This window comes from Rhinoraja longicauda, chromosome 17 (assembly GCF_053455715.1).
Source record: "Rhinoraja longicauda isolate Sanriku21f chromosome 17, sRhiLon1.1, whole genome shotgun sequence".
Lineage (NCBI taxonomy): Eukaryota > Metazoa > Chordata > Chondrichthyes > Rajiformes > Arhynchobatidae > Rhinoraja > Rhinoraja longicauda.
Genome location: NC_135969.1, coordinates 39,036,179 through 39,324,536, shown reverse-complemented (window position 1 = coordinate 39,324,536; position 288,358 = coordinate 39,036,179). Strand labels below are relative to the sequence as shown.

At 44.0% G+C, this 288,358-nt stretch overlaps 2 protein-coding genes across 3 annotated transcripts; one reads left to right on the top strand and one right to left on the bottom strand.

The window, feature by feature from the left end:
- The first annotated feature begins 79,352 nt into the window (after positions 1–79,352).
- slc25a26 (solute carrier family 25 member 26) lies at positions 79,353–218,865 on the top strand. Its single transcript, XM_078414539.1, has 10 exons — positions 79,353–79,444; positions 81,895–82,051; positions 85,448–85,557; positions 106,353–106,457; positions 107,594–107,641; positions 191,961–192,005; positions 197,417–197,486; positions 208,210–208,274; positions 209,253–209,326; positions 218,576–218,865. Exons 1-10 carry the CDS (start codon positions 79,412–79,414, stop codon positions 218,670–218,672), a joined length of 804 nt encoding a protein of 267 aa, XP_078270665.1. The 5' UTR covers positions 79,353–79,411; the 3' UTR covers positions 218,673–218,865.
- lrig1 (leucine-rich repeats and immunoglobulin-like domains 1) lies at positions 218,750–281,393 on the bottom strand. 2 transcript variants are annotated; one of them, XM_078414538.1, is made up of 20 exons: positions 281,221–281,393; positions 280,463–280,755; positions 251,696–251,767; positions 250,354–250,428; positions 247,631–247,768; positions 246,455–246,598; positions 244,616–244,759; positions 243,716–243,859; positions 242,625–242,768; positions 235,406–235,486; positions 232,579–232,650; positions 231,611–231,682; positions 230,308–230,471; positions 229,284–229,604; positions 227,998–228,279; positions 225,316–225,753; positions 223,706–223,852; positions 222,466–222,609; positions 220,381–220,641; positions 218,750–220,162 (listed from the first exon to the last, which is right to left on the bottom strand). In XM_078414538.1, exons 2-20 carry the CDS (start codon positions 280,753–280,755, stop codon positions 219,981–219,983), a joined length of 3,318 nt encoding a protein of 1,105 aa, XP_078270664.1. In that variant the 5' UTR covers positions 281,221–281,393; the 3' UTR covers positions 218,750–219,980. The 2 variants fall into 2 exon arrangements, with proteins under 2 accessions (XP_078270664.1, XP_078270663.1); XM_078414537.1 differs by lacking the exon at positions 281,221–281,393 and having other exon boundaries at positions 280,463–280,949.
- Positions 281,394–288,358: the final 6,965 nt, after the last annotated feature.

Sequence of the window (288,358 nt, the reverse complement as noted above, 5' to 3'; positions counted from 1 at the left end):
GATGGAGCGGGAGTACGTGGCCGCTGGCTTGGGTGAGGTCACGTGGGGCGTGGGGCGGTGACGTCACCTTCTGTCCCTTATTTGGGAGTGAGAAAGTTGGCAATCCCAGCTGTGAGGTTTGTACAACATTTCGCCCACCAGCAACACAGCAACAGAACAGAAACCAGAAAGGCTTCAAGAGTAAATTATGGATAAGCGGTCAATTTAGGGGCATGAGCATCGAGGGTTGGAGATTGCTGAAGGAAGCATCTCCTAAATCAGTTGGACCAAACACACAGTCGAAACCTATTCCAGCAACATATTGTAGGCCCGCTGACATCTTTACTGTGCTACCATTTTTAGCAAATAGACCTTCCAATGCTAATGCTCAGCACACGAATCGACTAGAAAAGATTGGCAAAGATTCTCTGTGGAAAGACAGCATCCGAGGTCAGGATTGCACCCGGGTCTCTGGCGTTGTGAGGCAGCAGCTCGACCAGTTGCACCACTGTGCCACTGCTAGATCTGGATGTGTTTTTAATGGCAATCTCGTTGTTTCATTGTAGATAGACTCAAAGTCCTGGAGTAACTCAGCGGGTCAGGCAGCATCTCGGGTGACGTTTCGGGTCGAGACGCTTCGGACTGAAAGTAGATGAGGGAGGAGGGAACTTGAGGGAGTAAAAGGCCAGAACAAATCAGGGCCGGCAACAGACGACCACTGATGGGTGGAGCCCACAATGGCCCATTGTTGGCTGGGCAAGAGGCGATAATGAAAGGAAACAGGGATGCGAACAGTGGAACTAGTAGGATGACGATAGTGGGGAAGGTGAGGGAGAGAGGGAATGCAAGGGTTACTCGAAATGAAAGAAATCAACGTTCATGCCGTTGGGTTGCAAGCTGCCAAGCGAAATGTGAGGTGCTGTTCCTCCAATTTGTGTGTGGCCTCACTCTGACAGTGGAGGAGGCCCAGGACAAAAGGGTCAGGCCTTGTTCAGTCCCTTCAGCATGTATTGCAATTCCTGGCGCTTTAATGTTGAGAACTTTACTGTTTCTGGAGAATGCGATGAAGTTACTTGCAAGTAGAGAATTCAATGTTCATACCGCTGGGGTGTAAGCTGCCCAAGCGAAATATGAGGTGCTGTTCCTCCAATTTACGTTTTCCATCGTTACTGGTACCGAGATTGTTTTCTTTATTTCGGAGTGAAGGAATGATTGAAATTCCCCTCACGTGGCACTGTAATCCCAACTTACTTCTCCAGGTTAAAGGTCCAGGCATCTGGCTTCCAGATGAGTATTGCAACTTTCACGCTACTGTATCCAGTCAGTAGAGAAAAGTGAAAAATTCAAATGCCTAAATAGGGATATTTCTCTTTCACGCCGATCCAAAGACCTGTATTTTGCTCAGCGATGTCTGGCATCCATTCCCACTGCTGAAATATGTACATACATACCTTGCTTCCATCTTAATTTAATTTAGTTTAGTTTAGTTTTTAGATACAGTGCAGAAACACGCACTTCGGCCACCCAGTCCACACTGACCAGCGATCCCCGCACATCATCACATAACATCAGGGGATATGGGGAGAAGGCAGGAATGGGGTACTGATTGAGAATGATCAGCCATGATCACATTGAATGGCGGTGCTGGCTCGAAGGGCCGAATGGCCTGCTCCTGCACCTATTGTCTATTGTCTATTGTCTATTACACACACACTATGGACAATTTTACATTTACACCAAGCCCACGCAGCTCACGGGGAGAACGTACAGACTCCGTGCAGATAAGCACCCATAGTCAGGATCGAACCCGTGTCTCTGGTGCTGTAAGGCAGTAGCTCTACCGCTGCGCCACCGTGCCGCCCATCTTGTTGGCTGGGAATGTCCTGTAGCGAGCCAATAAGGTATAAAGCAGCAAAAATCCTCCTTCAAAATACCGAGCGGCACGGTGGCGCAGTGGTAGAGCTACTGCCTGACAGCACCAGAGACACGGGTTCGATTCTGACTAGGGCGCAGTGGTAGAGCTGCTGCCTTACAGCGCCAGGGACCTGGGTTCAATCCTGACTACGGGTGCTGTCCGTATGGAGTTTGCACGTTCTCCCCGTGATCTGCGTGCGTTTTCTTTGGGTGCTCCGGTTTGATCCCGCATTCCAAAGACGTGCAGGTTCAATTAACGCAGGTTAATTGACCACTGTAAATTGCCCCCAGTGTTTAGAGAGTGGATGAGAATCTGGGATAACATAGAACTAGTGTGGACAGACCTTCTTCTTCCTGCGTTTGAGGCAGCAGGAGTTATGTCACGCCCTCCAGGCGCTGTAGCCAGTGCAATGTGCTGTTGTTGAGGGCCGTGAGGTCTACCCCTCCACCAGGGGGGCAGAGGACATTGCAGTCGAACACGACGTGCTGCGCTGTTTGCTGGTCTGCTCCACACACGCAGGCTGCTGATGGATGCAACCCCCAACGATGCATGTTGGCGTTGAACCGGCCGACCCCTGTGCGGGGGCCTCATGTTGTCGACCTCCTCGTGGTGAGCCCTGTCAATTGACCCCAGTCAGGGGAACGACAACAAACAGAGAGAACAGAAGCACAAGTAGTGTGAACAGATGATCGATGGTCAGTGTGGACTCATAGGGTCGTAGAGTGATACAGTGTGGAAACAGGCCCTTCGGCCCAACCTGCCCACACTGACCAACATGTCCCAGGTGCACTAGTCCCACCTGCCTGCGTTCCGCCCATATTCCTCTCAACCTCATCTATCCATGTACCTGTCCAAATGTTTCGTAGATGTCGCAATAGTACCACTGGATGTGCCGAAGGGTCTGTTTCCACGCTGTGTCTCTAAACTAAACCAAACTGAATCATGCCGGCACCGATGACCAAGGAAAGGTGGAGCCCACAATGGTGTATTGTTGTATGTAGAATGAGGTGATAAAGGGATATGTGGATGGGAACAGTGGTACTGGCAGGACAACTAGCGTGGGGTGGAGGGGGGGGGGGGGGGGGGGGGGGTGGGGAGAGATCTATTCTGTTGGATGTGGGATTTGTCAACATGTCAGCACGGATGAAGCCCAGAGGTAGAACTACGCCATCACTAGTTCACACGTTCTCTCTCATGTTGTGCTTCTAAATACATGGGTCATGATTTTTTTCACTCTAATATGTGAAAGTGTGACTGCATTAAATTAACACCATCTGATTGATACGTCAGAGTTGTGAAAGTGGTCTTGGAAACACGTTTTGAAAGAGAATGGATGAATATTTCAAGGAACGTTCATGCAGGTTTCTGGAGAGAGAGAGAGAGAAGGGTGACTGGGAAAAGCTGGACAGCTCCGATGAATCAAGCAAAGTGGTTTTGCTTTTGTTGTCCCGAACCCGTGATTGCATCTGGTCATTTTAAATGCAAGAAGTTCTTTGAGAAACACTATCAGATACTCCAGCATTTTGTGTATCCCGGTGGCCGAGCAACAACTCCCCCTCCCATTCCCAGTCTGACCTTTCTGTCATGGGCCTCCTCCAGTGCCATAGTGAGGCCCACCAGAAATTGGAGGAACAGCACCTCATATTTCGCCTGGGCAGCTTGCATCCCAGTGGTATGAACATTGACTTCTCCAACTTTAGATAGTTCCTCTGTCCCTCTCTTCCCCTCCCCCTTCCCAGTTCTCCCTCTATCTTCCTGTCTCCACCTATATCCTTCCTTTGTCCTGCCCCCTTGAGATCAGTCTGAAGAAGGGTCTCGACCCAAAACGTCGCCCATTCCTTCTCTCCTGAGATGCTGCCTGACCTGCTGAGTTACTCCAGCATTTTGTGAATAAATGCCTTCGATTTGTACCAGCACCTGCAGTTATTTTCTTATACTATCAAAGATAATGAGTGACGAAAGAAAATACAGACGCTGAAATCACGAGCAAAACACGACGTGCTGGTGATACGGACTGGGCGGCATCTGTGGAGGGAATGGGCAGACGATGTTTTGGACCCCGACACAAAACCAGGTGCTCTCGAACTGCAGAGGCTGGTTTACACTGAAGATAGACACAATTGACAATAGACAATAGACAATAGGTGCAGGAGTAGGCCATTCGGCCCTTCGAGCCAGCACCGCCATTCAATGTGATCATGGCTGATCATTCTCAATCAGTACCCCGTTCCTGCCTTCTCCCCATACCCCCTGACTCCGCTATCCTTAAGAGCTCTATCTAGCTCTCTCTTGGATGCATTCAGAGAATTGGCCTCCACTGCCTTCTGAGGCAGAGAATTCCACAGATTTACAACTCTCTGACTGAAAACGTTTTTCCTCATCTCAGTTCTAAATGACCTACCCCTTATTCTTAAACTGTGGCCCCTGGTTCTGGACTCCCCCAACATTGGGAACATGTTTCCAGCCTCTAACGTGTCCAACCCCTTAATAATCTTATATGTTTCGATAAGATCCCCTCTCATCCTTCTAAATTCCAGTGTCTACAAGCCTAGTCGCTCCAGTCTTTCAACATATGACAGTCCCGCCATTCCGGGAATTAACCTAGTAAACCTACGCTGCACGCCCTCAATAGCAAGAATATCCTTCCTCAAATTTGGAGACCAAAACTGCACACAGTACTCCAGGAGTACTCACAATACTCACAAAATACTGGAGTAACACAGCGGGACGGGCAGCATCTCCGGAGTGAAGGAATAGGTGGCGTTTTGGGTTGAGACCCTTGTTCAGATTTTCAATGGTGGAAGGAGCTATGGCCATGTGGATTGGGCTGTGTCCACCTGCCTCTGCATTCTCTTGTGTTCCTATGCATCGCATTTGTTGGATCAGGCCATGATGTTATCAGTCAGATACTGCCACCTACAGTGGGAAATATGGAACTGCGGTTGCTGGTTTGCTAAGAAAAAGACACATAGTGCTGGAGCAACTCAGCAGGTCAGGCAGCATCTCTGGAGAAAAGGAATAGGTGACGTTTCGGGTCGAGACCCTTCTTCAGACTGAGAGTCAGGGGAGAGGGAAACGAGAGATATAGAGGGTACATAGAACAAATGGATGAAAGATACGAATAAGCTTCATCTTCAGCGTAAGAGCCCCCTCACCAGGCTTTAGTGCAACATTGTACCCTGAAGCCAAAATAAAACTGGTATTAGGAATCACCTCGAACGCAAACGATACCACAACAAAATAATTCTGAGTGACCTTTTAGACACAAGGAACTGCAGGTAGACCCAAAAAGCTGGAGTAACTCAGCGGGTCAGGCAACATCTCTGGAGAAAAGGAATAGGTGTCCTTTCGGGTCGAGACCGTCTGAAGATGGGTCTCGACCCGAAACGTCACCCATTCCTTTGCTCCAGGGATGTTGTCTGAACTGCTGAGTTACTCCAGATTTCAGTGTCTATCTTCGGTTTAAACCAGCATCTGCAGTTCCTTCCGACACAGGAACTGCTGCAGATGGTGGGATAGGTTGCTGGAAAGTGCTGGAGTAACTCATTGGGTCAGGCAGCATGCCTGGAGAACGTGGAGGGGTGGCGCTTCCGGTCGAGACTTAGAAGGGTCCTGTCCTGAAACGTCACCCATCCATGTTCTCCAGAGATGCTGCCTGACTCGCTGAGTTACTCCAGCACTCCGTGTCTTCCTCAGTGCAATACAATACAATACAATACAATACAATATACCTTTATTGTCATTGTACAGGGGTACAACGAGATTGGGAATGTGCCTCCCATACGATGCAATAAATAATTAGCTGGTCAGTATTAATTTAAACAACCCAATGAAACAAATTAGAACAGTATTAAAACAGAATAAAGTGCAAGTAGATCTGTGCCGGTTCACTGTGCGATGTGACCATCCGGCTCAACAGGACCGGTTCATAGCAGCTATGGCCCTGGGGATGAAGCTGTTCCTGAGTCTGGAGGTGCGGGCGTAGAAGGCCTTGTAACGTCTGCCCGATGGAAGGAGTTCGACCAGACTGTTGCAGGGGTGTGAGGAGTCTTTGTGGATGCTGGTGGTTTTTCTGAGGCATCGTGTGTTGTGCCCTCCAAGGCTGGTAGCTGTGTTCCGATGGTCCTCTGAGCTCTATGGACTACCCCCTGAAGAGCTTTCCTCTCTGCCTCCTTGCAGCTGAGATACCACACAGGGATGCCATGCGTTAGGATGCTCTCTATGGTGCAGCGGTAGAAGGTCGTCAGCAGCTGTTGGGGTAGACCAGACTTTTCAGTGTTCTTAGGTAGAACAGTCGTTGTTGTGCCTTCTTGACCAGCGCAGCAGTGTTATTGGACCAAGTTAGGTCCTCCGAAATGTGAGTGCCCAGAAACTTGAAGCTGGACACTCTCTCCACACTGTCCATGTTGATAAAGATCGGGGCGTATTCCCTGTTGTGTGACCTACGGAAGTTGATGATCAGCTCCTTGGTCTTGGTGGTATTTAGGGACAGGTTGTTATCAGAGCACCAGTCCTGGTTCAATTTGTGACGAATGCAACAATTATAGACGATTTTATAAATGAACGGATCTTTTAAATCCATGCATTAAATACATGGGTCAGAGCTTCATTACTCCAGAGCTACTAAACTATTTGCAAATCGAATCACAAATCAACTCCAAGGGCGGCATGGTGGTGCAGTGGTAGAGTTATTGCCTTACAGTGCTTGCAGTACTGGAGACCCAGGTTCCATCCCGACTATGGGTGCTTGTCTGTACGGAGTTTGTACGTTCTCCCCGTGAACTCCAAGATCTTTGGGTTTCCTCCCACACTCCAAAGACGTACAGGTTTGGTATAAATGTAAAATTGTCCTTCATGCGTGTAGTATAGTGTTGATGTGTGGGGATCGCTGGCTAGCACGGCTTCGGTGACCCGAAGGGCCTGTTTCCAGGCTGTATCTCTAAATTAAACTCCAGCTATCGGTGACAATAAGGCCTCATCTTCTTCCTAAAGGTTGGTCCTTTAATTCTGAGGCTATGGCCTCTGTTCCTAGACTCTCCCACTGGATGAAACATCCTCTCCACATCCACTCCATCGTTTAATTCTGAGGCTATGGCCTCTGGTCCTAGACTCTCCCACTGGATGAAACATCCTTTCCACATCCACTCCATCGTTTAATTCTGAGGCTATGGCCTCTGGTCCTAGACTCTCCCAATGGATGAAACATCCTCTCCACATCCACTCCATCCAGGCCTTTCACCATTCGGTCGTTCTTGGATTTATCATTAGCTCCATCCTATTTTCGCATGTGTTTGCTCGATAAAGGACAGTGGATAGATTAGGATATATATCCTCTCTCAATGGGCGCAGGTAATGAGGCAGCACAGAATCACGGCAATTGATAGAAGGATCAGAAATGAATTGAGGACAATTGTTTTTGCTCAGGTGTTGGAAGCAGCTGAGGCCCTAGTGCCAGGAACGGTAATAGAAATAGAAGTTTACAGCACATGACAGATGTAGGCACAAAATGCTGGAGTACCTCAGCGGGACAGGCAGCATCTATGGAGAGAAGGAGCTGGTGACGTTTTGGGTCAAGACCCTTCTTCAGACTGAGTTACTCCAACATTTCGTGTCTATCTTTCGTTTCAACCAGCATCTGCAGTTCCTTCCTCCACATGTTACAGAGGTATAGATAAAATGGATTGGTGACGTTTCGGGTCGTGACTCTTCTTCAGAAAAATCAAGCATGGTTCATAATAAAAGGTGGACAATATCAACAATAATATTTGGAGATGATCCCTGAAGCACTAATAATGCGTAGAATATTAACTCGATGCAGCAGCATACGCAAGCGATGTGTATATCAGAATCTTTCAATGTTTAGTTTAGAGATACAGAGTGGAAACAGATCGTTCGACCCACAAGTCCCCGGACACTAGCACTATCCTACATGCTAGGGCCAATTAGCACAACTTACCAAAGTCAATTAAACTACAAACCTGCACGTCTTTGGAGTGTGGGAGGAAACCGGAGCACCCGGAGAAAACCCAGGCGGTCACGGGGAGAACGTACAAACTCCGCACAGACAGCACCCGTGGTCAGGATCGAACCGGGGTCTCTGGGGCTGAGAGGCAGCAACTCTGTGCCGCCCTACTTGTTGCACGGGATGAACTGATAGTCCTTCCATCAGTACCTTGGGAAAATGGTCTTCAATGCTGTACCATTCTTTGATTCCATTAACTAAGAAATTATGCACCAAAAGGAAATAGCAACATAAACAGTCATACATTGTTTTGTACCTTAAGACATAGGTACCAGATGCCATTTTTAAATTAACAAATGAATTGGTTTTCCCTGGATTTGAAACCACTTCAATTGTTTATGTCGCCATTTTATTTTGGCGCATAATTGGGGAGGGTGGGGAATAACAAAGGAGTACCTGGTGTGGGGGGACAGCCATGAGGGGGGAGGGGGGAAAGAACAAAGAAGGTCCCGGCAAGGATACTTTGTAAATTTGTCGGCGCCCTTCGTGTGGCGACTATTTGCATACCTTGGGTACGCAAGCAAAGAATTTTGCTGCGACTTGTCACATGTGACAATAAAGTATTCAATTCAAAGTATTCATTCATTCATTCATTCATTCATTCATTCATTCATTCAATCATTCATTCAATTTCTTAGTTAATGGAATCAAAGATTAATACAGCATTGAAGACTATTTTGCGTGGATATAAAAAAGAGCTTTTGATTCTGTAATGTAATTTCCCAGCTGAATAACTACATCATCTGATGTTAGGTCAACTTTATCAAGTTGTAGCGTAAAGAGTTGTTTACGCAAAGAAAAGGTATATTTAAAAATTAGAATCATGTCATTTAGTCAGAGGGTGGTGAATCTGTGGAATCCTTTGCCACAGAAGGCTGTGGAGGCCAAGTCAGTGGATATTTTTAAAGCAGAAGTAGGTAGATTCTTAATGAGTACGGGCGTCAGATGTTATGGGGAGAAGGCAGGAGGATGAGGTTAGGAGGGAGAGATAGATCAGCCATGACTGAATGGCGGAGTAGACTTGACGGGCCGAATTATGAGTTATAATTATAGCTCCTATGAGTTACGATCTAATGAACCCGGGCATCTAGCTTCACTTTGAGAGTGTACACCTGAGCTGATAGCACAATGATGAGCATTTGAAACCACATCTTTCAGCGTGTTTGAGAAATATTTCCAAAATGATCAAACAGTTTACCATTTAGTCTAATTATGCACGTTAATAGGTAATTACCATCACTCATTTTTCATTTCCCTTGAAGCTACATTAATTGCTTTTAAATTATAGTTTAATGAGAGACCATTAGTGTATTAAAGAGTCACTGTCACCCAACAGTGGAGTGGGAAAGTTGAATGATGTAAGCAACTCTTTGTAAGAATGTTCCCGTTGCCATTAGCAACAGGGAATAAAATATTGATGAGACCCGACTTCATTTTTAACCAAAGTAATAATTTTAAGGCAATGAAAAAAACCTAATTGTGACATAAATGCAAATTAAAGCAAATAACTACCACAATGAACCATTTCGGGTCGAGACCCTTCTTCAGTCTGAAGAAGGGTCTCGACCCGAAATGTCACCCATTCCTTCTCTCCCGAGATGCTGCCTGACCTGCTGAGTTACTCCAGCATTTTGTGAAATAAATACCTTCGATTTGCACCAGCATCTGCAGTTATTTTCTTACACCACAATGAACCAAATGATGGAACGCCCCAAAGCACCTGACAACTTGAATTATTTTTTGTTCTTCAGTTTAGTCTAGTTTAGAGATGTAGTGCAGAAACAGAATCTTTGGCCCACCGAGACCCAGTCGACCAGCGGTCCCCACGCACTACTTTAATTTATAGGAAAAAAACTGCAGATGCTGGTTCAAATCGAAGGTAGACACAAAGTGCTGGAGTAACTCAGCGGGTCACGCAGCATCTCAGGAGAGAAGGAATCGAGACCCGAAACGTCACCCATTCTTTCTCTCTTGAGATGCTGCATGACCCGTTGAGTTACTCCAGCATTGTGTGTCTACCTACTAGTTTAATTTTGTTTGGTTTAGAGACACAGCGCTGAAACAGGCCCTTCAGCCCAACCAAGTCCGCTCCGACCAGCGATCCCCGCACATTAACACTACCCAACATTTTCTTTACATTTATACCAAGCCAATTAACCTAAAAAAACTGCACGTCTTTGGAGTGCGGGAGGAAACCGATCTCGGAGAAAACACGCGCGGTCACGGGGAAAACGTACAAACTCCGTACAGACAGCGCCCATGGTCAGGATCGAACCCGGGTCCCTGGCACTGTGAAGCAGTAGCTCTACCGCTGCGCCACCGTGCATGTAATTAGGATAATACATTTTAAATTTTATTTTAATGATTAGTGTGAGGTGAGAATAGTGCAGTCGGGGTAGAGAAGCAATCTGTGTCTCACACTCAGACTCTCTTACTGACCCGAAAGACACAAAATGCTGGAGTAACTCAGCGGGACAGGCAGCATCTCTGGAGCGAAGGAGTGGGTGACGGTCTGAAGACAGTCTGAAGAAGGGTCTCGATCCGAAAGGTTACCCATTCCTTCTCTCCAGAGATGCTGCCTGTCCCACTGAGTAACTCCGGCATTTTGTGTCGATCTTTGGTTTAAACCAGCATCTGCAGTTCCTTCATAAACATTTCTCCTACTGACAGAATCAGTCCAGATTCAGGAACAGTTTCTTCCCAGCTGTTATCAGGCAATTGAACCGTCCTACCACCAACTAGAGTGAGTTCTGACCTACCATCTACCTCATTGGAGAACCTTAAACTATTTTTAATCGGGTTTTGTTGGACTTTATCTTGCACTAAACATTATTCCCTTTTCCCCATATCTGTGTAATCATGCTTGATTGTAATCATGTACAGTCTTTTCATGGACTGGAGAGCATGCGACAAGTAGCTTTTCACTGTTGGAAGGATTTGCAAATGCTGGTTTAAACCCGAAAATAGACACAAAAAGCTGGAGTAACTCAGCGTGTCAGGCAGCATCTCCGGAGAGAAGGAATAGATGGCGTTTCAGGTCGAGACCCTTCTTCAGACTGACTCTCAGTCTGAAGAAGGGTCTCGACCCGAAGCCTCACCTATTCCTTTTCTCCAGAGATATTGAAGGGCGATAGAATGGTAGACTGTAAAGGTAGTTTGAAGCCGTAAAACAAAATGGAAAAGGGCCTACGTTGGGCCGACATTGAATACTTTTGTAGCTTTGTCAGCGTGCTAATTGTGGCGACTCTTTGCATACGTGTGTAAAATGCTTCAGTCAGAGAGTTGTGAATCTGTGGAATTCTCTGCCTCAGAAGGCAGTGGAGGCCAATTCTCTGAATGCATTCAAGAGAGAGCTAGATAGAGCTCTTAAGGATAGCGGAGTCAGGGGGTATGGGGAGAAGGCAGGAACGGGGTACTGATTGAGAATGATCAGCCATGATCACATTGAATGGCGGTGCTGGCTCAAAGGGCCGGATGGCCTCCTCCTGCACCTATTGTCTATTGTATGCAAAACAAAGAATTTCACCGAATGTACATGTGACAGTAAAGTAGCATTCGGGGGTCTGAGGAAGGGTCTCGGCACAAAACGTCAGCCATTCCTTCTCTCTAGAGATGCTGCCTGTCCCGCTGAGTTACTCCAGCTTTCTGTATCAATCAATCAAGCTCAATCACGGATAAATAGCAGTTTTGATCAAACTGAAACTGAACCGTTGCTGCCATCTACTGCCCAGTTCCTGCATTACTGACAGGATGGAGCAGTGCCTGTAGTTAGACACAAAATGCTGGAGTAACTCAGCGGGTCACTTCAGGTAGTCCCTGTTTCCTCCCTCTATCCCACCTGTCTTCCTGTCTCCGACTACAGCCTATCTTTGTCCCGCCCCCTCCCCTGACATCAGTCTGAACAAGGGTCTCGACCCGAAACGTCACCCATTCCTTCTCTCCTGAGATGCTGCCTGACCCGCTGAGTTACTCCAGCATTTTGCGTCTATCTTCGATTTAAACCAGCATCTGCAGTTTTTTTTCCTATGCAGTACCTGTGTGAGAATGATCAGCCATGATCACATTGAATGGCGGTGCCGGCTCGAAGGGCTGAATGGCCTACTCCTGCACCTATTGTCTATTGTCTATTGTGTCAAACATGTAAAATCACATGGTTTATCGGCTCATTTGTCTAATGTTCTTTATATATAAGTTAAAGACTTGTCTCTCTGTTTAATTGTCTCTCTGTTTAAGACTTGTCTCTCTGTCTGACTTGTCTCTCTGTTTAATTGATTTAATCTGGTGTCAGAACACGAATGAGTGATTTAATTGCAGGGTAACATCACTGAGAAAATATGCAAAGATTTCCTTCATTCCAACATTAATTATTTATTGTTGGAGGAAGGAAATGTAGATGCTGGTTTACACCGAAGATAGACGCAAAATGCTGAAGTAACTCAGTGGGACAGGCAGCATCTCTGGAGAGAAGGAATGAATGGGTGAGGTTTCGGATCGAGACCCTTCCTCAGACTGAGAGGCAGGAGAGAGGGAGATACAGCGACTAGGAAGTGTGCGGTGTGAAAACGAGACAAAGGGGACGGAGATCATGGGGGAAAAATGTAGAATGGATCATTGTTAACTAGGAGAAGTTAACAAGAAAGCAAACAGAGATAAAATATAAACGAGGACAGTCAGACTGGTCGGAGAACTGGAAAGGGGAGGGGGGAGGGATGGAGAGAGAGGGAAAGGAAGTTAGAGAGGTCAATGTTCATACCGCTGGGGTGTAAACTACCCAAGCGAAATATGAGATGCTGTTCCTCCAATTTGCGCTGAGCCTCACTATGACAATGGAGGAGGCCCAGGACAGAAAGGTCAGTGTGGGAATGGGAGGGGGAGTTGAAATGTTTAGCAACCGGGAGATCGGGTAGGTTTAGGCGGACTGAGATGTTATTATTTATTCATCAGCATGATGCAGATTCAGCTCAAGTTTAGATATGTTTTCTTTTTATTATTTAGCTATCCAATGTCCACACCTTATATAGATCTGTGTGGGTAGGGACTGCAGATGCTGGTTTACACCATAGACACAAAATGCTGTAGTTAAGGTCCTGTCCCACTTAGGCGATCTTTTTGGCGACTGCCGGCGACTGTCAAAGTCGGAGCAGATCGCCAAACTTTTCTTTTACCCGACGACAATGACCACGACAATGACCATGACAATGACCACGACAATGACCATGACAATGCCGAGTCAGGTCGAGATTACAGCGTCTTCTGAAACATCGCGGAAATTCCCACGCTGTCAATGCTTCTCCGGCATCCTGGTTTTCGCTGAAATCACTGACAAGTCGGTAAGTACTTGAGAGTTTTGATCTATAACATCTTGTACGGGTTACTTAAAAACCAAGCTTCACTGTAACAAGGAATAAACTGGATTTACTTCCAGTTTACTAATAGCTGTATTAAATTTTTTTTTTTTTTAATGTGGTTAAGTGAATTTTTGTGAAAAGTGTGTGGGCATTCTTTGAAAATGTAAGGGAGATGTACATCTGGTTTCTGGGTTGCATATCTGGGTTTGGAGCCCACTTTAAATGTAATGGCTGAGGCCAAAAACATCGCGAAAATTCCCACACTTACCTGACCGTCAAACTGTCGCCTCCAATCTACCTGTCAAATGTCCTGACGGTAAATAAATTGGTTAAACACAAGCATTTTATGGTATTTTGAAATGACTTTACTTATTTTAATATAATGTGCTTCTAAATGCATCTTAAGAGAACCTATCAAACCTGGGGACAGCATGCGACAGCGCCCGCAATAAGTAACGATACCTGGCGAAAAGCCAGCTGTTGCCGAGAGATTTCAAACCGTTTGATTTGTCGGCGATGCGCCGAGATCCACTTCGATCTTTGGAAGACTCCTCACGATCATGCCCGCGACACCCCGGCGAACGTTCGGCGACAGCCTAGTCGCCGGCAGTCGCCTTAAAATCGCCTAAGTGGGACAGGCCCTTAACTCAGCGGGACAGGCAGCATCTCTGGAGAGAAGGAATGGGTGACGTTTCGGGTCAAGACCCTTCTTCAGACTCAGAAAAAAAGGAAAGAAGAAGTTCGATGCACCTCCTCGGGCCCCATCACCCCAGTGACACTGTAATCTCAGTTCAGTCCAGTTCCATTTATTGTCACGTGTACCGAGGTACAGTGAAAAGCTTTTGCTGCGTGCTAACCAGTCAGCGGAAAGACAATACATGATTACAATCGAGCCGTCCACACTGTACAAATACATGATGTGGGAATACAGATCTGAGAGGACTTTAAGAAGACATCAGTCTGAAGAAGGGTCTCGACCCGAAACGTCGCCCATTCCTTCTCTCCCGAGATGCTGCCTGACCCGCTGAGTTACTCCAGCATTTTGTGAATAAATACCTTCGATTTGTACCAGCATCTGCAGTTATTTTCTTATAGCTAAAGTAAGAAATGTTGCCGTAGGTGTAGAGATTTAAGAGTAAGGAGCAAATGCAATATGTGATCGTAGATCAGTTTCTGTGGCTAGCACGCAAAGAGTCACCTGGGTTGGACGCCATCTTTGCCGATGTCAGAAGATCCCTCACCCTCTGAGAGCCCTTGGTAAATGTCTGGCCCTGATGGTGTACCCGGCTGCTTTCTTTACAACCCGCGTGCATTGTAGGTTTACTAGGTTAATTCCCAGAATGGCGGGACTGTCATATGTTGAAAGACTGGAGCGACTAGGCTTGTATACACTGGAATTTAGAAGGATGAGAGGAGATCTTATCGAAACGTATAAGATTATTAAGGGGTTGGACACGTTAGAGGCAGGAAACATGTTCCCAATGTTGGGGGAGTCCAGAACCAGGGGCCACAGTTTAAGAATAAGGGGTAGGCCATTTAGAACTGAGATGAGGAAAAACTTTTTCAGTCAGAGAGTTGTGAATCTGTGGGATTCTCTGCCTCAGAAGGCAGTGGAGGCCAATTCTCTGAATGCTTTCAAGAGAGAGCTGGATAGAGCATTAAGGATAGCGGAGTCAGGGGGTATGGGGAGAAGGCAGGAACGGGGTACTGATTGAGAATGATTAGCCATGATCACATTGAATGGTGGTGCTGGCTCGAAGGGCCGAATGGCCTCCTCCTGCACCTATTGTCTATTGTCTATTGCCCCACAGGCTGGAGGTCTTGAGGACGTCTACAAGACCCGTCAGTGTCTCCTGCAGTGCCACAGCGTTTAAAATGCAGGCTGACTTTAAACCCATGTCAGTTTTAAAGAGATCACTGTCCAGAGCTGTTAGCTGCTCTCAAAACAGCCACGTGGAGGAGCTGTACTGGTGAACAGTGGTCAGGGTGGGCATGAGCTAATTGTTCATCTGATCCATGAGGTTCTCCAATCTCCCTCCCTTTGGTAGCTCCATTGACAGGCTTCTGTTGTCAGATAAGGACACAAAGTGCTGGAGTAACTCAGCGGGTCAGGCAGCATCTCTGGAGAAAGTGGGGAGGTGATGTTTTGGGTCAGGACACCTCTTCAGACTGATTGTAGGGGTGGAAGAAGGCTGGAAGAGAGGAAGGGCAGGATAAAGTGGTTCAAAGAAGGGTCCCGACCTGAAACGTCACTCGTTCCTTCTCTCCACAGATGCTGCCTGACCTGCTGAGTCACCCCAGCATTTTGTGTCTATCTTCGATATAAACCAGATTTCTGAACAGTCCTTCCACAGACTAGGTTCCTGTCTTATATACCCCTGCCCATTGCAGACATTGGACTTTGTCTCCTGGGAATGTAGAACAATATTGTTAGCTAGGGCAAGGTGAAATTTAATCAGTATCATGAGCGAGAGTTTAGCGGGCGGAGAATCAGTGACTGCAGACGGCTAACGTGAATAACATTTAGTGCAAGGTAAAGCCAGTAACGTCCGATCAAAGATAGTCCGAGGGTTTCCAATGAGGTAGATAGTAGTTCAGGACCGCTCTCGGGCAGTGGTTGTTGCCTGATAACAGCTGGGGAAAAACTGTCATCTGCAGTTCTTTGCGTCTCCGTTTCTCGAGGCAAGTGCAATGGATAATCAAGGAGCATCAAAGGCATCATCCAACGGAACCCAACGAGGACAATAGACAATAGACAATAGACAATAGGTGCAGGAGGAGGCCATTCGGCCCTTCGAGCCAGCACCGCCATTCAATGTGATCATGGCTGATCATTCTCAATCAGTACCCCGTTCCTGCCTTCTCCCCATACCCCCTGACTCCGCCGTCCTTAAGAGCTCTATCCAGCTCTCTCTTGAAAGCATTCAGAGAATTGGCCTCCACTGCCTTCTGAGGCAGAGAATTCCACAGATTCACAACTCTCTGTGGAGAGGGCATTTGCGGAGCCATTTTACCGAATGTAATCCCCAGCAATTGAGGGTGATGATTCCCACTTGCCTACCTCAGCAAAACCTGATTATGCTGCCAGAGATGGTGGTGGTGGAGGCAGATACGACCGTGGCATTTAAGAGGCTTTTGGACATCACGGGTATGCAGAGAATGGTGGGATATGGATCATGAGTGTAGGAGCAAAGAGGTCCTTCTGCAGTTGTACAGGGCCCCAGTGAGACTGCACCTGGAGTACTGTGTGCAGTTGTACAGGGCCCTAGTGAGACTGCACCTGGAGTACTGTGTGCAGTTGTACAAGGCCCTAGTGAGACCGCACCTGGAGTACTGTGTGCAGTTGTACAGGGCCCTAGTGAGACCGCACCTGGAGTACTGTGTGCAGTTGTACAGGGCCCTAGTGAGACCGCACCTGGAGTACTGTGTGCAGTTTTGGTCTCCAAATTTGAGGAAGGATATTCTTGCTATTGAGGGCGTGCAGCGTAGGTTTGCCAGGTTAATTCCCGGAATGGCGGGATTGTCGTATGTTGAAAGACTGGAGCGACTAGGCTTGTATACACTGGAATTTAGAAGGATGAGAGGAGATCTTATCGAAAGGTATAAGATTATTAAGGGGTTGGACACGTTAGAGGCAGGAAACATGTTCCCAATGTTGGGGGAGTCCAGAACAAAGGGCCACAGTTTAAGAATAAGGGGTAGGCCATTTAGAACTGAGATGAGGAAAAACTTTATCAGTCAGAGACTTGTGAATATGTGGAATTCTCTGCCTCAGCAGGCAGTGGAGGCCAATTCTCTGAATGCATTCAAGAGAGAGCTAGATAGAGCTCTTAAGGATAGCGGAGTCAGTGGGGTATGGGGAGAAGGCAGGAACGGGGTACTGATTGAGAATGATCAGCCATGATCACATTGAATAGTGGTGCTGGCTCAAAGGGCCGAATGGCCTCCTCCTGCACCTATTGTCTATTGTCTATATGGACAGTCGAGATTAGTTTATCATGGCATTATGTTCAGCACGTGGATTGTGGACTGAAGGGCCTGGTGCTGTACTTTATTCATCGTTCTTTATCTCTCTACATCATCTTCTATATCTATCGTTTTTACCTTTCCCGTGACTTCAGTCTGAAGAAGGGTCTTGACCCGAAACATCACCCATTCTTTCTCTCCAGGGATGCTGTCTGTCCCGCTGAGTTACTCCAGCATTTTGAGTCTATCTTCGGTTTAAACCAGCATCTGCAGTTCCTTCCTACACATTTCGTCTCTGCTGTTCTATGTTCTACGGTTTTGGACTTAAAATTAATCACCTGACTCTCTATGAGTCTATTTCCCTTTGCATAATACAGTCTCACTCAGAAGTTCATAATAAGCAATAGGAGCAGAATGAGGCCATTCGGCCCATCAGGTACTCCACCATGCAATCATGGCTGATCTATCTCTCCCTCTTAACCCCATTCTCCTGCCTTCTTCCCATAACACACGTACTAATCAAGAATCTATCTATCTCTGCCTTAAAAATATCCATTGGCTCCCACAAAGATTGTGTCAGAAGGATGTTTTATTGCGCACGAGATGGACAGAAAAAAAGTAGCAATGAACTGGTCAGATGTCAGAAACATAGCCTGCATCAAACCCCAAGGTTGACTCATATTTGTGGCTCTGATCACATGTTAATATAAAGGTGGCCCATTGGTGCAGCTGGTGGAGCTGCTGCCTCACAGAGACAGAGGATTGGGTTCAATCCAGATTTTGGGCTCTGTCCATGTGGAGTTTGTACGTTCTTCCCCATGACCACGTGGGTTTCCTCCGGGTGCTCGGTATCCTTCCACATCCCAAAAGCGTGTGGGCTGTAAGTCAAATGGACTCGGTAAATTGTCCCCAGTATAAGGGGGAAAGTGGGAGAACATAGAACCAGTGTGAACAGGTGATCGATGTTTGGCTTTGTCTTGTTGGGCTGAAAGGGTCCGTTTCCATGTTGTATCTCTGAACTAAACTAATCTAAATCAAACCAAACTCAACTGACCCCTAAATTAAAATAAATGTGTGGGTTTGTAGGTTAATTGGCCTCTGGAAATTTCCCGTTATGTGTAGGGCGCGGATATAAAGGTGGGATAACAGAGACCGAGTGTGAACAGGTGATGGATGGTCAACTTGGACTTGGTGGGCCAAAGGACCTGTTTCCATGCAACGCAAGAGGTTATTGAAGCCGAATTTGATCGGCCATCCACCACAAAAGGAAGGGTCCAATCCTCCCTTACTGAACATCAAGTGGACAACTAGAACTGATGAGTGAATGAGCGTGGGTCCCAGCAGGATAAACCACGTCTGATTTACCTAGCAAATCTTTTGATGATAGACACAAAAGGCTGGAGTGACTCAGCGGGTCAGGCAGCATCTCTGGAGAGAAGGAATGGGTGACGTTTCGGGTCGAGACCCTTCTTCTGACTTTGCTAAAGTCCCTGCCCACTTTGTGCTCTGCAAATTGCAACCGTCCACCAGATGGCAGTCAAAGATTAGATTTCAGTTCAGAGCCCAGCCACAAACTTGTGCAGATGGTCGGTGTGAACTCGAGAAATGATCTTCCATCAAATGCTGGCCAAAGCTTGTGCTGGATGGGATGACCCTGGGATAGTGGGCTGCTATTGCAGAGGAGGGCAAAGCCTGGCACAAGCTAATACAACATAGAACATGGAACAGAACAGGAAGGAACTGCACAAAAAGGCACAAAAAGCTGGAGGAACTCAGTTTGCCAGACAGCTAGGGGTTGCCAACTATCTCATTTCCAAATAAGGGACAAAGTGATGTCACCGCCCTGCGCCCCACGTGCTCCCGCTGCATCAATGGCGGTCGCCTGGGCCGGGAGGCAGGTTGTTATGCAATCTCCGTTAGGCGGAGCCCAGGCCTCTGGGCCTACACTGTCTGGGCCTACACTGTCCTGGTCCACAGCGCCCCCTGGGTCTAACAAGGGACTAGGGTGGTCCCGTACAGGACAAACCAATTTAGCCCAATATATGGGATGTCCCGGCTAATAAGGGACAGTTGGCAACCCTACAGACAGCATCTACGGAGAAAAGGAATAGGTGACGTTTCGGGTCGAGACCCTTCTGCAGACTGAGAATTAGGGGAGAGGGAAACGAGAGATATCGATGGTGATGTAGAGAGATATGGAGTCTAAAGCTTTTCATGTCTATCTTCATGGACCGGTACAGTGTGGGAACAGGCCCGCAGTGTCGGTGTTGAAAATGATTCCAAGACTCCTCTCCTCTCCCCTCCCCTCCCACCTTCTCCCCTCTCCCCTATCCTAGTCATCCCACCAGGTCCCACGTCACATCCTTAAATCTCTCTCTTTAGCACATCTTCCCCAGCCAACAATGGACCATTATGGACTCCGTCCTTCCTGATATCATCTGTTGCCGGTTCTGATTTGTTCCGGACTTTTCTAGCCTTTAGTTCCCCCTTCCCCCCCCCACCTCTATCTTTCACTGAAGAAGGGTTCCAACCCAAAACGTCACCTATTCCTTTTCTGCAGAGATGCTGCCTGACCCGCTGAATTACTCCAGCACTTTGTGTCTATCTTCGGCATAACCCAAAGCAGTTCCTTCCTACACATGCCAAGACCATCCACTTATCTACCTGCATGTAACCCCTATACCTCCATCCACTGCATAAGGGCGGCACGGTGGCGCAGCGGTAGAGTTGCTGCCTTACAGCAAATGCAGCGCCGGAGACTCAAGTTCGATCCTGACTACGGGCGCTGTACTGTACGGAGTTTGTACGTTCTCCCCGTGACCTGCGTGGGTTTTCTCCGAGATCTTCGGTTTCCTCCCACACTCCAAAGACGTACAGGTATGTAGGTTAATTGGCTGGGCAAATGTAAAAATTGTCCCTAGTGGGTGTAGGATAATGTTAGTGTGCGGGGATCGCTGGGCGGCGCGGACCCGGTGGGCCGAAGGGCTTGTTTCTGTGCTGTATCTCTAAATCTAAATCTAAAAATCTAAAATATCCATGTGGCTGTCCAAAAGTCTTTTAAGTACCACTAACGTACCTGTCCCCACCACCACCCCAGGCAGCATGCTCCATGGACCCACTAACTTCTATAAACAGGCCCTGTACACCTCCTTTAAAATGTGCACCTCTCACCTTCAAGTCATGCCAAGTCAACTGGCACCCTGGGGAATAAGGATCTGACTGTCCAGTTTGGTTTAGTGTAGTTTATTATTGTCGCGCGTTCCGAGGTACAAAAAACAGCTTTTGATTGCGTGCTGCCCAGTCAAAGATAGGACTATACATGTAATTCAAAGTGACAATTTATTCAGAGTCCATGCATTTCCACCGCTCCAGCAACTGGCTGCTCTACTGTTTGATATCATTGAAAACAACTGGTTTGGAAAACATAGAACAAACCCCATTTCTCATTGCTCCCTCATTGTCGTGAGCTGACACTTTCTGAGTAGCTGTTTGTACCCAATATATTTTCGCTGGTTCGAAACAAAAGGCTTGCATTTGTTTCAAATCTTATGTTGGTTAAGTGCACACGTTGTTGTAAATGGAAGCAGAATATTCCGGCAGCAATATCTGAATGGTTTCGTAGAACTGTTCTTCGAATCCAGATTTCATTTGTGCTGACAAGGGGATGAAATGGAGAGAGGCCGATCATTATTTGTCAGATCTCATTTGAACTGGATCACGTTCGATAGAGGCACTGAAAAGTTAACCTTATTTCTCTCTCCACAGATGCTGCCCAACCTTGCTGAGCATTTCCAGCATTTTCTCCTCTTGTTTGCGATTTTCAGTATTCATGTATTTTTTCCGGACAGCCATTAAAAGCTGAGGGTGAGCATTATTTTAAATTTCATGTGACCTCAACTATGGGCGCAGCGGTAGAGTTGTTGCCTTACAGCGCCAGAGAACCAGGTTCGATTTTGACTACGGATGTTGTCTGTACATTCTCCACTTAAAGTCCTCCAGTTCTGGGTTCCCCTACCCTTGGTAAAAGACTGTGCATTTACCGTCATCTATTCCTCTCATGACTTTATTAAAAAACATGCCCTGTACATTTCCTTTAAAATTTGCCCTTTAAGTTATGCCAAGCCAATTGGCACCCTGGGGAATAAGGTTCTAACTGTCCAGTTTAGTTTTAGTGTAGTTTATTATTGTCGTGCGTTCCGAGGTACAATGAAAAACTTTTGGTTGCGTGCTATCCAGTCAATGATAAGACTATACATGATTACAATCCAGCCGTCCTCAGTGCACTGATAAAGTCAAGTCAAGTCAAGTCAATTTTATTTGTATACCACATTTAAAAACAACCCACGTTGACCAAAGTGCTGTACATCTGATTAGGTACTAAGGAAAAAAATGAAACATACAGTAGCACGCAAACAGTTCACAGCGCCTCCTCAATGAGCCTCAAACGCTAGGGAGTAGAAATAGGTTTTGAGCCTGGACTTAAAGGAGTCGATGGAGGGGGCAGTTCTGATGGGGAGAGGGATGCTGTTCCACAGTCTAGGAGCTGCAACCGCAAAAGCGCGGTCACCCCTGAGCTTAAGCCTAGACCGCGGGATAGTGAGTAGCCCCAGGTCGGCCGACCTGAGGGACCTGGAGTTAGAGAGGGGGGTTAGAAGATTTTTGATGTAGGGGGGAGAATGTCCATTTAGGGCTTTATACGTGAATAGGAGGAGCTTGAAGTTGATTCTGTACCGTACAGGGAGCCAGTGGAGAGAGGCCAGAATTGGGGTGATGTGGTCCCTTTTACGGGTACCCGTCAGGAGTCTCGCTGCGGCGTTTTGGACCAGTTGCAGGCGGGACAGGGAAGATTGGCTGATCCCAGTGTATAGGGAGTTGCAGTAGTCTAGGCGGGAGGAAATGAAAGCGTGAAAGGATAAGGTGTACAACAGTCCACAGTGCACAGATAAAGGATAAAGGGTACATCATTTAGGGTAAAGATATAACAGCTACCTTATGTCTTTCATAATTTTCTATACATCTATCAGGTTCTCCCTCAACTACTGGAGTCTAAACAAAGCTTCCAAGATGGCTCCCAACCCAGGCGACTCTTTACCTGCTAGCCTCAGAAGCAGATCTACAAAACACATATTACAATCGCTCCACATTCCTAAATCTCTACTCCTACAGCAACATTTCTTAACATTAACGATGATATTCCCTTATCAAGCAGCTATCTATACACTGTAAATGGTTCGAGTGCAATCACGTTTTGTCTTTCCGCTGACTGACTAGCAAGCAAACAAAAGCTTTTCACCGTACTTCGGTACACGTGACAATAAACTAAACTGAAACTGAACCGAACCAATCCAATACAAATTTGCCCAATTTTTCCTTGGTCTCTTTGAAGAACTGCACAAGAATTGAGAGGCTCCATCTACCGTCCTCACCAATTGTAAATCTCCGCAAACGACAATCAAAAAACTACCAGTTTTAAGTATTTCCAAGGCAGACAAATAACCTGGGTGAGTTTAACACATGTTTACACCAACCACCAGGTGTCAGAAAGTCCTTTTACATTTCACATCCGTTGCATATTTGCAGAAGAGTCTGGATTTCCTTTCAATAGGTTAACATCATATATCACCAGTTCATTCTCATCTTCGGCAATAAGGCAACAACTGTCATTCACGGTGTAAGCTTTTCCACCCCACAGTTTAGTTGAGATTAATTTAGAGATACAGCGCGGAAACAGGCCCTTCGGCCCACCGAGTCCGCGCCGACCGCCCATCACCCCGTACACTATCACTATCCTACACATTAGGGACAATTTACAATTTTACAGAAGCCAATTAACCTACAAACCTGTACGCCTTTGCAGTGTGGGAGGAAACCGAAGCACTTGGAGAAATCCCACGCGGTCACAGGGAGAAGGTACAAATTCCGTACAGACAGCACCCATAGTCAGGATCAAACCTGGGTCTCTGGCGCTGTGAGGCAGCAACTCTACCGCTGCACCACTGTGCAGTCCTGTGAGATGTTTGGGGCAGGCTTTTATACACAGAGGGTGGTGAGGGCCTGGAACACTTTGCTGGGGTTGGTGGTGGAGACAGATGTAATAGAGGCATTTCAAAGACTTTTTGGTGAGCACATGGATATGCACGGGATAGAGGGATGTGGATTATGTGCATGCAGATAAGGGTTGGTCTTGGCATCATGTTCAGCACAAACATTGTGATTCAAAGGGCCTGTCCCTGCATGGTACTGTTCCATGTTCAATGATAATTCAAAATGTGAACGTGTAAAAAGCATTACCAGCATGAAGGTCTTCTGACAGAAATAAAACCAGGTTGCTATTGTGAAATGGATGAACAGCCTCTGAAAAGCCATTAAATCATTTTCCCTGGCATATGTTCCCATTTTACCGCTAATAGGTAGTCATAACACTTCAATTGCATGCCTCTAAAGGGCCTGGAAGAAGGTATTTGTATTTGTAAACTATATTTGTTTATCTTACCAACCACACTTCACTTGAATGCAAGCTATTGCCGAACACAGGCACTGGTGTTAGAGTTACATTTTGCAATCAGCCCTGGTAATTATAATCAATTTTCATTCTGTCACACTAACTGAATACAATTTTAATTACTGTACATCAAATGAGCACATTATTCACTGTCACTGGTAAAAAGACATTTCTATGTTAATCATGTGCAGTCTCTCAACTATGCAGTATTTCCATCTCTGTTCACAGGCCATTTCTTATTCACGATCAGGTTGCTTGCTAAAGGAATTAAAGAGGTTTGGTTCAGTTTAAATTTAAATTTAAAATTTTAAACAATAGGTGCAGGAGTAGGCCATTCGGCCCTTCGAGCCAGCACCACCATTCAATGTGATCATGGCTGATCATTCTCAATCAGTACCCCGTTCCTGCCTTCTCCCCATACCCCCTGACTCCGCTATCCTTAAGAGCTCTATCTAGCTCTCTCTTGAATGCATTCAGAGACTTGGCCTCCACTGCCTTCTGAGGCAGAGAATTCCACGGATTCACAACTCTCTGACTGAAAAAGATTTTCCTCATCTCAGTTCTAAATGGCCTACCCCTTATTCTTAAACTGTGGCCCCCGGTTCTGGACTCCCCCAACATTGGGAACATGTTTCCTGCCTCTGACGTGTCCAACCCCTTAATAATCTTATATGTTTAGTTTAGTTTAGTTTATTATTGTTTAGTTTAGTTTAGTTTCGTTTAGTGTAGTTTAGTTTAGAGTAACGGCGCGGAAACAGGCCCTTCGGCCCAACGAGTCTGCGCCGACCAGCGATCCCCGCACACTAACACTAACACTATCCTACACACACTGGGGACAATTTACAATTTTTACAGATGCCGATTTAACGTGCAAACGTGCGCGTCTTTGGAGTGTGGGAGGAAACCAGAGATCCTGGAGAAAACCCACGCGGGTCACGGGGAGAATGTAGAAACTCCGTGCAGACAACAGCTGTGGTGAGGAAGAAACCCGGGACCCTGGTGGTGTGAGGCAGCAACTACACCGCTGCACCACCGTTGCCTACTCAGGTAGTACGAAATAAAGGTCCCTTTTGCACAGAGTTTCAGTACGGTGGGCAGATTGCCGTGGAATCACAACTGAGATGCACGTGTCAATGCTCAGGTTTACAGACCATAAAGATATCATGGAACTGTAACCAGTGGTTCTGATATTATCATCTCAAAATGGAAGGGCATATTATTAACATTGAATGGACCAAAGTGCCAAAGCAATTACCCAGCTGGCTGCAAACTTCACATTACTCATCCCTTTAAAGTAACAACCAGAGTTAGATCGAAGTGACCAAATGTAATTTCACGTGCATGGAACGAGCTGCCAGGGCAGGCACCATTTGTTTAGTTTAGTTTATTATTGTCACATGTACCAAGGTACAGTGAGAAGCTTTTTCTTGGGCGCTATCAATAGACAATAGACAATAGACAATAGGTGCAGGAGTAGGCCATTCGGCCCTTCGAGCCAGCGCTGCCATTCAATGTGATCATGGCTGATCATTCTCAATCAGTACCCCGTTCCTGCCTTCTCCCCATACCCCCTGACTCCACTATCCTTAAGAGCTCTATCTAGCTCTCTCTTGAATGTATTCAGAGAATTGGCCTCCACTGCCTTCTGAGGCAGAGAATTCCACAGATTCACAACTCTCTGACTAAAAAAGTTTCTCCTCATCTCTGTTCTAAATGGCCTACCCCTTATTCTTAAACTGTGGCCCTTTGTTCTGGACTCCTCCAACATTGGGAACATGTTTCCTGCCTCTAACGTGTCCAACCCCTTAATAATCTTATACGTTTCGATAAGATCTCCTCTCATCCTTCTAAATTCCAGTGTATACAAGCCTAGTCGCTCCAGTCTTTCAACATATGACAGTCCCGCCATTCCGGGAATTAACCTAGTAAACCTACGCTGCACGCCCTCCAGTCAGCGAAAAGGCTCTACATGATTACAATCATGCCATTCACAGTTGCATCTGTATCAAGTGCACAGATACCGGATAAAGGGAATAACGTTTAGTGCAAGATAAAGCCCAGTAAAGTACGATTAACGTTAGTCCGAGGTTGCCATCTCCTAATATTAGGTGTCGGTAGTTTCTCAACTGATGTCAGACTAACTAGCCTACATCTCTCATGCACACACATAGGGTAACCAACCTGTAGCTTCCAGTTTACTCTCTCTCTCTCTCTCTCTCTCTCTCCTTTTTTTGTTTTTTTTGTTTCAACGGTGCTTTTATTGTCACATGTGCGAAGTGCTAACACACAGTGAAGTTATTTTCTTACAACCAGTCCAGTAGAGCATTGCCATACAATTAACAATGAACAAATGTACAGAAATAGTCTCCTGAGCCCGAATGCAAGAGGCACCATGTTTTGGCATCATTTTCAAAGTCCAGTCCACACTCTCGTTTTTGTCCAGTGCCACTTTCTTTTTTTTCTTTTTTTTCTTTTCTCTCTCTCTCTCTCTCTCTCTCCCTCTCTCCCTCTCTCTCCCTCTCTCTCTCTCTCTCTCTCTCTCTCTCTCTCTCTCTCTCTCTCTCTCTCTCTCTCTCTCTCTCTCTCTCTCTCTCTCTCTCTCTCTCTCTCTCTCTCTCTCTCTCTCTCTCTCTCTCTCTCTCTCTCTCTCTCTCTCTCTCTCTCTCTCTCTCTCTCTCTCTCTCTCTCTCTCTCTCTCTCTCTCTCTCTCTCTCTCCCCCATAAGGTCATAAGTGATAGGAGCAGAATTAGGCCATTCAGCCCACCAAGTCTACTCCGCCATTCAATCATGACTGATCTATCTTTTCCTCCTAACCCCATTCTCCTGCCTTCTCTCCATAACAATAGACAATAGACAATAGGTGCAGGAGGAGGTCATTCGGCCCTTCGAGCCAGCACCGCCAATCAATGTGATCATGGCTGATCATTCTCAATCAGTACCCCGTTCCTGCCTTCTCCCCATACCCCCTGACTCCTCTATAACCTCTGACACCTGTACTAATCAAGAATCTATCTGTCTCTGGCTTAAAAATATCCATTGACTTGGCCTCCACAGCCTTCTGTGGCACAGAATTCCACAGATTCACCACCCTCTGACTAAAGACATTCCTTTTACTCCCTCCCCCCCCTCTCTCTCTCTTTTTACCAGCCTGTATCTCCCTCTATATTCTATTCCTCTGTTGCTACCTATGGTCCCTCCTGGTGCACCGTGTCCATTCCTGATCTGTGGATAGACCACGCCCTTCTGTAAGTAAGAAACCAACGTGTAACTTAAAGGATAATTAAAATATAAATTCAGGATCTCTCATTTGAACACACACACACACACACACACACACACACGTTTGAGGGATTTTGGTTATTTATATCTTTGTCATTGCTTAATTTATCATTTCGCAAGATGAAGAGAAATAAAGCCAGCAGGTATTGGAGTCAGCAAACAGATTCCACGCACAGAATATTGATGAGGGACACACCAGCTACAGAGAATTGCAAGTCTCTTCGAGAGCAGGTGAGCATCAATATCGTGCAGCACAGAAAGGCATCACTTTGGAAAGTGGTCTTTAGCTGATGAAAATAAATGGCATCACAATAGTGTCTCAGCTGTAATTTTTATCTAATATCATCTTGGTTCTGTTACCCCGACTGGATGTCATCCTAATGCATCATTACTGACTGATAGAACACGAGTGGAATAAACGAGACCACAATCTCGATGATGCTGCAGGCTGTTGTACTTTTGGAAGGAAATTGTTAGTTTGGGATAGAATTTTACAACACGATGGCGCAGCGGTAGAGTTGCCGCCTTACAGCGCTTACAACGCCGGAGACCCGGGGTCGATCCTGACTTAGAGTGCTTGTCTGTACGGAGTTTGTACGTTCTCCCTGTGACCAGCGTGGGTTTTCTCCGAGATCTCCGGTTTCCTCCCACACTCCAAAGACGTACAGGTTTGTAGGTTGATTGGCTTGGTGTAAATGTAAATTGGCCTTAGTGTGCATAGGACAGTGTTAATGTGCGGGGATCGCTGGTCGGTGCGGGCTCGGTGGGCCGTAATGGCCTGTTCCTGCGTTGTGTCTCTAACAAAAACAGACTAAAGAATCATAAGAACATAGAACAACACATCACAGGAACAGACCCATCAGCCACAATGTCTGTAATACAATGCAAAGATGCACTAATCACATCTGCCTGTACACGATCATATATCCCAAGTATTTAAAGTATCAAAAGTACTCAGACTTTGATTAATTGAAAGACAATATTAGCTACTAATTTGGAATTAATAACGGGCCAGTTGCCAGCACTGAATGATCTGAATATGTTCTAATTTCTGTCATTTTTCACGATGTAACTGCGTGTGATGAATGGAGGAAGGGGAGGTAGACAGGGCTGGTAATGGTGCCATTTGTTGGCTCACCTGCTTTGTTTCAGATATGTGCAGCTAGTGAATTGGAAATGTAATTCAAACCGACAATTTATTCAGAGTCCATGCATTTCCACCGCTCAAGCAACTGGCTGCTCTACTGTTTGATATCATTGAAAACAACTGGTTTGGAAAACATAGAACAGACCCCATTTCTCATTGCTCCCTCATTGTCGTGAGCTGACACTTTCTGAGCAGCTGTTTGTGCCCAATATATTTTCGCTGGTTCGAAACAAAAGGCTTGCATTTGTTTCAAATCTTATGTCGGATAAGTGCACACGTTGTTGTAAATGGAAGCAGAATATTCCGGCAGCAATATCTGAATGGTTTTGTAGAACTGTTCTTCGAACCCAGATTTCATTTGTGCTGACAAGGGGATGAAATGGAGAGAGGCCGATCATTATTTGTCAGATCTCATTTGAACTGGATCACATTCGATAGAGGCACTGAAAAGTTAACCTTATTTCTCTCTCCGCAGATGCTGCCCAACCTTGCTGAGCATTTCCAGCATTTTCTGCTCTTATTTGAGATTTCCAGTATTCATGTATTTTCTCCAGACAGCCATTAAAAGCTGAGGGTGAGCATTATTTTAAATTTCAAGTGAGCTCAACTATGGGCGGTAGTGGCGCAGCGGTAGAGTTGTTGCCTTACAGCGCCAGAGAACCAGGTTCGATTCTGACTACGGGTGTCGTCTGTACAGAGTTTGTACATTCTCCCCTTAAAGTCCTCCAGTTCTGGATTCCTCTACCCTTGGTAAAAGACTGTGCATTTACCATTATCTATTCCTCTCATGATTTTGTACACCTCTAGAAGATCACCCCCCAGACTCCTGCGCTCCAAGAAATAAAGTCCTAGCCTGCCCAAACTCTCCTCAGGCCCTCATGTCCGAGCAACAGCTTCATTAGGGATTTGCAATTGGCTTTCTTATCTCTGAGCAGAGAGATCCAAGGATGAATGGGAGGTGATATGGGGATGGATAGATTGGACTTTCTAAATCATTGAATAGATTGCTGATATTCAGTATCTTGGATCAGGTTTGAAGAATGGCCCTTTCTGTCAGAGAATTAACAGCGCCTTAGGATCCTTGCCCAGTTGAACTAAATATTCAATGCTACAGCACAGTGACAGTGGAGCTTTGACGAGGAGAGAACCGGTATTGAAGGATAGTAGCAGATGCATGGGTGCATCAGATTCCCTTCCACATTGCGCAACTTGGTCTGCCTCATAATTATATTGTCATTCCTTCGTTGTCATTGGGTCTAAATTCTGAAAGTCCTACACTGACACTGAGTGGATGTACCTTTACCTGAAGGTTGCAGATTCAAGAAGGCAGCTCTTCACCGTTTTCTCAAGGGCAATTGGTGATGGATGTGCAAGGCTTGAGTTGAGTTGTGTTGAGTTGAGTTGAGTCTAGTTTAGTTTAGAGATACAGCATGAAAATAGGCCCCTTGACCCATTATGCCCACACCAACCATCGCCTCCAGGGCAATTTTAAAGAGGCCACGACGCCAGACATCTTTAGGATGTGACAGGAAACCGGAGCAGTTACAGGGAGAACATGCAAACTCCACACGGACAGCACCCGGGATCAGGATCAAACCTGGGTTTCTGGTGCTGTGAGGCAGCAGCTCTACCAGCAACACAATGATCAGAACCTGAAATATGAATAGATTGGATTTTTGTCGGAACGTGTGAGTTATCTTTTCAACAGGATTTCTCTGGGGGTAAAACAAAATGATGGAAGGCTTGTGTTTGTTGTGGATTATTCATGCAACTTTGCTTCCGGCATTGCAAATCTCTTCCCAATTACATTTTCCTTCGATAGAATTTCGCAAAGATGGATGAACATATGAAGCAATTCTGAAGTTATGGGAAGAATTGTGCTTACATAACCTCCCAGTTTTCTTTCATGTTGCACAGGTTTCTACATTACAAAGAGCATGTGTACACTGTTCTCCATTGAGAATATTAAATGTACACTGTATCTGAACCGTCCAAAAAAAAAGCCATGATTTCACTTTACAAAAAGCCAATCCTGGCCACACTTTGATTTGAGGCTGTAATTTGAAAAATAACTGAGGCATGTAATTGAGTTTGTTAGCATAATTGTATTTCTGAATAAATAGGACTTTTAAAATCCAGAGAGCCCTGTATTTAAGGCTTTGATTAATTCTGTTGGTGGGCTAATTAAAATAACCGAAGTGGTAGTATAGTTCAGATACAATTCATTTTAAGTATTAACTCCCTTGTTAGATTACTTTGTATATGAATTGGACAAAGAAATTGCAACGGAGCATCGCAGAGTTTGGTTTAAAATAGATTGAAAAACAATGCTTGGGAGACATGATAAATGGAAATTATGAATATAATCTAAACTATGGGAAGCTCCTTTGAGATGCCGATCACACCCAATGCAGAACCTCAAGTAAATCTCTCGGCAAATAAAATATTTTGGACTCCACATGGCTTCAACTATTTCATAAACTATTCCAGGAGTTGTGAATTTTGTACTTCTTTTTGTGGCAAAATATGAAATGTCTGAAGAATTGTCCCAACCCAAAACATCATCTCAATGTTCAATGATTTAATGGTTCAATGATATTGTCTTGTCACGTATACAGGGCTCTCTGGATTTTAAAAGTCCTATCTATTCAGAAATACAATTATGCTAACAAACTCAATTACAAGCAGTGAAATGCTTTGTATTGCATACAACCCGGTAAAATCATGCAGCAGGACACACCCAGGCAGTTCACAAGTGACGCCACGTTTTAGTGCCGACAAAATTACAAAAGTTCATCGAACAGTCCTAGCTACTGCCTGCTGCTGCAAGTGGTAGCAGCACCTCAACCTCACTCCCCCCCCCCCCCCCCACCACCTTCCCTTCTCCCACTACCCACCGGATCCTTCCTGTCATCGGCAAATAGACACAACATGCTGGAGTAACTCAACGGGACAGGCAGCATCTCTGGAGAGAAGGAATGGGTGACGTTTCGGGGTCTCGACCCGAAACGTCACCCGTTCCTTCTCTCCAGAGATAGACAATAGACAATAGACAATAGGTGCAGGAGGAGGCCATTCGGCCCTTCGAGCCAGCACCGCCATTCAATGTGATCATTGCTGATCATTTTCAATCAGTACCCCGTTCCTGCCTTCTCCCCATACTCCCTGACTCCGCTATCCTTAAGAGCTCTATCTAGCTCTCTCTTGAATGCATTCAGAGAATTGGCTGCCAGATGCTGCCTGACGCGCCTGACTCCAGCATCTACCTTCGATTTAAACCAGCGTCTGCAGTTCTTTCCTACACAGAGATCGTGTTTAGATTACGCACAATCTCTGTGGTAAAATGCCCTCTACACCGGCTAAGTTTGAAGTTACGTTCCAGACCTAACATTTCTACGTAACTTAAATCATATATATTTCTGAATTATTTTGTTACCTTGTCAAGAACAGCTCCCTTATCTGGTCTAGTCTCATTGAAAAAACGACATTGATTTGATTTAATCTTTTAATCGAGATTGTAATGTGAACTAAATATAGCTGCTTCCATTTTGAAATAAATTTGTTATCTAGCTCCAGGTTTTTTTTCTGAATCCTTTCTGCTGTGATTGACAGGCTTTATTATAGAACATAGTCAAATGATTTTTTTGTGAAATCATAAATCAAGTCATAATTGTGCTCCCTTAGAGTCATGGAGTTATACAGCACAGAAACAGGCCCTTCAGCCCAACTGATCCAAGGTACCCCATCTGACCTAGTCCTAGTTGCCCGCATTCGGCCCATATCCCCGCAGACCACTCCTATCCATGTCCCTGTCCAAATGCCTTTTCTATATTGTTATTGTACCTGCTTCAACCATCTCATCTATCAGCCTGTTCCATATGTCCACCACCCTCTTTGGTGGTAAGAATAGGAAGGCAGAGTATTATCTGAATGGTGTCAAGTTAGGAAAAGGGGGCGTACAACGAGATCTGGGTGTCCTAGTGCATCAGTCACTGAAAGGAAGCATGCAGGTACAGCAGGCAGTGAAGAAAGCCAATGGAATGTTGGCCTTCATAACAAGGGGAGTTGAGTATAGGAGCAAAGAGGTCCTTCTGCAGTTGTACAGGGCCCTAGTGAGACCGCACCTGGAGTACAGTGTGCAATTTTGGTCTCCAAATTTGAGGAAGGATACTCTTGCTATTGAGGGCGTGCAGCGTAGGTTTACTAGGTTAATTCCCGGAATGGCGGGACTGTCATATGTTGAAAGACTGGAGCGACTAGGCTTGTATCCACTGGAATTTAGAAGGATGAGAGGGGATCTTATCGAAACGTATAAGATTATTAATGGGTTGGACATGTTAGAGGCAGGAAACATGTTCCCAATGTTGGGGGAGTCCAGAACAAGGGGCCACAGTTTAAGAATAAGGGATAGGCCATTTAGAACGGAGATGAGGAAAATCTTTTTCAGTCAGAGAGTTGTGAATCTGTGGAATTCTCTGCCTCAGAAGGCAGTGGAGGCCAATTCTCTGAATGCATTCAAGAGAGAGCTAGATAGAGCTCTTAAGGATAGCGGAGTCAGGGGGTATGGGGAGAAGGCAGGAACGGGGTACTGATTGAGAATGATCAGCCATGATCACATTGAATGGCGGTGCTGGCTCGAAGGGCCGAATGGCCTCCTCCCGCACCTATTGTCTATTGTCTATTGATAAGGTTGCAATTCACAATTAAAATTACCATCTACAATCTTTTGTCTATGAGATAGAGTTTTCTGTTTTTTGTTGAAGGCTGAGCGTGGATTGCATGGTACTTATCGAGCGTTGGCAAGTGCAGGTTTTCCTGCGAGAATGTGGAAGTCCTTAACCAACTGAGCAAGTACTGACAGTAATTTACAAAACAAAACAAAAAGTGCTGGAGGAATTCAGCGGGGCTGGCAGTGTCAGGGGAAGGAATGGATGGATGATGACCTGAGACTAGACACAAAATGCTGGAGTAACTCAGCGGGACAGGCAGCATCTCTAGAGAGAAGGAATGGATGACGTTTCGGGTTGAGACCCTGATGTCAGGGGAGAGGGAGACACAAAGATAAGGAAGTGTAAGGTGTGAAAATGGGACATAGGGAATGGAGATGAAGGAAAATGTAGAATAGATCGTTGTTAGCTGGGAGGAGGTCACAACAAAGCAAACAGTAGTCAGAGACATCATTTGATTTATTCACAAAATGCTGGAGTAACTCAGCAGGTCAGGCAGCATCTCGGGAGAGAAGGAATGGGTGACGTTTCGGGTCGAGACCCTTCTTCAGACTGATGTCAGGGGGGCGGGACAAAGGAAGGATATAGGTGGAGACAGGAAGATAGAGGGAGATCTGGGAAGGAGGAGGGGAAGGGAGGGACAGAGGAGCTATCTAAAGTTGGAGAAGTCGACGTTCATACCACCGGGCTGCAAACTGCCCAGGCGAAATATGAGGTGCTGTTCCTCCAATTTCCGGTGGGCCTCACTATGGCACTGGAGGAGGCCCATGACAGAAAGGTCAGACTGGGAATGGGAGGGGGAGTTGAAGTGCTCGGCCACCGGGAGATCAGTTTTGTTAATGCGGACCGAGCGCAGGTGTTCAGCGAAGCGATCGCCGAGCCTGCGCAGAGACAGTCAGACTGGTCGGAGAACTGGGAAGGGGAGGGATGGAGAGAGAGGGAAAGCAAGGGTTACTTGAAGTTAGAGAAGTCAATGTCAGTCTGAGAAGTAAACAGTTAGTCTGAAGAAGGGTCTCGACCCGAAACGTCACCCATTCCTTCTCTCCAGAGATGCTGCCTGTCCCGCTGAGTTACTCCAGCATATTGTGTCTATCTTCGGTTTAAACCAGCATGTGCAGTTGCTTCCTACACAGTGATTTTCTGGGACCCCGTTTGGGTTGGGCCCTTCTTCAGTCTCGGTCAAATCCTGAAATCATTCTTCCACAGTCATGCATGTGACAGTAATAATAATAATAATATTCATTTATTGTCATTGCAACGAGTACAACGAAATTAAAAAATAGCCAATCCTGACGGTGCGTACAAACATATATGCAATAAATGCAAAAACAAATAAATACATAAATACAATTAAATACAATTATATGACCGATTTTTTAACGGTGTTGCCTAGTGCAAGGTAGTGTTCAGTTCTCGTATGGCCCTGGGGTAAAAACTGTTCTTAAGTCTGTTTGTTCGGGATTTGATCGACCTGAAACGTCGACCAGAGGGCAGATGAACAAACAGACGGTGGCCGGGGTGGGATGGATCTTTTATTATTTTGCCTGCTCTACTGAGGCAGCGTAGGCTGAACAGGTGCTCCAGGGAGGGCAGTGAGCAGCCGATGATTTTCTGGGCCGTCGTGATGACCCTCTGAACCTCTGAACCTAAACCTCGACCTAAAATCAAGGTTATAATCAGATCAGCCATGATGATATTCAATGGCGGAGTTGAACCAAGGATCTGAATGGACAGTTTGCATACACCCAAACTAAAAAAAGCATATTTATGAATGAATGTAAGAAACAGATATATTCGAAGTCCTTCAAAGAGTTCAAACATAACCTGAATTTTAGTCATGTGAAAAATGTAAGGAGTTACACTCTTTACGGACTAATTTCACTGGATAGTCTTAAGCCAATGAAACCATATTTGAGTTGATAGTGTGGTGCATAGTCTGGTCAATGCTCCCCAAAGGTCAGTCACACAAATACATCAAAAGCTGAAGGAATATGTCATTAAACGAAATGCCAGTCAGTGTTACAATGGTGAGATGTACAAGGCTAATCCAAAGCATTATTCTTTCTGGAATGATATATCTACATTGAGGTAGAATGAGGCACAGAATCAATATGTGCACGGCATCTAATATTTCATTTGATGCCTTTTCAAGGAGTTGGGTGCGCTGGTCTCGTTTAATAACTTGTCACTCATTACTCTGTCTCATTTGCTCGAGACTGGATGAAACCTGGCGCAAATCCCCAGGGATAATGGCCTATTTCACACGTGGACTTTAGTTTAGTTTAGTTTAGTTTAGAGACACAGCGCGGAAACAGCCCACCGAGTCCGTACCGACCAGCGATCCCCGCACATTAACACCATCCTACACACACGAGGGACAGTTTACAATTATACCAAGTCAATAAACTTACAAATCTGCACGTCTCTGGAGTGGGGGAGGAAACCGAAGATCTCGGAGAAAACCCACGCGGGCCACAGGGAGAACGTACAAACGCCGTACAGACGGCACCTGTAGTCGGGATTGCATCCGGGTCTTTGGCACTGTAAGCGCTGTCAGGCAACAACTCTTCCGCTGCGCAACCGTGCCACCATGTTAAAATGAGACAAAGGCCAGGAGGGGCATGAGGGCAACGATTGACCCAGAAATTCAGATTAAATGATAGACAGAAAGGCAAAGAAAGGCAAATGATCAATGATGGAGAAAACAAATCCTATTTTCAAAAATTGGTGAGGAGAAAATAAATGTAAAGCGAAAGAAGAAAATGAGAGAGAGGGATAAAACTAAAGATTTAGATCATAAAAAATGATTTCTCGAGATAATGAGAGATATTTCCATTGGGCTTCACTGAGTGCATGATAAAAGGGTACAGAACAACTTAATAAACAAAACAAAAACAAAATTGCTTGATAATGTTGATTCTAATTTGCTGGTGTGTATTAATTTTGAAATATCAGTTTCAATGAATGGTAATTTTCAATCATAATATCCCTGCACAAGGGCGGCACGGTGGCGCAGCAGTAGAGTTGCTGCCTTACAGCGAATGCAGCGCCGGAGACCCAAGCCAATTAACCTACAAACCTGTACGTCTTTGGAGTGTGGGAGGAAACCGAAGATCTCGGAGGAGACCCATGCAGGTCATGGGGAGAACGTACAAACGCTCTACAGACAGCACCCGTAGTCAGGATGGAACCCGGATCTCTGGCGCTGTGAGGCAGCAACTCTACCGCTGCGCCGCCATGCCGTGCTGTGTTCACCCTCTTGCTTCCTAAGGTCAACAACCATCCCTTTTGTCTTGCTGAAGAAGGGTCTCGACCCGAAACGTCACCCATTCCTTCTCTCCAGAGATGCTGCCTGTCCCGCTGAGTTACTCCAGCTTTTTGTGTCTATCTTCTATTGAAGGCATAAGTTGTTGTTCTGACTCCGTGACACAAGGCTCTCCATTAACCTCCCATACTCTGTCTCGTTATTGTTGATGATTTGGCTGACAACGGTTATATGATCGGCAAACACAAAGGTTAAGTTGGCACTATACTTGGCCAAGGGGGACCCAGCGGGGGGCCACAGAAATTGGGGTGACCCCAGGCGTGGGACCGACCATCTGCTGCCACATGCGGGGACAGGCAGAAGAGAGGACTATTCGGTGAAACGTTTGTAACTTTGTCGGTGCCAGAAACATGGCGACACTTGTGTACTGCCTCGGCGAGGTCTGCTGTGCGATTTTATTGGGTTGTATGCAAAACAAAGCATTTCACTGCACCGAGCTACATGTTATAATAAAGTATCATTGAATCATCATTGAATCTTTGAATCCCTGTTCTCATTCTTCTGCCAGCCTAGTGAGTGGCATTGAAATTACTGTAAAGGACACAAAATGCTGGAGTAACTCAGCAGGTCAGGCAACATCTCTGGAGAACATGGATGGGTTGTGCATGATGGGACCGCAGATGCTGGTTTAAACCAAAGATAGACACAAAATGCTGGAGTAAACTCAGCGGGTCAGACAGCATCTCTGGAGAGAAGGAATGGGTGACGTTTCGGGTCGGGACTCTTCTTCTTCAGACTGACTGTTTACTGTTGTGGCTCTTGATGAGTCCTGTACCCTGTATCTTGATCAAATAGCCAGAAACTGGATGTCAAGTATCTCGACAGGCTTTGGGAGTATGCTACTAGCTGGAGAGAGACAGAGAGACATGCCAGAGCCAGGAGAACAAAGGAGCTCAGTGAAAACGGTCATGTCAATGACATCTGGTGGGAACAGAGCTAAAGGTAACTTCACGGTTAGGCAGTGAGGCCTCGAGAAGCTATGGTGCCTGGAACAGACACTTTACAAAATAACTGTATAATGAGCAGACAACGCAATTAATAACTCTCCAGCCTGGTAAGGAACGAGAATGTGTTTTGTTTATTCAGCCCTTGGAGGAGTGACAACTTGAAATGATTGTCACTTCATAGTCACGGGAGCCTTGGCTTAGAACAAAGGCTTCCTTTCAAAAATGGAAGGAACATTTGTATAAAAGAAGGGCGGTCCAAGACATCAGCAGGCAGTGGAGGCCAATTCTCTGGATGATTTCAAGAGAGAGCTAGATAGAGCTCTTAAAGATAGCGGAGTCACTCAAGGTGAGAGGGAAGGAACGGGGTACTGATTGTGAATGATCAGCCATGATCACATTGAATGGCGGTGCTGGCTCGAAGGGCCGAATGGCCAACTCCTGCACCTATTGTCTATTGTCTATTGTCAGCAGCGACAACCCAGGAACAGCATCTCAAGAAGGAGGGATCTGAGTTTGTAACTCAGAGAAGACTACCCCCTACCAGCAGAGTGAATCTGGGCAATTCATTCATACGGGTAATATCCGAATCCAAGTCGTGAGTTTTGTGATTTTGTTTAAGATCATAAGATCATAAGTGAGAGGAAGAGAACTATGCCATTCAGCCCATCAAGTCTACTCCGCCATTCAATCATGGCTGATCTATCTCTCCCTCCTAACCCCACTCTCCTGCCTTCTCCCCATAACCCCTGACAACCGTACGAGTCAAGAATTAAGAGTTAGATTAAGAAGTGATAAGTTGAAATAGTAAAGTAAATGAGAAGTTATTAGAAGCCAGTGGTTTGCATGCATGTTGAAGTGAGTCGAGAGTTAATAGAGATTAAGTTGTACGAAACCTTGGTTTGGCGTCTTTTGTTCGACATGTGAGTTGATACCCAATGGAAGTAATAGGGTCAACAATTAACTTTCGGATCAATAAACGGAACCCATTCTCGCAGAGAAATATACCAAGCATTCACTTTAGGTTAATCAAAAACCTTCCATTTTTTAATTGTGGTTCTTAATTATGCAAAATAAATGCAGCACTATTATGATTCATCAGTGCTTGCGTTATCGCCTGTGTCATGTATCTGAACAGTTTCCCTGCATTAGGAAAGCCTTCCCACTTTGGAGATTGGTTTATTGTTTGACTTAAATGAAAATCGCAGAGCGATTGCAGTAAATCTGTATACGTAACCAGATGGCTTGGAAATCATTAAGTGCTTTCTCTGCTTTACAATGTAGTGAGTGGAATCCTATGTCGCTGCTACCCTGTGCAGGCACGTCGGTGGGTGAATTGTAATGGTACAGGGAGAAGATTTTAAAATTCCATTACTGATATACAGCACTGCAGGCCTGGGAGAGCTTTCCACTCCCCGTGATACAAACAAAAGCCAAGCACGATCGATGTAATCTCAAACATGACCCAAGCTGTCCCAGCAACAGAATATTGGAAACAAACCTAATAAAAAACTATTAAAGATTTCATTTATTTCAATAAGAAATATGAGGGTCTGAGGGTAATCCTTTGATGATTAAAGGAAATGGGCATCACTTAGCACAAACCGAGGAAACGTTCATTCCTTTCCCCAATGGATGGTTTTGAAAAAACATTTACATTTATATATTTTCCGAAATAACTTTTTTATTATAAAAATTGAAAAGCAATAAAAATGGCCCTAATTAATTGTGTGATTCAATATAGCACCCTCCACTTACTTGGAGAAGATTCTGATGATTCAACAGTACCTTATTTTCACATGTACCTCGCTCGGTACAATGGTCAATGCAGTAGAAAGATGCTTTGCACAGAGGGAGGGAGATTTAATAGGGGCCTGAGGGGCAACTTTTATTTACACATAGGGTGGGTGGTAGGTGCACAGAACGAGCTGCCAGAGGAGGTAGTTGAGGCAGGTACTATCAAAACATTTAAAGTATTTATTTCACAAAATGCTGAAGTAACTCAGCAGGTCAGGCAGCCTCTCAGGAGAGAAGGAATGGGTGACGTTTCGGGTCGAAACGTCACCCATTCCTTCTCTCCTGAGATGCTGCCTGACCTGCTGAGTTACTCCAGCATTTTGTGGAATAGATACAATAGACAATAGGTGCAGGAGGAGGCCATTCGGCCCTTCGAGCCAGCACCGCCATTCAATGTGATCATGTCTGATCATTCTCAATCAGTACCCCGTTCCTGCCTTCTCCCCATACCCCCTGACTCCGCTATCCTTAAGAGATCTATCCAGCTCTCTCTTGAATGCATTCAGAGAATTGGCCTCCACTGCTTTCTGAGGCAGAGAATTCCACAGATTCACAACTCTCTGACTGAAAAAGTTTTTCCTCTTCTCAGTTCTAAATGGCCTACCCCTTATTCTTAAACCTTCGATTTGTACCAGCATCTGCAGTTATTTTCTTACTCTATCAAAACATTTAAAAGACATTTGGACGGGTACATGGGTAGGACAGGTTTAGAGGGATACGGGCTAAATGCAGGCAGGTGGGACTAGTGTAGATGGGGCATCTTGGTCGACACGAACAAGTTGGGCCGAAGGGCCTGTTTCCACGCTGTATCATTCTATGACTTGTGGCTGAAAGATCTGATCCTGTGCTGTACTTTTCTATGCTCTACGTTTCACACATCCTTACGCTGTAACAATATAGTGCAACGATTACACATCATAATAATAAATAAATAACTCTTGCATGTTGGAAAGCAAAACAAAAAAATGGCTGTGCTGTCATTGTAGGAGAATATTTGAATTTCAAATACAATTGCAAATCAGTCAACCAACAGGCACTGCAAGTGTACTTCTTATTCCAGGAAACGTTTAAATAGGTTAACACATTATATCAATGTGAAGTACATTTTAGATTTTTTTAGATTTAGAGATACAGCGCGGAAACAGGCCCTTCGGCCCACCGGGTCCGCGCCGCCCAGCGATCCCCGCACATTAACACTATCCTACACACACTAGGGACAATTTTTACATTTGCCCAGCCAATTAACCTACGTACGTCTTTGGAGTGTGGGAGGAGACCGAAGATCTCGGAGAAAACCCACGCAGGTCACAGGGAGAACGTACAAACTCCGTACAGACAGCACCCGTAGTCAGGATCGAACCTGAGTCTCCGGCGCTGCATTCGCTGTAAGGCAGCAACTCTACCGCTGTACCACCGTGCCACATGGTAGAAGATATAGAGTAGATGAAAAACCGAAGATAGACACAAAGTGCTGGAGTAACTCAGCGGGTCAGGCAGCATCTCTGGAGAAAATGGATAGGTGACATTTCGGGTCGTGGCCCTTCTTCAGAAAAACCAAGCATGGTTAATAATAAAAGGCGGACAATATCAACAATAATATTTGGAGATGACTCCTGAAGCACCGATACTGCTTAGAATATTAACTCAATGCTAGAGCATATACAAGCAATGAGTGTATCAGAATCGTTCAATATTTAGTTTAGAGATACAGCGCGGAAACAGGCCCCCAGGCCACCGAGTCTGCACCGAACAGCGATCCCCACACATTAACACTATCCTACACACACTAGGGACTATCTACATTTATACCAAGCCAATTATCCTACAAACCTATACGTCTTTGGAATGTGGGATGAAACCGAAGATCTCGGACAAAATCCAGGCAGGTCATGGAGAGAACTTACAGACAGCCCCCATAGTCAGGATCGAACCCGGGATTCTGATGCTGTAAGGCAGCAACTCTACCGCTGGCCCACCGTGCCGCCCTTGTTGTTTTGAGTAATATCCTGTCCTCCCCTCACCAATCTGTTAACATCAAGGAGTGAGTTAGGGTCATAGAGTCACACAACGTGGAAACAGGCCCTTTGGCCCAACTTACCAACATGTCCCACTTACATTAGTCCCACCTGCCTGCATTTGGCGTATCCCTCTATATCTGCCATTTCCATGTAACTGTGGTTGTTGTTTCAATAATCAGTTAAGATAGATACAAAATGTTGGAGTAACTCAGCCTAACCCTAATGAATAATCAGTACCATTAACTCAATAACATGTGACCCTCAGACTGAAATAGAAAATAATCATCAGTGCATAGTCCGATTACGGAAAGCAAGAGGGATCCTTTGTTTCAAGCAATAAAACAACATATAATGAATGTGCCATGAATAATAAAACATTATATCATGTTCCACTAATTAAGTCTTTCATTATTCATGCACGTCTAGTATGTAAAATATCTGCTGACACCATGGATTTCCATGTCCTTTCGCATTCTTGATTTACAATGGCACAGTACCGTCCTGCATGATTCCCTCTTCCCTTTATCATGTATCTGTACACTGTGGATGACTCGATTGTAATCATGGATAGTCTTTCTGCTGTCTGGTTAGCACACAACAAATATTTTTCACGTGACACCAGACAATAAACTAAACTGAATCTTGTGCAAAGCACGTCAACAAAAATACCATGTTCCATGTTTTGGCATTTAACTCATTCGACATCTAATTCATCATATTTTGGACGGCACGATGGCGCAGCGGTAGAATTACTGCCTTACAGTGCTTCTAGCATCAGAGACCCTGATTTGACCCCGACTGCGGGTTTTGTCTGTATGGAGTTTGTACGTTCTCCCCGTGACCTGCGTGGGTTTTCTCCAAGATCTTCGGTTTCCTCCCACACTCCAAAGACGTACAGGTATGTAGGTTAATTGGCTTAGTACAAATGTAAAATTGTCCCTAGTGTGTGTATGATAGTGTTTATGTGCGGGGATCGCTGGTCGGCGCGGATTCGGTGGGCCGAAGGCCCTGTTTCCACTCTGTATCTCCAAACTAAACTAAACTAAACAATACTAGAAAGAATATTTGAAGCTTCTGTTCAATTTACTGTTTACAATATTGGAATTAACATTATTTTACCATTGCTTAATTCAACCCAATATTATCAACCAATCTTCAAAAAATAAAAATGGGCGTGGAATTCAGAAAATTCACAATCTGGAAATCTCAGCAACTTTTGAAATCAAAAATAGTTTTATAATTCCGTATTAATAAAGCCAAATAATAGATCAGTATTGATGATGTAAGAGTTAATATGTGGATCTGTGGAATATTAGTGCGAAACATAATATGTTGTCAAATGAAAATTGATTGGACTGAATGAAAATGATTTCTGATTTAGCTACAAAAAGATTTGAAACTATGTCAAAAACAAGGAAATTAAATTACGTACCCTGACTTCATTTTCCAAAACCTACTCTCCCGCATCTATTAATTTGGTAAAAAAGTACTGCTCTTTATCCCTCTGTATGCAATAAACTGTGAATCATAATAGAAGGGTAATATAGAACAAATTAACATTATAATGGCAAATTGGGCCAGAAATCCTAATGATTCAGCTGAGCCTCAAAGCATTCAATTATTTGATTGTAAATAGGCCTGAAAATGTCTCATTTCTTTCATGTAACCCCGCTAAATTATCACGGTAGTTGTTTCTGTGGGAACCAGGCATTGTGGGAAGTTTCTCTGTGTTAATCTGTCCCTCTTCTTTGGGTTTGATTCTTGCCGATATATCAACTAAATACATGCCTCGAAAAAGCAGCCAATATAATCAAAGACTTGGCCCACCCCTTGGTTATCCCATCTTCTCCCCACTCCCGTCCAGCAGAAGGTACACAAGCTTGAAAACTCGCACCACCAGACTCAGCAACAGCTTCTTCCCCTCAGTTATCAGGCTTCTAAATGGTCCTTCCATAAGCTATGGTAAAGTCTGATTCTCTCTACCCCATTACGGACATTGGACCTTGTCTATGGAACTGTTGCACTACAAGGCTGAGAACTATTCTGTACTCTGTATCTGGCTTTTTCACTTTCTTTTATACTTGAGTTTGACTTGCTTGTATTTATGCACAATGTTATCTGATCTGTTCAGATAGCATGTAAAACAAATCTTTTCACTGTACCCTGGTACACATGACAATAATAAACCTCACCTAACCTCACCTAACATAACCTAACTTAACCTAACCGAACCTGCTGCTAATTTCAGCTAAGTCTATCTCTAGGTTGTTTACATTTGCATCTGAACAGAATACTATGTCCATCTCTCTTCTAAGAATTTACCAGATAATATTTAAGGTCATAAGATCATAAGTGACAGGAGCAGAATTGGCCATTCGGCCCATCAAGCCTACTCTGCCATTCAATCATGGCTGATCTAACTTTCCCTCTTAACCCCGTTCTCCTGCCTTCTCCCCACAACCCCTGACACCTGTACTAATCAAGAATCTATCTCTGCCTTAAAAATACCTATTGACGGCCTCCACAGCCTTCAGTGGCAATGAATTTCACAGATTCACCACCCTCTGACTACCTAATGTCCATTTACTTACAACTATCAAAGAAAACAAGCTCCAATCATTCTTGCACACTAATGATCATTTATTTTTTTGCTCTCACTCTACGTCATACTTTCCCTTTCCCCTCTCTGACACTAAACAAAAAATATACCTTTACAGAGGCTTTATTTCTATCCTTTTAAACTTGCGCATCAACTAATATATTCAGCACAACACTCTTACCTTCAAAATGTCCCCATTTTTGTTGAAGCAAAGTAAATACATAGAGACATGAAATATTAACTGTAAACAAACACGTCCTTCAGATGCACAGCAGGGTTTTGACTTGTGGTCTTATTGATTATTTAGTTAGTTTAGTTTAGTTTAGTTTAGTTTAGTTTATTGTCACGTGTACTGAGGTATGGTGAAAAGCAATGAAAAGTTAGCTGGTTCACTTACTAAATATTTTTTTGGAAAATAACAGTTTCCAATTCCATTACCATTTCTGAAGGATCCAGGTACAAAATTCAGATTTTGTTTCTCATTGCATGTCATTGCACGTACTCCAGACTTGTGTCGGCAGGAACTGCAGATGCTGGTTTAAAATGAAGATAGACTCAAAATGCTGGTGTAACTCAGCAGAGATGCTGCCTGTCCCGCTGAGTTAGTTCAGCATTTTATCTCGACTAGAGTCTTGTGAATTGTCAAAAACCACAGGCAACCAGCTCCCGCCTCTTTCTTTCTCTTCTCACAGCCTGTACTTTTACATAGGTCCTGCTCCACGCTGAGAAATTGAACTTTTTTTCTGAAGAATGGTCCCGGCCCTTCATGTCTTGGCTCACCTGCTGAATTACTCCAGCACTTTGTGGGGGTTTTGTTTTGGTAAACTAACACCTGCAGTTCCTTGTGTCCAAATTAAACCTTTTGTCAGTTTCTGAATAGGTCACTGCATTAAACCGGGTTAGCCCCATTAATACAAGTACAGTGAGTCACCCTTTGTGGTACATGGAGTACATTTGACCTGATATCAGAAGCAGTGTGACACAAGCCTGATTTGCTGTGAAATCCTCAGAACCGTGGTTCCAGGTAACTGTAAATGAAAGTGAGAAATGTAAATCGCATTATGACCTGGCGGATGTCATACCCCGAATGGATCTCAATGTTCAGCTAATCAGCACAGTGTGCAGCTTGTCCAGAGACGGGAGATGTCCCTGGGAGCTGAAGGAAACTTTAGACCAGGCAGTGAATACTTACTGCTGTCAGCTCCTGGTTCAATGGTGCTTTTTGTTGCCACATGAGCAAAGTGCACAGTGACATTTATTTTCTTACGTAGTTCAGTTTAGTTTAGATGTGCGGAAACAGGCCCTTCAGCCCACCAAGTCCGCACCGACCAGCGATCCCCCACACATTAACACTATCCTGCACACACTAGGGACAATTTACACTCATACCGAGCCAATTTTAAATTTTAGATTTAGAATTAGAGATACAGCGCAGAAACAGGCCCTTCGGCCCACCGGGTCCGCGCCGCCCAGCGATCCCCGCACATTAACACTATCCTGCACACACTAGGGACAATTTTTACATTTGCCCAGCCAATTAACCTACAAACCTGTACGTCTTTGGAGTGTGGGAGGAAACCGAAGATCTCGGAGAAAACCCACGCAGCTCACGGGGAGAACGTACAAACTCCGTACAGACAGCACCCGTAGTCGGGATCGAACCTGAGTCTCCAGCACTGCGTTCGCTGTAAGGCAGCAGCTCTACCGCTGCGCCACTGTTGTGCCAACCTACAAACCTGCACGTCTTTGGAGTCACATTTTGTGGGTAGAGGTAGCCTCAACCTCCAAGGCAACATTGTTAAGATGGGTGGCCCTTGTTCTAAGAAAATCTGTTATTCCTTTCCCATTTCCTTTAAATAGTTTCAGTATTTTCAATTACCTGCTGGGTAAATGTCGGCATGGACCTGGTGGGCCAAAGGGCCTGTTTCCAAACTAAGTGTCACGTTTCTAGGTTCTATCATTGCATGATTCAATTTACAATACTCCATCCTAACGTAATTTTGTTCTGTGTGTGTGTGTGTGTGTGTGTGCTTGCATTTCTAGATCAGCTATTTATGTACTTAGCCACAGAGTCATAGAGTGATACAGTGTGGAAACAGGCCCTTCGGCCCAACTTGCCCACACCGGCCAACATGTCCCAGCTACACTAGTCCCGCCTGCCCGCATTTGGTCCATTTCCCTCCAAACCTGTCTTATCCATGTACCTGTCTAACTGTTTCTTAAACGTTGGGAAAGTCCCTGCCTCAACTACCTTCTCTGGCAGTTTGTTCCATACACCCACCACCCTTTGTGTGAAAAATTTACCCCTCAGATTCCTATTAAATCTTTTCTCCTTCACCTTAAACTTATGTCCTCAGGTCCTCGATTCACCTACTCTGGGCAAGAGACTCCCGTAGTCATGATCGAACCCGAGTCTCTGGTGCTGCAAGTGCTGTAAGGCAGTAGCTCTACTGCTGCGCCACCATGCTGCCCTAGTTTTACTTAATTAGTTGAATACTAATTTAGAAAATGACTGCCCTACTCCCCACGAGGTAAAGATCATTTGACATTCTAATACAAGTTTAACAGCGAGGTTCCCACCACCTGGTGCAGCGGTAGAGTGGCTGCCTTACAGCGCCAGAGACCCAGGTTCTATCCTGACTATGAGAGCTGTCTATAGGGAGTTTGCACGTTCTCCGAGATCTTCGGTTTCCTCCCACACTCCAAAGACGTACAGGTTTGTCAGTTAATTAGCTTTGAATAAATGTAAATTGTCCCTAGTGTGTGTAGGTTAGTGGTAATGTGCGGGGATCGCTGGTCGGCACGGGCTCGTTGGGCCGAAGGGCCTGTTTCCACGCTGTATCTCGAAACTAAACTAAACTAAACTATAAGGAGATACTTCATTACAATTGAGATGAACAGCGGGACTGCAATTATGCATCTCTAAATGTTATTGTTAGAGGATTACTATTTGCATAAAACATAATGAAATAATAAACATAATTACACATGTTAAAAACAGGATACAAGAAGGAATATAGTTGGCCACAATACTGCTTAAACCAGTTATGCATTTGAAGCCTTTCAATAAAATCTTGGTTGATCACGACCTTATTGACTTTGCTACCAATTGTCCATTGTAATTATCTGCAAGTATAGAAATATTGATTAAACCCTGCCCAACCTCTCATTACGTCATAAGTGATAGGAGTAGAATCAGGCCATTCGGCCCATCAAGTCTACTCCGCCATTCAATCATGGTTGATCTATCCCTCCCTCCTAACCCCATTTTCCTGCCTTCTCCCCATAACCTCTGACACCCGTACCAATCAAGAATCTCCCTATAGCTCAGACCCTCGAGTCCCGGCAACATACTCGTAAGTTATCTCTGCATCCTTTCCAGTTTAATGACATCCCAACTGTAGCAGGGTGACCAAAACTGAACACGATACTCCAAATAAACGCACCCAGTTGGAATAATCTGAAGGATGGAACCACCAGCCACAGCGACTCGATTTGTCTTTAGACTTTGGAGATATAGCGTGGAAACGGGCCCTCCTGCTAACCGAGTCCGCGCCGATCAGCGATCAACTCTTACGCCAGCACCATCCTACACACCAGGGACAATTTACAATTTTACAGAAGCCAATTAACCTACAAAAACCTGCATGTCGTTGGAGCGTGGGAGGAAACCGGAACACCCAGAAAAAACCCACAGAGTCTCAGGGAGAACGTACAAACTCCATACAGACAGCACCCCTTTAAGTCAAGATAGCCACTATGTGCTATTCAAATGCAGAGGCTAAGGTTGAAACTTTCTCATTCATAATTTTCAAGAAGTTAGTCATGCAAGTAAAAAGCTTCTTTGTATCAGCATATTTCCAGAAGTCCAAAAAACTAATGTATGTCAAGTTAAAAAAATTAAAATTATAAAAGTAACAAGTTATAGGAGTAGAATTAGGTAATTCGGCCCATCGAGTCCACTCCGTCATTCAATCATGGCTGATCTCAGCCTCCTAATCCCATTTGCCTGCCTTCTCCTCATAACCCTTGACGCCCGTTTTAATCAAGAATTTGTCTATCTCTGCCTTAAAAATACCCCCTGACTTGGCCTGTAACATCAGAAGAATGAGAAGGAATAATGGGAAAAACATTCCCATTTCCATTCCCAGTTCTCCCACCAGTCTTACTGTCTCCAACTGCATTCTATCTCTGTCCCGCCCAACCCCCCCTGACATCAGTCTGAAGAAGGGTCTCGACCCGAAACGTCACCCATTCCTTCTCTCCAGAAATGCTGCCTGTCCCGCTGAGTTACTCCAGCATTTTGTGAATAAATACCTTCAGTGCAATGAGAAAGACAGATGGTAAGATGAACAGATCAATGCAGATGTATGAATGAGTTTTTTGCCATATTAAGAACATTATTAAACCAGCAGGGTGAAAATGCTCATTTGCAAATTTAACATTAAAATGGATGTAAAAGACAATATGACTCCTACCACTTATGGCCTGATATTTCAAAGCAAGAAGGTCATTCATGTTCTTAGAAGACTTAGTTATTTTCCATTTCCTCATTGTTGTGTCAGACTTTAAATAACAAGGTTAGACACAAAAAGCTGGAGTAACTCAGCGGGACAGGCAGCATCTCTGGAGAAAGGGAATGGGTGACGTTAGGCAATAGGTGTAGGAGTAGGCCATTCGGCCCTTCGAGCCAGCACCACCATTCAATGTGATCATGGCTGATCATTCTCAATCAGAAATCCCTTCCTGCCTTCTCCCCGTACCCCCTGACTCTGCTATCTTTAAGAGCTCTATCTAGCTCTCTCTTGAATGCATTCAGAGAATTGACCTCCACTGCCTTCTGAGGCAGAGAATTCCACAGATTCACAACTCTCTGACTGAAAAAGTTTTTCCTCACCTCCATTCTAAATGGCCTACCCCTTGTTCTTAAACTGTGGCCCCTGGTTCTGGACTCCCCCAACATTGGGACCATGTTTCCTGCCTCTAACGTGTCCAACCCCTTAATAATCTTATATGTTTCGATAAGATCCCCTCTCATCCTTCTAAATTCCAGTGTATACAAGCCTAGTCGCTCCAGTCTTTCGAGTGGAGACCTTTCTTCAGACAACAGGGATCCAACGTTGACCAGGTAATCTTGACATTGCCATTTATGTGTATGTGACAAATAAATTGACTATTGACTAAAACCTTTTGTCTTAATAAACAACAAACACTAAAAATAAGTCGAGGATGGTTTCAGAAAACAAAATCAAACACAGAAAAATGCCCTTTCCAACGGTTGGCCAGATCAATTTAAATTAAAGATAGGACAGTAATAATCCCTGGAAAATAGGATTTTATCTATTGACTGACCTTCATACAATATTAATTCTTTGTGTGAGATGAGGTATACCTTTGTAATCATTTCTAGTTCATAAACAAAGATTACGTATCTAAATTTGAAATCGCCCATAGATCAGCTTGTCGGGTGAAGCCCTTGTCCTTATTAGCTCTGAAGTGAAGGGCAGTGCGGATCATGGATATTTTACAGAGATTTCTGTTGAAAGGCATAAGCTTTCAGTGAAATGACAGTATGCAGTAACCTCCAGTTTGATTTCAGCAATCTTTGTTTTGATCTCCGCTCTACCGGTATAACCTTTACTGACATAATTCACATTTGTATGCAAGTCAATGAATAAAATTACAATGGATGCAAGATAAATTGGAAATTGTGCCAAGTGGCACAATGTTATTTTTAAATGGATGGAAGATGGTCTCAATATTGTGTCGTGTAGCACAATGTTTATGTGCTGTACACAGGAGAATTTTTATTAAAAGCCTGATCGCAATACATCAATGGAGCCTCTTCGGGAACTTGTTCCACAGACTACAGCACGGAAACAGGCCCTTCAGCCCACCGAGTCCATGCTGACCATCGATCATCTATTCGCACTAGTTCTATGAACACTGTTGTCTAAATTGCTCAATGGAGGTGTGAGGCTTGTCTTGGTGTCGATTAAAGGGCCCAAGATGACTTGGACCATTGCCAGACCATCGGTCGGTGCAGCTGGTAGACCTGCTGCCTTACAGCGCCAGAGACCTGGGTTCGATCTTGATCTCCGTCTGTGGAGATTGTACGTTCTCCCGGTGACCACGTTGGTCTCCCACGGGTGCTCCGGTTTCCTCCCGCATCCCAAAGATGTGCTGGTCGGTGGGTTAATTGCCCCTGTTGGGGAGGGAGTAGATGCGAAAGTGGGATAACAGAGAACTAGTGTCAAGATTTCAAGATCAATTTATTGTCACATGTACCAATTAAGGTAGAGTGAAATTTGAGTTATCATACAGGCATACTAAGTGAAAAGCAACAAGATACACAGCCACATAAAATAAAATTTAACATAAACGTCCACCATAGCGGATTCCACATCCCTCACTGAGATGGAAGTTAATAAAATTCAATCATCTTCTTCTTTCTTCACCTGTGGTTGGGGCAGCTGAACCATCTGCAGTCGCCGCTGCCGATTGTCCGAGGCCCTCACCTCGGGATGAATGAAACTCCCCGCGTTGGGACGGTTGAAAATACTCTCAGCGCCATGGAGCTCCCGAGTCAGCCTCTTCTTACCAGAGACCGCGGGCTTCACGATGTTAAAGTCCACAGGCCCCGCGGTTGGAGCCCTCCACAGTCGATCCTCGGTACAGGATCGCAGCTCCACGATGTTGAAGTCCGTGCCGCGCCCGTGGTTTGAAGCACCGGGCCGGTCTCCAGGAAAAGCCACCAACTCCTCGATGTTAGGCCGCAATGGGGACAGAGATACGATGGGGAGAAAAATCGCATCTCCGTCGAGGTAAGAGTTTGAAAAAAGTTTCCCCATAAAACAAACCAATGTGAAAGGATGATCGATGGCCAGCATGGACTTGCTGGGCCAAAGGGCCTGATTCCATACTATATCAATCCAAACTGCTGATCGTTTTCCAAGTAGGTCCTTTTTACTGTGTTTGCTTCATGGTTACTTCCACTTTCCATCTCGTGGCGCTGATTTTATTCTCACCTAATATGCGCTTTTCCACACAGATTAACAATTAACACCACAAGCTCCAAATTTAAATCTCCGAGGGCAAAGATGTGAAACATGTGAAAGCCTTCATCATAAGGCAGCCTGTGATTTCAGCGGGTGCCCCTTGAGTTTAGTGATTTTGCCTTTGAGTGCAGAAACCCGGACTCATTTCACCGCAATTTGTTACTCCAACACTTTGAAGTTTTTTTTGTAAACTAGTAGTTTGTTTTTTACTCCAGATTTCAACATCTGCAGTCTCTTGTATTCCTACAGAAATGGGAAAATGGTCCTCAGACATTCTCTGAAGCTTCGTGGCAACTGGGGCGGCACGATGGCGTAACGGTAGCACCACGGCCTTACAGCGCCAGAGACCCGGTTTCGATCCTGACTACGGGTGCTGTCCGTGCGGAGTTTGTACGTTCTCCCCGTGACCTGCGTGGGTCTTCTCCGAGATCTTCGGTTTCTTCCCACACTCCAAATGACGTACAGGTTTGGATAAGAAAATAACTGCAGATGCTGGTACAAATCGAAGGTATTTATTCACAAAATGCTGGAGTAACTCAGCAGGTCAGGCAGCATCTCAGGAGAGAAGGAATGGGTGATGTTTCGGGTCGAGACCCTTCTTCAGACTGATGTCAGGGGGGCGGGACAAAGGAAGGATATAGGTGGAGACAGGGAGATAGAGGGAGATCTGGAAAGGAGGAGGGGAAGAGAGGGACAGAGGAACTATCTAAAGTTGGAGAAGTCGATGTTCATACCACTGGGCTGCAAGCTGCCCAGGCGAAATATGAGGTGCTGTTCCTCCTATTTCCGGTGGGCCTCGCTATGGCACTGGAGGAGGCCCATGACAGAAAGGTCAGACTGGGAATGGGAGGGGGAGTGGAAGTGCTCGGCCACCGGGAGATCAGATTGATTTGTAGGTTAATTGGCTTGGTATAAATGTAAATCGTCCCTAGTGCGCTTAGGATTGCGTTAGTGTGCGGGGATCGCTGGTCGGCGCAGACTCGGTAGGCCGAAGGGCCTGTTTCCACGCTGTATCTCTAAACTAAACTAAACTACCTTAAACTTGCTGAAGGCTTCAAGAACGACGAAAGGCCACTGCGAGAGAGTTAAACATAGAATAATTAAAAATTATATAATTGAATCGGCCTTCAAATCTTTTAATCCCCACATTCTATACAGCTAGCTAAATTAGAAGATGCTGAGCATGTTAGTGTTTGTGTTACAGTTTGATACCCAGCACTGACTTTAAATTAGGAAACTGGATAAAAGAAAGATTAGCAAGATAGTGTTGATTGCAAAAAGTCCTTGGCCTTTCTCCTTGAAATATGATGCAATTATATTCTTAAGTGGCTGCTGTTAAAATGACACAGTTTAGAAATATTTTTACAGTGACTCTTGTTAAAGGTAATTTGACAAGAGGTTCATTTGGCAAATCTATATTTTTGATAGGCTAATTTGTGTGCCAAAATATTGATCTCATTAGATTACAACTTCTGTATATATAATTCACATTTTTAATGCATCAATCATGTCTACCAATACAGATTAAAATCATTAAATCCATTGTTCTATTTATTCTTCCATATTTATTTAGAGATACAGCGCAGAAACAGGCCCTTCGGCCCACCGAGTCCGTCCCGACCAGTAATCCCCGCACATTAACACCATCCTACACACACTTGGGACAATTAACATTACACCAAGCCAATTCACCTACAAACCTGGACGTCTTTGGAGTGTGGGAGGAAACCGAAGATCTCAGAGAAAATCCACGCAGGTCACGGGGAGAACGTACAAACTCCGCATAGACAGCACCCGTAGTCGGGATCGAACCTGGGTCTCTGGCATTGTAAGTGCTGTTAGGTCAACAACTCTACCGCTGCGCCACCGTGCCTGCCTGGATCAGTAGGCAGGTATGTGCAGTGAATTCAGACTGCAATAGATCAAAGTTTCCCTCTATGTTTAGTTTAGAGATACAGCATGGTAAAAAAAAGCCCTCTGGCCCACTGAATCTACACCGACCGTCGATCACCCATTCACACTAGTTCTATGTTATCCCACTTCCTCATCTGCACCTTACACACTTGGGCCAACTGCTCTACAAACTCACACATTTTTGGGATAGGAGAGGAAACCGGAGCACCTGCAGGAAACCCACGTGGTCACAGGGAAAACACGTAAACGCCACAGACAGCACCTGAGGTCAGGATCAAACCCTGGTCTCTGGCACTGTGAGGCAGCAGCTCTACCCGCTGTATGCTATTTTGAACTTGTGAACGATTAGATTTTTTTTGGTAAATTGATAGATTGAAGTAGTGCTAGATTTTACAGTGGAGGGTACAATTTGCATGAATATTGAAATATATAACACAGCATTACAAGCTGAAAGATGTCATTATAGAAAAACCTTGTTGTGTCTCCCTGAACTCACATTTCTGCATTAGATATTTAAGATAACTTTGCAGATAGTGATACAAGATTACAGATGAAGGCAGGGAAGTTCCCTCATGTTGTTTCTGTGGGGTCTGTTGATTTTTTTTGTGTTGGATTAGTTTGCATATATATTGAGAGATAGTGCTATGCATTGCATTGATTTTCCTGATTATATTCAATAACTTCTCATCAAAAAGACCCGCTCAAACGCAGTGACATTATTCATGTCCTGGATGCATTAGATGACATCAAATGGAGAATTACCATGGGAACTGTGTTACAGATCAACGATGTATGAATTCTCAAGAGCTCAACTTTGTAACGCCATATAGATGTGGGGTAGCTTCGCCGGAGAGTGTTGCAGCTGCTGCCTCACCTGGAAACAGACAACCAGGTTCGATTCTGATCCCTCGGTGCTGTCTGTGTGAAGTTTGCATGTTCTCCCATGATTCCACTGGGTGCTCTGGTTTCCTCCCACATCCCGAAGATGTGCAGATTTGTTGGGTCTATTGGCTTCAGTAAAAATTGCCCCGAAGTGTGGTTGAGGAAATGGGATAACACACAACTATGGGTGATCGATGATCAGTGTGGACCGAATGGCGCGTTTCCACACTGCATCCCGGAAACTAAAACTCTTACAAACATTTTCGCAATGGCACTTTTTTTTTCAAAAGAATGACCAGAAAATAGACAATAGACAATAGACAATAAACAATAGGTGCAGGAGGAGGCCATTCGGCCCTTCGAGCCAGCACCGCCATTCAATGTGATCATGGCTGATCATTCTCAATCAGTACCCCGTTCCTGCCTTCTCCCCACACCCCCTGACTCCGCTATCTTTAAGAGCTCTATCTAGCTCTCTCTTGAATGCATTCAGAGAATTGGTCTCCACTGCCTTCTGAGGCAGAGAATTCCACAGATTCATAACTCTTCTGACTGAAAAAGTTTTTCCTACCCCTTATTTTTAAACTGTGGCCCCTTCTTCTGGACTCCCCCAACATTGGGAACATGTTTCCTGCCTCTAACGTGTCCAACCCCTTAATAATCTTATACGTTTTGTAAAGACTCCACTGTGGTCTATTTCAGGTAATAGGTCCCTTTTAAACATGGGAATTTGAACTCAGTGGCATAAGTCAGACTCAACTATGACTTAAGGTCAAAATGATCAGAGGCAGTAGAATGTGATAGGGGAAACAAATGAACAAATGAACACATGGTGCGCTAAAATGGTGAGAACAATATTCTGCACCCTGAATCTTCCCCTTCACTCTACTTATTGTACTTGTGTTTCACTTGAATGTATTTACGCATCGTGTCATCTGATCGGATTGGATAGCATGCAAAACAAAGCTTTTCAATGAAACCCAGTACAAATGACAAGAATAAACTAAACCTAAACAATAAGGCCAAATTACTTTTGCAAGCAAATTATTTGTCCTGATTGCACACATTCAACGGCAGTGCCCCAAACCAACCTTAAGGCCTCAATCGACGGCCCATACCAGATGTTAATCAGCCCCTGGATGGTCACCTGTTAAATTCAAGGCAGCATGGTGGCACAGTTGGTAGAGCTGCTACCTCACAGCGCCAGAGACAAGGGTTCAATCCTGTCCTTGGATGCTGTCTGTGTGGAGTTTGAAGATTTTCCCAGTGACTGCGCGGGTTTCCTCCAGGTGTTCCGGTTTCCTTCCACATCCCAAAGACGTGCGGGTTTGTAGGTTAATTGGTCTCTGTAAATTGCCCCCAGTGTGCGGAGAGTAGATGAGAAAGTGGGATAACATAGAACCAGTGCGAAAGGCTGATTAACCTGGGGTTAGGAAGGAGAGATGGATTAACCAATATTGAATGGCGGGGTAGACTTGATGGGCCGAATGGCCTAGTTCTACTCCTATTCCTTATGACTTTATGACCTCAATGGTTGCCGTGGATTCGGGTAGGGCAAAGGTCTGTTTCCATGTTGCATCTCTAAACATTAAAACGATGTGAGATTGTCTGAAGTAGGCTCCTTTCAAAATAGAATCCATTGTTCTTGATTTTAGTTTAGTTTAGAGATACAGCGCAGAAACAGGCCCTTTGGCCCACCGAGTCATATCATATCATATCATATATATACAGCCGGAAACAGGCCTTTTCGGCCCACCAAGTCCGTGCCGCCCAACGATCCCCGTACATTAACACTATCCTACACCCACTAGGGACAATTTTTACATTTACCCAGCCAATTAACCTACATACCTGTACGTCTTTGGAGTGTGGGAGGAAACCGAAGATCTCGGAGAAAACCCACGCAGGTCACGGGGAGAACGTACAAACTCCTTACAGTGCAGCACCCGTAGTCAGGATCGAACCTGAGTCTCCGGTGCTGCATTCGCTGTAAAGCAGCAACTCTACCGCTGCGCTACCGTGCAGAACAGCGATCCTCGTACACTAGCGCTATTCTACACACTAGGGACAACTTACATTTTTTTACAGAAGCCAATTAACCTACAAACCTAGACAGTATGTCTTTTCTTTTTTTTCTTTTTTTTACTTTTTTAAATTGATTATTCTTATTGGTCTTATTGTTGAACTGCGGGTAATTTTTCATTTCACTACACATTTATGTGCATGTGACAAATAAATGACTATTGACTATTGAAATGTGGGAGGAAATCTGAGTTCCCGGTGAAAACCCACGCAGGTCACGGAGAGAATGTACGCACTCCGTACAGACAAGCACCCGCAGTCGGGATCGAACCCGGGTCTCGGGCGCTGTAAGGCAATAACTCTACTGCTGCGCCACCGTGCCGCCCCAAATGGGAGATGGGAGAGTAACGCTCCAACTACTTTCTGATTCTGTCAATGTCAACACAAGGTCATAAAAAATGAGCCCGATCCTTTCATATTTATAATTACCTTCTTTATGGGTTTTTGTGTTTCAAAAACTTGAAAAGGTTTTGTGCCAGATTATTTCATAGAGCTCAATCATGCAGATTTTTGAAGCTGGGTTCACAATTTGTTTGGTCACGGCATTTCATTGTCCTTTTAGTTACAAATGACTTCAGTATCGATGGCACAATGAAAAGACAGGCCCAAAAGCACTCTTGTCCACAGCAATTATAAAACAAGGCCCTTGTGGGCATTTTAAATTCACAAGGTATCAGGAAGGTACTTTCAAGGCCGCTAATTTATAGGAGGACTGACAGTCCAGGTTCCATCGTTCACATCCCCGCATCTCTCTTGTCATCACATGTTCCCCAACTAACAGTGGGCCATTATGAACTCTACCCTTCATAGAAGCATAGAAACATAGAAAATAGGTGCAGGAGGAGGCCATTAGGCCCTTCGAGCCTGCACCGCCATTCATTGTGATCATGGCTGATCATCTACAATCAGTAACCCGTGCCTGCCTTCTCCCCATATCCCTTGATTCCATTAGCCCCGAGAGCTCTATCTAACTCTCTTTTAAATTCCTGATGTCATCGGTTGCCGGCCCTATTCGTTCTGGCCTTTCCCTACGTCCAGTTCCTCCCCCCTCTACTTTCAGTCTGAAGAAGGGTTCCGACCCAAAACGTCACCCATCCTTTTTTCTCCAGAGAAGCTGCCTGACCCGTTGAGTCACCCCAGCACTTTGTGTCCGTCTTTGGTGTAAACCAACAAACTGCAGATACACACAAAACGCTGGAGTAACTCAGCGTGTCAGGCAGCATCTCTGGAGAAAAGGAATAGGTGATGTTTCGGGGGAAGACCCTTCATCAGACTCCACCCTTTCCTTCTCCACAGATGCTGCCTGACCCGCTGAGTTACTCCGGCATTTTGTGTGTCTTCGGTGTAAACCAGCAACTGCAGTTCCTTTCTACACAGCTTTAACGTTTTATTCATTTGCATAAACAGTGCATCAATGGCCTGTTTTGACCGTATGATATGTGTAATGTGATTTTAGCAATGATGCGTCAATTCTGCAACCCTATCACTGCGCCACTGTGCTGCCCACTGCCTTGCTGTGGCACAGTCTACAGATCGGACATTGGTCTCATCAACCACCTCAAAACCTATCAAGGTGGAATGATAATAAGGGACTGAATGATGCCAAACTTCATCATTCATCCATTAGTGGCAAATGTCCACAGCTTCACAGGGTGGCACGGTGGCGCAGCGGTACAGTTGCTGCCTTACAGCGACAGAGACCCTGGTTCGATCCTGACTACGGGTGCTGTCTGTGCGGAGTTTTTACGTTCTCCCTGTGACCGTGTGGGTTTTCTTCGGGTGCTTCGGTTTCCTCCCACACTTCAAAGACCTACAGGTTGTAGGTTAATTGTCTTCTGTAAATTGTAAATTATCCCTGATGTGTAGGATAGTGCTGGTGTACGGAATGATTGCTGGTCGGCACGGCCTCATTGGGCCGAAGGGCCTGTTTCGGCGCTGTATCTCTCTCTAAAGTCTAAAGCTTCAGATTAACTGCCCCCTCATTGCACCCAGTGTGACTTCCAAAAAGGAGTCACTGAATGCAGGACTGATTTTAGTTTGTATTCTGCACGGACTCGGTATAGCCTGTCCATAATCCATAAATTGTCAAATTTTGCAATGTCTCCTTAAGAGGCATAGCTGAGGTTAAGTCACGCATATCATCATGCTACCTGCACGGCCTAACTAATTGGGTAGCCGGGACATAATATGGTGGCTGGATTGAAAAAAAACCCATTAGCTGCTGAAATACCTGGGCTAAATGCATTACCAAATCACCCCTGTCTCAAAGAAATGGAATGTTAAAATTCATCAAAATGTTTCTTGAATGTGCCCTTATTTAGAATATTTTCTGGTTTGATATCAACGGCACATTACATGCTTAATGCATAGTGAATTTATGCTTTCGTTTCAGTTTACTTACTTCTCTTAAAATTCTGCATAAATCCTGCTCTTTTTTTGGGCCATCGATATACTAAAACTCTTGTTTGTTTGTTTGTTCCTGAACTAGATACGGTACACGAGAGCGCGACAATTGTAGGCCCACCTTACTCACCGTCGTCTCTTTGGTGCTAATGGAAGAAGTTTCAATGAAATCGGTGTTAGATTTTTAAAGTTATTCACCTTTTAAAGTTTAAATCTATCTCCTAGGGAGGGGGGGGGGTTGGATGGGGGAGAGGGGGGGGGTTGGAGGGGGGAGAGGGAGGGGGGAGGAGGGAGGGAGGGAGGGGAGAGAGGAGGGGGAGGGGGGTGGAGGGAGAGGGAAAGGGGAGGGGAGGGGGAGGGGGGTGGAGGGAGGGGGAGGAGGGGGGAAGAGGGGGGGAGGAGGGGGGAGGAGGGAGGGAGGAGGGGGGAGGAGGGGGGAGGGGGGAGCGGGGGGAGGGAGGAGGGAGAGTGGAGGGGGGGATGGGGAAGAGGGGAGGGGGAGGGAGGAGATGGCGCTGCACCAATGCAGGAGAGGTTTGGGCCCAACGGGTCCACTTGAGCTAGTAGCTCTTAAAGGTAACATAAATCACCCTGAGTTGTTTTTGGTTACTATCGGGATGCATCACAGCGTGGTTAAGAAACAGCTCCATCCAGGGGCGCAAGAAATTGCAGAGAATTGTGGACGCAGCCCAGGCCATCACATAAACCAACCTCCCTTCCATTGACTCCATCTACATGTCATGCTGTCATCTATAATCAAGAAGGTGTCTCACCCCGGACACTCTCTCTTCTCTCCTCTCCCATCAGGCAAGAGGTACAGAACTGTGAAAACGCACACCTCCAGATTGAGGGACAGTTTCTTCCCAGCTGTTATCAGGCAACTGAACCATCCAATCACCAACAAGAGAGCAGTCCTGGCCTCCCATCTACCTCATTGGAGATCCTCGGACTATCTTTAATTTGACTTTAGTGGACTTTATCTTGCACTAGATAGTTTAGAGATACAGCGCGGAAACAGGCCCTTCGGCCCATCGAGTGCACCGACCAGTGAACCCCCACATTAACACTATCCTACACTTTTTTACATATATACCAAGCCAATTAACCTAAAAACCTGTACGTCTTTGGAGTGTGGGCAGAAACCGAAATCCTCGGGGAAAACCTACGTGGTCACGGGGAGAACATACAAATACCGTACAGAGAAGCACCTGTAGTCGGGATCGAACCCGGGTCTCTGGCGTTGCAAGCGCTGTAAGGCAGCAACTCTACCGCTGTGCCACCATGCTGCCCATTATTCTTCTTGGTTCTTGGTTGTTGGTCCTCCAAAATATTCCAAATGGAATTTAAACTGGAGGTGGCGGAGTGTGGACTTAAGCAAGAAGGGCTTCTTGGAGAAGAACTGCCTTAAATTTAGTTGCGTCGGGTTGAGTAACTATAGTAGGGTGAAGGCTATTCCATGCTTTAATTGTGCGAGGGAAGAATGAATTGCTATACACATCAGTCATGATCACATTGAATGGCGGTGCTGGCTTGAAGGGTCGAATGGCCTACTCCTGCACCTATTGTCTATTGATAGCTGGTATCTCAAATTGAATCGAATGCCCTCGACTACACCTGATAGGTTTGGGTTTGGTGTAGATATGGTAATCTATGTCGAGCTGACCATTTAATATTTTGTAAAAACAGGTCAAAGGGAGGGCTTTACCTTTGTCATGTATCTGCACACTATATCCTGTACACAATAACATCTGTACAGATGTTATTGCCTTTATTCTGTATCAGTACACTGTGGACGGCCTGATTGTAATCACGTGTGGTCTTGCCCCTGACTGGGTAGCATGAAACAAAAAGCTTTTCACTGTGCCTCGCTGTATGTGACAATAAACTGACTAAACAAAAAAAAAAAGCACCTCATTAAGTTGTGCAGTCTTTCCCTGTTTCGAGCTTTTTTAATCTGTGTGTTCTTTTCCTCTTGGGATTGGAAGAAAAATCCTCCTGAGCAATGAATCACAAAGATGGATGATTTTCTGGGCAGCTTCAAGCAGAGTTTTCTCATTCGGAAGAAAGCAGCGACATAAACGAAAAGAAAGACTACGACTTTCCCAACGCAGAAATTCCCCCTTTCTGACAGACGGGTGATAAATAGGGGATCTGGCAGAGGGAGGGGCGTGTTTCGAAGGGGATTGAAGGGATGCACTGTGGAAAATGAGAAACCAATGGTTTGGATGGGGCACCAGCAACAGGGTATGTTGTTGGCTGATGAAAAATAATGTCCCATCGATGCACCTTCACCACTCAGGCGGTACAAGCTGAAGAAAAATATTGATTGAAGATCAGAGTGGATGAAGAATGCAGCCATTTTCCATTGCTTTTGGCATGGAAATGCTGGATAAGGTGCATTGATGGTCAAAGTCAGTCAGGCAGAATATTTATATTTTTAATTAAGTAGTTTGTTTTCAAAAATAAATAAATCAGGGAGCCAACAAATTCAGAATGTTTTCAGAGTTATTTTGAAAGAATACAAAGTCATAGAGTCGTGGAGGAGGAGCCAGCACTGCCCTCGCAGCTGCGGCTTGCCTGCAGTCCGCTTGTCTTTTGTGTTTTTTTGTTGTTTTTGTCTTAATTGTAGTTTAAATATGATGTAGTGTTTGTGGTTGTGTGTTATGGGGGGGGGGGGGTGGGAACTGTAAAAGTGTCTCTCCCAAACGGAGACCCGACCTTTGTTTTCTGTGTCGTGTCTCCGTTCCCGCTGCGGCCTACCACCGGCCATGCACCTGGAGCTGGCAGCCTCCGGCTGGGACCACCTGGGTTCTGGTTCGCAGAGCCCACGGCCCGGACTCACCACCTGCGGCGCTGGCTGCCTTCGGATGCTGCGGAAGCGGCTGCAACTCGTCTCCGGAGGCTTTGGCGCGGGCCGCCTGGACGTCAGAAGCCCGCAGGCCCCTGGGTGGGGGCTGACATCGGGAGCACCGGCAGCGACAGCGTCTTCGCCCGCCCCGAATCGCGGGGCTTGGGTCGGCCCGCCGCGGACCTTTCACTGTCTGGCGCGGCGCTTCAATGTCGGGAGCCCCGACCGCCCCGATGTGGCAACTCCAACAGCCTGACCGTGGGAGAAGACGGCAGGGGAAGAGAAAAAGACATTCTGGCCTTCCATCACAGTGAGGAGGTGACTGGAGGAGACTCACTGTGATGGATGTTTCTTTTGTTTGATGTTGGTTTATGATTGTATGTGTTATTGCATATTTTTATTGCTTATTTTTATTGGTCTTATTGTTGAACTGCGGGTAATTTTTCATTTCACTGCACATTTATGTGTATGTGACAAATAAATTGACAATTGACTATTGATACAGCGTGGAAACAGGCCCTTCGGCCTAATTTGCCCACATCGGCCAACATGTCCCATCTACACTGATCCCACCTGCCCGCATTTGGCCCATATCCCTCCAAACCTGTCCTATCCATATAAGGTCAAGCATGAAACTTGGCCACTCTTGTGGACTGCCTCAGTGTCATCTATTTTTCTCACACCCATGTTCTTATATATGGGAAGATCTTTACTGAAATGGCTGCAAAAAAAGAATTTTGCCATGTCATGGTACAGGTAACAATAAAGTACTAATGAACCAGTGATTTTCATTAAAATCATCAAAAATGTTAATTTACAACATGATTTATTCTCTTTATAAATAGTCCTGTGTATCATTCCTTATTAGTGTTTTAGTTTAGAGATACAATGTGGAACCAGGCACTTCGGCCCCATGAGTCCGCAACGACCAGTGATCCCCGCACACTAATACTATCCTACACACACTAGCGACAATTTATACATTTACACCAAGTCAAACCTGTACGTCGTTAGAGTGTGGGAGGAAACCAAACATCTTGGAGAAAACCCACGGAGAGAACATACAAACTCTGTACAGACAGCACCCGTAGTCAGGATCGAACCCGGGTCTTTGGCGTTGTAAGGCACCAACTCTACCGCTATGCCATCATGCTGCCCATAATGTTTGTGAACACCACAGGCCAAGTCAATGGATATTTTTAGGGCAGAGATAGAGACATAGAAAAATAGGTGCAGGAGTAGGCCATTCGGCCCTTCGACCCAGCACCGCTATTCAATATGATCATGGCTGATCATCTAAAATCAATACCCTGTCCTGCTTTTTCCCCATATCCCTTGATTCCTTTAGCCCCAAGAGCTAAATCTAACTCTCTCTTGATAGATAGATTCATGATTGGTACGGGTGTCAAGGGTTATGGGGAGAAGGCAGGAGAATGGGGTCAGGAGGGTGAGATAGATCAGCCATGATTGAACGGTGGAGTAAACTTGATGGGTCGAATGGCCTAATACTGCTCCTATTACTTATGACCTTATATCGAGACATTAAGACAAAAAACAAAAGGGATATGGGGATGGTGCAGGAAAATGGATAGTGCAATGAGGAACGTTTTAGTTTCAGTTTTAGAGATACATCAAGGAAACAGGAAACAGCAAGGAAACGAGTCCACACTAACCATTGATCACCTGTTCACACACTAGTTCTATGTTATTGCACTTTCTTATCCACTCCCAACACACGAGGAGCAATTTACAGAAGACAATTAATCTACAAACCCGCAACTCCTTTGGATGCGAGAGGAAACCGGAACACCCAGAGGAAACACACATGGTCACAGGGAAAACGTGCAAACGTCACACAGACAGTACCCATGTTCAGGATTGAACCTGTGTCTCTGTCACTGTGGGGCAGCAGCTCTACCTGCTGCACCACTGTGCTACCCGAAATAATAATGATAATCGAGTAAATCTGAGTCCCAATCTAAAATCATGCCTTGCATCTCATTTGCACTAAACTAGTGACATGTCATATCATATACATACAGCCGGAAACAGGCCCCTTCGGCCCTCCAAGTCCGCGCCGCCCAGCGATCCCCGCACACCAACCCTATCCTACACCCACTAGGGACAATTTTTACATTTACCCAGCCAATTAACCTACATACCTGTACGTCTTTGGAGTGTGGGAGGAAACCGAAGATCTCGGAGAAAACCCACGCAGGTCACGGGGAGAACGTACAAACTCCTTACAGTGCAGCACCCGTAGTCAGGATCGAACCTGAGTCTCCGGTGCTGCATTCGCTGTAAAGCAGCAACTCTACCGCTGCGCCACATGTCACCATCATTTTAGCAGCCTGCAAGAAAGCCTTCCAAGACAGACCAATATGTATATATGTGTGTGTCACCTTACAGGAGAATACAGTTGGTGAATAAAGTCACCTTACAGGAGAATACAGTTCAACTCCGCTGCTATTCATCTCTTTGGGCAATGATGTACAATTGTATTGCATGAGAATTACCCGGTCACACAAGATTATGGATCATTGAGTTGCTACTTGAAATCAATTGATCCAAAATGCAGGTAATATCGCAACATTTAAGAAGCATTTAGAGGGTACATGGATAGGATAGTTTTAGAGGGATATTGGCCAAATGCAGGCAGACAGGACTAGTGCAGATGGGGCACGTTGGTCGACGTGGGAAAGTTGGGCCGAAGGGCCTGTTTCCACACTGTATGACTCTATGACTTTATGATCCATCTTTTCCCCAGTATCAGTTTCAACAACATTGAAGGTATCATCAATACTGCAAGTGGAACTGTATACATCTTCCCAATGGCAGTATGTAGTCCCAAGAAGGGTCCTGACTCGAAACATAGCCAGGCGGGCAACATCGGTGGAGGAAATGTTCAGAAGTTCCTCCAGCACTGTGCGCTTTACTGCAAATAATGTACAATACAATACAATACAATATATCTTTATTGTCGTTGTACAGGGGTACAACGAGATTGAGAATGCGCCTCCCATACGATGCAATAATTTAATTAGCTAATCAGTATTAATTTAAACAACAACAACCCAACAAAACAAATTGTAAGTTTTAAGACAGAATAAAGTGCAAGTAGATCTGTGCCGGATCACTGTGCGATGTGACCATCCGACTCAGCAGGACCGGTTCATAGCAGCTATGGCCCTGGGGATGGAGCTGTTCCTGAGTCTGGAGGTGCGGGCGTAGAAGGCCTTGTATCGTCTGCCCGATGGAAGGAGTTCGAACAGACTGTTGCAGGGGTGTGAAGAGTCTTTGTGGATGCTGGTGGCTTTTCTGAGGCATCATGTGTTGTAGATGCCCTCCAAGTCTGGTAGCTGTGTTCCGATTGTCCTCTGAGCTCTTATAATGAAGTGCAGTTTATAATGAAAAGATCAATATGACACTAAATCAGAACCATCTGTTTTAGTCACCCCATTGAACGGACAATTGTTTTGCTCATTAAACTTTGTATAAAAATCAACTCTGGTGTGAATACTGAATTATAATTCTTAGATTGCTATTGGAAAACGATATATAAGGAATGGAATGGGTTGTGTCATTAAGGCTTTAGCAGTTACAGATTGATTAATACTGCCTGATTAATGCTATATTATCGTAATCTCGTTCATTCATGCCTAAAAGTCACCTTACAGGAGAATACAGTTCAACTCCGTTGCTATTCATCTCTTTGGGCAATGATGTACAATTGTATTGCATGAGAATTACCCGGTCACACAAGATGGATGCTTTCAAGAGAGAGCTGGATAGAGCTCTTAAGGATAGCGGAGTGAGGGGGTATGGGGAGAAGGCAGGAACGGGGTACTGATTGAGAGTGATCAGCCATGATCGCATTGAATGGCGGTGCTGGCTCAAAGGGCTGAATGGCCTACTCCTGCACCTATTGTCTATTGTCTATTGTCTATTATGGATCATTGAGTTGTTGTCTCAAGCGACATGATGCATGACTAAACAAAAGCCTCCAGAACCAACTTTAGGGGCGCAAAAAAACATGGATTCCTGAAGCACAGCGGGTTGTTGTATTCTTTACTTCTTCAATGCTTGGAGTTACCTTTCTCCAACCGCCAATACAGACAATCTCCAGTTGCTCAACTCACCTCACTTGGTCACTTGCCTGCATGCAGATGCACACACTCTTTGTTCAATGGTCAATGGTTTCAATGGGAAAAAGGTCATAAGGAATGGGAGTAGAATTGGGCCGTTCGGCCCATCAAGTCTACTCCGCCATTCAATCATGGCTGATCTATCTCTCCCTCCTAACCCTATTCTCCTGCCTTCTCCCCATAACCTCTGACAGCCATATTAATCAAGGATCTATCTATCTCTGCCCTAAAATGTCCACTGACATGGCCTCCACAGCCTTCTGTGGCACAGAATTCCACAGATTCACCACCCTCTGACTAAAGAATCTTCTCCTCATCTCCTTCCTAAAAGAACGTCCTTTAATTCTGAGGTTAGTTCTAGACTCACCCACTGTTCAATGGTTTTGTTATTGTCACGTGGACCAGGTACGGTGAAATACATTTTTTTTCATGCAGATTCGCCAGTCTATCCCCATTCATAAACACAATGGTCCCAATTAGTGCAGTATGCACAGAGCAGCCCACCGAGTCCATAGGCAAGAGGCGCCATTTTGGTGCCATTTTTCAGTCGCAGCTGCAGCTGGCCACGAAGGCCCATTGCAGCCGTCTCCTCCTCCATATCGGTCGTCCCGCGAACCGCCGACCCTCTCCACGCCCGGCCCTCTTCATTCAGCCTTCGTTCCTCGGGGGGTGGGGGGGGGGGGGGCGGGGAGGCCTCCCGTAACCCACCTTGAGGGTGTGGAAGGTAAAACCCCCTGGTTCCTCGCACTTTGTTCGCTGCTTACAGCAAAGTTGCCCAATGTTGCCCTCATCGAGGGAAGAGAGAAGTGGGGAGAGAGGGGAGAGGGGGCGGTGGGGAGAGAGGGGAGAGGGGGAGGGGTAAAGGGAGAGTGGGAGAGAAGGGGAGATGTGAGAGGCGAGATGGAGGAGAGAAGGGGAGGAGAAAGAGGGGGAGTGGGAGGTAGGGGAGGCGGAGGGGAGGTGCGGGAGTGGGAGTGGGGGAGAGGAGGAGAGGGGTGGTGGGGGAGAGGAGGGAGAAAGGGTGAGTTGAGGATGAGGAGGGGGATGGAGAGAGAGTTGGGGACTCTAAAGGTCACCCATTCCTTCACTCCAGAGATGCTGCCCGTCCCGCTGAGGTACTCCAGCATTTTGGGTCTGCCAGAGGCGGTAGTTGAGGCTGGGACAATCCCAACTTTTAAGAAACAAACCAAGCAACAAAGCACGGCAGGTAATTTGGAGTGAGAGTGCAGAAGGCCAAGAAATGTCTTCAAGGCCCTTCTTTTCTGCCCATGAGGAGCGCATTAATGGGCGTTGTAATTCAGCAAGAACATTGGTGTGCGTAGGAAGGAACTTCAGATGATGGTTTACACTGACGATAGACACAAAAAGCTGGAGTAACTCAGCGGGACAGGCAGCATCTCTGGAGAGAAGAAGGAATGCCTGACCTTTGGGGCCATGACCCTTCTTCAGACGGGTCTCCACCCGAAACATCACCCATTCCTTCTCTCCAGAGATGCTGCCTGTCCCGCTGGGCAGCCTCAACTACCTCCTCTAGCAGCTTGTTCCATACACCCACCACCCTTTGGGTGAAAAAGGTTGCCCCTCAGATTCCTATTTTTGTGACTGCCGGAGGAGGTAGTTGAGGCTGGGACAATCCCAACGTTTAAGAAACAGTTTGACAGGTACATGGATAGGACAGGTTTGGAGGGATATGGACCCAATGTGGGCAGGTGGGACTAGTGTAGCTGGGACATGTTGGCTGGTGTGGGCAAGTAGGGCCTGCTGCCACGCTGTATCACTCTATCTCAGAGAAAACCCACACGGTCACGGGGAGAACGTACAAACTCCATACTGACAGCACTCATGGTCGGGATCGAACACTGGTCTCCGGTGCTGTAAGCGCTGCAAGGCAATAACTCTACCGCTGCGCCACCGTGCCGCCCTTCTTCAGACTCGTGTGTACATGAAATATTTCATTGAAGCTCAGGTCAAAACTGGATTATTCAACATTTCATCTTTCCCGTTCAAGTATGTGAATACAAATACACTTTTTAATCCACGTCATTCACGGCCTCTTCCTTCGATATCCCTCAGGATCAATGAGGAAACTGAGTGAATACAGTCCTTTCAATATGGTTTTTCATGATTAAGTACACTGAGAGTGCACCAGAAATGTCACAACATATTAGGCATTAAAACAAATTAATTAGAAACATGTTTTGCAGATTATAGCTTTCAGGCAAGCTTTCAATCTGTAATTACTGATAGCAGAATGAAGCATGTTTCTTTGTAATTACACTAAGATACATTTTTTCAGAGCCTCCAGAGAGACTTGATCTGCTCATAGAATTCCATAAATAGAAACCAGTCATTAATAATACCAACAACCTTTGTAAAGTTTTCACCGCGTGTGGGTTCATTTAATCAGTCTTCATTTTTGTGATGAGTGTTGGTTGACAAGGAAATGCAAACTCTGTAGATGGGCACAAAATGCTGGAGTAACTCAGCGGGGCAGGGAGCATCTCTGGAGAGAAGGAATGGGTGACATTTCGGGTCGAGACCCAAGAGTCTTGACCCGAAACGTCACCCGTTCCTTCTGGGTGGGGGAGGGACGGAGAGAGAGGGGATGTAAGAGTTACTTGAATTTCTTCACTGTTTTTTGCCAAGGTGGTGACATACAGTCCTCCCAGTTCCAATTAGGTCCTGGTCTTTTCTCGCCTCCAGTTCTTCAAATCCCACCCCCCCCACACCCCCACCCCACTCCCCCCTATCAACCCCCATACTTTTAGTCTGAAGGAGGGTCCTGACCCGAAATGTCACCCATCCTTTTTCTCCAGAGATGCTGCTTGACCCGCTGAGTTACTCCAGCACATTATGTCGACCTTTATTACTTCCAAGGTGGAGCTGGTCACCTCCTGAAGAAATGGGATCATCGCAGATATGTTAAACAAACCGATTGGTATATTTTGATAATGTTTAAATAATTTAAAAGCAAAATGATAGGATTGTAGCGACCATAGAGAATGGTCCAGGTCGTCGAACCCTCGGATTGGCCAGCGGTGTCCCGGCTCAAACCGGCCCATTTGGACCCGGATCAACCAGTCCTGGTCGGTCAAACCCCTAGGAGAGGCCGACCTCCGTTAGTTCCGCCCAGTCCGGAAACCCCCGTTCCGGCAGTTCCTCCAGGACCCCCCGTTCCGGCAGTTCCTCCAGGACCCCCCGTTTCGGCAGTTCCTCCAGGACCCCCCGTGCCGGTAGTTCCTCCAGAACCTCTCGTTCCGGCCGTTCCACCAAGTCCGGAACCTCCGGCTCCTGTGGTTCCGGCTGTCCCTCTCCGTACTCGTTATGGTCGCGAAATCCGGCTCCCTGCTAGGTTCCGCACCTCGGGTTCTGGGGGGGGTCATGTAGCGACCATAGAGAATGGTCCAGGTCGTCGAACCCTCGGATTGGCCAGCGAGGTCACGTGGGAACGCGACCATGGGGATTGGTCCAGGGAGCGACATCGCTGATTGGCCAGCGATGTCATGTGCGCGTTTGGCGCCCGTTTTAGTCAGTTCGGCGAAGTCTTCAAGGAAGACAGTAAGTTTGTATTGGTTGTCCTGTACCTTGTTGTTTAACTCTGTATTCGTGTATTGCGGCTGCAATAAACTTCGTCTACAACCAACAAGTTTCGGACTCGCCATAGGATATTGTTTAAATCATCAATGAAAAACAACTTGTAGAATCCTGCAAACTTGCATAATCCAAACAGGATGTTTTCAGAATAACGTCAGAATCACCATGGTCCAGAAATGGATGAAGATTAGCAAGGATCCACTTGCGTGGTCAGCCTGGGCGGCGTGATAGCGCAGTGGTAGAGGTGCTGCCTTACAGCGTCAGAGACCCGGGTTCGATCCTGACTACAGGCGTTGTCTGTATGGAGTTTGTACGTTCTTCCCGTGACCTGCTTGGGTTTTCTCTGGGAAGTTCCCAGTTTCCTCCCACACTCCAAAGACGTACAGGTTTGTAGGTGAATTGGCTTGGTATAAATGTAGAAAGTCGGCGCAGACTCGGTGGGCCGAAGGGCCTGTTTCCGCGCTGTATCTCAAAAAACAGACCTGCGTATTGTGACCTGGTGTAAAAGCTGAGATAGACAGATACATCAAATAACGTAGACCAGAATGGCAGTTCTATTACTCACAAAAGCCACTTCTCATTGCTTCTTCTGTCAGACATGTGTCAGGCAAGAACCCTGTAATTATCTTTCCCTCCAGCACAAGTGAGAAGTAATCAGGGACTATGTCTGTGTCACAATTTGGGGACTGGTGTGACAGAGAGCCAAGGATTAAGGCAAAGATTGCAATCAGGATTCAGGCTGTCCACAGGTGAGTTATCTTTCCTTTTTGAGCACCACAATGAACATTTATTTCAGATGTCATCCTAATGAGAAATATAGTTTGGGAGTGGTCTATGAAACAACTGCTTCAATGCAAAACAGTAAATATGCTATTTCCGGGGTCTCATGAAGTATCCCATTTGGAATATTAACTCATCTTTCTGACTGAACACTCATCGTTTCCTGTTTCAATTTTGTGTTCTGAGTATTTTACCTTTATTTCCCTGCCAATATATTGTCTGTGTGTGTGTAATAACAAGGGAGCACCGTCGGCTTTTAAAAAACTTGAATAACACAAGATTATCGGCAACGGTAGAGTTGCTGCTTTACAGCGAATGCAGCGCCAGAGACCCGGGTTCGATCCTGACTGCGGGCGCTGTCTGTACGGAGTTTGTACGTTCTCCCCGCGACCTGCGTGGGTTTTCTCCGAGATCTTCGGTTTCCTCGCACACTCCAAAGAAGTACAGGTTTGTAGATTAATTGGCTTGGGAAATGTAAATTGTCCCTTGTGTGTGTAGGATAGTGTTAGTGTGCGGGGATCGCTGGTCGAGTGCTTACTCGGTGGGCCGAAGGGCCTGTTTCTGTGCTGTATCTCTAAACCTTTTGGGTCGAGATCTTTCTTCAGTTGTTACCTGACCTGTCATGCGTACTAAGGTACAGCGAAAAGCTTTTATTTGCATGCTATCCAATTAATAGACAATAGACAATAGGTGCAGGAGTAGGCCATTTGGCCCTTCGAGCCAGCACCGCCATTCAATGTGATCATGGCTGATCATTCTCAATCAGTACCCCGTTCCTGCCTTCTCCCCATACCCCCTGACTCCGCTATCCTTAAGAGCTCTATCTAGCTCTCTCTTGAATGCATTCAGAGAATTGGCCTCCACTGCCTTCTGAGGCAGAGAATTCCACAGATTCACAACTCTCTGACTGAAAAAGTTTTTCCTCAATCTGGTAATATGATACATGAATACAATCATGAAATATGAGATGCTGTTCCTCCAATTTGCGTTTAGCCTCACTCTGACAATGGAGGAGACCGAGGACAAAAAGGTTAATGTGGGAATGGGAAGGAGAATTAAAGTGTCCAGCAACCGGGAGATCAGGTAAGTCCAGGCGGACTGAGCGAAGATGTTCCGCGAAATGATCGCCCAGTCTGCGTTTGGTCTCGCCGATGTATAAGAGTCCACATCTAGAACAACAGGGACAGGTGTTGCATCTTCTGCGTTTGCTGGGGAAGGTACCTGGGGAGGGGATGGTTTGGGTGGGAAGGGATGAGTCAACCAGGGAGTTGCGGAGGGAGCAGTCTCTGTGGAATGCGGAAAGGGGTAGAAATTGATAAAAATGTGGCTGGTGGTAGGATCTTGTTGGAGGGGCGGAAATTTCGGAGGATTATGTGTTGTGTTATATGTCAAGATGTGGACTCTTATACATCGGCGACCAAAAATAAATATATTTTCTTTTCATTAGCCTCATTTGAAGTTATTTCTAATTTGGTAATTATTCTTCAATGTCACCCATTTCAACCATTCAGGATTTATTATTGATGAAAATATTTTCACCTTTTCAGTTTCAGAAATGAATCACTTCATGTTAGACATTTCCTGCTTTGGAAACCAGTTGTATCAAAAACAATAAATCTGACGTTCTGGGACAAGACACCTTTCCATGAATTTTTCAACCCAAGAGGCCCCTGAAGTGATTTTTTAAAACAATTATCATGCATAAATTCAACCAAAAGTGGTACACATTCTAATATGAAATTCTTGCGGTGGGTAAAGCTTATTTCATTGTGTCAGATAAAGCACTGCACTTTGTCACTTCACAAGAAGTGAACAAAGCAGGCTAGAATTTCATTATTATCCCCTATAAATAACTCAACGTAGCTGTCTGCTGTTGTGGTCACACACACCATTTTAATGTTGTGTGCAAGAGGAGTCAAACTATTCTGGCTCATATATAGATACATGTTAATTATGATCTTGTGAAGCACTTACCAACAAATCTACGTGCCAAGACGTAGAAAGGTCAAACGTTGTACAATCGACATCTTTGCATTGAAAAATCTTGTAGGTGGTTTTATGGCCCTTATATTGCACGTTCTCTGAAAGTTAACATTATTTGTCACAGTTCTAACGATATGCAATGTATTCAATAGACCCATGAATAATATGCCAAGTGTGCAAATGACCTCAATATATATTTAGATTTGTGTGATGTAAATCTTGAAGGGAATGGAGGAAGAAAATTCACAAGTTCACACATGATAGGAGTAGAATTAGGCCATTCGGCCCATCGAGTCTACTCCACCATTCAATCATGGCTGATCTCTGCCTCCTCATCCCATTTTCCTGCCTTCTCCCCGTATCCCTTGCCACCCGTTCGACTCGAGAATTTGTCTACCTCTGCCTTAAAAATATCTGACTTGGCCTCCACAGCCCTCTGTGGCATTGAGTTCCACAGATTAACTACCCCGTGACTAAAGAAGTTCCTCCTCACCTCCTTTCTGAAATAGCGCCCTTTAATTCTGAGGCTGTGACCTCTGGTCCTACTCTCCCACCAGTGGAAACATCCTCTCCACATCCACTCGATCCATGCCTTTCATTATTCCGTAAGTTTCAATGAGGTCCCCCACCTCAACCTTCTAAACTCCAGCGAGTACAGGCCCAGTGCTGTCAAGCGCTCATCATATGCTAACCCACTCATTCCCTGGATCGTGTTGTTCATCATGTTGTTCCTAGCCTCATCTGCAACATTAAAATATCCTCCGGCTATTTTACAATAGCTTTTCATCATGTAACTTTGATGCATGTCAAACAAGCTAAAAATGTAATACATTCATCAGTCATCTCTGGCGTCACCTCTCTGCATATTTCATATGAATTATTAATTCAGCTAACAATACGAATTACAATAACCGCTTCCAGGCAACACTGACACAGCAAAGTGCCAGTCTGACAGCAAAGTACAAACCCGATGCAATGTTGGCATTCTGAAAATGATTGCAGTTTTCAGAAAAATGACCCTATAAATCATTATTATTAGACTACCCAGAGTGTGTGACATTCAGAGCCACGCCTATAAAATTTCAGTCTCCCGATCGCTGGGTACAAAAAAAAACCCAGTTTATTTAATACCGTTTTGGTGGTAGAAACACCACACAATTTAACAATTGCGGATATTTATTCACAAAATGCTGGAGCAACTCAGCAGGTCAGGCAGCATCTCGGGAGAGAAGGAATGGGTGACGTTTCAGGTCGAGACCCTTCTTCTTTGTACCAGCATCTGCAGTTATTTTCTTATATTATTTAACATTTGCGGATATAATTGTACAGATTGTAAGATGCGTCTCTGTGATTCAAAGCTTGGATAAAACACCAAGGTTCAGAAAACGCTGTTATTCGTAGAATTCAAGAGATCGGATAAACGTATATCTATTTTCACGTGTCCTTTGGCATTAAAGTCAAGGAGATCTCAGAGAGGTTTTACTTATTGCACTGTGTGATTTACAGATGAGCGTTCATCGCGTTGAACTGCTGTTCTGCTTTCTTAACGCATGCAGATGCAATACATAACCTGTTCTGGACATTTCTTACCAGTAATACCAAGAATTGATGTATTTCCCCTGAGAGCTTCAACTGTGACATGAAATCAAACCTAAACTCTTTTTCCTGATGAAAGTCGGGAGAGAAAAAAAAAAAAAGTCTTTCCTATCCAGCTTTGACAGGGCTGTTGGCTGAAATGCAGTTGAATTCGAGCCAAAATTATCTGGGACCATGAGAAAGCGTTAATAAAAACAGAAAAAAACGCTGTGGAGAGGGAGCATCTGTGCAGAGAGAAACAGAGTGAATGTTTCAATCCTTGACCCTTCAGAAGTTTAGAAAATTTAGAAAACAAACGGCAGAGAGGAGAGCTCTTCAGCGGGTAGTCCATAGAGCTCAGAGGACCATCGGAACACAGCTACCAGCCTTGGAGGGCATCTACAACACACGATGCCTCAGAAAAGCCACCAGCATCCACAAAGACTTCACACCCCTGCAACAGTCTGTTCGAACTTCTACCATCGGGCAGACGATACAAGGCCTTCTACGCCCGCACCTCCAGACTCAGGAACAGCTTCATCCCCAGGGCCATAGCTGCGATGAACCAGTCCTGCTGAGCCGGATGGTCACATCGCACAGTGAACCGGCACAGATCTACTTGCACTTTATTCTGTTTTAAAACTGTTCTAATTTGTTTCATTGGGTTGTTTAAATTAATACTGACTAGCTAATTAATTTATTGCATCGTATGGGAGGCGCATTCCCAATCACGTTGTACCCCTGTACAATGACAATAAAGATATATTGTATTGTATTGTATTGTCCTTCAACTTGCAGAGATGTGGCAGGGAGGCTTCGAAGGAACACATGGAATATCTGTGATAGGCTGGAGAATGTGAAAAGAAGGACGAGTTACTCCAGCACATGATGTCCTTTTTTGTAAATCGGCATCTGCAGTGCCTGGTTTCTACACTGTAAGATGGTAGATTACGCTGAGACAGTACACAAGAGTAGTCACCACGTTTCTGGCACCATCTCGTACTATTAAACTGTTAACGTGCCTGTAAAGACCGTTGTCCTGGTGGCGGCACTGGGTTGGAATGGCAGGGTCCTCCTGGTCAAGTGATGTGTTGATGTCCTTCACTGCTGCTCCACTGCTGTGCAGCCATTACTCCAATCTGATGGTAAATCAACTTGCCTTTCTAGTTCTCCTGATCTGTTCCCAATAAATATATTTGTGGATGATGTGCAGCCAGCGAAGCAGAATGCATTCTGCTTCGCTGGCTGCACATCATTCACAAATATATTTATTCTATATCCTCCTTGTGGGTGGAACAGTGACACAGCAGTAGAGTTGGTGCCTGACAGCTCCAGAGACCCGGTCTCGATCCTGACTGCGGGTGCCGGCTGTACGGAGTTTGTACGTTCTCCCCGTGACCTGCGTGGGTTTTCTCCGGGATCTCCAGTTTCCTCCCACACTCCAAAGACACACAGGTTTGTAGGCGAAATGGCTTGGTATAATCGTAAATTGTCCCAAGTGTGTGTTGGATGGCATCAGTGTGCGGTGATCGCTGGACCGCACGGAAACGGTGGGCCGAAGAGCCTGCTTCCCCGCTGTATCTCTGAACTAAAGTAAGCTGCTCCAATCCGATGGTCAACCAACGTGCCTTTCTAGTTATGTTCCTGATCTGTTCCCAATAAATATATTTGTGGATGATGTGCAGCCAGCGAAGCAAAATGCACCGTAGTCTATATCTTCCTTGAGAAGGCGTACGTCTTCTTAAATAATCCCGGCAACGAAGGAAGGCCCTCCAGGAGCCTGGGGGTTACCTGGATCGGGTATCCCGCTTCATTAAACAGAGCACGCGTGGGGGGACTTTGGGACAATGGAAATGGCGCCAAAACATGGTGGCGCCTGCATGTGTAAATATGCAAAAAGAATTTCACTGTGCAGTTGCACATGTGACAAATAAAGCACCGTGGAACCATTAACAGCAAAAATGAACAAAAGTTGTTAAATGTAGCTCCCATTAATTATCTAAAGTCTGTGCTGTAAAAATTGAAATAGCCTGTTGTAATTATACGCCTTTGTAGTAATAGTGCATAATGTATCTTCTTAAAACTATGATAGTTTAAGGCATGCAGCATTCTACAGTTTTAGTACAAAATAAAATCAGTGTTAAAAGGCTAAAATGGTCAAAATATATGCATTAGGTTGATACGACCGACTTCATAGGCAATGAAGGTTCCTCCTGAACCAGGTTTCTTCCAGAACCAAGGGTCACAGTTTAAGAATAAACATGGTGGTAGGCCATTTAGAACTGAGATGAAGAAAAAAAAATTCGCCCAGAGTGCTGTGAATCTGTGGAATTCTTTGCCACAGAAGATAGTGGAGGCCAATTCACTGGATGTTTTCAAGAGAGAGTTAGATTTAGCTCTTTGGGCTAAAGGTATGGGGAGAAAAGCAGGAAAGGGGTACTGATTTTGGATGATCAGCCATGATCATATTGAATGGTGGTGCTGGCTCGAAGGGCCGAATGGCCTACTCCTGCACCTATTTTCTATATTTCTAATAACATTTCGGTTGATATTTTGAGGTACGTTGGTTATAAATCTCCACACGTACTTACCGGAGAAGTATATTAGAAAAATCACAACATGGTTTTTAAACACTATCCTCAAGCATTTGTACTACTGAGCTTTAATTATAATTGTCATCAATACCCTGAGGAGCCATTGCTGCTAAAGTATATTAATTGGGTAGTTACTAGTTGCTGTAAAACTGAAGAAGTATGGGTATGAACATCAAACTAATTTAAGAGCAAAGTCATTACAGGCCATTAGAAATCAACTATTTCTGTACAGCTATGTTTTGAAGTTAAGATACTATTTTCCCTCGAGGATGTTTCACTTGAATTTTATAGAATTTAAATATTACTCAATTTAATGAACAACAATATAAACATTCCAAGCTAAATTCAAATCTGTGTAACTAATTCTACAGCGGAAAAACTTTTTGTGTAAATTCAAGTATCTTTTAAAGTCAACGTCTCTAAACTATAAAAAGTCCAATGCCCGCAAAGAGGTAGGTTGGAGGATTAGGACGACATCACAAAAGCTTGGCTGCAGTCCCAAATGTCCAATCTTCCTCATTGTGGACATTGGACTCTTTCTCTGAAACTAAAATGCACCAATGCTGAAATTTATATTCAGCACTCTTGTATTTTTCTCTTTGCTCCACTTGAATGAATGAATAAATGAAGGAATGAATGAATGAATGAATGAATGAATGAATGAATGAATGAATGAATGAATGAATGAATGAGTGAATGAATGAATGATAGTTTATTATCACGTGACAAGTCACAGTGAGATTCTTTGTTTTGCGAACCCAAGGTATAGAAACATAGAAACATAGAAAATAGGTGCAGGAGTAGGCCATTCGGCCCTTCGAGCCTGCACCGCCATTCAATATGATCATGGCTGATCATCCAACTCAGTATCCTGTACCTTCCTTCTCTCCATACCCCCTGATCCCTTTAGCCACAAGGGCCACATCTAACTCCCTCTTAAATATAGCCAATGAACTGGCCTCAACTACCTTCTGTGGCAGAGAATTCCACAGATTCACCACTCTCTGTGTGAAAAAAAACTTTCTCATCTCGGTCCTAAAAGACTTCCCCCTTATCCTTAAACTGTGACCCCTTGTTCTGGACTTCCCCAACATCGGGAACAATCTTCCTGCATCTAGCCTGTCCAACCCCTTAAGAATTTTGTAAGTTTCTATAAGATCCAAATAGTCGCCACATAAAGGGCGCCGAGAAAGTTACAAAGTATCCCATTTGTGGTCCCCTTATGTCTTGGTGGCCACCCCACGTCAGGTTCTCCTTTGTTCCCTCGACGTCACCTCCACATCGGGTCCCTCTTTGTTCTCTCGGTGTCGTCGTCCCCCCCCCATGCCGGATCCCCCTTTGTTCTCAACGGCGCGTCCGTCCTCCGGCACTCACCGCTGGCCCCTTCCTCACCCAACCGGCTCCCATAACCTAGACTGCTTGTTGTTCTTGTGTATGGCTTGATTGTATTCATGCATAACATTGCAGGGTTAGATGTGACCCTGTGATAGTCTTAATGTAAACTAAATGTATCTTGGTACAGGTGACAATAATAACCAATACCAACATTTTAAAACAGCATGAAAATAGGCACAAAATGCCGGAGTAACTCAGCAGGTTACTCAGGATAAAACAACAACCAAAGTTTCAAAGTCTTTCAAAAAGTTGTCATTCAGTTTCAATTGTCACGTGTACCGAGGTACAGTGAAAAGCTTTTTGTTGCGTGCTAACCAGTCAGCTGAAAGACAATGCATGATTACAGTATATAGATACATGATAAGGGAATAACATTTAGTGCAAGGTAAAGCCATCAAAGTCCGGTCAAGGATAGTCCGAGGAACATCAAAGAGGTAGATAGTAGTTCAGCACTGCTCTCTGGTCACAGTTAAACTATCAAATGATTCAAACCTTCCATTAAATAACTATGAATATACCATATAACTAAGTTAACATCCTCTGTCCATTACACCATCAGTCGGATTCACTCAGCTCATTGACGACCAAAAAACCGACAAAATCCATTACATTGTTCGATAACAATATTGTGCACTCTGTATCTTTCCCTTTGCTCTACCTATTGTACTTGGGTTTGGCTTGATTGCATTTATGTACAGTATTATCTGATCACTCCCTCAATTACAATGAGGTGTAGCCCACTACACTAAATAACGTTCATATATATATATATCACTCTGCAATAAATAAGAATTTCAGATGCTCAGATCCTATACCAAAGATGGACACAAAACGCTGGAGTAACTCAATGGGTCAGGCAGCATCTCTGGAGAACATGGATAGGTAACATTTCAGATCAGAACCCTTCCTCAGATATATCACTCTATTCATTATAAGATCCATAAAATGAATTATTTTTATTACCCAGTCGCTATAAGTTACCTCTACTCTTCCATGTAACACCCTCATTTGCTAAGTCAGGTCAAGTTACATTTAGATGGAATCTGCATTACCACTGTTGCATTCCTTTTTATTTATATGGACACAAAGAGCTGGAATAATTGATACATGATACATTTGAGATCCAGATCATTTTCAGGATAGTACCATTTTTGTCTCCTTGGAGATAAGGAGGAATTTCTTTAGTAAGAAGGTGGTGGATCTGTGGAATCCATTGCCACAGAAGGCTGTGAAGGCCAAGTCAATTAATATTTTTAAGGCAAAGATTGGCAGATTCTAGATTAGTAAAGGTGTCAGGGGTTATGGGGAAAAGGCAGGAGAATGGGATTGAGAGGAAAATATAGATCACCCATGATTGAATGGTGGAGTAGACTTGATGGACCGAATGGCCGAATCCTAATTCTAATTCTACTCCATAATTTATGATGAGTTGGCTGCTACAATGTGGGACCCAAGGCCTGTTCCTGTGCTGTACTATTCTATGTGTAGGAAGGAACTGCAGATGCTGGTTTAAACCGAAGATAGATACAAAAAGCTGGAGTAACTCAGCGGGTCAGGCAGCATCGCTGGTGTGAAGGAATGGGTGATGTTTCGGGTTGAGACCCTTCTTCGATTTCTTTACCATGTGCATAAAACCCTTTAGCTATGTCAAGCTACTTTTAATCCTGAAGAAGGATCTCGACTCGAAATGTCACCCATTCCTTTTTCTCCAGACATGCTGCCTGGCCTGCTGAGTTACTCCAGTATTTTGTGCGAATACTCCAGCATTCAGCGTAAACCAGCATCTGCAGTTCCTTCCTACACTTTGACCTCGGGCTTCCACTTGGGTAGCTCATAACATGAACAGCATGAACTTAAAACTGAGGTGAGAAGGAACTTTTTCACCCGGAGAGTTGTGAATTTGTGGAATTCTCTGCCACAGAAGGCAGTGGAGGCCAAATCACTGGATGAATTTAAGAGAGAGTTAGATAGAGCTCTAGGGGCTAGTGGAATCAAGGGATAATGGGGTGAAGGCAGGCACGGGGTTACTGATTGTGGATGATCAGCCATGATCACAATGAATGGCGGTCTGAAGAAGGGTCTCGACCCGAAACGTCACCCATTCCTTCTCTCCTGAGATGCTGCCGGACCTGCTGAGTTACTCCAGCGTTTTGTGGATAAATACCTTCGATTTGTACCAGCATCTGCAGTTATTTTCTTACACAATGAATGGCGGTGCTGGCTCGAAGGGCCGAATGGCCTCCTCCGGCACCTAGTTTCTATGTTTCCGTAATTAATTCCTTTGTTCCACCCTAACCTTGGCTTGGGGGCTTACCTCTTCCGCCAGAGAGGACCAGAGAGGGCCAGAGAGGGCCAGAGAGGACCAGAGAGGACCAGAGAGGACCAGAGAGGACCAGAGAGGACCACTTGGGATGCACTCCTGTTAGTTGCCATGGCAATGATGCCCAGTCAGCGACCCTGGCAGCTGATTGGTTAAATCTTGCAGAAACCGGAAACCACCCACCGCACCCACCCGGAAGCGGTGTCCGGGGTCACGGCAAGATGGCGGCGCCCAGGTGACTCTGAGCCCAGTCCTTGCACAAAGTCCTGATGGAGGCGAGGGAGTTCGTGGCATCGCTTGTGGTGAGTGCCGACGCGCGTCATTCGCTGGCGCCTTAAACTCTCCCAGCAGGGAAGCGGGTTGACTCAACGCAGATCAGTGGGAAGCGAATAAACACGCAATTGCCTGGATAATTTGGCTGTTTGCTGCATTGCAATAAACTCGAGCTTCAATAAACTCGCCCTTTGGCCACACGGGCAGTTGAACTGAAGCATGAAATATTTCCATACATTTTCATGCACTTTAACGTATGATTCACCCATTTTTCTCTCTTTGAATATGACAGTGAAGGCATTGGGGCATGTTTTGGAATTGGCCTGAAAGATGCTGTATCAATCTAGTTATATTTTATTTGGGAAATTGTATAAACATTGAAAATTTGCAGCAAAGCCTCATGTTGGTTAGTTATTAATGTTCAATATTAGGTTATAGCTCTTCTGGTGATCCAGGCATTAGTATTTGGGTTGTATCATGCAGCCAGCTCTATTGTTGATTGATTGAAAGGTATAGCATGGAAACAGGCCCTTCAGCCCACCAGGTCCACACCAACTAACAGTCGCCCATTCACGGCAATTTACAGAAGCCAGTTAACTTACAAAGCTGCACATCTTTGGGATGTGGGGGAAAAACCAGAGCACCACGAGGTCACAGTAAGAACATGCATCCTCCATACAGACAGCACCCGAGTCATAATCAAACCCAGGTCTCTGGAGCTGTGAGGCAGCAGCTCATGAGGACATAAGTGATAGGAGCAGAAATAGGCCATTTGGCCCATCAAGTCTACTCCACCATTCAATCATGGATGATCTGTATCTCCCTCCTAACCTCTACCAGTTGCACCTCTGAGCTGCCCTATTTCCTTACTGAGATATGTACTGAGAATCATTTTGTTTGTTCAGGAAAGAAAGGTGGTAATAATTTGACATAATTTTGGTAGTCAGGCTAATTACCAATCGTTAGAGTGCAGCTTTGTAGTGCATTCATTTGGAGCATTGCCTGTCCAAGAACTTTATGTGAAAAATGTAGTAAAGTTGAATTTGGCATTTTCTTCTGTGGAAGACGGAAGGGTGGTGAATCTGTGGAATTCTTTGCCACAGAAGGCTGTGGAGGCAAAGTCAGTGGGTATATTTAAGGCAGAGATAGATAGATTCTTGATTAGTACGGGTGTCAGGTAAAAAATGGGGAGAAGGCAGGAGAATGGGGTTAGGAGGGAGAGATAGATTGGCCATAATTGAATAACGGAATAGACTTGATGGGCTGAATGGCCTATTTCTGCTCCTATTACTTAAGATCTTATGATCCCAAGCTTTAAGTCACGCTGACAGTTTTGCCACATTTGCAACCAACTGTAGTCAGAAGGGCTGAGCAAATGATTTGTTTCACCATACTCCTGAAATCCCACTGTTGTTGAAGCCATTTTGACTCTTGCTATGTCAAATCAAGAAGTGGCTGAAAACGCTCGACAAGGGCGTGATACTTAAACCATAATTAGCTGTGGGGCAGAGAGTATCTGCATCAGATCGAGCAGAGATTTGCTCGAGCAGCAACACAAGGCCATGTTCTTGATGATAGGAAATGTATCTGACCACAAAAGTTAGGCCAAGTACAACCTGTCCAATTCCCTTTAATCCTTCATCATTGAGGTTTAATTTTTAAAAAAACGAGTATCAGTGAGTAGGTTATCAGGAAGCAAATGCAACTTGATAGCACTTTAGACAGGTGGAAGTTGCTAAAGAATGCCCATTTATATTGAACCTCTTTGCAGGGGTACAGCTGGTGGATTTGCTGCCACATAGTGCCAGAGACCCGGGTTCAATGCTGTCTGCGTGGAATTTGCACATTCTCCCTCTGACCATTCGTGTTTCATCTGGCTGTTCCGGTTTCCTCCCACATCCCAAAGATGAGTGGGTTTGTATGTTAATAGGCCTCTGTAAATTGTCCCTAGTGTGAAGGGAGTGGATGAGAAGGTGGATGAGAAGGTGGGATCACATAGAATTAGTGTGAGCGGGTGGTCAGCGTGGACTCGGTGGTCTGAAGGGCCCATTTTAGAACTTCTAAAGTTAATATATTGAGTTTAAAGTGTTTAACATTAGAATTTCTTCGAAAGTTAAACACTTTAAACTCTACATATTAAACTTCAAACGTGTTATTAAAATGAACTTTGCTTTCAGAACTTATGTGTGTATCTGTTTGTTGGACTTGTGAGAAAAATGGTTAAAGTCCGAAAGTTCACGGGAATTGTAAAGCAGGAGAATGGAGTTAGGAGGGAGAGGTAGATCAGCCCTGATTTAATGGCAGAGTAGACTTGATGGGCCGAATGGCCTAATCTGTTCCTATCACATGACCCGAAACATCACCCATCCATATTCTCCAGAGATGCTGCCTGATCTGTTGAGTTAGCGATTTGTGTGTTGTTTTCTAATGTGGTGCTGCCAGGCCATGTGATTCACATTACCGTTCCTTGTTGCCTTAGGCCGGTGGAATGGCCGGGATGTGTGTTGACCTCACCCTGTTCCCACTGGACACCATGAAAACCAGACTTCAGAGTCAGCAGGGGTTCTCTAAGGCCGGAGGATTCCGTGGGATTTATGCCGGCGTTCCTTCTGCAGCCATCGGATCTTTTCCCAACGGTAAGTTGTTTAATAACTCCGAGTACGCTTCAGTTTCAAAAGGACGCGACCTGATTTTGTTTTAGTTTAGTTTAGACATATAGAGCGGAAACAGGCCCACCGAGTCCACGCCGCCCAGTGATCCCCGTACACACTAGTGTAAGAAAATAACTGTAGATGCTGGTACAAATCGAAGGTATTTATTTCACAAAATGCTGGAGTAACTCAGCAGGTCAGGCAGCATCTCAGGAGAGAAGGAATGGGTGATGTGAAGGAAGGGATGCGTCCCGCCCACCTGACAACCTCTCTTCCCCTTCCCAGTTCTCCCTCTATCTTCCTGTCTCCACCTATATCCTTCCTTTGTCCCGCCCACCTGACATCAGTCTGAAGAAGGGTCTCGACCCGAAACGTCGCCCATTCCTTCTCTCCTGAGATGCCGCATGACCTGCCCATACACACTAGTCCTATGTTATCCTACTTTCACGCCTACAAGGGGGCACTAACTGTTTGGAGAAGCATCCATTAGAATTTTATTCCTGTGGCAGTGAACTCTGGTGATAAGCATTTGTCTAATTAACGGCAAGGGTCACCGACCGGTTACAGAGGGCCAATTAACCGTCAAACCCACACGTCTTTGGGGCGTGGGAGGAAACAGTAGCACCCTGAGGAAACCTGCATGGTCATTGGAGGAGTGTGCAAACTGCACCTAAACAGCACCCGAGGTGAGGATGGAACCCGGGTCTCTGGCGCTGTGAGGCAGCAGCTCTACCGGCTGCATCGCTGTTGGTGACGTGCTCTTCATTATCCTAAATATGCATTGCAGGTCCGGCATATTTACGTCAAAAATTTGTACATAAAATCTCTGTGTACTGATGGTTTGGAACTAGTGAATGGCATGTTGTATTTCTGTTAAACAATCGCAACACGCAGCCATAAAGCTCAACAAGAGAAACCCAAAGGCACATAATTTGTCAGCCACCTTCAAGTGTCACTTGCCCATTAACTAGGTGTTTGGAGAATCATCCATTAGATTTTCATTCCAGTAACAGTGAATTTTTAATGGTTCCCTGTGGTGATGAGTATTGCCTAATTAACTGCAAAGGTCACCAGTTACCGGCATCTTATCAAATTAAAACCAGTTTTTCCTCTTGATTAGCATCGCATTTGAGCACTTGTAGATCGACATGTTAAGTGTTTTTTAAATGCGCTGATTGATGTATGTTGATCCTTTGAGAGATTGCATCGCTGCAACCTGCAACTAACAATCTGTGGGCAATGTTTCACTGGCGTCGAGTTTGGTTCATGGGGCATGGTTGACAAGTGCAGAATGTGTTGTCCTCCACAGACGCTGCCTGACCCGCTGAGTTCCGCTGGGTTTTTTTTTTGCTCAAGGTTCCAGTATCAGTAGTTTCTTGTGTCTCAGATGGATTTATGTTTCCGGTTTCAACTGATAATCCAGCATTTTTCAAGGCACGGTGGCGCAGCAATAGAGTTGCTGCCTTACAGTGCCAGGGACCCGGGTTTGATCCTGACTACAGGTGCTTGTTTGTGCATTCTCCCTGTGACCACGTGGGTTTTCTCCAGTTGCTCCAGTTTCCTCCGACACTCCAAAGACGTGCCGGTTGTAGGTTAATTGGTTTTGGTGAAGATTGTAAATTGTCCCTAGTGTATAGGATAGTGCTACTGCACAGGGATCACTGGTTGGCGTGGACTAGGTGGGCCAAAGGGCTTGTTTCCGTGCTGTATCTCTCTAAACTCTGCAGAGTCTGTACATTCTCCCTGTGACTTGTCAGGGTTTTCTCCGAGATTTTCAGTTTCCTCCCACACTCCAAATATGTACAGGTTTGCAGGTTAATTGGCTTGCTATAAATGTAAATTGTCCCTAGTGTGTGTAGGATAGTGTTGGTGTGCGGAGATCGCTGGTCGGTGTGGACTCAGTGGGCTGAAGGGCCTGTTTCCGCGCTGTATCTCTAAACTAAACTAAAAAAACGACTGCAGTAATAAATAGCTGACATTGTGCTCAAATTTCTGGACTTGGCCTCGACTCGATGATGTACTGGGTTGAGACTATAGAGAGCACATTTAACAAGAAAATGTCATCGACGCAATTACTTTGAAAGAACATTTTGATTTTGCATCAATTTTCTACTATATATTCCATTTAGCTAAGCTGTTGAAAAAAATCTTATTACAAATGACTTTTCCATTCCACAGAGTAGTTATTAACATCTCTAAATAAAATAGACTGCAGTTGATGAGGTGCAGCAGTGTTGTGTATATCATGGTGTGATCAAAGACACTCAAAGTACAAATGTGCTCTCCATTTTGATAGTGAATTTCTAAATTCTGCAGTTGTAATATTATCCATTTTAAGACTGCAAATATTGCTGTAATTGTAGATATTTTTAACTGCCCTTTAAATAGAGTTTTGTAATGGGCTTCATCCACACTAACCACCAGGCTGAGATCTGACAGGGACTAATACTCCTTGCCTGCAAACTTTTTCACAGAGCATTGTGAATTTGTGGAATTCTCTGCCTCAGAAGGGAGTGGAGGCCGATTCACTGGATGCCTTCAAAAGAGAGTTAGATAGAGCTCAGGGCTAGCGGAATCAAGGGATATGGGGAGAATGCAGGAATGGGATACTGATTGTGGATGAACAGCCATGATCATATTGAATGGCGGTGCTGGCTCAAAGGGCCGAATGGCCTACTCCTGCACCTGTTGTCTATGTATCTATGTATCTACAGGGTATGTATCCTAGAGTAAACCAACACGGTCAGGGGGAGAACATACAAACTCCGTACAGGCAGCACCCTTAGTCAGGATCGAACCCGGGTCTCTGGCGCTGTGAGGCAGCAAGTCTACCGCTGCGCCACCTTGCTGCCCGCGTTATAGTTTAATAATGTATTAGATGCTGACTTTTGTTAATAGTTACAAGCTTTCAAGTTTACAATGAGTTAACAATGGGCAGCACGGTGGCGCAGCGGTAGAGTTGCTGCCTTACAGCGATTGCAGCGCCTGAAACTCAGGTTCGACCCTGACTACGGGCGCGGTCTGTACGGAGTTTGTACGTTCTCCCCTTGACCTGCGTGGGTTTTCTCTGAGATCTTCGGTTTCCTCCCACACTCCAAAGATGTACAGGTATGTAGGTTAATTGACAGGGTAAAATGTAAAAATTGTCCCTAGTGTGTGTAGGATAGTGTTAATGTGCGGGGATCGCTGGGCGGCGTGGACTCGGTGGGCCGAAGGGCCTGTTTCCGCGCTGTATCTCTAAATCTAAAAATCTAAAAATCTTGATCGAATCAATATTGAAAGTAATTTGAGTGAGTGATCAATTGTTCTGAGTTGGAAATTCTTTATAGAGCAATTTTTCACTGAATGCAACCCTTTTCTTTTGTGTGCCGTTCATTTCAGCTGCTCTTTTCTTTGTTACTTACGAGTGCACAAAATCTGCGCTGGGTCCACTGGTGTCTGCAAAAACGGCTCCACTTCTGCAGATGTTTGCTGCTTCTCTGGGCGAGATGGTGAGTTCTGAATCATCACGCACTCTCTGAAAGTTTAAAATGAGCCAATACAACAGGATATTCACAAAATGCTGGAGTAACTCTGCGGGACAGGCAGCATCTCTGAAGAGAAAGAATGGGTGACGTTTCGGAGCCAAACCCTTCTTCAGACTATCAGAGGCGAGGGAGACACAGAGACACACACGGGTGCTGTCTGTATGGAGTTTGTACGTTTTCCCCGTGACCTGCGTGGGTTTTCTCCGAGATCTTCGGTTTCCTCCCACACTCCAAAGATGTGCAGGCATGTAGGTTAATTGGCTTGGTATATATTTTTAAAAATGTCCCTATTGGGTATAGGATAGTGTTAATGTGCGGGGATCGCTGGTCGGCGTGAACCAGGTGGGCCGAAAGGGCCTGTCTCTGTGCTGTGTCTCTAAACATATGGAAGGTAAGGTGTGAAAATCACAAATCAAAGGAGACGATGGTCAAGTAAATGCAGAATGGTTCATTGTTGGAACAATCAGACTGAAGAAGTCACCCAGTTCCTTCTCTCCAGAGATGCTGCCTGTCCAGATGAGGAGGAATGTCGTTAACCAGATGGTGGTGAATCTGTGGAGTTCATTGCCACAGACGGCAGTGGAGACCAAGTCATTGGGCATTTTTAAGCCACAAATTGACAGATGCTTGATTGGTCAGGGTGTCAAGGGTTGTGGGGAGATGGCAGGAGAATGGAATTGAGAGTGAAAGATAGACCAGCCGCGATTGAATGGCGGGAGTAGATTCAATGGACCAAATGGTCTACTTCTACTCCAATGACATGAATTCATGGTCTAAACTGGGATCTTAAGTGTTATGAGGTGTTATAAGGTTGATGTTATGATCTGTGGAAAGAATGGATAGTCGACATTTTGAGTGTGAGCCCTTCTTCGGACCGATTACGTTAGTGGGGAGAAAAGCTGGAAAAGAGGTGGGAGTGGCCAGGGTGATTAACTTGACCATTGGTGACCAAATATGTTACATCCTGATATTGTCATATTTTGGGATTCGTACTGATGTTGAATGGTGTGGCTTGGTTTATTTTCAGTTCCACAGATATCACAAATGAATAACTTTCTTTTAATAAAAACCCATGGGGCCACACAGTGACGCAGCGGTAGAGTTGCTGCCTCACAGCGCCAGAGGCCCGGGTTCATTTCTGATGACAGATGCTGTGTGTACGGAGTTTGTACGTTCTCCCCGGGCGCGTGGGCTTTCTCCAGGATTTCCGGTTTCCTCCAACACTGCAAAGAGGTACAGGTTTGCAGGCTAATTGGCTTGGTATAAATTGTAAATTGCCCCTAGTGTGTGAAGGATAGTGTTAGTGCTCTTAAGGATAGCTCAAGATAGAGCTCTTAAGGATAGCGGAGTCAGGGGGTATGGGGAGAAGGCAGGAACGGGGTACTGATTGAGAATGATCAGCCATGATCACATTGAATGGCGGTGCTGGCTCGAAGGGCCGAATGGCCTCCTCCTGCACCTATTGTCTATTGTCTATAGTGTGCGGGGATCGTTGGTCGGTCAGACTTGGTGGGCTGAAGGGCCTGTTTCCGCGCCGTATCACTAAACTAAACTAAAAGTAATTAATGTCCAAATGAATGTGTTGGGGTTCCTTTCAGTCTTTGACTTTTATTCATTTTCCGGTGAGCCTGGGGCATTTCATGTATTGTTCCCCAAGGGCGGCACGGTAGCGCAGCGGTAGAGTTGCTGCTTTACAGCGAATGCAGCGCCGGAGACTCGGGTTCGATCCTGACTACGGGTGCTGCACTGTAAGGAGTTTGTACGTTCTCCCCGTGACCTGCGTGGGTTTACTCCGAGATCTTCGGTTTCCTCCCACACTCCAAAGACGTACAGGTATGTAGGTTAATTGGCTGGGTAAATGTAAAAATTGTCCCTAGTGGGTGTCGGATAGTGTTAATGTACGGGGATCACTGGGCGGCACGGACTTGGAGGGCCGAAAAGGCCTGTTTCCGGCTGTATGTATATGATGATGATATATGATATGATATGATATTAACAAAGGATTTCAACCTGCTTAATCATTTGAGTGATTCAGATTCTGGCTCTAGGACTCAGGTGTTCCTGGCACAAGGATCTGCAATAAGATGTGTAGAATCGTATATAAATACACTTTTTGTCCATATTTGAGTATTGTAGATTATTTCAAACGTTACAATTCAAATTTGAATGTGCAAATTTAGTTTTTTTTAGTTTAAAGATACTGCGCGGAAACAGGCCCTTCGGCCCACCGAGTCCACATCCACCAGCGATCCCCGCACATTAACACTATCCCACACACACTACGAACAATTTACATTTTATGCCAAGCCAATTAACGTACAAACCTGTACGTCTTTGGAGTGTGGGGGGAAACAGAAGATCCTGGGGAAAAATATACCTATATAATTGACACATTCAAAAGGCCCAAATTTGAATTGCATTGTTTATAATCATCTACAATACCTAAACGTGGACCAAAAAGTGTAGCTCAGCGGTAGAGTTGCTGCCTTACAGCGCCAGAGACCCAGGTTCGATCCTGACCACGGGTGCTTGTCAGTACAGTTTGTACGTTCTCCCCCCCGTGACCTGCGTGGGAGAACGTACAAACTGTACTGACAAGCACCCGTGGTCAGGATCGAACCTGGGTCTCTGGCGCTGTAAGGCAGCAACTCTACCGCTGAGCTACACTTTTTGGTCCACGTTTAGGTATTGTAGATGATTATAAACAATGCAATTCAAATTTGGGCCTTTTGAATGTGTCAATTATATAGGTATATTTTGTAATGTATAGAATCTTCCATTGTATTTGCAGTAGACTATTTAAAATGATTTGTCACAGAAGTATGAGAGTCTTGAAAGGGTTATTATGCAGGGATGCTATATACACCTCCATCCCCACCAGGAAGGCCTTAAAGCCCTCTGTTTCTTCCTCGACCGCAGAACCATCCAATTTCCCTCAACTAACACTCTACTCCGCTGGTCCTCACCCTCAACAACTTCTCCTTTGACTCCTCCTACTTCCTCCAAGTCCAAGGCATAGCTCTGGGCACCCGCATGGGCCCCAGTTATGCCTGCCTCGTTGTAGGGTACATCGAATAATCCGTGTTCCAAGCGTACACTGGCCCTATCCCCGAACTCTATCTCCGTTACATTGACGACTGCATCGGTGCTACCTCCTGCACCCATGCAGAACTCATGGACTTCATCAACGTCACCACCAATTTTCATCTTGCACTCAAATTTACCTGGACTATCTCTGACACCTCCCTCCCCTTTTTTGATCTCACAGTCTCCATCACAAGAAATAGACTACTGTCTCACGTCTATTACAAACCCACTGACTCCCACAATAATCTCGACTACAGTTCTTCCCACCCCGCTTCCTGCAAAGACTATCCCCCTTCCTAATTCCTCTGTCTACGCCGCATCTGCGCCCAAGATGAGGTGTTCCATACTAGAACATCCGAGGTGTCTTCAGTCTTTAGGGAACAGTGGTTCCCCTCTCCCATCATAGATGAGGCCCTCACTCGTGTCTCCTCGATACCTCGCGGCTCCGCCCTTGCTCCCCCTCGTCGCAACAGAGACAGTCCCCCATGTCCTTATCTTCCACCCCATCAGCCATCGCGTACAACACATAATCTTCCGAACTTTCCGACACCTCCAACAGGATCCCACCACTAGCTATATTTTCCCATCTTCACCCCTTTCCGTCTTCCGCAGAGACCGTTCCCTCCACAACTCCCTGGTTAACTCATCCCTTCCCACCCAAACGAGCCCCTCCCCAGGTACCTTCCCCTGCAACCGCAGAAGATGCAACACCTGTCGCTATACCTCCGCCCTCGACTCTGTGGATAAGTGTGAGGTTATCCACTTTGGAGGTAACAATAGGAAGGCAGATTATTATCTAAATGGTGTCAAGTTAGGAAAAAGGGACGTTCAACGAGATCTGGGTGTCCTAATGCATCAGTCACTGAAAGGAAGCATGCAGGTACAGCAGGCAGTGAAGAAAGCCAATAGAATGTTGGCCTTCATAACAAGAGGAGTTGAGTATAGGAGCAAAGAGGTCCTTCTGCAGTTGTACAGGGCCCTAGTGAGATCGCACCTGGAGTAGTGTTTGCAGTTTTGGTCTCCAAATTTGAGGAAGGATATTCTTGCTATTGAGGGCTTGCAGCGTAGGTTTACTAGGTTAATTCCCGGAATGGCGGGACTGTCGTATGTTGAAAGACTGGAGCGACTAGGCTTGTATACACTGGAAGTTAGAAGGATGAGAGGGGATCTTATTAAAACGTGTAAGATTATTAAGGGGTTGGACACGTTAGGGGCAGGAAACATGTTCCCAATGTTGCGGGAGTCCAGAACCAGGGGCCACAGTTTAAGAATCAGGTGTAGGCCATTTAGAATGGAGATGAGGAAAAACTTTTTCAGTCAGAGAGTTGTAAATCTGTGGAATTCTCTGCCTCAGAAGACAGTGGAGGCCAATTCTCTGAATGCTTTCAAGAGAGAGCTAGATAGAGCTCTTAAGGATAGCGGAGTCAGGGGGTATGGGGAGAAGGCAGGAACAGGGTACTGATTGAGAATGATCAGCCATGATCATATTGAATGGAGGTGCTGGCTCGAAGGGCCGAATGGCCTATTCCTGCACCTATTGTCTATATTGTCTATTGTCCAGGGACCCCGACAGTCCTTTCAGGTTAGGCATAGGTTCACTTGCACCTCCTCTAACCTCATTTACTGCATCCGTTCAAGATGTAGACTCTTATACATCAGCGAGACCAAACACAGACCGACCGGGCGATCGTTTCGCGGAACACCCTCGCTCAGCCCGTGTGAACCAACCTGATCGCCTGGTTGCTGGACACTTTAATTCTCCTTCCCATTCCTGCACAGACCTTTCTGTCCTCGGCCTCCTCCATTGTCAGAGTGAGGCTAAACGCAAATTGGAGGACCAGCATCTCATATTTCGCTTGGGCAGCTTACAGCCCAGTGGTATAAATATTGATTTCTCTCACTTCAGGTAGCCCCGGCATTCCCTCTCTCTCTACCCTCCCCACCCAAGTCGCACCAGCTTCTCATTTTCACCCTATAAAGAGCTAACAATGGCCTGTTTCCTTTATCATCGTCACTTTTTTGCACATCTTTCATTCATTGTTCTTTATCTCTCCACATCACCGTCTATATCTCCTGTTTCCCTGATCCCTAACCAGTCTGAAGAAGGGTCTCGGCCCGATACGTCACCCATTCCTTCTCTCCAGAGATGCTGCCTGTCCTGCTGAGTTACTCCAGCTTTTCGTGTCTATCTTCTGCCTTTCTTTAAGCTCTGTATTTCTTATAGATCTCTATGCCAGTTTGGCTTCATTTGTATTCCACGTATGTATTTCTCGAGAACTCATTTGTCAAGTTGAAGTGAATCACTTACTTGCATTTATAAACCTTATTCTCCCTGAGGACATGCAAGAAAATACTGTGTGACATGACAAGGCGAAGCAATTGGCAAGCATTTAACTTGACACATCAACTCATCCACAAATTTTTGGATGCAAAAGACTGCTTGAAACAAGATACATTGCACTTATAAAGGAAAAAAACGATGCTTGGTTTCGTTGTTTTTGCTTTGTTCTAGCGTAACACTGGGATCATTTTGTTTTGGTGGAACGAAAGCATTGATGTTGTTAAGATCAATGCCTTTCTTAAGTTTACGGAATTACTCAAGCTGTACGTTTACAATGTTTAATTCTGTTTAATAAGCTTTCTGCAGTGGTTAGTCATTTAGATTCGAGATACAGCGCAGAAACAGGCCCTTCAGGATCGACACCAGCCAGCGCTCCCTGTACATTCGCACTACCCTACACACCAGGGACAATTTACATTTTTTTACCTAAGCCAATTAACCTGCAAAACCTTGAAGGTATTTATTTCACAAAATGTTGGAGTAACTCAGCAGGTCAGGCAGCATCTCAGGAGAGAAGGAATGGGTGACGTTTTGGGTCGAGATCCTTCTTCAGACCCTTCTTCAACCTCCAAAACCTGCACGTCTTCGGAGTGTGGGAGGAAACCAGAGCACCCAGGGAAACCCACGCTGTCACAGGGAGAACGTACAAGCACCGTACAGACAGCACCCGTTGTCAGGATCGCACCTGTGTCTCTGGCGCTGTAAGGCAGCAACTCTACCGCGATGTTACTGACTCGATGGGTTGAACGGCCTCCTTTGTCATAAGGAAACCATGAAGACGTCTGCCTTGCTCTTCACATCGCTCAATGGGTCAATGATCCTTTTATTATCACGTGTGCCAAGGTACAGCGAGATTCTTTTTGTTTTTGCATGCAGGTCAGTAAGGTTATTGCCAGACACGAGTACAATCCCCGGTTTAGTACATATTGTATAGAAACATCCACCGAGTCCATATGCATGAGTGGCCAGCGTTGACAGTCCCGGCTGCAGCTGGCAATAAAGGCCCTGTCTTCGCCCGGCCCATCTTCAGCCTTCCTGCCTCCTGCAGCCGACTCCCTGAGACCCCCCTGTTCTTCTTACACGGAACTGTACACCACACAAACAGACCCTTTGGCCCACAAACTGTGGGTGTACTGTTCCCCCTTGTCCAGCTGACTCCCTCCACCACTAAGTGTAGACGTTGGGGGGGGGGGGGGGGGTCATGTTGCAGTTGTATAAGACATTGGTGAGACCGCATTTAGAATATTGCGTTCAGTTCTCAGCACGATGTTATTGTCAAGCTTGAAGGGGTTCAGAGAAGATTTACGAGGATGTTGCCAGGACTAGGGTGTGTGAGCTATAGGGAGAGGTTGAGTAGGCCCGGGACTCTATTCCTTGGAGCGCAGGAGGATGAGGGGTGATCTTATAGAGGTGTATAAAATCATGAGAGGTATAGATCGGGTAGATGCACAGAGTCTGTTGCCAAGAGTAGGGGAATCGAGGAGCAGCGGACGTAGGTTCAAGGTGAAGGGGAAAAGATTTAATAGGAATCTGAGGGGTAACTTTTTCACACAAAGGGTGGTGGGTATATGGAACAAGCTGCCAGAGGAGGTAGTTGAGGCTGGGACTATCCCAACGTTTAAGAAACAGTTAGACAGGGACATGGATAGATCAGGTTTGGAGGGAGAGGGACCAAACGCAGGCAGGTGGGACTGGTGTAGCTGGGACATTGTTGGCCGGTGTGGGCAAGAAGGATCTGTTTCCAACCTGTATCACTCTATGACACCTCTTCTCCGGTTCCTGGTCTTTGGGGACGGGCTCGGCGGCTCCTCTCTCCCGGTTCCGCGGCGGGTGAACCAGGCCTGCTGTGACTGCGGCTCACCAGGACCTACTGCCGCGATGGCGGCTCCTCAACTTTGGAGGTTTATAATCCAATTCTTTGTGGAACTACACAATGACAAAGATAGACACAAAGTGCTGGCGTAACTCAGCGGTCCGGCAACGTCATTGGGGAATAAAAGGACAGGTGACGTTTCAGGGAAAGGCTTCCCTCCCGAAACATCACCCATCCTTTTTCTCCAGAGATGTTGCTTGACCCGCTGAGTACTTTATAGACAATAGGTGCAGGAGGAGGCCATTCGGCCCTTCGAGCCAGCACCGCCATTCAATGTCATTCATGGCTGATCATTCTCAATCAGTACCCCGTTCCTGCCTTCTCCCCATACCCCCTATCCTTAAGAGCTCTATCCAGCTCTCTCTTGAATGCATTCAGAGAATTGGCCTCCACTGCCATCTGAGGCAGAGAATTCCACAGATTCACAACTCTCTTTCTGAAAAAGTTTTTCCTCATCTCAGTTCTAAATGGCCTGCCCCTTATTCTTAAACTGTGGCCCCTTGTTCTGGACTCCCCCAACATTGGGAACATGTTTCCTGCCTCTAATGTGTCCAACCCCTTAATAATCTTATAGGTTTCGATAAGATCTCCTCTCATCCTTCTAAATTCCAGTGTATACAAGCCTAGTCGCTCCAGTCTTTCAACATATGACAGTCCCACCATTCCGGGAATTAACCTAGTAAACCTACGCTGCACGCCCTCAATAGCAAGAATATCCTTCCTCAAATTTGGACCTTTCTTCGGTATAAACCAGCATCTGCAGTTCCTTCCTACACAATACAATAACAAAGTCTGAAGAAGGGTCTCAACCTGAAACGTCACCCATTCCTTCTTTCCAGAGATGCTGCCTTTTCCCCGCTGAGTTACTCCAGCATTTTGTGTCTATCTTCGGTGTAAACCAGCATCTGCAGCTCCTTCCCACACTTCAACAAAGCTCTGTGCATGCAGGATACTGGCAAAATGTTTTCCTGTTGAAATTGCGGTTGAATGTCATTCTCTCCTTCCTGCACAAAGCGGCATTTTTTTACATCTCTCTTTATCCATGTTAAAATGCTGATTGCTTGCTTCAGTGTTGCTGTAAAATGTCAACCGTGTCCTTTTGAATTGTCTTGGTTGTTGTTCTCAGCCACCCTGAAACACCAGTCTGATTAAGATTAACCTAATCGGCACCTAGGAAATTAGATTGCTGCCACAAAGTCACGCTGTTGAATGCAGGTGATGTTTGTGGGCACATCAGACCAAATCCCCAATTAAACCAGGAGTAAAAATTGCCCATAAATAAAGATGAATGGAGTGTGAAACCCTCTGACATATCAAGCAAATCCATCATGCAATTAAGGGTTGAAGCCTGTAAACTGGAAGCTGTCGGCTCTTCGCACATAACCTGCATCAAAATGGCAGAAGCAACAAATAAAAGTCGTTTATCTACACCTTACAAAATGAAAATATTAGCACACGTTGGTAATCATTGTTTCAAAATGAACATATTAACATACGAGTCTGAAGAAGGGTCTCGACCCAAAACGTCACCCATTCCTTCTCTTCAGAGATGCTGCCAGTCCCGCTGTATTACTCCGGCTTTTTGTGTCTATTTTACCATACAAGTAGGTAATCGTTGTTTAGCTTGCACCACAAGTCCTATTACGATCCTGATTTTAATCATTTAACCACTCGAAAGGAGGTGGTAAGCTAAAATCTGTTTTAATATTTGTGTAGGAAGGAACTGCAGATGCTGGTTTAAACCGAAGATAGACCCAAAAAGCTGGACTAACTCAGCGGGACAGCCAGCATCTCTGGAGACAAGGAATAGGTGATGTTTCGGGTCAATAGACAATAGGTGCAGGAGTAGGCCATTCGGCCCTTAGAGCCAGAAAACCCCATTCACTGTGATCATGGCTGATCATTCACAATCAGTACCCCGTTCCAGCCTTCTCCCCATACCCCTTGACTCCGCTATCTTTAAGAGCTCTATCTAACTCTCATGAAAGCATCCAGAGAATCGGCCTCCACTGCCTTCTGAGGCGGAGAATTCCACAGATCCACAACTCTCTGGGTGAAAAAGTTTTTCCTCATCTCCGTTCTAAATGGCCTACCCCTTATTCTTAAAATGTGGCGCCTGGTTCTGGACTCCCCCAACATTGGGAACATGTTTTCTGCCTCTAGCGAGTCCAATCCCTTAATAATCTTATATGTTTCAATAAAATCCGCCCTCATCCTTCTAAATTCCAGTGTATACAAGCCCAGTCGCTCCATTCTTTCAACATACGACAGTCCCGCCATCCCGGGAATTAACCTGGTGAACCTACGCTGCAATCCCTCAATAGCAAGAATGTCCTTCCTCAAATTTGGAGACCAAAACTGCACACAATACTCCAGGTGTGGTCTCACCAGGGCCCTGTACAACTGCAGTCTGTTGCAGTTGTACAGGGAGTCTGAAGAAGGGTCTCGACCCGAAACGTCACCTATTCCTTTTCTCAAGAGGTGCTGTCTGACCCGCTGAGTAATTCCAGCTTTTTGTGTCTGCTGTTTTAATATTTACTTTCAACTCTAAAGATTGTCGCCATTTTCTTCGTGCTCTATTACATACTTGGTTGTTCATTTTCAAGTTTGAGATGATTTAACTACCTGAAGATTATGGTGAACCAATCTTAATACAGTACCTGTATATTTTTGTATCAAGGTATTGAAAGGCGTTCATTTCAAACCAGAGAAATTGGTTTTGCAAAACCGCAATATTACTTCTTGCCTGAAGGGGTCAGTCTTGTCATACCAAATCAGTTTTTTAAGTTATCATCTTTAGAATAGAATAGTAGAATAGTTCCTTTATTGTCATTGTAACATGAGCCATGTACAACGAAATTGTAAAATGTCAGCCAGTCAGTGCACCATTCAAACATTTCTAAAAGCTAACGATACATACAAGGTAAAATATTTAAAAAAGATAAACAACTAAATAATCTTTAATAATACGTTGAAAACATTCCTGATTGTAAACACGATTAACTCCGGAAATGATTATTTTTTGTTACCGCCAACTTTTGCTGATTTTCTGCTGAGCAGTGGAAGAATTTAATTATTTAACTTTTTTTTCTGCTTCAACTAGGTTTTGTTTGCACAATGAGGCAGCATTCCCACCCACAATTACAGCAATGATCTTAACATTTTGATTAACCATTCGATCGCTTCGCTCAACACCTGCGCTCGGTCCGCGTTGGCCAATCTGATCTCCCGGTGGCCGAGCACTTCAACTCCCCCTCCCACTCCCAGTCTGACCTTTCTGTCATGGGCCTCCTCCAGTGCCATAGTGAGGCCCACCGGAAATTGGAGGAACAGCGCCTCATATTTCGCCCATTCCTTCTCCCCTGAGATGCTGCCTGACCTGCTGAGTTACTCCAGCATTTTGTGAATAAATACCTTCAATTTGTACCAGCATCTGCAGTTATTTTCTTATCTTACATTTTACGTACTCGGTCTGCCTTCTGAATTTAGTTGTATTTTATTTCTGTATAGGAAGTTAACTGCAGATGCTGGTTTACACCAAAGATAGACACAAAATGCTGGAGTAACTCAGCGGGTCAGGCAGCATCTCTGGAGAAAAGGCATTGGTGATGTTTCGGGACAAGACCCTTCTTCAGTCTGAAACGTCACCCATTACTTCTCTCCAGAGATGCTGCCTGACCCCCTTTGAGTTCTCCAGCTTTTTGTGTCTACCCTTCTTCAGGATGAGAGCCTGAGACTTCTGTCAGGAATTAGCTTCAATTTTAAATGCTGCTTCCATGATGGCGCCCAACCCGGACGACTCTTTGTGTGTTAGCTACAGAAGCAGATCTGCAATCACATGTTAACTTTTTTAGTCAGAGAGTTGTGAATCTGTGGAATTCTCTGCCTCAGAGGGCAGTGGAGGCCAATTCTCGGAATACATTCAAGAGAGAGCTAGATAGAGCTCTTAAGGATAGCGGAGTCAAGGGGTATGGGGAGAAAGCAGGAACGGGGTACTGATTGAGAATGATCAGCCATGATCACATTGAATGGCGGTGCTGGCTCGAAGGGCCGAATGGCCTACTCCTGCACCTATTGTCTATTGTCTATTGTTAAATTTTATCTTCGATTTAAACCAGCATCCGCAGTTCCTTCATACACATGAAATTTAAATCATCAGCCTTTCTCTTCTAAAGTCAACAATCAATTGCTTGGTGTAGGAAGGTACTGCAGATGCTCGCCCATTAACACTATCCTACACACACTAGGGACAATTTTTACATTTAGATCAAGTCAGGGCGTCACGGTGGCGCAGCGGTAGAGTTGCTGCCTTACAGCGAATGCAGCGCCGGAGACTCGGGTTCGATCCTGACCTCGGGTGCCATCTGTACGGAGTTTGTACGTTCTCCCCGTGACCTGCGTGGGTTTTCTCCGAGATCTTCGGTTTCCTCCCACACTCCAAAGACGTGCAGGTTTGTAAGTTAATTGACTGGGTAAATGTAAAAATTGTCCCTAGTGTGTGTAGGATAGTGTTAATGTGCGGGGATCGCTGGGCGGCGCGGACTCGGTGGGCCGAAGGGCCTGTTTCCGCGCTGTATCTAAATCGACATCTAAAAAAAAACCCTAATTAACCTACAAACCTGTACGTCTTTGGGGTGTGGGAGGAAACCAGAGATCCCAGAGAAAACACACGCAGTCACGAGGAGAACGTACAAACTCCGTGCAGACATCGCCCGTAGCCGGGATCAAACTCGGTTCTCTGGCGCCACCGTGCCGCCCTCATTTTCATGTTTGACCATTGCTTAAGGGGGATGAGTGACAATAGACAATAGGTGCAGGAGGAGGCCATTCGGCCCCTCGAGCCAGCACCGCCATTCAATGTGATCATGGCTGATCATTCTCAATCAGTACCCCATTCCTGCCTTCTCCCCATACCCCCTGACTCCGCTATCCTTAAGAGCTCTATCTAGCTCTCTCTTGAATGCATTCAGAGAATTGGCCTTCGCTGCCTTCTGAGGCAGAGAATTCCACAGATTCACAACTCTCTGAGTTTTTCCTCATCTCCGTTCTAAATGGCCTACTCCTCATTCTTAAACTGTGGCCCCTGGTTCTGGACTCCTACAACATTGGGAACATGTTTCCTGCCTCTAATGTGTCCAACCCCTTAATAATCTTATAACGTGTCCAACCCCTTAATAATCTTATAACGTGATGTTATGTGGTGCTGTACTTCAGATGAAAGGCGGGAGATGTAGAAGGCCTCAGGCAGGAGAGTGAAGGATTGAGCTGCACAAACACAACATCTTTGCAGGCTGGCCATGTGAAGAATGTTACAAGGAGTTTTCTTTCAACTGAAGAATGTAGCCGAATTATGAAACATATGTTTCCCCTGCATGGAAGATGGAGCCTCGGGAATTATTCTATTGTTTTTGATACATGAGCCACAGGGTCAAAAAGAAGGATTTTGAACAAATCTAAGTCTGAAGCTCATGTTGTCCTTCTATCGCTGCTCCATCGAGAGTGTGCTGGCATACTGTATAACCACATGGTATGCCAGCTGCTCAGAAAAGGACAGGAAGGCCCTTCAGAGGGTCATCATGACGGCCCAGAAGATCATCGGCTGCTCACTGCCCTCCCTGGAGCACCTGTTCAGCCTACGCTGCCTCAGTAGAGCAGGCAAAATAATAAAAGACCCATCCCACCCCGGCCACCGTCTGTTTCTTCATCTGCCCTCTGGTCGACGTTTCAGGTCGATCAAATCCCGAACAAACAGGCTTAAGAACAGTTTTTACCCCAGGGCCATACGAGAACTGAACACCACCTTCTGCACTAGGCAACACTGTTAAAAAATCTTTTGTACTTAATATAATTGTATTTATTTGTTTTTGCATTTATTGCATATATGTTTGTACGCACCGTCAGGATTGGCTATTTTTTAAATTTCGTTGTACTCGTTGCAATGACAATAAATGAATATTATTATTATTATTATTATTGGAAGATGCAACGTTTGAGTCAGGTAACAAGGACTGTTTTAGTTTCAGTTTGCTTTATTGTCAGGTATAACCGAGGTGCAGCGAAAAGCTTTTTGTTGCGTGCTATCTAGTCAGCGGAAGGACAATACCTGTTTCCAATCAAGCCATTAACTCTCCCTCCCATTCTCAGTCTGACCTCTCTGTCATGGGCCTCCTCCAGTGCCATAGTGAGGCCCGCCGGAAATTGGAGGAGCAGCACCTCATATTTCGCCTGGGCAGTTTGCAGCCCGGCGGTATGAACGTCGATTTCTCCAACTTCAGATAGCTCCTCTGTCCCTCCCTTCCCCTCCTCCTTCCCAGATCTCCCTCTATCTTCCTGTCTCCACCTATATCCTTCTTTTGTCCTACCCCCGACATCAGTCTGAAGAAGGGTCTCGACCCGAAACGTCACCCATTCCTTCTCTCCCGAGATGCTGCCTGACCTGCTGAGTTACTCCAGCATTTTGTGAATAAAGCCATTTACAATGTTGGTTCTGGACTCCCCCAACATTGGGAACATGTTTCCTGCTACTAACGTGTCCAACCCCTTAATAATTTTATATGTTTCAATAAGATCCCCTCTCATCCTTCTAAATTCCAGTGCATACAAGCCTAGTCGCTCCAGCCTTTCAACATACGACAGTCCCGCCATTCTGGGAATTAACCTACGCTGCATGCCCTCAATAGCAAGAATATCCTTCCTCAAATTTGGAGACCAAAACTGCACACAGTACTCCAGGTGCGGTCTCACTAGGGCCCTGTACAACTGCAGAAGGACCTCTTTGCTCCTATACTCAACACCTCTTGTTATGAAGGCCAACATTCCATTGGCTTTCTTCACTGCCTGCTGTACCTGCATGCTTCCTTTCAGTGACTGATGCACTAGGACACCCAGATCTCATTGTACGTCCACTTTTCCTAACTTGACACCATTCAGATAATAATCTGCCTTCCTATTCTTACTGCCAAAGTGGATAACCTCACACTTATCCACATTAAACTGCATCTGCCATGCATCCGCCCACTCACACATCCTGTCCAAGTCACCCTGCAACCTCATAGCATCTTCCTCACAGTTCACACTGCCACCCAACTTTGTGTCATCTGCAAATTTGCTAATGTTACTTTTCATCCCGTCATCCAAGTCATTAATGTATATTGTAAATAGCTGCGGTCTCAGCACCGAGCCTTGCGGTACCCCACTAGTCACTGCCTGCCATTCTGAAAGGGACCCATTTATCCCACTCTTTGCTTTCTGTCTGCCAACAATTTTCTATCCATGTCAGTACCCTACCTCCAATACCATGTGCTCTAATTTTGCTCACTAATCTCCTGTGTGGGACCTTGTCGAAGGCTTTCTGAAAGTCAAGGTACACTACATCCACCGGCTCTTCCCTGTCAATTTTCCTAGATACATCCTCAAAAAATCCCAGAAGATTAGTCAAGCATGATTTCCCCTTCATAAATCCATGCTGACTCGGAACGATCCTGTTACTGCTATCCAAATGCTCCGCAATTTCGTCTTTGAAAATTGACTCCAGCATCTTCCCCACCACTGATGTCAGACTAACTGGTCTATAATTTCCTGTTTTCTCTCTCCCTCCTTTCTTAAAAAGTGGGATAACATTAGCTACCCTCCAATCCACAGGAACTGATCCTGAATCTATAGAACATTGGAAAATAATCACCAATGCGTTCATGATTTCTAGAGCCACCTCCTTAAGTACCCTGGGATGCAGACCATCAGTCCCTGGGGATTTATCAGCCTTCAGTCCCATCAGTCTACCCAACACCATTTCCTGCCTAATGTGAATTTCCTTCAGTTCCTCTGTTACCCTAGGATCTCTGGCCACTAGAACATCTGGGAGATTGTTTGTATCTTCCTTAGTGAAGACAGATCCAAAGTACCAGTACCTGCACGGTAGCGCAGCGGTAGAGTTGCTGCTTTACAGCGAATGCAGCGCCGGAGACTCAGGTTCGATCCTGACTACGGGTGCTGCACTGTAAGGAGTTTGTACGTTCTCCCCGTGACCTGCGTGGGTTTTCTCCGAGATCTTCGGTTTCCTCCCACACTCCAAAGACGTACAGGTATGTAGGTTAATTGGCTGGGTAAATGTAAAAATTGTCCCTAGTGGGTGTAGGATAATGTTAATGTACGGGGAACGCTGGGCGGCACGGACTTGGAGGGCCGAAAAGGCCTGTTTCCGGCTGTATATATATGATATGATATGATATGATAACGTCTGCCATTTCCTTGTTCCCCGTAATAAATTCCCCAGCATCTGTCTTCAAGGGACCCACATTTGCCTTAACTATTTTTTTCCTCTTCACATACCTAAAGAAGCTTTTACTATCCTCCTTTATATTATTGGCATCTTTTCTCCCCGTTTTGCCTTTTTAGCTTTCTTCTGTTGCTCTTTAAAAGAGTCCCAATCCTCTGGCTTCCCGCTCTTCTTTGCTATGTTATACTTATATGGAATAGATTCTTATTGAATTCTGCTTTATGTTGCATCATTACTGCCACTAGGAGGTTTAGATTAGCATTGGAGAACTGCAAGTAAAGAGGCAAAGAAATCGTTATCGAAAACCACAGTTGGTAAAATTAACGTTAGAATTATACTTCCACAGAATTTTTTCATTCTCTCTCGATGGCCAATGTTGCTAAAGTGTTTGAATTTCCATTATTCTGTTTGTGGAGTTTGGGTAACATACTGAATTTGTTTATCAATACAAACTTTGTGGGTCTGACTGGATTCTTAAGGAGATGAAAGTTTATTCAAAAAAGAATATAGAAATCAGAATGGACTGCTGGCTGCATCGTGTGTCATTGAAATAGCTGCTTGCTGGAAGCCAGGTCTCTCTGCTGACTCCTTTGTTCCCCTCAGCTGGAGAGATTGCTTTACATCAGTGAGTTTTTACACAGTTCACCTTGTCACCATATTAATAAAAGATAAAAAGCCGGCATAAGGACATGCTCTGACATGAAGCGCTATAAATATTTATGCCTACTTTAGAAGTTGGCCATTTCTTTTTTCTTTTCGCTTATTTAGTTTACAGCGCGGAAACAGGCCCTTTGGCCCACCGTGTCCGTGCTGACTGGTGATCCCCGCACATTAATACCGTCCTACACACACGCAATGTTACCAAGCCAATTAACCTGCAGACCTGTACGTCTTTGGAGCGTGGGAAGAAACCGGAGCACCTGGAAAAAACCCACGCAGGTCACAGGAAGAACGTACAAACTGTGTACAGATGGCACCCATGGTCAGGATCAAACCCAGGTCTTTGACATGCAGATTTGTAGGTTAATTGGTCTCTGTAAATTATCCCTCGCATGTAGGATGGAACTAGCGAACGGGTTGATCGCTGGTCTGCGTGGGCTCAGTAGGCCGAAGGGCCTGTTTCCACGCTGTATCTCTGAAGCCTAAAGACTTCAAGATTGATATATCTTCCATATATTAAAACCTTCGTTTGTTTGTTCCTGAACTACAGCCAAAATGGTACACGATGGCGCGACAATTTTAGGCCCATCTTACTCACCGTCGTCCTTTTGGTGCTAATGGAAGAAGTTTCATTGAAATCAGTGTTATATTTTTAAAGTTATTCACATTTTAAAGTTTAAATCTATCTCTTAGGGAGAGAGGGGTGGAAGGAGGGGGGAGGAGTGAGGTTGAATGGGATGTCGTGGGGGGGGGGGGGGGGGAGGGAGGAGAAGGGGGGAGAGGGGGAGAGGGGAGAGGGGAGGGGGGGAGGAGAGGGTGCTGCATCAATGCAGGAGAGGTTTGGGCCCAACGGATCCACTTGGGTCTAGTGGGCTACTAATAAATGAACAAATATCATTGAAGCAGCATAGATTTGACTTTTGTTTTTTTGAAATCTTAGAACATGTGTAGGTAACTACAGTGACCACCTACTGTGAGATCAAAATGGTGTGTGGATGGGTTAGAAATGTTGGATGTTCCTTTGAGAATCAAGAAGATTGACGATGTAACGTAATTAGTTGATATGAATGCTAAAATATTCCCATTTATTATTTTAAATGCGCTTTTCACGATAGCACAAAGAAAATTAAGCTTTGATTGCGAGCTATTTCAAACGGAAGATGAAGCCCGGAATTTAAATAGCTGCTCTTTTGACTATTATCAATGATGGAAAACAAGGGCTTTGGTGTTTGTGACCGTTCACCAATGATTAAACTACATAACGGAGGCATTTCTTTTGAAACTACTTAGTTAAAGTCTAAGGAAAGATATTACGATTGAAATTGTGTCTCCTGCATATTTCAAATAATTAGACGCAGTGGCAGAGTTCCTGCCATACAGTGCTAGAGACCCGGGTTCGATCCTGACTGGCTGTATGGAGTTTGTACATTCTTACTGTGACCGTGTGAGTTTTCTCTGGCTGCTCCAGTTTCTCCCACACGTACAGCCTTGTAGGCTTAATTGGCTTCCGTAAAATTGTAAAATTATCCCTAGTGTGTAGGATAGTGGTAGTGTACAGGGCGATTGCCGGTCGGCGTGGACTCGGTGGCTGAAGGGTCTGTTTCCGCACTGCAAGTCTAAACAAGAATACATGCTTTTCCCTGGCAGCTTGGAGCCCATTAGGGGGCAACCAGTGGGTCAATGGGCTCCTGCCTTGCACATCTGTGCATTGCAGCACGTTTTCTCAGGAACTCCTTGAAGGTCAGATACCTCCCCCATTGTATGTACAATTATGTTAGCCGAGGCTGGTATAAATGGGGAGATAACCCCAACCCTATTCATTTGAATGGAATCACCAACCACCCTAAATGGTTTCAATTGGTCTTTCATTTTAACTATTGCGGGGTTTTGTAGCAGTGGAGGACATCGCTTGGCCAGGCCGACCCCTGCAACTCTGACCCAGTGCCGTTGCCATGACAACGGGCCTTTAAGGCCATGTTCAGACTCTGCATTTTTAAGAGCATTGAAACTTCAAGGATGCAAAATGGCATCAGAAAAGTGGCTGTACGGCTGTATCATGGAAGTTCCAACTTTTGTTTCCGATGAAGGCAAGGATGTCAAACATTTTCTTTACCATCCTGTCCATCGGAACCATCACTGCTTCGGGAGTCACGTACCTCTGCTCCCAGATCTCTCCGTTCCACAACACACTCCACTCCACTTTTCAACCGTTCAGTGCACAAGACCTGTCCAAGCTTAACGGACACAAGTGCAACACCACCTACTTGTCAGAATTTAAATTGCATTTGCCATTTCTCAGCCCACCTACCCAATTGATCGAGCTCTCACTGTAAACCTGCACATGCTTGCAGAGCAGGATCAAGTGAGCAGGGGTGAGCTGTGTTTCAGTGAAACTATGAACACAGCAATCTCCCTTTGAGTCAAGAGTGTTTTATTGTTATATGTCCCAAACAGTACAATAAAATTATTAGTTGCAGCAGCACAACAGAATATGTAAACATAGTACTCTGTAAACAATACTATAAACGAAAAGAAAAGTTCAGTGTGTATATATATATATATACACACACACACACACACACACACACACACACACACACACACACACACACACACACATGTATACCTATATGTGTTTATATTTGCTCGGAACTTTTTCTTTTTTGAATATACACACTCTGAACTTTTTGTTTATTATAATGCTCGTGTACACACACACAATATATATATATCATATATATGCCCGAGTGTGTGTGTGTGTATATATATACATATACATATACATACTGCAACAAATACATATGTATATATATACACAAACTATATATAGTGTAAGAAAATAACTGCAGATGCTGGTACAAATCGAAGGTATTTATTTCACAAAATGCTGGAGTAACTCAGCAGGTCAGGCAGCATCTCAGGAGAGAAGGAACTATATATGATGTGTGTGTGTGTATCTATATATGTGTGTGTGCCTATGTATATATGCACACTCACACACACACACACACTCACCGTATATATATTTATGGCTGTAGGGAAGAAGCTGAACCTGGACGTTACAGTTTTTAAGCTCCTATATCTTCTTCCCGATGGCAGATGTGAAATGAGAGTGTGGCGTGGGTCTCTGACGATGCTGGCTGCCTCTATGTGGCAGCGACTCCAGTAAATCCCTTCGATGGTGGGGAGGGCAGTACCCGTGATGGACCGGGCAGTACCCGTGATGGACCGGTTCACCACTTTTTGCAGTCTTTGCTCCCGGGCATTCAAGTTTCCAAACCAGGCCGTGATGCAACCAGTGGTGAAACGGCACCCTTGCTCCAAGCTCTTCAAGCCTGTTGTGAAGGAATTGAATATTAACTAGAGGTATGCTGGAGAGTGGGGACGCCAGTGTCCTTGTCGTTGAAGCCATCCATGAAGCCCCCCCCGACTACTACACTTGATCTGTAAGTGTTCCTGTCTATACAGGTTGAGGTGGTGGAATAAAGAAAGATAATTCCAAGAGTTCTTTTGGAAATAGTGATGAATGACATGGGACATTCAGTGCTGCAACTAATGATTTTCTCAGCTTCGTAAGGGATAAATGGTAGGGAGAAATGATAACAAAAACCAGTTTTAAGTGTTTTTTATCAGGAGCCTCACACAATTGTCACCACTCTTATGCACCATGGCGTTTGATGCAGAACTGAGAAATTTGGTATTGGAATTATAGAAACATGGGAAAGTACAAGTTCGTAAGTCACTGTCTATCCTATTCGTGCCTCATAATTTTATACATTTCTATCGGGTCTCCCCTCAATTTCAGGCCCTCAGGATGAAATGGGTCCAAGTGGCTTGTTTCCATGTGTACAGTTCTGTGAGTGAAATTGTATTCATATTTACCTTCTGGCTCAGTCCCTCCTCTCTGTGCTTTTGGCAGTAACGCCTCTTTGTTTGTGCAACGGTGTCATAAGTGGCAGGAGTAGAATTAGGCCATTCGGCCCATCGAGTCTACTCCGCCATTCAATCATGGCTGATCTATCTCTCACTCTGAACCCCATTCTCCTGCCTTCTCCCCATAACCCTTGCCAATTGAGTATCTGTCAAATGAGGCCCAGTGGTATGAACATTGACTTCTCCAACTTTAGATAGTTCCTCTGTCCTTCTCTTCCCCTCCCCCTTCCCAATTCTCCCTCTAACTTCCTGTCTCCTTCCTTTGTCCCGCCCCCCTGACATCAGTCTGAAGAAGGGTCTCGACCCGAAACGTCACCCATTCCTTCTCTCCTGAGATGCTGCCTGACCTGCTGAGTTACTCCAGCATTTTGTGAATAAATACCTTCGATTTGTACCAGCATCTGCAGTTATTTTCTTACCCAATGACTTGGCCTCCATGGCCCTCTGTGGCTTTTTTTAAACATTTTTAATTTTTCAAAATTACATGTTTATTTTTTTAGGTCAAATTTTGAAAAGTCAAATCTTTTTTTATCCACTGTTCCACGACCTGGTTCTACTTGTGTTTGATGCGATGTTTTGTTTGTTTGCAGGTCGCATGCCTGATTAGGGTCCCTACTGAGGTTGTCAAGCAACGGTCCCAAGCTTGCCCCACCCAGGGTACTCGCAGAGTGTTTGTGGAGACAATAAGGCAAGAGGTAAGCTTAGTGATGTGAATATTGCCATTCATGCTGTGAGAATATTCTCTTCAATATTTATTTTATTTTTATTAATTGTTTTCACTTTGATCGAATTGATTGAAAGGAACAGCATGGAAGCAAGGCCCTTCGGCCCACCTAGTCCTCGCCGACCATCGATCACCCGTTCACGCTAGTTCCGTGCTATCCCACTTTCTCATCCACTCCCTGCACGATAGGGGCAATTTACAGAGGCCAATTAACCCACAAACAGGCACATCTTTGGGAAGTGGGTGGAAGCCGGAGCACCCGGAGAAAAACCCACGCGGTCACCGGAGGAACGTGCAAACTCCACACAGGCAGCACCAGAGGTTTGAATCCTTATCTCTGGTGCTGAGAGGCAGCTGCTCTTCCAGCCATTTTGAAGAAGGTAGCACATTGGTTTTGTTTTTCAGTTTTGACAGGAGCAACCAAACCTCCTAAATATGTACCCAAAAAGCCTGCAACCTACTCCTGTGTTGTATTTAAATAAGAATGAATAGACCTCGTTTGTCACTCAAGGACCTGTCTGTCTGATCAGTTGCGACCACCTACTTAAAACAAAGAATTTGTCAAAAGGAATTGTTGCTTACTAAAGGCACCATGAAGAGAACCAAAACTGTCCTTTGTGACATTGTTGCATTCCCAATCTCGTTGTACCCCTGGGTACAATGACAATAAAGATATATTGTATTGTATTGTCATTTTGACGAAACTTCATTATTTCTCTAGTTTGTAATACATTTTACATCCTGTTTAATAGCCTGATGGTTTCAGGAAAGAACCTGCCCCTGAACCTACAGTTTTCAGGCTCCTATTACCTCATTCCCAATGGCAGGAGTGAAGTGAGAGCGAGGCCAGGGTGGTGTGGGGTCTCTGATGATGCTGGCTGCCTTTGTGAGGCAGCGACTCCTGTAGATCCCTTCAATGGTGGGGAAGTTGGTGCCCGTGATTGACCGGGCAGCGTGTCTCCATTCTCTGTTCATTTCTTTGCTCCTTCGTGTTGGAGTTGCCGAACCAGGCCGATATGCTCTCTACTGTACACCGTTAGAAGTTTAAGAGAATATATTCGTTGACCTATTTATCCAGAGAATTACCATTCTGTTTTCTCCTTCCAGGGTATCCCAGGACTCTACAGGGGCTTTGGCAGCACAGTGAAACGAGAGGTCAGTTAAATCACCATTTCACACTGCAGATTTTTTTTAAAATGCAACTTTTTAATTTATTTCTTGGAACACTAGTCAACAACACAATCTATATACTAAAACTCTCGTTTGTTATCTTGTTTGTGACTGAACTTCAGCCAAAACGGTACACGATAGCGCGACAATTTTAGGCCCACCTTACTCACCATTGTCACTTTAGTGATAATGCAAGTAGTTCTATTGAAATCGGTGTTATATTTTTAAAGTTATTCACATTTTAAAGTTTAAAAGGAAGGGAGGGGGAGGGGAGGGAAGGGGGGAGTGGGGGAGAAGGGAGAGGGGAGTGGGGGTTGAGGAGACAGGGGAGGGGGGGGAGGACAGGGTGGTGCACCAATGCAGGAGAGGTTTGGGCCCAACGGGTCCACTTGGTCTAGTAGCATTTTAAAAATAATAACATTTATTAATCAATGATTATTTTATTATTTATTATTATATTATATTGAAATATAGTAGTAATTAATAATAGCAATTGATTATTGCTGCCTATTCTTCCACCCAACCTGAATAAGATATATTTTTTAAATTCTGCTTGTGAATTAAAATGGTGGAAGTTGGGTGATAATGATATCCTTTTATTAATGGAGTGTCTGTGCTGGAGGATTCCTTGCAGATGTTGGAGTGTGGGTCCCTGGATTATTATGGTGGTTGTGTGTTTGGTGATGTGTTTGCTGATGGTTGATGATTATTTAGGTTAGTTTAGAGATACAGCACGGAAACAGGCCCTTCGGCCCACTGAGAGTGCACCGACCAGCGATCCCCGCACATTTGCACTATCCTACACACACTAGGACAAATTTACATTTATACCAAGCCAATTTGCCTGCAAACCTGTACATCTTTGGATTGTGGGAGGAGAGCAGAACTCTCGCAGGTCACGGAGAGAACGAACAAACTCCGTACAGACAGTACCCGTGGTCCGGATCGAACCCGGGTCTCTGGTGCTGTAAGGCAGCAACTCTTCCGCTGCGCCACTGTGCCGAGGTAATGGGCAAAATAATGATCCTGATCACAAAAAAAGCATCATAGGACCTGGGACAGCAGTCCATCCCAATGACCCTTTGACAATCCATTGTCCTTTAGACTTTAGAGTTACAGCGAGAAACAGGCCATTCGGCCCACTGAGTCCACGCCAGCTAGCGATCACCCCGTACACTAGCACTATCCTACACACAAGGGTCAATTTACAATTTTACCAAAGCCAATTAACCTACAAACCTGTACCTCTTTGGAGTGTGGGAGGAAACCAGAGCACCCGGTGGAAACCCATGCGGTCACAAGGAGAACATACAAACTCTGTACAGACTGAGCTGTAAGGCAGCAACTCTACCGCTGCGCCACCGTGCCACCCCAAAAGAGATCTTTGAATAACACTTGACTATTTCTGATGATCAGGGGATGTGAAAACAATGTAAAGGACTAGAAGTCACTTGAATAAATAAACTAATTTCAAACGCATAGTAAATATTAATCTTAAAAACTGGAAAAAAATTGCATTTATCTATTCCTACAAGGTTGGTAGCCTCATTTTAATGGATGAAGTTTCACCAAATATGCTACCGAGTCCACGCTGCCCATCGATCACCTGTTCACACTAGTTCTATGTTATCCCACAAAGGCAGCCAGCATCATACTCGGTGTAGAATTGAGGGACTGAATATATTTGCATTCAAACCGTCAGTTCAGATGTTTCTGCAGCTCAGTACTGAATGTAGATCTGATGATACTGACTACCTTTTTGAGGCAGTGACCACTGTAGTTCCCTTCGACGGTGGGGAGGTCAGTATTTTGGGCTCAGTACTGAATGTAGATGTGGAGCAGGTGGTCGGATGCATCTGACCCAGCTCGCTCCTGACTCTGCATTGCATCGTATGCACACAGAAATCAGGGGCGCGCTTATCTACGCACTATATCCACGTTTCTACATCGACAGAAATAGTGACACAGCTGGTAGAGCTGCATTCAAGAGAGCGCTAGATAGAGCTCTTAAGGATAACGGAGTCAGGGGGTATGGGGAGAAGGCAGGAACGGGGTACTGATTGAGAATGATCAGCCATGATCACATTGAATGGCGGTGCTGGCTCGAAGGGCCGAATGGCCTCCTCCTGCACCTATTGTCTATTGTCTATTGTTTCCCGGCGCCAGAGACCCGGGTTTGATCCTGACCGTGGGTGCTGTCCTTGTGGAGTTTGCATGTTCACCATATGGGTTTCCATATAACCATATAACAATTACAGCACGGAAACAGGCCCGTTCGGCCCTACCAGTCCTCCTGGTTCTGTAGTTTCCTCCCACATCCCAAAGACAAGTGGGTTTTGTAGGTTAATTGACCTCTGTAAAATTGCCCCTAATGTGTAGGGAGTGGTTGAGAAAGTGGGATAATGTAGAACTAGTGTGAACAGGTGTTTGATGGTCAGCATGGACTCGGTAGGTCGAAGGGCCTGTTTCCCTGCTGAATCTCTGAACCAAAGCTAACCTAAACTTGGCCGGTCGATGCCCCTCTATGGAACTGTTGACTGCAGAGAGGCACAATCTAACCCAGTTGCATTATCGTAAGGCCATAAGTGATAGAAGCAGAATTAGTCCATTCGGCCCATCAAGTCTACTCCCATCTATTTCTCCCTCCTAACCCCATTCTCCTTCCTTCCCCCTATAACTCCAATCACTCTTGCTAATCAATTGTGCCAGAATGGATCAGCTCTCCGTAAATTGTATTTTCTACCGTTGTATCTCTTAAATGTTGATCAATTCATTTAAAATCCATGAGGATATTTCTTACGTACACAATTTCGTTCCATAAACGTAATTTATTGCTGATATTATAGGAAAGGATTTAGAAGAATTTGAAGTTTTGATGTTTGCAATGAATCTTTAGGTAATATATAACTAACACGGGATTGTTGTGATCGGGATCAAATTTATGATATTCATGTTGGGACAGAGCACAGATGAGTCTTGCAGTCAAAGTGTATCTCTGTAGATTGGTTTTATACACTAAAATCAGTTCAATTGATTCCTTCAAAGATAAGGAATAGTTATTTTGCTGCAGTTTGTATTGGAATTAGATGGACTGCAACAATTGAGGCAATTGAGCTCTTTGTTTGATTGTAGTCTTGGCTTACAATATAGGTGAAGGTTCTTTTCCCAAACTTTGTCGAAAATATGTAGAAAGGAGCTGCAGGTGCTGGTTTATACCGAAGATAGACACACAAAGTGCTGGAGTAACTCAGCATGTCACCCAGGATCTCTGCAGAACAAAGCTTTTTTCAGAGGGTCTGAGGGTTAGAGTAGGTAAGGGGAGGAGAAAAGTTAAGGCAGTTAACAAGGGCGGTGCGGTGGCGCTGCGGTAGAGTTGCTGCCTTGCAGCCCTTGCAGAGCCAGAGACCCGGGTTCGATCCCGACCTCGGGCGCTGTCTGTACGGAGTTTGTACGTTCTCCCCGTGACAGCGTGGGTTTTCTCTGAGATCTCCTGTCTCCTCCCACGCTCCAAAGACATACAGGTTTGTAGGTTAATTGGCTTGGTATATGTGTAAATTGTCCCTAGTGTGTGTAAGATATTGTTAGTGTGTGGGGATTGCTGGTCGGTGCGGACTCGGTGGGCCGAAGGGCCTGTTTCCGCGCTGTATCTCCTTCACACAGCAGAAGGCACAGTGATGGAGGCAACAGATGAAAACCTCTACTTCATGGCGGGCTGGAACCCGATGAGGGTTTTTCTCCAGTGATGCTGCCTGACCTGCTGAGTTACTCCAGCACTTTGTGTCCATTGTTGAAATACACCGATCAGCTAAAACATTATGACCACTGACAGGCGAAGTGAAAAACATTGATTATCTTGTTACAATGGCACCTGTCAAGGAGTGGGATATATTAGGCAGCAAGTGAACAGTCGGTTCTTGAAATTGATGTGTTGGATGCAGGAGAAATGGGCAGAAGTAAAGACCTGAGCAACTTTGACATGGGCCAAATTGTTACGGCCAGACGACTGGGTCAGAGCATCTCTGAAACGGCAAGGCTTGTGGGGTGCTCCCGGTCAGCAGTGGTGAGTACCTACCGACAGTGATCCGAGGAGGGACAAACCACAAACCGGCGACAGGGTGTTGGGCGCCCAAGGCTCATCGATGCGCGAGGGCAACGAAGGCTATCCCGTCTGGTCCGAACCGACAGAAGGTCTACTGTGGCACAAGTCACAGAAAATTTTAATGGTGGTCACGGGAGGAATGTGTCACAATACACAGTGCATCGCACCCTGCTGTACATGGGGTTGCACATTGGAGGACCAACAGACTATTAGGCAGGTGGTCATAATGTTTTGGCTCATCAGATTACAATGTTTTGGCTGATCAGTGTATATTCTATTATAAGAAAATAACTGCAGATGCTGGTACAAATCGAAGGTATTTATTCACAAAATGCTGGAGTAACTCAGCAGGTCAGGCAGCATCTCGGGAGAGAAGGAAGAAGAAGGGTCTCGACCCGAAACGTCACCCATTCCTTCTCTCCCGAGATGCTGCCTGACCTGCTGAGTTACTCCAGCATTTTGTGAATATATTCTATTATATGTGGAATAACAAGCTTCCATTTACCAATAAACACGGAGCAACCAAAGATCATCTATTTTCATATGTTTGTGATGTAAACAAATGCACATCCTGACAAAGGCAATTAGATTTTTTAGATTTAGAGATACAGCGCGGAAACAGGCCCTTCGGCCCACCGTGTCCGCGCCGCCCAGCGATCCCCGCACACTAACACTATCCTACACACACTAGGGACAATTTTTACATTTACCCAGTCAATTAACCTACAAACCTGTACGTCTTTGGAGTATGGGAGGAAACCGAAGATCTCGGAGAAAACCCACGCAGGTCACGGGGAGAACGTACAAACTCCGTACAGACGGCGCCCGTAGTCAGGATCGAACCTGAGTCTCCGGCGCTGCATTCGCTGTAAGGCAGCAACTCTACCGCTGCTCCACTATGCGCAATAACTTAGTTGCCAGGACGGCACAGTTGCACAGCTGGTGGAGCTGCTGCCTCACAGCGCCAGAGGTCCAGGTTCGATCCCGACCTTGGCTGCTGTCTGTATGGAGTTTGCACGTTCTCCCTGTGACACGTGGTTTTCCTCTGGGTATTCGGGTTTCCACCACATCCCAAGGATGTACAGGTTTGAGGGTTCATTGGCCTCTGTAACTTCCCCCTAGTGTGTAGGGAGTGGATACTTTAATGGTATAACAAGGGCTTGGCTAGAGTGGATGTGGAGAGGATGTTTCTACTAGCGGGAGAGTGTGGGACTAGAGATCGTAGCCTCTATATTAAAGGACATTCTTTTAGGAAGGAGGTGAAGATAAATTTCTTTAGTCAGAGGGTGGTGAATCTGTGGAATCCTTTACCACAGAAGGCTGTGGAGGCCAAGTCAGTGGATATATTTAAGGCAGAGATAGATAGATTCTTGATTAGTACGGGTGTCAGAGGTTATGGGGAGAAGGCAGGAGAATGGTGTTAGGAGGGAGCAATAGATCAGCCATGGAATAGACGATGGGCTGAATGGCCTCATGCTACTCCTATCTCTTATGATCTTAGAACTCGTGTAAATGGATGATCGATGGTCGGCATGGACTCGGTGGGCCAAAGGGCCTGATTCCGTACTAATCTCTAAACTAAACAATGATAACAAAATAATGACTTGGACTAACGAGTGATCAAATTCTTCACAATCCATAACCTCGTTTCCAAGGTTACATTCCTCTGAGAATAATATATTTTTTAAATATACAAACAGGTGCAGTTAAATGTAAAGCTAGTGTAAGGCACTTTGTAATTGAACTAATTTGCAGATGGCAGACTGTTTTTATTTTGAGCGTGGGAACTTTTAATGCTTCATGATATGCTGACTGAAACAATATTCACTGAATCAGAAATTTAACATAACATTTAATTTTCCTACTGTATTTTGCAATATTTACTCACCTATAATTGTAATTACTTCAAGAAATAGACAATAGACAATAGGAGGAGGCCATTCGGCCCTTCAAGCCAGCACCGCCATTCAATGTGATCATGGCTGATCATTCTCAATCAGTACCCCGTTCCTGCCTTCTCCCCATACCCCCTGACTCCGCTATCCTTAAGAGCTCTATCCAGCTCTCTCTTGAATGAATTCAGAGAATTGGCCTCCACTGCCTTCTGAGGCAGAGAATTCCACAGATTCACAACTCTCTGACTGAAAATGTTTTTCCTCATCTCAGTTCTAAATGGCCTACCCCTTATTCTTAAACTGTGAAACATAGAAACATAGAAAATAGGTGCAGGAGTAGGCCATTCGGCCCTTCGAGCCTGCACCGCCATTCAATATGATCATGGCTGATCATCCAGCTCAGTAGCCTGTACCTGCCTTCTCTCCATACCCCCTGATCCCTTTAGCAAAAAGGGCCACATCTAACTCCCTCTTAAATATAGCCAATGAACTGGCCTCAACTACCTTCTGTGGCGGAGAATTCCACAGACTCACCACTCTCTGTGTGAAAAAATGTTTTCTCATCTCGGTCCTAAAAGACTTCCCCCTTATCCTTAAGCTGTGACCCCTGGTTCTGGACTCCCCCAACATCGGGAACAATCTTCCCGCATCTAGCCTCTCCAACCCCTTAAGAATTTTATATGTTTCTATAAGATCCCCCCTCAGTCTTCTAAATTCCAGCGAGTACAAGCCCAGTCTATCCAGTCTTTCCTCATATGAAAGTCCTGCCATCCCAGGGATCAATCTGGTGAACCTTCTCTGTACTCCCTCTAAGGCAAGAACGTCTTTCCTCAGGTTAGGAGACCAAAACTGCACACAATACTCCAGGTGCGGTCTCACCAAGGCCCTGTACAACTGCAGCAGAACCTCCCTGCTCCTAAACTCAAATCCTCTTGCTATGAATGCCAACATACCATTCGCTTTCTTCACTGTGGCCCCTTGTTCTGGACTCCCCCAACATTGGGAACATGTTTCCTGCCTCTAACGTGTCCAACCCCTTAATAATCTTATACTAGGACACCCAGATCTCGTTGTACGTCCCCTGTTCCTAACTTGACACCATTCAGATAATACTCTGCCTTCCTATTCTTACCACCAAAGTGGATAACCTCACAATTATCCACATTAAACTGCATCTGCCATGCATCCGCCCACTCACACAACCTGTCCAAGTCACCCTGCAACCTCATAGCATCTTCCTCACAGTTCACACTGCCACCCAGCTTTGTATCATCTGCAAATTTGCTAGTGGTACTTTTAATCCCTTCATCCACGTCATTAATGTATATATATATGAGTGTACCACATAAATTAAAGAGCGTCTTTATAAAAGTAAGCACCATTTGGCCCATTATCATGATCTGAGATATAGTCTGGTTTAGAGATACTGCGCGGAAACAGGCCCACCGAGTCCGCACCAACCAGCGGTCCTAGCTCATTAACGCCATCCTACACACACTGGGGACAGTTTACGATTATGCCAAGCCAATTTACCTACAAACCTGTACGTCCTTGGACTGTGGGATGAAACTGAAGATCTCAGAGAAAGCCCACGCTGGTCATTGGGAGAACGTACAAACTCCGTGCAGACAAGTGCCCGTAGCCAGGATCGAACCCGGGTCTCTGGCTCTGTAAGCGCTGTAAGGCAGCAACTCTACCGCTGCGCCACCGTGCCGCTCCAATATACTTTAGTCTTTTGAGCAAAAGAAAATGTCTTTTACACCATTCTAAAAGTTAGACTAAATGTGAGGCAAATCATTTGCATGAAGCTACCAGATTTATTCATGAGGGTTTGAAACAGTGCAATTATTCGTTCCGTTCGCCAACATTTCACTCAGTGTTTACACAATTTAAACAAATTGAAATATTTTAAACATTTTTAGACGTTAACTGTAGATAAGTGTTTGTTGATTTGATAATATATTGCTGCTGATGTATGTTGTAAGCAGTCACTATATTTGACAGCACAAGTGTGAGTGGGTTTGAAACTATTTTCCACTTTGTTTCACGAATAGTGAAAGGCCTGGATGGAGTGGATGTGGAGAAGATGTTTCCATCAGTGGGAGAGTCTAGGACTAGAGGTCATAGCCTCATAATTAAAGGACGTTCCTTTAGGAAGGAGATGAGGAGGAATCTCTTTAGCCAGAGGGTGGTGAATCTGTGGAATTCTTTGCCACAGAAGGCTGTGGAGGCCAAGTCAGTGCATATATTTAAGGCAGAGATAAATAGATTCTTGATTAGTACGGGTGTCCGAGGTTAAGGGGAGAAGGCAGGAGAATGGGGTTAGGAGGGAGAGATAGATCAGCCATGATTGAATGGCGCAGTAGACTTGATGGGCCGAATGGCCTAATTCTGCTGCTGTCACTTATGAGCTTATGACCACGTGACCATATAAGCGGAATGTTATTTGCCATCAGATCTCTTAATGGTCAGTCCCGGCAACAGTCCTTGGCTGCTGTTCCTCAGTTTTACCAGCATTGTACAGCGGCACAATGGCGCAGCGGTAGAGTTGCTGCCTCACAGCACCAGAGACCCGGGTTCAATCCTGACTATGGGTGCTGACTGTACGGTGTTTGTATGTTCTCTCCGTGACCGCCTGTTATGTTGAAAGACTGGAGCGACTAGGCTTGTACACACTGGAATTTAGAAGGATGAGGGGGGATCTTATCGAAACGTATAAGATTATTAAGAGGTTGGACACGTTAGAGGCAGGAAACATGTTCCCAATGTTGGGGGAGTCCAGAACCAGGGGCCACAGTTTAAGAATAAGGTGTAGGCCATTTAGAACGGAGATGAGGAAAACCTTTTCAGTCAGAGAGTTGTGAATCTGTGGAATTCTCTGCCTCAGAAGGCAGTAGAGGCCAATTCTCTGAATGCATTCAAGAGAGAGCTAGATAGAGCTCCTAAGGATAGCGGAGTCAAGGGGTATGGGGAGAAGGCAGGAACAGGGTACTGATTGAGAATGATCAGCCATGATCACATTGAATGGCGGTGCTGGCTCGAAGGGCCGAATGGCCTCCTCCTGCACCTATTGTCTATTGAGTTACTCCAGCACTTTGAGTCTTCTTTTGTAAACCAGCCTCTGCAGTTCTTTGTATCTCCTAAAATTATACTGTTCTAAGTTGTACAGTTGGAGCTAATTCACACTGATGACTTGGGGCCAATGGGTTAACAATGCTGAACAAATTTCTGAACAGTGCTGAACAAATTTCTGATTTCTGATAAGGACCTGACCTGAAAAGACAGTCTGAAGAAGGGTCTCAGCCCGAAACCTCACCTATCCATATGCTCTGTCCTGGGCCTCCTCCACTGTCAGAGAGAGGCCAAATGCAAATTGGAGGAGCAGCACCTCATATTTCACTTGGGCAACTTATAACCCAGTGGTATAAATTTTGATTTCTCTAACTTCAAGTAACCCTTGCATTCCCCCTCTCTCTCGATCCATTCCAAACCCAAGTCAGTGTACTAGTCTCAAAGTCATCTTGGTGAGTCTCATAGTCTGTAACTTGTTTTCACCTAGCCCACAGCTAACAATGGCCTGTAAATCCTTTATCATTGTTACTTTTTTGCCTATCTTTCATTAATTTACCATCTATATCTCTCATTTCCCGTTCCCCTGACTCTCAATCTGAAGAAGGGCCTCGACCCGAAATGTCACCTATTCATAGGGTCATAAGGAATATAATTCGGCCATTCAGCCCATTCAATCATGGCCGATCTATCTCTCCCTCCTAACCCCATTCTCCTGCCTTCTCCTTTTCGTTTTCTTCTCTTCCCTACCCCTTTTCTCCAGGGATGGCGTCTGACCCGCTGAGTTACTCCAGCTTCTTGTGTCTTTCTCTGGGGATGCTGCCTGACCCGCTGAGTTACTCCAGCATTTTGTGTCTGTCTCTGGGAATGCTGCCTGACCTGCTGAGTTACTCCAGCTTTTTGTGTCTTTCTCTGGGAAAGCTGCCTGACCCGCTGAGTTACTCCAGCTTTTTGTGTCTGTCTCTGGGGATGCTGCCTGACCCGCTGAGTTACTCCAGCACTCTGTCTTTTTTGAGTACCAGCCAGAATCTGCAGTTCTTTGTTGATTTCTGGCTGCTCTGTTTTATTCTGGCGAGGGCGTCTCAGCCAAGGGTAGGATCAAGTTCTTGTTTCACGAAAGAAAAACCCAGCTGCTTGAAATTAGATGCAACTTGTAAATACATGTGTGAGCACTGTGGACGGATTTGCTTGATGGGGGATTGCTTCTGTGCACACATTGTGCTTAATCCAGGCGGCAGAAGTGCACAACCTCGCCTGGAATGACTCCCCTTTCAATATTTGTCTGGCATCTGTGGGAATGTTCTGTGGGAAAATTCCTCGGCCCAACTGTTCACGCCGCAGGCCACACCAGAACCGCTGATGTGCGATACAAGCAGATTATCAGTGTCAGCGCGTTTCGTTCCAACATCAACAGGAAGGCTGAGTATTGTGAAGATAGTCAGTGTGAGAGTCGGACAGTCAGTCCATCCCTGTGATGTCAACGAACCAACAACCTGCAGAGAGGATAGACGCATAAAGCTGGAGTAACTCCGCAGGGCGCAGGCAGCATCTCTGGTCCGAAGGAATGGGTGACGTTTCAGGTCGAGACCCTTCTTCAGACTCGGCCCGAAACGTCACCCATTCCTTCTCTCCGGAGATGCTGCCTGTCCCGTTGAGTTACTCTAGCTTTTTGTGTCTAACTTCGGTTTAAACCGGCATCTGCAGTTCCTTCCTACACATTTAACCTGCAGAGACAAGCAGGTTTTCACTCGTGATTCTCCGCTTGGTGAATTCCCAGTCGCAGTTGTATCCTTGGGCATCCATTGACTGTGCAGCCTTTGCCAGCTCTTTGCAATTAATGCCAGAAGGTTAGCAGCAGTTAAAAGACTGCGTCGATTGAAGTTAGCAATCATAGCTTCAGCAATCCACAATTGTGCTCATAAACATTTAACTGTGCACTTTCATTTGAAGAAGTACATTCTGTCAGTCTGTAACTTACTGCTGACTGTCTTTTTATGCTTGGACTTGAAGGGCGGCTCGGTGGCGCAGCGGTGGAGTTGCTGCCTTTCACCGCCAGAGACCCGGGTTTGTAAGTTAATTTTCTTGGTATAAACGTAAAATTTGTCCCTAGCATAGGGTAGTGTTAATGTGTGGGGATCGCTGGTCGGTGCAGTCTCGGTGGGCCGAAAGGCCTGATTCCGTGCTGTATCTCTAAACTAAACTCTAAACTCCCCGATCCGTGACCATATCACCCCCGTCCTTTACAAGCTCCACTGGCTCCCCATCCCCCAGAGAATCCAGTACAAAATCCTCCTCATGACCTACAAAGCCCTCCATAACCTGGCCCCATCCTACCTGACTGACCTCCTCCACAGACACACTCCCACCTGCACCCTCCGCTCTGCTGCTGCCAACCTCCTGTCCCCCCCCATCCGGACCAAACTCAGATCCTGGGGGGACAGGGCTTTCTCCATCGCTGCTCCCACCCTCTGGAACTCACCACCCCAAACCGTCAGAGACTCCTCCTCACTCACCACATTCAAAACATCACTGAAGTCTCACCTGTTCAGCACTGCCTTCAACCACTGACCGTCACCTCACTTTCTGTCTCCTTTTTCTGTTCGTTTACTTATTTATCTATTTATTTTCTTCTCTATGTTCTAGTAATCCCTGTAAAGCGTCTTTGAGTGTTTGAAAAGCGCTATATAAATGTAATGCATTATTATTATTATTATTATTAAACTAAGTTTTTCAGTCGCTCAACTTATACACTTTAAAAGTAAGCAGTTCAGTTTTTTATCTCGACTTCCTGAAAGTTGTCATAAAAATTCAAAGATACCTGAGCACCAACTATGTCGTGTTGCAACTTTAAGGCACTGCAACCTCTTGCTGGGAATAACTTACCACCTCGTGTGCTTTGCAGATTGGCTTGGGATTCCAGTTATAAGTCACCTCCCCAACAAATAGTGTGCGTAGCGAGCCAGTTACCAATGCATTCTTTTCTATTGGCCTTCCATTGTTTCATAAAGTCTAAAGCAATCTTATTTGCCCGATATCGCAATCAGGCCAGATACATAGTAGGAGTAGGAAGTACAGGAGTTTTACCTGTCACTGAATTTTCTGACATAACACTGAAAGGCTTCAGTTCATTCCCTCCCAGCCTGTGTTGATATAACATAACGATTCCACTTGCAAAATAGAAAGTGCTGGAGTAACTCGATGGGTCAGGCAACATCTGTGGAGGGTAGACACAAATTGCTGGAGTAACTCAGCGGGTCAGGCAGCATCTCTGGAGAAAAAGAATAGGTGACGTTTTGGGTGGAGACTCTTCATCAGATTCCTTTTCTCCAGAGATGCTGCCTGTCCCGCTGAGTTACTGCAGCATTTTGTGTCTATCATCAGTGTAATCTGCAGTTCCTTCTCACACATCTGTGGAGGGAGTGATTGGCGACATTTCGGGCAGGGAGCCTTCTTTCAGTTTGATTGTCGTAGGAGGGAGGATGGGTGGAGGAAGCGACGTTGGGGAAGTTCAGTTTCGTTTATTGTCACGTGTACCGAGGTACAGTGAAAACCTTTTTGTTGCGTGCTAACCAGTCAGCAGGAATACAATACATGATTACAATCGATCCATTTACAATGTGTAGATGCATGATAAGGGAATAACGTTTAGTGCAAGGTAAAGCCAGCAAAGTCCGGTCAAGGATAGTTCGAGGTACATCAAACAGGTGGACAGTAGCTCAGCACTGCTCTCTGGTTGTGGCGGGATGATTCAGTTGCCTGATAACAGCTGGGAAGAAACTGTCCCTAAATCTGGTAGTGTGTGTTTTCACACTTATCTGATTCCCAGATATTGGGGAGAAGGGAAAGCTTGTCAGTATTTAATATTACTTTGTGCCAAAACTATAATTGAAGTTCGGACTTTTTGCAGTGCTTCTAGTTGTCCTGTAACCTGAATAAATGTTTTTGGTCAATTCATTGAAAGATACTGCAGGGAAACAGGCCCTTCGGCCCACTGAGTCCATGCTGACCATTGATCACTTGAATGTATGGATCATATGGAATGAGCTGCCAGAGAAGGTAGTTGAGGCAGGTACTATCGAAACGTTTAAGAAACAGTTAGATGGGTGCATGGATGGGTAGGTTTGGAGGGATATGGGCCAAACGCAGGCAGGTGGGAGTATTGGAGATGGAATGTGTTGGTTGGTCTCTCTCTCTATGGCCTGTTCACACTAGTTCTATGTTATCCCACTTTCTCATCCACTCCCTACACCACAGGGATAATTTACAGAGGCCAATGAAACAACAAATCCGCACGTCTTTGGGATGCAGGAGGGCACCAGGAGGAAACCCACATGGTCACAGGGAGAACATGTAAACTCCACACAGACAGCACCCGAGGTCAGGATCGAACCTGGGTCTCTGGCGGTGTGAGGCAGCAGCTCTACCAGCTGCGCCTCTGTGTCACCCCAATGTTGCTTGCTTTTCCACTGTAGATTTGGGAGTATTTATTGGCTGGTTCAGAACAATAACGATCCTGGGGATGTTTGAGTGAACATATGAGGAGTGTTTGATGGCTCTGGGCCTGTGCTCACAGGAGTTCAGAAGGATGAGAGGGGATGTCATTGAAACCGCCAGATAATGAAAGGCCTAGATTAGAGTGGACGTGGAAAGGACATTTCCAGTAATGGGAGAGTCGAGAACCAGAAGCCAAAGACTCAAAATAAAAGGATGTACTTTTGGAATGGAGATGAGGAGGAATTTCTTTAGCCAGAGAATGGTGAATAGGTGGAATTCATTGCCATAGACGGCTGTGGAGGCCAGGTGATTGGCTATTTTTAAAGCGGAGATTGATTGATTGTTAATTAGTAAGGGTGTCAAAGGTTCTGAGGAGAAGGCAGGAGATTGGGTTGAGAGGGAAAAATAGATCAGCCATGATTGAATCGTGTCAATGGGCTGAATGACCTAAATCTGCTCTGTGATTATCCACCATGAATGTTATGTTTATTAAGAGCATATTTATTTGAGAGGGAGGGAAAAAACCTTTTACCTTTCTCAACCTAACTAGATGGTGACGTCAGCTATTTTCTACCAAAAAAGAAATGAAATTCTATCTAGTTTTTTTTTATTTCCTTCGTCACTAAACAAGTGTTATTTAGCCAACCTCCATCTGGAATCGGGAAAAGGGTAACAAGCTTCATTTTCTTTTGATTTCTCTGAGGGATTCTGCATAAATGAATAAATTTCGAGCTCCATGAATACTGATTTGGCATACTAACAATTAGATAAAACATACGGCTACAAATGGTTGCTATTCTCTTCAGAATTTGTTTCGACATATGTCACGCAGGTAATTAATTTCCAGTCTGCTATCTTCGCGTGAGATGTGACCCTGTCGAGATAACTTTGTTTTACGGAAGGTGTCAGAACTCCAGTGGCAATATAATTGGGGTCCTTTCCATCATGTATATTCATTAGCCAGCCTTCAAAACTGATTTCTGAAGAAATATTGCTTTTTTTTTTTTTTTTTTAATGCGCTTGCCACATTGTGAAGTGGGACAAATTACTGGCTAATGAAATGCTATTTCCTTTCAAAATTAAAGAAGTCACAAGTGGGTTAGCATTTAGCACAAAGCCCTGAACACATCTTTTGCGAGGAGATCTTTGTATCCTCTCCCTGTTAGTAACATTTATCACAGTGGAATTCGGGGAATTGAAAGTTTTATTTGATGCACTGCATTCACTGAATACCTAAATGCTTCAATACACACACACATACACACACACACACACACACACACACACACACACACACACACACACACACACACACACACACACACACACACACACACACACACACACACACACACACACACACACACACACACACACACACACACACACACACACACACACACACACACACACACACACACACACACACACACACACACACACACGTGTGTGTGTGTGCGTGTGTGTGTGTGTGTATATATATATATATATATTGTCTGAAGAAGGGTCTTGACCCGAAACGTCACCCATTCCTTCTCTCCCGAGATGCTGCCTGACCTGCTGAGTTACTCCAGCATTTTGTGAATAAATCGATTTGTACCAGCATCTGCAGTTATTTTCTTATACTCTCTTATTATATATTATATATTAGTGCGATGTTGGGACTTTCCAGTATCAAGTGTAATTTAATATGCCTCTGGAAGTGGTGACAGTGAAATGAAGTAAAAATGGGAACATAAGCTTTATAAAAGGTTAAATCCGTCACACTTGCCTCATCTTCAGTAAATGGTTGGAATATTTGTACAATGACTATCACACGGGCTAGGATATCCTTATATTTAATAAGACATCTGAGTCATAATATTGTACCATTTGCAAGCAGACTGATCTGGACTGGCTCGTCTGACTTCAATCACAGTGTTTCTGATTTTTTACGGTGACACTGAAGTTTAGTTTAGAGATACGGCGCGGACACAGGCCCTTAGGCCCACCGAGTCCATGCCGACAAACAATCTCTGCACGCTGACACTATCCAAAACGCACACTGGGGACAATTTTGCACTTTCACCAAAGCCAATTAACCTCCAAACCTGTACGTCTTTGGAAGTGTGGGAGGAAACCTGGGCACCTGGAGAAAACCCACGCAGGTCACAGGGAGAAGGTACAAACTCCGTACAGACGGCACCCTTCGTCAGGATTGAACTCGGGTCTCTGGCGCTGCAAGGCAGCAACTCTACCGCTGCGAAAATTGGGGTTTTTGGACGTTCATGGCCTTGACTCGGACACTGGCAGTGTTTACCAGCGGTGCATTTGAATAATGAGTAATGATATTCGCAAGTAATCCATTCACTTGACTGACTCTATGTAATGTCAAATAATCTCGTGTTGAAATCCACATTGATTGTTTTGTTACCTGTAAACCTGGGCTACTCAAAAACACTGGCTTGTCTGCTTGCTTCATTCTACCGTCTATAGTCTGGAAGTCATTGAAAATGCTGGTAGCTGAATCCTAAATTACACCTTATTCAGTCCATTGCATGTACTGACCTTTCCACCATCAAAGGGATCTACAGAGAGTGCTGCCTCAGAAAGGCAGCTAGTATTATCAAAGACCCTCACCACCCCATTCATGCTTTCATCTCCCTGCTACCATCAGGAAGACGGTAGACGAGTCTGAGAACCATTACCTCCAGGTTCAAGAACAGATTCTTCTCATCAACCATCAGGCTATTGAATCATACTGCACAACTCCACGTCAGCATTGATCTATTATGGATTTTATTCAGGCTGCACGATGTATTTCGGATTGCACTATTGCGGTCTGATAACCTAGTGTCACTGATAATTTATTATATCATTGATTATTGTATATTTAAATGTTGTGTTGCATCAATGTCCCTGTAAAGCTGCAGCAAGTAAGAAATTCATTTTCCCGTTTTCATGCATATGACAACTAGACACTTTACTTTAGTTTAGTTTAGAGATACAGCGCGGAAACAAGCCCTTCGGCCCACCGAGTCCTCGCCGACCGGCGATCCCCGCAAATTAACACTAACCTACACACACTAGCGACAATTTAAATGATAAGAAAATAACATTTAGTGCAAGGTAAAGTCGAATCAAAGATAGTTGGACGGTCACCAATGTGGTAGATAGTTGGAGGGTCTGTTCTCTAATTGTGGTACGATTTTTAGATTTAGATTTAGAGATACTGCGCGGAAACAGGCCCTTCGGCCCACTGAGTCCGCGCCACCCAGCGATCCCCTCACATTAACACTATCCTACACACACTAGGGACAATTTTTACATTTACCCAGTCAATTAACCTACATACCTGTACGTCTTTGGAGTGTGGGAGGAAACCGAAGATCTCAGAGAAAACTCACGCAGGTCACAGGGAGAACGTACAAACTCCGTACAGAAGGCGCCCGTAGTCAGGATCGAACCTGAGTCTCCGGCGCTGCATTCGCTGTAAGGCAGCAATTCTACCACTGCGCCACCGTGCCGCCCTCTGATTCAGTTGCCTGATAACAGCTGGGAAGAAATTGTCCCTGAATCTGAAGGCGTGCGTTTTCACACTTCTAGACCTTTTGCCTGACGGGAGAAGGAGTGGCTGGGGTGCGACTCGTCTTTGATTATGCTGCTGGTCTTGCCACGATGTAAATGGAGTCAATGGATGGGAGGTCGGTTTGTGTGATGGTCTGAGCTGTGTCCACTATACCTTAGATGGACACAAGATGCTGGAGTAACTCAGCGGCTCAGGCAGTATCTCTGGATAGAACGAGTGGGTGACGTTTCAGGTCAAGACCCCTCTTCCCTGACTCCCCTACACCTTAGTTGTATTCAGTGTGCACAGAAATTATTATTAAACTAAAGTAGTATTTTTTAATAAATATTTGCAGCATTTTAAGTGTTTGCGTGTGGTACTAAACAATTTTTTTTAATATGTTGGTGGAAAGATTCTGTTAATATTCCTCAAATAAATTGCGTTTTAAAAGTGGCATAAATAATAAGAAGGGAACAAGAGGAATAGTTTGCATGAATGGATTCAGATAACCATGATGGTGGAACCATGGGAATATTGAAGAAATGAACTGAAGTATGGCACAGAAAGTGTAATTATTGGGGGATGTTATGTCTAACTAGAGTGTGGTTTTCTCTCCGGAGTTCTCCACAGATGACAATTGAGATTGTTCGAATCTTGCTCCGTGACAATTTGTGAAATTAAATGCAAATTGGTCAATTTACGCATGGGACCAAGCTAGCAAAGGAATAGTTTTGGAGAATATGACTCCGAAATTAAAAGTTATGTGGACAATTGATCTAAATGAATGCAAATGAATTGAAAATTACACTTGGATAAACGGTGTTTTATCAGCAAAGTTAGTGCCATTGAATTAGAAACTCCACGCAGAACTCGTTGAATGTTAAATTGCCCAGGATTGTTCTATTTGAGTTATTGTCGCTCTGCAAGGAGATCAACTCTGGTGGTCTATTGGAGAACAGCTTCATGCACTGATGTGATGTCTTGAATGGTCCTCTGGAAAGTGAGCATTAATGAATTTTAGGACATAAAAACGAGTGTGCATTGGCCAAAATGAGCTGGGCAACCTGTTACCTGGATTGGCATGAAAGCTCATGATCTAATAAATGAAGACCCTAGTTAAAAGGGCTAGTGTTTATAGTTTAGTTTAGTTTGGTTTGGAGATACAGTATGGAAACAGGCCCTTTGAGCCACCGACTCCACGCCGACCATTGATCTCCTGTTCACACTAGTTCTATGTTATCCCACTTTCACACTAGGGGCTATTTTATAGAGGCCAATTAATCTTTGGAATGTGGGAGGAAACCAGAGCACCCTGACAAAACTCTCGCGGTCACGGTGAGAACGTGCAAACCCCACATAGACAGAACGCATGATCAGAGTCGAACCCGGACCTCTGAAGCTGTGGGGCAGCTCGACCAGCTGAGGGATGATTGGAAAGGTTAACGGTCATTGACTCTTCCTTGGGATGAATAGGTTTCTGAATAAATGGCAGCTATTCGCGGGACGGTCTCTGGGAGCCCAAGTGATTGGGCGGCACGGTGACGCAGCGGTAGAGTTGATGCCTTACAGCGAATGCAGCGCCTGAGACCCGGGTTCGATCCTGACTACGGGTGCTGCCTGTACGGAGTTTGTACGTTCTCCCCGTGACCTGCGTGGGTTTTCTCCGAGATCTTCGGTTTCTTCCCACACTCCGAAGACGTGCAGGTTTGTAGGTAAATTGCCTTGGTAAATGTAAAAATTGTCCCTAATGGGTATAGGGTAGTGTTAATGTGCGGGGATCGCTGGTCGGCGCGGACCCGGTGGGCCGAAGGGCCTGTTTCCGCGTTGTATCTCTAAAATTGGGAACCATAAAAATCGATCCTTCCATTTGGATGAAGTGGCAGATTTGTTGGTTGAACTGGTGATGGTACACGATGTGCAAATTAAAATTGCTAAAGTCAACCTGCCTTCACACGTGCCTTCTCACACTGCATCCAATCAATTCTACCTGTAAGCTTTAGTGATAAAAGCCTTTGCCCACGAATATCAGATTGATTTGTGGACCTGTGCTTCCAGTGTCGATTCAGCATTTTGAGGATGGATTGTGCAAACTTCCAATAACTGATTTCTGTCTAGTTTTAGTTCCAGGATTTGTTTTAGTGGGAAGATATATCTTCTAACTGATGGACTCACCGGTTGCCTGACACAATTCTCCAAATTCTGCCTTCCTTTATTTGTAAATAATAGTGCAGATTTGTGGTAGGGTCACGTAAAAAGAAACCAGATAATGAATGGATTGATCGATTGATCAATCTTATTATCACTTGTAACATGTCACAGTGACATTCTTTGTTTTGGATACCGTACACAAAGTATTGCAAAATGTCGCCCCATGTAGAGGCACAAGGAACTGCAGATGCGGGAATCTTGAGCAAAGCACAAGATGCTGGGGTTCCTCGGTGGATCAGGCAGCACTGTGGAGGGAATGAACAGGGGACGTTTAAGTTTGGGATCCTTCTTCTCTACTGAGCACCAGTTATGGGCCAGTGAATAAGTTCATAAGTCATAGGAGCAGAATTAGGCCATTCGGCCCATCAAGTCTATCTCACTATTCAATCATGACGGAGCTATCTTTCCGTCTCAACCCCATTCTCCTGCCTTCTTCCCGTAACCATTGACACCCTTTTCAAGAACCTGTCTGTTTCTGCTTTAAAAATACCCAATGACGGCCTCCGCTGCCATCTGTGGCTATGAATTCCACAAACTCACCACCTTCTGGCTGCAAAAAAATTCCTCCTCATCTCCTTTCTAAAGGTACGTCCTTTTATTCTTTAAGCTGTGCCCTCTGATCTTAGACTCTCCCACTAGTGGAAACATCCTCTCCGCATCCACTCTATCCAGGCCCGTCACTATATGGTACGTTTCAATGAGGTCCCCTCCAGCGATTACAGGCCCAGTGCCGACAAACACGCATCACACGTAAACCCATTCATCCTCGAGATCATTCTCATAAACCGAATGCAAGTTAACCCAAAACTATAATCCCTCCCCTGGGAAAAAGAACCGAGAACTTTAAAGGAACAGGAGCTTTGTTTTAGGTGCTCTCCAACTTAAAATGATGTAACCATTATGCAATGGCTTTAGACTTACAATATTGAAAACTTGTAATACCTTTCATGTAAAAACATTATTCCCGGGAAACGTGATGGTTATACGCGCGTCGAACGTAGTGTATTGTATTCCAGAATTCTTTGTTTCTCCCCTTGGGTTGCAAATTGTTAACGCTTTTGTTTGCATTTTAACAGATAAACTGAGTAGGTTGTTGAGAAAGGAACATGACACTCAATTTCCCAGGTTTAAGAAATGGGCTACCAGTGTTAAAATGGAAGCGCCAAGTAACGTCAAGTTTGGCGGATAATGGTCGAGGAACCAATTATTTGTTGCTTCACAATACCCATCCCATTATCAGACTTCTGAAATATCCTTCCATAAGCTCGGGTACTGTCCGATCCACATTGGAGTTTGTCTCTGGACCTGGTGTGCTGCAATGCTGAGAACTATATTGCGCACTAAGTATCTTCCCATTCGCTCCACCCATTGTATTTGAGTTTGGCTTGATTGTATTTATGTACGGTGTTATCTGATTTTAATTGATTTTTTAGATTTAGAGATGCAACGCGGAAACAGGCCCTAGGTACACATGAAAATAATAAACCTAAACCTGAACCATCGTAAAATTTATCTTCAAAACACCAGTGGATCTAAATAACCTAACCAACTTTCTCAAATAGTTAAAAATAGCTATATTGTCAACGATCATCTGAATTATTTGCCCAGAGCACTTGCTGACAGCATTTTACCACAGGTGTGTTTTTTTTTAAAGGTTTCAAAGGTCTTTTATTGTCACATTTAAGGTACAGTGATATGTGAATTACCATACAGCCATACGAAACAAAAGCAACAAGATACACAACTACGTAAAAGTTAACATAAACATCCATCACAGTAGATTCCTCACTGTGATGGAAGGCAAAAAAGTCCAATCTCCTTCCTATTTATTCTCCCGCAGTCGGGGCGGTCGAAGCTCCCACAGGGGGCGGTCGAAGCCCCCGTGTTGGGGTGATCGAAACTCCCGCATCGGGGCGATCGAAACTCCCGCGTCAGGACAGTCGATACTTCTCTGGCTTGGAGTTCCCGATGTCGGTCTCTGACCAGAGACCGCAAGCTCCTTGATGTTAAAATCCGCAAGCACCCACGGTTGGAGCTCTGAGATCGACCCCAGGCAAAGGGATCACGGACTCCGCGATGGTAAATCCCCAGGCTCCCGCAGTGGAGCTCTCGAAGTCGGTCTCCAGCAAAGGCCGCCAACTCCTCGATGTTAGGCCGCAGTGCGGACGGAGATATGATACGGGAAAAAATCGCATCTCCGTCGAGGTAAGAGATTAGAAAAAGTTTCCCCCCCGAGATCTTCGGTTTCCTCCCACACTCCAAAGACCTACATGTTTGTAAGTTAATTGGCTTGGTATAAATGTAACTTGTCCCTAGTATGCGTAGGATAGTGTAAGCGTGCGGGGATCACTGTTTGGCACGGACTCGGTGGGCCGAAAGGCCTGTTTCCGAGCTGTATCTCTAAACTAAACTAGACTACCTTTTGTGATGCACTCATACGAAGGAGTAGAGGGAAATTACCACAGGCTTATTCCAATGATTAATTCCTTGGATAAACCTGACCGATCTCTCCTTGTAATTCCACTGGCATGCCACCATCATTGAAACCTATTTCCAGATAGTTCATGAATTGCTGTCACTGCTGAGGTATGTTTTACAGACTTTCGTAAATGATTGTTTGAAGATCGGGCAAGGTTACTGCAACTCCCTGCAGCAGAGGCTTGGTGGATGATTACGGCAGCTTTTATATTGGATTGTTTGTTGCTGTCCATCGCTTTGGTTCAACACGAGTCAGAACCTGACTAGTCTGAACCAGGGAGTGTCCAGTTTTAGACACAAAATGCTGGAGTAACTCAGCAGGACAGGCAGCACCTTTGGAGAGTAGGAATGGGTGACGTTTCGGGTCGAGACACGAAGGGTCACACATTCCTTCTCTCCAGAGATGCTGCCTGTCCCGCTGAGTTACTCCGGCATTTTGTGTCTATCTTCGGTTTAAACCAGCATCTGCAGTTCCTTCGTACACACAGGGTCCAGTTTTACAAAGCTGGACCACATTGTGCAGACTGTATTAATGCTTATGCAGGTGTCAACTGCCTGCAGGTTCTTTGATCATCTTGATAAATGCCTCCTTGTCTGACTGGATAGCACATCTGGAAGGCAGATGTCCCCGCCAAATTTATGGTCCCCCTCAATTGTCAAATGGCACATCATCAGGCTGAAATTGAAGGTAATTTGTATAGTTTCAGAACATTTCCTGCCACAGATCGAGGAACGATCTATTCATCTGTGAACAAACTCACCGTGGTGTGGAGCATAAATAACGAAGCACGTACTGGGGCTTGCACATCCTGCAGACTATCTCTAAACAAGCTGCCACCTGGCAAATAACTAGACCATCACATGCAGATCCATTTAACAGAAAGCTTATTCAAGCCCAGTATGTGTCTGATCTTCAGCAAATAGTAGGTACCTAGAGGATAACAAAGATGGTGAATTGAAATCAATGGATGCTTTTTGCTAAGCCAGGCTGTTTAAAAAAAAAAAACCTTTCAATTTAACAGTGTGTGTTAATTTAGACACAAAATGCTGGAGTAACTCAGTGGGGTAGACAGCATCTCTGGAGAGAAGAAATGAGTGACCCTTCGTGTCTCGACCTGAAACGTCACCCATTCCTTCTCTCCAGAGATGCTGCCTGTCCTGCTGAGATACTCCAGAATTTTGTGTCTATCTTCGATTTAAACCAGCACCTGCACATTGTGTTAATTTAGATCCCTCTTGGTCTGCTGTGTAAAGAATTTCTCATCATTGATTTTATAGAGGTGTACAAAATCATCAGGGGTGTAGATCGGGTGGACGCACAGAGTCTCTTGTCCAGAGTGGGGAATCGAAAACCAGAGGACATAGGTTTAAGGTGAGGGGGGGAATAGGAACCTGAGGGGTAACTTTTTCACGCAATGTGTGGTAGGTGTATGGAACGAGTTGAGGCAGGTAGTATCGCAACGTTTAAGAAACAGTTAGACAGGTACGTGGATAGGACGGGTTTGGAGGGATATGGGCCAAACGCAGGCAGGTGGGACTAGTGTTGGCCGGTGTGGGCAAGTTGGGCCGAAGGCCCTGTTTCCACGCTGTAAGACTCTAATAATACAAAACACCCAGCACGAATACATTTTAAAATGAACCATTGAAATGTTTGGAACTTAAGGTAATTGAAAGAGAAAATTTCCAATGAGGTTAATTACAATGTATTAACTTGGATAAAATATTCAAGAAGCAAGATTCTCTTTCCCACAGTAGATTGAAAGAGCTCCTGGGAAGTCTTTCTCTAGAACTAATTCAGTGGTGCAGGTCAACTTTCTCTGAAATGAAATTTGTAAACAGTAGCCTCAAAATGAATTGGTATTCAGAATGACAAGAAGTGACATTGACTTGGTAGTTGCAGTAGGAATAAATTGTTTTTGTTTTTCAGCCCATGCCTTCAATCATGCATAGATTAAAGAGCTCAACGCTTTTTAACTTTCCGCATATGCAATAAAGTAGATTCCGCTGGTTAATTAACTTCCCTCCACATTGAAACAAATATGTGATTGTCGTGATCCTTTGAGAAAATACTATTGTTTACTGCTAACTTATTCAGTCCCTTGACTAATTTTGTGGGTTTTTTTTAACCTGCTCTGAGGATATTTGTCAAAGTAATATGATGTAAGCTCAATTTAAAAAGTCAACAATGTTTACGAATGATAATAAATCTCAATTCAAATAATTATTTTTTAAAAGTGCTGAGCTAAAAATTGAAACAAATGAGATTTTCGTGAGTGTGCACTGTTTCAAATGAAAAGTTGTTGAAAATGTTTAGGAGAAGTGTCTTATCTATGTTTCCAAAGCCAAATAGGTCAAAATTGACAATTCTGATCTGGATTGCAAACCTCGATTCAATCACTGGTCCCAATGCAGCTCAATTTTGTGTGCAAAGTACTTCAAACAATCATTGAGGCTAATGACTTGCAGAATTATTTTGGCATGCTTTGGACTTTGTTGAAGCTGGAGAAAGCAGATTTTTCTGGACCATTGGATGCCATCAACATCAATAAAAGCAAGGAACCGATTGTGGACTTGTCAGAATAAAAAGACATGCCTTCAGAATAAAAGGACGCACCTTTACAAAGGAGATCCTGGAAACATAGAAAATAGGTGCAGGAGTTGGCCATTCAATATGATCACGGCTGATCATTCAAAATCAGGAGGAGTTTTTTGAGCCTGAGGGTGAATCTGTGGAATTCATTGCCGCAGACGGATGTGGAGGCCAAGTCATTCGGTATTTTTAAGGCGGACGTCGACAGATACTTGATTAGGAAGGGTGTCAAGGGTTATGGGGAGAAGGCAGGAGAATGGGGTTGAGAGGGAAAGATAGATCTGCCATGATTGAATGGCGGAGTAGACTCAATGGGCCGAATGGCCTACTTCTCCTATGACTTATGAAGAAGGTTGAGGATCCTCAAACCTGTCTTCCTCGACGGGACGGTGGTGGAGAGAGTCGAAAACTTCAAATTCCTGGGCATGCATATGGCTAAAGATCTGCCCTGGACCCAGCACATTGATGCAATCATAAGGAAAACACATCAATACCTCTATCTCCTTGCTAGATATAACATAACAGTATAACAGAACTTTATTGTCATTCGGTATAAATACCGAATGAAATTTCAGCAGTCACAAGACACAGCAAAAAAGAAAAGAACACAGGACACACGACCTCAACACCAACATCCATCACAGTGACTCCAAACACCCCCTCACTGTGATGGAAGGCAACAAAACTTCCACTCTCTTCCCCCCCGTGCCCACGGACAGGCAGCTCGACCCCTACCGAGGCAACCGACACGCACAGCCTCCGCAAGGGGATGGAAGGCCCCGCGGCCGAGCCACACCGGGCACTGAAACGTCCCACGGCCGAGCCACGCCGGCGATGTTAAGTCCAGCGGCCGAGCCGCGCCGGGCGATGGAAGGCACCGCGGCCGCTGCTAAGTCCCGCGGCCGAGCCGCACCGGGCACTGAAACGTCCCGCAGCCGAGCCGCGCCGGCGATGTTAAGTCCAGCGGCCGAGCCGCACCGCGCACTGAAACGCCCCGCAGCCGAGCCGCGCCGGCGATGTTAAGTCCAGCGGCCGAGCCGCACCGGGCGATGGAAGGCCCCACGGCCGAGCCGCGCCGAGCACTGAACCGTCCCGCGGCCATACCGGGCGATGGAAGGCCCCGCGGCCGAGCCGCGCCGGGCACTGTTAGGTCCCGCGGCCGAGCCGCGCCAGCGATGTTAAGTCCAGCGGCTGAGCTGGAAGGCCCCGCGGGCGATGGAAGGCCCCGCGGCCGAGCTGCGCCCTGGGGAAGAGACCCAATAAAATAAAGGTTTCCCCCACCCCACCCCACCCCACCCCCCCCCCCCCCCCCCCCCCACACCCCCCACACATACACAGCCAAAAACAGAAACAAAAACCATCCCAACACCGACACACACAAAAAAAAGACAAACCGACTGCCAGAGAGCCGCAGCCGTTAGGCGCAGCCACACGTGACCGGAGCCACAAGGAGATTCGGTATGTCAAGGAATACTCTACAGGTGTAACTTCTGTACCTCTTGGGAGTTGGTAGAAGCAGATACAAAAACAATATTTTTAGGTAGACACAAAGTGCTGGAGTAACTCAACGGGTCAGGCAGCATCTCTGGAGAAAATGGATGTCACGTTTTGGTTTGGGACCCTGGGAAGAAGTCTGAAGACCCAGACTGAAGAAGAGTTCACACCCAAGACGTCACCTGTCCTTTTTTTTCCAGAGATGCTGCCTGTCCCGCTGAGTTACTCCAGCACTTTGTGTCTACCTACGGACCAGGAAATGTAGTTCTTTGTTTCTGCATTTTAGCAATATTTAAGGCCTATTCAGACAGATAGATGAACAGAGAGGGAATAGAGCAATACAAGCCATGTGTAGGCAGATTGAATTTGTTTAGACCAAAGATAGACAGCACCTCTAGAGGAAAGGAGAAGTCTGAAGAAGGGTCTCAACACGAAAGGTCACCTATTCCTTTTCTCCAGAGATGCTGTCTGACCCGCTGAGTTACTCCAGCTTTTTGTGTCTACAGTTTAAACCAGCATCTGCAGTTCCTTCCAACACACTAGAATTTGTTTAGATCCTGGCTTCAGGATCAGCAGAGGCATGGTAGGCTTCAGGCCCTGTTCCTATGCCGTACATATGCTGTAGTATGTTCTAAACTACAGTGCCAAATTGGACATAGAGCTACCATAGTAAATAGCCAAAAGTTGAAAACAAGTTTATTAGCTCACCACAGGTTTAAATAATAAACATGCCTCAAAATGCAATATTATACCCACTAGAGGGCAGGATGGGTCTATGGTTAACACAACCAACTTGTTTGTTTTGTCATTGTCTTCATCTGGATGTAGAAAGCAAATCTGCTGGCTTTCTTTTTTGTATTGCATGCATTCTGAAGTTGGAATAAAAAACAGATTTTGTGGAAAGCTTTGTAGATATTGACGATTCTTCTTGGACATAATGCACTGAATCCAGCTGGCTACAATGACCTGGCATCATGTAGGAAATGGGACCAATTTTAAAGCTTACCTTTCTACCCTGAGAGCTCGCACCATCTAGAAAATAATACTTGCCCGGTATCAGTTTTTTTCAGGGAGAACTAGATTATGCGGAGCAGTTGTAATCAACGCTCTTGGCAATTGTATCTTTGGCAGCTGACAGTACTCGGTTAAACTCTACAAGTCCCATTTTTTCAGCAAATACCACACGGATGCCTGTAACCGTTGCGTGCTGTGGTGATCTGACAGCATCACTGTCATCCTGCAGCTGCTTTGTGGGAACACCGGGCTTGCCAGGAATCGTCGGGACAGGCTTATGCAACAGCGGCTGAGGTTTTTCCGCACTTTTTCAGCAAAATTTTTTTTTCCCTCTCTCTCGAAACCTGCAACTTAATACACGCGTGTTTTTTTTAAAAACGGAAAGCAACGCATGCGCGGAAAGGAGCGGTTGTCTGATTTATCCCAAATAATTTTAAAATGGATTCCTCGGTAACTTCCCACAGCATAAGGTTTGTGGGAGACGCCTGCAGCGGGATTCTTTACGGCGCGAGTTGGTTTGGGGGGTGGGAAGTGGCTCCACATATGGTGTTAGAGACTGTTTTGTCCCATGCAGGAGATGATCCGCTGCGTAAAATCCCGTAAATCACGCCAGTTTTGAAATTCATTTTCTCAGACTTTCTGTCCCTTGCCTCCCGCATCAAGGATTGATTCCTTACATCTGATCCAGTCGTGGTTTCACACGCAGCCTAAGAAAATGTCTTCTCGCAGATTGATCAGATTAAAAATGATTTATCTCTACAATCGTTTGGGGTGGAGGGGAGGTCGGAGAGAGGTATATAATATTGTGAGAGGCGTCGATATACGGCGTCGATAGTCAGAAGCCCTTTCCCCAGAGTGGAAATATCAGAGACTAGAGGGGCATAGTTTTAATGTGGAAGGGCCAATCTTTAAAGAAAAGTTTTGCGGCAAATTCTTTACAGATCGCGCTGCCAGGGGAGGTTGTGCAGGCTGATACGATGGCCGGCATTTAAAAGGCTTTTGGAGCCTTTTCCCTCCATTCCCTACATCCCTCCAAAAATCCATGGAAAGGATGAAAAGCAGGCAGAGGAGATTAGTTGACCTTGGTATCATATACCGCACAATCAGTATGGGCTGAAGATCCCTCTGCTCTAACACCTTCCCCAGTACCGTGCTGTGCTGTTCCAGGGTCTATTTAGTGGTTTATTAAATGGTGTAGGAAAATCCTCCTTCACAGTTTTCTCATGATAAGTACAGGATGTTGCAGCGTAAGCTTTGGGGGTAAAAAAAAAAGGGTGGCACGGTGGCGCAGCTGTGGACTTGCTGCCTTACAGCAGCAGGGACCCGGTTCGTTCCCGACTATGGGTGCTTGTCTGTACGGAATTTGTGCATTCTCCCCGTGACTTGCTTAGGTTTTCTCGGGGAGCTCCGATTTCCTCCGACAATCCAAGGCCAATTAGCTTGGTATAAATGTAAATTGTCCCTGGTGTGTGTGTGTGTGTGTAGGATAGTGTTAATGTGCGGGGATGGTTGGTCGGTGCGGGCTCGGTGGGCCGAAGGGCCCGGTTCAACGCTGTATCTCTTAAACATACGGCACGGTGGTGCAATGGTAGAGTTGCTGCCTTACAGCGCCGGAGACTCGGGTTCGATCCTGACTACGGGCGCCGTCTGTACGGAGTTTGTACGTTCTCCCCGTGACCTGCGTGGGTTTTCTCCGAGATCTTCGGTTTCCTCCTACACTGCAAAGATGTACAGGTATGTAGGTTAATTGACTGGGTAAAATGTAAAAAATTGTCCCTAGTGTGTGTAGGATAGTGTGAATGTGCGGGGATCACTGGGCGGCGCGGACTCGGTGGGCCGAAGGGCCTGTTTCCGCGCTGTATCTCTAAATCTAAAAATCTAAATCTAAACTAAACTGAACTAATCTAAAACTTTCCTTTAGTTAGGCATTTCATTGCCACAGAGTGCGCATAAGTGCAGCATAGTTGTTGCAGCACCTAGGAAGTGTAATCATTGTTGCAAAGTAGAAAATATGACACAGAACTCTCCCACAGTACTCAAATCGACCATGACTAGATACGTTTGTCATGTCCATCAGTGCAGGCGACAAGTGAAGACAGAAGTGAAGACAGATAATACTACCATGACGACAGGATCTTCTTAATAAAGAAGTAGAAGCAAAGAACTGCAGGTGCTGGTTAATGCACAACAGGACACAAAGTGGTGGAGTAACTCAGCAAGTCAGGCAACATCTTTGGAGAACATGGATAGGTGACGGAAGAAGGGTCTCGACTCAAAACTTCACCCATCCATGTTCTCCAGATATGTTGCCTGACCTGCCGAGTTACTCCAGCACTTTGTGTCCTTTTGTGTTTTAACCAGCATCTGCAGTTCTTTGCTACTACATACCAACACCTGTACTCGGAAACGCCACCCATTCCTTCTCTCCAGAGATGCTGCGTGTCCCACTGAGTTACTCCAGCTTTTTGTGTCTATCTATACTCGGTTGCCTGACTGATGAAGACCAATGTGCTAAAGGCCTTCTTGACCACCGTATCCAATTGTGACGCCACTTTCAAGGAACTGGGTGCGTACCCTCCGAGATCCCTCTGCTCTGCAATCTTCCCCAGTACCCTGCCATTTACTGTGAAGGTCCTGCCCTGGTTAGACATCCCAGACTCTTCCTCAGTCTCGTCTCGGGACAAACAAGTCAGAGGATGGGTTCCGACCTGAAACCTATTCCATTTCTCCAGAGATGCTGCTTGGCCCGCTGAGTTACTCCAGCATTGTGCGTCTATTTTGAATGAATGAATGAATAAGTTTATTGGCCAAGTTTATGTGCATATACAAGGAATGTGCCTTGGTGCTCCGCTCGCAAATGACAACACAAACATACAGTTAACAATTAAGAATAAAGCATAAACACATCAAAACAATAAGGATACAACATTACGGTCTAAACATGTGGGTGAAAATAAACCAGCGCAAAAAAGAGACTACAGACTTTGGTTATTGAGTAGAACTGTCACTCGTGGAAAAAAGCTGTTTTTATGTCTGGCTGTGGCTGCTTTGACAGTCCGGAGTCGTCTTCCAGAGGGAAGTGCTTCGAAGAGTTTGTGGCCAGGGTGGGAGGGGTCAGAGATTTTCAGTGTAAACCAGCATCTGCAGTTCCTTCCTGCACTTTTTAACATAGCAGCTTGGTTTGGTTTGGTTGAAATTATCTGGTCAAGAAATTGTGCAACGAATTGTGGACTCGGCCCAGACCATCACACTAACCAACCCCCCCTTCCATTGAATCCCTTCACTGTATACCTCACGCTGCCCCGGCAAGACCAGCAGCATAATCAAGGATGAGTCGCACCCTGGCCACTCCCTCTTCTCCCCTCTCCCATCAGGCAAAAGGTATAGAAGTGTGAAAACGCACACCTCCAGATTCAGGGACAGTTTCTTCCCAGCTGTTATCAGGCAACTGAATCATCCTACCATAAACAGAGAGTAGTGTTGAACTACTATCTACCTCTTTGATGACCCTCGGACTATCCTTGAACGGACCTTTCTGGCTTTATCTTGTTGTGAACGTTATTCCCTTATCATGTTTAGTTTTTCGGTTTAATTTAGGGATACAGCATGGAAACAGGCCCTTCGGCCCGCCAAGTCCGCGTCGACCTGCAAACCCCACACTATTGACACTACCCTACACATACCAGGGACAATTTACGTTTCTACCAAGCCAATTAACCTACAAACCAGTAGGTCTTTGGAGTGTGGGAGGAAACCGAAGATCTCGGTGAAAACCCACATGGTCACGGGGAGAACGTACAAACTCCGTACATTCAGCATCCGTAGTCAGGATCGAACCCGGGTCTCTGGCGCTGTAAGGCACCAACTCTACGTTGCGCCACCTTGCCACCCAGAAAATGGATCGATTGTAATCACGTATTGTCTTTCAGCTGACTGGTTTTGCACGCAACAAAAGCTTTTCACTGTACTTCGGTACACATGACAAAAAACTGAACTGAACTGGTCTGTTATCCACTGAACATCTTATCTATTGAACATCTTATCACAGCTGATAACTACTTCATCAAGTGTTGCAATAAAATTACGCAGTTCATCAAAATGTGATGACTGGAAGTTAGGCCTCATAATCTTAGCCTGCTGTGAATGAGTTTAAAAGGATTATCTTGTGCCATTTCATTTGTTAATGGGTTTATATATTTAAACAAGCCCGTACTTAGATAAAGTTATTTGAGTACGTCAAATTACTGGGATAACATTTTTGACTTACAGTAATCCTTTTAACTGCTTCATTCAGAACTCTTACTGTAATCTAGATTGGCAGCTCTTCACTGCAATAATTAGTTTGTTCTATTGACCATTTTAGTGATTTGTCAAGTTCAAAGGAAATATAGGTATGATGACATCAGGTTCTCTGACTAAGTCATTAATCACCCAAACATCTTGAGCCACTTTGATCTGAAGAAGATGGATCATATTCAACGGTACTGTCAGATTATTAAAGATATTTTCAGCAGAGTAAATGAGTCAGAATCGTAATCTTAGAACGACACACCGGGGGAAAAAGGCCCTTCGGCCCTCCCTGCACATGCCAACCAAATTGGCATGGGTGGGCTAGTCCCATTTGACTGCAATTGGCCCATATCTCTCGAAATCCTTCCTGTCCATATATCTGTCCAAATGTTTTTTTGAAAGTGGGAATTGCATCTGTGTCTGTTGCTTCCTATGGCAGTTTATTCCAGGTTTGGACTACCCTCTGAGTAGAAAAAGTTGCCCTTCACATCGCTCTTAAATCTCTCCCCTCTAATCTTACCCTATGCCCTCTAGTTTTGGAGTCCTCTACCCTGGGAAAAAGACAGTGGGGGTTCACTTTATCCATGTCCACTTGTGATTTGTACACCATAATAAGGTCACCCCTCAGCCTTGAATCACGAGGGGCATGGATAAAGTGAACCCTCACTGTTAAATTATACACATAACTTCACCCAAAGTCATTGTGGTTTTGAGCTCCCATCCACCTCATTGGAGACCTCTGGGACAAGCTTGTTCATTCGGGGCCCCTTATACCCTCAGCAGTGTAAAATTCAATCTCATTAATCTGGGCAAGATTCAAACTGGAATCTTGAAAGTAAAAGGACAGTATGAGACCTAGTATATAATTATTTTGGCAGAAAACTATTAACTAAGATAGACACAAAAAGCTGGAGTAACTCAGCGGGGCAGGCAGCATCTCTGGAGAGAAGGAATGGGTGACCTTTCGGGTCGAGACCCTTCTTTAGACTTCTTTCCGAGCCCTCCACTCCATCACCTTTACTATGGACCGCCACCCCTCTGACTAAAGAAATTCCTCCTTATCTCTTTTCCAAAGGTACATCCTTTTAATCTGAGGCTATGGCCTCTGGTGCTAGACACTCCCATTAGTGGAAACATCCTCTCCACATCCGGCCTTTCACTATTCAGTAAGTTTCAATGAGGTCATCGAGTACACAGAGTGATGCAGTGTGGAAACAGGTCCTCCAGCTCAATTTGCCCACACCGGCCAACATGCCCCAGCTACACTAGTCCCAACTGCTAGCATTTGGTCCATATCCCTCCAAACCTGCCCTATCCATGTACATGTCTCAACTGTTTCTCAAACGTTGGGATGGTCCCAGCCTCAACTACCTCCTCTGGCAGCTTGTTCCATACACCCACCACCTTTTGTGTGAAAAAGTTACCCCACAGATTCCTATTAAATCTTTTCCCCTTCACCTTAAACCTATGTCCTCTGGTCCTCGATTCACCTACGCTGGGCAAGCGACTCTGTGCATCTACCCGATCTATTCCTCTCATGATTTTATACACCTCTATAAGATCACCCCTCATCCTCCTGTGCTCCAAGGAATAGAGACCCAGCCTACTCAACCTCTCCCTAAAGCTCAGACCCTCTAATCCTGTCAACATCTTCGTAAATCTTCTCTGTACCCTTTCCAGCTTAACAACGTCTTTCCTATAACATGGTGCCCAGAACTGAACACCATACTCTAAATGTTCCTCAGAAGGCTGTGGAGGCCAAGTCAATGGATATTTTTATGCTGGAGATTGATAGGTTCTTGATCAGTAAGGGTGTCAGGGGTTAAGGGGAGAAGGCAGGAGAATGGGGTTGAGAGGGAAAGATAGATCAGCTGTGATTGAATGGCGGAGTTGACTTGATGGTCCGAATGGAATAATATACACTGGAATTTAGAAGGATGAGAGGAGATCTTATCGAAACGTTTAAGATTATTAAGGGGTTAATCATGTTAGAGGCAGGAAACATGTTCCCAATGTTGGGGGAGTTCAGAACAAGGGGCCACAGTTTAAGAATAAGGGGTAGGCCATTTAGAACTGAGATGAGGAAAAACTTTTTCAGTCAGAGAGTTGTGAATCTGTGGAATTCTCTGCCTCAGAAGGCAGTGGAGGCCAATTCTCTAAATGCATTCAAGAGAGAGCTAGATAGAGCTCTTAAGGATAGCGGAGTCAGGGGGTATGGGGAGAAGGCAGGAACGGGGTACTGATTGAGAATGATCAGCCATGATCACATTGAATGGCGACGCTGGCTCGAAGGGCCGAATGGCCTCCTCCTGCACCTATTGTCTATTGTCTAATTCTGCTCCTAGAAACTATGAACTTATTTTCTACTGATTAAGATTTTCCACTGATTCAGTGTAAGAATCCAACGTCCTCTGACAAAACAATGTATCAGTAGGGTCTCAACCCGAAACATCACCCGTTCCTTCTCTCCCTGTCCCGCTGAGTTACTCCAGCTTTTTTGTGTCTATCACCAGTAGAACCCAATGCATTAAATAGACAATAGACAATAGGTGCAGGAGTAGGCCATTCAGCCCTTCGAGCCAGCACCGCCATTCAATGCGATCATGGCTGATCACTCTCAATCAGTACCCCGTTCCTGCCTTCTCCCCATACCCCCTCACTCCGCTATCCTTAAGAGCTCTATCCAGCTCTCTCTTGAAAGCATCCAACGAACTGGCCTCCACTGCCTTCTGAGGCAGAGAATTCCACACCTTCACCACTCTCTGACTGAAAAAGTTCTTCCTCATCTCCGTTCTAAATGGCCTACCCCTTATTCTTAAACTGTGGCCCCTTGTTCTGGACTCCCCCAACATTGGGAACATGTTTCCTGCCTCTAATGTGTCCAATCCCCTAATTATCTTATATGTTTCAATAAGATAAGATAAAGAGTCCCACTTGCCCAATTTCAGAGGCAGCTGCCCCACTGTTTTATCATTCAATGAAGAATGAGAACTAGGAACTAACAATGAGAACCGCATCTGATTGCCAATAGGAGCAGGTCGGGAATGGAGTACTACAGGATTAAGGTTGTGAAAGCATGTTCAATCCATAACTCACTGATGCATGTACTTGATGTTTTCAGATGGGGATTTTGCTCTTTGCACATTTTTGTAAAAGGAATATATATTTGTAAAGGCAATGAGAAGGTTACAGTGGTGATTTATATCGGTATTACCAGCAGTTCCCTTTTTGAGTATGCAGTTTGTATATTTCACTTGGGTTCAGTGTTCAATTTTATTTCAATACCTTTGTCTTTCAACCAATTAGTTTAGTTGCTTTAATTTGTTCCTTGTTGTCACTGTTGTTACCGAATCAGCAGCTGGTCTTGATGTATAGGGATTGCGTTGCTTTGCAAGTTTGGCCTGCACTATTAAAAAAGTATTTGTACATGAAAGGCTACCTGAATATATCTGTGTAGGATGGAAGTCCTCGGAGAAAACCCACGCAGGTCACAGGAAGAACGTACAAACTCCGTGCGGACAAGGACCCGTAGCCAGGATCGAACACGCGTCTCTGGGACTGTAAACGCTGTAAGGCAGCAACTCTACCGCTGCACTATCCTTAAAAAAAAAGTAAATATGATTTAAAATCACGATCTCGTTTAAACTACTGTTGAATGAGCAGAAAGCGACATGCCTTTGCAGATCAGACCGTGTAGAGAGTTTTTGGTCCAATAATCCAAAATCAAAATCCTCATTAAATAGTTAGGTGAATAGATCATAGGTAAATTTGAAACAGTTCACAAATCAAAGTTGTTCATGTCTTTTGTCTTGACTGGCTGAAAAATAGTTGGGAGTGCTGATTATTTTTTGATTGAAGTTTCCTCCCCCAGATCGGTGAGATTGTGGATTTGACTTCCCGTCGTGTTGCAGGAACATGTTTTTCATTATCGTCCCACGGTTTCCAGGCTGCAATGTTTCAATGTTTGGGATTTGAAGGCAACAATATTGTAATAGAAGATAATAGAAGATAGTGGAATATTCATTTCACTTCAAGAAGGTGGAAGCTTTGATAAAATTTATGTGAATGATGAACCGTTCTGGAAAGTGAACCCTCCCAAGTAGCCCGCAATGTAGTCAGGGATAGCTCAATAGAGAATTACCGGAAGAAATATAAGTACATTTCTGCATTACATTCCACTGCGATTGCTTCCATCCTGTTTGTTATCATAAAGACTTTCTGAATCATTACTGTCAGGGAGCAATTGTAAACTGCTAACTCTTGCCTTTTGATTTTTATCACAATTGCCATCTTTTGTCATGAGCATTTCATCAAAAACACAAAAAGCCAATATGATTGTCCTAGTCCAAGTATTGGGTATAGAAGTAGGGAGGTCATGTTGCAGTTGTGTACGACATTGGTGAGGCCGCATTTCGAGTATTGTGTTCAGTTCTGGGCACCATGTAATAGACAATAGACAATAGGTGCAGGAGGAGGCCATTCGGCCCTTCGAGCCAGCACCGCCATTCAATGTGATCATGGCTGATTATTTTCAATCAGTACCCCGTTCCTGCCTTCTCCCCATACCCCCCGACTCCGCTATCCTTAAGAGCTCTATCTAGCTCTCTCTTGAATGCATTCAGAGAATTGGCCTCCACTGCCTTCTGAGGCAGAGAATTCCACAGATTCACAACTCTCTGACTGAAAAAGTTTTTCCTCATCTCAGTTCTAAATGGCCTACCCCTTATTCTTAAACTGTGGCCCCTTGTTCTGAACTCCCCCAACATTGGGAACATGTTTCCTGCCTCTAACATGATTAACCCCTTAATAATCTTAAACGTTTCGATAAGATCTCCTCTCATCCTTCTAAATTCCAGTGTATATTATTCCATTCGGACCATCAAGTCAACTCCGCCATTCAATCACAGCTGATCTATCTTTCCCTCTCAACCCCATTCTCCTGCCTTCTCCCCTTAACCCCTGACACCCTTACTGATCAAGAACCTATCAATCTCCAGCATAAAAATATCCATTGACTTGGCCTCCACAGCCTTCTGAGGAACATTTAGAGTATGGTGTTCAGTTCTGGGCACCATGTTATAGGAAAGACGTTGTTAAGCTGGAAAGGGTACAGAGAAGATTTTCGAAGATGTTGACAGGATTAGAGGGTCTGAGCTTTAGGGAGAGGTTGAGTAGGCTGGGTCTCTATTCCTTGAAGCACAGGAGGATGAGGGGTGATCTTATAGAGGTGTATAAAATCATGAGAGGAATAGATCGGGTAGATGCACAGAGTCGCTTGCCCAGCGTAGGTGAATCGAGGACCAGAGGACATAGGTTTAAGGTGAAGGGGAAAAGATTTAATAGGAATCTGTGGGGTAACTTTTTCACACAAAAGGTGGTGGGTGTATGGAACAAGCTGCCAGAGGAGGTAGTTGAGGCTGGGACCATCCCAACGTTTGAGAAACAGTTGAGACATGTACATGGATAGGGCAGGTTTGGAGGGATATGGACCAAATGCTAGCAGTTGGGACTAGTGTAGCTGGGGCATGTTGGCCGGTGTGGGCAAATTGAGCTGGAGGACCTGTTTCCACACTGCATCACTCTGTGTACTCGATGACCTCATTGAAACTTACTGAATAGTGAAAGGCCGGATGTGGAGAGGATGTTTCCACTAATGGGAGTGTCTAGCACCAGAGGCCATAGCCTCAGATTAAAAGGATGTACCTTTGGAAAAGAGATAAGGAGGAATTTCTTTAGTCAGAGGGGTGGCGGTCCATAGTAAAGGTGATGGAGTGGAGGGCTCGGAAAGAAGTCTGACTGAAAAAGTTTTTCCTCATCTCAGTTCTAAATGGCCTACCCCTTATTCTTAAACTGTGGCCCCTTGTTCTGGACTCCCCCAACATTGGGAACATGTTTCCTGCCTCTAACGTTTCCAACCCCTTAATAATCTTATACATTTCGATAAGATCTCCTCTCATCCTTCTAAAGATTATAGGAAAGATGTTGTCAAGCACAGAGAAGATTTACAAGGATGTTGCCAGGACTAGAGGGTCTGAGCTACAGGGAGAGGTTGAGTAGGCTGGGACTCTATTCCTTGGAACGCAGGAGGATGAGGGGTGATCTTTTTGAGGTGTATAAAATCATCAGAGGAATAGATCGGGTAGATGCACGGAGTCTGTTGCCCAGAGTAGGGGAATCAAAGACCAGAGGACTTAGGTTTAAGGTGAAGGGGAAAAGATTTAATAGGAATCTGAGGGGAAACTTTTTCACACAAAGGTGGGTGTATGGAACAAGTTGCAAGAGGAGGTAGTTGAGGCAGGGACTATACCGACAATTAAGAAACAGTTAGACTGGTAAACGGATAGGACAGGTTTGGAGGGATATGGACCAAATGTGGGCAGGTGGGACGAGTGTAGCTGGGACATGTTGGCCGGTGTGGGCAAGTTGGGCCGAAGGGCCTGTTTCCACACTGTATGGTTCTATGACTTTAATAACATTAATTGCTGAGAATCCAGTGAATTCGTTTTGCAGATGCTCTTAAGTCATATGGTGTTAGTGAGTTTAGTTACAGGTACAGTGAAAAGCTTTTGTGTGCGCTTTGCAGTCTTCTCCCATCGGGATAAGGGGAGAAGGCAGGCACGGGTTATTGATTGTGGATGATCAGCCATGATCACAATGAATGGCGGTGCTGGCTCGAAGGGCCGAACGGCCTCCTCCTGCATCTATTTTCTATGTTTCTATGGGCAAAAGGTACAGAAATGTGAAAACGCGCACGTCCAGATTTAGGGAAATACGTCTTACTTGAGAGGAAAGATTTTGCCTAGGAACAGTCACGGGGTCGAAAGAAATGACATTGCCTTTTAATTTCCTAAGTGCAGGTGCCCAGTTGTAGTCATGAAGTGTAAGAAATGGAAAGCAAAAAAGGGCACCTCCTCAGTAAGTGTTCAAATTTAGTTTAGTTTAGTTTAGAGATACAGCGCGGAAACAGGCCCTCCGGCCCACCGGGTCCGCGCCGACCAGCGATCCCCGCACATTAACACTATCCAACACACTGGGACAATTTACATTTATACCAAGCCAATTAACCTACAAACCTGTACGTCTTTGGAGTGTGAGAGGAAACCAAGAATCTTGGAGAAAACCCACGCAGGTCACGGGGAGAACATACGGCACGGTAGCGCAGCGGTAGAGTTGCTGCTTTACAGCGAATGCAGCGCCGGAGACTCAGGTTCGATCCTGACTACGGGTGCTGCACTGTAAGGAGTTTGTACGTTCTCCCCGTGACCTGCGTGGGTTTTCTCCGAGATCTTCGGTTTCCTCCCACACTCAAAAGACGTACAGGTATGTAGGTTAATTGGCTGGGTAAATGTAAAAATTGTCCCTAGTGGGTGTAGGATAGTGTTAATGTACGGGGATCGCTGGGCGGCACGGACTTGGAGGGCCGAAAAGGCCTGTTTCCGGCTGTATATATATGATATGATATGATACAAACACTGTACAGATAAGCACACATAGTCGGGATGGAACCCGGGTCTCTGGCGTTGTAAGGCAGCAACTCTACCGCTGTGCCACCCTCAAGTGCTTATCCTTGCATCTGGTTGCAGAATGATAAATATTTGACTCAAAAAAACAAAGTGCTGGGGGATAGACACAAAATGCTGGAGTAACTCAGCAGGGCAGCATCTCTGGAGAACATAGATAGGTTTGAAAAAGCCTGTCCCGCTGAGGTACTCCAGCATTTTGTGTCTATCTATGGCTTAAACCAGCATCTGCAGTTCCTTCACACAAAAAGTGCTGGAGGAACTCAGCGGATCAGGCAGCATCTGTGGAGGGAAATGGACAGACGACCTTTCGGGTCCAGACCCTTCTTCAGACTCGTTTTTGTTTAACAATTTAGAATGAACATTTCTTGAATGATCAATGAATGATTAAAAATGGACCAAGTTGAATTTTTATAGCAGCTTTCACAATCTTAGGATGGGTTGAAATTTTCTGCAGCCAATTAGTTTTGTTATTTGAAATGCATTTTCTATGGTATTGTACTAACCACAATAAGCAATTTACACACTTCACAGTACTTGAAAGGCAATAGACAATAGGTGCAGGAGTAAGCCATTCGGCCCTTCGAGCTAGCACCGCCATTCAATGTGATCATGGCTGATCATTCATAATCAGCACCCCGTTCCTGCCCTCTCCACTATCATTAAGAGCTCTATCTAACTCTCTTGAAAGCATCCAGAGAATTGGCCTCCACTGCCTTCTGAGGCAGAAAATTCCACAGATTTTCAACTCTCTGAGTGAAAAAGTTTTTCCTCATCTCCGTTCTAAATGGCCTACCCCTTATTCTTAAACTGTGGCCCCTGGTTCTGGACTCCTCCAATATTGGGAACATGTTTCCTGCCTCTAGCATGTCCAATCCCTTAATAATCTTATATGTTTCAATAAGATCCTCTCTCTTCCTTCTAAATTCCAGTATATACAAGCCTAGTCGCTCCAGTCATTCAACATATGACAGTCCCACCATTCCGGGAATTAACCTAGTGAACCTATGCTGCACTCCCTCAATAGCAAGAATGTCCTTCCTCAAATTTGGAGACCAAAGCTGCACACAGTACTCCAGGTGCAGTCTCTCTAGGGCCCTGTACAACTGCAGAAGGACCTCTTTGCTCCTATACTCAACTCCTCTTGTCATAAAGGCCAACATGCCATTAGCTTTCTTCACTGCTTGCTGTACCTGCATGCTAACTTTAAGTGACCGATGAACAAGGACACCCAGATCTCTTTGTACTTCCCCATTTCCTAACTTGACACCATTCAGATAATAATCTGCCTTCCTGTTCTTTCCACCAAAGTGGATAACCTCACATTTATCCACATTAAACTGCATCTGCCCACTCACACAACCTGTCCAAGTCACCCTGCATCCTCATAGCATCCTCCTCACAGTTCACACTGCCACCCAGCTTTGTGTCATCCGCAAATCTGCTAATTTTACTCTTAATCCCTTCATCTAAGTCATTATGAGCAGATAATCTTATTTAATGATAGTTTAAGTTAGAATATTAGGTAACAAGACCTAACAAGATATATATATATATATTCAAGTCAAGTCAAGTCAAGTCAAATTTATTTGTCACATACACATACTCGATGTGCAGTGAAATGAAAGTGGCAATGCCTGCGGGTTGTGCACAAAAATAATTACAGTTACAGCATATAAATAAAGTTAATAAGTTACTAAACATAGCACAAAAAGTGTCGACAAAAATTTAGTCTCTGGGGTTATCAAAGTTGACAGTCCTGATGGCCTGTGGGAAGAAGCTCCGTCTCATCCTCTCCGTTTTCACAGCGTGACAGCGGAGGCGTTTGCCTGACCGTAGCATCTGGAACAGTCCGTTACTGGGGTGGCAGGGGTCCCTCATGATCTTGCTTGCTCTGGATCTGCACCTCCTGATGTATAGGTCCTGCAGGGGGACGAGTGTAGTTCCCATGGTGCGTTCTGCCGAACGCACTACTCTCTGCAGGGCCATCCTGTCCTGGGCAGAGCTGTTCCCAAACCAGACTGTAATGTTGCCGGACAGGATGCTCTCTACAGCCCCAGAGTAGAAGCAATGAAGGATCCTCAGCGACACTCTGAATTTCCTCAGTTGTCTAAGGTGGTAAAGGCGCTGCTTAGCCTTACCCACCAGTGCGGCAATGTGCGTTGCCCACGTCAGATCCTCTGCGATGCGGACTCCCAAATATTTGAAACTGCTCACCCTATCCACAATAGACCCATTTATCTCCAGTGGCGTGTACGTCCTTGGATGTTTAGCCCTTCTGAAGTCCACAATCAGCTCCTTTGTTTTAGTGACATTCAAGAGGAGGCTATTGTCCTGACACCAGAGTGCCAGATCAGCCACCTCCTCCCGGTAGGCCTTCTCATCGTTGTTGGAGATCCGGCCCACCACCACAGTGTCATCAGCAAACTTGATGATGGAGTTTGAGCTGAACCTGGCCCTACAGTCATGTGTGTACAGGGAGTACAGTAGGGGGCTAAGGACGCAGCCCTGGGGGGATCCTATGTTCAGGGTGAGGGAGCTAGATGTGTGTTCCCCCATCCTGACCACTTGGGGCCTGGCAGTGAGAAAGTCCAGGACCCAGGCACACAGAGGGGTGCTAAGCCCCAGTTCCAGCAGCTTCTCAACCAGTCTGCTGGGGACTATTGTGTTGAATGCTGAACTAAAGTCAATGAACAGCATCCTCACATAGCCCCCCTGGCTGTCCAGATGAGAGAGAGCGGTGTGTAGAACCTGGGAGACCGCATCATCCGTGGACCTGTTCGGACGGTATGCGAACTGTAGTGGGTCCATGTTGCGAGGAAGGAGGGCGCAGATGTGCTTCTTGACTAGCCTCTCCAAGCATTTCATGACAACCGAGGTGAGGGCCACCGGTCGGTAGTCATTTAAACACGCTGGAGAGGCATTCTTTGGCACCGGTACAATGATGGATCTTTTGAAGCATGCAGGGACCACGGACTTTGCCAAGGAGAGGTTGAATATTGTGGTGAGCACTGGAGCAAGCTGAGTAGTCATCACCTCCGAAGAGTCCACCAGGGACTACACTGGAAGTTGATGAGAGTGGGTTTGGTCTAGCGCGGGCTTTGCTGCCTGTGGGCCTGGATGGAGGTCTTGAAGGTTGCATAGGTGGGCATGTCAACAGAGGATTGTGGGAGGACATTCCAGAGGGAAATTGCTTCAGGGAAAAAAGACTGGATGTAGGGATTAGATGTGTGTTGTTGAACTACAAGTTGCTTGTCGTGGCTTCTTCTGGATCTTGTTTTTTTTTCTTTGACGTGTAAGTCAGCGTGAAGGTGGATGTCCTTGTTGATGACCTTGTGAAGGGTAGTCAACCTGACCATCTGGCGTCTGGTTTCAAGGCAGTCCCAGTTTAAGTTGGTGAGCATTTTGGTTACACACTGGATTGTCATCAGAAGTTGTCGTACACAAACTGGGCTGCTCTTCGTTGAACATTTTGAAGAACATCTTTATTTTTCCTGGTACCGGGGTTCCAAGCAGCGGAGGCATACTCCAAGTGCAGTGGGACTTATTATATATATAATTATATATAGATAATTATATATATATATATATAATTATATATAATTATATATATATATATAAATAATGAGGAACTACAGATTACCAAAGAAAACACAAAATGCTGGAGTAATTCAGTGGATCAGGCAGCACCTCTGGAGAATGTGAATCGGATTGAAATCTGACCTGAAACGTCATCCGTCCATGTTCTCCAGAAATGCTGCCTGACCTCTTTAAGTTACTCTTTCATTTTGTGTCTTTTTCTAGCAATACAAAGGTGTGTTCATCAGTTCTAGGAGCAGAATTAGGCCATTCAGGTCCACTCCGCCATTCAATCATGGCTGATCTATCTCTCCCTCTCAACCCCATTCTATTGCTGTCTCCCCATAAACCCCCAACATCCGCTACTATGGTTATTGTGCATTTTCTTGATGGAAATTTAACTTTGCTATTCCATCTAATTCCCAGCATTGAATGAATAATGTTGTGGTATTGTGCTGTGCATTTCCTGAACTGCTGCCTATGTCTCTAGTTTTTTTAAATTTCAGTTGGCCTGCTTTTGGATGTCAGCCAAGCAGTAAAGAAAGTTGATCACTCTCTGTGTTCTCGTAATATTCTGTGGCTGGCTACTGAGTAGCTGTTTGAGTCCTTCAAAGAGCCTCTGTGTTTCAAACAGATGGCATGGAGAGCATTGTATATTCTGTCAAATACAGATCATCAAATGAGGCTTATTAAGAGGCTGGAAGACTGGGAAATTAAATTTAATAATGATTACCTCGACCATATTTAGTTTCAGGCCCGTCCGTATTTACGAGTAATGTACCAGGCCAATCCTCTCTTGAACAGTTCGACTTTTGTCTCGCTAAAGGCTCACTGGAGATTGAACAAATTTCGTACATGTTTCTATTTGTGTGCATTCTTTTATCTCTGTCAAGGCAGGTTTTAAAATGAAAGCCCACTGCATTTGGATCAATGCTCATGACTCTTTTTGAGGGAATCACAGAGAATTTGCATTCTTAGATTTCTTTCAAAAATCCCGCCAGGAAAGAAGCTCCAGTGATTTGACAGTATGAAAAAAAATCCACATTGTTTCAACAGAGACATCTTTCACACTGAAAACTATTCCCACTTATCCTTTTGGAGAAAACTTCAAAGAAATTAGCAGGTGGCACAGCGGTCGAGTTGCTGCCTTACAGCACCGGAGACCCGGGTTCGATCCCGACTACGGGCGCTGTCTGTACAGAGTTTGTACGTTCTTGCCGTGACCTGCTTTTATTTTATCTCCGTGATCTTCGGTTTCCTCCCAAACTCCAAAGACGTACAAGTTTGTAGGTTAATTGGTTTGGTGTAAATGAAAATTGTCCCCAGTAGTGTGTAAGATAGTGTTAATGTGTGGGTATCACTGGTAGGCCAATGGACCTGTTTCCGCGCTGTATCTCTAAACTAAAAACTTATATTCTTAATGAGGAATGGGTTGGATAGAAAAACGATTCACCACATTCCTAGAGAGGGCACACTATCAGCAAAATTAATTCCACTATCCTCACCTGCGTTGGTTGTTGTCATGGCGAGGAGACAAGATGGTGAAGGTGCTTGGCGTGCTTGCCTTCAGTGGGCAGAGTATTGAGTACAGGAGTTGGGACATCATGTTATAGCATGGGCGGGCAACATTTCTGAAGAAGGCTCCTGACCCGGGAAACGTCACCTGTCCATGTTCTCCAGAGAGGTTTATCTAACCCGCTGAGTTACCCCAGCACTTTGTGTCTTTTTCTCTTGCAAGCCAGCGTCTGCAGTTCCTCGTGACTAACCACGTTTCCTCTTTTGTTCCACCTTTGTTCTCGACGGAGCTTTACTCCTCCTCTGTATCAGGATTTCTGAAATGAAATCCGAAATACTCTGTCAAGGGCTTCGAGAAAGCCACAGGCTAACTTTGACAATAGACAATAGGTACAGGAGGAGGCCATTCGGCCCTTCGAGCCAGCACCGCCATTCAATGTGATCATGGCTGATCATTCTCAATCAGTACCCCGTTCCTGCCTTCTCCCCATACCCCCTGACTCCGCTATCCTTAAGAACTCTATCTAGCTTTCTCTTGAATGCATTCAGAGAATTGGCCTCCACTGCCTTCTGAGGCAGAGAATTCCACAGATTCACAACTCTCTGACTGAAAAAGTTTTTCCTCATCTCAGTTCTAAATGGCCTATCCCTTATTCTTAAACTGTGGCCCCTTGTTCTGGACTCCCCCAACATTGGGAACATGTTTCCTGCCTCTAACGTGTCCAACCCCCTAATAATCTTTGGTTGCAGTATCTCCCCTGGCAGGAGACACTTGGACCTGTTGACATTGACCAAGGAGAGAGCCGACGATTAGATGGTCTTCTCTTTCCGTGGTACCACGGATGGTATGTAGGCAGAATGATTGGCCCAATTTTTCCTATCATTTTGGTCTGTCATTACAAAAAAAGAATTGTGTGCATAGCAATCTGAGGCAAGCATTCGACAATGACATCCATGCATCCAAACGCATAAGGGGCAGAAACTCTGAAGCCATAAATCTTTTATTATCTAATATATTTCCTGAACTGCTGCCTATGTCTCTAGTTTTTTTAAATTTCAGTTGGCCTGCTTTTGGATGTCAGCCAAGCAGTAAAGAAAGTTGATCACTCTCTGTGTTCTCGTAATATTCTGTGGCTGGCTACTGAGTAGCTGTTTGAGTCCTTCAAAGAGCCTCTGTGTTTCAAACAGATGGCATGGAGAGCATTGTATATTCTGTCAAATACAGATCATCAAATGAGGCTTATTAAGAGGCTGGAAGACTGGGAAATTAAATTTAATAATGATTACCTCGACCATATTTAGTTTCAGGCCCGTCCGTATTTACGAGTAATGTACCAGGCCAATCCTCTCTTGAACAGTTCGACTTTTGTCTCGCTAAAGGCTCACTGGAGATTGAACAAATTTCGTACATGTTTCTATTTGTGTGCATTCTTTTATCTCTGTCAAGGCAGGTTTTAAAATGAAAGCCCACTGCATTTGGATCAATGCTCATGACTCTTTTTGAGGGAATCACAGAGAATTTGCATTCTTAGATTTCTTTCAAAAATCCCGCCAGGAAAGAAGCTCCAGTGATTTGACAGTATGAAAAAAAATCCACATTGTTTCAACAGAGACATCTTTCACACTGAAAACTATTCCCACTTATCCTTTTGGAGAAAACTTCAAAGAAATTAGCAGGTGGCACAGCGGTCGAGTTGCTGCCTTACAGCACCGGAGACCCGGGTTCGATCCCGACTACGGGCGCTGTCTGTACAGAGTTTGTACGTTCTTGCCGTGACCTGCTTTTATTTTATCTCCGTGATCTTCGGTTTCCTCCCAAACTCCAAAGACGTACAAGTTTGTAGGTTAATTGGTTTGGTGTAAATGAAAATTGTCCCCAGTAGTGTGTAAGATAGTGTTAATGTGTGGGTATCACTGGTAGGCCAATGGACCTGTTTCCGCGCTGTATCTCTAAACTAAAAACTTATATTCTTAATGAGGAATGGGTTGGATAGAAAAACGATTCACCACATTCCTAGAGAGGGCACACTATCAGCAAAATTAATTCCACTATCCTCACCTGCGTTGGTTGTTGTCATGGCGAGGAGACAAGATGGTGAAGGTGCTTGGCGTGCTTGCCTTCAGTGGGCAGAGTATTGAGTACAGGAGTTGGGACATCATGTTATAGCATGGGCGGGCAACATTTCTGAAGAAGGCTCCTGACCCGGGAAACGTCACCTGTCCATGTTCTCCAGAGAGGTTTATCTAACCCGCTGAGTTACCCCAGCACTTTGTGTCTTTTTCTCTTGCAAGCCAGCGTCTGCAGTTCCTCGTGACTAACCACGTTTCCTCTTTTGTTCCACCTTTGTTCTCGACGGAGCTTTACTCCTCCTCTGTATCAGGATTTCTGAAATGAAATCCGAAATACTCTGTCAAGGGCTTCGAGAAAGCCACAGGCTAACTTTGACAATAGACAATAGGTACAGGAGGAGGCCATTCGGCCCTTCGAGCCAGCACCGCCATTCAATGTGATCATGGCTGATCATTCTCAATCAGTACCCCGTTCCTGCCTTCTCCCCATACCCCCTGACTCCGCTATCCTTAAGAACTCTATCTAGCTTTCTCTTGAATGCATTCAGAGAATTGGCCTCCACTGCCTTCTGAGGCAGAGAATTCCACAGATTCACAACTCTCTGACTGAAAAAGTTTTTCCTCATCTCAGTTCTAAATGGCCTATCCCTTATTCTTAAACTGTGGCCCCTTGTTCTGGACTCCCCCAACATTGGGAACATGTTTCCTGCCTCTAACGTGTCCAACCCCCTAATAATCTTTGGTTGCAGTATCTCCCCTGGCAGGAGACACTTGGACCTGTTGACATTGACCAAGGAGAGAGCCGACGATTAGATGGTCTTCTCTTTCCGTGGTACCACGGATGGTATGTAGGCAGAATGATTGGCCCAATTTTTCCTATCATTTTGGTCTGTCATTACAAAAAAAGAATTGTGTGCATAGCAATCTGAGGCAAGCATTCGACAATGACATCCATGCATCCAAACGCATAAGGGGCAGAAACTCTGAAGCCATAAATCTTTTATTATCTAATATATTGGTAATAGAGTTCTGGAATTTCAATTTCATTTTTTCTGCTTACTGTCATCTCGCCATTTGTACCATTTGAATGGGTGACAGATGCAATTAACTGTATCACGGGCATACAAGCTGCAGACCCTACACTGTCACTTTATACAAATAACTTTTCCAGTGAATTATTACCTCAGCTTGAAATGTTTATTCAGGGGAGTGTGAAATAAATGCCTTTCAGAAGACGAAAGCAATTGAAAAGCAATTGTGCCACAATTATGGCGCAAGACACTTAGCCCGGTCTAAAAATGAAGATATCTTATTTCTGAGGTGAAATTTGTGTTCATATAATTACTCCAGTTCTTGGGAGATATGGTTCACTCGGATCTGTTTACAATTTTTAGGAAGGATTTGTAGTACAGAGTGAAGAACAAATTTTAGTGTCCGTTTTATTTTTTGTGAATGTGCAGATAAGTAATATTGTATAATTTAAGTGCAAACCTTGTGCTAAGTTTGAAAAAGTAGCATTCATTTTAGAAAAAGTAGCCAGAATTAGTGAAAATAGTGGAGAAATTTTAAGACAGACACAAAATGCTGGAGTAACGCAGCTGGATAGGCAGTATCTCTGGATAGAAGGAACGGGTGACGTTTCAGGTCGAGTTTTTCGGATTTGAAAGACAGATTGAACATTAATGTAAGCATTATAAGAAAATAACTGCAGATGCTGGTACAAATCGATTTATACACAAAATGCTGGAGTAACTCAGCAGGTCAGGCAGCATCTCGGGAGAGAAGGAATGGGTGACGTTTCGGGTCGAGACCCTTCTTCAGACTGATGTCGGGGGTGGGACAAAGGAAGGATATAGGTGGAGACAGGAAGATAGAGGGAGATCTGGGAAGGAGGAGGGGAAGGGAGGGACAGAGGAGCTATCTGAAGTTGGAGAAGTCGACGTTCATACCACCGGGCCGCAAACTGCCCAGGCGAAATATGAGGTGCTGCTCCTCCAATTTCCGGCGGGCCTCACTATGGCACTGGAGGAGGCCCATGACAGAGAGGTCAGACTGGGAATGGGAGGGGGAGTTAAAGTGCTGGGCCACCGGGAGATCAGTTGCGTTAATGCGGACCGAGCGCAGGTGTTCAGCGAAGCGATCGCCGAGCCTGCGCTTGGTTTCGCCGATATAGATAAGTTGACATCTAGAGCAGCGGATGCAATAGATGAGGTTGGAGGAGGTGCAGGTGAACCTCTGTCTCACCTGGAAAGAATGTTTGGGTCCTTTGATGGAGTTGAGGGGGGAGGTAAAGGGACAGGTGTTGCATCTCGTGCGGTTGCAAGGGAAAGTGCCCGGGGTTAGGGTGGTGGAGGCGCAGGCAAGTCCCAAGGAAGCAGATGTGGCTGTGGTAGCGAGTCTGGGTCAAGATGTGGTCGTAGAGTAGGAGGGCAGGAGAAATCACAGAGGGGGAGCAGCGAGAGAGCATGTTGCTAAACTCTCGTCGAAGAGAGGAGGAGAACTTCTTCAAAGTGGACATACCTCGAAGAGAAATCGCAGTGGAGCAACCAGTAGTATAAGAAAATAACTGCAGATGCTGGTACAAATCGATTTATACACAAAATGCTGGAGTAACTCAGCAGGTCAGGCAGCATCTCGGGAGAGAAGGAATGGGTGACGTTTCGGGTCGAGACCCTTCTTCAGACTGATGTCGGGGGTGGGACAAAGGAAGGATATAGGTGGAGACTACCCTAAAAACTCGACCTGAAACGTCACCCGTTCCTTCTATCCAGAGATACTGCCTATCCAGCTGCGTTACTCCAGCATTTTGTGTCTGTCTTAAAATTTCTCCACTATTTTCACTAATTCTGGCTACTTTTTCCATTACTGTGCAAAATGATTCAGCGTTTCAACTGAGTAGGATAGTGTTAAGGTTCTCCCCGTGACCGCGTGTATTTTCTCCGGGCGCTCCGGTTCCCTCCCACACTCCAAAGACGCACAGGTTTGTGGGTGAACGGAATCAAGGGAAATGGGAAAGCAGGAACGAAGTACTGATTTTGGATGATCAGCCATGATCACATTGAATGGCGGTGCTGGCTTGAAGGCCGAAATGCCTACTCCTACATCTATTTTCTATGTTTCTATGTTTTCTATGTTTAATTGGCTTGGTATAAATGTAAATTGTCCCTAGTGTATGCAGGATAGTGTTAATGTGCGGGTATCGCTGGTCTGCGCAGACTCGCTGGGCCGAAGGGCCTGTTTCCGTGTTGTATCTCTGTATCTCCAAAGTCAGTGGAACTGAACAAATGGCGTGGGGAGGTAGGAAGGGGAGAGGTAGGGTATTTGACGGAATGGGATTTATTGAAAATTAAAATAATGCTGCTGATAATAGGAAATTTAGCGCACAAAAACAGAAATTGCTGGAAAAACGCAGCATGTCAGACAGCATCTGCGGAAAGAGCAACCGTTAACATGTTGGGCTGAAGACTCGTCATGTGGTCAAGTGTCTTCAACCTGAATGAATGAATGAATGAATGAATGAATGAATACTTTATTGTCACATGTGACAAGTCACAGTGAAATTCTTTGCTTGCAGACACAAGGTATGCAAATAGTTGCCACGTAAAGGGCACCAACAAAGTTACAAAGTACCCCCACACCAAGTCCCCCTTTGTTCTCCCCCCCCCCCCCCCCCCCCCACCTCTCCCATATCCCAGCAGGACCTAAAGAGTTGACTCAGTTTCTCCTTTCACAGATGCTGTTTGTTCAGGTTTAATTGGAAAACTAAAGAGTTGAATGACGAAAAGACACAAAGTGCTGGAGTAACTCAGTGGTCAGTCAGCATCTGTGGAGAACATGGGTCGGTGACGAACTGCAGATGCTGGTATCTGAAACCAGAATCGGCAGTTCCTTGTTTCTGTATTTTGTCAAGGTATGCCTACTTTGAAGAAGTTCTCGTCCTCTCTCTGACAGGTGTTAAAATGAGACCCTCCATCACTTAATGTTAAAATGAGACCCTCCATCTGAAGAAGAGTCCCGACCCGAAACGTCGCCCATCCTTTGCCTCCAGAGATGCTGCCTGTCCCGCTGAGTTTACTCCAGCACTTTGTGCCTATCTTACGGATAGGTGACGTTTTGGGTTGGGATGAATCTTCAGACTCCACATTAATCTAACATGGGTTCCGACCTGGAATTCACCTACCCATGTTCTCCAGAGATGTTGCCTGACGACGCTGACTTCATCCGGCACCTTGTATGGTTTTTTTTCGTAAACCAACATCTGCATTTCCTTGTGTCTCGCAAGAGTTGATTGATGTTTGGAGATGATTTATTTCCCATTTAAAGCAACACTTAGCTTTGCAGTGAAGTGGTTTCTGGTTCACCACAAACAGTGTTGGATGCTGTGTGTAGGAAGGAACTGCAGATGGTGGTTACAATACAATACAATATATCTTTATTGTCATTGTACAGGGGAATGCGCCTCCCATACGATGCAATAAATTAATTAACTAGTCATTATTAATTTAAACAACCCAATGAAACAAATTGTAACAGTTTTAAAATAGAATAAAGTGCAAGTAGGTCTGTGCCGGTTCGCTGTGCAATGTGACCATCCGGCTCAGCAGGACCGGTTCATAGCAGCTATGGCCCTGGGGATGAAGCTGTTCCTGAGTCTGGAGGTGCGGGCGTAGTAGGCCTTGTATCGTCTGCCCGATGGTAGAAGTTCGAACAGACCGTTGCAGGGGTGTGAAGAGTCTTTGTGGATGCTGGTGGCTTTTCTGAGGCATCGTGTGTTGTAGATGCCCTCCATGGCTGGTAACTGTGTTCCAATGGTCCTCTGAGCTCTATGGACTACCCGCTGAAGAGCTTTCCTCTCTGCCTCCGTGCAGCCGAGGTACCACACAGGGATGCCATGTGTTAGGATGCTCTCTATGGTGCAGCGGTAGAATGTCGTCAGCAGCTGTTGGGGTAGACCAGACTTCCTCAGTGTTCTTAGGTAGAACAGTCGTTGCTGTGCCTTCTTGACCAGCGCAGCAGTGTTAGTGGACCGTGTTAGGTCCTCCGAAATGTGAGTGCCCAGAAACTTGAAGCTGGACACTCTCCCCTGACTCTCAGTCACCGAAGATAGACACAAAATGATGGGGTAACTCAGTGGAACAGACAGCTTCTCTGATGAAACTAATAGGTGACGTTTCTGGTCGAGACCCTTCTTCAGACTGAGAGTCAGGGGAAAGAGAAACGAGAGATATAGACGGCGATATGGAGCGATATAGAACAAAGAAATGAAAGATATGCAGAAAAGTAACGATGGTCCATTGTTAGCTGTGGGCTGGGTGAAAACGAGTTAGACAGTCAATGAAACTCACCAGGACGCCAGTGAAACTAGCACAACGACGAGGGTGGGGGAGGGATGGAGAGAGAGGGGATGCAAGAGATGCCGTCAGTCTTCATTCAGAAGCTGAAGCAAGCGTCTGATAACTTGAGAGAAATGACAGAGTCACGAATTGTAGATCAAAAGTGTAAACCTTTGCAGTTTTGGGATCAGAGGTGCTCTCGAGAGCTGGGTCCAGAGCAGAAATACTGGGCAGGGGGGATAAACATGGAACTGGAAATATAATGCTTGTCAGGATTGATTAACCCTACCTGTAACTGTGCAATAAATCCTTTTTGTTGAATATATTGTCGGTTGCAATGATGCTCGAACGGAAAAAGAAGGGTGTTCTTCCTCTGGTCTCGCGCATTTGTTAAAAAGGTTTTGGCAAAAATGGGGGGGAGGTGGGGGGGGAACTCGTCTGAGTAGCTTGCAATTTATTTTAACTATTTTGGCATCCCCCTAGAAAATTGCTTGCAGGTGGAGTTCGGTTCTTGCCAAGTGGGAGGTAAATTTATTACAAAAATTGGAAGAATCAGTGTTGATACATCATGTGGATGTCATCTGCATTAAACGGGGCAAAATCATTTCATATTGAGCAACAGAATGATTTCAAAAGGAAGTTTTCAAAAACGAAACAATAAAATTATTAAAGACCAGGAAAATCGGTACAGAGATTTGATGAAGGCACAACATGGAAAGTGCGTCATTGTTTTAATTTTATAGATACAGCGCGGAAACAGGCTCTTCCGTCCACTGAGTTTGTGCTGACCAGCGATCACCCCGTACACCCGCACTATCCTACACGCACTAGGGACAATCTACACCTACAAACCTGTACGTCTTTGGAGTGTGAGAGGAAACTGGAGCACCCGGAGAAAACCCACGTGGTCGCAGGGCGAACGTACAAACTCTGTACAGACAGCACCCGTAGTCGGGATCGAACCTGGGTCTTTGGCGCTGTAAGGCACCAACTCTACCGCTGTGCCACCGTGCTGCCCAGTGTACGTGGCAAATTCTGCCTGACAGGTCTACACCTGCAATATTGATCAGTGTTCGGCTCGCCCTTCCCAGGTTATGAAGGCCAGGCTGGTGGACAACCCGTACTTCCAGGTGAAGGTTTTGTAGATGGCGGGGATGGGTTTGCCATCTGTCGTGGGGATGCAGTCATCATCTGTTCTGCAACATCTCAGTTTGCAGCCATATCATTGCATCTTGCAGAGATAAATCTAAATGGTTGAGTGCATTGGCCTGGTTTATCCACACCTTGCCCTTGGCTAGCCGATGATTTAAGTACATTACTGGACAGCCACATTTCCGCTTTGTCAACCGTTCGAATTGTGGGCAGTTCTCGGAAACACAATCCTGTTGTAACCAGGAGCGGACCTGTTAATGGATATCAAGCAGCTGCATCTGAAACAAGAGGTTGGGGCGGCCAAGTGGCGCAGCGGTAGAGTTGCTGCCTCACAGCGCCAGAGACCCGGGTTGGATCCCGACTACGGGTGCTGTCTGTACGGAGTTTGTACGTTCTCCCAGTGATCGCATGGGTTTTCTCCGGGCTCTCCGGTTTCCTCCCATATTCCAAAAATGTGCACGTCGGCAGGTTAATTGGCCTTTGTAAAATTGTAAATTTGGTGGGTCAAAGGGCCGTTTCCACAGAGTGTCTCTACAGTCTAAAGTCCAAAGGTTAGGACCTATATACAATACAATACAATACAATACAATATATCTTTATTGTCATTGTACAGGGGTACACGAGATTAGGAACGCGCCTCCCATACGATGCAATAATTTAATTAATTTAAACAACAACAACCCAACGAAACAAATTGTAACAGTTTTAAGACAGAATAAAGTGCAAGTAGATCTGTGCCGGATCACTGTGCGATGTGACCATCCGGCTCAGCAGGACCGGTTCATAGCAGCTATGGCCCTGGGGATGAAGCTGTTCCTGAGTCTGGAGGTGCGGGCGTAGAAGGCCTTGTATCGTCTGCCCGATGGTGGAAGTTCGAACAGACTGTTGCAGGGGTGTGAGGAGTCTTTGTGGATGCTGGTGGCTTTTCTGAGGCATCGTGTGTTGTAGATGCCCTCCAAGGCTGGTAGCTGTGTTCCGATGGTCCTCTGAGCTCTATGGGCTACCCGCTGAAGAGCTTTCCTCTCTGCCTCCGTGCAGCTGAGGTACCACACAGGGATGCCATGTGTCTCATACATACTCATGAGAAGATGAAAGCATGTTTAAAGCCCTTCTGAAACCAGGCTTCCATGAATGGAATCGGTCTAATTCTGAGTGACCATCTAGAGCAGGCATCTAACGCACATCATACTGTACGCATGGTGGGAGATTCGTCATAGCCCTGTTTTGTTTTTACATTCTGCTATTAATTATGTCCTTTAAACTTACAGTCCTAGCACCATTTGGTGTCATTTTTCCCTCAGCAATTAGGGCTCTTTATAACTCTCAAGCCAGCTCGGTCGGCTATTCTTAATTAAAGTTATAGACTATAGACAATAGGTGCAGGAGTAGGCCATTCGGCCCTTCGAGCCAGCACCGCCATTCACTGTGATCATGGCTGTTGATATTAATAAAAGTTAAAAGTAATAATAATAATAATAATACATTTATTTTATATAGCGCTTTTCAGGATACTCAAAGACGCTTTACATAGCAAACAAGACATAAAAACAAACAAGCAAACAGAAGATTTGTAGTTTAAATAATTGTGTTTTCTGGCACGGATGGTTATAGGACATAGGTTTAAGTGGGCATAGGTTTAAGAGGACACAAGAGGACACAGGTTTATGAGGACACAGGTTTAAGAGGACATAGGTTTATGGTGAGGAGAGAAAGATTTAATAGGAACCTGAGGAGTAACTTTTTTACACAGAGAGTGGTGAACGAGCTGCCGAAGGAGGTAGTTGAGGCAGGTACTATTGCAATGTTTAAGAAACATTCAGGCAAGTACATAGATCAGAAAGGTTTCGAGGGATCAAGGGCCAAGCGCAGGCGGGTGGGAGTAGTGTAGATGGGGCATGTTGGCCGGCGTGGGCAAGTTGGGCTGAAGGGCCTGTTTCCACGCTGTATCACGCGATGGCTACATGTGAAACAGTGAACGCGCTCAGCTTATTTTATACATCTGTCAATATTTTGCTCTGAAACTTTTAGTACAGACAATTCAGCATTTGCAGCCTGGTCTTCTCGGTTCCTGCAATCGTCCTTTGTGTGGACAGACTTTGGAAGATAGCAGAACTTTAAGTGAAAAATGTGGGGAAGACAGCTGTTGAACAGATGCGAACTTGCTGACATAACAGAATACTAACTTGGCTTCACTGCACACCCCAGTACTTCAAACCACAACCAATAGGAGAGCAATCTGTTTTTAACTAGCCCGCTGCTGTAGGTGGTGGAGTGTGTGCGGGGAGGGCTGATTTCTGGCAGTTTTCCTGTGTAAATAGCCTTTTAAGGGCGGCAAGGTGTCGCAGCGGTAGAGTTGTAGCCTTACAGCGCCAGAGACCCGGGTTCGATCCCGACTACGGGTGCTATCTGTGCAGAGTTTGTATGTTCTCCCCGTGACCGCATGGGTTTTCTCCGGGTGCTCCGGTTTCCTCCCACATTCCAAAGGTGTACAGGTTTGTAGGATAATTGGCTTCTGTAAATTGTAATTTGTCCCTGGTGTGTAAGACAGTGCTAGTGTACGGGGTGATCGCTAGTCGGCACAATCACGGTGGGCTGAAGGGCCTTTTTTTCGCGCTGTATCTCTAAAGTCGAAATTAAAGTCTAGTGGCTTATGTCTCTTTGGATCATAGAAAACATAGAAAATAGGTGCAGGAGTAGGCCATTCGGCCCTTCGAGCCTGCACCGCCATTCAATATGATCATGGCTGATCATCCAACTCAGTATCCCGTACCAGCCTTCTCTCCATACCCCCTGATCCCTTTAGCCACAAGGGCCACATCTAACTCCCTCTTAAATATAGCCAATGAACTGGCCTCAACTACCTTCTGTGGCAGAGAATTCCACAGATTAACCACTCTCTGTGTGAAAAATAACTTTCTCATCTCGGTCCTAAAAGACTTCCCCCTTATCCTTAAACTGTGACCCCTTGTTCTGGACTTCCCCAACATCGGGAACAATCTTCCTGCATCTCGCCTGTCCAACCCCTTAAGAATTTTGTAAGTTTCTATAAGATCCCCCCTCAATCTTCTAAATTCCAGCGAGTACAAGCCGAGTCTATCCAGTCTTTCTTCATATGAAAGTCCTGCCATCCCAGGAATCAATCTGGTGAACCTTCTCTGTACTCCCTCTATGGCAAGAATGTCTTTCCTCAGATTAGGAGACCAAAACTGTACGCAATACTCCAGGTGTGGTCTCACCAATGCCCTGTTGGTGGTCTTTGAGTGTTACCTTCGGTTACCTCCAAACCATGGGAGTTTAACGGTGTTATCGATGGTTACAATGCAGAGTTTTTATAATTAAATAAGCCAACCAAAGGGTGACTAAATATTAAAAGATTAATTCCTGTGTAATCAGATTTTTGCACACAATGATTGAAATTGATTGAAAGATACGGCGTGGAAACACCGAATTCTATGTTATCCCACTTTCTCAACCACTCCCCACACACTAGGGGCAGTTTACAGTGGCCAATTATTTTAGGTTACAATCAGCTATTTTTGATAGGCAGATATTTTTGGCAAAAATCAGATGTTACGTTGCTATTAATGTTTCAGTAGTTTAGTTGAGTTTAGTTTACAGTCACGTGTAGTACAGTGAAAAGCTTTAGCTGCGTTCTACCCAGTCAACAGAAAGACAAACAGGATTACAATCGATCCATTTACACTGTATAGATACATGAAAAGGAAATAACGTTCAGTGCAAGGTAAAGCCAGCAAAGTCTGATCAAGGATAGTCCGGGGGTCATCAAAGAGGTAGATAGTAGCCCAGCACTGCTCTCTGGTTGTGGTGGGATGATTCAGTTGCCTGTTAAAAGCGAGGAAGAAACTGTCCCTGAATCTGGAGGTGAGATATAAATTGAGTCAATGGAGGGGAGATTGGTTTGTGCGATGGTCTGGGCTGCATCCACAATTCGCTACAATTTCTTGCATGGAGCTGTTCCCAAACCAAGCTGTGACGAAATGCTTTTAAAATGATTTTTATAAGGTCATTTGGTCATAAGGAATAGGAGTAGAATTAGGCCATTTGGTCCATCGAGTCTACTCCGCCATTCAATCGTGGCTGATCTATCTCTCCCTCCTAACCCCATTCTCCTGCCTTCTCCCCATAACCTCTGACACCTGTACTAATCAAGAATCTATCTATCTCTGCCTTAAACATATCCACTGATTTGGCCTCCACAGCCTTCTGTGGCAAAGAATTCCACAGATTCACCACCCTCTGACTAAAGAAATTCCTCTTCATCTCCTTCATAAAAAGAACGTCCTTTAATTCTGAGGCTATGACCTCTGGTCCTAGACTCTCCCACTGGTGGACACATCCTCTCCACATCCACTCTGTCCAGGCCTTTATGCATATAATGCCCACTATTGTAGTTTGTCATTGGAGAGAAAAAGTGAAACTTCAACATAAATCGTATACATGGACCATTGTTGAACGGTTATCTGAGATGCGAAAGGTGGGAGCGAAACGAGAGGGAGAGTTTGAGTTGAGTTTAGTGTCACGTGTACGGAGGTACAGTGAAAAACTTGTGTTGCACGCTATCCAGTCAGTGTAAAGACAATGCATGATTATAATCGAGCAGTCCACAGATACAGGATAAAGGGAATCATGTTTAGTGCAAGATAACGTCCAGTAGAGTCCGATCAAAGGGATCAGTGGGTAAAATCATGCATTGATTTTAAGTCGGGGTTCATTTTAAGCTGTGATATCCTGCAGGAGGAAGTAAATGAAAGGCAGGACAAAAATAGTTTCTCGTCCTGGTTTGAGAAAACTGCTTGTGCTGTTTCATATCCACAAATCACAACCATTCCATTCCATTTTACACGTCCAGTTGGGAAGCACAGCTGAGACTTTATAAATAATGTCAGGACTTAGAAAGGATTAAACGGAATGAAAGTCAGAAAAGTTGATCCTGCCACATGCCAATGTTCATCTCTCCACCTTTGCAGTGCAAGATACGGCTGCAAAAGAGCTCTAGCTCTCTTCTTGAAAGCATCCAGAGAATTGGCCTCCAATTCTTTGGCTTGGTACAAGTGTGAATTGTCCCTTGTGTGCGTGTAAGGTAGTGCAAATGTGCGGGGATCGCTGGGCGGCGCGGACTCGGTGGGCCGAAGGGCCTGTTTCCGCGCTGTATCTCTAAACTAAACTAAACTAAAACTAGAGGTTTTTGGAATTCCCTCCTGAAACCCCTATATTTATCTCCTAGATATTTACCTTCTTGATCAACACTTTGGTTGGCTGTCCTAATTTCTAAGTTTAGTTTAGTTTAGAGATACAGCACGGAACAGGCCCTTCGGCCCACCGAGTCTGTGCCCATCAGCGATCCCTGCACACTAACACTTTCCCTCACCCACTAGGGCCAATTTACAATGATCCCAAGCTAATTTACCTACAAACCTGCACGTCTTTGGAGTGTGGGAGGAAACCGAAGATTCTGGAAAAAACCCACGCAGGTCACGGGGAGAACGTATAAACTCCGTACAGTCAGGATTGAACCCGGGTCTCTGGCGCTGCACCACCGTGCCACGCTACCGCTGCACCACCATGGCGCCCAATTGGTTCGATCAAGTTGGTTCCTTATCAAACTCATGGTAACATTTGTTTTGTGATGTAACTTGGATTGTTCTGCTCTGCTATAAACTCTCCATGAATGCCATGAGTTGTGCTATTTAATGGGACACTGAATGAGCTCCTGCTTTCAGAGGTAGAAATTATTACGTATGAAAGTTAAACCGAGGCCCCACTTGCTTTTGGAGATTGTCATAATAGATCCCATGGTACTACTTCACAGAAGAGAGTGGTGATTTCTCTTGTTCCTGGCTAATATTAAATCCTTCGGTGATGGAAAGAGATATGGGTAGAAGAAGGGCAAAATGTGAAGCCCGAGGAAGGAATAAAGGCAGAAGAGTATGGGAGGTGGGGAAAGGAGGGGGGAATGGGGAAAGAGAGAAATGAGTGCACATCCAGATGAGGCATAGGGAAGAAAGGTGAGGAGGGGGGGAAAGGTAGAGAGGGGCGGAAAGGAGGGTGTTAGTAGGATATCTATATACTAAAACTCTCGTTTGTTTGTTTGTTCCTGAACTACAGCCAAAATGGTACACGATAGGCCCTCGCCACTTACCATTGTCCCTTTGGTGCTAATGGAAGAAGTTTCATTGAAATAAGTGTTATATTTTTTAAGTTATTCACATTTTAAAGTTTAAATCTATCTCCTAGGGAGGGAGGGGAGGGAGGGAGGGGGGGAGGATAAGGGGGGTTGAGGGGGATGGAGTGGGGGGGGAGGGGAAGGGGGGAAGGGAAGGGAAGAGGGCAGGGGAGGGGAGGGGAGGAGACGGTGCTGCACCAATGCAGGAGAGGTTTGGGCCCAAAGGGGCCCACTTGGTCTAGTATCTGTCTAAAGTAGGAGACTTTGATGTTCATACCGTTGGTTTGTGTAAGCTACTCAAGTGGAATATGGGGCACTGCTCCTCCAGTTTGCATATGGTCTTGCTCTGGCAACAGAGGAGGCCCAGGACAGAAAAGTCAGTGTTTTTTTTAGCGATACAGCGCGGAAAGGCCCGAATCCGCGGTGACCAGCGATCTACGCACACTTACTCTATCCTACACGCACTAGGGATAATTTATAATTATACCAAGCCTATTCACCTACAAACCTGTAGGTCTTTGGAGTGCGGGAGGAAACTGGAGAAAACGCACGCGGGTCACGGGGAGAACGTACAAACTCCGTAAAGGCAGCACCCGTGGTCAGGGCCGATCCCGGGACTCTGGCGCTGTACGGCAGCAACTCTACCGCCGCGCCATCGTGCCATCTGGATATAGGAACAGTAGAGGAATGGGAAGGAGCAATGGGGGAGGCCCAGGACAGAAAGATCAGGAGGATTCTTCGACCTTGCTAAAACCAGATTGACTTTTCATTATCATTTTGATGTACTTGTGAGTTTGATTTGCTTTGCTTAATATTGTCTGCTTCATTTCCTGCCATCGCAGCGGTGATTGAAGTCGAGGTATTTAATTATGCATAAAGCACCTGAAAGTGATCTCTATATTAATTCAAATCTCAAGCAGATCCTAGAGATTCTAACTATTAATTTTTCCATCATTCCTCGAGTGTCCATATCCTTCCTGTGAACCAATCAAAGCTATTCACCATACACTTGCATTCCAGATGGTTCTGACCAAGCTTTCTTTACAAATAGAACCGCGATAGATTTTTAAGTAATTCCAGAATCACCATGTGGTTGAAGGCACCTTTTATGTACAAAGACAAAATCCAATGCATCCCTATTCTATTTATAGCCGGGGGCAATATTACAGCTTCAACTTTTCCTGTGTTTTACAGCCAAATTGGTGCTTTGTTCAGTTTAGAGATACAGCATGGAAACAGGCCATTCGGCCCACCGATCCCACGCTGACCAACGATCACATTCACACTAGTTCTATGCTATCCCACTTTTGCATCCACTCCCTACACACCAGGGGCAATTTACAGAGGCCAATTAACCTACAGGTTTAGTTGCGTTTATTGTCGCGCGTACCGAGATACAGTGAAGAGCTTTTTTGTTGTTGCCTGCTATCCAGTCAGTGGAAAGACTATCAAGCCATCCACAGTGCACATTATACAGGATATAGTGAATAATGTTTAGTGCACGATAAAGTCCAGTAAAGTCCGATTAAAGGTAGTCTGAGGGTCTCCAATGGTAGATAGTAGGTTAGTGATTGGCGATAGGATGGTTCAAACTGATAACAGCTGGGAAAAAACTGTCCCTCAATCTGTCGGTCTGCGTTTACGCACTTCTGTACCTTTTACCTGATGGAAGAGGGTGAGACCTGTCCTTGTGGATGCTGCTGGCCTTGCCGAGGTAGTGTGACGTGTAGATGGAGTCAATGGAAGGGAGGTTGGTTTGTGTGATGGTCTGGGCTGCGGTCACAATTTTTTACAATTTCTTGTGGTTTTGATTGGAGCTGTTCCCAAACCAAGCTGTGATGTATCCCACTAAAATGGTTTCTATGGTGTGTCTGTATTAGTTGGTGAGAGTTGTAGGGGACATGCCGAACTTCCTAAGCCTTCATACATACAAAACATACAAAATAGGTGCAGGAGGAGGCCATTCGGCCCTTCGAGCCAGCACCGCCATTCATTGTGATCATGGCTGATCATCCACAATCAATAACCCTTGCCTGCCTTCTCCCCATATCCCTTGATCCCACTAGCCCCAAGAGCTCTATGCAACTCTCTCTTAAATCCATCCAGTGATTTGGCCTCCACTGCCCTCTGTGGCAGAGAATTCCACAAATTCACAACTCTCAGTTTTAAATGGCCTCCCCTTTATTCTAAGATTGTGGCCCCTGGTTCTGGACTCGCCCAACATTGGGAACATTTTCCTGCATCTAGCTTGTCTAGTCCTTTTATAATTTTATATATTTCAATAAGATCCCCTTTTATAATTTTATATGTTTCAATAAGATCCCCTTCTAAGGAAGTAGAGGTGTTGTTGTACTTTCTTGACGACTGCTTTGATATGGCTGGTGCAGGACAAGTTGCTGGTGATAATGAGTGCTAGGAATTTGAAGCATTCAACCATCTCTACTTCGGCACCATCAATGAAGGCTATGCGTACCTCTTCGCTTCCTGAACTCGATCACAAAGTCCTTTGTCTTACTGATATTGTGGGAAAGGTTTTTGTCGCGACGTCAGAACATGAGGTTCTCAATCTCCTTCCCCTATTCCGTCTCGTCATTATTTGACACGCAGCACGCGAAGGTTGTGTCGGCTGCAAACTTGTAAATTGAATGAGATTTGTACATGGCTGAACAGTCATGGGCGTACAAGGAGTGAAGAAAGGGGGCCGAGAACGCATCCTATATTGAAGATTATCACAGAGGATGATCTGTCATCTGTCCTCACGGATTGTGGTCTGTTGGTCAGGAAGTCGAGGACAAAATCGCAGAGGCGAGAGCTGACTCCCAAGTTCCACGAGTTTGGAGGTGAGTTTCGACGGGAAACCCGCATGCCTTTGGGATGTGGGAGGAAACCGGAGCACCCGGATGAATCCCATTCGGTCAAAGGGAGAACGTGGAAACTCCACACAGACTAGCACCCGAGGTCAGGATCGAACCTGGTCTCTGGCTCTGCGAGGTAGCTGCTCTACCAGCTGTGCCACAGTGCCACACCAAGTGGATGCACGTTGCGTCAAGGGTTCTGGCAGGAAGGCAGGAGAACGGGGTTGAGAACGAAAGATATATCAGCCGTGATTGAATGGTGGAGTGGATGCGATGGGCCGAATGGCCTAATTCTGCTCCTATCACTTATGAGCCTATGAGGTTACATCCCCAACATTTAAGGGAGGCAGTGAAGGTGGGCGGCACATTAAAAATAGACAAGGATTGTGTCGAGGCCATTTTATTGTTCTCGATTTCACATTTGGAAGCCAGCCAGATTTGTTCGGCAAGTCAGCTGTTCAGTCAGGAATACCAGCCTCTCACTACATGGTAAATAGTCCCCAAGTTTGCAAGCAACTTGATTACATCACCGTTTATCGTAACATTTTGGACTCTTTCGCAGTTTAATTGTCTCTGGGGTTTTTTTTAGTCTTCACTTCATCATGTGACGTGAAGGCGTGTTCTGGAATGTGGACGACAACTCAAATCTACACAATGCAAAATCGTCTAGGGCGGCACGGTGGCGCAGCGTTAGAGCTGCTACCTCACAGCGCCAGAGACCCGGGTTCCATCCCGACTACGGGCGCCGTCTGGACGGAGTTTGTACGTTCTCCCCGTGACCTGCGTGGGTTTTCTCCGAGATTTTATGTTTCCTCCCACACCCCAAAGACGTGCAGGTTTGTAGGGTTAACTGGCTTGGTGTAAATGTAAAATTGTCCCGAGCTTGTGTTAGGATTGAGTTAGTGTGCGGGGATCGGTGTGGACTCGGTGGGCCAAAGGCCTGTTTCCACGTTGTATCTCTATAAATTAAACTACATTTAAAAAAGCCCTCCTGTTCAAAGGGCCAAACGTCACGCTGCCATGCACACAGCTTTACAACAGACAAGTTTTCCTCCCCCCGCCCCCCCTCCCCTTTCACCTTGTTCCGACTGCTTTTGATTTAAGTTTAGTTCGAAGTGAAAACCCTTTTGGTTCTGAACAAGACAGTGGGATAATCTGTATGCGAGGGGTCAAGGTCGGTGACAATCCGACGTTGAATTCATCTGTCATCGATATCTCTTCCATATGTGATCCGATTTTTTGACAATCTTCACTAAAATTTAATCCGATCAAAGGTGTCTCAGTAATTAAATTCATATTGCTGCCCTGAGAAAATTCCAGCTCTGCAGCTACTTTAAATGAACAAAGCCCCTGACTAAATATTGCCAAATGTAAGGTGATCCAGAGCCCCTAATGCAGGATTACAGATTCTGAAGTCGAGCCTTGCAGCTGCCTTGCATGGACTTTGCAGATTTTTAAAAAAGGCATTTCAACATGTGCAGCTTGGAATTTAACTTTGCATGTAGAAATATCCACGATGAATCTGACAAAAATAAGCGGTGAAATAAATTTGTCAACTTCACACGTAGAATGAGCATTAAAGTGCATAAAAATTCACATGCCTCCAATCGGGGCTTCGGAACTTCAGAAGGCCGGCACGGTGGCACAGCGTTAGAGCTGCTGCCTCACAGCACCAGAGACCCGGGTTTGATCCTGACTGCGGATGTTGTCTGTGCAGAGTTTGTACGTTCTCCCTGTGACCATGTGGGTTTTCTCCGGTTTCATCCCACACTCCAAAGACGTACAGATTTGTAAGTTAATTGGCTTCGGTAACCTTTTGGTAAGATCTTTTTTTAAGTGAACTTAGTTGGAACTGTGTCACTGACCTGGGTTTGTGTCAGATCAATCGTAGGATAGGTGGCAATTAACAATTTCTAATATTTTTCCTCCCAAAAAAAATTCTCTTGCTGGTTTTGCAATTTCTTAAATCAAGATAATACTTTATGACAGTTTTAGCCTTTGAGAAGGCACAGTTTTGCTGAAAACTAATATTGTTTCCTATTACATTACAACACTTATGTTCTTCATTTAAAAACCTGACTTGTGTAGCCATGTTGGAATATTTCCGCTGACTAAAAGAGACTTTTATTAGTGAAATACACTGGATAACCACCTGGTTTTCAGCAGTCGTATCATTTGTATATCATGTCACTGCATGTGTAGTTTTCCAAGAAACTCTGAACAATACTAGTTAACAGAAACTTGGAGTGCCAATGGGAATGAAAGTATTAAGTTCACAGTCGTGAACTACAATGTTAACTCTTGCATTTTAACTGTATACTGCACCAAAGTAAAATTTAAAAATAATTACATTCCTTCCAACTATTGAAGAAGTTCTTTGAAAATGAGCTGCTATTTTTGCTTGGCATTCTGTCAATGCATTTGGCATTTTATACAGGAATATTGCAAGAAATGGTTTGGTTTTATTTTAAAGTAGTGAATCTGGTAGTGTTAGAAAAAGACACATAAACAAGCTTGTTCTTTATTTTTGCCGACCTTCTCCATAAAGTTTGCAAACCTGCCCACTCTGAACAGTCAACTCATCAACTGAAGGAGGGTCCCAACCTGAAACATCATCTGTCTATTCCCTCCTCAGATGCTGCCCAACCCGCTGAGTTGCTCCAGCACTTTTGTTTTTTGCTTAACATTCATCTCCCTTTTGTTTCCATTTACACTAGAGTTGGCCAACTCTCGAGTACCCTTCTTTCTGGCACTGAATCCAGGTTTTTCTCTGGTCTACAAGCTCTTAAAACCTACCTTCTGCACCTTTAAGCCACAACCCCAGAATGTCTCAATATTTGCTTTCCCATCCTTGATGACAGTCCAAAATGGTCGATACTCTTCAGGTAAATTATTTCCTTGACAAAATGGCCATCGACACTGCATTTACTGAAAATAAAATTGTAATCTTCTTTGCGAGTTAATTCCTCCCATTACAAAAGAAAATGGAGGGTTGGAGATTGTGCAGAGGAGGTTCACTACTGCCTGGATTAAAGAGTGTTAGACATAAGAAGAGGTCGGGCAGACTTGGATTGTTTTCGCTGGAGCTTTGGAGGCCGAGGAGAGACCTCATAGAAATAGTGGAGACTAATTCACTGTATGTTTCCAAGAGAGAGTTAGATTTAGCTCTTAGGGCTAAAGGAATCAAGGGATATGGGGAGAAAGCAGAAACGGGGTACTGATTTTAGATGATCAGCCATTATCAAATTGAATGGCGGTGCTGGCTCAGAAGGCCGAATGGCCTACTCCTGCACCTATTTTCTATGTTTCTCATAGATATATATAACATTATGAGAGGCATAGATAGGGTAGACAGTCAGAACCATTATCCCAGGGTGGGTATGTCAGACTAGAGGGCATAGTTTTAAGGTGAGAGGGGGGAACGTTTTGAAGGAGATGTGCAGGGCATGTTTTTTTAAACAAAGAAGTGATGGTTGACTGGAACGTGCTATCAAGGGTGGTAGAAGCGGATATGATGTTGGTGTTGATGAGCCTTTCAGATAGGGATGTGGATATAGATTTTTTAGATTTAGAGATACAGCGCGGAAACAGGCCCTTCGGCCCACCGAGGCCGCGCCGCCCAGCGATCCCCGCACATTAACACTATCCTACACACACTAGGGACAATTTTTACATTTACCCAGTCAATTAACCTATATACCTGTACGTCTTTGGAGTGTGGGAGGAAACCGAAGATCTCGGAGAAAACTAACGCAGGTCACGGGGAGAACGTACAAACTCCGTACAGACGGCGCCCATAGTCAGGATCGAACCTGAGTCTCCGGCGCTGCATTCGCTGTAAGGCAGCAACTCTACCGCTGCGCCACCGTGCCGCCCTTAGAGGGATATGGATCGCGTGCAGGCAGAAGAGATCAGTCCATGCTGGCATCATGGTCGGCACTGACATTGTGGGGCTGAAGGGCCTGTTCTACATACACAACATTTGAAAACATCATCAATTTCCCAAAACACGAGGAGCAATTGAGAGATTGCAGATTATGGATTTTTGTTTTCAGGAGGAAATAACTGCATTCGTCACAGTGTGGGAGTCAGGATAAAGGAAGCCGGGTTTGAGCTGTTGCGGAGGCCAAGCCTGTAAATACTATCTGTGTTGTGGAAAGGAAGTCGCCTGTCTGAGCACAGAGGCTCAGCAGGAAGCATTGGCACAGGATGGGTTGGAGCAGAGTGAAACTCTTCTCGGGATCAGGAAGAATAATCCCAAGAACCGGAATAATAGCAGAGAAAGGAGCTCCAGCTGAAAGTTCCAGGTCAGAATCCTCGGAATGTAGAGAGTCATAGAGTCTGACAGCACAAAAACAGCCCATTTGGCTCAACATGCACCTGCCGACCAAGATGCCCCATCTACACCTGCCTGCGTTTGACCCATATCCCTCTAAATCTTTCCTATCCACGAACCTATCCAAATGCCTTTTAAATGTTGTTATAGTACCCGCCTCAACTACCTCATCTGGCAGCTCGTTCCACCTACCCACCGACTGTGTGAAAAAGTTGCCAGCCCCTCAGGTTCCTATAACATTTTTCCCCTCTCACCTTAAACCTATGTTCTCTGGTCCTCAATTTCCGCTACTCTGCATAAAAGACGGTGCATTCGTCCTATCTATTCCCCTCATGATCTTACACACCTCTATAAGATCAGCCCTCATCCTCCTGCGCTCCAAGGAATAGCCATGCCCTACCTCTCCCTATAGCTCAGGCCCTCAAGTCCTGGCAACATCCTCGAAAATCTTCTCTGCGCTCTTTCCAGCTCAAGAACATCCTTGCTTATAGCAGGGTGAACACAATGCTCCAAATGCAGCCTCGCCAACATCTTGTACAACTGTAACATAACATCCCAACGTCTATACTGAATACTCTGACCGATGAAGGCCAATGTTCTGAAAGCCTTCTTGACTACCCTACTTACCTGTGTGCCACTTTCAAGGGACTATGTGCCTGTTCTCCTAGATCCCCCTGCTCTGCTCTACAACATTCCCCAGGATCTTGCCATTCACTGTGAAAGTCCTGCCCGAGTTTGACTTCATAATATGCAACACCTCGCACTTATTTTAGATTTAGATTTAGAGATACAGCGCGGAAACAGGCCCTTCGGCCCACCAAGTCCGCGCCGCCCAGCGATCCCCGCACATTAACACTATCCTACACACACTAGGAACAATTTTTTTATTTTTTTTTATTTTTTTTTTATTTTACATATCACCCAGTCAATTAACCTACATACCTGTACGTCTTTGGAGTGTGGGAGGAAACCGAAGATCTCGGAGAAAACCCACGCAGGTCACGGGGAGAACGTACAAACTCCGTACTGACAGCACCCGTAGTCAGGATTTAACCCGATTCTCCGGCGCTGCATTCGCTGTAAGGCAGCAACTCTACCGCTGCGCCACCGTGCCGCCATTATCTGCATTAATTGTTAAACTATGTAGGAAAATAACTGCAGATGCTGGTACAAATCGAAGGTATCATAATTGTTAAACTATGGTTGAATTGACAATCAGAAATAAGAATGTGGGGGGGGGGTGGGGGGGAACTAGCCCACAATCATGATGTCACATGACTTAGTGCACACTCTGAACTGCAGCCCCGCACTTAAAGTGAAATGCACAGCACTGGATCTGATGCATAACAACTAACTCTATTCCACTAGCCAGAACCAACCCTCGGTGAAGAGCAAACATAACGACTGCAGTTACTTTCAATCATGACAGTGAAGGCTTGCAAATGCTGCAAACCTGTTACCTTCAGCTGATGGAGATAATTAAGGAGTGTTTTAAGAGCAACGGAAATTTCCTTTCTGCTCTGATTGTTGACACTTTAAGAGCCCAATCATCCCCGACGTGACATTTTTATGAAACTACATGAAGTGGCCACTACGGCCTTTCGATCCCTCATTCCACCCGTTCACTCTCTTTGACAACCTGCCCTACAAGACAGGGAAATGGGCCCCACTCAAACCTTGTTCCCAAGTTGACACAAGTTGGCAGTGGATGTGAAAAACAGGCCTGGTTTTCGTCTCAGTTCCTTCCACCTTTCTGCATGTTTTGCCTGGTTGTTATTCGCTTATATTATATCGCCCCTGCACCACCGACCCTCAAAAGAATATTCTTCCCTGACAGAGTTTTAAACGCGTCTTCTAAATCCTGAGGTATGACAACCTGCAGACCAGGCTAAATGTTTACACTTTGGCTCTCAGACCAGAATAGCAAGAAGTCCTTTCATAAACACTTTAAAAATTATAGTAAACACACCTGCAAATGTGGTCGAGGAACCAATAAGATTTCTCCAAAAAAAAAACCTGAGTTCTGCTGTAAGTTGGCAAGAACCAACTGAATATGCAGCAGAAAGGATGTAGATTCAAGCGTCAACTTCATGTGTACAGGTTCTGACTAATGATTAGTATTGTGATGAGTACAGTTTCTATATATATTTATACAGAGCGGAGGGGATAGAAGCCAGGCCCATTGTGTGTTGGATTGGGTGGGGTCCACCAGTTCCAACAAAAGGCTTCAACGAGGCATCCCATTTATATATATTTCTGCAAGCACAACATTTCCCATTCGTCATGCAAAGGGTATCCAGTTTGAGCAAACCGTTGATTCAAATAAAAGCCCCTGAGGAATGTTGAAAATCGTGTAGGGATTGGATTGTCTGAAATTGTCCTGTGGAGCATTGTGGGCAGTTTTGGGCCCCACTTCTGAGGGGGGAATGTGCTGGCATTGGGGAGGGTCCAGAGGCCGTTTACACCAATGATCCCGGGAATGAGTGGGTTAAAGTATGATGAGCGTTTGTCGGCACAGGGGCCTGTGCTCGCTGGAGTTTAGAAGGATGAGGCGGGACCTCATTGAAAAGTACAGAATAGTGTAACTAGTCAGCAGAACGACTACACATGATTACAATTGAGCACATATACATGATAAAGGGAATCATGTTTTGTGCAAGATAAACTCCAGTAAAGTCTGGTTAAAGATAGTCCAAGTGTCTGCAATGAGGTAGGTGGGAGGTTAGGACCACTCTATAGTTGTTGGTAGGATGGTTCAGTTGCCTGATAACATCTGGGAAGAAACTGTCCCTGAATCTGGAGGTGTGCGTTTTCACACTTCTGTACCTCTTGCCCGTAGGGAGAGGGGAGAAGAGGGAGTGCCTGGGGTAAGATTTGTCCTTGATTATGCTGCTGTCCTTGCCAAGGCAGCGTGAAGTGTAGACGGAGTCAATGGAAGGGAGTTTGGTTTGCGTGATGGTCTTGGCTGCGTCCACAACTCTCTGCAATTTCTTACGGCCTTGGATGGAGCTGTTCCCAAACCATGCTGTGATGCATCCCAATAGAGTGGTGGAGTGGGAAAGTGGGAGATGCAAGTTGCTGAAAGCAAGTGGTCAGATGCAGCAAGCAGGTTGAATCGTTATATTGGTCACTTTGCAAGAGGATTTGAATACAGAGCAAGGACATCTTACTGTAACGGCACAGGTCTTGGTGAGACCCCAGGCACAGTTCTGTGTCCAGTTTTGCCCTTCCTGCTCAGGCAAGAATATTGCTCATTTTTGCTATAGACTGATTTCTGCGATGGCAGGACTGATGGTGGCAGAGAAACGGGGTAGATTAGGCCTATATTCACTGTTCAGAGAATGAGAGGGATTCTCCTGAAACTCTTGAAAATTCTAAAAAAAAATAATTGAAACTTGGCATTTAACAACCTCACAAAATGGTGTTACAATACATTATTACAGTTTGATGCGTAATTTTCGTTTAGTTTAGTTTAGAGATACAGCTCGGAAACGGGCCTTTCGGCTCACCGAGTCCACATCGACCAACGATTCCCATACACTAACACTATCCTACACACACAGCAGAGACAATTTACTATTTTTACTGAAGCCAATTAACCTGTAAACCAGTATGTCTTTGGAGTGTGGGAGGAAACCGGAGTGCCTGGAGAAAACCCACGCGGTCACAGGGAGAACGTATGAACTCCATACAGACAGCACCCGTAGTCAGGATCGAACCCAGGTCTCTGGCGCTGTCAGGCAGCAAGTCTACCGTTGTGCCCTCCAATTCTTTGAGCAGAATTTATAAATATTTGAAGTTCGCAATGAAATCAGAATTCCAGTTCAACAAGATTGCAACATCTGAAGAACTTGATTTGATTTTCCTGCACTGCGGATTTTTTTCTCATTCAACAACACTAATCGCTGATAGTTCAGTAAATTAGTTTTGCAGATGTTGAATGAAAGAAAATAGGACAGCATACTGTGGAGGAGTGGTGGGGAAGGAAAACCATAATGTCTCAGTACTCATAGGTCTAAACAATTTTTTATTTCTTAGAGTTCATTTTCCCACTGATCGGTTGATGTAAGAAGTGCAAGGTATCACAAAATGGTGGAGTAATCATTTTGTGATACCTCCGATTTATACCGGCATCTGCAGTTATTTTCCAACATAAGAAGTGCATGCATTACTTCCACTAAATTCCAGTGTGTTTTTTGTGGTCCCATCAAAATCATTTTGTTTCCCTCAGCTCTGAGGATTTGTCTGAATCAAGATCGCGTCAGCTCACATGAAGGCAGTAGACTTTTGTCCACTGGAATCTGTTTGAAGCTGTTCCAATTTGCTCTGGGACTAACAGGTACCAGGATAAACTGTGGATAGGAAAATTACCGAAGGAAGAACCCACAGCACAGTCTACCGTTGCATCTTCTTCTGAGCCCGCTGCCCCACTGAATTACAAATTTAATTCTAACATTATGGTTTTGGGCAATTGTAAGGATTTCGACTTCATGCTTTGTTAAAGTGGTAGAAGCTTAAATGGAACCAGCCACACACCTACACCGGATTAGAGGGATATGGGCCAAACGTGGGTAAGTGAGGCTAGCTTAGATGGGGCATTTTGGTTGGTATGGATGAGTTGGATCGAAGAGACTGTTTCCGTGCTGTATGACTCTATGATATACCAGTGCTGAAGAGGCAAGACAAATGACAGGTATTCTAATGTGTATGAAGGAACTGCAGATGCTGGTTTAAACCGAAGATAGACACAAAATGCTGGAGTAACTCATCGGGACAGGCAGCATCTCTGGAGAGAAGGAATGGGTGACGTTTCGGGTCAAGACCCTATTTCAGACTGGACATCCGTTACCGCTGAGTTACTCCAGCATTTTGTGTCTATGCCAGGTATCATAAGTTTTTTATCTTAAGGTATATAGCACGGAAACAGGCCCTTCATCCTAGCGTCCACGCCAGCCATTGATCACCCGTTCAGAATGGTTCTATGTTATCCCACTTTCGCATCCGCTCCCAACACACATGGGGCAATTTACAGAGGCCAGTTAACCTACAAACCCGCACGTCTTTGGGATGTGGACTCCATCCACACAGGCAGCACCCGAGGTCAGGATGGAACCTGGGTCATTGGTGCTGTGAGGCTAGCACTTCTTACATCAACTATACAGATGCGGCACTGTACGGCCCCTGTGTCTTTACTTCCTTGGATGTTTAGAGTGACTCTACATGTCACTGAATACTCTCTCAAACATCTACAGATGCACTGTTGAAAGACTCTGCCAAGCTCATCATGGGACCAGTCTTACCACCATTGAAAACATCCATAAGAGGCCCTGCTTCAAGAAGACGGCATCTATCATCAAGGATTAACACCATCCTGGCCATAGGTTCATAAGTTCTAGGAGAAAAACTAGGCCATTCGGCCCATCAAATCTACTCCACCATTCAATCATTGCTGATCTACCTTTCCCTCTCAACCCCATTCTCCTGCCATCTCCCCATAACCCCTAACACCCTTACTAATCAAGAATCTATCGATCTCCGCCTTAAAAATATCCATTGACTTGGCCTCCACTGCTGTCTCCGTAGACTTGCCATTTTCTCACTGCTAGCACCAGTAGCTCACATGCACACACATTCTAACATTATTTATAATCATTTTCTGCTGTCTTCCACATGCCAGAGAAAAACATAATCCAAACAGATGTTTACATATACCAAACGCTGACATCTTATTTCAGTCTTAGTTTAGTTTAAAGATACAGCATGGAAATAGGCCCTTCGGCCGACTGACCAACGATCCCCGCACACTACCCTACACTGGCTCTGTAAGGCAGTAGCTCTACCACTACGCCACCATGATGGGCCGTATGTTTCCGTAGAGTTGCTTCTCATGGTAAGGATTATTACCCTGGCAACCAGCCATTGCTGTTGGGCCAAGTACCAATTGCTTATCCTAATTTGTGAGAGACATAATTGCCTTTTGCTATAATTGTCTTTTTTTTGTCCTCTTGCCAGTTGTGGAGAGATGTGGTTGAGCTTTGTGATACCGCCCCGACATTCTCAGCAACTGGTTAGAGCAGTTTCTGTGAGCACGGTGGATGTATGCGGTGGTGCTAGATTGTAGGGTGGGGCGGAAGATATACAACTGACAGGTGGTTATGTTTAGAGACTCCATTCCCAACGTTGAGTTACAGTCTTTAATTTGCATCATCTCAGCTACATTTGCTGAAAGCTGTTGGTGTTTCGAGTTAATTAACCAAATCTGCAGCAACTAGTCGGTGGCTACACACTGGTTTTAAAATGTAAATTCATTTGAACCATTCCCAGCTTAGTTTAGTTTCGGTTAGAGAAACAGCGTGGAAACAAGCCCTTCGGCCCACCTTCTAAGTAGGCAGCAACCAGCCCTCACCTGCATTACACACTGCAAACAATTTGCAGAAACCCATTAACCTGCAAACCTGCACGGCTTTCGAGTGTGGGAGGAAACCAGAGCACCTGGAGAAAACCCACGTGGTCACAGGGAGAACATACAAACTCCGTACAGACAGCACCCGTAGTCAGGATTGAACCCGGGTCCCTGGCGCTGTCAGGCAGCAAATCTACCGCTGCGCCACCGTGCTGCAGGGTTTTGGGCAAAATAAAATTACTGCCCAAATTGACTTGTAAGAAAATAACTGCAGATGCTGGTACAAATGCAATTGATTGAACATCCTAATCACTTACAGCTCAAACCGGCCAACATCTTGTTTTACATCAGCAAAACAAGACTATTTTCTCAATCTGGTTCAGTAGTTTAGAGCATTGGTGCCAATTGTTAAATTGTGCCATTCAGACAGGCGTCAGGGTCATTCTGTACAGAGGTAGACACTTTGGCTCATCACATTCATGTCAACATTTGCCCATCTACACAGATCCTATTATAAGAAAATAACTGCAGATGCTGGTACAAATCGAAGGTATTTATTCACAAAATGCTGGAGTAACTCAGCAGGTCAGGCAGCATCTCAGGAGAGAAGGAATGGGTGACGTTTCGGGTCGAGACCCTTCTTCAGGCCCAAATTGACTTGTTCTTTGCACACTGCAGGTTCACCCAATATGATGGTCCCCCCTGCAGTGAGTAGGTCTTTAGATTCTGCATTAAGATTTCATCTCGGCCTTGGAGCAGTAATTATACAAATTATGTCTCTCCTGGAAAATGCAAATTTTAACTTTAGGCAGCACATTGGCGCAGCGATAGAGCTGCCGCATCACAGCGCCAAAGACCATGGTTCGATTCTGACCACTGGCGCTGTCTGTACGGAGTTTGTACGTTCACCCTGTGACCGCGTGGGTTTCCTCCAGGTGCACCGGTTTCCTCCCACATTCCAAAGACGTAGCGTTTGTAGATTAATTGGCTTCTGTAAAAATTGTCCCTCACGTGTAGGATGTGAAACTGGGATAGCATAGAACTAGTGTATGGGGTGATCAATGGTTGGTATGGATTCGGTGGACCGAAGGACCTGTTTCCGCGCTCTACCTCTTAAACAGCGATACTAGTTTTTAGTATCTCTAAAACTAAAAACTAAAACTTAGAGTTAAGTTTTAATTAAAAAAACATTTCAGGATTTAAGGCTAAATCAATAACTGTTGAATTTTCAAGTAGGTATCGTCTTAAATTAATAGAACTCTACTTTATGAAACAAGATTTGAATACTCTTAATGTCAGAGGATTTGTTGAAATTCTTAAAGAGTAAATGTTAAATAACAGTCTCAAAGTTTTCTCTTTTATCTTGGGGACTTCTTCTTTGCTACCTTTGCCTAAGAGAAATATGGTGGCATGGTGGCGCAGTGGTAGAGCAACTGCCTCACAGTGCCAGGGACCCGGGTTCGATCCTGACCACGGGCGCTGTCTGTACAGAGTTTGTGTGTTCTCCTCGGGACCTGCGTGGGTTTTCTCTGAGAACTTCGGTTTCCTCCCACACTCAAAAGACGTGCAGGTTTGTTGGCTTGGTATAATTGTAAATTGTCCCTACTGCATATCAGATAGTGATCGCTGGACAGTGCAGACTCGGTGGGCCGAAGAACCTGCTTCCTCACTGTATCTCTAAATTAAAGAAACTGATGTGCGTATGAGTGGAGCAGGAATGTATAATCGTGCCCCACCATGTTTTCTGCACATTATATTTTGCTGTGAAGACAGCTGCAATAAATCAGATTTCTATCAAAACCAGTGCTGGAAATGGACTGGAAATGCATTAAAATGTTAATTTACCCAAGTGATATTGAAAATTAGTTTGTGGAAATGCTCTTTTAATGGGTTTATTTCAGACTACTTTGATGTGCGGAAGCATTTTTTTTTTTAAACTTGAAGGTTATTCCGTTGCACCAATTCTTGATAAAGTTGGAAGATTGCCGTTTGCATTGCACAACCACCGTTCACTCTCACGAGTTCTCAGGTTCTCCTTCTCGCGAGTCCACACGGGCCATCGATCACCTGTTCTCACTAGGTATTTATTCACAAAATGCTGGAGTAACTCAGCAGGTCAGGCAGCATCTCAGGAGAGAAGGAATGGGCGAAGTTTCGGGTCGAGACCCTTCTTCAGACTGAAGTTTCGGGTCGAGACCCTTCTTCAGATCTGTTCTCACTGGTTCCATGCTATCCCATTTTCTCACCCACTCCCTACACACATATGAAGAACAATGGACAATGGAGGACCCGGAGTAGGGGGACCGCTGTGAGGTAGGGAAGAACAAGGGGGAACTGATGTGGGGAGGGGGAGGGTATTTGTAATTTTGTAAGTGCCCTTTACGTGGCGACTATTTGCATACCTTGGCACGGAATGCAAGCAAAGAGTTTCACTGTGACTTGTCACATGTGACAATAAAGTATTCAATTCAGTTCAGTACGGGGTGATTTTTACAGGGGCCGATCAATTTACAAACCTGCATATGTTTGGGATGTTGGATGATCGGTGTAAGTTATCAGTGTGGTTGATGTACTCGAAGAGCAAATGCAGCTTTTCTCCAGATATCAGGAACGTTCTTATCAAAATATTTTCCTGTTTATATATATATTTTTTTAAATCGCAGTCAAGTTTTTGTTTTTGAAGATTAGGGGTGGAAACTTGTCTGACCTGGCTTTGGACTCTGGCTTTAACATTGCGTGAGCGGAGGGTGTCCAACGAGACCTGAAGTCGGGTTGGAACTGGAAAGATTGCCTGCGACTTCCAGATGGTTTCGCTCGCAGTGACAGCCACATCCTAAAGTGGGCGGAGGGACTGTGGGAGAGAGGGCTGACAGCAAATGTCAGGGCGCGCTCCTGCAACTCCATGATCAAAGATCACGACAACATGTTTACAAGCCGGCTTCTACATCAGAATCAGTCTCTAGAAACGGCCTTTCAGCAGGTGCCAACCCCTTTGTTGAAGCGTTTAGTCGGTGTACCCAGGAATGAAGTCAAAATCTGTTACCTGGTTGTCAAATTTTGCCAGTCTGGACTATGATTCTACTAAAGATAGACTCAAAATCCTGGGAGCATCTGCGACGAGAAGGAATGGGTGACGTTTTGGGTCGAGACCCTTCTAATTGCCTACAAAGTACTACCCAGAAAATGGGTTTATGTGTTTCTGCTCTCCTTAGCACTTGTCTTTCTTCTCTTCAATTAAGTCCGTCAGCTTAATTTCTGTTCCATGCATCTCATAAGTTCATAAGTCATAGGAGCAGAATTAGGCCATTCGGCCCATTGTGTCTACTCCGCCATTCAATCGTGGCCGATCTATCTCTCCCTCTCAACCCAATTCTCATGCCTTCTCCCCGTAACCCCCGACGCCCTTACTAAGCAAGAATCTGTCATTCTCCGCTTTAAAAATACCCAATGACTTGGCTTCCACAGTCTTTTGTGGCAATGACTTCCGCAGATTCACTACCTGCTGGCTGAAGAAATTCCTCCTTATCTCCTTTCTAAAGGTACGTCCTCTCGTCCCCTCTATTTCACTTTCCCTTTAACATATCTATTCTATTCCAACATGCGGTGGTCACATCCACATTGCAATGAGTTTTACTCAGTTCAAAGAAATTTCCCTTGAATTCCCAAATGAATTTTTGGGATTTATTTATCTTTTATTTATGGCCTTGAATTTGGATTCCCACACAAGTGGAAGATCTTTTCTATGTTTGTCCTATAAGACTCTCAGGGTTGTAAAGACCTTAATTTTCTTTTTTACAGAATAAAGTACAGACTTCCCAATGCCTATAATCTCTTGGTTTCAAGAACCATCCTTTTGAATCCTTTGTATTTTTTCCAGTATCTCATTTTACATTGATACAATAAGGACATCATAAATGAGGTTAGCATTTCAAATATTTTCTAATCGACGTTGAAAATAATTTTCCTGATTTTTATATTCTATCCATTTTTTAAGTGCGCTACAGAACTTAATTTGTTCTTTTTAAGTGCACTCCAGAACTTAATTTGTTCATTTTAAGTGCTATTATTTATTGGTTTTACAGGCTTACATCGCAATTAATGGAAAAATAAAGGAAAAACAATTTCAGCCAGAGAGTTGTGAATCTGTGGAATTCTCTGCTACCGAAGGCAGTGGAGGCCAATTCACTGGATGTTTTCAAGAGAGAGTTAGATAGAGCTCTTAGGGCTAACGGAATCAAGGAATATGGGGAGAAAGCAGGAAAGGGGTACCAATTTAGGATGATCAGCCATGATCATGTTGAATGGCGGTGCTGGCTTGAAGGGCCGAATGGCCTACTCCTGCACCTATTTTCTAAGTTTCTATGTTTCGGATGGACCTGAAGCTCTCTCTCCAGAGATGCTGCCTGTCCAGCATTTTGTGTCATTTATTCACAAAATGCTGGAGTAACTCAGCAGGTCAGGCAGCATCTCGGGAGAGAAGGAATGGGTGACGTTTCGGGTCGAGACCCTTCTTCAGACCCTTCTTCAGCATTTTGTGTCTATCTTTGGTCTAAACCAGCATCTGCAGTTCCTTCCTGCGTGTGTACTGACTGACCTGGTCTGTTGTGCCACTGCAAGTAAGAATTTCATTGTTCCATTTCAGGACCTCTGGTAATAAAAACTCCCTTGATTCCCTTGCCTTTCTTAAGTTGGCATTTCAATAGTACATTGGCGAAATGACCATAAACGACACATTATGTGAACTTTGGAAACTGAGAATTCGATCAGAAAAGTCTGAAGAAGGGTCTCGACGCAAAACATCACCTATTTCCTTTTCTCTGCCTGACCCGCTGAGTTACTCCAGCACTTTGTGTCTATCCTCTTGTACAGGCCACCTCTGCTCCAGAAGAGACCCCGATGGTCCAAAAATCGGGATCTTCTGTGTCAACCAGCATCTGCAGTTCCTCCCCACACATACAGCAAAGTTAAACGCTCGTTTTTCCCCTCTGCTTTCCCGAGAAGAGATTCACGAACTGCACATGTGTGAAAAAGCACTTAATTGTCACGAAAATAGAGTTGGAAATTTAGTTGGAAATAAATAGTTAAACGTGCAATAACTACTTCCTGAGTGCCCAAGGCTTCAACTAATCTTCGGTGTAACAGGTGTTAACAATGTATATGCCATTACTCAGCCATTATTACTCTTGCTTATTCAAAGAAGGGGAAACTGCCAGAAATAAGCTCTGAATTAATGTATTCACACTTTCATACATCTTCATGTCGTAAAGGTTCACTGATGAACTGATTTGTTATAATTCAGGTGCTTTTACTAATCTGATTGTTATATTCATTTTGGACAGTTTACTTCCAAACTAACTCGTCTCGTTTAACTTCGTAGATTCTCATTTTTTTATTACGAATAAAGTTTAATTCTGAAGTGAACACATTTTATATTCTTTTTTTTAAATGTTAGCTTCCCCAAAGAAGTTGTGGTATTTGACAGAAATGCTCTTAAGTGCGCACAGATTTCGTCCCCGTCATTATAAAGTTTAGGTATTCATCTCGCAAACAGCTGTACTTCAACTTTGGGAACCATATGGTGCTAAGATTAGGATTTGCGCTAATATTTCCCACACCTTTAAATATTTGGTCGAAACCTGACGCCGCGGAGAAAAGAAATGCATAACGTTTGACCCCGCACAACTTTTGTTCACCTCTTGAGTGGCCAGCTTGGCAGCAGTAATCCCCGTGGCTTGCAATCGATAAAAGCAGGCTGGCTTTCCCCCTTTTGAGAGCTTACACAATAAGATAAAGAAAATGGTCTCTGAAGGGAGCTATTTCGTTCCCATAATTAAAGGCATCAGAAGAGCAGAGCCACTACAAACCTTTCTTTGCACAGCTGCGTCTGGGGGGGGAAAGGATGAAAACCGAAGTTTGGCTGCACGTGGTCAACCCAACCCTTATGCCAGGCTGCTGAAATCATAACGGTAGCATGAAATGAATGCCAGCTAGTCCAAATAGAGATGTTTGCTCCAATTAGTGCTGCTTTTCAGTTCGGTTATAGGGTGGCTTTAGTATAAAAGCATAAAAGATGCACGTTTCCTGTACAACTCAAAAAGGCAGTTCTGCCTAAATGAAACCAGGTGTGTTTGGAACCGCAGAAGATTACTTCATGAATCTATATGTCTAACACGGCTAAGTAGGTTGATCAAGGTATTTGCTGGCTTAGTGAAATGTTGTAATTTTATCTTGATAAAGTGCGGAAAAGATCTTCTTTTCTCCTTCCAGCGAGTTTAATCCGCTTGTCCGTTCTTTGTCATCACTGCAAAAAGAATCCATCTAATTGCTTTTGGTGAAGACCTCTTAAACCATTTCGATTTTCTTCATGGAGAAGCTTCAGATTGCAGTGGTTATCACGAGTAAAAGATTTGCATGCAACCCGCCCTTTAAGGTACCTGCTAGGATGGTTTGCATTGAGCATTTGATGCCGTTTTTTGGAAAAGGAAGTTAAGAGATTTTTTGAAAATCAATCTGGCTGTAAAGGTAATGTAGGGCAAACGTGTGAGACGTTTTTATTCCAGTGCATTGGCTTTACCCTTTTTGTGCCCTGCCATGTCCATTTGTCCATGATCTGCAACTTCTCCCACCTCCACCATCTCGCTCTTGTCTTTGGACTTTAGGCTTTAGAGATACAGCGCGGAAACAGGCCCCTCAGCCCACCGTTTAAGAATAAGGGGTAGGCCATTTAGAACGGAGATGAAGAAAAACCTTTTCAGTCAGAGAGTTGTGAATCTGTGGAATTCACTGCCTCAGAAGGCAGTGGAGGCCAAGTCTCTGAATGCATTCAAGAGAGAACTAGATAGAGCTCTTAAGGATAGCAGAGTCAGGGGGTATGGGGAGAAGGCAGGAACGGGGTACTGATTGAGAATGATCAGCCATGATCACATTGAATGGCGGTGCTGGCTCGAAGGGCCGAATGGCCTACTCCTGCACCTATTGTCACCCAGTCCACACCGCCCAGCGATCAACCCACACACTAGCATTATCCTACACATGAGGGACAATTTACAATTTTACTAAAGGCGATTAACCTACAAGCCTGCATGTCTTTGGGATTTGGGAGGAAACTCCGGAGCACCCGGAGAAAATCCACACGGTCACAGGGAGAACGTGCAAACTCCGTACAGACAGCACCCGTAGTCAGGATCGAACCTGGGTCTCTGGCGCTGTGAGGCAGCAACTCTGCCGCTCCACCACTGTGCCTGTCATTTTCCACTCTGCAGACTGTTTTGGAGGCACAGACACCTACTGTCTGATTGAACAAGTCCATCAGAGTTATGTGCTCTTTGCAAGATTTCTCTCATTGTCTTCACCAATCCCATCAACATCTTCTTGTAATTCATTCACCTTACTGTGTTTTTCTAACTTCCCCTCATACATCATTCATCTTAACAACTCCTGGTGAATTCCGTATTCTACCTGTTATATAGATAGTTCGAACGGCACAGTGGCACAGCGGGAGAGTTGCTGCCTCACAGCGCCGGAGGCCTGGTTTTCATCCTGACTATGGGTGCTGTCTGTACAGAGTTTGTACGTTCTCCCTTTGACTGCATGGGCTTTCTCCAACATTCCAAAGACGTACAGGTTTGTAGGTTAATTGGCTTCTGTTAATTGGCTTCTGTAAATTTGACAAGGTTCCACATAGGAGATTAGTGGGCAAAATTAGAGCACATGGTATTGGAAGTAAGGTACTGACATGGATAGAAAATTGGTTGACAGACAGAAAGCAAAGAGTGGGGATAAATGGGTCCCTTTCAGAATGGCAGGCAGTAACTAGTGGGGTACCGCAAGGCTCGGTGCTGGGACCGCAGCTATTTACAATATACATTAATGACTTGGATGAAGGGATTAAAATTACCATTAGCAAATTTACAGATGATACAAAGCTGGGTGGTAGTGTGAACTGTGAGGAAGATGCTATGAGGTTGCAGGGTGACTTGGACAGGTTGTGTGAGTGGAGTGTGGGAGGAAACTGAAGATCTCAGAGAAAACCCACGAGGAAGGTCACGAGGAGAACGTACAAACTCCGCACAGACAGCACCCCGTAGTCGGGATTGAACCCGGGTCTCCGGCGCTGCATTCGCTGTAAGGCAGTAACTCTACCGCTGCGCCACCGTGCAGGTAGAGCCCTTTCAGGTTAGGCAGAGGTTCACTTGCACCCGCTCCAACCTCATCTACTGTATCCGTTGTTCACGATGTGGACTCTTATACATCGGCAAGACAAAACGTAGACTGTGCGATCGTTTCGCTGAACACCTTCGCTCTGTCCGCCTGGACCTACCTGATCTCCCGGTTGCTCAACACTTTAATTCCCCTTCCCATTCCCACACCGACATTTCTGTCCTAGGTCTCTTCCATTGTCAGAGTGAGGCTAAATGCAAATTGGAGGAACAGCATCTCATATTTCGCTTGGACAGCTTACAGCCCAGTAGTATGAACATTGATTTCTCTAACTGCAAGTAACCCCGGCATTCCCTCTCTCTCATTCCCTCCCCCACCCAAGTCGCACCAGCGTCTGATTTTCACCCCTCAGCTAACAATGGCCTACTTCCTTTATCACCGTTACTATTTGGAATATCTTTCATTCATTGTTCTATATCTCTCTACATTATTGTCTATACCTCTTGTTTCCCTTTCCCTTGACTTTCAGTCCGAAGAAGGGTCTCGACCCGAAACGTCACTCCTCTCCACAGATGCTGCCTGTCCCGCTGAGTTACTCCATCTTTTTGCGTCTATCTTCGGTATAAATACTGATTTCTTTAACGTCAAGTAACTCTTGCATTCCCTCTCTCTCCATCCCTTCCCCACCCTAGTCATCCTGCTAGTTTCACTGTCGTCCTACTGAGTTTCACTCGTTAGTTTCACTCGCTATCACATTCTCCACAACCAACAATGGACCATTGTGGGCTCCATCTTTCCTTGATCATGGTTGCTGGCTTTGGCTTGTCCTTTTGCACACCTTTCATTCATTTGTTCTATGTACCTATTTATATCTCTATTTTCCCTCTCCCCTGACTCTCAGTCCGAAGAAGGGTCTCGACCCGAAACGTCACCCATTCCTTTTTCTCAAGAGATGCTGCCTGTCCCGCTGAGTTACTCCAGCACTTTGTGTTTATCTTCGGTGTCAAACCGGCGTCCGCGGGTTCCTTCCTACACATCTACAATATTTGTGTAGGAAAATAACTGCAGATGCTGGTACAAATCGAAGGTATTTATTCACAAAATGCTGGAGTAACTCAGCAGGTCAGGCAGCATCTGTGGAGAGAAGGAATGGGTGACGCATTTTGTGACACCTACGATATTTGTACTTGTTTTCCAAGGTTAGCGCTTCCCATCTCGGGTTTTGTATTTTACGCACTTTATGTCCAAGGTGTCCTTTGAAACGACCAATTTTTTTTCTGTCCAATGTCGTTAATATTTAGTAATAATGAGAAATACAGCCCATTTATCACTGTCGGTTTCCAAAAGTCGGAATCTACAAGGCAGGAAATCAATTCAGATCAAGCTGTCAGTTGTACAACATATTTCTCTGCCAATTTCGAAACTAAAACAGCCCAAATAAAACCAAACCGTAAAATTGCTGTTGACGGCCTTCTAAACTGAGTAGAAACGACCTATTTGCCTCGGCGATTGAGCGCTTTTCAAGGACACAGGTGCCTGCTTGCAGAAATGCATCCTTGCTTTCCACAAGTTGGATTTTTCTTTATCCACTTGTCTTGATGTGCTTGGTGGTAACACAACTTATTCCCAGCACATTTGAATGGCAGGCATCTGGTCGTGCATGCCGAAGCTGACCTCTCTTTGTGGGGCTTCTAGATATCTGTCGGAGAGAATGCTTTTTGTCAAAGACGACAAACATTCTTAGATTTTATTTTTCCAGCTTGACGTCGGTTTCGACTTGCTGCCGTTTCCTGTCCAGGCTGATAACAAATGTGTTGTGGCAGCTGTCTGTCAAGCAAACTCTTGCTTGAATAACAAGAGTCGAATTCTCCTGGTTTACTAAGCATGACAGGAGGTTTGGGAACAATTTTAACCAGCTTGAGACTCTACTTCAGCGGAACAGTGTGGAAACAGGCCCTTTGGTCTCTCGATTCCACACCGACCAGCGATCCTACACACCAGCACCAGCATTGTCCTACACACACTAGAGAACAATTTACAATCTGCAGAAGCTAATTAACCTACAAACCTGAAAATAGATACAAAATATTGGAGTAACTCAGCGGGACAGGCAGCATCTCTGGAGACCGGTAATGGGTGATGTTTCTCGACCGGAAACGTCACCCGTTCTTTAACTCCAGAGATGCTGCCTGCCCCACTGAGTTACTCCAGCATTTTGTGTCTATCTTCGGTTTAAACCAGCATCTGCAGTTCCTTCCAACACATCCCACAAACCTGTACGTCTTTGGAGTGTGGGAGGAAACCGGAGCACCCGGAGAAAAACCCACGCGGTCACGGGGAGAACGTGCAAACTCCACACAGACAGCACCCAAGGTCAGGATCGAACCCAGGTCTCTGGCGCACTAGGACAGCAACTCTACCGCTGCGCCACCATGCTGCCCAGCGTAAGAGAAACAACTGTAAAGAACTTCAAACCCTCTAGTGACATTCTGAAATGGACAGTAACTAAATCTCTCATGGTTTAGATTTAGATTTAGAGATACAGCGCAGAAACAGGCCCTTCGGCCCACCGGGTCCGCGCCGCCCAGCGATCCCCGCACACTAACACTATCCTACACCCACTAGGGACAATTTTTACATTTACCAAGCCAATTAACCTACATACCTGTACGTCTTTGGAGTGTGGGAGGAAACCGAAGATCTCGGAGAAAACCCACGCAGGTCACGGGGAGAACGTACAAACTCCGTACAGACGGCGCCCATAGTCAGGATCGAACCTGAGTCTCCGGCGCTGCATTCGCTGTAAGGCAGCAACTCTACCGCTGCGCCGCCCTTGTTTGTCTGTAGTTTGCAACTAAACCATTGACCATTGAGTAGCCGTAATATTGAACAGATGAAGCTTCCTTTTAATTACAGGTTGTATTTGGAAGTTTTGCCACTCACGCAACCAATGCTATGGACGGCCAAAAGAGGTATCAGGTGGGAACATGCTGGCAGTAAGCTTCAAGTAATTCAATCAAGGGATTGTGATGACATAAAGCCTTGCGTGGTTTATGAATGGTAACATGCCCCTGAGATTGAATTAATGTTGTAATTGCACAGGCAGCTATTTGCTATTGTGGTGTGTCATACCCTGGGCTTTGCAAATGGTGTTTATTTCCATTGCACACCAAAACATTGGTGAAAAGATACTCAATATGACATTCAACATTGTGGGGCTTAGAATGCATTGATGCAAGTCTTCTTTGAGCAGGTAATTAGGCGAGACTTATTCATTGCCCAAAGTATAAAAGAACAATTGAAATGTGAAAGAACTCACAGTGGTGAGCAACAGGTCATGAACTTCAGTGAGTGCAGGTCTTGGAGAATAGAGCTCTGTGGCTCCGACCAGCAACCCGTACACCAGCCGTTTAGTTCAGTTTAGTTTATTGTCACGTGTACAGAGGTACAGTGAAAAGCACTATCCTACACACCAGGGACAAGTTACAATTTTTACCGAAGCCAATGACCCTCCAAACCCGCATGTCTTTGGAGTGTGGGAGGAAACCAGAGCACCTGGAGAAAACCCACACGGTCACATGGAGAACTTACAAACTGCGTACAGACAGTACCTGTAGTCAGGATCGAACCCGGGTCTCTGGCACTCTATGGCAGAAACTCTACTGCTGCACCTCCGTGCCACTCTTAATATCTTGTTGTGTTTCATTTCTAAAATGAAAGCCTTAAATAGTTATTTTGTTACCTGTAAGAAAATAACTGCAGATGCTGGTACAAATCGAAGGTATTTATTCACAAAATGCTGGAGTAACTCAGCAGGTCAGGCAGCATCTCAGGAGAGAAGGAATGGGCGACCTTTCAGTCTGAAGAAGGGTCTCGGCCCGAAACGTCGCCCATTCCTTCTCTCCTGAGATGCTGCCTGACCTGCTGAGTTACTCCAGCATTTTGTGAATAAATGTTGTTACCTGTAGTACTCTTCCTTAGCTCTGCTCTGATCTGATTAGTCTGCTTTTCTGTTTCAGATTCCCTTTGCCCTGGTGCAGTTCCCTCTATGGGAGTTTCTGAAGGTAGGTTTAAGATATTTTTGTATTGTGAACCAATATGCCTCGACAGTGAATCTGTGGAATTATTGCCACAGAAGGCTGTGGAGGCCAAGTCAATGGATATTTGTAAGGCGGAGATTGACAGATTCTTGATTAGTACGGGTGTCTGGGGTTATGGGGAGAAGGCCGGTGAATGGGGCTGAGATAGAAAGATATGGTCTAATTCTGCTCCTGCCACTTATGAAGTTATGACACAAATGAATAAGCACTACTGCCAATTCACAGAACTGTACCACATGCTAACAAACCACCTGGGCCCAATTCACCTGGAGGGCCGGAAATTGAGGGGAGACCCGATAGAAGTGTATAAAATTATAAGATGCATGGATAGGATAGACAGTCAGAGCCTTTTATCCCAGGGTAGAAATGTCAAAAACCAGGGCAGCATGGTTGCTGCTTTACAGCGCTTACAGACCCGGGTTCGATCCCGACCACAGGTGCTGTCTGTACAGAGTTTGTACGTTCCCCTCATGACTCGCGTGGGGGTTTTCTCCGAGATCTTCGGTTTCCTCCCACAATCCAAAGGCGTACAGGTTTGCAGGTTAATTGGCTTGATATCAATGTAAAACTGTCTCTAGTGTGTGCAGGATAGTGTTAATATGCAGGGATCGCACGCCGGCACGGACTTGGTGGGCCGAAGGGCCTGTTTCCGTGCTGTATCTCTAAACTAAACTAAACTAAAGGGCATAGTTATAAGGTGAGAGGGGCAATGTTTAAAGGAGATGTGCAGAGTTTTCTTTTTGCCACAGAGGGTGGTGGGTGCCTGGAACGTGCTGCCAGAGGTGGTGATGGTAGATACGATGGACGCATTTAAGAGGCTTTTAGATAGGTACATGGACCAGCTGGAAATGGAGGGACATTGATCATGTGCAGACGAGGAGATTAGTTTATCTTGGCATCATCGTTCAGCACAGATAGTGTGGGCTGACGAGCCTGTTCCTGTGCTGTACATGTTCCCTGTTACATGTTCCCTGTTACATGTTCCCTGCATCACGGAGGTGTAATTTCTACACCGAGAGCAAAATGCATGAGATTAAAGTTGAGGAAAAAGTTGAATATTCCCAATCTGCAGATGAATGCTGCGAAGCAGTGATTAGCTAAAAAAAAATAGATGCACAAACTGGAGAATGTAACAAAAGTGTGCAATCTCCAGTTTCTTCATGTTACCGGTAACAACAAAGTTGTTTTGTACAATTATACTCGTGGAGATCACGGTGACAATCTCGGAATTAATTGCTGTTTGGACCGGACAAAAGAGACTGAATACTCCAAAGAGTCAGACATGCATCGAAGCTTTCATTTGACTTAGATTTGATCCTTTCCACTTTGAGTGCTCACAGAATAAGATTAACAGGCCTTAGTCATTCTCGCTGGCAGTGGGGATGCAAACCTCCTTTCATGAGATAAAGCATCGTCGGTTCTTTAAGCGAGTGTGATATCTTCAGGAGGAATGAGAGCACAGAGCTGCATTGAAAGACACCTGGCGGTGTGGGGTTCCCATTTCTGTGCAACAGTGGACAGTATTTGTGATTTGCTATTCATACGGGAAGAGCAGGAAGTGGGGAATGGCTCTCTGTGACAAGAGGCCTTGAAGTGGGGAAACAAAGTCTTCCATTCAACCTGGGGCTCGACGGAGCGCACGTGACAATGACCTGACCCACCAGAGGCACATCATTGGCATATGATGGGAGAGGGCAGCTCTCCTTTATATTAATATTAAAAAAAGAGTCTGATTACTTCATGCTGTTCCTGCGGGTTCTAACGCGGCCCTCAGTGCAACCACCAAGCTCAATAGACAATAGACAATAGGTGCAGGAGGAGGCCATTCGGCCCTTCGAGCCAGCACCGCCATTCAATGTGATCATGGTTGATCATTCTCAATCAGTACCCCGTTCCTGCCTTCTCCCCATACCCCCTGACTCCGCTATCCTTAAGAGCTCTATCCAGCTCTCTCTTGAATGCATTCAGAGAATTGGCCTCCACTGCCTTCTGAGGCAGAGAATTCCACAGATTCACAACTCTCTGACTGAAAAAGTTTGTCCTCATCTCAGTTCTAAATGGCCTACCCCTTATTCTTAAACTGTGGCCCCTTGTTCTGGACTCCCCCAACATTGGGAACATGTTTCCTGCCTCTAACGTGTCCAACCCCTTAATAACCTCATATGATGCTGCGATGTCGCCCACAGTTTATGGGATGGGGAACTCCTAAAACACCTGCTCCATTGTACTGCATGGCCTGCTAAATGTATCAAGGAACTTTCTTTTGGCAGAGGGGGCGAAAACAGGAACAGAAGCAGCAGCAGGTTAGCCGGCCCACTTCAGAAGCGTGCTCCATATTTCAGTTTGTGCAGGAAGGAACCGCAGATGGTGAAGGAGCCCTTCATGGCCAAGCTGACCCTTTCCCCATCTACACTAATCCCACTCACCTGCACTGTCCATTTTCCTTTAAGTCTTGGGACGAAAGAAGGGAAAAGGCCTAAAACATCGCCGATAAATGTTCCAGAGATGCTGCCTGACCCGCAGTGACTTTTTAAAAGACATTTCTGTGCTGTACACCCGACCCTGGTACTCGGTGAGTTTCCTGACCTCACCAGATGCAACAAAGCTTCGGTTGTTATCGGTATCGGACAATAACTGCAGATGCGGGTACAAATCGAAGGTATTTATTTCACAAAATGCTGGAGTAACTCAGCAGGTCAGGAGGCAGCATCTCAGGAGAGAAGGAATGGGTGACGTTTCGGGTTGAGACCCTTCTTCAGTTGTTACCAGTCGTCAGTACATGACCTAGCTTGACAATATACTTCTCCTGATATTCATACTGAGGGCAGTGGAGTTGGTGAAAATCCTTTGTTTTGGGACTATTGAACTTCCAGAAAAATGAATACAAATAATTGTACTGGCGAATAGGGTGGAATGGAATACTTTATTGCCACATGTGACCCGTCCCAGTGAAATTCTTTGTTTGCGTACCCAAGGTGTGCAAATAATGGCCACATAAGGGGCAGACAAAGTTACAAAGTGCCCCCTCCGGCTCCTCCTTTGTTCTTCCCCCTCCCTCACGGCGGTCCCCCCATGCCAGGTCCCCCATTGTTCTCCCCCGCGCCCTCATCGACCGCTGACCGCGGGTCAACCCACGAGGCCCCACCGCCGCTGCCGAGGCTCCGTCGGCCGTGCCGAGGCTCCGTCGGCCGTGCCGAGGCTCCGTCGGCCGTGCCGAGGCTCCGTCGGCCGTGCCGAGGCTCCACCACCGCTGCCGAGGCTCCATCGTCTGTGCCGAGGCTCCACCGCCTCCGCCGGTGAATTGGCATTATAAACGCAGCAATTTCATTGCACCCCATGCATGTGCAGTGACTGCCCCATGACTCTGACATGCTGACAGCCTTACTATGTGCAACGGCAGACAGGATTAATAGCAATGTCTAACTTAGTTGTGTACGGAAAGTGTGCTCTGTGGGGTTTGTTTGGCAGAAGCTTCCTTGTAAACATATGTGATCAATTTTTATGCGAAGTTATATCCCTTGCGTTTTATTTAATATAAAGCGACACGCTGGAAATCGTATTAGGGAAAGGATGGATGGTTTGATTCATACTGTTAATGTAGTTCCTATTCCAGGTAATACTTCCCCTGTTTTTTGATATGGAAAGGAGTGATTCTCTTTTGATCTGGCCTGAGAATAAAGCAGACTTTTTGTACATTTTGGGTAAACAGGTCAACTAGTTCGATCACACCAACTTTGAGGTACGTCACATTGAATTTCTAAAGCTTGTAGCAAGAACGTGTCATTGATACAAATTTTGCGTCTTGAAAATAAGTTAGTAAATATCTCCAGATTTCCTCTTTGAAATATTTAATAATAGTTTATGCAGTTTCTTGTCACTGTTTTGGTCAGTGGTCATCAATTTTTGAGACAGAGATACAGTGTGGAAACAGGCCCTTCGGTCCACCGAGTCCGAGACAACCAGCAATCCCTACAGTTCTATTTTACAGACTAGGGACAGTTTATAGAAGCCAATTAACCTACAAACCTGCACATCTTTGGAATATGTGAGGAAGGGCGCCAGAGACCTGAGTTTGATCCTGACTACGGGTGCTGTCTGTACGGAGTTTGTACGTTCTCCCCGAGACCTGCGTGTGTTTTCTCTGCGATCTCCGGTTTCCTCCCACGCTCCAAAGACGTACTGGTCTGTAGGCTAATTAGCTTGGCATAATTGTAAATTGCCCCTGGTGTGTGTAGGATAGTGTTGGTATGCGGGGATCGCTGGTCGGCGCGGACTCGGTGGGCCGAAGGGCCTGCTTCCGCGCTGCGACTCTAAAACTAAGCTAAACTAAAAGGGAAACCGGTGCACCCGGAGAAAAACCCACGCGGGTCATGGGGAGAACGTACAAACTCCGTACAGACAAGCACCCGTGGTCAGGATCCAACCCGGGTCTCTGGCGCTGTGAGGCAGCAACTCTGGCGCTGCGCCACCGTGCCGCCGCCCGGTAGCTCACGGGGAGATGGCAAAACTAACGCCTCGACAATGTCACGGCAGAGTAGCGTTATAGAAACATAGAAACATTGAAAATAGGTGCAGGAGTAGGCCATTCGGCCCTTCGAGCCTGCACCGCCATTCAATATGATCATGGCTGATCATCCAACTCAGTATCCCGTACCTGCCTTCTCTCCATACCCCCTGATCCCTTTAGCCACATGGGCCACATCTAACTCCCCCTTAAATATAGCCAATGAACTGGCCTCAACTACCTTCTATGGCAGAGAATTCCACAGATTCACCACTCTCTGTGTGAAAAAAAACGTTCTCATCTCGGTCCTAAAAGACTTCCCCCTTATCCTTAAACTGTGACCCCTTGTTCTGGACTTCCCCAACATCGGGAACAATCTTCCTGCATCTAGCCTGTCCAACCCCTTAAGAATTTTGTACGTTTCTATAAGATCCCCCCTCAATCTTCTAAATTCCAGCGAGTACAAGCCGAGTCTATCCAGTCTTTCTTCATATGAAAGTCCTTGTTTTGAAGAGTGGCAGATGTCTGAATATTGCTAAACAAATTGCATTTGGACAGGTTCCACTGGTCCAGCTGCAAACCTGCAGGCCGCTCTTCCTGCTTTCAGCCCGACCCTTGATTTATATACGCTTGTATTCCCAGCTATTTTCTCAAGATGCCTGTGCGCTAAAATACATCTCGTTTTTTTTTCTTGGGAAGCACCGCGCGTTACATCACGAAATAGCACAGAAATAGCCACACGCTCTGCAAAACATTGGTTCTCAGCGTTTTGGTGAACCCAAGGGCTTTCAAACGATTTGGAATAAAAACTGAAAATGATGTTTTTCTTTCTTTTTTACTCTCTCTCTCTCTTTCTCTCTCCACTTTGCAGGTCCTGTGGTCGAGGAGGCAGGATCGTGCGGTCGATTCTTGGCAATCGGCACTTTGTGGAGCATTTGCAGGTGCCGGGGATTAAATAATACACTGTGAGGCCTGAGAGGGAAGCCTGCCAAGAAATTAAGTTCACTGAAACATTCTTCAGAAATGCCAGCGGTGGTTCACAAAGCTAGCTAGCGGTGGGTGGGGCAGAGTCACACAGCAGTAAAGCAACACCAAGAGGTGGGGCCTCGGTTGAAGGACAAGCAATTTGTAATCGCCAAACAATTTGTAGTTGACAAATTTGAGTTGTGGGAAAGTTGAAAACTGTCAGTCGGGTCTCTGGGTTTGTTCGAGGAAAACTGGCAGATCTCTCAGCGACGAGAGGCGTTCACTTGGTCCTTCAGAGTGCAGCTGTATGCTCCAGATAGGTCTTTAGGGCTTTAGGGCTTTAGGAAGATAGAGGGAGATCTGGGAAGGAGGAGGGGAAGAGAGGGACAGAGGAACTATCTAAAGTTGGAGAAGTCGATGTTCATACCACTGGGCTGCAAGCAGCCCAGGCGAAATATGAGGTGCTACATTGACTTCTCCAACTTTAGATAGTTCCTCTGTCCCTCTCTTCCCCTCCTCCTTCCCAGATCTCCCTCTATCTTCCTGTCTCCACCTATATCCTTCCTTTGTCCCGGCTCCCCTGACATCAGTCTGAAGAAGGGTCTCGACCCGAAACGTCACCCATTCCTTCTCTCCTGAGATGCTGCCTGACCTGCTGAGTTACTCCAGCATTTTGTGAATAAATACCTTCGATTTGTACCAGCATCTGCAGTTATTTTCTTAAACTAAACTAAATTATCTCACTGCAGTTGAGGCAGGTACTGTCGCATGTTTAAGAAAGATGGAATGGAATACTTTATTGTCACAAGTGACAAGGCACTGTGAAATTCTTTGCTTGCGTACCCAGGGTGTACAAATAGCGGCCACCTGCCGCGCTGACAAAGTTACAAAGCACGCTGGCTCCTCCTTTGTTCTCCCCCCCCTCCCCCACAGCGGACTCCCCACGCCAGGTCCTCCATTGTTCTTCACCACCCTCACGGTGGCGAGAGAACTTTAGACATGTATTTGGATAGGGTAGGCTTATAGGAATACGGTTGACATGCCCCATCTGCACTAGCCCCACCTGCCTGCTTTTGGCCTTTTCCCCCTCTAAACCTACCCTATCCATATGCCTGTCTGATGTTTCTCAAACACGTGATAGTACCTGCTTCAACTACCAGTCATTCGACTACCAGCGCTAATTGTACCCATTGCTATTACTTTAGCAGCTCAGAGGATGAGAACTTCTTCAAAACGGGGTGCTGACTTTGGGGTGATCAGCCATGATCATATTGAATGGCGGTGCAGGCTCGAAGGGCCGAATGGCCTACTCCTGCACCTATTTTCTATGTTTCTGCGTTTCAAAGTAGGCGTACATTGAGCAAATCTTGCAGTGGGGCGGACAAAATGTGCAGGAAGGAACTCCAGATGCTGGTTTACACCGAAGATACACAGAAAAATCTCTGGATGCTGCTTGACAGCACTGGGCCTGTACACGCTGGAGTTTGGAAGGTTGAGGGGGGACCTCATTGAAACTTACAGAATAATGAAAGGCAGAGATAGAGTGGACGTGGAGAGGATGTTTCCACTGGTGGGAGAGTCCAGGACCAGAGGCCACAGCCTCAGAATTAAAGGGCGTACTTTTAGAAAGGAGGTGAGGGGGAACCTCTTTAGTCAGAGGGTAGTTAATCTGTGGAACTCATTGCCACAGAGGGCTGTGGAGGCCAAGTCAGTGGATATTTTTAAGGCAGAGATAGACAAATTCTTGATTAGAACGGGTGTCAAGGGTTATGGGGAGAAGGCAGGAAAATGGGATTAGGAGGCAGAGATCAGCCATGATTGAATGGCAGAGTAGACATTCTGTGGAATTTTTTGCCACAAAAGGCTGTGGAGGCAAAGTCAGTGGATATATTTAAGGCAGAGATAGATAGATTCTTGAAACCCACACAGGTCACGGGGAGAACATACATACTCCGTACAGACAGCACCTGTAGCCGGGACCGAACCCGGGTCTCTGGCGCTGTAAACGATGTAAGACAGCAACTCTACCGCTGCGCCACCGTTTCTCGTCTGTTAGTAGGTGGTTTCTCCTTGGGGTGATGGAACAGATGGCATTTCGGTGAGAAATTAGTGAACGTCCAAGAACTCTGTGTAGTTCTCTGTATGATTTATCAGCACAAGTAGATCAGAGTCTCCTGTAGCTCAACCATTAATACAAAAGTGGATGCACAGGTCAGTGGCCTCTGGCACGCCTGGGCCATTGGTGTTGCCAGTATGGCGGTGACTCACAGAAGCTAACTTTCTTCTCGACTTTTAGTTTGATTTATTATTGTCAGCGAGGTACAGTGAAAAGCCTTTGGTTGTCGTAGTCATAGAGTGATACAGCATGAAAACAGGCCCTTCGGCCCAACTTGCCCACGCCGACCAACATGCCCCATCTACACTAGTCCCACCTGCCTGCGTTTGGCCCATATCCCTCTAAACCTACCCTATCCATGTACCTGTCTCATGTTTCGTAAACGTCGCGATAGTACCTGCTTCCGGCAGCCTGTTCCAAATACCCACCACCCTTCGTGTAAAAAAAGTTACCCCTCAGGTTCCCATTAAATATTTTCTCCTCACCTTAAACCTATAGTCCTCTGGTCTGTGTGCTATCCAGTCAAAGAACAGATTATACATGAATACAATCAAGCTGTCCACCGTGTTAGGTGTCAGGGGTGATGGGGAGAAGGCAGTGGAATGGGGGGGTTAAGATAGGGAAAGATAGATCACCCATGATCGAATGGCAGAGTAGACTTTTTCCAGTTTAGTTTATTGTCACATGTACCGAGCGAGGTACAGTGAAAAGTGTGCTACCCAGACAGCGGAAAGACAAGACATGATTACAATTCAGCCATTTTCAGTGCATGATAAGGGAATAACGTTTAGTGAAAGGTAAAGCAGGCAAAGTGCAATAAGGATAGTCCGATGGTCACCAATGAGGTAGATAGTAGTTCAGCACTGCTCTCTGGTTGCGGTAGGATGATTCAGTTGCCTGATAACAGCTGGGAAGAGACTGTCCCTGAATCTTAGAGGTGTGCGTTTTCACACTTCTCGATGGGAGAGGGAGTGGCCAGGGAGCGACTCATCCTTGATGGGCCGAACGGTTTAGTTCTGCTCCCTTATGAAAAGGATTCTGCGGTATATAACTTAATAATAACTTACGTTACTATGTTGCTATGAAATGTTTAGCCCAACATAGGAGGTTTCACCACTGAGGTATTTGGAAAAGCTGCAGGGAAACAGTAGGACACTTGCCTTTCACAAATACAGCATGACAACTGTAAATCTGACTTTCAGGACAGCTGTTTAAACCTGCCTGCTCAACATCTGTGCTGTTCAAATGAACACTAAATCAATAAGGTAGTGAGCTGCTGTCATGTGTGGAAGCTTTGGCCTAGCAACAGCACGTTTACCAACATGATCCCACATTTCATTAAAGTGCGATTAGTTTCAACAAGCATATTCTTCGCAAGTGCTGTATCAGATCACGGTCTTAAAAGTCTTAAATTAAGTCTTGATGTTTTCAAGAGAGAGTTGGATAGTGCTCTTAGGGCTAACGGAATCTAGGGAGAAAGCAGGAACGGGGTACTAATTTTGGATATGTAAGAAGGAACTGCAGGTGCTGGTTTAAACTGAAGATAGACACAAAAGGCTGGAGTAACTCAGCGGGACAGGCAGCATCTCTGGAGAGAAGGAATGGGTGACTTTTCCGGAACCAGAAAGTCCCCCATCCCTTTTCTCCAGAGATGTTGCCTAACCTGCTGAGTTTTTTGGTATAAACCAGAATCTGCATTTGGGGCGGCACGGTGGCGCAGCGGTACAGTTGCTGCCTCACAGCGCCAGAGACCCGGGTTCGATCCCGACTGTGGGTGCTGCCTGTACAGTTTGTACGTTCTCCCTGTGACCTCCATTAGTTTTCTCCGGGATCTCCAGTTTCCTCCCACACTCCAAAGACGTGCAGGGTTGTAGGTTAATTGATTTGGCGTAATTGTAAATTGTCCCTGGTGTGTAGGATAGTGTTAATGTGCGGGGATCGCTGGTTGGCGCAGACTCGGTGGTGCGAAGGGCCTGTTTCCGCGCTAAACTGAAACGAGATGGCATCTTGAGGCAATGACACAGCTGTGAGCTCCACTCCACAAGAGCTCAGCAGAGCAAGTGGCATCATACTGCACGTATACAAATATCACTAACATGAAGGTACAACCCACGTCAACAACCCAAAAGGAAAGCAACGCGGTCTCAAAAGAATGAGGGAGAGAGAGGAAGGGTGCAACCACGACAACCCTTACCCGCGCAGATGTATTTAGTATTTGGGGTGAAAGTGTGGAAACAGGCCCTTCAGCCCATCAAGTCCATGCCAACCATCGATCGCACGTTCACACTAGTTATCTCACTTTCTAATCCACTCTCCACGCACTAAGGGCAATTTACAGAGGGCCAATTAACCTACAAACCCTCACGTCTTTGGGAAGTGGGAAGAAACTGGAGCACTGGGAGAAAACCCACGTGGTCACAGGGAGAATGTGCAAACACCGGTCAGACAGCACCCATGGACTGGGTTTAGTCCAGAACCAGCGGCTCCAGTCTAAGAATAAAGGGGAGGCCATTTAAAACTGAGATGAGAAAAACCTTTTTCACCCAGAGAGTTGTGGATTTGTGGAATTCTCTGCCACAGAGGGCAGTGGAGGCCAATTCACTGGATGAATTTAAAAGAGAGTTAGATAGAGCTCTAGGGGCTAGTGGATTCAAGGGATTTGGGGAGAAGGCAGGCACGGGTTACTGATTGTGGATGATCAGCCATGATCACAATGAATGGCAGTGTTGGCTTGAAAGGCCAAATGGCCTCCTCCTGCACCTATTTTCTATGTTTTTATGTTTAGAGGTACAGCATGGAAACAGTTCCTTCGGCCCACCGAGTCCGTGCCGACCAGCGATCCCCGAAAACTCGCACTATCCTCCACACTAGGGTCAATTTTACAATTTTTACCAAAGCCAATTAACCTACAAACCTGCACGTTTTTGGAATGTGGGACGAAGCCAGAGCACCCAGAGAAAACCCACACAGGTCACGGGGAGAACGTACAAACTCCGTACGGACAGCACCCGTGGTCAGGATTGAACTCGGGTATCTGGCGCTTTAAGGCAGCAACTCTACCGCTGTGCCACCGTGCCGCCCCTACAGACAGCACCCCGTAGTCAGGGTGGAACCCGGGTCTCTGGCAGTGTGAGGCATCTGTGGCACCCAACAGTTACCAAGACCTCTGATGAGTGAAGGATTGCAGCCCTGGCAACCCTCATTCTCAGAGAACCCAAGTGTGGTCATTGGACTTTCTGCAGCTCCCCATCTGGGATTTGAGGGTTTGATTCCAGATGCTGTGCTCTCTGTTCCCACTCCCTGAATTTCCTCCAGCCTTGCCGTAACTCTGAAACTCCCCTCTCCACCGCCTCCCCTGCATTGACAAAGCCAGAGGCCGCTTGCTCCAGGATCACACCATTTTCAGTTTTTCCAAATCAACTTCAGATGCAGAAATCCTCAAAGCGCCTGCTTTAGCTGCAGTGCATTTCCTCTGTAAGTAATGCAGGCTGGTCTTAAGCAGTGCAGTCTAGTATTAACTAATCCCAGCCACTCACAGTGTTGATCCCTGCTGAGTTGTTCATCTAATGAATAGGCCGAATGTGCAGAGTCTTTTACCCAGAGTTGAGGGATCAAGAACCAGAGGACAAAGGTTTAAGGTGAGAAGGGAAAGATTTAATTTAGTTTAGTTGAGATGCAGCGTGGAAACAGCCCCTTCATCCCACCGAGTCAGTGCTGCCCAGCGATCACCCCGTACACTAGTTCTATCCTGCACACTAGGGACTGTGCCAGCGAATTGGGTTCGATCCTGACCACGGGTGCTGTCTGGGTGGACAATTTACAGAAGCCAATTAACCTACAAACCTTGTGGGTTTGGGGTGTGGGAGAAACTGAAGCACGCGGTGAAAACCCACAAGGTCACAGGAAGAACATACAAACTCCGTTCAGACAGCACCCGTAGTCAGGATCGAACCCGGGTCTCTGGTGCAGTTAGGCAGCAACTCTACCGCTGTGCCTGAGGGGCAATATTTTCCATGCAAAGGGTGGTGGGTATTTGGAATGAGCTGCCGGTGCTCCAAAGACATACAGGTCCGTCGGTTAATTGGCTTCTGTAACTTGTAAATTGTCACTAGTGTGTAGGATAGCGCTAGTGTGCGTACGGGGTGATCCCTGGTCGGCATGGACTCGATGGGCCGATGGGCCTGTTTCAATGCTGTATCTCTAAAGTCTAAAGAGGGTAGTTGAGGCGGGTATTATAATATTTAAAAGACATATGGCCGGGCACGTGGATAGGAAAGGTTGAGAGGGATATGGGCATGTGGGACTAGTGTAGACAGGGTATCTTGCTCAGCATGGGCACGTTGGGCCGAAAGGCCTGTTTCTGTGCTGTCTGACACTAATGAACAGAGGACGGTGCAGTAATGAAAATGAACAGGCATTCAGCAGTGATGCTGGATTCTACTGAGCAATCAAGGGTTAATCTTGCATCACGATCTCTGCCCATTTCCAGGGGCTGTTGAACGTAGCCCTCTGGGTATTTTGCATGTACTCTGGCATGATCATGATGATTTGTTTTATGCATAAGTGGCAGGTGCTGAGAGCTGGAAGCAGCTCTGATTGAAGCAGTAGATTCTAAACTTAAACTTGGCCCTTGGGCTGTTGCTGCTAACTCTACACCTGTGAGCTCAAGTCATTTTACCCCCCTCTGGGGTGAGCTGAATCTAAGAGCAGCCTGCCTTTTAGGGTTTTTTTAGTTTAGAGATACAGCGCGGAAACAGGCCCTTCGGCCCACCCAGTCCGAACCGACCAGCGATCCCCACACATTAACACCACCCTACACACACTAGGGACAATTTTACATTTACACCAAGCCAATTAACCTACAAGCCTGTATGTCTTTGGAGTGTGAGAGGAAACCGAAGATCTCGGAGAAAACCCTTGCAGGTCACGGGGAGAACATACAAACTCCGTACAGACGGCACCCGTGGTCGGGATGGAACCCGGGTCTCCGGCGCGACAAGCGCTGTAAAGCAGCAATTCTACCGCTGTGTTGCCATGGCCACTATCGGGTTAGCTCGCTGGAGGCTGCAAGTTAAGAGGCAGAAGAAACAAAAAGACAGATATAAGTACGAGATAAAACTTTACATTAAATCAAGGGATTAAAGAATGGAAAACGGGGGGGAAAAATCAAAGCAATAACCAAGTACTTCCTCTACTTCCTTCGAAGGCTGAGGAAGTTCAGCACGTCCCCAACAACTCTCACCAACTTCTACAGATGCGCCCTAGAAAGCATTTTATCGGGAAGCATCACAGCTTGGTTTGGGAACAGCTCCATCCAAGAGAGCAAGAAATAGCAGAGAAAAGTGGACGCAGCCCAGACCATCACACAATCCAACCTTTCATCTATTGACTCCATTTACACCTCACGCTGCCTTGGCAAGGCCAGCAGCACAGTCAAGGACGAGTCGCACCCCGGCCACTCCCTCTTCTCCCCTCTCCCAGCAGACAAAAGGTATAGAAGTGTGAAAACGCACACCTCCAGATTCAGGGACAGTTTCTTCCCAGCTGTTATCAGGCAACTGAACCATCCTACCAACAACTAGAGAGCAGAGCTGAGCTACTATCTACCTCATTGGTGACCCTCGGACTATCTTTGATCGGATTTTACTGGCTTTATTTTGCACGAAACGTTATTCACATTATTGTGAATACATTATTGTACACTGTATAAGAAAATAACTGCAAATGCTGGTACAAATCGTGAATGGCTTGATTGGAATCATGTACTGTCTTTCCGCTGACTGGTTAGCACGCAACAAAAGTTTTTCACTGTACCTCGGTACACGTGACAATAAATAAACTAAACTAAACTAAAACAATCTTTCCCGTTACCATTTTCCGAAGGCGTTTTCTGAGCCATGGGAACATAAGAACAAGGAACAGGATAGTGAGTCGAATCCTATATCTGGATCAAGTGTCAACTTTCAGTTTTCAGCTTTACTTTTAGAGATACCGCCCGGAAACAGGCCCTTCGGCCCACCTAGTCCGCGCCGACCAGCGATCCCCACATACTAACACTATCCTACACACACTAGGGACAGTTTGCATTCATACCAAGCCAATTAGCCTACAAACCTGTACGTCTTTGTAGTGTGAGAGGAAACCGAAGACCTCTGAGAAAAGCCACGCAGGTCATGGGGAGAACGTACAAACTTCATACAGGCAACGCCCGTAGTCAGGATCAAACCCGGGTCTCTGGCGCTTTAAGCACTGTTAGACTCTACTTCTGTTCCACCGTCGTGTTGCACCGTGTTAAAACGACTTCTCCTTCCAAATATCTGCCCAAACTCTGTAATTATTATTAACCTCTACCACCTCCTCTGGCAGTTTGTTTCAGATAGTCACAACACTTTGTAAAAAATCTGCCCCTCAGGCCTCATGGAACATAGAAAACAGCACAGGAATAGGCCCTTCAGCCCACAATGTCTGTGCCCATCATGATGCCAAGTTCAATTCAGTTTAGTTTATTGTCGCGTGTACCAAGGTACAATGAAAAGCTTTTGTTGCTTGCGATCCAGTCAGCAGAAAGACAAAATATGATTACAATTGAGCCATTTACAGTGTATAGATACATGATAAGGGAATAACGTTTAGTGCAAAGTGAAGCCAGCAAAGTCCGATCAAGATAGTCAATAGACAATAGACAATAGGTGCAGGAGTAGGCCATTCGGCCCTTTGAGCCAGCACCGCCATTCAATGTGATCATGGCTGATCATTCTCAATCAGTACCCCGTTCCTGCTTTCTCCCTATACCCCCTGACTCCGCTATCCTTAATAGTCCGATCAAGGATAGTCTGAGGGTCACTTATCCTAACCTTATTTCATCTGCACATATTATTTTGCATATCTCCTTTAAACTTTGACCCTCTCACCTTAAAGCCATGCCCTCAAGCCTTAGACACTTCCAGGAGTGGGAGAGGAATTGTTCTGACTGTCTACCAGATCTATGACAATCGTTTGCTTAATCACCTACTGTATATATATGATATGATGATGATGATGATGAGGTTTTTCTGTGTCCTTGTGTATTGGGATGAGGGGGAGAAGGCAGGAACGGGGTACTGATTGAGAATGATCAACACTGATCACATTGAATGGTGGTGCTGGCTCGAAGGGCCGAATGGCCTACTCCTGCACCTATTGTCTATCGGTGATAATCCTTGTCACCTAGAAGCCATTGAATGAATGCAGTATGATTGCTGCCCGAATACGCACTCCTGGGCAATGCTGATGTAGCAGTGTCCCCCTTTATTACCGCAGAGGGAAGATTCACAAAAGCACATAGTGCTGGAGTAACTCAGTGGGTCAGGCTGCATCTCTGGAGAAAAGGAATAGGTGGTGTTTCGGGCCCAGACCCTTCGTCAGACTGAGAGTCAGCGGAGAGAGAAACCAGAGGTATGAAAAGGTTCTGAACAAATCAGAGCCCACACCGACGACCAAGGACAGGTGGAGCCCACAATGGTCCATTGTTGGTTGTGGAAGAGGTGATAACGAAAGGATGTATGGATACAAACAGTGTAACTAGCGGGGGGAGGGGGGGGGGTAGGGAGAGTGAGATGAAATCCAGGGGTTACTTGAAATTAGAGAAATTATATTCATACTGTAACACTGGGTAGATACAAAATGCTGGAGTAACTCAGCGGGGCAGGCAACATCTCTGGAGAGAAGGAATGGGAATCTCCAGAGATAAGAATAAGGGATAGGCCATTTAGAACCGAGATACTTTTTCACCCAGAGAGTTGTGAATCTGTGGAATTCTCTGCCACAGAAGGCAGTGGAGGCCAATTCTCTGGATGCTTTCGAGAGAGAGTTGGATAGAGCTCTTAAAGATAGCGGAGTCAGGGGATATGGGGAGAAGGCAGGAACGGGGTACTGATTGTGGATGATCAGCCATGATCGCGGTGAATGGCGGTGCTGGCTCAAAGGGCCGAATGGTCTACTCCTGCACCTATTGCCTATTGAGATGCTGCCTGTCCCGCTGTGTTACTCCAGCATTTTGTGTCTTTCTTCGGTGTAAAAGCAGCAGCTGCAGTTCTTTCCTGCACACTTCATACCACTGGGGTGTAAGCTGCCCAAGCGAAATATGAGGTGCTCTTCCTCCAATTAGCGTGTGGCTTTATTCTTGACATTGGAGCAGGCCCAGGATGGAAGGGTCAGGCCTTGTCCAGTCCCTTCAGCCTGCATTGTAATTCCAGGGGCTTTAATGTTGAAAACTTTACCGTTTCTTCAGTTCACACATCAGAAAACAAGGGGAATTTAATGCTTCAGCCACTGACAGACGTCACACTCTTTGGAGCTCTGGGCTCTTGAATCGGAAGCTTAAATCCCCCCCCCCAATCTTGATGGATTCCTCTTGATTGTGGCTCTTCCAAGTTATTTGAGAAGGTAAATTGGTTGGGCGGGTTGAACAAAAGATTCTTGTGCAGAAATGAGGGTGGCAGCACTGATTTGTTGTAGAGTTTAGCAAACAAGTATTAACGTCAAGATATAATTATACAGCAGCCTTTGACACGTTAGCTTATGATTAACCTGTCTCGTTTCAGGCGGTTTTTCAGCTGCAGTCACCACACCTCTGGACGTGGCAAAGACAAGAATCATGTTAGCAAAGGTACGTCTGTGGAATGACATCGCAGCAAAGACAAACGGGCGTTGTACATCACTTTACAGGACACAGAGTGCTGGAGTAACTCAGCGGGTCAGGCAGCATCTGTGGAGAACATGGATAGGTGACGTTTCACAGAGTGCTGGAGTAACTCAGCGGGTCAGGCAGCATCTCTGGAGAACATGGACAGGTGACGTTTCTGGGCGGGTCCCTTCAGCCACACTCACCAGTTTCGTGTCAGGACCCTTCTCCACAGATGCCGCCTGACCCGCTGAGTTACTCCGGCACTTTGTGTCCATTTGTGTAAACCAGCATCTGCAGTTCCTTGCTTTATACCTGTATATTATTTTGATGCATCATGATCATTTGCATTGATAGTCTTGTGAATTATAATCGTTTACATATTTGGCAGTCGCCATTCTGCCCATCAAGAATGTGCTATCTCCCTTTCTCTTCTTCCCATAACCCTCATTTTGTTCCCCCCCATTAGGAAATGTTTAGAGGGATGTGGACCAAATGGGACTAGCGTAGATGGGGCATCTTGTTCAGCATGGACAAGTTGGGCTGAAGGGCCTGTTTCCATGCTGTATGACTCTGACTGGACTGATCCAATCTCTTTTGAATGGTTTTTTGATTCTCTCCACTGATGGTGCATCCCTGATTATTCCTAATCAATTCCTCCTTTCTTGCCATTTACCTTCTTGATATGCCCTCCAGTTCCTGACCTTGTTACCAAGAGCACCAATTACTCCACCATAATTTCACCTGTCAGCCTTTGATTCCAGCCTGCGCTGGCTACACCTCTACTTGTACAAAATTAGCTGCGTTTGGGAGGGCTTTTCTACTGCATTTTCTACGCAGAAACAATTCACACATAGTGCGAACACGGTGCCACTTGTGATATCACGAAGGAAGAGGTTGAAATAAATAATTTACGACCGAGTTTCTTTCTCGATGTCTGATCTGTGCTTTCAATTGATGCAGAAAGGCACAAAGACAGCAAGTGGAAAGGTGCTGCCGACCCTGAAGAATATCTGGAAGGCTCAAGGGATTTCTGGGTAAGGTTTTAGCTTTCTTTCCGACTTGGCAAATATGTTCGTAAGAGTTATCCACTGTGATGTTAGTTTAGTTTAGAGATACAGCGCAGAAATAGGCCCTTCGTCCCGAGTCCGCGTCGACCAGCGATCCCCGCACATTAACGCTATCCTACACGCACTGGGGGACAATTTACATTTATACCAAGCCAATTAACCTACAGACCTGCATATCTTGGGAGTGTGGGAGGACACCGAAGATTACGGAGAAAACCCACACCGGCCACGGGGAAGAGCGTACAAACTCCGTGCAGACGGCACCCGTGGTCAGGACTGAACCCAGGTCTCTGGCCCGGCAAGGTAGTAATTCTACCGCTGCGCAACCGTGCCGCTGAATGTTAGTATTGTGTAGGAAAATCAAGTATCAGTTTGAATATGGCTTGCCCTATCGAACAGAACGTGTTTGGATGAGGTGTAAGAAAATTACTGCAGATGCTGGTACAAATCGAAGGTATTTATTTCACAAAATGCTGGAGTAACTCAGCAGGTCAGGCAGCATCTCAGGAGAGAAGGAATAGGTGACGATTCGGGTCGAGTCTGAAGAAGTCTCGACCCGAAACCTCACCCATTCCTTCTCTCCTGAGATGCTGCCTGACCCACTGAGTTACTCCAGCATTTGGTGAGGCATCAGTATTGGATGAGACATCAGTATTGCACATGGCTGATCTCACACTCATTGAAGTCCATCGAATGTAAAATTAGCTGACATGTAAAGTGTGTGCCCAAATATATCACGTCCTCACTGTTTCAACCTAGTCTTGGAGTCCAAGAAAGGCTATTTAATCTGACGTCACAGGATTTATTGTAGTCCCCTTTTTTGAGCTTCTTAGCCTTCTTAAATAACAGTACAGATCCACACCGATTTTCGGCCACCCTTAGTTCCAGAGCATTTCTGGATTATCCGTTTTGCCGGACCAACAGAGGTCACGGTCTAGTCTGGAACGGTCCGAGATACCGCCCGCAAAGTTAACCCCAGACGTCGGCCGTGGGAACGGATCTGCCGGCTCGGGCCGGGCCGGAGTTCCAGAGCCCCGGCAGCAGGGGGGGCAAATTCCACCCGCCGATCGGCCGCGGAAGTCCCGATGAGGTGGAGATCGGCCGCCCTCACCCGGCCTGGGCGCCACGTGTTCATGGGGGACCTCCGGGAGGGATTTCAAGTGCGCTCTTGTAATTTTGTCCGGATTAAAAGAGGCGCCAGAAAAATCGGGGGGAAAAAAACAAGCCAATTAACCTGCAAACCTGTACGTCTTTGGAGTGTGGGAGGAAACCGGAGATCTCAAAGAAAACCTAGGCGGGTCACAGGGAGAACTTGCAAACTCCGTACAGACAGCACCCTTGGTCAGGATCGAACCCGGGTCTCTGGCGCTTTAAGCGCTGTAAGGCAGCAACTCTACTGCTGCGCCACCGTGAGCTGTTCTGCTATAAATGGGAGATACATGGGATGGTAAAGACTTTTATTGCAGCTACAGGTATTTTGTTAAACACACAATGAGGTCAGTGCTATGAACAGAAGGCACACCCCATTAATGTACTTTCCCCTTCACAATTTGTCCTGACCATTCATTCATTGGGCCAAATTCAAAAACCTGTCACCGCGGTTCAAGAATATTTTGGTTCACAATGTTTCGTGTAATCCTGCTTGGAAGAAAATGCAGCAGGAGTCTGCGGATTTTCAATTATGAACAATTGCCTGAACTGCTTCTTCCGTTCGATACGTTAATCAAACATGCAAAAATCTCCAGGGGGAATCCTAAATCCTTGTCATTAACGAAGGGCCAAAATGCATTCTTGGAATTTAAGGTTTAGTTTAGTATGGCCCTTTGCTAATGATAAGGATTGAGGATTTCCCCTGGAGATGTGACAATAGACAATAGGTGCAGGAGTAGGCCATTCAGCCCTTTGAGCCAGCACCACCATTCAATGTGATCATGGCTGATCATTCTCAATCAGTACCCCGTTCCTGCCTTCTCCCCGTACCCCCTGACTCCGCTATCCTTAAGAGCTCTATCTAGCTCTCTCTTGAATGCATTCAGAGAATTGGCCTCCACTGCCTTCTGAGGCAGAGAATTCCACAGATTCACAACTCTCTGACTGAAAACGTTTTTCCTCATCTCAGTTCTAAATGGCCTACCCCTTATTCTTAAACTGTGGCCCCTTGTTCTGGACTCCCCCAACATTGGGAACATGTTTCCTGCATGTTCAATGCATGCCAATATGTGTGCATATTAGCATGTATATCCCTGTGACCTCGTGGCTTTCCTCTGCGCGCTCCGGATTCCTCCCATGTCACAAAGGCGTGCGGCTTTCTCGGTTATTTGGCCTCTGTAAATGGCATCTAGTGTGCAGGGGAATAGATGGGAAAGTGGGTTAACATCTTAACTTGTGTGAACAGGCGACAGATAGTCGGCGTGGACTCGTTGGGCCAAAGGCCCCTGTTTCAATGCTGCATCTGTGAATAATTCAAAGTAGTATTCAGAAAAAGGCCGGTGGAGGAAGGAATGCCCCTTCCATAAGCAGGCGTAGATACAGAACAGGGTTGTAATGTTGAACCTGTCTAATAAGCAGGACAGGCTTCAACCTCAGGACACCTAACCTCAAGAAGGAGATTTGTTGGGGGGGCGGGGGGGGGGGCTCCTGTAGACTAGGGTGCAGCACAGATTCAGGGAAGGGATGGTTTGCGTTACCAGATCATGCACTACATAGCTTTTAGGAGCAAAGAAAGTTTGTGAGGAGATTTGGCTGATGTAAAACTTGGTGCAGGATGTAAAAGAGAGTGAAGTTGTTCACTTTAACTGATGGGTTAAGAGCCAAGAGAACATGTTTCAAATTTTAAAAAAGAGTAAAGGGTCCATTTTTCAGCTGTTGAATGTTATCGTCTGGAACTCGCTGTCAGTAAGAGTAGCGGAAACAGAATCATCCCGGGCTAAACACCAACGAAGCAGAACAAAGAGTTGGTCAGTTGCATCTGCTCCCTGCTCTGTCATCCAGTGAGATCATGGCTGATCATTCAGCTCAGCTCCACATTCCCGCACTAACCCTGTATCTCCTCAATTCCCTTAACCTTTCCATCGATCTCAATCTGGAATATAGTGGTCAGTGGGAACCTTCCTTGCCATCCAAACTCACCTGCGTGGGTTTTCTCCGGGTGCTCTGGTTTCCTCACACATTCCAAAGACCTGCAGATTTGTAGGCTAATTGGCTTGGTTAAATTGTAAATTGTCCCTAGTGTGTGTGTGGGGTAGTGTTAGTGTGCGGGGACCGCTGGCCGCACAGTCTCGGTGGGCCAAAGTCAGAGAGTTGTGAATCTGTGGAATTCCCTGCCTCAGAAGGCAGTGGAGGCCAATTCTCTGAATGCATTCAAGAGAGAGCTAGATAGAGCTCTTAAGGATAGCGGAGTCAGGGGGTATGGGGAGAAGGCACGAACGGGGTACTGATTGAGAATGATCAGCCATGATCACATTGAATGGCGGTGCTGGCTCGAAGGGCCGAATGGCCTCCTCCTGCACCTATTGTCTATTGACCTGTATCTCTAAACTAAACTAAATATAGGAAAAAGACATTTCCAAAGACTTGTTATTCCCCGGGGAAATAAATTCCTTGGCATTTTCTCCCAAACGGCTGACCCTTCAATGTGAGATCCTCTGTATGTAATCAGAGGGAATTTTGCTGGGCAAATGTCTGAAGGGTGATTGGAGAGCATGGGATGGGGGGCATTACTCAGAAGGTACATTTCAAGATAGTTATGGAAAGAGTGGTCCAGAATTAAGGTCTGAACATTGAATTCTCCAATATTAGGTAACACATTCCCCCCCTGCACACATCATGGTGCATACCTATTTCCCCCACTATCTCAAACCCATTTCTCCTTCCACCTAAATTGGGCGGCACAGCAGTAGAGTTGCTACCTCACAGAACCTTCAGCCCCAGAGACCTGGGTTTGATCCCGACTACGGGTGCTGTCTGTACGGAGTTTGTACGTTCTGCCTGTGACCGCTTGGGTTTCCTCAGAGATCTTCAGTTTCCTCCCACACTCCAAAGACGTGCAGGTTTGTAGATTAATTGGCTTGGTATAAATATAAAAATAGCGTGTGCAGGATAATGTTAATGTGCGGGGATCGCTGGTTGGCGCGGACTCGGTGGGCCGAAGGGCCTGTTTCCACGCTGTATCTCTAAACTAAACTACATCCGGCTCACTGGCTTCACAATTCACTCATCTCCTTATCCCACATCCTGTTGCCTTCTCATCTCGTCTTTGTCCACCCATCTGCCGTTTAACCTCCCCCTCTCAGACTTGCCAGGCTTTGTTCTGCCCCTCGTCTCTTTTCTAGCTTTCTTCCTAAAACATCCCGACCCGAAACGCCACCTATGCATGTCCTTCAAAGATACTACCTAACTCACCGAGTTACTTCAGCGCTTGTTTTTTCCCATTGTTTTAAACCAGCATCTGCAGTTCCTTGTGTCTCTAGAATTAAGGTTCTGGATTAGGGAAAGGTTGATTTCAAAATCTTAAGACATAGACATAGATAGAAAATAGGTGCAGGAGTAGGCCATTTGGCCCTTCGAGCCAGCACTGCCATTCAATGTGATCATGGCTGATCATCCAAAATCAGTACCCCGTTTCTGCCTTCCCTCTTGATTCCGTTAGCCCCAAGAGCTATATCCAACTGTCTCTTGAATACATCTACATACATACTCTCTTGAAGACATCACTTGACAAATGTAGACTGGGACTAAATCTGACAAGTGGGAGTTGTTCAAAAGAGAAAAAAAAGAGTTCAGGGGCAACATGTTCTCATAAGGGTGAAAAGTAAGAACAACATGTCCAGGCAACCTTGGATATCAAGGGCTATTGAAGATTGGGAGAAGGTAAAAAAAAAAGGCCATTGCAATTCTATCATTCTGTGAGTGCAAATATAGGGTTTAAGGGCAATGTGTTTACACTGAGGATTGTTGGACCTTTGAACGCTTCACACAATGAGTGATTGAAGCTAAGGCAATTTCATTTTCTACAGGAAATTTGGATGCATGTCTGAGGTTGAGGAGATTGCCGGGCAATAAGGTCAGCACTACACTGAATTAGATTGTAGATTGCTGTGGCAAAGATTTTGCACAGATGGAGAAGACTCTTCTTACAGGGATCCGAAATGTCTCAAAACCTTGCCTTCGTATCATTTTGCATGCTAGGATATGCCAAATCAATGTCATTCCTGATGTTGCAAGGGTCCTAGTTAATGCAAGAAGGTTTTGAAACAAAATGTGGAATAACCCAAAAGTGAACAGTGGGTAGCATTCACTAGCTTAACACATTTCAGTCCAAATCAATTTACAATGTGGCCACAATTTGCCTCGGACAAATTGCAGTGCCTGAAAGCAACGATTATAGTAATCAGCTGAATTAGTGTCTAGTAAAACCTGAAACTATTTCCATCTGCCAACTCCATATCTTTTTTTGAAAACCAAAACAACTAGCAAAACAAGTCGATGAACTATTGAACCATCTACCTTCAAAAACAATGTTTCATGATTAAATATCAACTCCAGCTGGTCTCATAAAAATCTAGTTGCTTTAATTTTTTTAATATGTGTGTTTGATTAAGGAGAAGTTTCAACTCATTTGTTGGCAAATTTACTTCAATCTTAAAACACTAGTCACCAATAGAGTAATTAATTGATTATAAAATAAACTGCAATATATCTGCCTCCAGCACCCCCCCCCCCCCCCCCCCCCCCGGCAACACATTCCAACACCCACCAACCACACTGTGTAAAAATTAAAATACTTGCTCAGCACATCTCCTTTAAACTTTGCCCGTAAAGCATTGACATTAGTGCAAAGTCTGTAGGCTATTTTTTTAAATAAACGGTGCTCCTTGCATAAGCAATGATCACAGGCAGAAATTATGAAAAGTACATCCTTTAGCTGGGGGTTGCACAGCGGTAGAGTTGCTACGTTGCTTACAGCGCCAGAGACCTGGGTTCAATCCTGACTCCGGGTGGTGTCTGTCCGGAGTTTGCACGTATCTCTCTGTGACCGCGTGGGATTTCTCCAGGCGCTCCGGTTTCCTCCCACATTCCGAAGGTGCAGGTTTATCGGTTAATTGGTTTCTGTAAATTGCCCCGAGTGTGTAGTTATAACTAATGTATGGATGGGTGATCGCTAGTCAGTCATGGAGTGATATAGTGTGAAAACGGGCCCTTCAGCCCAACTTGCCCACAGGTCCCAGCTACACTAGCCCCACCTGCCCGCGTTTAGTCCATATCCCTCCAAACCTGCCCTATCCATGTACCTGTCTGTTTCTTAAATGTTGCGGTAGCCCCTGCCTCAACTACCTCCTCTGGCAGCTTGTTCCATACACCCACCACCCTTTGTGTGAAAAAGTTACCCCTCAGATTCCTATTAAATCGTTTCCCCTTCACCTTAAACCTATGTCCTCTGGTCCTCGATTCCCCCACTCTGGGCAAGGGACCCTGTGTATCTACCCGATCTATTCCTCTCATTGTTTGTGTGGGCCGAATGGCCTGTTTCCATACTGTATCTGTAAACTAAACTCAACAAAACAGTCGCATCTGGTACAGTAATGCATTGTTATACCATGGAGGGCTATTAAATTATCAATACCCTTATACATAGCCCCTACAAAGCAGGATAGGAGAAAATTGATAAGGGACAGAACTGGTGCAGCTTATAGAGCTGCAGCCTCTCTGCTCCAGCAAATCCAGTATGATTTCACTCTGTGTGAGTTTGCTTGTTCTCTTTAGCATGTAGGTCACTTCCCAGTGCACCTGTCCCCTTTATCATCACAAAAACGTGCAGATTGATAGGTTACCTGCTCACACTAGCTTGCTTTACATGAGCGGTGGAAGTTTGGGGAAAAATAAGATTTTAGGTTCGGATTAGTGCAAGAACTGGGTGCCTGATGGTCGGTGTAGTTTCTGTGGGCCAACGAGCCTGCTTCTGTGCTGTATCTGTGTGTGATTCTACGACTAAGTTAAATGTGATGAATCGCTTCTTTGCTGCATACCATTCTTGCATTCTTTCTTCGGGTATTGGCATGCTTGCAAGGTTGACATTTATTATTTATTCCCAGCTGCCCTTGGGAAGGCCGTGAGCCTTTTTTTTACACAAACAGCTACATCAATGTGGAGAATGTACACCCACACTATTCTGAACATTCTTATTCCCCGTGTTCAGACGAGGAGATAAACTTTTCTCTGAATCGTCTATTTCAGTGGCATAGCTTCACAACATGTGATTTTCCAGAAGGAGATTGCATGCAATTGAAATATTTTGAAATCTGTTTTAAAATAGTTGAGATGATCAACTTGATATGTTACCATCCTCAGCTGAGTTGAATCAAGTTTTCTTTTAGTAATTTCTAAATTTGGATGAAGATTTTTTTTTGTTGCAGCATTGAAGGGTTTTATAAAATGAATAGTCCTGATGTTATTCTGTTCTGTTGAGAATATGAAGGATATGCACTACTGTAGTTCATTCCCCTCCATCTCAACCTTCTTCACTCATGCCTTCAGCTCCCCATGGAAAGACAGATCAGTCAGTCTGAAGAAGGGTCTCGACCCAAAATGTCACCTATTCCTTCTATCCAGTGATGCTGCCTGTCCCGCTGAGTTACTCCAGCTTTTTGTGTCTATCTTCGGTTTAAACCAGCATCTGCAGTTCCTTCTTACAACAAAGCAGGAGTGACAGCTCTGTGGGTGATTGTTCCCATCAAGAAGGACTGAGCCTCTGCAGGAGAAATGAACTTCACAAGTTTATAGGAGTAGAATTAGCCCATTCGGCCCATCTCGTCCACTCCGCCATTCTCTGCCTCCCAATCCCATTTTCCTGCCTTCTCCCCATAACCCTTGACACCCGTTCTAATCATGAATCTGTCTATCTCTGCCTTAAAAATGTCCACTGACTTAGCCTCCACAGCCCTCTGTGGCAATGAGCTCCACAGATGAACTAACTCACTTAACTGTAAAGACAAAGCAGCATATTTCAGTCATACATACAGCATAGGAGCCAACCCTGGAAGTTGCGTGTGACCAACAAGGACATGACCCCAGCCAATCACCCACTGACAGGCTGATCCTCAGTATCTTCAATTTTTTGCAAAGGCAACTAAACAAGGAGAGAAACCCAAATTAACAAGGATAGAAACCTGACTCCGACAAAGTTCTGTTGCTGCTAAATTACTTGGAGCACAATTTTTTCATAACACTCATCATATTTTTGCCAAGCACAAAAGCTCATGGCAAATCTCTCGATTACTGGCAGCTGTTGAATGGTCTTTGTCATAGTGAGACATTGTGAGTGCCTTCCTCAGTCACACACACCACTGTAAGTATTGCATGTGTTTTGGACTGGGCAACACACCGAACCTGTTGGATAACTGGGAAATCACAAGCAACACCTGTACATGCAAATGTTTGAAGGCTGAGCAAGTCTCTGACTTGTTAGCTGAAGCACACCAGAGAATGAGCCTCGGATACAACAGCTGTGAAACAAAGGTCTTCTGCCAGGCTGCTCCCTGTAGACCACACTCCAGTCCACAAGATCATGGAAAATGTGAGGCAGTTCCCATTTTAACAAGTCATTCTCAACAACGCCAGATGTCTCTGTTAAAATTCAGCATCTCCATCAAGGGTTGGGCAACTTTATTTCCAAGGGTCCCAATTTGGCCCTTGGACTGCCCTTTACCAATAAGGCAGGGAGTAGAAATGAGCATGCACTTTTTGCCTGTCACAGTGAAGGTATTTGGGTCTAGCTTTCTTTAGGTGCATAGTACCACTGCGATGTTGAAGAAGCAAAAAACAATTCTATGCCATCATTTTGAAAATATTATTGCAGCATTGTGTATGTGCACTAAATGGTGACCAAGACAACAAATGTATGCTGCCCGAGTTACTCCAGCATTTTGTGTCTATAAACTGGTTACAACATTCATGTAAGACATTGTTATCATATTTGTCCATGTGATTACACATTGTTGTAGTATTGTATTCAGCATCTTTTTTTTGTTGCTGAATACAATATTAAATGTGTTTTAGCCCTGAACTAGATGTTGCAAGGAGTTTATAACTTATGGCTTTACAGAAAATAGTTGTAATGACAGTCATGATGTTTTAGAGTATTATAGTGTAAGTATACTGCAAAGTTATTCTTTAACATGTACAAATCAAATACTAACCTTTTTTCCCCCTCTTTCACAGCTTATTTTCAGGCATTGTACCCAGAGTCATGTGGATCAGTCTTGGAGGATTTCTGTTTTTAGGAACATATGATAAAGTCCACAAGCTGCTGCTATAAGGTGTCAAGAAAGTCACTGTAATACCATTGAACTAGCCTAATGGATATAATATAAATTGATTTTTATTAGAACCTTCAATTATTTTGTTAAACATTTCTATATTTTACATTTCTGTAATATGTATATTTTTAGCAAATTGTATAAATAAATATTTGTGCAGAAAAGTAACACTTCCTCAATTTGCCTCCATTAAGCAGCTTTGCCGTGTCCTTTCTGGTAACATATAAAAGGAAATACTGACAGATAGTCATTTTACGGTGTCTCTAAAGCAGTTTCAACATAGAAATATGTAGGCATGGGTAAATTATCAGGTTTAAATTATAAAACTGCACACTAAAGATCCTTGGAATTCAACATCTGTCTCCAAATTTTGCTGCGTTCATAATTTCTAAATAAAACTTGCAAATTCAGACTATTGTAGCAGTATTTACCTCAAATGCCGTTTTACTTGATACAGTCCACCAATTTCTCAAATTACCCATAGGGAAGGACACTGCTTAACAGCTCATGAGAAGACTTCAAGTGAACAAACAAGTAGTTTATAAACAAGATGCATTTTCAACTTTTCCAGTGACACATTGGCAGATAGTGAGTGACAATACAAACTCTGCTATCATGTTTGAGTTCTGTTATCATGATGCTTTGGGGAACCTTTCTGTAATTTGCAATATTTCTATGGGAAACTTGTGTAACTGCCACTGAAAAGTTGTACTTTTTTTTTAAACTCCAAAAATGCCTATGATAAATTAGATCCTTTATCAAATGTGTGCAATCCCCAGAAGTTTTGTCGACGTTAATTGTAACAAGCCATTTAGAACAAAGGTAAGTGGATTTATCCTAGCAATGTTACTTTCATTATAACCTCTTGTAATAAGGCACCAGAAGGTTTTACAAAATTTAAAAACAGCAACCAAACGAGTTTTCAAAAATTCTTAAAGTTCATGTTATTCATGCACTAAATAGGTTTAAAATATCTTCTGCAAAAGATACATAAGAAACTCTTATATACAAACATACAAAACAAAACATTCCTTTGTACATTATTATTCCCCGCATTTACACACTTCAGAAGCAAGTAAATTGCCGAGCTACTAATTCTTCCCAAGGAAGCTTAAAAAATGTATATACACAGTTAAAGAACACTCGTACAGGTCTTCTCCTATACAAGCTGTGTCCTTGCCACATCTCTTCATCTTGGAGAGGTAGCTAAAGGTGGTGAGGTAGTAACAAAAAGCTGACAAAATTTTCAGTGCACAGGTGTACATTTGCATTCTTCTGCAAACTACTACTGCTTTTCAGGTGAAGTCTCAAGAATGTAGTAACTGCCCATTAAGTAGCAAAGTCTGTTTGGTGTCAACTTCAGAATCACTGCGCGATAAAGTTCGAGGTCTCTCACACAACAATGCTGAATTGCCTGAGGCCTCCAAAGATGGAAGATGTACAGGATTGTGAAGTTCCTGAGTCAACTGCACAGGTTGGAAAGATGTACCTGAAAAATTAAACAAGTTTTAAAAGTTTTAAACCTGGCAGAACTAGTTAAGAATTGTGTTATTAAGATGAATGTAAATCGATATTTGCAATTTGTCTTTACTCCACCGAAAGCTGCTAATTAACCTTTTTATTTACATTATAACTTTACTATTGTGAGAGAACTTTAAAAGCAAAACTATTATTGTTCTTCACACTTCAACCAAGACTAAATATTACCTTTTTTGTCAACAATCTTTACAACCACTTGATTTTGGGGCTGAGATGTCATCCTATCGTGGTTGCTAGGATAAACAGGCCCTTGCCTTTCTTTCATGCTACTGAAAGTCCCATTGCATGGATAATGATTTAAAATTCCTCCATTGATTATATTCTGTCCTTTAGCATCTTCAGGAGAATAATCCGTACTTCTATAAGGGCTTGAAGTGTTGGCATTATCAAACTGATCCATGCAGACTCTGGGTTGAACACCAAACAAACCTATTCAATCAAACAAAACATTATTGTATACATGTATTCATTTGAAACCACTTTTACAGTGCTTCCAACAAGTAGACATTTGACATGATAGTTTGACATGAACACAATATGCATTGGCTAGCCATCATCAATACAAATCTGCTGGTATGAAATAGATACTCCCTGAGATAGTTCTGCATAATTATAACATTTTCTACATTCATAAGACGTACACCCACGCAAAATTTGAAAATTACTTTTGCTCAGCCTGTAAATACCCAAACAGAACAAGTTATATTTCAGCAGAAAGACTGGAAATTTTAATTCATATTTAATGAAAATCAAAAATGACATGATATAACTCAAGTATTCATTTCCCTATTTCCATAATCTTCTGCATGCTGTAATTCCCCTTCACTTCTACTGCACACAGCCTTGAACATCAAATCTTTTTAGAAACTGGATCAGATCAAACCATACATCAACTGAATAATAGTCTGACTTCACTGTCGGGAGTCTATTATTTTCTGTTTTAAGAAGCAAAGTCTAATGGTTGCTGGGAGATGTCTTAAAATCAAAATGATTTTTATTTTAATGCTGATTGTCCAATTTAACCCAAGTAATTGTTAGCAAGGGATGATTAATTTGCATTTATACTGGAATAATATTTAATTGAAACATTCTGCATCCTAACATGTAAACAGCTTTAACCAATTTCTGAATTTGAGGAACTATTATTAGTTTATACAAATAATCAGAGTCATGGAGCCAAAGAAGCCCTTCGGCCCAATTTGCCCGTGCCGACCAAGATGTTCCATCAACGTTGCCCAAAAAGACATGGTTCTGCATAATGAATGTTCTTATGGCTAAGAACTTCCGGCATTGAATGTTTGGAGCAAACAAAGCAAGGTTCTCAAGGAATGTTTGAGGGTTACCCGAGTATTATTCTTGGTTTCCAGCTATTTTGCACCAAATTCACAGCAAAAGACAAGGGGAAATGATGATTCAATGCCCATATTCCACATGAATCAGCACATATTTTGTGTCTACTAAAAATAATCCATTCATTTATGCAAAACTAATTTAATGACTTACGTTTTCTGAAGGTGGGAATGGAAGTTTTTTTTTTGTAATACCAACTAAGGTAGCCTTAATCAGCATCATGGGTAAAGACGTTTCATTCTACGTGCATAACTTATGTACACGTATCTGGGAACTATTCATGTTGGAAAAGAACAAAAACAGATTGTGGGAGAGTGAGCAGGCACACATGGAGCGGCCGCCAGCCGGCCTCGATGCCTCTGTGAGCAGGTCTACTCAGCACTCCCAGCTTGACCCAACTGACTAACGGTTGCAGCTCACAGTAGGCAGCCGACGATGCCCCGTTCCGATCCAGCAGAAAAGGCCTGCATCCTTGCAGCAACCAGCAAAATCCAAATCCACACTGACTTCAAGACACTGGCGCGGTGGCTCAGACCACTCATTCCTGCCACTAATGGTGCCTCCACTTCAGCAACATACAGGCTGCACGGTCCTGCACTAATTGCACTGGACAACTCCAAAATCACCTTGCACTACTTCACAGGTGAGTCTGTTATAAAGCCAGGGAAGCTTACCCAATTTCAAAGAATGGTTTAAAAAAATTATCAGAAAATCTTTGTAACTCCAGAACTGCCTGTGCTTTAATACTATGAAATCAAAATCCAGGACCCAATCGTTAGATTTTTGGAATCCATTTCTATATTTGCTCAGCTCACTCTCCTTCATCAAAAAATGTCTGTAAACTCTAAAAGAAAATCAAGTTCGTACCTGCAGCATATTTTTTAAATGTAGTTTAACACATACCTGGATTTTCTGAGCACAGTCTTCCTTCGGTTGCATTTTTACATCTATCTTTAATGTTGCATCCAACACAATGATTGGCTTTCCTATAGGAAATATTATGATTGTCCACATCTGCACAATTTCCAGCATCAGTCCGACATACACCTGCAATTATAGTCCGTTAGATTTTGCCCACTCTAAATTAACGCTCATAGTTAACAATCTAGATACATACACTGATCAGCCAAAACATTATGACAGGCGAAGTGAATGACATTGATTATCTTGTTACAATGGCACCTGTCAAGATATATTAGGCAGCAAGTGAACAGTCAGTTCTGTGAAGTTGATGTGTTGGATGCAGGAGGAACGGGCAGGAGTAAAGACCTGAGCGACTTTGACAAGGGCCAAATTGTTATTGCCAGACGACTGGGTCAAAGCATCTCCAAGGAGGGACAAACCACAAACCGGCGACAGGGTGTTGGGCGCCCAAGGCTCATCGATGCACGAGGGCAACGAAGGCTATCTGGACCAAACCAACAGAAGGTCTACTTGTGGCACAAGTCACCGAAAATTTTAATGGTGGTCACGGGAGGAACGTGTCACAATACACAGTGCATCGCACCCTGCTGCGTCTGGGGCTGCACACGGAGGACCAACAGCATTTTAGGCAGTTGGTCATAATGTTTTGGCTGATCGGTGTATGTAGACATCAGAAATACCACTGTCTTTATGAAAATGGTGGAATTGAAAATTAGACAATCTTTTGCAGAGAGCAATAAATTTGGGAAATGTTAAAAGAAAGAACATGGCATCAAAATGCGGAAAGGGGGTAACAAATGCCTGAGCAACATTTAAATGACAGGTTCTAAATTATACTAAATAAAAGCAGCTCATATTCACCACCCATTCTTAACTCCAGAATCACAAAACGAATGAAGCTCCAGATATTGAGCCAAATCTTTGCTGCCTAGTAGCACCTGGGAATGTAAAGATCTTGGCTTTGCCACAATCCTCTGTCTTCTATCAGTAAGCCAATTCAGAATCCAATTAATCATAAAACTTTCACTGTGCAATGAACTTCATGCACTATTTTGCAGGAATATTTTTTAATGAAGTGTCGGTGTGATAAATCAAGTTCTTTACCTTCAGTCTGAATAATCACACAAATTACTGGATGAGCACTATCAGCTAATAGCATAGATTCCCAGGTGCTAAAGAATAAAAATGGGGGGGGGGGTGGTTAAAATCAAAATTATACCATTGCTTTCTGTATGTCCGCTGGGAATTGCTGCTGCTAGTTGCAAATTGCTGCTCCCATCCACCCTGAGAGAAGTATCCTGGCGTTCAGAGAGTGTTCCTTGTGAGGACAGGCAACTGGGTACATCTGGCGGCACGATGGTTTCATCTGCAATGTATGCATATATGCATGTTCAAATAAGCATGTCAGGCACAAGGTCACACTTTCACCGACGTCAACTGTATTATTACAGACTTTCCCTAAATTTAATTCCTCGGAATGTCTTTATCAAAATCTGTCCAAACTTTTAAGTATATTAACATCATGTCTGCTTCTCAGAACCATGGTGCATCAGTTTCTTAGACTAACAGGCCAAAGTGTAAATTTTAATTGAAAATGCCCGTCGCATTCTGTAGGACAGGCAGCATCTGTGGAGAGATAAATGCAGTTAATGCCTCAAATCAACGAGCCTTTATCAAAACTGGGAAGAAGAAAAAAAAGGTTATTACAAGCTGGTGAGTGCTTCCATCATTTGCAGGTTTTTGATTTTCACTTACACATGAATTTAAAACATCAATATGCCAATTTAGGAATCTGAAATCAGCTTTAAAAATCTGAAACCATAAAGTAATATTTTGGTCAATGCTCATGATATATTTTTATATGGTCCTTTGAAGTGGTACAGCTCAAGAAGGGAAATCTGCGGCAGAATGAGACTGAACTAAAAATCGTCCTTAGAGAGCAAGAATCCCAAAGTGCTAGAAGGGAGTTCTAATGGGAAGTCATCGACTCAAAATATTAACTCTTTGGTACAATAGTCCAAATTTTTGCAGCAAAACAATAATCAAGTTCGCGGTTTCAATATTATGTATGATTTTGATGACTGGAAAGGTTGCCAGCTATGAGAATTCAACCAAAGAAAGCCAAGATGAGTGCAAATTATTTGCAAAGGAACCATCCCTCTGACGAGTCTTTCAAATGGAGGCACCCAATAAAATGTTTATAATAATGAATGATTCTGAAAGTGAATAAATGATTCAAGCAACTACCAGATTGCAGATTATTAGTTTAAATTCTTTAACCTTATTTCATGCATTAATATACAAATTAGAGACTAGCGAAATGGGTACTTGCATCACTCAATGCAATTATTTCAAGACTTATTTTGACTGTAAAATGCTCACTGCAACACAATATACCTAGAGTTAACATTTTGAATGGTGGATGCTGCAGAATCCCATAAGTAATTAACACTAGTATTGTTAAAAAAAGATGCAGACTGGTGAAGGGTGCAATAAAAGTTGGAAAGTCAACCACTTGCATATGTGGAGAATGGGTATAGGCAAAACGGATATCCAGCTGGGATTTAACGTTTGTCTGACATTACACAATAAATTGCTTACCAGTGTTTTTTTGGCAAAGGGCAAACTTACAAATCTGTAGAAAATTAATTGGACAGGGAAAACAGCAGCATTTTCCAGAATCATGAAGCTGTAAAATCTAATAAATTGGCAGCAGGATTGTTTCGGGAAACAGGGCCATGTACCACTTTTAGATTACATTTAACATGCAGTAAATAATGCTTAAAAGTGTTAGTGGATCACTAAACGATAACGTCGTAAGTGCCGCACCTGTATTTGTTACACTGTATTCTTCACTCTTCTTCCTGGTCTGGTAGATGATGCATACCCATACCAGAGAGGTTATGACAATGCTGCAGACCACTGCAATGATGACAATGCCCACGGTCATAGTTGCATCCTGTTTGTTTTGTCCCACCACACAAGCCGATGACGGTAAAACGCTGAGGTGGCTGTGAGCTCGTTCGGTGCCCAGTGGATTGGACATCTCGCATGTATATTTGCCCCCGTCGTCCGGCACCACATTCCGTATGATCAGCAGTTGGTTTCCAGGAGTGAAGTGATGCCTCTGTGTAACCACGAGGGGTTCATCGCCCTTTAACCAGGTTATTCGCGGAGAAGGGCTTCCCGATGCCATGCACTGCAGAGCAATAGTTTCCCCAATCACCACTGTTTGATCTTCAAGAGGATAAATCAATGATGGAGTTTCTAAAAATACAAAATGCACAGGTAAAACAGTTGAACTTCACGCACGTACCTCAATCTACACGTACTCTAATCTGAGAAAAGCTGGTCGATAGGCATGTCCCATGTATGAAGTTACGCTAAAGCTTCTGCCCAAGCATTTATATGTCCCCCCATTTTTATTATAACTGCACCTTACTTCTACAAATTTGATGCATTTGAATTGGAGGCAGAGAAACAAAAAAAATTCAAAGGCCACCAGCATATTATTAGCTGAAGTAGGCAAGACCTCTTATTCATTTTAACCAGCTCAGGAAATATATATTTTTTAATGTGAACGGTATGGGTTGCAAAAATTCCTGAGACGGGTGTCAATTCACAATTTAATTTCCCCATTTAAAAATTGTCAAACATAAAAGTAAATAAATGCGTTGACAAGAAAAATAAGCGATCATAAATGATGAAACTATAAATATGAAACTGAAGGAATCAAACAAATACACCTTAGGAAAAAGAAGGTGCTGGGTATTAAAAGGCAAGCTCAGATATTTAAATTATGATGAATGAAAACTGGTAATAATAATAATAATAATAATAATAATAATAATATTCATTTATTGTCATTGCAACGAGTACAACAATAGACAATAGACAATAGGTGCAGGAGTAGGCCATTCAGCCCTTCGAGCCAGCACCGCCATTCAATGCGATCATGGCTGATCACTCTCAATCAGTACCCCGTTCCTGCCTTCTCCCCATACCCCCTCACTCCGCTATCCTTAAGAGCTCTATCCAGCTCTCTCTTGAAAGCATCCAACGAACTGGCCTCCACTGCCTTCTGAGGCAGAGAATTCCACACCTTCACCACCCTCTGACTGAAAAAGTTCTTCCTCATCTCCGTTCTAAATGGCCTACCCCTTATTCTCAAACTGTGGCCCCTTGTTCTGGACTCCCCCAACATTGGGAACATGTTATCTGCCTCTAATGTGTCCAATCCCCTAATTATCTTATATTATTATTATCAACGAAATTAAAAAAATAGCCAATCCTGACGGTGCGTACAAACATATATGCAATAAATGCAAAAACAAATAAATACAATTATATTAAGTACAAAGAGTTTTTAACGGTGTTGCCTAGTGCAGAAGGTAGTGTTCAGTTCTCGTATGGCCCTGGGGTAAAAACTGTTCTTAAGTCTGTTTGTTCGGGATTTGATCGACCTGAAACGTCGACCAGAGGGCAGATGAACAAACAGACGGTGGCCGGGGTGGGATGGATCTTTTATTATTTTGCCTGCTCTACTGAGGCAGCGTAGGCTGAACAGGTGCTCCAGGGAGGGCAGTGAGCAGCCGATGATCTTCTGGGCCGTTGTGATGACCCTCTGAAGGGCCTTCCTGTCCTTTTCTGAGCAGCTGGCATACCATGTGGTTATACAGTATGCCAGCACACTCTCGATGGAGCAGCGATAGAAGGACATCATGAGCTTCTCCTGCAGGTTGGTTTTCCTGAGGATCCTCAGGAAGTGGAGTCTCTGCTGTGCCTTCTTTACTGTGGTGATGGTGTTGGTAGACCAGGTAAGATCCTCTGCGATGTGCGTACCCAGGAACCTGAAAGCGGGTACCCTTTCCACACAGACCCCATTGATGTAGAGTGGGTCGTATTCTACACTGGTTTTCCTGAAGTCAATTATAAGTTCCTTTGTTTTGGAGGAGTTCAGGCACAAGCAGCAGGATTCTAGGTTCAAGATGGAGATTTGGGTGGGTCGGTAGAAGGTGGAATAGCAAAGACACTGGGGAAGGAACCCTGAACATTGTAGTAATAACAAGACTACAAAGCTCACCATTCATTATTCGAACAGTAATCACAGGAGGCCTGCTCCATCTTAAGCCACTTTACCCTGGAGGTTGCCCAATTACTTTGTCTTAAAACATGGAGCATGGATACACTAATTTGTCCACGAAACACAGAGGGCCCGCCATTCACATGCACATGAATTTTTAAAACAGCAGAATTAGTACAGACTCTGCACTATGCAAACCAACTTTTACAAGTAGTTTCTTATTCTCAAATTTTAATTATGGTCAGCAATATAGGAATTTAAATCTGATTACTAGATCTAGTTACAGAGCAGTAAAAAAAATCTAAATTAACCACAACAAAAAGAAACCTCAAGCGAATTCATCTCTGCTTCCGTATTTTGTTTTGTCATGAATTAATGTTTTGCAACGCAATATATTTCAATCGGACAATTCGGAATAAGCTACCTACCCAGTACTGTGAGGGATGCATTAGCGGATATGGCCCCAGCAATATTTTGAGCTGTACAACTGTAAACTCCCATATCTTCAGTTTTTACATCCACAATAAAGAAAACATCATCTTCAGGCATCACGTGCATCCGCCTTTCACGAGCTGCAGGAAAATCTGTCCCGCCATCCTTCTGCCATGCAATCTGTGGAGCAGGGTGGCCTGTGGCCGCACATTCAAGCCGAGCATTGGCTCCTGTTCTGATAGTTATATCTCTTGGTGTTTTAACAAATGATGGCAACACTGCAAATATAAAATATGACCATAAAGCCGAGTGAAAATATATCTCAAAATGCAATTTCATCTTTTTTTTTTAAAATAGCATGAATGGGAGCTGAGCATTCCCTTCAAATCTATTTTGGTCCCATTTACTTATTTCAAATGAAAGTTCATTTTAGCATATGGGCGACATTATCTTATCACCAATACTTGGGATATTATTGGAACAATAGTAAGCGTTTGCATTGCAAATTTCCCTGTGGCTTGTCAGGTGTTTGCAACCCAAATACATCTAGATGGTGTAAAGATAAGTGGTCTGGAAGATCTATATTTGGCCACCAGTGGCACCAATAGCCAAGACCATGATACTTCAAATTAATAAGAAGACCCACACTTAAGGGAACAGTAGTTAAAACAGACCACCAATGCCACAACATAGGTCATTGACACAATTGGTATGTAAAATATAATAACACAGTAGCATAGTGGGGCGGCATGGCGGCCCGGGTTCGATCCTGACTACGGATGCTTGTCTGTACAAAGTTTGTACTTTCACCCAGTGACCTGCGTGGGTTTTCTCCGAGATCTTCAGCTTCCTCCCACATTCCAAAGACGTACAGGTTTGTAGGTTAATTGGCTTGGTATAAATGTAACATTGTCCCTAGTGTGTGTAGTGCAGTGTTCATGTGCGGGTATCGCTGGTTGCTGCGGACTTGGTGTGCCGAAGTGCCTGTTTCCGCGCTGTATCTCTAAACTAAAAACAATTTCTATGTTTCCACTGCATTTTGGAATACGTGTTGAAGTTATTATAAATGCATGGTTCCGTTTCCTTCTCCAGAGAGGTTGCTTAACATGCTAGATTATTTTGTTGATGTTCAGATTTTTACCATCTACAGTTTTTTGGTTTGTAAATCTGCAGCCCGTTCATAGCTAGAATAAACTGAAGATTTTTGGTGTATCACCATCTTGAACCATTTGTCATAACAACTTAAATGAACACATCAAGTACGTATCCTGCTTGTACCCACCGTTAACTGTTAGCTTGGCTCGAGTAGAGTAAGTCGAGCCAAAGTTGTTAGTTATCATACACTGATATCTTCCCTCATCTGAAAATTTCACATTTCTTAAATGAAGAATGGTGGTATATTCCATTACTGCACCATCCTTTGCCCGAACGTGTGCAAAGTTCTCAATCTCAGCATTGTGTAGAATCTCGTGATCTTTTTTCCAGGCAAATATCATTGGGAAGTTGCTACTGCTTGCAGCTGAACAAGTAAAATGAATATCTCTGCCAAGCATAGCCATGGTGGTCTCAGGCTGAACAATGATCTGAGGCTTTGGAAAGTCATCTGAAAAGGTAAACAAGTAGAGGAACACGTTTGAGAAACAGTTTATAAATTGATAAAGTTACAATATATTTTATTACAGATAGGCAGGTGGAATTGAGAAATTAGAAGATTATTATGGTGTGTTATTTCTTGATGAAAACCATTGTCTTGTGGACTTAGCTGAGCTAATCAAAAAATTAGGATTGCAGATCTGTCTTAATCTGATTACAAGTTTGTTTCAATACTGATAAATCATTGAGGAAACCACTCGTTTCTCTTACAAGCCATAACCTTAATGAACATTTGCTAGAAGTTACAATAGACAATAGACAATAGGTGCAGGAGGAGGCCATTCGGCCCTTCGAGCCAGCACCGCCATTCAATGTGATCATGGCTGATCATTCTCAATCAGTACCCCGTTCCTGCCTTCTCCCCATACCCCGACTCCGATCCCATACTTTTAGCATGCAACAAAAGGTTTTCACTACCTTGGTACACAGGACAATAAACTAAACTAAAATGTGTGAGAAAGTGTCTCAAATAAATGATACTGATTCATTTAGTTTTAGTTTTAATAGGCTCATATCTTTAAACTAACTGGACGTGAAGAAATCACCAGCCACAAGTTATACAGCTCAGTATCAGCTTCTCAAATTAGTCTAATTTATAACGCGATGACAGAAGCAGAATAATCATTTTTTAATAATTAAGAAGAATAACTTACCACAAACAAAACTTTCTATAGGCACAATAAAGATACTTTTTCCTTTTAGCGATTCTGGATGAGCACACGTGCCAACTACATTCGATTGGAAATCTCTTCCTAAGAGCCATTGTGGCAGCCATTTTAATTGGCAATCACACAAAAAACTATCACTGTTCATATATCTGCAGAAACAAATGTTTTAATTATAAAAGCGTTTTGAATAATGTAATCTGATATTACCATGATCAGAGTAAATAAAAAGACGTTGAGTACATGGTTATGAATATTATTTGCCTAGTTTAATGAAATTTCCAAATTTGCATGATATAAAATTTGGAAGTTGGATGATGAGTTTAATAAAGTAGTACAATAGACAATGTATTCTGCGGCTGAATACAGAAGATTGAAGTAAAACTAAGATATAGACTGGCAGGTTAAAGGGTTTAAAAATGAAGAATGGGGGAGGGCGTGTTGAGGAATGGCACTACCTCCTAGATCCCATGTGCTTTCGATGTGTACACTGAACCTGCACAAATTATATAGAGGCAACATACAATAGGAAAGTGCGAAAGGTCATGTAGAAAGTACAATTATTTACACAAATAATTTCAGAGGTGAAGGATTTTGTCGAGAAGATTACACTGGAAAATTTGCAGTTGTTCTTGAAGTAAATAAGTTTGAACGGAGATTTTTTAGAATGATTAGTTTATACAAATGTAAAGGCAGGGAAGCTGTTGTCATCCGTGTTCAAGGAACACGGAAGAAAAAGATTAAAAATGTTAACATGCTACACAAAAGGAATCCCGTGAATAGTTTATTAAAAAACCTCAATAAGTAGGACCTAGAATTTATTGTTGGCCATGATTCTGAAAACAGAATAAACCTATCCTTCAAAAGACATCTCGATAGGCAGTTTACAAGGGATAATTTTCAGGTCTATGGGGAAAGATGGTATTGGGACCAGTAGATGGCTCCCAGAGACTCACTGGGCTGAATTTCTTCCTTCTGTGCCATAATTTCTATGGTTCTAAAAGATGTTGCACGTATATGAACGAAAGAGGGCAATTAATGTAGCTTCTAAGAAGCAAATGTTGCAGAATTCCCTTGTGCTTTGTATTTAGGATTACTTCGTAATTTTTAAATTGAATGTCCTTTATCATATCTTCATTCTGGATGTAGTATTTTAAGCAAACAGTATACCTAAGCAAAATAAAATGAAATTTAGAAAAGCAGTGCAATTTGCACCCAGTCTAAAGTTCGAAGATTGTGTTCAAAATAAAACCTCTACCCTCAGTTAGTATAGCGCTGATTATTTACTTACAATTCCTTTAGATTCTTCATTCTGGAAAATGCTTCTCCTTGAATAGATCGGATCATATTATTCCCCAGGTTTCTGTAAAGGATAATTTGTTTGTAGTTCATAACACAATTTCAAAGTCCATCTAACACCAGGTAACCCCCTCCTCTTCGGTACCCCACACCACCATGCCCCTCCACACACACACACACACACACACACACACACACACACACACACACACACACACACACACACACACACATACATACAATCTGGTAGAACAAATTTGTTTGTATATTGAACCTGTAAATTAACTTGCAATTGTAACAAAATTCATCTCCTTCCAAAAATTACCCCAAAAGTACATAATTTAGATTTATAAATAAAAAAGGACGATAAAGAATATAATTTCCCTCCTGGGATAAATAAAGTTTTATCGTATCATAAAGTCAGAACTTAACAGAAATGGAATTAATTCACACTAGTTATTTTATATTAAGGCATGGAAAAAAAACTTAAAATAGTAAAATCAGGAACATAATACCACATAATACTGTGTTCCCAAAGTTACAAGACAATGAGAACATTAAAATTTTTGTGCAAGTCTAAATATTTTTAATATTCAGAACCACAAACAAGAAGCCTGGCAAGATTTCCAAGGATCTGTCAAGATCAGCAAGAAATATTTAATGATTATTTTTTTTTTTTTTTTAAATAATAGAATTGGGTTAGCAACATTAAGATATTGAAGTGTGTGTCTGTGTGTGTGTTAAATTCAAAGTTATTCAGAGATTGGATTTTTCCTTTAATGCCTTAAGGGCAAAACGAAAATAGGGCCAAAGTTTAAGCAGACTATAACGAGAAAGCAGCAGATGGCCTCTGAAAATGCAACTTCTTCTCAGTTTACAAAGAGCTATTAAATTGCGAGCCGCCTCCTAAAGCAGCCACTCTTGGCAAACTGCTCATTCAATATACTATTGGATACTCACAGGTGTTCAAGGGCCTCCAGTCCCACAAATGCTTTTTTGGCCACAGATTTGATCTTGTTTCCAAACAGTGTCCTACAGTTTTCAAACATATAAATGGAAAGAGAAATTGAACAATTAGTCAAGCCAAATCAGGTAATGAAACAATATGAAGTTCAATAGGGGGATATGCTGCTCTGAACACAAAAAAATGAATTGTAAAAACAAAATCAAACTTAGTTTGATCACATTATATACAGTTTCAACTGTATTTGTAAGAAATGAGCTTACTAAAATAAAACTCTGTCCAATCATCGGCAACATAACGAGTATGATTGAATGCACCGACAGCTGCAACCTCCAGCATTACACTGGACAGAGAGCTTGTATAGTTCCAAACCCCTCGGCCACATTCACTGACTTTTGCATTACTTCCTGTACTTGCATGCCTTTCTCAAACAACCTAGAAACACTAACCTCACAATCTAACTACATCCTGTAAACCGACAAAACAAGTGAGACTTTGTCGTGGAACTATTTTAAGCTGTATAATTGTGTTGGAATGCTGAGATCCCATGGAATCATTCCCTCCCCCCTCTCCCCCCCCCCACCCAGTGAAACAAAATCTCTCTTTTCTGGAAATCATGGCAAACTACCCTGATTGGCACAGGTAATTTTTCCTAAGTCTGTAGATAGTTTGCCGCTTCAAGTATGAATGCAGTAAAAGTGCTAGAATTTTGACCCCTTGCATCTCAGCTGATTGATACAACATTTTGGCTCCATTCTTCCAGCATTATAGCTAATATTGTTGGCTGGTAGTTAATTTCATAAAAACCTTGCACTGGATGTTTAACAAACAAATTGCTTCATCATGGATGTAACTACTGCTAATTAGCCGACTACAAACCATTACTGTCCCCATCGGCTTCAAAGAAACCACCTTCATTGCAGTCCCCAAGGAAAGTGACCTGCCCCACATCTGTACCACTCTTCAGGACAACCTAGACCCCTTGCAATCTGTATACTGGAGAAATAGTCCCATGGAGGACGCCATCGTCCTTGCAATACATTCAGCTCAGATCCATCTTGACAATAAAAACACCTACGTCAGGATGCTATTCAGTGGCTACAACAGCCTTCAACGCCATAATACTGAATACATTTATTTGTAAACTCTTGGTCTTTGGACCTCCATCTGTAACTGGCATCTCTCAGACCCCAGTCGGTTGGAATTAATCACAGCATTTCCTCCACCCTGACCCTCAACAAGAGGTCCCCTCATGACTGCATGCTCAGCTCCTTGCTCTATTCCCTGTACACCCATGAGTGTGTAGCCAAGTATAGAACACCACACAGTCCAACACACAAGCTTGTCACTTCCTTCGATCCATCCCATGTTCACGCTGTGTTGCATCAGGGAGGCTGAAGTATTGTCAAGGGTGCCACCCCAACTATTCCCTTTTTTCTCTTCTACTTTCTGGGAGAAAATACAAGGGCTTGAAAACTTGAATGTCCTGACTTAAGAACAGTTCCCCATTGCTATCAGACTTCTGACCAATTCACTTCTTTCTCATCCCCTTCCCAGGGATACCGCCACATTCTCTTCCTCCCAACTCTACCTTATTTGGTTCTTCTGTTGTTGAGTGGGGTTTTTTGCACTACTTCAGATTGCACTATAATCCATGCACCATAAGTTCGTAAATTAAAGGAGCAGAATTAGGCCATTCAATTCTTCAAGTCTACACCTCCATTCAACCATGGCTAATCTATCTTTGCTGTTTTCAATATGTCATTGTATTTAGCATTGTATCCATCGCTATCATGTATAATGTGTATTCTATGAACCACGCGAACAAGGAATTTTATTGCACCTTTATGTATATGACAATAAACTAACCTGACACGATTAGGACGCAGATTTAAATATGAAGTTTTAATTTTGAGCCATGGCTGCATACTTTTGTCATGCCAGATGCAAGTCAGTTTGGCAAAAAAAAAATCCAGGTAGGTTAGGTGGGGGGATGCAAGTCATGAGGAGACATTGTAGAGTTAGTAACTTGAAAGTTGGTGTGAGGTATGAGGTAGGGAGCATCAAAAGCACATTAGTTAGAACTGAAGATGTTGTAAGATGATGGGGGATGAATTATTGAGAATTGTAGAGATTTATTCACTAGGTTGTACAGGGCACAACCTTCACAGAACTTATTCTAACTAGAAAAAAGTGATGCAATCAGTTATTTGTGTTGGAAGCAACATATGTTTTTTTGTTGGTGAAAATAAGGAGAACCACATTGGATGTAGTGCACTTTGAATTACAGCTTTATTTGAATGGTCAGTACGATTTCAACGTGAGGGAATCATACTGGGATTTAACTGCAGGTAGTGTTTCGTAATCTATGTTTTCCAGATCCTATCTAAATTGAGTCTTTTCTCAATTCAGACACCTAATTTCTGGACTATTCTCACCATCTTCCATGACATAAATCCTTTGACTTTGGTATAACTAAATTAGACTCTCAACAACCTTTGTTCTTCAAAATTGCCTTTTTAATTGTTTTCCTTCCAGAGTTAAGAGTGTCATTGATAAAAATGTTGGATCGTAAAATTTAAGTCCTATAATCTAATGTGCCATGAATATCTTAAATGTACTGGGATAGAAAGTATGTTAATAACTGAAATGATCAGATAAAATGAACAGAATTAATAATGTTTGCAGCTCATCAAATCCTTAATCCGTACATAAAGATGGCCCTAATTTTCTATTCAGAGCACATGCACACAAACAATGGCTGTATGGAAATAACCTTTTTAAGCATGCAGTTTGGCTGACTTCAAAAGATGAGATACTCACAGCTTGCTTAGACTATCCAAGCCAGAAAAGGCCCCATTTGTATCTTCTATTATCCCCGAGATTTCATTATTGTCCACTTCCCTATAGGGAAAAAAATGAGTGCAATCAATTTTCCAGTCTTGCTCATTTGTATTATGAAAGGTAAAGAGGGAGAGGAAAGGTGGCACTTTAGTTCACTCCATTATAAAATGATGGATCGCTTCTTGTGTCTAGAGTTATTCTGCACCACATCCATTTTTCTTGAATTTCAACACAGAACTATTTTCAACATCAAACTATCCGTTATTGCAACAACTGCTTTAACTAATTCATTTCATTTTCCACACAGAACGATGCCAAAACATGGTGGGGGGAAATGTCAAATTGTTTGTTGGGAGAATAAATAGCATTTAACACCATGTGTTTTATAACCATCAGTCTCATGAGATTAGTATTACTTTTCAGTTATTACCGATCTTAGACTTTTTTTTAAAGAATTCATTTATTCCTGTAGTATATCACAGATGTAAGTCACTACCTACAGCCCAGTTCGCAAAAGAAAGTTGCTCCCACTGAAGATTTTTGGAACTATGTGCTAGTTCCTCTGCTCCCCTAAGGAGACTTTGTCAACACCAACACCCCCCCCCCCCCCCCCCTCCATCATTATTGCATGCACTAATCCCGGGTAATAAAGAATCCTGCCAAGATATTTCACTTTGGAAATACAGAAGGATGGAAAATAGGAACCGTACTAGACTACTCATCCCTTTGAGACTGTTCCACCATTCAAAAAAATGATGGATCCTAGCTCAATTACTGTATTCTCCTTTTACCCCACTTCTCTTGAACATCTTGTGTATCGAGCAATATATTCCGCAACTTGACTGCCACAGCTTTCTATGATGCAGAATTCTACAACTTCACCTATCTTCTCAACCGTACATCCTGAAACTATAACCCCCGGCTCTAGCCATTCCCCATATCCCCTAAAGAAATATCCTTCCTGTATCCAGCCTGTTTAATTCTGAACTTTGTATGTTTCAATAGATTTTTTTCTCATTCTTCGGACTCCCAGTGAATACAAGTTTGATAGATCTAATCTCCTCATTCAACAGTCCCACAATCCCAGCAGTCTGGTGAGCCTCAGCTGCACACCCTGAGTGGCAAGTTTATAATTTCTCAATTAAGAAACGAAAGCTGCACACAATACTCCAGGTGTGGTCTCACCAGGACCCTGTGTAATTATAAGGCATCTTTGCTCCCTGTACTCAAAACCTCTTGATTTTCTAAATGCTTGCTGAACCGGCATATTTATTTTTTAATGACAGGTGTAGAAGGACAGCCAGATCCCATTACACATCAATGTTTCTCCATTTAATAATTTTTCCAAAGTTGATCCATTTATGCGTTATATTGTATCTGCCACGTATTTACCCATTCTCTCAAAAAAGCTTAACTAGCTTTAAAGCCTCTTTACAGCGCTTTCTCTCAACTCCACCCAGTTTCACATCATGTTTAAAAATTATATTTGGATCCTGCATCAAACAGGTTTTATTATTTTAAATATATGGTTTTAAATAGTCTCTAACACTGAATACTAAACAATGCCAATACACTGCATGCTTTTCCAGTTGAAAAGAATGAAGGAGGGTGAATTGAAAGAAAAAAGGCTCTCTCAAACCAGCAAAACCTTTGATTTGAGCTCTTTTTATATTTACTTCCTTTTTCTTCCAGGCTTCACTGGCAATTTCCTATTCTTTCTGGCTGGCTGGGCCTGAATGCCTGCTGGCTTGTTAATCATTGCTGTGTGAAGGCCCCAAGGCTTGACCTCTATTTGAATAGCTATGCATTTCAGCAGTTTCACACTCACTGAAAGCTCGTCAATCCTCAGCAACAATGGAAGCATAATTAAAGCATGCTCATTTCTCTTTCACCAGGTGCAAGCCCCTATGAGCCTCTTGCTTTATTTAATTAGAATTCTCCGCATAGAGTAGAAAGCTTCAGCATTCTGCCGATTGGTCATTCAAAATACAAACAAAAACCTCTCTGAAAACTAGACGGTTTCAGAAAAGATCAAGTAAACGTCTGTCTTACATCTTCAAGCTAGCAGCTCAACATAAAGGGGTCTTTGGCACAGAAAAGGTGGTGGCTGCACAGGTCCTTTATAAATGCCTTTCTTCCAACAAATTCATGACCGAAGATTTGGCAACAGCCCAAAAACTAAAACAAGACTTAAAAATCTAGTTGTTAATATTCTACCAACAACTAAACCACTTTTGTCTTACGTAATAAGAAGTCTAGAGAATGCCAGACTTCAGATTTCAACTATTCAATTTTATTGCCTGTTAATGTTCCCAAATCATGGTAGATCTCTGAGACTAAACACAAGTATATGGTAGTACACTTAGTTTAAGACACTCAGTACTTTCACACTTTTACATGTGTTCCCATGCATTTCCAGACCTCTATGTAAATTACATTTTGTATTTCAGGATTGAAATTAGCACATTGGAAATAACATTTACACAATAAAGTAACTTGAACCCCGTTTCTAAAGGAAGCATCTTTTATTGCAGCTTTTTGTTCTCAATTTGTTAAGATGCTCTTGAAGTAGTACAATGAGACACTGCTATACCATCCCCTCCCGAATTCCCATGGATAGCTTCCTATTAGAAGCGCCATTCAGGATCTAGTGTGAGAACAACAGGATGTGGAGGTTGCATGTACGTTTGAATCCTTGAATTTGAATCTCCAAAATAAATTCAGAATTATGGCTCACTTATTATATTCCATTTTTGTTCACTCTCCCCAAAAACATAAATACATGACCTCAGAACATCCCATAGTGCTTGATAGCTAATAATGTCCTTTTTGAGATGCTGTCACCATAAGAAAATGGAAACTTATTTTCCACATATCACATATAGCCTTATAGCAGTGAAATCACCAGAATCTGATCTGATTTCAGAATTAAGAGTAAAGGTTTTCACGGTGGGTTAGGCCAGTGTGTGGAGCTGGTTGATGGTGTTAGCGGCAACATCCTTGGATTGCTCAGCAGGTATTTAAGCACACTGCTCCCCAACACCAATGGTAGTGAATGGCCAAAACATCAAAACTCTGCACTTTGTAGAAGTCATTTTGTATGTCTAAAGTGCCAGGCAGGACCCTGATTTAATATCGCATCCAGCACTATACTTTCTTAAACATTTCAAAATAGACTTTATTCGAGTAATAAATATATTCAATGCATGGTCCGTGCAGAAAACTCCATCCGGCATTCTCGGAGGCTATACATACATACAATACATTTTACCCAAACACAGTTTTTCCCCACACCCTTGTCACTCAAGTGGTCCCTGGCGTGAAATCTCTTCTCTTATTTTGAGGGGTGTCTCCACCGCACCCTGCCCCCATGTCCAGCAGTAGAAGGACCCTAGACTGTCCCTCTCCCCCACAGAGCCGTGGCGTTGGCTGCTCCAAGCTTCAGTGCATCCTGCAGCACTTACTGCAGCGGGCCAGTCAGCAACATTCCCCGATGGACATCTCGCTCCACTGGGAGGTCAGTTGTTGCTAACCTTCCAGCAGCACTCGATGTCCGTCTCTGAATACGCATCCCTGGGAACAGTCCGTAAATCAGAGTCCTCTACGACGGAGCTGTTCAAAATAAATTGTGACAGGGAGCCCTTGCAAACCTCTCCAGACTCTCTTTGCAAATCCACACTCAGTGAAGAAGTGGGCAACCGTCTCCTCTACATAGCAGCTGTCCCTAGGGCAGCATGCGCTGGTAGTGAGGTTCTGATGGTGCAGGAAGGATCTGACTGGGAGGGCTTCCCTCATCGCCAGCCAAGCCAGGTCTTGGTGCTTGTTGGTGAGTTCTGGCGATGAGGCATTTCGCCAGACAAGCTGGGCAGTTCACTCTGGGAACCACATCACAGGATTCATGGAGTCATTTCCCTGCAGTACGTTCCATGCTGACCACTGCCTGATGGACTTGTGGACAAAGGTGTTGGTCCGGAAGAACCTTTCCATGAACGACAGATGTTACGGCAATGTCCAGCTGACTGGCACATTGCGTGGCGGGGACTGAGGCGTGTGACACAAATTGGCTGGAGCGGATAGCCAAGGTGGGGAAGAAACTGGAGTTATGGAAGCAGCGCTCCCTATCTATAATTATATTATTTTTCATATTTCATATTTCAGATACAGCGCGGAAACAGGCCTTTTCGGCCCACCAAGTCCGCACCGCCCAGCGATCCCCGCACACTAACACTATCCTACATCCACTAGGGACAATTTTTACATTTACCCAGTCAATTAACCTAGGGGGAAAAAATCTGGTCATCGGGTGTGAGATGCTCTCGGGGCTGCTGTACTTAGCACAAGTGTGGCCTGTCCCTCCCTCCTACACCACGGGATCACCTGGGGCGTCTTCCACTTCATCTGGGGGGGTCGAGGATCCGACGGGCCACAGTGCACAAATCGGCAGACAACGGGGGTATAAGCGTGCCTAATGTCGCCCTCACCCTGATGGCCACCTTCGTCTGCGGCTACATCAGGTAGAGCGTCGAGCCGAGGCACGTGGGACCAAGTGTCACTACCTGCTGAGGTTCTACCTGTCCCCAGCAGCACTTTATACTAAACAAGAACCTCAGCCAGAATTATGTGCTCAAATCTCTAAAGGAATTTGCAACTAGCTGATATTGAACTGAGAGTTTAACTACCAAGCCAAAACTGACACCTCATTTAGAGTTCTCCTAAAGGACAATGCAAAGGATGACACCTCCATGCTTTTAGAGGTGTAGCAAAGCAGGACCATATTAAATCAGGAGTCACAAGAGACTAGATGCTGTATCTAGAGCAAAATACAAACAGCTGTTTGAACTCAGTGCGTCAGTGGAGGTTGAGAGATGGTTGAAATTTCATTCTGATTCAACTTCGACCATGCCTCGTTATCACAGATGCAGCTTGACCTGCCAAGTTCCTGCAACTGTTTGTTTTTTGTTCAGATTAGCTCAGTCTCTGCAAGAACTAAAAGCCATTTTACTAATTATTCTGCACAGTGGTGTGGCAGGAATAGAGCAGTTGCCTCACACCTCCAGTGATCTGGGGTCAAGCCTGACCTCTGGTGTTGTGTGCAGTTTGCACGCTCTCCCTGTAATTGAGTGGACTTCCCCTCCTGGACGTTCAAGACTCCCCTCATAAACCAGACATAATGGTTGATAGGATAATTGACTTCTGTAAATTAACTGCCCACATCCACTGTAGGTGGATGCTGGAGAGCATTGACGGGAAATTCAGAGTATCAAGTACAGGGAAATAAGTGGGGATCAGGGACTGTTCTGTGAACTGGCATAGAATTGATGGGCTGAAGGGCTTCCTCCTAATTCAGAAGGAAAAACGAAAAGGAAACATTTGTGACACCAAATTGAAAAAGTGATGACTTATTGATTGCTTATTTGACACTTGCTTTTAGACTACTCATTAGATTTTTTTTAAACTGGCTTACTGTGACTTACGCGATCTCAGGATGCCTTGTGGAGCATTAGAGATAAAGTACTTTTGTGTGGTCAGTGGGTTGGGTCATCTCCTAATAGCTTGTGGCCACGATGGTCACCACTTGTTAACCAACTTTGCCAGGCCATTGCATATTCTACATCACTAAATGTTTTTATATATCATCACACAAGGATTGGAAATCACTTTCCATGTTTCACAGGTAAATCACATGGAAACTTTAGGCATTGTCTCTTTGGTGTGGAATGGCGTCATAGCCACCTCCACTCCAAATATGTGATGCAGTTGATTTCCTGTTTTAAACTCCAGCCGAAATTAGGGCCAATTTCAGCCTTCAGTTAATTATTTAATCCAAACACCTCTGCTTTGTTGGCTAATATTTGGCATGAGAAATTTTACCAAATTCCCCCCCCCCCCAGCCCCAAGTATTCTCAGAGACAGAGACCCAAGAAAGACTAAGTCTCGGTCAATTAAAGGGCTCTAAACAGTCATCTGTCAAATTGCGCCACACAAAATCTCAGCACAGCTGGATCAGTGACTGGTCTGGCCCAATGAATGGCCAGCAGCCAGGCTTGTTACACCTAGTCAGGTTCATTAATGGAGAACAGTGGAAGATCCTCTCTCAGTGACGGATAAGAGACTGACTCTTCAATCAAGAGGCTGTCAGCAAACGCCCAGCTCAGCAGCTGGCAAGCCACTGCTAATCCAGCCACCTTCCACTATAATATGGCTATTACCATTGGTTGGTCAATTCAATCCATTGTTATTGTGTAAGGAAACGTGGCAGACAATTATTTACACAGCGAAATCCCACAACCAGTAAAGGGGTTAATTTGTTTTTGATGGCCATAATTGAGGGCAGAAATGTCTTTCAGTCAGACAAACCCACCTTTCAAAAGTCAGGCTAAAGAATCATTACACCCAACTAGACAGCTAGATTAATGCTCAGTTGAATGTTTGATCTAAGATTGTTTGACAGTTCTACGTAGAACTGCCAGCATTTCTCAGTTTAAGTGCAGCCAAGTTCAGGCCTCCCACAAGAATGCACTGGCCGAATTCCACCTGTAATTTCCAGGCTGGCCTCTGCAGCTGGATTCCCCCAGAGCTCATTCTCCAGCAGTTACACAGGGAATCTGCTCTCAGATGCTGCGCCAAGAAAGGACATTTTATAGCTGCAAGAAGAGGCAAGAGTAAGATGTTACCATTTGGTTTAAAAGTTATGTGCTAGTCGCACGACGTTTAATTATCTTAAATTGTTGATGATTTTACTTTTATTTTAATGGTTTGACTTTAGAGCTTCTGAATGTTCGGAACATTGACATCTCTGACAGATAAAGCCAGGTTTATAACTTTGCATTCATCGAGGTTTTATTTTTGGTTAGGAAATTTTAATAAATAAACCTGTTCTGGCACATTCACATGCCCCAATTTGGCTGCGCCCATGTCGTGATACTGCTCAGGACCCCAATGTTCAAGCTGCATTTAGCTAGCATGATTATAGTATCCAGACACAGGTAAGTACGCAGTATTGACATATTTCAGCAATGATTTTAGGCAGTGTTACTTACCAAGACTCAATTCCTATATTTACAAATGTACTCAAGTCCAAAGCACCGCGCTGCTACGTATAATAGTTGTCAAAGTATGCTGCAAACTATACCATGGATAATGCACAGTGAAATCAACTTTGTTTATGTCTCACAGTGCAACTGATTTTAGTACTCACAATACTTGTAGATTTCTTAATCTTTTAAAAGCTCCATCTGCAATATGATTTATTGAGTTGTGGTTTAGGCGCAGAATCTGCAGTCCACTCAGCCCCGCTAAGCTTCCCTCATCCAATCTCATCAGATTGTTGTGTGAAAGATTCCTGAGGAAAAAATGAAGAGACTTGGAAACTGGGGATAAGTCACTGATCCTATTGCAGTTATCATTTACGCATTCCCAGTTGAGGACATCACAGTTTTCACTATCAGGAGCTCCTCAGATTGCAGAGGCTGAAGATAATTCGGCATTCTTACATCACCCAGTCTTACCAAGATCAACGAAACAACGTCAGACGCCCAGGTTCAATCATGACTACAGGCCAGGATTTAATTCTCAGCATGAAATTTTCAACAGTAGAGTTGCTACCTTACAGCGGCAGAGACCCAGGTTCGATCCTGACATGTGATTAGGGATGCTTGTCTGTACGGAGTTTATACTTTCTCCCCATTACATGCGTTAGTTTTCTCTGTGATTGCCGGTTTCCTCCCACACTCCAAGGACGTACAGGTTTGTAGGCTAATTGGCTTGGTATAATTGTAAATTGTCCCTAGTGTGTGTATGATAGTGTTAATGTGCATTAATTGCTGGTCGGCGTGGACTCGGTGGGCCGAAGGGCCTGTTTTCGCACTGTATTTCTAAATTAAACACCAATAAGATCTGCCACAAAAATTTATGACATACTATGTTCAGTTACGGGAGTTATCTGTTTGCACGTTCTCCCTGTGACCACATGAGTTTTCTCTGGGTGCTCCAGTTTCCTCTTACATTGCAAAAACATGCAGGTTTGTAGGTTAATTGGCTTCTGTAAATTGCCTCTAGTGTGTAAGTATGCAAAAGTGCAATAACATAGAACTAGTGTGAACAGTTGGCATAGATTCGGTGGGCCAAATGCCCTGTTTTGGGGCTGCTTCTCTAAACTAAACTAAAACAGACCTTGGATATTCTCAGGACCACCCACTATAATGAACTAGAGGAAATCAATTACATTTTGGAATGTGGACCAATATGACATCACAGGCATGTTAAAAACAAGTACCTCATGCAACTTACAGTTCTACTAGCTTCTGGCAGAATCCCCAAGCATCAGGGTTTATTCGAGAGATGCTGTTGTAGCTCAAGAAAAGCTGCTGCAGGGAAGACAGTCCATAAAGCCAGCCGCTCGTCACTTCATTCAAGATGTTGTTATCCAAATGCCTAGAAATGATTCAAGATTTGTTCAATTATCTTCTACGAAGTATGATAGCACAAACCACCTTTTTAAAAAGTAAATGTGTTAGTTTGTTTTGAAGGAAATTCTAAAAGGTCGATCGTATTTTATTTCAACATTAGAGACTGGTGACTAGAAAACTGAATACAGTCCTTATTTGAAAATTTTAAATTAGCAACACTAGAGGAAATGACTTAAAGCCTAGTGCCCATCTTCAATATCACTGCGGCTCAATTACAATCTACAAACTGTTCCCATTTTGCCCTGCATCAACTCGGAAATGTACAAGAACTGTGGCATTTAATACCACAGTGACATTGAAGCATTTGATCTTAATGATAAATTATAATCTAGGTATTCACAGTATCCATCAAATGCTCTCTGACATAAATATAAGGACAGGATATGAACATTTATCTATCGTCAAGAATGACAACCTACTTCTTAGACTGAACACCACACTTTGATAACAATAACGTAATTAGTCATCTGCAGGTGCACATGAGGATGAGGAAAAGGGGTGAATGGACAGATGGTAATGTTGACTCATAATATAACTGTATTCCTAAATAATCTTAAGTTTTTTAATTATTTTTGAGGTTTGGGTGTTACTGGCACGGCCAGTATTTATTGCCCATCCCCAATTGTCCTTGAGATGGTAATGGTAAGCTGCCTTCTTGAACCGCTCCAGTTAATGTGATCTATCTAATCAACTGTGACATGATTTCTTAAAAGTGACTTACAGAACTTGCATCTTGGCAAGACCCCAAAAGGCTCCATCCATGAGCTTGCTGATGTTATTCCGCTGCAGCTTAAGGACTTCCAAGCTGTCTAGTCCGTGAAATGTTAGCCCTTCGATGAGATGTATCTTGTTCCGGTTCAGTTCACTGGAACATGATACACAAAAACTCAGTTTAAACCTGCTTCCACTGGCCGCTGCCCTACTTCGAAGAGACTGGCAGCTCCCAAAGTAACTGATCAATTTTCAAAAGAGGCATTATCTTCTTCAGTGTCTCCTCAGAGTTTAATTATCAAGGCTGCACAGACTTAAAAGAGTAAATATTCTTTGTCCTTCACCTGTGTCGTTGATCAAAATGCTCAGTCTTGAAATTCGATTCCCAGGATGGCCATTTCAAACAAGTAAACTGACCCATAAGATCTGACACAAATGTTTATGCCATGTTCAGTTTCCATGAAAATGTCCAACAGAATATTTGTCTTTATTTTGCCCAAGACTCCAAAAAGGCCCCCTTCAGTTCTAATTTTCATCTGCCATGAGAAAGCATCCATACACCATACTGTGATCATTACTAAAATTAGCATATTAATTCCAGGAAAAATAGGTTAACATTTTAACATTTGTGTTTTACAAACTGATGAGCAAAAACTGGAAAAAAATAGTAAAACTCAAAATTCATATTCACACTTGCAATCACATTTGAATTCCCATCAATGATAGTAAGACAACACAGCTATGACAATTAATTTAGAAAACGTACCCACAGTTTGCATTTAGAATAAGGACAGAAAACCTACACTGTATTATTTCATTATCTTTTCTTGGGAAAATAAGCAGCTTAAATAACACCCATATGCTATTAGATTAGTCAAAATACTTTAATAGTCAAATATTAATCCAACTGCCTATGAAACTATTTAGGTGCAGATATGTTAAAACTGTAAATGGTGTAAAGTAGATGAGCATGACTTCCCAATAAAAAATTATTTGTGAGTTATCCAGTGACTCATTAGATTCATACACTTGTAAAAGCTGTATGTCCAAACATGTGACTCACTATCTATGTAGCTAATTAACATTATAGTTAAACAGTGTCTGCATTTGATACCACACCAATACTTCAAATTAAATAATTACTGTTTTGAAAGAGTGAAATTCAGTAACCATCAAAATTGTTGATCATAAAGAGTGGAACTCAGTTTCGACGCTTTTGCCTCATGCCAGTAAAAAAAATCTTGCCAAATTGTGTTTTAGTAAAAATTTACGTTGATTAGTTATTTTGCTGCATGCATCAGATAAAGCAAATTGACATAATAAGATAATAATAATAATAATAATATATTTATTTTATATAGCGCCTTAACACATGCACAAAGCGCTTTACAAATACAATTAACATAGAAACAAACAGACAAACAGACAAACTATCCTGACGGAAAAGCGGCGAATAATCAACGCCAGCGTCCTCTCACGTCAGGGTCCGGCAGTAGACATTAAAGAACACAAGACACCATTTATAAGGAATATTAAATAATCCAACTGGAATAACCTTCCTACACAGCACAACAAACAAGCAAACACTGGGCAAATATTTAAACTCAGGAATTTTGCGTGATTTCAGTGATTCTGTTTTTCACTATCATTCATTGCGTCAATGTTTCACTGCTTTGCTGCCAGCCACAAATTCTGGGCCTCCGTAAGCAAGTTCTGTACTGTTTCTTTGGCAGACTACACTGGCATATTAGGCACTGGAAGGGTGAAGAATTAAACCCTTAATTAGGCAACCCGTGCAGCAATCCCAGGCAAAAGGACTAATTTAAAAAGTTCTTGAAAAAGTACTCACAGTTGCACCAAATGTGGTAGCTTGAAGACCTTGACAGGCAGATGCGAAATTCGATTTTTGCTTAGCCGAAGAACTTGTAAGGTGCTCGACAAATTATCAAATGTGCCAGGTTCCACAATATTTATTCGGTTATTGCCCAGATATCTACAAGAATGTAGATTTGCAGATTACAATAAGTTTTATCAGTCCCACCAGAAACAGATTATACAGATATAGACCATAATAGAGAACATTTATTTTAGTGTCATATTTTATGCTGTTTTATTCTAAAACAAAATTAATTAGATTCAGATCTGTGAACAAGCCAAATAGCTAGTGAGTCATTAAGTTTTTATGAAATAAATTTCACAGATTGCCAAATGTTATCTTGAGACAATTTTGTTTATATCTAACAAACCAAAAAAGGTTTAAAGCACAGAGGGTGCATCATAGACTTGCTGACTTTACAGAAAAAAAGTTGAAACTGCTCTCCTCTCCTCTAAAGTTCCTGTTTCTTCCATTGCTTCACATATTTATCTTTCCAGCAAATCTCAATTATATTAAAAACCAATACATTTTAAACTGCAGGTTGAATGCCCACTCTAGCAACAAATACATATGGATTCACACTCCAGTATCATTCTGAGTACTGTAGTGTTGGGGATAGCAACTTCTAGGTGAGACATTAAGGAGTGGCCTGGGCGTCTTCTCGATTGGATGCAATAATTCGCACGGTATATGTTCAAAGTGAGAGTGAATTATCTCCAATGCCCTACTTAATATTTATATTTTAACATTTCCTCAAGGGAATATCCAATTATTATATTGCTTACCACATTTGTAAAACATCAGAATGGGCAGCAAAGTGGCTAGGTTAACAAAGCTACAGGCCAAGAGTCAAAATATGGAAGCAATCCAATCAGCCTTCTCTTGACCGCACATAGGTTCGATGCCCGTTCTGTGCCATAAATCTCAGGTCTACAAAATAAATGCATTTCACACCAACTCAAATCTGTGGTTTTAACTGAGGCAGAACAGAGTGCCAACCTACATTCAAAAGCAAGCTGGTCATTGAAATGTTGTGTAAACAAGGAATTAAACTGCACCATTAATTTTGTTTCTTAATAGAGGAAACAGAAACTGCTCCCCTAACCCTTAAGTTTGTTCAATGTTTTAAACATAGAATACAATACTTACAAGACTTTAAGTTTGAGATGCTGTGGAAAACAATTATTTCGGATTTCAGTTATTTCATTGTAGGATAGATCCAATGTTTCTAGCGACTCATAAAGCTTCAAATGATTTGCCTCAATGGTGCGGATCTTGTTGTGATGCCTGTGAAAGGGGGAAAAAATACAAGTGAAAAAAGTCACTCAAGATACTGGGTGATTAGGGTAAGGGTGGGGTGGGGGGAAGACATTTGTTTATCCGTACACATGGATGCACACACGTGCACACTAGTGTCCATATAGCAGAGTCCAATCTTTAATTATCCTGGACCATTTTAACACTGGACCAAGATCTAGCTCAGTAAAGCCGACATGGTAGTTGGGGTGTGTAACAGCCAACTTAATGTTACAAAGGCAATTTTCAACCCTAAACAAGAATTTGCCATCAGCATGCACGTGGACAAGGAGGGTCAAAGAAAATCATGACCCAGACTTCTAACTTTTTGGTTATATATTTTTTTAAAGGTTTAAATTCACATCTCTATTGACTGAGGAAGGAATTTGCGACTTCCAGCAGGCCCACGCGAGAAGACAGCCAGCCATCTGATTCATCGCAAGCAATACCAACAATCATAAACTAATACGTTAAAAAATACACAAAAAGCAAAATCAAACTGCATGGAAAGTTTCTCATTGGGAAATTTGGAGAAATGTTAAATTCATTGAAAAGTCGGCGAGTTCCTTTCAAATAAATATAATTAATTCAGGATACAAATGAAATTCTTAGAAGTACAATTCTTTTAGATGAACGGATCGTAATCACATCTAAGGTGATTATATGTTTGCGTTGTATTGATCTTTGACTGGAGCATATTTCTTGTTGGGGAAAGTCTACAGGCTCAGATCAAACATACCGATCACACTTCTGCCACAATTTATTTTAAAATCAATATACTCCATTCAAGGGCAGGTCAATTGCTTTGATTCCGACTCTGTTCCACTTGAAAGATTTAGCATAATTCAATAATGCTGCCTGCAAAGGATTTTTAATGACAGGTCTAATAAAATATCAACGCACACACACCGGCAAAGTAATAGTATTGACTGCTGCACTCTGTAAAAACAGAATATCCACTCAAATAAATACTTAGAACAGTAGGACTGCTGTCAAAAATGAATCCCTTCACCTGGAAACCAAATTTAATAAGACATTGAATTTATTGACTTTTAAAAAGACCTATACTTCATTGAACACCAAAGATGTTTGCTGCTTTACCACAGGCCAGCAGAGTGTTTTGAAAGAAAGTGGAGGTATGCAAACCAGATAAAACTGAAATGTCTGTCCTAAAATATCATGAAAACTTCTGAACTCCGCTGATCCCAAAAATAAAGCTCATACATGGAGATTGTAATCCCACTGTTGGGAGCCCAATTGCAAATCAGAGAGAAATAAAAATCCATGGAGAAAATCAGGATTTTGCTATGAATGAGAATGAGCTACAGTGAAACAAGGTTATGGACAGTGGGATTGAAGAGATTATTCCGAGAGTTTGCTTAGTCACAATGAGCCAAACTGTTGGCATAATCACAGTGAAATATGAATACGAATGTGACTGGAATGGTGGCTTAGTTTCCTCATGGGCAATGTTTGGTCTGCCCCAACATGGGATTTACAAAGTTATTCTGGGACTCTAGCTTGGTTCGGTATTTGATCTGGTTCGAAATTCTATCTAATCTGAAAGCCTGTCCATCTTCCGGACTAGCTAATAATTTTTTTAAAAGATGCAGGTAAGAATGAAAACATTAGTATTAATCATGCACAAAATGAATCAATATTTTTAAAAAACCACTTGAAATGAAACTGAATTTAATTTCCTGTTTAAAAGCCACTGTACATCCTATAATTCAAATTAAATTGCAAAATAGCAAAATGAAACAAAAATCATTCAAATGTTCAGCAGGCCAGGAAGCACCCATGGAAAAAAAATAGGTGACATTCGGGTCGACCCTTTTTCAGACTGAATGAGGGTCTCGACCCAAAACGTCACCCATTCCTTCTCTCCAAAAATACTGCCTGTCACACTGCGTTACTCCAGCTTTTTGTGTCTATCTTTGGTTTGAACCAGCATCTGCAGTTCCTTCCTACACATGGAAAAAATAAACATCATCAAAACTTATGGTCTAGTTTAGTTTTAGTTTAGAGATACAGCGCTGAAACAGGCCCTTCGGCCCTCCGAATCCACACCGACCAGCGATCTCCGCACATTAACACTATCCACACACACTAGGGACAATTTACACTTATACCAAGCCAATTAACCTACAAACCTGTCCGTCTTTGGAGTGTGGGAGGAAACTGAAGATCTCTGAGAAAATCCACACAGTCACAGGGAAAACGTACAAACTCGGTAGACCGCACCCGTAGTCGGGATCGAACCCGGATCTCCAACACTGCAAGTGCTGTAAGGCAGCAACTCTGCCGTTGTGCCACTGTGCTGCCCACAAAGGCTAACTGGAAGGATTTTCAACCTGCTATGGTTCTGGTAAAGGACCTTCATCTTGAAAAGTTGCCCTGCTTTCTCAGTCCATAATGCTGTTTGGTCTGCAATGTTTACAGCATTTTCTTTCTAATTACCAGCATTTGCATTTTTTTATTTCCAACTACTGACAGCTTCAAGTGAAATAATGCAATAACTGAAAATTCAGTAATGTTAGAACATAACTAACTCAATTCAACTTAAGATAACTTACAGAAAGAGATGGACCAGGTGGGCTGAAGCAAGTCCCATCTCGGGGATCGCAGTCAACTCATTATGATCAAGCCGCCTGCAAGGATTAATAAATGCATAATTAAAGTATAATTATATCCTCTACTTTATACATCTCACTACAAATACTACCCCATTATACAGTGCATGCGTATGTGCATATATAGTATGCCAGAATCAGAATTTAGCTTCATCGTCTTGTGCAATTATTCAACAAGATTACATACTAATCCTTTTATTACTCCATATACAAAAAGTCCTCTGCAAATTTTAATGTGTAAACTATTTAAAAACTACAAATATACTTAGAATCCCAGTATCTGGAGTTGGTGTCGAGTTGATATAGTTTACTACTTCACTAAAACAGTTTTAATTTAAAAGTCACATTTTTTAAATAAAACTTAATTCAATGTGAAAATGTACTTAGTTTGTTAGATCTCGTAAATAGTGGACAAAAAACATAGGACGAGCGAGCTAAAGAAAGGGAGAGTGAGCTAGAGAGAGGGAAACATAAAAATAAGAGTACTGGAAGGTAAAGATAGTGTGAATGTTACCTACAAAGTTTAACATTAAGATGGCTAAGTTAAGATTTTCCTGAAAAAGGTGAAGAATGTCCCAGGGGCAAAAATAACCAGATTGAAGAAAGTTAAAACTCATTCCACTCCAGGATTTAAGGGCATTAAGATTATACATCTTCAGTTACCAGTTCAAATATACCAACGTGATGAATGCTCCTCTCTTTCAAGCATAGGATGACAAAATGATACCCATAAGAAAAGACTAATAGTCCTCGATTTAATTGAGATGATTAATTTTAAAAGTCAAACGGTGACAATTAATCATCAATTTAATAAAATTGGAATTGTACCAGTCTGTCAATTTACTTACTGTCCTGAACCAATAACTGAGCAATTAGGAAAAATACTAATAATCCTACAAAATGTTAACCAGCTCATGGAGCACACCCCCCTCCCCCAAAGTAAAATATTCTAAAAATGTAAAGGCTGGCATGAATGCATGGTGAATGCAGATTGAACAAAGATTCTAAAAATGTGGGTAGATTTAGACTGTTTCCTATTTCTCTTGCTTAAGTTTGTCAATTAATACTTCTGTTGAATGGAAACCACATAAATATTTTTTAATTACATTGTTTCAGTTGTAAGAAAGATTACGTTTTCTCCAGCACTAAAAGTTTTTACATGAAATCAAGTTTATTAAAATCAACAGAATTGATGTAAACAAAGCAAAAAATATTCAACACTTTCCTTTAAATATTTAGCATATCCAACAGTCACTCACAACTTCAAGAGTTCACATATACTTACACTTCAAGTAGTTTGGGCAATTCTGTGAACGCAGTGGGATCGATTAAGGTCAGTTTATTATAACTTAAATTTCTGTAAGAGAAAAACACGTAAATTAGATTTATTTTCTGCGCAAGCTGAAATGTGCTAACCTTGTTCCTTTTCACTTCAACTGCATTGTAAACTAACATTTTACGTAAAATGACAATTTTTGTGCAAGTTATACAAAAAAAATAACTATTGATGCAAGGCCTAGCAATTTTTCTTTAACAGAAATTATGAGTGATACACATTTTAGTTACGGTCACATACAATTTATTAGCAATAATGATACATTTCAATTTAATTAGTTTTTCCGGGGAATCAAATATTGTCATATCAGTCCAGTATTAAGTATTACAGAAATTCACAACCAACTTAAATTTTCGTAGCACCCCTAAATTGTAGATAAATGAAATCAAGGCATTTTACTTAAATATATAATTATAGGAGAATGGAGAGAACCATAAAAAACAACTAATCTCAATGAGTGATTAATCTTTTTAATCAAAAATGAGAAACCATAGTGGAGCAGCAGTGTAAGAAGAGGATTTCAAACAGATGGATTAAGGAATAGCAGCAAATGAAAGATTGTAGCTCTGCAAATGATTAGAAAAGTTAGAAAGGCATGGATATGAAGAGATTTAAACACAAGGATAACAAGTTTAAATTTGATGCATTAGAGGATTTGCCTTCCACAGATCTCTCTCTGCTGGTCCTCCTAAATTAACATGTGCTTTCCCACATGAAAGCTAATTTTGTCCTCAATAAGTGGTTCTCAACATTTCTTCACCACTAGCATTCAATCCAAATCTGAATAAGAATTCCCAGATGTATGGATTTAATCATAATTCAAAAGTTGAATGCATAATAGATTTGTCCAACTAAGTTACACATTCACCCAGAAGGATTTAGTCAAATCGTAATTTAGGATAATAGTAACCACATTTAAATTGGTTACTGTCATTTAAACCAAGATACAAAACCCGCAAAGTTAAAAAAAATCTGCAAATTATACGAGTCTCATTGCCCAAAAACAAGACAATACAGTTGAATGTGCAACCATAAACCTAGAGAGGAGGCATTTTATGCTTCACTAGCCAATCTTAAATGAATCAATTGTTACTGAGACTCAGGCTATAAAATCAGAATTAGTGACCAGATTTCAAACTCGGATTGCCTCTTTCAGTCCACTATCAGATTAAAGGATTAACTGTTCCTTCTTCCAGCACAGTTTTTCTCTGATCACGTCAAGGACAAGGGTGTCTCACAATGCAGGTACAGGTGCAGTGATAAAGTTCTTACTCAATCTGAACAAGGAGAAAGAAAAGATAAGGCAGAAGGAGCTTTCCAACCACATCAAAGCTTCTGACAATGAAAAGATTAACTTTTGCTGATAGCCTTGGCATTAAGCCAACCACATCAGCAAACCACCAATAATGCTGTCATTGGTATGCAAAGCAAAAACAGTTACACTAATTCCCCCTGATCTTCAGCGAAACAGACTCAATAATTTCCCAACCAGGTATAAAATATAGTTAATGAAAAACTATCAATCAGCGACATACAACTAATTCTATTTTTTGCACTAGCCTGTTAATATTGAGGCCAGTAATGGTGTAGTTGTTGCCTCAAAGCTCCAGATATTTGGGATAGACTTAAATGAAAACCCTGAGAGGATGGAAGGTCTTTATTCAGTTATTCCTTCAATGCTTATTTTTAATCCATAAAGAGCACAAAATCAAACCAATGCAACATTCCAATAAACATATTGCATTTTATATTGAAAAAATACATAAAAGCATATTCATACTCCTGAGCATCATCTTATACTCTTCTCAATGTAGCTTCCTCCACTCTAACCTCCCCACCCCACATTTATGAGTAATGCAGTCTCAATGAATTTTGACAATGAAAGACAATCTTGACGATGCAGAAGAGTTCCAATTGAACTATTTTATTTTAGATATCTTTCACAGGAAAGATATACTGGCCTTGAAGTGGGTACAGTATAAATTCAAAGCGATAAGTGATTAAGGATTAGTTTATGAGGACAGGTTGCCTCGACCACACAAATGCCTTGAGGTTGACCAAAGTCAAGGAATGATATCAGGCCATTTAAAAATGATGTGCCTCTCACCTTGGATATCTGGGTTTCAATCAGTAAACAAGAAACTGCTTCTACTGGCAAAATGGTCAGAGAATTTTTATTTTATACATATACACGGTAAATTAGGAAGATCTGTATTCCACTGAAGGAGATGGAATCAGATTCAGTAATAACTGCAAAAAAAATCTGAATATCTGAATAACCTCAGTTTTCACACAAGATTCATGATCTTTCAGGTAGCAGCAAATCCTGACCTGCTATATTTTTCCAAGATCATGGACTTCCTACAGTAGCATCTCCAAGTACTGGGAAAGTAACACCAATGCGGTTGGTCTCAAACAAATGCTCCAAAGAAAAGGCTCTTAGTGATAATGTAATAAAAATGAACTGCAGATACTGGTTTATACCAAAGATAGACACAAAACGCTGGAGTAACTCTCAACTGCATCGAGTTTAAGGCACAGAAGAAAGGCCTTAGACCATCTAGTCATTCACATCTAATTTGTGATATCAGTATTCTTCCATCAGTCTGAAAATATCAAACACAAACATTAAAACAATATTAATTGATTTCTAGAAAATGAACCATATATATTGATGAATTTGGCTGCTACTTCATTAGTACATATATCTATGTACTAATTAAGTAGCAGCCAAATTCATCAAACACAGACAGGAATAGGTATAGTGAAATGTGTAAGTGTGCTTCCTTGGCGTTCAAAGTCTCTCCATCACTCTTAGGCATGCTAATTGTGCATTAGAACATCCAGCAATCGCCTGGATGAATCGAAGCAGCAACGAATATTCAGCAACATCCAGAGCAAATGACAGAAAGGCAAGAAGAATTTCCTCCTAACTTCATGTTCCCTTGCCAATAATAAACAGGTCAGAATAAAAGAAGATAGAAATAATAATTAATAGTTATAAGTAGTCATACTAGTCGCAACATACTGCGGTTCCTTTAGCTGAAGTAATTTTTACTCTATTAGCAATTCAAATTGTAAAAAGCCCTCTTTGCAATTTCCATATGAAGTAACAAATAATGCAAATTAAGCATATTCAAATTAGGAAACAGACTAACATAGTTTGTTACATACTGTAGCCATTATTATGAATTTGGTATTCATCCCATTTTTTATTACTATCAGAAGAGCAACTGGCAACAGATCTACAACATCTTAATGCTTACAGCGGGGCAAACCTAGTTGTTACCTACTTTAAAAACCAATCAAACCATTTTTCAGAAATGGTGAAAGAGGCAAGATAATCCTCAAAATATAGAAAAAGTAAACAATAAAAATGTTCACAAAAAGTCAACGCCAGTTATCATTGTAAAAGAAGTCTAATCTAAAACCGATGTTTATTTCTTTAACTAAAATGGTACAATATTCTTCAAACACCGCACAACTGATCCAATCATGGACAAAGATCAAATAAATTATACATAAATTTACCTAGCACTTTGCATTATCAACAAACAAATGAACTCGCAAATGAAATTTACCCACCCCTTCCCCTCATCAGGAAGCTACTTGAAATGGATCTAATTTTTGTGTTGGAAGTAGGCCGTTTTCTGATAGTCAACACTGTTCACATTTCATTCAGCTGTACATTGTTACTAGCAATAATGACCTGAAGCTTAAAATATACCCGCACATTTTCCAATTAAATTCTTTAAAAACTGGATGTTTTTTTTCTCAGACTTGCCTCATTCCATTCTATCAATATAATGTAGTTACACAGTAAAGAGAAAAGAGAAAGATGGGGGTGATGGGCCGGGCAGGGATCTTGATGGTGATGTTGCAGTCTTGCCCATCTACTTACTCCAGATGGTTTATTTGATTCAGTTTGACATGGATCTCCAGCTGCAAATCTTATCCAGCAACTCTGCTCTCTTTCCCTCTATCTTCCACTCCATAATTTCCCATTGTTACACTCCCTCTAAAACAAAAACATCTTTTAACAGCACTAAAGTGCTGAATCTAGCTAACATATCTAATAATAGATCAGATTATCAGTGCATTCGTGGTAATTAATTAAATTTTGTAAACAGATATAACATATAACATATAACATATAACATATAACATATAACAACTACAGCATGGAAACAGGCCTGTCCGGCCCTACCAGTCCACGCCGACCATTCTCCCTGACCTGGTCTCATCTACCTGCACTCAGACCATAACCCTCTAATCCCCTCCTATCCATATACCTATCCAATTTACTCTTAAATAATAAAATCGAGCCAGCCTCCACCACTTCCACCGGAAGCCCATTCCATACAGCCACCACCCTCTGAGTAAAGAAGTGCCCCCTCATGTTACCCCTAAACCTTTGTCCCTCAATTCTGAAGCTATGTCCCCTTGTTGGAATCTTCCCCACTCTCAAAGGGAAAAGCTTACCCACGTCAACTCTGTCCGTCCCTCTCAAAATTTTAAAAACCTCTATCAAGTCCCCCCTCAACCTTCTACGCTCCAAAGAATAAAGACCCAACCTGTTCAACCTCTCTCTGTAGCCTTAAGTGCTGAAACCCAGGCAACATTCTAGTAAATCTCCTCTGTACCCTCTCCATTTTGTCGACATCCTTCCTATAATTTGGCGACCAGAACTGCACACCATACTCCAGATTCGGCTCACCAATGCCCTGTACAATTTTAACATTACATCCCAACTTCTGTACTTGATGCTCTGATTTATAAAGGCAAGCATACCAAACGCCTTCTTCACCACCCTATCCACATGAGATTCCACCTTCAGGGAACAATGCACAGTTATTCCCAGATCCCTCTGTTCTACTGCATTCCTCAATTCCCTACCATTTACCCTGTACGTCCTATTTTGATTTGTGGGATTGGGAAATCTTACCATCATAGTCAGCAGAACAATATCAAATATGAAACGGCTGTATTGTTTCCAACTATGTCTCCTGTGGGGTGGGGGGGAATGACAGGTGAATGACGAAAAAAACAGGGTGATGCATGATTGTGTATAAAAAGTAAATGCGGGGAATAGTTACAATCTGGAGTGCACTGCCTGAAAGTGTAATAGTTACAGGTTTAATTGACACTTTCAAAGGGGATTCCAATGAATATTTGAAGTTAAAACTAATTTGCTGCAGAAAAAAGGGCAATGGGATGGACAAGGGAATGAAAAAAAGTTAAGTATTTTAGCTGTACAAGATTATCTTTCTACAGTAGAAGTTCAGGAATTTGCTATGGAACGCACTTATGTAAATGCTCTGTTAGTTTGTTTTCCTGGGCAAGGTCAAGAACAACTTTTAGAAATTATTGGATCATCAAATTACTGACCACATCACTCTGTCGCAGTGGAGGGAGAGAACTGGCTTTCAGAAACTTTGTGAAACGAATCTTGGCTTAAAGAGGTAATCAGTTCCCAGTAGAGCTTATTGAATCCACATCAACCTTTGTCAGTACCCAAGAGTCAATCACTAAATTAAATCACTAATAACGACTGGACTTTTAAAAAAATCACTCTGATAAATATGGTAGGATCACTGGCCTGACTTAATGTTTCAAAGATTATAAAGCTATACTGACCAAGAAAATATTGTGTATTGAATTTGCCTCAAAACATTTTGGATTTCCCAATCCTGATGTTCCAGTCTGATCGTCTACCTGTGCTGCATCTGCTGGTTTAGCAATATAGCTGCAGTCTACTGTCTCTTCAGGACTATATTGAGTCAATGGGCCGAAGTATGTTCAAGACCACCATCCAGTCTGAATGAGTGTACCTCAGTCATCACCGGCTTCAATCAAGAAACACGTTGATGACATCAGGGTCTATTCTGACCAATGAAAAGAGCAATATAGCTGCAGTCTACTGTCTCTTCAGGACTATATTGAGTCAATGGGCCGAAGTATGTTCAAGACCACCATCCAGTCTGAATGAGTGTACCTCAGTCATCACCGGCTTCAATCAAGAAACACGTTGATGACATCAGGGTCTATTCTAACCAGATACCTTGCATAAACATGAAAATGTTTATTTTAAGTAGACACATAAACACCACCTAGCCACCCCCCACCCCCTCACCCCCACACGGTAAACTCTCAGAAAGTGGTCGACCCAGATAAATGCATTTTGAAATCGTATGCCAATCAATTGACCACAATCTTTACTGACACTCTTCAACCTCTCAGTTCAGTTTTGTGTCCCCATCTACATCAAGGAAGCCTCCAGCATTCCAGTCCCCAAGAAAATGTGTCTTAATAACTACCACCATTTCCTTTTGCACTGATCATAATGAATTGCTTTGAAAGATTGGTAATAGTGAGTCTTCCGGACAATCTCAACCCCCTAAAATTCTCACATGGGAAGAATAGGTCAAGATCACCATGTCAGAATGTTATTCATTGACTACAGCTCAATCTTCAACACAATAATACCGTATACGTCCATCCGGAAACTTCTGTATCTTGGGTCCTCCATCTGCCACAGACCACAGCCAGTTATTTCAATAGTGCTTTATTGTCAAATGTGCAAAACAGTGAAATTCTTTGAATCGGCAGATTTGGCGCCATTTCCAAAGTCCAGTCCGTGTGCTAGGTCTAATGGAGCAGCATCCAGCCACCTGCAGCTGACCTTGAGGGTCCAGGAGGTAAGACCCCTGTTCACATTCCGACTGGCGTTGCTGCCTCTTCGTTACTCCGGGGGACGAGCAGAGACCGGGCTCTGCGGCGTCTCCTCTCCAGGCCGTGGCCCGCAGGATCTTTCTGCCGCAAGGCCCACCGGGTCTTCAGGGCGGGTTCCCGGTCCATGGCCGTAATGCAGGTTCCTTGCATCAGGTTCATCTTTACATACATGGCATCTGGAAGGTAAGTGTCATCAAGGATGCCCGTCAGCCTCGCCATTCCCTTTATTCCCTTCCTCTTTCTGGGAGAAGATACCGGAGCTTGAAAGCTCACTCATCCAAATTTAAGAACAGCTTCTTCCCCGCTGTTATCTGACTCTTGAACCAATCACCTCTTTCTGTGGTGCTGTCACATACTCTCAATTCTATCTTTGTTGTGTTTATCATTAATATATAATGTTTACTCTTTATGTAAAGCTGTGAGTTTTTTGTTTACATTTATGTATATAATCTCTCTGCACCACAACTTCTGTATTCAGAAAAACAAAATCTGAGTTGGTTGTAGCTCAAGTTCATCTCGTTGACAATAGAATGCTGGGTGCCTCCAAACAAAGTAGTTTAATTCAAATTATAACCCCCCCCCCCCACCCCCCCCCCCCCCCCCGTAAGGTATTGATGGTTATTTATACTCAATTGGAAGCCTCCACATGTACCGCTTTTAAGACATGCTCAACACTAAAAGAGAAGTTGCATATATTTGGAAGTGCAGTGGCACACGTCAGATGCATGCTTAGATGCAAAGTTAAAACATGATCTGATTTATTTTTTTTAATTCCTGAACTAGGTTCCATACATTTTGTCTGTTTTGATGAGTTTGGATCATGTATCCAGATGTACTTCTGCAGAGAAGCAATCTAGACTCTTGAACCAGAAAATATATTCTATAAAGTGTACCAAAGAGGTTTCAAAATCCCAGTCTTTAAAAGTATAACAAAAGTGTTACATTTCAAGAGAAAGTTTCTGCTCCTGGCTTGCTTCTTATTGAAAGATATTAGATATCGAAATAAATTATTTCAAAAAATGGCAGTTTCTGAAAAAAACGGACCCAGAATCCCTTAGCTGCAGACAACAATTGAATCAGTGGGTATTACATCTTTTAATCTAAATATGGGTAATTATTTGAAGGAAAATGCTGGATTAAGAGAAAAAGACAGAAAAATTGATCCGAGGTGCGTACAAATACTATATAAATCCAGTCTGACCCACAATGTCACCTGTCCATTCCCTCTAATAGATGCTGCCTAGCCCACCGAGTCCCTCCAGCACTCTGTTTTGCTCACAGTTCCAGCATCTGCAGTTCATTGTGTCTAAATGATCTTCTATCTGGTTGCAGATATTTACAACGTTTAAAGCAACCTGAGCTTTGAAATACAGTTGTGCAATTACCCAAAAAAGGAGACAATATGAACAACCTTAAACTGTAATGTTATCAAATTGTCAACATACTACATCAACACACTTGTCTCTTAAAAATATGCAGCTCGCAAAATAACACAGCCTCAAGTCTTAAGAAAACGAAGAAATTCTTAAACATTTTCCTTTATTCTGACAAATAAGAATTTGGAACACATTTTAAATGGATTATATTAATCTCGAAAAATTGAGCCACAATTGAATGTTCCATGCTCTCCAAAACCATAAAATCATTTAAATAACCAACATAATTATGGTGAACACAATTTCACAGTGTTTCATACTTCAACTGATTTGTACTTTGGAAGAAATAATTTTAAGAATAACTAGATCAAGTTGGGCCCATTCCTCGTAGAGGGGGGGGGCAGGGAAGGGGAGGGAGTGTGCGTGAGTGAGCCCTGGACCCAAAGCCTCTCCTGTATTGGTGTAGCACCCTCAACCCCCAACTCAATCGCCCTTATCCCCCCCTTCCCCTCCCACCCTCCCTCTCTCCTCCCCCCACCCTCCCCCTCCTCCACCCCACTCTCTCCTCTCCCACTCCTTCCGCCCCACTCTCCCCTCATCCCCACCCAAAAACTTTCCCCTGACCCCCACTGTCCCCCTTCTCCCCCACCCCCACTCTCTCTTCCCCCCACCACCCCCCTCCCCCACCCTCGCTGTCACCCTTCCCCTCCTCCTCCCCACCCTGCCCTACTCCCGTCCCACGCTCCCTCCCACCCCCACTCTCTCCTCCTCCCACCCCCCCTCCCCCCCCACTCTCTCCTCCCCCACCCCCGCACCCACTCTCACTCTCCCCCACCCCGCACCCCATCCTCTCTCCTCCCACCATGCTCTCGTCCCCCACCCCCACTCCCCTCCTACCCCCACCCTCCCCTCCACCCACTCGGCCCCCACGCCCAGTCCCCTCCGCAGAACCGTTGGTGGCGAAAGACACTTGCGTGCAGCGAGGAGGCGGGAGATCTCGAGTGCGGCGGCAGTGGCTGGCCCGGCGGGAGCTGGGACTACTCGAGGCGGGCGGCGGCGGGAGCCGCGCACAAGATGGCGGAGCGTGAGGAGGCGAGCGGCCTCCATTTTTCTGCAGTCGCGACGGGGCCGCTGAAGGAGGAGAAGCTACCCGCTGCGGCTTGTGTGCGGTGGCGGTGCGGGGCGCTGGGCCCGGGCAGCAGCGGGGACACGAAGACGCTGTGGGTTGAAGGGACGGATGGGAAGGATGAGTGGACCTTCAGTCCAACCATCTCCCTCCTGCTCGGTGTGTCCCCCGGGTGTGGGAAAGTGGGGAGAGTGTGGGGAGAGTGGAGAGAGGCGAGGGAAGAGAGGAGAGAAGCGAGGGGAGAGAGGAGCCCCTGATTGCGGGCGGACGGCTCCGCTAACGGCGTCCATCTTGTTTGTGCAAGTGAAGAGAGAGAGGCCGTGACGTCATACGCACAGCACTTTGAAAAATTTGGTTAGAAATGAAATTCTGAAACTTTAAAATCTCTCTAACTTAAAAAATATATACCAATTTAAATAAAACTTGTTATAAACAGTGGGCAGGGCAGTGGTGATTAAGGTGGGGCTAAAATTCTGGCGCTATGGTGTACCGTTTTGGCTGCTGGTCCACATGTCCACAACCAAATTTCAAATCTCAAAATTTCAGAAATATATATATACATACATATATACACAAGATCTGAGGACAGACAGACAGACATAGATGTTATCTGTAGCAAAAAACAGTATTCTGTGCTTCACAATCCAATGTTTACTTTCCTGCTTGAATCAAATTTAACTTGGAAAGACAACTTTGGCAAAACCAGAAGGCTCAGTCTCAACCTAGTTAACACTATTATTTGCAACATGTTATTATTTCTGTCCCCTATTAAATGAACACCGTTGCAAAAAGATCACTTCACACCTCTCTGCTGTAAACTTGTCAAAATCAATTATGCAGTTGCATTATGGATGGACCAGATCACAAACCACCAATTTACAAATAAAAAGCCCCATCAGCAGAAAGAGATGAACTGCTCAGTATTCAAAGGTCATTGAAATAAGGTTTGGTTTTATTTTCAGAAGTGTTCCATTTGTTATCTCACCCACAAGACAGGCGACATTACTGAACCAATTATACATTTCCCTTTTATTCAAACAAATGGTTGCTGTGTCCTTTTTATAATTAAAAAACTTTCTAAAACGTTTTAAAGGTTTTTAACACCCCAGAGTTTGTGCACAGGTTGTTCAGTTATTAAGTAATATATTTGAAATAAATACCATTTCAATAAATGTTTAAGATAATGTCTTGAGGATTTGTCCATTTATTTAAAATACTTTAAAAGATTGGCTGCATTGGAATCTTGCAAACATCCCTATTGAATAAAAATCTACCTTACTTTGCAACAAGTCCAGCTTTCAGAATGTTAGTACTTTGTCAACATTTTTAATAAAACTTCCTTGATAAATTGCAACTCTTATACAAACAGTTTTCATAAAACACGAAACAGGAAGGTTTGTCAAAGATACAACAGGATATAGCTAAGTTGGAACTTTAGACAGAGAAATGGCATTGAGTTTAATGCGGACAAGTGCCAGGTGATGCATTTTGGGAGGTCAAATGCAAGAGAAAAGTATCCAGTAAGTGGAAGGGCCCTTAGGAACATTGATGTTCAGAGCAATCTTGGGGTGCAAGTTCAGAACTCCCTAATAGTGACAACTTAAGTGGGTAGGAAGTGAAGATCGTATACAAGTGTTTGCCTTCATTGATCAGGAAACATTGTATAACATTTGGCAAACCATGTTGCCGCTGTATAAAATGTTGGTTAAACAACGTTGGAATTTTATCCACAGTTCTGATCACCACATTATAAAATGTGGAGGCATCAGAGGATATTAAAGAGGTTCAATAGGATGTTGCCTGATTGGAGAGCATTAGCCAAAAGGGGAAGTTGGGAAAACTTGGAAACTTAGAAACAAGGTGCAGGAGTAGGCCATTCGGCCCTTCGAGCCAGCACCGCCATTCAATATCATGGCTGATCATCCACAATCAGTACCGATCCTGCTTTCTCCCCCATATCCCTTGATTCCATTAGCCCTAAGTGCTAAATCTAACTCTCTCTTGAAAACGTCCAGTGAAATGGCCTCCACTGCCTTCTCATCTCATCTCAGATTGTTTTCTATGGAGCATTGTAGACTGAGAGCTGACCTGACATAAACATGTAAAAAGATGAGAGGTATGTATTGGATAGTCAGAGCTCTTTTCCCCAGGGTGGAAAAGTAAAATACTTGGAACAAAGGTTTATTGTGAGGGGAAAAGTTTAAACAAAGACATGTGATGCACGTTTTTTAACACACCGAGGGAGTGGCAGCTCTCTTTTTTAGTCAATAAAAAGAACATTCTGCGATACGTTTGGTCACCTACAAACTCACACCATTTGAATGTGTATAGGTTGTTTTTTTCTGGTAAAGTAGCTGAACTTGACCACATCATCTCAAGCCTTCCACCTTCTCTGCAACATGGCAACTACCCCTTAGCAATATTTACAGTCTTCTAATCTCTAGCTTTCTCTATACTTATATATGATATATGTCCCCAAATCCTCAAAGCACAGAGAGCCTTAAGGATTTCGAATTTGTTGTTGCATTAAAGACCAATGACCAAAACTGAGAAGCTGCTCTCCCCGTACCAAAGATTTAAGCAGACCATGATTAGCATTACAAAAGGAAGACAATAACATCCAAGTTTCTGGACATTCTAGTCCAGTAAATTCTGGTATAGATAGACATAGATTTGCTAGCATAGACATGCTTACTTCAGCATTTTGTGATTGAAAACATACCTTTCTTGGAGGGAAATGCAATACTGACTATTACTCAATTATTTCACAGAAATTATATCCATAAATCAAATTGTGGGCCGGAGGCCCTTTGGCTGTGCAATATTGTTCTAAAGCTCAACCATTTTCTATCATAGTGTGTTACTTAAGACGGTGCAATACTCTTGAGCATCAAAATAAAATATTCAAACAATCAGAGAGACTGAATTTGGGCAGTGTGGAGAAAAGGAAATGTGTTCTACAAAACCCAGCACCTCACAAGATGGGGCAGTCTTCATCATACACACCTTGCTATATCCAAACCTTAAAACCGACATTTGAAATATAATGTTCAAGAAATTGTTTCACAAAATGAAACTAAGTTAGCCGAGCTATCATTTTAAAAGAATTATACGCAAACACACCAGCACAAATCTATTCCTCCCTATCTTGCCACCAGCAACTTTTCAAATGAAATAAAATAGTTTCTTTGCAATACATTTGTGTTTGCTTTAAAATAGAATTTGAAATTACCTAGAAAATATAACTTTACCCATTAATGATCAAAAACATTTCTCTGCACTGTAGTTTGCGTAGCAATTTCTCTTTGTTTTTACGACACTCATTCCATTTCTCCAGCTTTCAATTCCTCTGCTCGAAATCAGAGGCATCACACGTTTGGCCTCTCAGTATTTGAATAACAGACTTAATACCAAGTCAAAGTTAAAATCAAAATTGGCTTACATGTCTGGTCTCTGGCAACTACCACACTTTTATCAACTGCCATCCATTTAACAAAGCAAACAAAGCGCAAATGTTCGGCAAAACAGCTGGCTAGGCTATGCTTACTTTAGCCAATTTATCGGAGGCCATAACAGAAGTACCACTAAGGCCTATAAGAAAATAACTGCAGATGCTGGTACAAATCGATTTATTCACAAAATGCTGGAGTAACTCAGCGGGTCAGGCAGCATCTCGGGAGAGAAGGAATGGGTGACGTTTCGGGTCACCGTAGGGTCTCGACCCGAAACGTCACCCATTCCTTCTCTCCCGAGATGCTACCACTAAGGCTTCCTGTATCTCCTGATTACAAATTACGTTAATTTCCATTCCAAGCTCCTTTGCCGGAGTGCGACCGCACGCAAACTGAAGGAATAGTACCTCATAATCCACTTGAGTAGCCTATAACCCAATGGTATGAACATTGAATTCACCAGTTTCGAGTAATACCCATCCTAACCCACCCCTCCTGTTCGTCCCCCCCCTCCCCCATCCTGGTGCACACCCATTTCCCCCACGACACCTCATGTCCCCAAATCACCCATCTCATTTTCCTGAATCCCATAGTTCCCTTCTAACCCCTCCTGTTCCATTTCCACCCTTATCCCCCCCCCCTTTATGGTGTAACATTTTATTTATCTTTTCTCCCTTTTGTCTCCTTTTCACCTCAACTTTGACACTTACTTCACCCATCTGTCAATGAACCACTCCTCCTACCCGTATCACTTGCCATGCTTTGTCTTGCTCCCACCTCTCTTCCAGCCCCCCCTCATTCCAATCATTCTGAAGACTGTTCTCCACCCAAAACTTCAATAGACCACTCTCCCCAGTTGCCTGACCCACTGAGTTCCTCCAGCACTTTTTTTCTGTTCAAGATTGCAGCATCTGCAGTTTCCTGTGTCTACCATCTATTTAAAATGTAAAACACCATTGTAAAACACCAAGATAAAATTCAAAAGCCGCCTGCATTTTAAAGTCTAAAATTAATTTTTATACACATTGAAACTGAGCATTAATAAAATCAATGCAAATTCTGTTGAATTCTACAATAAAAAAATAACAAGCATTAACTCCAAGATTAGTTTTGTGTAATAAAAATCTGTTTTCAGTATTACATTGAAACAAAATCAATTACTAAAACGATACCAATTACGAGTTACATGTGTTCAGTTTCTTAACAAACCTCTGCATTTGATAAGGAATGTGAAAACACAAATTGGTAATCAGTTAAGGAAATGCTTTATCTACACAAGATTGCTTTATTGATCCCTTGTTCCACCTAAATAGTATCAATGAACTTACTTCACACAGTACAAAGATTATTATTTTACTGTTTTCCCATTCCCGATGTTGGCAAGATTCATAGCTAACTGGTTCTCACAGGCACTTAGCCACAGAAATATGGCAGCTAGCCTCTATGCTTGAGTTTGCACAAGCTATCTGAACAAAGAGGACTGGCCTCCTAACACATTAGCATATGTTTCACTCTCTCATCCTGGCTGATAAACAGTTTCAAATTTCAAAATGTAAAGCAACTATGTATTTTCTTTTTTAAAAAGGGCGTAAAAACTCAAAAGGATTTAAAATTAAAGCAAATAATTTATTTCACAGAATAACCGTTTTAAATCCCAGGTTGTCAATATTTGGGCAGCACAGAGGTGCAGCAGTTCCAGCACCAGGTTTGACCCTGATTTCTAAAGGTCCAATCACCTTCTTCAGCAGCATCTCAGGTTCTAAGATTGACTGGTCTCTAGTCCAGTTCCGTAGAGTGAAAAATGACTACATATAAATTATTTTAATGCAGAGTTGCCATTACACAACAGCCAACCACACAAACTTGAGAAAACACATTCTTGGTCCAAAAGCAAAGATATCCAAGATGATTGGTAACCACCAATAGTGCACAGACTTTGAACACACATATCCTCTCAAACTTAAACACATGCACCAACTGTCCACTGCTTATCAACAGTGGTTGGCACACAGTCATATCTTTCTTAAAATGGCCTTTTGAACAGTTCAGGTCAGCTACAAGTTCCATGGTATAGTATAATTGTAAAAGTTTATTTATAATTGACTGACTTTCCTTTATCCTTCCAAAATATGTTCAAGTTGAAATGTTTTCATCTCAGTAATAGTAGCCAAAAAATGTGTTAAGATTGTTGTAAAAACTCATCTAGTTCACAAAATGTCCTTCAGGGAAGGAAATCAGCAATCCTTACCAGGATTGCCCATCCTAATTGTTCACATTTCCAGAACAATTTGGGATCGACAATCAACGTCATCAACATCCCTAATCTGTGTTTAAACAGAAACAAAATATACTGACAATAATATATCTTAATTTGGAAAAATGAAATTAATCTAAAATTCTCTCTCATGCTTTAATAATATAAAAGATAACAAAAATAACACAAAGCTTGTTCAGCTCTGTTCCAATTTACAACCAACTTGCATATTTAAAGTTAGATACACTGCCAGATTTGGATTCTACACAGTGTTAACTGCATGCCCTGCTCTTCAAACACTGAAAATGGAAACGAAAAACATCAGGAGTCAAATGGTATTAAGAGTTTCCAATATGTAATCGCAATATCACAACATAGGATACAATCAGCATGAAAAAGGGTCTTGACCAAAAACCTCTCTAGAGATGCAGCCTGGCCTGCTGAGTTACTCCAACACTTTGTGTCATCTCCTGTATCTTCTCCCAGGAGATAGGAGAGAGAAAAGGGAATAGCCAGGTAGCAAACATCCTTGATGCCTTCCAGATGCAACACATGGATGAAAAAAAGTGACACGGTTGTGATAGACAGGGCTGTGTTCCACTTTCTGCAGGTTTAGGAATCGAGAGCAGAGCTGTTGCCATGCTTGGCTGAGACGTACCCCCTTAGAATACTTTCTATAACACATCTGTGGCAATTCAAGAGAATCATCGTGGACAAGCCAACTCTTGGCAGACTCCCAAGTAAATACACTGATGCACTTTCTTGATCACCTCATCACTATGAACAGATCAGGCTAGGTTGCTGGTGATAAGGATACCTAGGAACTTGAAGCTGTGGACCATCTCTACAGCAACCCTTGATGAGGACAGAGTTGTGTTCATCTCCTGGCTTGAGGAGAATGTCAACAAATTCTCTCAGTTTGTTAACATTAAGGGGTACATTGTTGTCCTATCACCAGGACACGGGTCTCGATCTCTTTCCTGAATTTCGGCTCATCATTATTGCTAACAGAGGTCATCAGCGAACTTAAAAATAAAGTTGACATTCTACTTGGCCAGGTCATGGGTGTACAGTGATTAGAGCAAGGTACTGAGCACAATCTTGAAGGGCACGAGTGTTGAGTGTCAGGGTGGAAAAAGGTTAAGATCAATTCTAACTTGAGAGAGAGCTTGGATGCACCCATGTCTGAACCCCAGTGCATTTTATATTTCCGTATTACTGTCCAGAAATGCAGAAATTTAGAACATGCTGAGGCTTGTCTCCTTCAAATCTGCTAGCTATCCAGTAGCATAAACCAAATCAATATTACAGAAATGAGTAAATGGCATTGTATTGTGACACGATAAAATCTTTAAAATGTCATTCTGTTGGATTTTTTAAATCCATTGACAAATGCCATCTAATTCCAGTGAAGCACAAACAATAATATATTGATCATAAGATGGCTGTAAAAGCTAACAAATGAACTTTAAAGTGGTGAACACTATGATTAGCCTTTCTGCACACAACTTCCTGGGTGTACATTATCCTTCACCGTAGACTTCTATTGCAAACTATGGCTGTTTTGTACAATGTTCAAAGCAAGAATAACAAGACAAAATATCTTCTGTATTTTAAAGCCAACCTAGAAATATTATTTTCCAGAAGAATTGAAATGTGCATTTAAAAAACATAACTTTGTAGAACAGTGTGAAAATAATGTGAAAGGTCTGAAACATATCATTTGGCCAATTTGTATTTTCAGTAAAGAAAAATTACAAGTAATTCTAAATATGACACCTAAAACTTAGCAAAATTTTGTTTTGCTTTCTTTTGATTATTTATCTTCACTCCAAATTACTTTGAAGTATTATGCAGGCAGAGGTATTCAAAGTAATTATACTCTTGCATATAGCATGATATCAAACATTTATAAATATTAACTAGATTCTATCACTTTTTGAAAACTTTTAAAAAAAGTTTAGAGTAAACTCACGATAAAAAGTACACACAATCCACAAGAGCTCCTGCTACGCTTCCAATCATTTCAGATTATCAACAAACCTATTTCCTCAAGGGAAAGACCTCTATCTCCTATTTACAAACGCAAGAAGGACAAATTGATCACCTCAGAATGCACACAACCAACGTGGAAGCAAGATAGCTTCAATCTCAGTGTCCAAAAACTCAGAAGAGTCCCTTCAACAACCAATTTCAAGACATGTTGCATGGCATCAGGAACTTACTACATGCTTGGTTACTATATCAAATTACAAGGGATTTAAATATTATCTTTGTTCACAGATAATTCACAAGGTAATATATTTTAGTTTCCAAAAACAGATAATGCTTGGGTCAAATTTTGAGGAAGAGAACTCTCAAGTAATCAACAATACAAAATGCTGCCTGGCATAGATTCAATGGGCTGAATTACTGCTTGTGTGCCATTATACCCATCAGCAACCTGAGCAATGATGAGTGAATCACTGAGAAATAAGCCAGACTGATAGGGATGCGTTCGCTCCAAGATAGCGGATTTAAGCATGTTGTATGGCGTTATTTCTTCAGGATTATGGAGCACGTCCTCTACTTCCCACGCGGTGTACTCTGGAAGACGAGCTGCTAGGAACCCAAATTTTGTCCGTTGGCTCGTGACATTGAGGGAGTGAAATCAAGCTTCTAGTATTGAAAACCACGCTCTTGCATCGGTTGTAAAAAGGGTTGGGACGTCGAGTTTTACTTCGCCGATTGACACCGTGTCACTTTTATTGTCATACATTTTGTAAGTGGAAGGTTGCGTGTAGCAACACGTTCACCAGTTGTGAGATCTACTGAATCCCACGACAGAAAGCAAAGAACAAAAGCATCGCTGAGCCATACATCTTGTGTCACGTTTATTCCAGAAGCCCCTTTTACCTACATTCTCACCAATCATAACCCGTGTGCACACAAAATTAATGCAAGTGGGAACAGTTTCCCAGTAACCGTGCCTGTGGCTAGACAAGTTCAACAGGCAACATAAGAATTCTGAAATCATAGATAACCATGTATTTTTAGGAAAACAAGTGAGCACGATATTCAACATTATAATTGTGTGTGTGGGTGACATAATTGCCTGTGCCATTGCTCCAATTGTACTTGATGCTACCACTCCTACACCATAAACCCATCTCAGCTCCATCAAAGGATATACCCACAGAAGCAGTAAATATAGGAAACAATCCATCTGCAATCCCTGCAGGTTAACACAGGGCAAACTATCAAGAGCTCTTCAGCTCAACAATTAACATTAAATGACCACAACCAGCAGAGTTCAGAAGACAATCATTGATTGTATAAACACAGTTAATAGCGAGCTACAAAACACGAGGTGACCGGTGGACCAATGAGGATTGAGGGACGGCAAGCCAACAGAACCAAGTAGTGCAGGGGGAGGAGGGAGTTGGGAGACAGACAAATCCAGTTTGGGGAGAGGGGTGGAGCCAAGGTAGAGAAAGCTGGGAGGGTGATGTGCTGAAATCCAATCGGTAAGGAAGATAATAAGGGGGACATTTAGGGAAGAGGTGAATGGCAAACGGAACCAGAATCATGTTGAGATGGGGTAGAGGGTGGAATGCTGTGGGTGAAATGTGTAGTAGGCGAATGGAACAAGGAGTTAGGGGAAATGGGAAACGGAACAAAAAAGAGAAAATATGGAAGCAAGGGTTAGATAAAATTGGAAAATTATCTGGAATACTGTTATATTAGTACCCAAATAGTATCATTTCACTCATTTTCACATTACATGGTAGCGATGTTCTTTCCAGCAAATCCAGTGAATTTAAAAGGGAGCAAGAAATTTATAAGCATACCAACACCCAGCTCCAACTGCAAATCTGCACAGTCATGACTAGAGCCAGGATGTTTAGACACTAAAAATCTCTGAAATAGGCAGGCAAATAGGCATAATAAAATTACAAAAAAGGCACCAAAAAGGCATTTATTGCCAAAAATGGCATAAAAGGCATGTATTTCCACCACCACAATATGGTTAAAAATGTGTTTAGCTGTCTGTACATGCTGGGAGATGAAATATTTCTTCTCATGATTCACTGCTTTCTCACATGCTTTGCAAAACAGCACACAGTAGTCTATAGAGAACGTATCATTCCCGTACACCCTCACCAAATCGTTCAGTTTTTTACATGGCTTTGACTTGACTTTAGGCATTTTGACGCTTGCAGGGGTAGATCTTACAGGAGCGGGGATACATACCTCTACAGGCAGGCCAAGTACAAGCTGAGAAGGGGAATCAAAGCTGCCAAGGAAAGATACTCTGAGAAGTTGAGGAACAAGTTCTCAGCTAATGACTCTTCTTCAGTTTGGAAGGGCTTGCAAGAAATTACAAGCTACAAGAGGAAAATCCTTGGACAATCGTCAGCTGTCCAACGACCTGAACGAGTTCTATTGCAGGTTCGAGAAACAGAAACTTAACCCTGGTAGCCCCTCCCCCCTCCCCAACCAACACTTCACACCTACTCACAGCCTGACTTCAGTTTGAAAAGACTGAACCCTTCCCCACTCACCTCTCTCCAATCACCACTTAACACCCACTTACAGCCTGACTGCAAAGGACTGGGGCCCCATCCACTACCCACGAATGAACGACTGATGGTGCGCCCCCGGTTTTGACCCGGTGGTGGAAATTTTCTAAGTTACGTTAACACGGCAAAAAAAGGCTGATTTAGGCACTCGATCGTGAAAAAGGCAATATCTTGCTGAAATCATCAAAAAAGGCATGAAAAGGTACTTATGGCAAAGTCCTGGCTCTAGTCATGACCTTTGTGTTCCAAACTGCAACCCTAACTTCAGCCACACTCTCAGTGCTTGGTCTTTACTCTGGCCCTTAGTCTGGATCCTGGAACATTCCAAACTCAGCTCCTGACCTTTTCTTGTATTGACAGTATTTATATGGCTAGTCCAGTTGAGGTATTGGACAACAGTGGCACACAAAAAGTTGATGCAAAGCTAGTGATCAATGCTGGTGATCCGACTCAAGCGATGTAGTTATTCCCTGGCATTTTTACAATTTGATTGTTACTTGCCACTTCACAGGACAGGATGTTCTCTAGATCTTGCTGCAAACAAACATGGAATGCTTTGTTTACTGAAGAGTTCCAAGTGAAATTGAACATTTAACAATCATTGGCAAGTACTTCTTGATTAGATTAGTTTATTGTCATATACAGCAGGGCGCAATGAAATTCATTGTACACACAAAGCTCACAGATTAAACAGTATATCTATAATGAAGGAATGGGTGACATTGTGGGTCAAGATCCTTCTTCAGTAATTCTGTCATTTATTCCTTCTCTCCAGAGATGCTGCCTGTCCCGCTGAGTTACTCCAGCATTTTGTGTTGATGTTCAATGTAAACCAGTATCTGCAGTTCTTTCCTACACAGCATATCTACAACGAAAAGTACAAATAAGCAGAATGGTGCAAGATTGCAGAGTATTTTGAGGTACTGCAAAAAAACTACAATAACCAAAGGAGGTACAGAGTTAAGAGTAAGGGTACATGGCAGCACCACCAGGAACAGGATGTGAAAGTCGTGGATGGTTCGGGGGTCTGTTAGCACTGGGAAAGAACCTGTTCGTAAGTCTGGACATCTGGGCTTTCAAGCTCTTATAACTTTTCCAATGAGGTAGAAGGGAGAAAAGAATGGCTAGAGTGGTAGGCATCTTTGATGATACTTCCAGCCTTCCTGATACAATTCACCAAAGACGGGCAAAGGCAGCGATGAGACAATAATGAACTGGACTTTGTTCACCACTCTCCATTGGTTCAGGCAGTCAAGAGCAGAGGAGTTCCCAGAGCTGGCTGAGATGCATCCTGTCTAAATAATTTCTCATCAGTAGAAGTTCATGAGAATTCTGGCATACCAAATCTTCTTAAGCGCCCAAGAAAGTAAATACGATGATGCCCTTTCTTGATCACCACATCACCAGTTGCAGGTGCTATGGATGCCTAGAAACTTGAAGTTGTCAACCTCTCTATAATAGCTCTGTTGGCATGAATGGGGTTTTGTTCACACCTCGCTTCCTTGGTCAACTATTTAATCTTGCTGATCTTATGATAGAAGGAAAGAAGATGATCAAGCCTGTTTGTAGAACTTTGATCTGATCCATGGGCTACAAGATCATTAGACCCTATCGCTTACGTTTTCTCAGTGCTGTTTAGCATATATAGACAGGTGTGCACCCGCTGGGTGCAAATCTCTGCTGCGGGTGGTCCTGTGGGAGCGGCAACCCCCGTTGGGTGGAAACCTCTCTTGTGGGCCTGGCAACCCTCACCCAACTGACGATCCGTGGACCTGTTGCCGGCCAGGGAATGTCCCCTGGGGCCTTGAGCGGGCGAGGGGGGACAGGGGAGAGATCGATGTAGTCTTGTGTTGCAACCTCACTGGCTCGTTTTTAATATACCTGCTGCTGTTGCTGGCATGGTCTTTTGTAATCCTCATTAAACTGTGGTTGATTCCCTTGGCCTGATAGCATTGAAATAACAGAGTGGGTACTGCTAATGTTGCCACAAAGCATCAGGATCACTAGTTTTGAGCAGTCAGATCCACTGTGTAAGTCTATCCCATATAGAATAAACGGTGTCCTCTGTGTGGACACCATGTCAAAACTGGCGAAGAACATGTATATCCTATTATTTTGAAATAAATACTTAATAGTTACTACTCTGTTAGAGTCAGGGAATTATAGAAACAAGTTTTTAAAAATAAACCAGCAATTGCCATTAGAAGTATTCCCTGACGTTTATCCAGCACTACAAAAAAGTAATGAATTTGCATCAACATCTGGCAAATAAAAACCTCACCACTATTATTTTAAAAATGGTTACCTACAAAATGTAAGAGAATTTCAACTTTGTACAGCTTTCAGTTTTGTGGAATATTATCAAAGAATGCCAAATTATTCAAGCTTAGTCAAAGTTTAAATTGTCTACTCATTAATGCAAAATCTCCTCTTCATTACTAAAGGATCAAAAAATGTAAAAAACAAAATGCATTTAATTTCATTGTGTTGATCAGCAATGCGCAACTTGAAAGCATGAAGCAAGATGTTTAAAAGCCACAGAGCAAAGCTTGGAAAACACAAAAGGACAGGGAAGTGACTGGTGTACAACTTTTGCTAAGAGGGTCAGACAGTTTGGTGGAAGTATTTCAGTTTAGTCAATGTAAGACTTTCAGCCTCAAAGCAGTGACACCCAAGTAACAGGATCAGTGTGGTCAAACACTATATCGTATCACTGATATTAAGCCCGATGACAAATTATGAACCTATAATATTGTTTTTCTTAGTAATTTAGATCATTAAAACAATCATGGAATCCCAAACCAAAAATGTAATACAATACAATATATCTTTATTGTCATTGTACCCAGGGGTACAACGAGATTGGGAATGCGCCTCCCATACGATGCAATAATTTAAGTAATTTAGACAGCAGCAACCCAACGAAACGAAACAGTTGTAATTCTTCGTGGTGAAGGTAAGTACGTTACGTTTTCTGGTTGTACTTTTTCCTGTTTTCTCGCAGCCGCGTTCGGTGCTGGGCTGCTCCGGATTGCATCGAATGTGGGAGCGCAAAGCCGCTGCGTCTGGACGCGCCGCCATCTTGACCTCAACCTCAATGACCAGTTTACGAAACCCCGTTATTAAAATATCATGAACTATTCACATTCCTAATTGTTGCAATGTATTTGTGATCAAACAATGTCAAGCGTTAGTTATGCTTCCCAATTATTTGTATTTAAATCTCACCAATATTGGGTTAACAGCAATCTAGAAATAGAAGTAGAAGTGGGCAGCACGTTCCTCGTGCTTTTTGCGTTCAATCAATACTGACAAATGACAAAGGTGATAACCTGAAGAAAAGGCCTCAAAATTTGAGAATGTTTAATCCATGCAAATTCAAACCAGTAAAGCAATTATTTTATGACACTTTTGAAAATACAATAGGTTTTTCGGCAAACATGAACACAAATCATGTTTTAATCGTGAAGGTGAGGTACTTGAAAGTAGGAAAACCAAGGACGCATAGATGCATTAATGAGTGTGAATATTAATGACACAACAAACCAATGACATCAAATAAATTCAATTTGCAATACAGAACAAGTCTAAAAATATATTTTAATCATAGAATTAAACAAATGTATAGAAATTTGAAGGACTCAACTGATAGGTATGGTCAACCCATGTCAATAATCAGAATATTGATAATAAACTCATACCAATATCCTGAAGAACAAGAGACAGGGAAAAATAAATGTCACTAACCAATTTTCGGGTCAGTCTCAATTGAGTAGGAAAACTGCAACAAGCATTCTATTTTACAAAGTTCTTTTTGAAGTGTGTTAAAATTTTCTTCCAGAATAATACGTGCAATTTGTAAGTATTGAATAAGACATCAATTCACAAAATGCTGGAGTAACTCAGCAGGTCAGGCAGCATCTCAGGAGAGAAGGAATGGGTGACGTTTCGGGTCGAGACCCTTCTTCAGACTGACTTGCTGAGCTACTCCAGCATTTTGTGAATACCTTCGATTTGTACCAGCATCTGCAGTTATTTTCCTACACGAATAAGATATCAACCCATATTTGAAAAAAGCGATTCCACAATGAATTTTAATAAAACAGCTGGTTTCCTTCGCATTGCATAATTAGGATCAGCAATGGTACATGACAACAACCTTTTATATTCAGATTTAAATTTGACCTCACCGACAGACTATGACACTCATTTTTAAGATAATCTACCATGTGCAGAAATAATTTTCAGCCCCGGAGTAAAATATATTTTAAACAATTCTCAAATTTCCTTCATTATTTCAAATCAATGTAAAGTTTGAAAGACCAAAACGGACCACCTATTGTTAAAGTAAAATATTGCAATACACCAATTTCCTTATGACAACCTTTAATTATAAATTGAATGTTTTACTTTTTTCAATAAATCTGATCCACATTCTCTTTGCAATAAGCCATCTCAGAAGGACAAAAACTTTAAAGACAAGTATGGGTTCAGTACATTATTAAATACCAAAACAATAATTTTGAATCCAATTAATTATTGGTGTTGTAAAGTACAGAATATTCTATTCCATAAGTAGAAAAATAGTCCATCCTGGTGTTAATTTAATTGATCTAAAAACAAATGGCACAACATAAGATTACAATATCAAACAACTGCATCATTTCAGCTGACATTAAACTATCTAATACAAATTTAATATAAATACTAAGTTTGTATTGGATAGTGAAAAACAATTTTAAAGTTCCAAATATTTAGATACGGTGTTCTGAATAAAATACAACTCTAAATGCTAAGTGGGAACAGAAAATGAAATGAACTGTAATAAAGTTGTGCTCATCATAATTTACATTGTCATGGACAACTCAAGTTATCATATACTATGATTATTCTGGCACAAAAATTAGGCACCAGGTATTACAATTTGTACATCTTACTGCTCAACCAATCTTGAATCCATCTCACTAGAGAACACAAGTATTGCAATATAGTTCAATCAGGTAGTTATTATTTGTGAGCATAGCCCGACGATGAACAGCAATAGGTCTGTGAAATCACAATCAATCTTACTGTTATCCAATATTCAAAAACAATTCCAGCAGTGGTCATTGACCAATAAGAGTAGGAACCCTGACTACATCCCATCTTTGCAAAAGAGGCCGATTCTAGTAACATCCAATTTTAGATTAGCAGATTTAAAGAATTTGAAATGTTGCTATGATTTTCTGAGTTGGTTCAACCAAGTTAAATTGATGAATATATGTATGTAAAAAGTTTTGAATAAATATTAGGAAGTAGAGAACTTTATCTTTGATTTAAAAAACAATGTTATGGATATTCAGTATGTCAGACAGTAGCTGTTAAACAACGATTTAAAACAAAATAAAGTGCCTGATGCCAGTATATTCCCAGCAATCTTTGGTTTTATTACAGTTTTCCAGAACCCTCTGCATTTTTCTGTTCAAGTTTTCTTCCAAAAATAAAATTAACTGCCAAAGGTTTAAAAGTTCTAAAATGATTACACAAACACAATCAACGTATTCCAAGGGTACAACAAAAGTACTTTTAGTTATGCGCTGCAATAAAAAAAACTGAAACCCAAGTTAGTTAAGGCACTCAGGACACTAAAAAGGAACCATAGAATCCAATGTAACTCACAAAATTAAGACATCTTAGGATATAAATGAAAATGTAACTTCATACATTTTAGTTCTGACATTAAACTTCCTCTCCAACTAAATTATTGTAAAAATTGCAAACCAAAGTTACATAGGACATTAAGACCACATGGACACCAAATTGTTCAGGCACGCTGCCAATCAACATGTCAGGGCAACAACTAAGTAAATGAGAAACACGTCCCAGTTAGCATTGCACCAAATAATCTCTAAAATCTACAAAAAAACCTAATTACTTAAATTATGTGATTAAAGATCCAAAAGGTTACATCCACTCGAAACAATCTGGGGGAAAATACAAACGGAGACGTTTCAATACAAAGTCAAACTTAAAAAGTCAAGGTACCCCAACGACGACATTAGAACACCTAGTTATTTACCCCAAAAAAATCCTACACCAGTATAAAGTTTATAGTGCAATTCGCGATCTGCATTTCTACAGCTTATTGATGCCAACAGCTCTCTACCGAAACATTAGTCTATATCAAAAGAGGAGTTTTTAAAAAACCTTAAAATCAGATTTGCCTCGGTTCCCTGTTTTAATCTCGATCGAAACAATATACTGAGCAAAACTGAAGTTGCTTTACCACCCCCAGCCTAGTGTCTCATGCATATCTTGTCTCACGTCGATTAACTTCAATCCAAATTCGAGAAAGTACATCTGAATGATTCACTTGGAAGGTTGTAGTCCAAAAATGTTATTAGTTGTTTTAATCTTTTAGGGATACCCAAAATAGAAAAACTTGCACAGGGTGCAAGAATTCAGTCTGGATTATCTCTGTCAAAGGGTGTAAATCCTTTCTTGAAAACCCTTCTCCACAGATACCAGTGTCAAAACTTGTGTGTCTTTCCAATGTGGAAATAATTCACGGGGGGAACCCAACACCAGCACTGTAAAGTCACAAGATAGTCATCTCGCCGCATTCCAACATACATGGAAATATGTTATGCAGCGTTAAAAATTATGATAATTTACACATTTAAAGCGGATGAACGTTACAATAAATGTTTTAAATTTCATACTGCAAGATTTTTTAATAGGTAAAAAGTTATAACTTGTTTAATGCGATTTTGAGGCTGCAGAGTCATGTAGCACATTTGCCCTCAGTGATCGAGGTGGACGCTGGTGGGTTGTGGTCATCACCCTTCCTTGACAGGACTGAGATCAAAACAATTCTGGACATGTTCAGGGTGAGAGGATTAGGTGAAGTTGCCTGGGATCAGGACCTACCTTCGAGCGAAAGGACTTAAGGGAGCAAGATTTTAAGAATGTTTAAAAAGTTGCTTGCACAAGTACCTGCATCTTGGCTGCATAGTTTTAAGTACATCTAACAAGACACTTGGACAGATATGTGCACTAAGGCTGCATGGTTTTAGGAGCATTTCAAAAGACACTTCGACGGATTAAAGAACACTTGGATAGGTAAATGAATATGAAAGGTTTAAAGGGATATGGGGCAAACATGGGCAAATGGGACTAGCATACATGGGGCATCTTGGTTAGCATGGGTGAGCTGGACCGAAGGGGCGGGTATCCGTGGTGTATTACACTAATATTGAGCTCATCCCTTGTGCTGTGCGAATTCGAGTCCCATCCTTTGACTCAGAGGGTCAAGAGTGAATGGGTTATTGGAAGAACGCAGGAGAAAGGAGCTGAGAAGGAAAGTTAGATCAGGCATGATTGAATGGCGAAGTAGACTCGATGGGCCGAATGGCCTAATTCTGCTCATATGACATTACTTGAAACCAGCATGGTGAAGAGATGAGGGGGAGAGAGGGTACAAGGCGGTAAAAGGTAAGAAGGGGGCAAGAGGGAGGGAGAGGGATAAGGGGAGAGAGAGGAGTATAAAGGGGAGGGAGAGAGAAAGAGAGAGAGGTAATGGGAAGGGAGAGAGGGGGGGGGGCTAAAGGGAATTTCCTCATTATCTTCAATGTTGGATGAGGTTGGATAAAATAAAACTGGGAAAAGGGAAAATTAAGATTTGGCCCTTGCTTGGCTTTTCTATTATAAAAAGCATCCGTACATATGTTCTTTCATTCACAAAATCTTCCTAGTTTTAAGTCAGTATTCTATTCCCATACTGACTTTACTGTCCTGAGCCTCCTCCACAATGCAAATTGGAGGAACAACAATGAATATTGATTTCTCTAACTTCAAGTAACTCTTGCATTCCTTCTTTCCGTCCCTCCCCATCCTAGTTCTCCGACTTGTTTCACTGTCCTCTTGATTCACTTTACTGACTGTAGTCTCCTTGTCACCTTACCCTCATCTAACAACGAACCATGTGTGTACGAAGGAACTACAGATGCTGCTTTACACCAAAGATGGACACAAAATGCTGGAGTGTTTGGAGAGGGAACGGGTAACGTTTCAAGTCGAGACCCAAAACATCACCCATTCCTTCTCACCAGAGATGCTGCCTGTCCTGCTGTTACTCCAGTATTTTGTGCCTATTAACAATGAACCATTCTACAATTCCCCATCATCATCACCCACTTCGACCTGTCATTTTCATACCTTACCCTTCCATATCTCTAGTCTCCCTCTCCCCTGACTGAAGGAGGGTCTCGACCCAAAGCGTCACTTATCTATTTTTCTCCAGAGATGATGCCTGAGCCAGCATTTTGTAGTCTAACTTCTATTGCCAACTGCCAGACGAGAGGGAGAGTGTCAGGAGTTTAAGGGAAGAAGGCAGGACAATGGGGTCGAGGGGAAAGTTAGATCAGCCATGATTGAATGGCAGGGTAGACTAGATGGACCAAATGGCCTAATTCTGCTCCTATAACTTATGAAATGTCAGCTATCCATGTCCTCCAGAGATGTTGTCTGACAAGTTTCTAGTGTCTGCAGTTCCTTATGTCTACGCTCTGCGTGAAGTTCGTGTCTTTTTTTAATGCCAGGTTATTGGAGTTTGCTGGGATTTAACTTATGGGTTTAACATATGATGAGCATTTGACAGTACTGTGCCTGTACTCGCTGGAGTTTAGAAGGATAGTCAAAAGCTTGGATAGAGTGGATGTGGAGAAGATGTTTCCACGAGTGGGAGAGTCTAGGACCAGAGGTCACAGGCTCAGAATAAAAGGACGTTCCTTTAGGGAAGGAGATGAGGAGGCATTTCTTTAGTCAGAGGGTGGCGAATCTGTGGAATTCATTCCCACGGAGAAGGCTGCGGAGGCCAAGTCAGTCAGTGGGATATTTTTAAAGGCAGAGACAGATGGGTTCTTGATTAGCATAAGAAGATAACTGCAGATGCTGGTACAAATCGAAGGTGTTTATTCACAGAATGCTGGAGTAACTCAGCGGGTCAGGCAGCATCTCGGGAGAGAAGGGATGGGTGACGTTTCGGGTCGAGACCCTTCTTCAGTCTGATTCTTGATTAGTACGGGTGTCAGGGGGGGGGGGGGTTTAAAGGCAGGAGAACGGGGGCAAGGAGAGGTAGATCTAACCGTCACTGAATAGACTCGATGGGCCGAACGGCCTAATTCTGCTCCCGTCGCACGGGATGGACTGATAAACTTACGACGACGATACTCACAGGTAGACGACCCAGGCGGGCAGCTGAGGGGGGATGCTCGTCCAGGCTCGCTGGCTGCAGTCCAGCTGCTCCCCGCTGCATCTGCAGCCGGCCGGGCAGGGCAAGGAGGGCAAGAAGGCGGCGGGGCTGCGGGTGGGGGAGCCGGCCCGAGGTGGATCGCCATCGGAGGTGGTGGTGGTGGTGGTGGCGGCGGCGGCGGCTGCGGCGGCTGCGGCTGCGGCTGCGGCGAGGAGTAGGAGGAAGAAGCAGCAGCCCGAATGCGCCAGCACCATGAGCCAGCGCCGCGCCGCCATCTTGAGGTGAAGAGAGAGAGAGAGACGGTGTGTGAGGAGATGAGGAAAAATTATATATATATATATTTTTTTTTTTAAACAACAAAAAACACCAGTCGTCGATTAGTCGGTCGGTCGATCGCAGCCTTTTCCAAGCCTCCTTCAATAAAGCTGATGTGAGGAGCGCCGTACACGGCCGCCCCGCCGAGCAGAACCGCCTCGCCAACTGTAAGCGGCTCTCGCCGACCGACCCGCGCTGGTCCCGCCCCCACCCGCGCTGGTCCCGCCCCCACCCGCGCTGGTCCCGCCCCCACCCGCGCTGGTCCCGCCCCCACCCGCGCTGGTCCCGCCCCCACCCGCGCTGGTCCCGCCCCCACCCGCGCTGGTCCCGCCCCCACCCGCGCTGGTCCCGCCCCCACCCGCGCTGGTCCCGCCCCCACCCGCGCTGGTCCCGTACCTCCCCATTGGCCCGACCTCCCCGCTCACGTGGTTAAGCGCTCTCCCCGTTGGCCGACGCCGCCGTCAATCAAACCCCGGAGCCGCCCTGGAGGGCGGCTGCGGGGTCGCCGCTCGCCCAATGGCAGAGTGCGAGAAGCCCCGCACTTCTCTCACACCTTCTCACTCACTCGGCGGTCGCTGCGTTTGAAGGGCAATGCCCGGTGGGTGCTGGGGAGGGATGTACCGTGCAGAATGCTCAGGCTGCAAAAAGGGGGATGCTTTTAATTTTTTTTAAGTCTTCATTCCAACGCAATGCAAACCCTAAAACAGCTATATGCAAAAAAAAGTAAACAGATGCAAATAAAATACATTGGCTTTCCAAACTCGTTCTCACACCCGGTCTCGGGGTTTAAAAGGCAATGCCTGGTGCTGGGGGAATCTCTGCCTTGCAGAAAGCGCCTTCTCTGGCAGCAAAGGGACGTTATTTATGATGTTTTGTTAACTTTTTTAAAGTTTAATTCCAATGCAATGTGTGATGTATATGTAATATAAATGCCATCGGACATTAACACAATGCAACCCTAAAAAGCTAAATGTAAATCCAACAGCTCAAAAAGCAAATAGATGCAAATAAAATATATTGGCTAAAACTAATATTTTGGCTTTCCAAACTCGTTCTCTCACCTCCTCTCACTCTCTATAAGGGCAATGACCAGCGTGAGCCCGCTGCTGGGGAGCTCTGCATTACAGAAAGCGCGTTCGCAATCTCAGGCTGCAAAGGAATGTTATTTATAATGAGTGTTTTTTTTAATCTACTTTCAATGCAACGCAACCCTAAAAAGCTAAATGTAAATGCAACAGCTTAAAAAGCACATAGATGCAAAGAAAATATATTGGCTTGCCAAACTCGTTCTCTCACCTCCTCTCACTCTCAAAGGGCAATAATAAATGCCCAGTGGGAGCCTGGTGTTGTGGAGCTATTCCTTGCAGAAAGCGCCTTTTCAAGCTGCAAAGGGGCGTTTTAAAAAAAATGTTTTAAACTTTTTTTTTAAATGTACTTCCAATGCAATGCAACCCTAAAAAGCTAAATGTGGACGCAACAGCTTAAAAAGCAAATAGATCCAAAGAAAAATATATTGGCTAAAACTAATATATTCGCTTTCCAAACTCGTTCTCTCACCTCTCTAACCCGGTCACTGCGTTTAAAGGGCAATGACCAGCGGGAACCCGGTGCTGGGGAGCTGTGCCGTATAGAAAGCGCCTTCTGAGGCTGCAAAGGGACGTTATATATGTTTTTGTTTAAATCTACTTTCAATGCAATGCAACTCTAAAAGGCTAAATGTAAATGCAGCAGTTTAAAAAGCAAATAGATGCAAAGAAAATATATTGGCTCTCCGAACTCAAAAGAGGACTGTTAATTGCGGCAATTCAAAAGGCAACATTAACAATAAAATATGGGGCAGAGTCCGGGGGAGTCACCACTCAAACAGGGGAAGGGGGCCACATCAGTGGCAAGGGTGTTTTTGTTTAAAGATAGGTGCGAATACTGCTGAGAATGACGCTACTGAATATACGTATAGACGCTGAAAATGTCTGAAGTGTTTACGCACAGTGTTTTGTTTTGTATATATTTTTAATTCTGAACAAAGTTTATTTTGGGAAATGTAATAAAATATGTTATTGTAGTAATAATTTAGCTTTGGTTTACAAACGACCCGAAACTATCGGAATAAGGTTCCTTTGCATTGATCAGTGCTGAGGTTTATTTGCAAAAGCTTGAATCAAAAAGTGCCAGTGAACACACACACACACAAACACAAGTACTGAAGCCTTGGAGAAATAAATAACCTTTGCGTCATCGCAAAATAGTTTAATTCTAAATTGGGTTTATTTCTTGCCAAAATAGTTTTGCCAAAATAAAACGCATGCACATGCATAAAATCGAGATATATTTTGAGCACCCTGCAAACTTTGCGAGCTCTTTTAAAGTGATAAACATCGATGAAAGATTATTTTAAGAGACTTTCAATTTGCAGTTCTGTGGTCTTTCAATAACAGCTCAACCTCGAAGCACAGAAATCAAATGTGCATTATTTGATGATCAACTTAAGTATCCTAATATGCAAAGTCTGGACATTAGTTTTTACTGCAACAACACAATATGTTTTATTATGAACTTTTTAAAATCAATATTGATATAACTTGCGATTTGGTCTATAATGCGCTGAAATGTCTATGTTTCTATGTTTCTAAATCACAATGAATCTAATCTGCCAGTTTGTTTTGTGATGATTGAAATAGGTGGCGTCAAGTAATTTGAAACATATTAAAATGAAGGATAAACTATACACCGTGGTCAATAGTAACGCAGAAATACACTAATCATGTTATGAATTAAGTGAAGAGATATAGTTCTATTATCATTATGCTTAACTTACACATAAAAGTGTGCAATTGGTGATATGGTGATCCGCACCCTATAAACAAAACAATCCTTTAATCAAAACGTCTGCTGCAGATCCGAAAACCACCTCATCTATCTTTAAATACTTCGCAACGTTTGTGTGCTATTAAGGTTGTTACATTTGTCGCTCTAAGGCAAAAGTATGCGGATTTAAATAAACATTCAATTACTTCCTCACAAGTCTAGTCACCAACATGTACCACAAAAGATCAACGAGTGAAGTTAAGGAAATAAAGATAACATTGTACGAATAAACATTGCAAGCGATACTGTGATAGATTGCCAGCTAGTTTTGCAGAAAGTATTGGGCGTATATGAGTTTAAAAACACGGTCCATAAGTACTTCAGTATATTCATGGCCAAATGATTTATTCGAAACAAGTTAAGATATATTGTAGAGATAACCATTTGAGACCAGAATGTGAAAAACTTGTATGAATTTAAAACGCATGAACTTTCACCTTTTCTAATAAACTAGTGGATCACCGAGAATTTTACCGAACCAAACAACAAGGGGTGCTGGAGGAACTCAGTGGGTCAGACAGCATCTGTGGAGGGAGTGGACAGTCGAATCTGTGGTGAATCTGTTGAATTCTCTGCCACAGAAGGTAGTTGAGGCCAGTTCATTGGCTATATTTAAGAGGGTGTTAGATGTGGCCCTTGTAGCTAAAGGGAGCAGGGGGTATGGAGAGAAGGCAGGTACGGGATACTGAGTTGGATGATCAGCCATGATCATATTGAATGGCGGTGCAGGCTTGAAGGGCCGAATGGCCTCCTGCACCTATTTTCTATGTTTCTACGAGATTGTGAGTCGGGTCCCTTCTTCAGACTGATGGAGTAAAGGAGGGATAGCTGGTACAAAAGGTAAACAATGGGAGAAAAAAAAAGACCCCGCATTCTTGATTAGTAAGGGCGTCAAAGGTTATGTGGAAAAGGCAGAAGAAAGGGGTTGAGAGGGGCAAGGAGATCAGTCATGATTGAATGGTGGAGCAGACTCGATGGGCCAAATGGCCTAATTCTGCTCCTGTTTTGCTCTGGTTTTATGGTATTCTTTGTCCCTCTCCCACATCCTTTTCTCCTCTGAAAATGTATTGCAATGGATATTAGCACAGCTTTCGGAGTAATAATCTTTTCACATGTATGAAGTTTTATTGTCCATCTTGGCTGCAATTTATGTGGAGAAAGGAAATGCAGATCCTGGTATATACCGAAGATAGACACAAAATGCCGGAGTAACTCAGCGGGTCAGGCAGCATCTCTGGAAAAAAAGAATGGGTGACCTTTGGGTCGAGACCCTTCCTCAAACTACCAACCCAAAACATCAACCATCCTTTTTCTCCATGGGGTCTGAGGAAGATTCCCGACGAGGAACATCACCTATCCGTTTCCTCCAGGGATGTTGCCAGTCCTGCTGGTTTACTCCTGCCTATTATTTCCATATATATATATATATATATATAAATATATGTGTGTGTTCAATACATATACGTTCTCGACCCGAAACGTCACGCATTCCTTCTCTCCAAAGATGCTGCCAGTCCCGAAGTTACTCCAGCATTTTGTGTCTATTTTCGATTTAAACCAGCATCTATCGTTTCTGCATACACATATACCCCCCTGTTTTGTGTAAAACGAAACATTTTGTGTAACAACAACAACAACAAACTTTCCAACCATCTCCACTATCTCCTGCTTCACTATTGCTTAAGTGCCCTCTTCTCTTGTGAAGGCACATCCCACCAGTTTGAATATCTGCTCATTATTCTTATTTTCTGTCTCCAGTTGCTCACCCAGTTTCCCAACCAGGTCAGTAAATTTCCTTCAGTTCCAAGAACTTAATCACAGCTAATATTCTCATGTGAATAATACCTCTGAATGTTTACTTGAATAAGCTTCATAGGATTTTCATATCCAATATTTTATTCACCTCCTCACAAGTTCAGTAAAGTTCAACATGCACTAGTTTATCTTTGCAAATCCATACCACCTTTTTCAGTTCAAAATGGACACAACATTTAATCTCTGTATCCTGGGTTATAGGTTTCAGTCTTTTGCATCAATGTGTCCAAAATTTAATATTTTATAATCCACTGTCCTGTGCATTCATTTTATTTTTCTTAAATAGTGGAGTAAAATGAGTACAGAGAAGATGAGGATATTGCCAGGACTTGAGGGCCTGAGCTATAGAGAGAGGTTGAGCAGGCTGGGACTCTATCGGGCAGGAGGATGAGGGGTGATCTTGCAGAGGTGTGTAAAAACATGAGACAAATAGATCGGGTAGACGCGCAGAGTCTCTTGCCCAGAGGAGGGGAATCAAGAACCAGAGGACAAATGTTAAAGGTGAAGGGGGAAAGATTTGAAAGGAATCTGAGGGGTAACTTTTTCACCAAAGGGTGGTGGGTCAAGTCAAGTCAAGTCAATTTTATTTGTATAACACATTTAAAAACAACCCACGTTGACCAAAGTGCTATACATCAGTTCAGGTACTAAGAAACGAACATACAATAGCATACAAACTTAACAGCACATACATAAACAGTTCACAGCGCCCCCTCAGAGGGCCTCAAACACTAATTTGGTTAAACGCTAATTTGGTTCAGCGCTAATAAGGGTGTATGGAGCTAGTTGAGGCAGTGACTATTGCAATGCTTAAGAAACAATTACACAAGTACATGGATAGGACAAATTGAGAGGGATATGGGACTAGTGTGGATGGGACATGTTGGTCAGTGTGTGCAGGTTGGGCTGAAGGGCCTGTTTCCACACTGTAAGACTCTGACTGTAAATGCAGTTTATGAGTTTGAGTTTTCATATGTAATGGTTTTCTGAATTCAATAAACTTTGGAAGATATATTTATAGTGTTTGTGATGTTTTATCTGGTTCATTTGAAACTGGATTGGAAATAGGTATTTGGGTTTGAAGGATTAATGCCTCTTTAGTACGACTGCTATTTTTGCTTTTGTCAGCCTTAGCAAGACCTGGACTCGGTATCAGTTTCCCAAGATTGTTGATCATCCACTGTAATTAATAATGCAAAATAACTGTTCAACAGATATGCTGTGCCACTATTTTGATTCACAATATCACTGTCATCAGTTTTTCAAGGGGCCATGTCTTCCTGACCACTCTATTTCCCAATAAAATTGTTGTTGTTTTAAAGTGTATGTTTCAACATGACTTTCAGATGTGGAGCAAAGTTTAAAACAGATGTATGGGGCAAGATTTTTGGCAGGAGGGTGGTGGGTGTCTGTAGCACTATGCCAAGGGTGGTGGTGGAGGCAGGTTTGATAATGACATTTAAGAGGCTTTTAGATAAGCACATGGAAATGCAGGGAATGGAGGAATATGGATCATGTGCAGGCAGAGGAGATTAATTTATCTTGGTATCATGTCCAGCACAGACATTGTGGGCCGAAGGGCCTATTCCTCTGCTATACTGTTCGATGTTCTATCTCTTACAAGTTTCTTTTATAATCCCTTTTTTTCTGGTTACTACAATTTGTTTGTTACCTGTTGCTGTTCGTCATGCATCTCCCAAACATTAGATCGGTGCTAGCTTTTACTTCTTTGTGCACTTTCAGTTTTTACGCTGTAACTTTACCATATTTTATTTATATTTATTTTCATATTTCAGATACAGCGCGGAAACAGGCCTTTTCGGCCCACCAAGTCCGCGCCGCCCAGCGATCCCCGCACACTAACACTATCCTACACACACTAGGGACAATTTTTACATTTACCCAGTCAATTAACCTATATACCTGTACGTCTTTGGAGTGTGGGAGGAAACCGAAGATCTCGGAGAAAACCCACGCAGGTCACGGGGAGAACGTACAAACTCCTTACAGTACAGCACCCATAGTCAGGATCGAACCTGAGTCTCCGGCGCTGCATTCGCTGTAAAGCAGCAACTCTACAGTCGTTTCCTTTGGAAACATGGATCTTCTCGGTATAAACTCATAGAGTCATAGAGTGATACAGTGTGGAAACAGGCCATTCAGCCCAACGTGCCCACACTGACCAATATGTCCCAGCTACACTTGTTCCACCTGCCTGCATTTGGCCCATATCCCTCCAAATCTGACCTGTCCATGTACCTGTCTAACTGTTTCTTAAACATTGGGATAGTCCCAGCCTCAAATACCTCCTCTGGCAGCTTGTTCCACACACCCACCACCCTTTGTGAGAAAATGTTACCCCTCCGATTCCTATTAAATCTTTTCCCCTTCACCTTAAACCTATGTCCTCTGGTCCTGGATTCACCTGAACTGGTTCTGTATAACATCAAATTCACGTTTAAATACCTCTCACCTGGGATTTTACCCATTAACAAATGTCCCCAATGAACATTGGCAAGCGCTGCCTTATCATCCTGAATCAGGTTCAATCTGATTCATCGTGCTTGACCAGTCCTTTACAAAATCATGCTGACTCTTTCTTATCCAGTGCAGATTTACAAGGTGTTCAGTCACGTTGTCCTTAATTATAGACTCTGGTAAATTCACAACAGATGTTAGGCTAACTGGTCTTTAAACCAGTGGCATTGCTATCTCTCTCACTGAAGTAACAAGTGCAAATTTCCAATTGAAAGGAACAGTTCCCTAATCTAGATTATAGTTGTGCCATCTCCAATATGACTACCAGGCTTTATCTGCATCCATATTAGGTATTTTAGGTGATAATCCGGGGATGTGGTAGAGTTGCTGCCTTACAACGCCAGA

Coding starts and splice junctions, on each gene's coding strand:
- slc25a26 (XM_078414539.1), top strand. CDS start 79,412: ATGGAGGCGAGGGAGTTCGTGGCATCGCTTGTG. Junction 197,487..208,209: donor ACTTTGTGGAGCATTTGCAG/GTGCCGGGGATT, acceptor GTCTCGTTTCAG/GCGGTTTTTCAGCTGCAGTC. Junction 209,327..218,575: donor AAGGCTCAAGGGATTTCTGG/GTAAGGTTTTAG, acceptor CCTCTTTCACAG/CTTATTTTCAGGCATTGTAC.
- lrig1 (XM_078414538.1), bottom strand. CDS start 280,755: ATGGCGGCGCGGCGCTGGCTCATGGTGCTGGCGCATTCGGGCTGCTGC. Junction 244,760..246,454: donor CTACCACATTTGGTGCAACT/GTGAGTACTTTT, acceptor ATCATGTTCCAG/TGAACTGAACCGGAACAAGA. Junction 232,651..235,405: donor TTGGATAGTCTAAGCAAGCT/GTGAGTATCTCA, acceptor TGAAAACTGTAG/GACACTGTTTGGAAACAAGA.